This window comes from Pempheris klunzingeri, chromosome 11 (genome assembly GCF_042242105.1).
Source record: "Pempheris klunzingeri isolate RE-2024b chromosome 11, fPemKlu1.hap1, whole genome shotgun sequence".
NCBI lineage: Eukaryota > Metazoa > Chordata > Actinopteri > Acropomatiformes > Pempheridae > Pempheris > Pempheris klunzingeri.
Genome location: NC_092022.1, coordinates 15,181,305 through 15,426,785, shown reverse-complemented (window position 1 = coordinate 15,426,785; position 245,481 = coordinate 15,181,305). Strand labels below are relative to the sequence as shown.

At 42.1% G+C, this 245,481-nt stretch overlaps 9 protein-coding genes across 13 annotated transcripts in view; 5 read left to right on the top strand and 4 right to left on the bottom strand.

Annotated features, from left to right (window-relative positions):
* Positions 1-1,735: 1,735 nt before the first annotated feature.
* On the top strand, positions 1,736-4,796 carry LOC139209696 (glucose-induced degradation protein 8-B homolog). The gene is made up of 5 exons (XM_070839504.1): positions 1,736-1,818; positions 2,182-2,311; positions 2,417-2,613; positions 2,755-2,952; positions 3,266-4,796. Exons 2-5 carry the CDS (start codon positions 2,194-2,196, stop codon positions 3,437-3,439), a joined length of 687 nt encoding a protein of 228 aa, XP_070695605.1. The 5' UTR covers positions 1,736-1,818; positions 2,182-2,193; the 3' UTR covers positions 3,440-4,796.
* Positions 4,797-6,028: 1,232 nt separating this feature from the next.
* Positions 6,029-16,992, top strand: slc17a9b (solute carrier family 17 member 9b). Its single transcript, XM_070839475.1, has 13 exons — positions 6,029-6,387; positions 7,010-7,207; positions 8,180-8,319; positions 9,062-9,161; positions 9,454-9,584; positions 9,960-10,056; positions 10,778-10,874; positions 11,666-11,753; positions 11,846-11,880; positions 12,051-12,166; positions 13,406-13,461; positions 13,628-13,657; positions 14,030-16,992. The coding sequence occupies exons 1-13, from the start codon at positions 6,257-6,259 to the stop codon at positions 14,206-14,208; spliced, it is 1,398 nt and encodes a 465-aa protein (XP_070695576.1). The 5' UTR covers positions 6,029-6,256; the 3' UTR covers positions 14,209-16,992.
* Positions 16,993-44,387: 27,395 nt separating this feature from the next.
* Positions 44,388-45,071, bottom strand: bhlhe23 (basic helix-loop-helix family, member e23). Its single transcript, XM_070840302.1, has one exon. The coding sequence runs from the start codon at positions 45,069-45,071 to the stop codon at positions 44,388-44,390; it is 684 nt and encodes a 227-aa protein (XP_070696403.1).
* A 51,972-nt stretch (positions 45,072-97,043) lies between these two features.
* Positions 97,044-104,277, bottom strand: LOC139209756 (YTH domain-containing family protein 1-like). The gene is made up of 6 exons (XM_070839601.1): positions 103,856-104,277; positions 103,033-103,057; positions 101,172-101,251; positions 98,950-100,599; positions 98,725-98,769; positions 97,044-98,470 (listed from the first exon to the last, which is right to left on the bottom strand). The coding sequence occupies exons 1-6, from the start codon at positions 103,880-103,882 to the stop codon at positions 98,444-98,446; spliced, it is 1,854 nt and encodes a 617-aa protein (XP_070695702.1). The 5' UTR covers positions 103,883-104,277; the 3' UTR covers positions 97,044-98,443.
* A 1,587-nt stretch (positions 104,278-105,864) lies between these two features.
* Positions 105,865-109,141, top strand: birc7 (baculoviral IAP repeat containing 7). The gene is made up of 5 exons (XM_070840338.1): positions 105,865-106,405; positions 106,974-107,073; positions 107,265-107,346; positions 108,696-108,744; positions 108,948-109,141. The coding sequence occupies exons 1-5, from the start codon at positions 105,865-105,867 to the stop codon at positions 109,139-109,141; spliced, it is 966 nt and encodes a 321-aa protein (XP_070696439.1).
* Positions 109,142-111,633: 2,492 nt separating this feature from the next.
* nkain4 (sodium/potassium transporting ATPase interacting 4) lies at positions 111,634-152,043 on the bottom strand. The gene is made up of 7 exons (XM_070839956.1): positions 151,973-152,043; positions 136,359-136,496; positions 135,014-135,094; positions 129,280-129,480; positions 120,303-120,363; positions 112,693-112,777; positions 111,634-111,878 (listed from the first exon to the last, which is right to left on the bottom strand). Exons 1-7 carry the CDS (start codon positions 152,024-152,026, stop codon positions 111,869-111,871), a joined length of 630 nt encoding a protein of 209 aa, XP_070696057.1. The 5' UTR covers positions 152,027-152,043; the 3' UTR covers positions 111,634-111,868.
* A 5,806-nt stretch (positions 152,044-157,849) lies between these two features.
* LOC139210235 (CCR4-NOT transcription complex subunit 3) lies at positions 157,850-194,552 on the top strand. Of its 3 annotated transcripts, none has more exons than XM_070840244.1 (9): positions 157,850-158,114; positions 182,193-182,403; positions 184,086-184,140; positions 184,291-184,378; positions 184,510-184,931; positions 185,319-185,483; positions 186,109-186,270; positions 188,567-188,701; positions 191,872-194,552. In XM_070840244.1, the coding sequence occupies exons 2-9, from the start codon at positions 182,246-182,248 to the stop codon at positions 192,400-192,402; spliced, it is 1,716 nt and encodes a 571-aa protein (XP_070696345.1). In that variant the 5' UTR covers positions 157,850-158,114; positions 182,193-182,245; the 3' UTR covers positions 192,403-194,552. The 3 variants fall into 3 exon arrangements, with proteins under 3 accessions (XP_070696345.1, XP_070696344.1, XP_070696346.1); XM_070840243.1 differs by having other exon boundaries at positions 184,288-184,378; XM_070840245.1 differs by lacking the exons at positions 157,850-158,114; positions 182,193-182,403 and having other exon boundaries at positions 184,055-184,140; positions 184,288-184,378.
* A 2,221-nt stretch (positions 194,553-196,773) lies between these two features.
* Positions 196,774-229,819, top strand: slc2a4rg (SLC2A4 regulator). 2 transcript variants are annotated; one of them, XM_070839463.1, is made up of 9 exons: positions 196,774-197,330; positions 199,124-199,356; positions 218,587-218,687; positions 220,136-220,374; positions 222,842-222,942; positions 225,621-225,894; positions 226,941-227,081; positions 228,660-228,787; positions 229,495-229,819. In XM_070839463.1, exons 1-9 carry the CDS (start codon positions 197,058-197,060, stop codon positions 229,604-229,606), a joined length of 1,602 nt encoding a protein of 533 aa, XP_070695564.1. In that variant the 5' UTR covers positions 196,774-197,057; the 3' UTR covers positions 229,607-229,819. The 2 variants fall into 2 exon arrangements, with proteins under 2 accessions (XP_070695564.1, XP_070695565.1); XM_070839464.1 differs by lacking the exon at positions 226,941-227,081.
* A 9,187-nt stretch (positions 229,820-239,006) lies between these two features.
* The window catches only part of zbtb46 (zinc finger and BTB domain containing 46), a 56,001-nt gene continuing 49,526 nt past the window's right edge, over positions 239,007-245,481 (bottom strand). The window contains exons 6-9 of one of the 2 annotated variants that reach the window (XM_070839990.1): positions 244,186-244,228; positions 243,942-244,067; positions 240,032-240,207; positions 239,007-239,945 (exon numbers count right to left, since the gene is read on the bottom strand). In XM_070839990.1, the coding sequence (XP_070696091.1) occupies positions 239,505-239,945; positions 240,032-240,207; positions 243,942-244,067; positions 244,186-244,228 (786 nt within the window). In that variant the 3' untranslated portion in view covers positions 239,007-239,504. The remainder of the gene's footprint in view (positions 239,946-240,031; positions 240,208-243,941; positions 244,068-244,185; positions 244,229-245,481) is intronic. The other variant, XM_070839992.1, reaches the window with a different exon arrangement.

The following is a 245,481-nucleotide window of genomic DNA, read 5'->3' as shown; positions in this document are numbered from 1 at the left end:
TAAACAGTGTGTCTATTGTCCCTGCAGTCCCTCTACTACCTCAGGCTTTACACAGTGTGGTGTATTATATAATTGCACCAGTAGAGGTCCCTTTAGTCCCTCTTATTAACTCCACTAAGGATTTCAGTGCCGTTTGTCTATTTATGACCAGAATTACAGAAAAACCGCAGGCCCGATTTTCATGAAACTTGGTAGAAGGCTGTAGCATTGGCCAATGAAGAAACCAACACATTTTGGAGCGGATCCGGATCACGAACAAGCAACCAATATCGGATCTCTGCGCTCCCCGTACTTTAAAATATTTTCTCAGTCTTGTGCACTGACAGCTGTTGCCGTATATATGGGAACCATAGACTGTATTTAAGAAGTGGCCTCAGGCAACGTAACCTCACCCATTAGATCACCGTTTTGAAGCTTCAAGTTTGGCTTTACGGCCGCCGCCATCATGTTTTTTGGAACCAGAAGTGACGTTCGTTCCACTAAGACCTCCTCTGATTGGTTGTCATGGTCACAGCGTGGCCCTAAAGCATGGCCTGCTTTATCGACTATTTAACGTCTGAATGGGACCATAATCTACTAAATGAACAACATGCTGTATTGAATTAGACTTAAAACTAGCGACTGAGACCATAAACCCATTAGGAAAGAGTTTTTTTTTCTGGGGTAATAAATATAAATATATGTCTAACATAGAATACATTTTCTTATACACTTCCATTCATTCGGACTCCTTTTTGCAATCAGCATAGTCGCCCCCTGCTGGCATGTATAAAGAATGCAGATTAAAGGCACTTCCGCATAGGCCTCACTTTTCGGACCCGGAAGCTACGTTCACTTGTTTTGTATAGTCAAATTGTTTTCCCTCCTAAAGGGCATCACGGCCTGGTATGGGAACTGTCCAGTGGCAGACAGGGTGGTTCTGCAGAAAGAATCATTGGACTGCTACTACAGAGTGTGTAGCTGAGTTTTGTTTTATAAGAAACAGCAAAATCTCTTTCTATGTGACATACAATAAAAATCACTTCAATGATGAGAGCTTCTCTGGATGAAGTATTGCCGATCTGATCTGTAGACATATATCAACACACTCCTATTAATATTCATTCATTTGAATAGTAGGATCTAAACTACCACTGCCTGCCCCTATTCTCAAAGAAATGTATGCAGATATAGCAGATAAATAAATAGATAAATAGATTAGGCCTATTTAAAATACATTAAAAGAGAAACAGGGGGTGTGAGAGATGATTGGTTATTTAATATTGAAATGAAGACATAAAGTCAGTATTTTCCGGTGGTGGAAAGTAATGTGCTCAAGTACAATTTTAGCTAATTGTATGCAGTTTTTTTTTTTTTTACTCCGTAGTTCTGCTACTTTTACCTAGCTTAAGTAAAGAATCTGAGTGCTTTTTCCAGCACGGGTAGTTTCACACCATTTGTCTCATACGCATATGCCAAAGAAATAAGAAAATAAAAAAGACAGCAAATAACTTGTCCTTCAGTAAAAGCAGGTTGTCTATAAGTAAATGTTTTATCCGGTGCCAACAACTAATACACTGGATATCTGGATGTTTCTGCTGAAGCTTTTGCCTGGCTTGTCAGATAGGCATAAACCTATATTTTAAACACATAAAATCACAGTTCCCAACCACTCGGACAACGCCTTTAGTTTACTGTAGGGGGCAGCAGTGCGCAAGGAGCGTGTAGTTCACAGCACAGGTACCGGAAGTAGGAAGGAGGAAGAAGAAGAGGCAGAAGAAGAGGCTCTCCTCTGCTCGTTAGCTAGCTACTGCTGGGAAGTAGCGACAAATTTTTCAGGTATTGTGAATTAAGTAACCTCGATGTTTGCTTATGGCTGTAGATGGGAGTCGATAGTAGACATTAAAACAGAATAGCCTCGGCTGCGGATGTCTGTATTCAATATAAACGCACCCACAGTGCGGACGTTGTCTTTGTTTTGGTTCGTGTTGACGAAAGTCAGGCTTCAGTGTTGTGTTTTTCATTGAAGGCCCAAGCTGTTGTAACTTAGGATTTCCGGTGCTGTGTTGCTGTCAAGCTGAAAAGCTAATTACCAAACCATGTTTTAACGTTATATAATTGTGTTTACCTTCTGTTGAATAATTAAAATGTACGAAATGCCATTCTGTCAACTCACACGTTAACCTTTGTGTGCCTGTTTAGGATATTATCATAATGAGTTATGCAGAGAAGCCGGAGGACATAACAAGGGAGGAGTGGATGGATAAACTAAACAATGTCCACATCCAGAGAGCTGATATGAACAGGCTCATTATGAACTACCTGGTGACAGGTAAAGTACCGATTTTTATGCTACTCAAAGCTTGTTCTCTGTTGATTATTAATATCTATAGTGCAGATAAAAGTGCAGGAGTTCACCATGGTTTCTATTCAACAGAGGGCTTCAAGGAGGCTGCGGAGAAGTTCAGGATGGAGTCTGGAATAGAGCCTAGTGTGGACCTGGATTCCCTAGATGAGAGAATTAAGATTAGGGAGATGATCTTGAAGGGACAGATCCAGGATGCCATTGCACTGATCAACAGCCTGCACCCAGAACTGCTGGACACCAACCGCTACCTTTACTTTCACCTACAGGTAAAATAAAACACAATGCCTGTCATGTTGCAGGCTTCTAGGTTTTGCACTTTCAGCAGTATAATTTGTTCTGAGAATCAATAACAGATTCTTACTGTGTCTGTTATTTTCACATTGTCGTCTTGCTTTTTGTATTTGCAGCAGCAGCATTTGATTGAGCTGATTCGTTTGAGGGAGACCGAAGCTGCCCTTGAATTTGCTCAGTCCCAGTTAGCAGAGCAGGGGGAGGAGAGCCGAGAATGTCTGACCGAGATGGAGAGGACACTGGCCCTTCTGGCATTCGACAACCCTGAGGAGTCACCTTTTGGAGATCTGCTCAATATGATGCAGAGACAAAAGGTAGGGTCAATTCACACCAGCAAAACGTGTACTTGTCTTGTCCTGTACCTGTATCTTCTTTTTCACCACCATTATTGTCTTGTTTATAGAATAGGTCAGTTTAATCTTGATCCAGTTTGAAATTCACGATCCCACACTAAACTATAAAAGTTGTTCTGTTCCATGCAGTATAAGGACAAATTGTTTTCACCCGATCTTCAATTTTTGACATCCAAGTTCATTTGTGTGTGTGTGTGTCTATGATTGATTGAAATATTGAAATTTGTACAATTGTATACAAATCAATACCATGTGCATGTCCTTGTCTTTTCAGGTATGGAGTGAAGTGAATCAGTGTGTGCTAGACTATGAAAACAGAGAATCGACACCCAAGCTGGCCAAGCTCCTGAAGCTGCTGCTGTGGGCTCAAAATGAACTTGACCAAAAGAAAGTGAAGTACCCCAAAATGACAGACCTCAGCAAGGGAACCATTGAAGACCCAAAATAAGGACCCACAGTGAAAACATACCACAACATTACAAAATGGACACATTTCCTTTATCTATTTATACCCCAACAAACTGACTCATATAGAGTACAACCTTTTCTTTTTTTGTAAGGGTTGCTTTTTGATACTTTAATAACTTAGAATGTGTAAACTGGGTTGATGGCATTTTAAAAGGACTTCTCACACTAAAGTAACATGCAGACCATTATTTTACTTGGTATTATAATTTACATATTTGTGTATGTAAAATTAGTACACTAGTTTTTCTGTCTGTTGGCAGGGAAAGTTGTTGGCATAAGAGGGTGTGAATAAAGCCTAAATTAGGCTGTCACTTTCTGTGTGTGACCACTTAGAAGGGGCTAAGTTTGATGTTTAAGGAAAATGGTTGACTCAGTGTGCACTGCCTCAAGTAAACTCAAACTTTTTCCTTACAAAAAAACATACACATTTCAGCTAGTACTCTTTCAGATAGTATGTGACGGCACCAGCCAAAGCAAGATACTTGGGATGTTAACTACTGTGACTTTGGAAGTTTAATTTAGCTTTAGGTTCGTACTGCATTATTGCTTGAGACATTACAAAAAGATGCTGACGTAGACAAGAATGAAGACAAGAAACTTTCAAGCTATACATCAAGATCGCAATTAACAAGTGGAACACGGCAAGACTCCTAGAATGCTAAAATTTTTGCAGCGTACCGTGACTGTACAAGCTTTAAGGCAGCCTCCGTTTCATACAGTTATAAAATATCAGATTATATTAAAAGATGTGAATGGATGAATCTATGTCCACAGACATAGATACACTTTTACAGATGGAATATTTACATGTATGAAATAAGTAGCTCTTTTGCAAAATTTGATGTGCTTTTTTTGCTGGGATATTATTTTGCAATAAAAGTGAATTTTTAGACTGCGCAAGTCATAAAGCACTTTAAAGCTTGGTGTGTTTTTAATGCTAGAAATGTTTAAGTTCCACATTTTCTCAAGTGATGCACTTATCTTATGTTTTCAAGTACTTCTGCTTGAGTGTTTCCATTTTAGGATGCTTTAACTATGTAAAGCATTAAAAAGAGAAATATTGAAATCCAATACAAATATGTTACAGCTATAGTTATAGAAAATTAAGATTTTTCACATCAACAAGGTCAAGTTCATAATATGTGACGATTCATGATAGATTTAACTGCCCACTTTGTCAGCTTTGACCAGTTACAATAATATATGCATGTTGATGGATCACTAGCAATAATAATTATGTGTATATTTTTGGATGCGAGAATGGTGGAGGAATTATTCAAAGTCTTCCCTCAAGTAAATAAGAAATACTGCAATTGAAATATACAAATACTGCAAAAGAAAATGTCATCTGATTAAAAGTATGTATTATAAAGTAAATTGAATCATTGAATCATTATTCATCTATAGCAGAGCATTATATTTTATAAACTCAAACATAAACGCTTAATCTGTGAAGTAACCCTAAAGCTGTCAGACAAATGTAGTGGAGTAAAAAGTACAATATTTCCCCCTGAACTGTAGTGGAGCAGAAGTACTTCGATTCCTACCCTCAATATAAAAATACTTCATTGACAATGTCACGTAAACATAAGTATGTAAATATTGAAAAGTTCTTTAAATGTCTGCTGTGAGTAATATACTGTCGCACATTATATTACAGTAGTATTAGTGCTGATGCATTTATGTGTGAGTAGCATTTTGTAGTTAGTAGAGGTGGAGTTCATTTCAACTATATTACATCCTATCATAGTCTTATTTTATAAATTCATCGCATGATTTGTATATAAAATCTTAATCTGTAAAGTAATGGGATACCACACGAGTGGAGGAGGTATTACAGTAGAAATGGAAATACTTAAGCACTAATACCACAACTGTGTACTTAGTAGTACTTTAGTAAATATTCTTACAGTAGTTTTACACTCCACCACTGCTGATTTATTTTGACACTTAATGTAAGGCTCATTATCCTCATGCACCTATAATGGAGCGTTTTGCGTTGTGGTGCTACTTTAAATAGAGAGAAGGATGCGAGTACTTCCTCCATCGCCACGCAGGCTGTAGGTGAGCTGCTAAAAGTTGTGCTGAATGCAGACTCTTATATAACCCTCGGCTTGGTAACTCAAAACAGCCAGATGGACCATCTCCACAACCCCGAAGGCACTGACTGCGCATATTTCTGCCCAGCAGCCTGACTCCCACAGCAGCTCCTCAACAACGGGCTCTTTTCGCGTCTTCATCCGGCAAGGACGGGTCAGAGGGAGAGCACATCCTGGTGCTCAAACGATGCTCCCATAGACGACACAGATACATTTTCCATACTGCACCGTCATGATTGGAGAGGGGAGCGGAGCCAGAGGCGTCTCTCCGGCGTGTTTGTGTGTGATACTGTGATGGATGATTCGGCTGACTAAGCAGATGTAATGCCGCTTTAGAAAAGACTATATCACTTCCTGATTAACCCTACCGATCAGAAGAAGAACTGCGCGGCCGGCCGGAGGAGGGAGGAGAGAGAGAAAAAAAACTGACACGTGGATTACTCCTCCTAGGGCATCAAGAAAAACAGACTCCCTCTCTCAGCCCCAGCTTCGTGACCATCGCCTGTGCTCCCTAGTCATACAGTCATTCAGGTTATGGATCTGACCATCGGAAACCCGTGATGTGATCGCGCCACTACTTTCTGAGAAGGGCTGTTGTTGTTTTTCTGCGCGTCTACTTTTCTGACTGATCGGCCGGAAAGAGATCGAAAGTAAAGAGCCGAAGGGTTTGAAAGGAGGCTGCTGTTACCTCGCGTTGAATGGCAATAATTCAAAAATATGGCAAGAACTATAGTCCAGATTTGGTCTGTCACAAGGAAAACCATCCGCCTGACAAGATTGGAGTCCCTGGATGTCACAAGAAGTATCCTGAACACAACACCTGGTCAAGGTAACGTGTTAAACCCTCGCAGGGACATTGCATTAAACAGTGCTGCGTCCAAATAAGACAGAAATAGCAACATTATTAATACTTTTCAGGAACTATTTGGCTTTTTTTTATTTTTTTTATTTGTTGTAGTATAATCATGAAGGTTCTGCACCGAGAATGCAGTCATCCGAGCTTTTTGTCCTCTAAGTCTGCATCTAGTGCAGTAGTAAAATGACACGTATCATCTATGGCGTTTCAGTGCTCTTATAGGTGAAGTTGCGGTGCCACATCAGTCAAATGGGGTTTCAAGAAGGATCAAGAGGTGCTTGCTTCATAAAAAATGAATTATCCTAAAATGTAACTTAGTTGTTATATTTGTTTGACTCCACACTCTTACTTTCTTGAGAAGATATTGCACTTATCCCACTATAAATGTTACCATAACTCCTTCATGTAAGAAACCTAGATTTAACCCTAATGAGGACAGAAGCCATTTTTTGCCAATGTTGAATGTAATTGGAGTGCAGTTCAGTTCCCTCCCCATGACAGATAAGACATCCCCTATCAGCTGTTTTTCCCCAAATGTTGCCTTTGTTCAGCCAGACTTGGAGAGTTCAATCCATTGTGCATCCCTCCTGTGCAGGCCCGTGGCGAGGGTATGGACAGTGGTGCTGCTGCTTGGGACATGCCTCCTCTACTGCGCCCGTGTGGCGATGCCCATCTGTGCAGTCAGCATGGCAGAGCAGTTCAGCTGGAGCAAGAGGGAGTCCGGCATGGTGCTGGGCAGCTTCTTCTGGGGCTACTGCTTCACCCAAGTGTTCGGAGGCTACGTCAGTGACCGGTGGGAAACATTTGAGCTCAATCAGTAGTCATGCTGTGAGATAACAGTCTAGGCCAGGAGTACTGGATTCTCCTGTATCATCTCGTGTGTTTATACAGATGTCTGCTGTGGTATGACTGCTATGACAGTGGCACCAGTTTTTAGCTTCCTGCTCATCAAGTGTCATTTGCATGCAGTGACGCAAACAACCCATCTGAGGGCAGATACGAAGAGAGATGTTTTTCCTGTCTTATCATGTTTTTAAACTCTTGTAGGCACGCAGTGTCATAAACAGATATTTATGTGTTTGAAGAGTTTTATTCAGTCAGAGGCACTGATGATCAGAAAGTAAGAATATGCAAGCACATGAACAGAGGAGAGGCCGAGGAGCTTCTTGACTTGTGCATACCAAAGCGTATGTGTAACTAGGTTTGTTATTGAGGGAGTTTCAGAGAGAGTCTTCATATAATGAGGCGTCTGGCATCGCTGTACTCAGGCCAGACCTGCACAGGTGTGGCAGGAATTTCACTTATGTAGTTTAGTTGTGTAATAGCATCTTCCTGGTGTTTAAAGTGTAATGGCAGACAATCCTATCTTTAATCAATAACCAAACAGATATTCTCAGTGACTTCCATGTTTTGATTATGGTCCAATCAGGTTAATCCCAACCCATCAGGGGGAGCGTAGCATCAAAGGTTTAAAAATTATTGCCACATCCAATATTGTTGTCTTGCATTCTGAATCCAAACCCTTAATTTGTCAGATTTGTGTCAGAATCCGAAGAATAAACTACTTTGTACTAAATGAAGTACAGAGTTTTGTTCTTGTGTGTCTCAGCGTTCGGTTCCTACGAACCTGATAGTTGTTATTTATTTAAAGTTATTCAAAGCAGAGCAAGAAGAAAAAAATCAACAACACCACTCTTATAGCCTTAAGTTGATTTAATCATATAAGTTACAGCTGATAATAATAAGTGTCTATATGTGTCCGCAGGGTGGGAGGTGAGAAGGTCCTCTTGCTGTCGGCAGCAGCCTGGGGGTCTATGACGGCCTTCACCCCCCTCCTGGCCCATTTCTGCTCCCAGCCAATCCTCTCCATGACATTAGCCCGCTTCCTCATGGGCTTGCTTCAAGGTGAGATGGACAGCTTTTGAAAGAGTTTGAATGAGATGAATTGGATCTTGAGATCACTGTAAGTCAGTGAGGTGAAACATAATTCACTGAACTTTTTGCTACATCTCTGTAAGGGGATTAAATACAGGCAACATGAAAGCACACAAACACGGTAAAGTTCTAGTCAATTGAGTGTGCTGCTTTTCTTTTATGATAAATGACATTTTTTACTGCATTCTCTTATAAAAACCTGTTTTACTGAAAGCCCTTTAGGAAACAAAACTGATCTGATTTGTATTTGTTTGTCCTAGAAAGACAGCAAAGTAAATTGAAGATGTTGCCATGTTAGCTACATTTCTCCTGCTTAATGTATGACCGAGTAGCATGAAATTTTAGTGCAGTGTCACTAAGTAACTAAGTGTTTCCTTTTAAGAGGAAGTGCTTGACAATTTCATGTATTGAGTAACCAACATGTATAGACCTCTGTTGGTGACCAGACCGTTTTACCTTGCCCTTTGTTTATTTGGCTTGAGAATCAATATTCAAGCTGTTGTTACAAAACACAGGTGTCGACATTTCAAATTGTTAATCAGCTGCCAAAGTGTGTCATTCCCATTGCTCAAAACTTCTACTATTTCCCCTCAGATTTATATGTTTGTTTTGTGTGATGAGATGGTAAAAATCCTACGTCTGTTGCCCTGTTTCTTCTTCTTGAAATTTCTATCTAAACATTAACCCATTATGTTTTGCGTCCTGATTTTAGGAGTTCATTACCCTTCTCTAGCAAGTCTGTGCTCTCAAAAGGTGGTGGAAAGTGAGCGAGGCTTCCTCATGAGCACCGTGGGTAGTGGCTCCTACCTGGGGTGAGTCAAGTGTTATGCAATAAATGGGGAATGGTTGCAAATGGAGTGTTTCTCCTAGAAAGTCACTGTTGTAGAGTACAAAAGCTGTGCCTATTGTTTCTATCCCACAGTCTCTTATAATACCAAGTGTTACTGTTAATGAATATTGATTAAAAGTCTGATAATTATTTGTCTTAAAAGTTAAGCTCATGCTACTATGTTCCCAATCAAGTACATTACCGTGTGGAAACATCTTGTTACAAGGGTGTGTTTATGTGACTTGTTGTGTCTTGTTTTTTTGTTTTTTTTTCAGCACTCTGGTGATTGGAGGGGCTGGCTCCCTCATGTTGGACCTCTATGGCTGGGAGAGTGTTTTCTATGTGCCTGGTCTCCTCTCGGTCCTGTGGGCCTACTGCATGTGGAAGTATCTGCTCAAAGGAGAAGGCAAGGGAGGCTTTAACTGTGTCGACTAATCTCTATAAACGGATATCTCCATCTGAATGCAGAATCTATACACCAGGGACAAGATTTTTGGTTTGGAAGCGTTCTGGTTGCTGATTGTAGTGTGTTTGCAATCCGAGCAGTATTGACCATTAACAGATATCCAGTCATCCAGATATCCGCTGGATGCACCAGAAAAATTGGCTCTTGTCCCCAGAGGCCAAACTGTCGTCAGGGGATAGCTAATAGGTTCTGTGATTGTGTGTCGGCAGCATCTGTGGTGTCACTGCATGCTCCTATCTTGTAGCTGCTTATTTGTATAGTTGGAGTCAGTGTCCTCTTGTATGCCCACATGCCTGTGTTCATCTGTGTTTGCAGGGCCTATCATCACCCTGGAGTCCCTGGGAAGTAGTGGGCCCCAGTCCAAACTGTCCAAAAGACACTGGTTACGGCTCCTTAAACAACCTGCAGTCTGGTGAGATAAAGATAAAATGAGTGTGTGCATGTGAGCGCATGTGCAAGCTTCTGTGTGTATGTGTGCATTTTGTACTCTGTGTAGCTCCTTTGTGTATAGACACAGCAGTTTATTTCTTCTCATATCCAGATGAATGAGCATCTTGAATCCTTGAGTCAGGAAGATCTATTATTGTCCTGTGGCTATATTGCAACAACATCCAAACTCTGAAATTGAACTGTTTTCCAACCATGGATATAAGAGTTAGGGGCTTATCCAGAAAATTAGAAATTGTAGAGAATTAAATTTAAGAGGAAGAATGTAGAAATGTGTAAAACATGTCCCAGTCTTGACAGATCACACAATTGTTTCTGTAGACTAAAATAGAATAGCAAGTTTAATCTCTGGTTGCCTCAGCTGTCTGTTAACGTCTCTGATATCGAGCTCTTCCACATCCTCCCGGTGTCCCCCTATGACCCAGATATTTATATACTGTAATGCAACGGATATTGAACCTCTGTGGATTTATGACGAACTTGTCTTAACACAGATATGATTTCAATGGAAAACAATACATGCCAAAATAGAAGCGCAGACACAAGATTCTGTCAAATCATGAGACGGTGCTCAAAGAAAAGGGAAATTGTCTTTACTAACACAGAGCAATCTTTCGTATACCTACTGTGACTGTAGCTTCAGTGCACTTATTTTGTCTGTTTCTCTCTCTTCATTCCCTGACCAGTGCTGTAATTGTTACGCACCTTTGCACAGCGAGCACCTTCTTCACTCTTTTGTCGTGGCTGCCAACATTCTTTAAAGACACTTTCCCCGATGCCAAGGTAACCGGGCTACCTTTTCATCCACCTTTTGATCACAGGTGTAACCTCGGGATTACAGCAAAAAGAATTCAAGTAATACAGCCATGAGGCTTAAAATCAAGACAGACTGGACCTTTTTTCTTTAACAACACTAAGAGCCTACAGCCATGCCAGCAGCTCTGTACGTAGCTACAACAGTGCTTTGAAATAAATGCCAGCATCTCAACACTCTCAGCTAACCGCTTTACAGCTTTCAGCTAGCATGGTGATGTTAAGCAAGTATATCATTAACCATACTCAAACATATCAGTTTAGCATGTTAGCATGCTAACATTTGTGAATTACAACTAAACAAAAAGTGCAACCAAGGCTGATGTTATTAGTTTTCCAGGTATTTGGTCTTAAACCAGTGATGAGCGCATGGAGTCAGGTGATCACTAAAGTACTTACAATGGACACCATGAATGTCTGTAGAAAAGTTTGTGCCAATCCAACTGCTAGATGCACTAGATGAAAAGTCAGGAGCTCATCATGATCATTAACATTCATCCTCTTGGGGAAATGAATGTCTGATATCTCAAATTTCATGGCAATTGATCCCATAGTTGCAAAGACATTTCACAAAAAAAAAAAAAGTAAAAAAAGAAAAAAAGTCAGGGGATCGCCAGACTAAGTGGGCTTCACGACAATCCATCCACTAGATAATTAGATATTGCAGTCTGGACCAAAATGGTACACTGACTATTCAATGTTCCCTGCTGTTTCTGGTCAAGTTCACTCACAGCCATAAAACATGTTGTCCCCCCCCCCAGGGTTGGGTGTTCAATGTCATTCCCTGGTTGGTGGCCATACCCTCATCCCTCTTCAGTGGTTGTCTGTCTGACCACCTCATCAGTCAAGGTACGGCGACTGTGGAACAGATATCAGAATTGCTTTCATAGTCAATGCAGGTGTATAATTGCTTGTCCTAATTTCCCTCTTGATCCCCACAGGCTTTGATACAGCTGCAGTGAGAAAGTTGATGCAGGTACAATATTTGCTTTGTTATTCCCTGTATATGTTGTCTGTTCAGTCTCATTATGGATTTTCTTCCACTCAGTCCAAAGTGTACAAACGTCCTCTCTCCACTTTCCACTTGTACATAATGAATTGCTGTATGTAAGGTTTTGTTTTTGTGTGCATTCATTCCTCTGTTAGTTTTTCTCCATGGGTGTGTCCAGTGTGTTTACCCTTCTTCTGTGTGGCAACACCACCTTCCCCTGGGCTGTTGCATTTGTGTCTGCCACCATGGGCCTCACCACCTTCAGTCACAGGTACTGACACCTAGAATGTCCTCACACTCTATGTCTCGCCGTGAATCCAGCACCGTTTTAGATTTAAATGTGGTGTTCCCGAAGGGTTGGTTTGTCAGTTTTATGTTTTGTTTTGCTATTTTGTTTGCTGTGCACATTCTCTCTTGGTGATACCATTTGAGAACCATTACATTTATTTCCATGGCTATGAGGACAGCACCACAAGGCAGCCTCTTGCACATTAAAGTGTGAAATATCCCATAAGTCTGTTTTTTAATGCCAAATTATGCTGTTTGGTCCACCAAGCTCTACAGAACTTAACCAGGGAAGACTTGGCAGTGTCTCAGCTTATATTAGGCTGGCTGTTTGATCTGCTGTTTGACCTCCTCAGTGCATCTAATTCATTGATTTTCTTTTGCAGTCTTGCTTATCTCACTTGAGTAAAATTACCTAAAGTAGGACCTTATTATCCTTTACTTGTCCTGGAAAAAGTGCTAAAACCCTTTATTACTTAATATACTTAATATTTATTCTTAATAGCACTTAATAGTTTCCAAAAACACCTTTTGGGTTTAGAGAACATTACTCAAAAGTAAGTAAAAAATGTGTTTGTTGTAGACTACTTTCAAGTGCAGATGAATACACATTTGGTGTGCTGGTGCAAAAATTTATAGCAGCTAGAAGATGTTTGTTGGATCTACTCAAAGTAAACTACATACTCGTTTATAATAATTAAGAAGTGTGTCTCCTAGTGCAACAGTGTGGCTCATTTAACAGTTTTTGGATAACAGTGGAGCTATAAGATGCATCAGGCTTTCGCTGCTCAGACAATACTTGAACCTTGAGTGTCCGTCCCTATTACTCCAGGTTTTCTCTTGTCCTCAACTGTTGTTGTGGAAAAAATGGATTTTATTTCATATTTATGGGTCCACTGTAACACCTTTTCTAATTAGCTTACTTTCTAAAATTAGCAAATAAGAATTCATTTCATTCAGGGCCACGACTTGATAAGTAGAGTATATACAAGAAACAATACAGGTTGCAGGCGAGGAACAGAAAATAGACGGTCTGTGTTACATTTCTCTGGACACAGACAATTATGTTCTTTTCCGATGTGGTTCTTATCTTTTTATGGCCGAGATTTGTCAGGCTGGTTAGTGGTTTTACTCTGAGGCAATGCAGGATGCGCACAAGAGTCGTAAGTCAAAAGTGTAGTACCGTATGAGATTAAATGGCTAATGACATACATTTCTTTCACAGTGGTGTATCTGTAAATGTTCAAGATCTTGCTCCTTCCTGTGCTGGAGCTTTATTTGGTAAGTTAAAAAAAGATATTTCCAGAATATCTGAAGGCATTTCATACAAGTTTCATTAATATGAAAGATTTTAGCACTGGCCCAACAAAATCATTTTTTAAAACGCAGGTGAAATTTTTATGATGTTTTTAAATTTTACATCTGTGTATCTGCATATCTTTTACAGGTGTTATGAATACATGTGGTGCTTTCTTAGGTGAGTATCTGTAATTTCAGTCAGAGAGGATAAATGTCTGTGATCAATGTTTCACCAGCAGTTGCTAAATTTCGGTGAAATAATTCATCCACTTCTCTAAATTCAAACTTTGAGCTGATGTGTCTCCTGTCAGTCAAGCTGGCTCCTATGTGCCATGCATATTTCATCAAGGGAGCATAATGAAGTTTGTGTTGATGAATAATACAGGGAGCAGAGAGGATGACAGTTAGTGGTCCTGTGAGGGCTGTGTAATGGACTGTGACATTTTCTCTGTGGAAAACTTAACACTCACATGGAGGATACTGTGTGTTTTGCTTGTATCCATGCGATAATATTTTATTTATCGTGTGCTGTGTGTGTGTTGCTGTGCAGGGGTCCTAATGGTGTATTTCTCGGGGTATCTCATCGAGGCCACAGGCTCGTGGACGTCTGTGTTTGCCCTAATCACCACAGTCAACCTGCTGGGTCTCTGCACATTCCTGGCCTTCGCTGAGGCCCGCCGGGTCGACATTGACTCAAGTAAGGTCCGCCACCACAACATTCACATCTAAGTCATCCGTCAACAGAGGGACTGCAATGCTTTTCCCAAGAGAGATACGACCTTGGGCAAACAGCAGCTAGGAGAACATTGGAGGCACATGGATAAAGTCTGCATGTAACATCTGGAAAACCTTGATTGGCTCTGTGTCTGGTTGAGCAAGCACTGCAACAGTTACTGAAAAGCACACAGCAGAGCCTGCACAATGTTAGTGAAAAAATTTGTTGAGCTATAGAGTGCTAAATCCCAGAAAACTACGTCAGTTCAGGATGGAACAGGTTACAGGAGGAAGAAAAGTCTGCACTACCTCCAGGTCCCAGTTTGTGCAGCATGTGGTGGTTAAACAGTTGCTTGGTTACTTTTTCCGCTTGTCATTTGTTTCAGAAACTGTCACTTAGATCAAGAACAGTCAAGGAAATTGTTGGAAATTATTATGCGGTGTGTTTGTGTGTGTGTGTCGGAAGAGATGTGTGCGAGTAATGGATGTGTTCTCTCAGGCGCTCGCTGACAATTGGGACAAACCGAGGGTGGTGTGTTGTTACCCTGCGGGGATGGGGGAGGTGGTGTGGGTGACGCAGGGGGAGTCCAGCCTCTCACACCTGAAGTCTTTTATTAGTACGCACCACTCACCCATCACTGAGAGAGCTGTCTGACTGACACTTCATTACCCAGCCACTAATTACTTGGCGAGTGCTTTAATGTCCTGTACGATTTACCTTCTATAGTGCACATCTCCATGGTTACAAGCTCATCATATCGTTACAATCCGAAGGGGGTGAAAAGGGTCATGGGAACCTTTACGGCAACAAGGCTTTTACTGAGTGTGTTCTCCCTGTTTGTTGTCTTGAATACATTTCAAGTAGGAAGACCAAAGGTTATTAATTATTTCTATTTTCTTTCTATGTGATGCATGTAATAGAAATACCTCACTCAATTATTTGGAGTACTTATATATTTATATGGCTTAATGGGTTTTTCAATTTTAAGTTTTTTTTTTTAGAAAAGAAATATGTTAACTTAGATGACAGAAAGAGAAATATATTTGGTAAGATAACATAAAATCATAGTAAGTTATCAAAAGTGTGATGCAGTGTGAACCCTAACCCTAACCCTCATAGGCTGTTCTGCAAATCTAGTTTCCTCATTTGTTCTCTTCTCACCTGCACTTTCCTGTCCAAGGAGATGGGATTGATGGAACAAATCTTCAAGAGTCCATAGTGAAAACCACACGGGCAGACAAACAGGATCTCCAGCATATTTATGTTAAAATATTCACCCTTATTATCACACTTGACAGTATCGTTACCTAGACAGTAGACAGGAAGTGATGTCAGTATTTGGGATAGTTTGATAGTGAGCACAAGAGGGAGCCCAGTCACTTGTCATAACAGCGTCAGAGCTTGTGTCTCTCCACTCTTGTCTCATTAAGGCAAAATTAAATACCAGAGTCTCCGTGTTACACACTGACATGATGAATGTTGCGTGACAGATGAGTGGATTAAAAATTATGTCTTGGGTTCAATAAAGTTGAGGAACTGGAGAGCGTATGATGTATTGATATTGCTGCAAAGTATGTAGCAACATAAAGTAAGCTGCACAGCTCTCGCTGAATGTTGAAGTGATGGTAGCACTTACCTTTGGCGTTCACAGCACAATCTCTTTATGTTTCACATTTAGAAGATTTCATTTCATTCTAGATGCTTACTTGACATGTGTACCTTAAATCTATGCATTTATTATTTTGTGCCTGATTAAAGCAATGAGAGAATTGTAAGAAATACTCACTGTGGTCACAGTGTCACGTATTGATCGTTGTATATCGCTAGGTTTTTGCCTTTTTTGCAGCAGTTTTGTTGCTTCTGTGTGATTTGTTATTGTTATTCATATACAAAGGCAGGTGGGCTTACATTTTCTTGGATGTTTTCTAAAAACGCCTGTATATCCCTTGGTTGAATGTTTTGTCGCTGTAGATTGGATTTCTGAAATGCCCAATGTGTTTTTTTTACATTGTCCTGGTCAGTGGTTACAACAATGAATTGGATTTATCCAAACCTTCGCTCTCTGTCACTCAGAGTAAAGACATATTTTTTTCTTTACATCAAATATATTTAGATTATTTATGGGTTCATTTGCAAAAACAGGTATTTCTGTTTTTTTCATTTTTTCCTAAATCGTTTATATTGTGCACTCAAAGGAATATCAATCAAACTGGTGGTGTTGGTTTATTGATTTTATAACTCTTTATTTGTTTGTGTGTTACAAAGACACATAAACATACCAGCTATATATAATAATTTATTTTGATATCTAATCTGAAATCTGATGTATATGCCAAATGTCACTTTGATTCTGTATGTTTTGTAATGATCATACACAAAGTGTATGCCTATGTCTTTCAGATGCCTAATTTATTAAATTAAGATAAAAATACTTGACCTTCAACATTTCCTTCAGCTTTTTTTCCCTTTTTTCTTCTTCTGCCAAATCAGCACCCCACATTCCTCCAGTGTTTTACCCGCCCTAGAAGATGTGCGTTGTTTATGACTTTCATTGCTTGTCTCTTTTCTCAGTTCCTGTGTTGATATCCTGCAAAATGTAAACATCTAGATGAGAAATAGTTTTGTTCACCAACATATCTCACTGTAGTCTCCTCAAAGCCTTCTGTTTTTGATAAGATGTAAGATATGTATGATAAAAATAGACATTAATGCAAGAAAATGCAGTATTCTAATGCTTTTAAGATATGATGTATTTAAAAGCATATAATAACTTTGAATAAAAATCTATTTTGTCAACACTGGTGAGTTGTTTCAGTGTGCTGCACTACCTGCATGTATTTTCTCTGCATTGCCACAGAGAGGCAGCACAGTATCAATAATGTGGAGAGCACGTGGTGCCATCAAGCCTACAAATACTTCACATTTTCTGTCATGTAGAGCGGAGGCCTTCTGTGTGGCAGCATGATGTTCTCAAGTTTTCATTTAGATGTCTGTATGAATGATGATTATATTGAAAGAGTATTTTCATACAACTATGTGTACTACAGGTCTATGCTGAGCGGGAGTCTTTCATTATGAAGCTGAGAACCATTTGTCTGTACATCAGTAGCCAATTCTGCATGTGGATCAGCTGCTGAACGGGTTCTAGTGCGGGTCTGTCCTGTTCACACCAGCGGCTCACGACAGGCCCAGATCCCGAGTCCAGGCTAGCAGGACGTATGTGGTGGCACCATATGGCAGGATGCTGTGTGCCATGTTGGCTAGCTGGCACTGCCCACGTGTGAATGGCCAGACGCTAGTCAACCCAACCCACTCCTTCTCATGGGACCCAACGTCTCAGGTTGCCATGGAGACGGGTGGCTTGTGGCTGATGCGTGGCAATGAAAAGAAAGGGAGGGGTCACAAATGAGTGAAAGTAACAAGTCAGACAGAAGTCAGCAGAGTGAGTTGGCAGTGAGTTTGGCTTTTGATGTACGGTTCATACAAAAACAGCCGTGGTGTTAAAGAGGTGGTCGGTCACTTATTGGAGTGCTCTCACTGACAGAAAATGGTGTTGTAAAAGCAGACATAATCATGATGAGTGGCCCACTATTTAATTAGCAGAGATGAAACACTGTAAGGGGAGAGTAGAGGAGTGGGGAGATAAACCCTCCCCCAACTTGTCGGCTGGTAAGAGTAACCCAGTAAAGGCAGGCCCCATCAGAGAGCCGGAGATACATGTAAATGAAATAGCCCCATTAATTAGTAATTAACATCAAGTTAATGACATTTCACTGTGTCTCCATCTCATCCTATGTCCTTCCTCTGTGGTGGAGGGGCTGTCTCTCCGGTCCCTGATCTGAATGCTAATTAGTGCAAAGCTAAACTGCCATATAGGTCTACCTAATGATATAGAGGCCCAGTTTAAGACTGGTCATTGTGTGTGGAGGATTAATCACTTTGTAGTAGTAGATCAGGAGGCTTTATAAGTCTGCCACTCCTTAGAGGGCTGTGATATTGAGGGCCAGTGACAGGTTTTATGTGCTAATTGCGTTGCGCCTGTTAGCCTAATGTTGGGTTATCCCCAATGACTGAGAACTACTTTTAACCATTCTTCTAGTTTTCAATACATGTATATATATATATCTATGTACATCCCCAAATTATTTCTCTTACGTGAGCATAAAATGGTTTGGTATGCCAAATCTAATTATTCAGTGACTTGCACGGTTTGATCGAGTTTGAGCCCCCGACAGTGGACACTATTTAATTTGTTTTGGGTCCCCTCCCGAGCTAAATCAGCTCTATGACAGAGGTAATTTTACATGATTTGACTGCAGTCAGGGACGGTATCTCTGTGAAGCTAGATGAAACATGAAGTTAACACTCTGTACACAGCGGTGTTCCTGGGACGGACAAGAATGCCAGCTCCAAAATGAAGGAGATGTATTCACACATTGATGTGCGGGGTTATGTCCTGCAATGCTGAACTGTGCTTTGAGTCTGTGGTAGTTTTTTCTGTCCCCATTATGAAATCCTCTTGTCTCATATAGCTATCAGCCTCTGTCTGTCTGTCCGTCTCTGTCTCTCTTCTCTGTTGCCCTTTTTCTTTTCCCTTCTTTTCCAAACTCAGTTCTGATACATAATTGACCCCTTAAAGGGATCCCCCAGCGCCCAACCACATCCACCATTAGCACACCAGCACACACACACACACAAATATGTTGATTTCTGTCAATTAAACCACATCAGCTGTTTGCCTCCTGCTAGACATATGGCCTGTGTTAAATCTAAAGAGCAAATGGAGCCACTATTGAGAGGGGCATCATTTTAATGGAACCCTGAGGGACAAGACCCACACCTGCGCAATAATAACATTAAACCATGCTCAGCCCACTGGCCAGATGAGGACAGTGCTGGTTTGTGTGCACTGTGCGTGTGTGTGTGTGTGTGTGTGTGTACGTGCACGTGACATTTGTTCATCTTAGTTCAGCCCCACCAGCAGTGGGGATATTAGCCTCAACAGAACAACACTGACAGTTTTTCCGTTAGACTAAAATTGCAGTACTGTACTACTTCTATAGGCTGCACGTGTCTGTTTGGTTTGTTTTCTGTTTTCAGAGCCGCAGAAGGAGAGGGACAGCTCAGGCTGTTTTCAGCCTCTAATATTTGTTATTATATAAGCCAGAAAAAACAAAGACACAAATGCACTCCATCATTGCAGATCATCTTTCCCCTGAAGTCAGAGTGTGAGTTATTTTTGCTTGTTTTATTTTTTTTTGTTATTTTGCCAAATGAGTGGTTATGGAGTTCACAGGTCCTCAGTCAGAAATGGAGACAAATGACTGAACAAATGTTTAGAAATATTATTTTAGACAACAATATGGTGCTATGCCTTCAGCAGGGAGCATCAAATGCTTAGTTTTAAGACAAGAAGAGAACAAATGAAATACTCTCCCAACTGTGTAAATATACCAAATCTTTCCAGTTCATCCATAAAAATTTTAAACTGCTTCTGTGAAATGTGAATGCTTCTGCTGTGAATAGCTAATAACAATGGTCAACATAAAGTAGTCTAACCACTGCTTTACTATACTGAAATATTTTTAGTGGGGCTGCAACTAACAATTATGTCCATTACTGATTTTCTTGATTTATCGTTTGGTCTTTAAAATGCTAAAATTTCAGAAAATATTAAGCATTCCTATTGCTGTGAGTCAGTTTGCTATCATATAAGAGAAACAAAAGCAGCAAAACTTCACAATTCAGCAGCTGGAATCTCAAAATATTACAAATGTTTGCACAAATGATTAATCGATTACGAAAATAATTGTAGAATGACTTTATGTTGATTGACCGGTTGATTAATGAACTAATCATTTCAGCATAGATTTTTAAATGAATAATGTAAAATGCACAGACAAACAAAATTTTGTAATTATATATACATACAGTGCATCCCTTGCTATGTTTTGCATTCATTATGACTGACTATTAATCAAAAGTATACTTGAAGCAATCACTTCAGGAATCAATAGTAGTAAGTTGATTTTTACAAGAAAAATCCTAGAGTAAATGACCCTTGTGAACCTAATGAATCTAGGGCTGAAACTAACATGATTATTATTTCATTGTTTCCTTATTAATTAATCTGGTTAGTATTTTTTCTTTTAAGTCTCTAAAATATCTGAAATTAAAAATGTCATCATCAAAGTTTCTCAAAAATTCAAGGTGATGTCGTTAAAATGCTTGTTTTGTTTGAACAACAACCTCAAACCAAAAGATATTCAGTTTTCAATTAACAGAGAAAAAAACAGAGAAAAACAGCAAGTCTTCTGATTGGACAAGCTGAAACGTCGGCAGATTATGTTAAAAAAATGACCAGTAATCAATTATCAAAATAGCTGCAGATTTATTTTCTGTTGATTGATTAATCAGCTAATGTAGATCTTTCCTAATTTTTTGCAAACATGAAATACTAAATGCTCCTCCTTTGCAGACAAAACAATAACTGTTGACTTCCAAGGTCAGAGGGAGATGAATAGGTTTGCAACACAGGAGAAAACCTGTAATGATGAAGTGTTGTTAAATATTTCCGCTTTGCCTGGTATATTCGCTCACACTTCCTAATAAAGCAGCATTCTGTTTATGCATGCACACGATGAGGTTAAATACCCCAACGCCGTCGGGCCCCCCACTCCCTACCCCCCACAGTACCCCTCCACTCATCTGCTCCAGCTCTCCCCAGCCTCACACCGCTCACATCTCCAACAGCACCAGATCTCCCCTTTTTTCCTGCTTGCTCTTTACTAAAGTTTGGCTGTCAATCAGCAGTGGCCTCAGGCAACAGGCACTGATGAAAAGACCCCTGAGACAAGGAGACCCAAATTAGATTTCAATAAGGATGTTGAATATTCATATCAGGGAAACATCTAAAGGTAAACGCTTTTTGATCTCCGCACACAAATATCACTTGTGTGCATTCCCAGGTCCTGGCGCTCTGGTTCTACAGTGTTTTCTCCCCCAGCCGGGTCCGGCCCCGGCCTCGGCTCTGTCTCACTCCTCAGGGGATGCAATGGAATAATGATGATGGTGCTACAAAGGAGAAAAAGAGCCATAATGAATGTTTATACTAAAGGGACCCAATAGAAAGGGCATCCGTACTAAGTATTCAGTAATTAGTATTTAGCAGAAGTTGATCGCTGAGTGCACACATTCAAACACACACGTACACACACACACACACACACACACACATAACCAGGGCAGAATCACTGAGGCATTATCATTTGCTGGGTAAACTTTAGACAGGGGAACCTCCCTTGACAGCAGCAGTCAAAACACTGTTTCATTGCTCCTGTCAACATGTTTCCTTTATTTTTATAATTGACTCCACTTAGGGTCTTTCTCCCCAAAATGTCAACAGAATTTACAATGGGGCTGTTTATTTTTCTGAGCATACCTGTGTTCTCTTACTCACCAGCTCTCTACAGAATCATAATTATCACTTTAACATTACACATTGTGGATGAACATGTCTCCTAACCTTCTCTGTCTTACCTTGATGTGCTTTTTGCTTGTAAACTGTATTGGTTATGAGAACTAAAAAAGGGCAACATCCTCTAAATACCCTGAAGAGATTGCCATCACTTCGATCTTAGTGGAGATGGAAATGTGTGGGGATGGTGGATGATGTGGGGGGATGCTTTGGTTGGGAGGGAGGTGGGGGGGGGGGACTGCCTGAGGCTCTTTTCCCCCACAGAGAGTCCACTCCGCTCGGGAACACACGATAAAGAGAGTCCCGAAATGAGACCAAAGGATGGGAACACCATCTCCTCTTGGCGCAGGAAGGGACCATCCAGCTAATAGTCCACATCAACTTCTATCATAAATAATGCGTTGAGAGCGGCTATGATAGTCCTGATCAAGCAACTGTGGCTCATGATGCAGGGAGACAAGCCAACGCCATCCTTCAACTGAGCTAATAAAAAGAATTCTCATTCTCATCTTACATTATACTTTTCTCTTGTTATTTCTCTCACTCTGTGTTCCTCTCAACCTCCCCCACCCCTTCCTTACAACATGATGGTCAGTCCATTGCCAGGCAATCTGTTCTGTGATGTTGTTCACACTTCCATCGAGCCAACAAGAAAAAAAAAAAATCTTTGACAAGATATGATGACTTGCCCAGGTGGTGTGTTTCACTGGTCTCTTGGTCTTCCGGGTGAGAGCAGCCAACCAAGGTATATGTGTGTGTGTGTATGTGCGTGTGTGTGTGCGTGTACATCTGCCTACAGTATACGATGGTGTGTTTACCCCAGGCCCTGTGCTGTGGTCCTGTGATGCTGAGTGTCACCCTGCTCCGGCCCGAGCCCTGCAGCCAGAGAAACCAGCTGTGAAACTGACAGGTTTGTCTTCTGCACTCACCTACATGCTTTCTTCCCCTGCTCATACACACACACACACACACACACACAGACTCACACACACACACACTGATACATACACATGGAAACACATACACAGAATGAGACACACACACAGACACACACAGTTTCATGGCCTGAGGTTTAAGTACACATGCACACAGAAGCCCCCCCACATCCACACATATCCACAGACCATCACACAAGCTGCAGGCAGTCTCTCTCATGCCAGCTACAAACACAGTGCAAGAGGAATATGCTTACAGAGCTCCGATATCTATAGTGGCTACTCATGACCTGAACACATTTTCACATTTTGATGAATATCAGCAAAGATATTGAAAATACAACTGATTTATTCTGTAGACCACAGTTCCATCAATATTCCTCATCATTGAAGCACTGGACCAGGCAAAAATATCTTCCAGATTGCTTTATTAAGCTGTAAATAAGAAACTTCTGTTATCTAATGTCTTCTAAAGACATCAAGTACAAGACAGATTAAAAGTCAAAGCCTCTTTCTTGAGAAAACAAGAGGCAGTTCAATAATGATCAAAGCAGTTTAAGGTGATATGTGTGAAAATACAATTCAATTACAGTATGATAGTATAAAATAATTATTTTCACAATTTTTAGATATCACATAAAGAATGCACAGCATAAACATATATTGCAAAGATAAATGTTTACATGCACGTTAATTATCTAGAATTAGCATTTTAAACACACAAGAGGAAGACTATCTTAAAATACCTCTTCGTGCGATATACATATAGTGTATTTTCCCTTTTGGTAACATTAGAAAGTCCAATACATTATAACCAGCTGTCTTTTGCACATTTTATTCTACCTTAATTCCCAGAGAGTTCAGGTAACGTTTAATTAGAGATTGAACCTACAGTGAACCATCCAGTCCTCATATATATGTTGACACAGATTTGCATGATCAGATGTGACTCATTCTCCCAGGTGAATCTTGCAGCGTACACATGTAGGTTTAGATCGAGGTATGCAGTACATACATGTACAAGTGTATTCTGTATCATGTAGGGCAATAAGGACACGCAAACATGGCCACAAGCATCTGAACTTGTGGTCCATCCAGGAAAAGCTGATGAGTTACCCTCAGGAGATGCTGCCTTCTATGGCACCTTCCCCCACTCCGAACAGACACCTAGCGTGCACACAAACCCTCACACACACACACGCACGTGGACTTTGACACACAGTAGTGAAGGATGCCATGTGTATCCAGGTGTCTGGCTGTGCTGTAGCACCCTTCAGATGTCACAACGACAGAAATCAGTGTTCTGACCAGAGAGTCTGCCGGCAGTCCGTGTGTGTTACCGTGCCACATTTGTGTACATGGATGTGTGTGTGTTGCCGCATCTGTGCACGCATATGCACACGTGGTTGTGTGTGTACGTGTGGTTGCTTATTCCTAGAGGGTGGGGGTGAGAAAAACAAGTGAGAAAACAGCAAAACAAGTTAAGAGACAATGAGGAAAGCAACACTGGCACCTGTTTCCCCTGGTGTGGAGGGCGAAGAATCCACCTCAGAAACTACACTGCCTGGTCCTTTGATGTACTCTGCCACTAATGACGCCACTGAATGAATGAATTTTATCTCTAGATGCTTCAGTCCAACAGCATGTGCAATATCACCTTTATCTCTCCTTCTAACCCTCCATAAACATGCTCCTCTTCCTAACACACATGCACACTTTTTTTGGGGTTCAGTTATGTGGCCAGATGTCCAAGTTGACATAGCGCTTAAGGCGTTTGACTGGATGAAACAGTGCATTGGCTGCGGGTAAAGAGGGATTAAAACAGGGCCTGAGGCACTTGTGTTATATTGAAAACATCCTGGGCTGCTTTGTATGGAGATTTGCATACATTGGGGTCTGTGCGGCGATGGCCCATCTGCTGAAGTGCATTGTCCCCAAACAACAAAGTGTGTTAAAATATTTCACATCTCCATCTACTGGGACATAGGTACACTGAAATGAGTGGAGAGTGAGTGAGAGAAACAGAGGGCGATGGAGGGGGGTGAAAAGGAAGACAAAAAAAGGAACGAGTAGATTGGCACAGCTTTGAATTTGAACTGCTCCCAAATGTGCCTCAGTCAGAGCCACAGTAAATAACACTATCGCCGGCCAGGATCCGGGTAAATGAGGAGAATCTAAATATAATATGTTGTAAATCTGAATTCTGGTGGAAAACATAGTTGTCTGAATGCAGAGATGAAGATGTGAAATGTATGTTTTGTGCTGTGATTGTGCTTGGAATATCCAGCTAAATATGAAACAGTTTTGAATAGTGCACATTCAATTCAACTTTACATTTGACTGTAGAGACTTTAAATACATTCCCCTCTGTATCATGAAATCATCACAACACTGGACATTTTCTCCCTGATATTAATAAATCTATTTTATCATGCATGCAGTCTCAAATTAACTATGAAAGACACTATGTTGATAGAAAAAAAATGGCAAATATCCACAGTAGACAGTTTGTTACAGACCGGTCCAGTATTAAGTTATCATCCCTCTGGCCCAAACCCTCTTTATTGTATTAATGTCATAACTCTGGATTTCTGTGACATTTAATGGCACTGTAAAATTAGATAATTACAGTAATATATCTGTGTACTCATGCCCGTTTCCGAGGTCAGAAACATAAAAATTAATAAGGAACAAGTGGGAGAAAGGGGACAGACTAGAGAGATTAAATGTGTGTGCATGTGTGTGCGTGCGCAAGAGAGTTTGAAGTGGCAAAGATGGCTAAAGTTAGTTTTATTAATGCAAAGAGAAAACAGTCTGAAGTTACTTTGACATCCAATGTTTATGCGTCCTCTCTCGATACCCCTGCATTTTATTTTCACTCTCCTCTCCCCGTGTGTCTTTCATTTCAACCAAAACACACATCAAATGAAAAACATGCTCAGGGCAGTGGATGGTGGATGGAACAGTAAGGTGATTTAACGACGGGACGGTTTGTGTGTAGGCTGGACAGCCTGGTGCAGCCTCCGTCTTCACAACCCGCACACACAAACCCATGCGCACATTTACACGTACGCATACACAGACAGACACAGACACACACACTGACACCAAATATCTGAAAAAACAGCCAAGATGGACGTGAGGAACATGTTGCCTGCACGGGGGAGGATTTTGGAAAGAAGAACGTGGTCAATCTGTTTGTTTCTCTGCCACATCCAAGAAGAGTGATAATTTCATTTTCTTTCATTATTTTCTCTCTTTTATTGTACTCTGAATGTCAGATTTTGAAAGCTGCTGAGGTTTATGTTTAAGAAAAGAGCACATCAGACAATGGTTTTTATTTATTTTGTATCAAAATGTCAGTTGTTCTGTCTCTCCTGTTCCCACATAGTTAAACATCAAGACAACAAATACAGACAGACCCATTGATGCTACCTGAACCTCGTACCTTCCGCCTTGTCTTGCTGAATCTCCCTCTGTCTAATCATGTCTCATAAGCCAGTTCATTTATGTAAACTCTTTAGTTGTAGAAGGTCACGGTTGGAGAGCCTGTGAAAAAGTATAACAGGCACACATTAACCCCCATTTAATCAGGATTACAGAGAACAACCAAGCATTATTTAACACACATCATAGAGCATGACAGCAGTAGGGAAATATGGGGCATACACATACACACACAAACACAAATCCAGCACAATCAATCTAATGGTGTGCATTAGTTAACTGCCAAATGTTGGGCTTTTTATGGCAGGATCACCCGTCCCTTGAAAAGATAAATACGGTGCACAGATCCCAGTAATTACAGCAATCCCCTTACAGCACACAGAGACCGTCCTCACTCACCAGCCTCTCTGGAGTACTGTCGCCCTGTAGATTAAGTCATTTAGGACAGTTTTAGGGCACCGGGGTGACTGACAGATGAGGAGCTGGATGGAGAGGAGACAAAAGGACAGACAGGGGTGGTGTTAATGTGTTTTGTCTTTACTGTATTTCAGGGGAGGGGTTATGCATGCCAGACATAATGAATTGATATAGGACACAGTAAAGTGTCCACTGACACACCTGTGATATATGTAGCACAAACACGCATTATGCCTTTGTGGCGATTTTCTGAGGTCATGTCATGGATCACATTAAGTAAAGATTCATGGTCTTTGTGTAAATAATATCAAATGAATGTGCCGTTAATAAAATGCTGGCAGTTTATGTAGCAATCCCACCATTTCAGGCTACCGCTCTGTATTACAGTAGGAATTATATTATCATGTATAAGGGACCAAAATATGAATATATGCTAAATATAATATGACAGAATTTAACAGCAGTGAAATAAACATTTAGGGCCAGACTTCATAGTCTTAATGCAATAAAACACAATGCAATGGTGTAGTGTTTCTGCCATTATGTCCAAAATAAACAGATATTTCAAACATTTAAAAATACAATTCTATTCAAAACATTAGTGTTACACACTATGAACTTTAAAAATTGACACAGCGCCTAACTGACATGATCTTAAAAAAACACCCACCTTGAGCTGTGAATTGCAATGAGTTAAGCCGTATAAAATTTAAAGGTGCCCTGTGGAGTTTCCTTGTAAACAAACAAAAGTTATTCTTACATTCAGTGTTACCCACCAAAAGCATTGTCTGTATCCTTTAGACCTGAAAAACATGGTTAATATTTTAGATCATGCTGTGTTTACGTTCTCGTTTGCTAACTTGCACTCCTTACTTCAGTACCTTTGCTATGTCTGTGTACTGTGTATTGCGTCGCTTGCATACTCGCTGGTTGTTACAAACAAAACAGGGATCCCATTGTAAAAAAACTGCTCCTTAGCACTCTTAGTGGTCAAGTTCACAAGGAACCTTTAAGGTGTACATTTTTTTAAAGCTACTCCTGTTGTGTTCACTTTTTGCATGCAGCAAAATCACAATATGGTCATCTAAAAGAAGAGCTTACTGTCTTCATACTTGCTTCTCCCTTTAAGAGCTGGCTGAAGACTATGTTGATACGTTTCTTTCTGGAATAGATCACAGACAGTTTAGACTCCTCAGGATGCCTCAACTGTGTCTGTGCATGAGAGTATATTAAAGCTTGTGTGTGTGCGTGTGAGTGTGTGTGTAAAGGGCAGCGATGGGTGCAGTTTAGCAAAGGGAACTGAGCAAAGCCTTCAGGCCGCAGGGCGATTGATGTCCAGCGGGTGGCTGAGGAACACTAACTCACACTGCTCGCCGGCCGCATCTAAAACTCTCATTAGTTTAAGTGTGTGAGAGTTCTCTGCCTCTGCACCCTTCAGACCACACAGAGAGGCACAGGGCCAAAACCCCCTCAGATGGCTTTCACTACAGGGGAGGCATCCAAGGAGGTGGACATGCATGTCTGCAAGCACACAAACTTTGACATACATTTTTCCACACACAATCGTCTCTCTGCCTGTGTCTTTTTCGGTTTTTCTTGCACTGTTCATGTACAAAACCATGAGCATGCAGCTTAACAGACGGCCTTATGAGGTCTGAAATATGAGCGGTAAACATTTGTATGGACAGATGTGGATTAATGTTCATCTTTTCTTCAAGCCAGAGATTAAACCTGATTTACTGCCTAACAGGTTTTAGTGCTTTTTCTATTTGATTACAGAGAGACAGAAATGAAGAGAGGATGTAGAAGAGACACAGTGGGAAAGAGAAACAAAGGAAGTGATGGTATATCTCACTTATGGGGAAGAAGCCAGAAGAAGCCAGACAGTGAAAGTGGAAGGAACAAAGACAAAAGATAGTGGCTTTGGATGGAACGGGAGGCAGAGGGAATCGTCAGATGCTCCTCATTCCTGTTGTGGGTTGCCGAAGTAAAGGAGGAGAAATTTGAGTCATGCGGACGGAATCAGAAATGTCAACAGATTGAGTCAGAGCAGAGCTGGGACCGTCTGGAAGGAGAGAGTATCAACACTAACTCAGGGGCACACAAGATTTTGGGAGCGTCACTGAGCTAATGGCAGAATTAATGGACATTATGTGTGTGCGTGTGTGGATGTGTGTGTACGTGTTGCATGGGGGAGGATGTGGGATTGGCTTAGTCTGCTGTCTATAATGAATGGTTAATGTTAGTCGGGGAAAAAATGAATACGGTCACCATCTGCTCGATCTAAGTCTGCGTTCTGTGCGTGTGTGTGTGCACATTTGTGTGTACAACAGTCATGCAGACACACACACACACACACACACACACAATGTGCTCTTGGAGAGGGATTTGGAAATATGGAATGGAGGAAAAGGGAGGGAGGAAGAAAGACAGGATGAAGCAGCTAACAAAAGAGAGACATGCAACAAAAACCCGCACAAAGCTCGAGAAAGAGACAATGAAAGTGACAGAAAAATTAAAGAAATTATATTCATGTAGGCAACATCATATCTCTTCAGATGTAGCAAAGATGAAGATACAGGTGAGCACAAATAGGGCACAAGTCATGATTTCTGTCAGGTTTCTCCAGCACACGTAGCCTATGGCTGCAAACACACAAGCATACATACAGAAACATTGACAACATAAAATATTCTCATACTATAAAAGGCATTGGTAACCAAAACTATACACAACTCTTAAACAACATGTTATGCATGCTTTGATTGTGCAAAAGAGGTTTCAGAAATTTAACTTGAGTTAAAGTAGCAATACCACCATGTAAAAACACCCCATTACAAGTAAAAGAGCATTAACATTTTACTCAAGTGAAAGCAAAGAAATATTATCAGTGAAATGGGCTTACTGTACATATTAAAGTAAATGTACTCATTATACAGAACGGCCCATGTCATTATAATGCTGGATGGTAATCATTTATGCATTAATAAGTAAAGAGAATTATGATGTTTTAGCTGGTTGAGGTGGGGCCAATTCTAGCTAATGTTTGAACTGCTGGGTAGTTTAATCTACAGCTACAGATTAATTTATCATATTTTATGAACTGATTTCATGTTTTGTATTTTTAATTATTTAACTTGATGTAGATGTTCAAATGAATGCAGTGCAGAAAAGGTACAATATTTTTTTTGACATGTTGGGAGATAGAAACATAACGCAGCATATAATGAAAAGTCATTTGTAAATCACATTTCCCTAAATTGTGAGTAAATTAAATTGAGTAATGATTATTTTCCTCCCGTGCAAATATGTTGTAAAGACTTGCAGAGCACTTAAAATGTTCATCATACTTCAGTCGAGTCTCATTATGCTGAATAGTTTTCGGTTCAGTTGCAAATTTAAAAAAAGAGTTAGTCTTGAGTTATGAAAGATCCAATGAATAGTTTTGAAGGGATATGTATGCAAGAATTTTATAACGTCATAGAAAATGTAGCTGAAATATTATGACAAAAATGAAGGAACTCTGTGCAGCTATCTATTACTAGACTACCTTTTGAATACACAGTAACAGTATTTAAAGCTTTAGGGGGATTACAAGTGTTGAGGACACTGGAACAGTATCATCCCCGGCTGTGCTCTCACATAAACACAAACACACTCTCTCGCCCACTCACACACCAACAGAGAACAAATGCATGTCCGTTAGTTTTTAGTTTTTAGTTTTTTTTTTGTTTTTTTGTCTGTGGACACATCACATTTGTCTCTAAAGTTTGTAACACACACAAAAAAAAACTGTTTTAATGCATCATCATGCTCTTGGGTAGCCATGACAGAGAAGAACTGCAGCGCCGATAAAACATTTGTGATACATCTCTGAACACTGGGTTGATAAGTAAATACAGCCTACATCGATAATCCTCGTGTCACTATGTGCTGTGTATTATGCAGAGTTGTGTACACACACACATGCACGCACACACACACATACACATACACATGCACACACACACACACACACACACACACACACACACACGCACACGCACACACACACACACACACACGCACACACACACACATGCGCGCACACACACTGCCAGGTTGTGATTAAATTCTCTGTGGCCTATGATCCGCCACTAAATCTTTGCAATTTTCATTTTATGCAGCTTTAATATGGATCATAGTTGCTCTCAGAGTGCCCCGTCTCCTAATCTGGAGCAATCTGAGCTGAGCCTGGCTGGGCCAACAGCTGACGCTAAGCCAACCAGTCACACTCAACCAGCCTGCAAGTCAGCCACAAAGCCTCTGTGCAGTCAGTAGACCTAAAATGCCAGGAGAGAGGAGAAGTTATATTGTATGAAATAGTTCAGCTGATATGCAAAGTAGCAATCCATGTGCATATTTTGTATAGAAACAGCTAAACTAAGATTTGTGGTTGGCTGATGGCAAAGCACAAGCAAAATGCATCCACCATGTTGACAAATTTGCAGAAAAAGGATTTTTTTTTTTGTGAATAAATGAGAAATAATATCAAGGTTTAAAGATGTCACTCTGGTTGTTGCTGCTGATAATAAATACTGTCCATGTGCATGGACATATATCTTGATCTGAGGGGCCTGAATAAGTGTTGAAGGAGCTGGAGGGAGGAGCTGAAGGGTTACGTGTGTTGAGGTCATGGAGCTACGGTGTGTCTGGGTGGGGTACCGTGTCAAGGCATGTTAGACACACAAGCGCATACACATACAGTAGATTTTCACATGATATTCAGTATATGCAAGCACATACTGTAAACACACACACACACACACACACACACGAGATGACCCTGTTTTTTAGAGCATTGCAGGGGGCATAAGAGGATTAAGTAATTAAGGGTGCACTGTTAAAAAATGTATATTAATATTATAATGCTTAGATCCAGGAAATCCAAACCCACTGTACTCTCTGTATCTCTCAAAATCATGTAATTGTTTTTGTCAAATTTTTAAAAGAAGCATTCATGATGCATTATATTTCCTTAACAGTTTAGTAGCAGAGGTAGGAATTTACATGTCTGCTTCTCTCAGTCTAGATTAAACTGTCACATCAAAATACCATCGAGTAACCAGCTGAAGTGTTGGACCCCGAGCAGGCACCCTGCTGGGACTCATGTAAATAATACTGCCGCTGATGGAGGGAAACCCACAAACTGAGCAAAGCTAATGCTGGGCTTAACTCTCTCTCTGGCTCACTCTCTCTCACACTCACACACACACTCACACACACTCTAGCACATACACACTGCCTAACGTTACAAGTTGCTTCGTATTTGCAATGCACCGAAGTAACTGCAGATGAATCCACCGAGCCGCGGTGATTATTTCTTCAGATGATTACTGGTATTGATGTCAATGAGGAGCAGTGAGAGAGTGGAAATGTAAGAGAGAGTGAACATCAGGGGAAGGGGAAGTCACCCCACCACCTCAGCCTGTCTAATCCTCCCAGTGGCAGACGGCAAGATCAGTTAGATATCAGGAAAACCCTTGTGGACATATTTAGACCACTGATTTTACAGTGACACATTGATGGACACATTGGTCATTTATATGAATATGGTCAGTATAACGCATGACTAAAGCAGAATATGTCTATTCTTTTTATATTCTTATAAGTGATATGTTATACGCTGGTACATTTAGAGTCGGGGATGCGAAATTTAAAATGGAAATTCAGACATTCAGGCACATACAGTTTCAGTTTACCTAAAAAAGCCCTGACATGTCAGTAGCTGTTTGCATTTCTTTCATCTTTTGTGCATTGTTCATAATCTGTCTATTAACTGTCGAGGGATGTTCCTCTATTTAATCCATCTTAACATTAACATCTAGTTTCACATTCACTTGATGCACCCGTACCAAACAGGACTCATCCAGACATCTAACCTTCTGCACTTTCTCTTTAACCTGTGGTGGCAAGACCTAAAAGGACACAAACAATGGCCAGCTGTTTGAAGAAATTATGAATTATAAAAGTATATATTCATGACTGTTTTTTTTAAAGATTTATTTGTTCACCAGGAATGAATGGGCTTGGTGCTGAATGCTACTCAAAGGGTAGTTGATATCTAAAGTACTGAGAAACAGACTAAAAGCATTGTTGGTTTTTGTCTTTTTATGGAATATGATGAAAATTTGAAAACACAAGATATTGCCATCCTCATCCTTAAAAAAAATCCTATTTTTTGAATGTTTCTGTAACAAAAATGGCCTCCCAATTCTATCCACACACAATAAAGTGCACTAACCTTATGCATCACTCAAAAACAAAAGGAAGATGGCACGAGCATGTCCTGTCATAAACTATGCACTGCAGTGCTTTGTGGCATACCAGCAGTATGGTTTTAATGTCCCACTCTGTGCTGAGACATTAAGGCCACTGTCTGCCTGTCAGGAAGTGGACAAGTGCAGGTTCACCTCAGTGAACATGATTAAATCACACAATAACCTCCTTCCCTTTATCAAATCCTCTTAAGCAGGCTGTATTACATATCTGCCAAACAAAGAAAACTCAATCAGAACAATCAACCAAGCCAGGCCAAACCCGCCCCACCAGCTTGTCTGATCCCATTGCCGTGATTAAAATGAAAATGGAGCCGGGACATTACCAGAAATCCCATGTTCACCTTATAAGGAAGATCAGAAGTCTGTGTGTGTGTGTGTTTGAGTGTGTGTGTGGCTGTGTGTGGCTGTGTGTGCGTGCTCTAAAGGAGATAATATAAATGTGTCCTGTGTAATTCCCTGGCTTGGATCACAAAACACTGTTTTTATTGTTTGAAATATTAATAGAAGAAAGATTACAATTGATGGGATTGGATTAGTAATATTTAGCAATTGCATTCCAAGTAATAAATTAATTTGTTTATGAGCAGTGTGTTTTGAGGAAAACATGTTTTTATCGTGCTGCACGGCAGCACGGAAGCACCTGCATGAATATGTGAAACTCAAAACAATATATCAAAAACATTTTGGATTCTGTTTGTTAATAAATGTTTTTTTTTTAAAATCAGGCAATAAAGTTCTGTTTTTAAAACATTCAATACAAAAGAGGTATACTTAACATTTCAGCGTACCATGTTCCACAGCACGACACAGTCTTTAGTGGGGCTACAATATAATGATTATTTTCATTATCGATTAATCTGCCAATTATTTTCTTAATTAATGTAAAAATAGTGAACAGTCCCTGGTACAGTTTGCCACAACCAAAGGTGATGCCTTCAAATGTTCAGTCAAAGACAATTATTTGATTATGAAAATAGTTTTTGTTTTTGATTTGACTTGTTCCATGTAGGCAATGGTTTCAATTAGTTCCAACATAAATTAAACAATCCATCACATTTTGTCATTTTTAGCTACCACACAGACAGTTACATAAGAAATGTAATTGAAGACCACATAATATTCGTTGTGAGTCTCTGCCATTTGATTCTTACAACAAACAACTATTGTGGTTTTTGGTCAGCAGTGATGCTGTGTATATGTGATTAATAATTAAAAACCCAAAATCTGCAAACCCACACATGCAAAGTCACCATTAAGGCCTTTTGATGAATTATGCATGTTTGGTGTGCATATCAGTTTTTGTGTGTAGAGGGACTGGCCTCTCCAGAAAACCGCGCGTGTGTGTGTGTGTGTGTGTGTGTGTGTGTGTGACTCCTGGGTGGGTTTACAGTAAGAGGCAAGCTTCACATTACTGTTGCTCCAATTCACTTCCTGGGATAATCCTTAACACAACAGAGGGAACGGCAGGTGACCTGGACCAACAGAGATACAGTATGGGGCTCCATTAACAGACACACTCACCCACAAACACACACACCCGCACACATATATATATATATACAGATTTTCACACACACAGAACCATCCATTCATAAATAATATCAATATGACCCTCCTTTCACCCCTCACTCTTTCCCTCTGCTTTATCTCCACCGCCCTATCGTAGTCTCCCCTTCTCAACTCTTAGAGAAACATATTGTAGCCCTGCTGCCTGAGATGACGAAATGTCATTCATCCACGGCCACAAAGTCATCCCCTCCATTAACAGCAGTGTCTAATTAAACCTGTAAATGACAAACACATAGACACAAACACAGGCCGTGCTCTAATGGCTCTCTCTAGCAGGAGACTGATAGGCAGCTGTCTCTTGTCCATCCTCTGTGTAGATCAACCTTGAGACAGGGGACCTGAGGGACGTCTGTGGGACCACTGAGATAACACTGGAAGGTTAGCAGAGCATTGATAATGAATGATTTATATACAGTAGCCTGGCAGTTAGGTGAGTTAATTGATTCATTAATTGAAAACAATATTGTCTTTAAACAAGGTGATGTTTTAATTGCAGTGTTTGGTATGTCTCATATATGACTTCATCTCTTTCCAGATATTCATATTAGCGAAGCGAAAACAGCAGGGAAAACAAATGGAAACAAACAAGAGGTGTTTTTCTGTTGTTTGACTCGGGGCCAAAAACAATTGGAGAACAATAACTGTCTCCGCTGATCATATCCGACATTATTATCCTCTTATTTGCATTCTATGCAAAAGGAATAACAAGGTAGTGGAGCTGAGGCTTATCTAGGGCTCCTGCATTAACCACTATGGCATTAGCATTAGCAGCCTAAAGCTAACTCCGTCATGTAGCCCATAATGCAACACTTGGGGTGAAGGTGAAGGAAATCAAAAGCTTTGGAACTCACTCGCTCTTGCTGAGAGAGAGCAAGAGAGACGTCTTTATTGCGTAACATTTTTGCATTTTTTGGGCAACCCTCTCTCTCCACGAGGCAGCGACTGTTTCTGTTTGTTTCTGTCTCTCTGTTTCAATCACTAAAATCATCCACTCCTCTGTCATAATGTCCTGAAGAAACCTCGGGATAAAAAAAACAAAAAAAAACGCTAAAATCCATTTCCATATTAGTATGAAAATGTTAGAATATTTCAGAGGAATTATCCCTTCCACAAAACAGAATAAAACCCCTCTTATTCCTCCTAATCCTTCAAAGACTGATATTACCTGATAGGATGTTGTACAGTGTGAATACTATCAACAAGACATGCCGAAAATAATGTAAGCAGGTCCCCATTGTGGAGATTAGAGTGAGCATGTCTCTCTCCCAATTTATCTCTTCCCTGAATATGTAACACTTCCTTTTCTCTGTATTTCTCCCTCTCTCCCTCCCCTGTCTTCTTTTCCTCACTCTGATTCCAGATTGAATTATCAACTAACTAAAAGCTACTTGTTTCTTTTCCTCAGTCCAGCAGGGTATAAAACAAAAGTAATTTAGAAATTGTGTAGGACGGGGGTTAAAGAATTTTTCATGCATGAGACAATGACACACTTGTGGCCTGCAGCCATCACAGAGTGCCCAAAAAAAGCTTGTTTTTTTTATTTTGGAATCACATTTTCAGCCATTTTTAAAAACATTTTACACATTTGTGATTTCTAGCCTCTTTGGTCTGCACTGACTGAACAACACACAACTATGTCATGTATTGCCATGAAATTTTGTACAGACATTCATGGTTTCCGGATGATCCAAAAAAACTTGAGTGATCCCTGACTTTTCCTCTAGTGCTAACATCAGGTTGACATTTGTGGTTTTGAGTAAAATGTCTTGGTAACTGTTGGATAGATTGTCATTAAAATTTGGTGAACACATTCATGTCCCCTCAGGATGAATTATGACAACTTTTGTGATCTCCAGACATTTCATCTAGTGCCATCATCAGGTCAAAAATTTAATTTGTCCAACACTTCATGGACAAATTAAATTTACTACTCCGTTCACAATGCGTGACCGTGCAGACCGTGCCGATCGCTCGGCCCCCGGAAGAGCTGCTTGCAGCGTTGTCGAGAACTACTCATCCAATCAACTTCACACTCGGCACTGCGCTCCCTTGGGTCCTCAGCAATACACCCACCAAGTGTGAAGTCGATCGGATGAACAGTTGTTGAGATATGTACACACATCTGAGATAAAGAGGCCGCCATCTTGGAGAGGTGGTATTTGTAGTCACCATATTGGAGAGGTAAACATTTTCTTTTAATGATATCTTAAACATTTCACATCCAAACAACTTCACACTCGACACTGCACTTCCTTGGCTCCCCGGCCATAAATATGCCAAATGTGTAGTAGATCGGATAAACGGTTGCTGAGAATGTCAAAGAACACACACACACACAAACACGCACAGGAGAGGCTTTCTCCTTTATTGTTAAATAAATGGAAAAAATTGAGGTGGTGAACATGATTTATAGCTGCATTCAATTAGCGCTATAAACACTCACCCATACACTCACACACCAATGGCACAAGGCTACCATGCAAGGCCGGTGGTTCGACCACCGGAGCAGCTCAATGTCTTTAACACATGAACAGGAGGAGCTAGTGTGTGAACTGCCAACTTCATCATTAGGGGACGAGTCGCTCTACCTCCTGAGCCATAGCCCCACATATGGTAGGTATTGCTAATGGTCAACGTCAGAATATCATGTCGTGTTGTCAATGTGAGCGAGTGCTCACACTAAATGTTGCATGGCCATAAACTTGTCTTGTTTAGTTTAGTCTAATCTAGTTTCTATATCATTTATATCTTACTCTTGAGTGCTTTGTTTTTTCTTTTTGCTTGTTGCTGGACAAATGAAGTACTTCATCAGGCTCCCAGTATGGCTTACTCTGGCCTTTTTAGCCCACTAAAGCAACTCAGTGAGTTGTGTTTTGAGCTATTAAATCTTCTGGGTACATTCTCCTGCACTATTATAACTAAAATTGATTATGTACAGCAAGGCCAGAGAAATAACCTTACTAACTTGATTGACTGATGAAGATGAAAGCTCGTCACAGTGTGACAAAGCAGCCTGATGTCACAGTATTCATATTGTTTGCGTGTGGTAATTGGTCCTAGAGAGAGGAACAATCCTAGAGAATGAGCTGCAGGACACTCGAAGCCCCTCAAGTCCAGCTCTTTTCTGCTTTATACATATTGAACAGTGGAGTCAGGGGACTAAGAAGATTATCACAATGGGATGAAGACCGTAAGAGCCTTTGTAGCCTCAGTGTTGTGGTGCGCAGTGAAAGTTGCAACAGCACTCTCAAGCCCTTAAACTGCTTGACCTTAAAAGCTCTGTTTATGAGCTATCAAAGAAAACGCTGTGAAATGACAAGGGAGTGGAAAGATTGCAAACACAATACGTAAAATGGCAAAAGCAAAAGGGCTGTAAATATTGCATGTCAGCATCACACACAAATAAAGAATACAAAAAAAATATTCTCAGGTGGAGATTGGGTGTCATTAGGATTCAAATGTTTCTTGTGTTATTTTCACGTAAAAATCCTTGGTGCACCTTCCTCATTTGGAGGAGGATTATTGTGTGTATGTGTGAGTGTGAATGTGGTGAGAATGACTGAAGCATTGAAATGACATGAAGAGTTATTTGGGCTGTAATGAAGCTGCTTAATGAAATCAGTGCCCTTGAAAGTTCTTCATCAATTTTAGCTCCCTTGCTCACTTGCTTGCACTCCACTATTCCAGCCTGTCAGCTAATCCACGTGCGCGACACAATATTAATTAAACACAGCGTTTCCTGAAGTACTTAAGTGAAGCGCTATCATTGATAATGAGCAGGTTTAAAGGAGTCACATCCCTTCAAAATTACTTTTTAAACCGGCCTTATTAAGCAGAAAATGAGGCCCAAATCAGCCTACAAGCTCCTCATTAAAAGCCACTGATCCTTGGCCAGGCGCATGTTCCAATGGTTTTAATTAGGCTAGCGCAAGATCGTCAGCGACAGGAAGTGCCATTAATCTTGTCTTTTCATTCAGAGAGTGGGTACAGCATGTTGCAGCCTAGTGCCTTAAATGCCACAACAGGATGAGAATAAGGCAATCAAGTGGCATACTTTGAATTGTTCTTCTTTTCTCACTGAAGCCATGGAAATATAGTTTTACACGTCCCTTCTGTTACAACCTTTAGCAACACTTTGTAATTACAAGCCAGTCTTGCTAAGTGCATCATTAGTTACACACACACACGTACACACACTCGTGCACACAAACAGGATGAAATGTGTCTTCATTTTCTCTGTGTGTTTATGAGTCGCTCTCGCTGCAGAGGATGGTCCCGGCCCTGCCTGTCACACCTTCTCCGCATGGAGGATTATGGATGGCCAATTACATCGCTTTTGTCATTAATTAATGAGGATAACGAGCTCCCCCTGCTCCCCACAAAACCATGGTGCTCCTCAGCTGGTACTGAACGGGGAGTGGGGTGCTGGGCCATGTGTGTGCATGTATGTGTGTGTGTGTGTGTGTGTGCACGAGAGAGACAGCAAGGGAGAAAGAGATACAAAGAGTAGTCTATGTGAGTGAAGGAGGTTATGGTGTGTACAAAAGGCTGAGCACAGAGATGATTGTTGACCCCGAGGCTTTGAATGCACATTTGTCCAGCAAGCTGAGGTGTGTTTGCGTGTGTGTGAGTGTTTGCTCAGCACCAGTCCTGTATCTGTGAGGCCATTACAGAGATTAGGCAGTGCTACAGTAACGGATGCCCCCGATTGTCAGCTCATATCCTCTGTCAAGACAACAAGCTAAAAAGGAAAGAGTGAGAGTGATGAGCACAGTGGTAAAAAAAAAAAAAGGGGGGCAGGGACTGTAGAGGGAGGAGGAACATGGAGACATGTTAGTGGGAGAAAAGGCTTTAACAAAGTGGAAGAGAATACTTGCAACAAAACTGAGACGTCATGAGGTCTAGCTCCTCATAGGCCGTACACAAAGAGCACCCTGAGCCATCATGGCCCTGTACAGGACATCATATTCATCAACAGCTCAGACTGTTGTCATCCAGCGCTGCCTATCCCTCCTCCATCTCTGCTCCCTCCCACCAGGCCCAATTTGGCCTCTGCCACACTGTCTGGGTCTACCATGCGTGGTGTCAGGTGCCTTGTGGCGATAGGCAAAACGCTTTGCCTGGCTGCCATGTTTTGAGGGTTTGCGGCCATATGAGCACAAAACACAGGCACACACACTCACACGCACAGCGTACAAAAACACAGACACATACAAACAGACATCCCCTCTCCTCCCCCCCTTAGACGTCTGATTAACGAATGAAGGGCCTCGGCTCATCCCGCCGCACTTGCAGCAACGTCGCCCTGAATCACATGGCTCCTCGGAACCAACTGACTCACCCGCTCATCGCTTCCGACAAGGCGGGGCTGGGAGGGACGACAGACTGTGATGTCATAGAGGAGCAGAGAAGTTGGGGGGTCCACGGGTGATGGGTGGGTGAGTAGGGGGGCAGCCTTACAGTGCCACCAACGGCACAAAAACACGGAGGCACCAGCACCTCTTCTCTTTCTTTCCTACTGCACGTGCCACGCTCTCTTTCTACCACCCCTCACACTGATGAACCACCACACACACACATGCACACACTCATCTGTTTGGCCCTTTTGTTTATCCCACCTCTTCGCCCCTTCCCCCCATCATGAACCTGCCCGAAACAACCAAATCTTCTTTGTCACTTGGCCTCTAAAGTCACAACTATGCGTCTGTGAGTAAATTTTAATAAAAACATCTAATGTTTTATACACCCCCATTGTCCACCACTGTAAGCATAATTAGAGCTGAAGTATATTCATTTTCCTTCAAGGCCCCTGTTGTAAGTACAGTCTGTGTGTGTGAGATGGAGTGCTACAATGTGCATCAGACACATGAACTTGCACATAGAGAGAACTTAATTAAAGAAAACAGCGCTGTCAGATGCATTAGGCAGAGGTACACACTTAAGGGCATATGGTTTTAGTACTATACCATCGGGTTGGAGAAAAGCACACAAACATACCTCAAAGCTCCAAGCCATGCTAATGAAATCACTCCCTTTCTATCCAACTGAGAGCAAACACAAATGTTTACAGACATCACACAGTCTGTCCGTACTCCTGCACCACACTGGGCTGTCGTGAGAGTGGTAGTGCACTGACTGTAGTGCTGTGTGTTTGTCTGCACAGAGATGCGGTCAACAATAGACAATAAAAAGCTGTGAGATGTCAGTCTATAACAGTTCTTTGTAATTTTAGTAGAACTGATTTATTTCATTCAATCCGATGCAGTCTAGAATTAATATTACTGTAACACTAAAGTACCAGTCCCACCCCCTCCTATTAACCCCAGCATTTAATAAATGGATTATCACATACTATAATGTAATTGAAGTGTTAATTGTTTTATTTGTCAATAATTTTAACTCCTCCTGTGGGAAGCCATAGGTGGAGGCTGTTGTATAAAAGATAATGAATGACATTATAGTAAAACACAGTTGTAATAATGTAAAATATGTCCTCGTAGAACTTGAAATTGTTGCTAAATACTGTATATTAATCTTACTGACGAATGTCCTCATATCTGTTCATAACTACTGTCTAGTGTGTTAGAAACATTCTATTAAAGATTTAGTGCATATAAATGCCAAACAGGAGGTTCAAGTACCAATAGTATCTTTCAATAGTTTCAACTACATTGATTATTTGGCATTTTATAAAACCTTCTATGGAACAAGTTATAGCAACAATGTTGTTATAAACTTACATTATTATTACAGATGAAATTATCTTCATCTACAATACTCTAGTGATGATGCAGATTAAAACATGTCTGGGTACAACAACTCAATTAGATGCCGCTGAGATATTTTCATTAAATATTTCAAGTGGGCACAACAGTCTCTCGGTGTAAATTGTTTTGTGTTGCTATTTTTTTTTTCCGGTCAAGATTTCTAAGACATTTATGAATTATTGCAGCCTTTTCAAGTTTTTCAGACAGGCTCATCTAATGTTTTGACATCTTGACACACACGTGGCAGTCTTTCTGCAGAGGCATGCCCAGGGCATATCGAGGCATTGATCTGTTTGCTGTGATGCATCCAAAAATGAATGTGTTTGCAAAATTCAGTTGTTTTGCTAAAAAAAATATCATCCTATCGTATATTTATTATAAGCTACACCTTATGTCAAATTATCTAGTTTCTGACCAGTTTTATTTATCAAAATGCCAAATTATATTTATCATCTATTGTACTAGAGTGCAAATGCTATATGAGATGTAGATTTTGTTTTCATAAAAATGGATTAAAATGAGAATACAATTCCCCAAGTACCCTTCTCTAGCACCAATTCTAAAAAAGCTCTCAATACACCTTACATGGAGTAACATAAATAGACTGAACACTATGCTTAATGATATTGTTTTAATACTCTACACAGGAAAAGATTAAGATAATTGGTGATTTTATGTACACACCACCGATTACTGGTAGGCTAAAGAGACAGGAAGCACTATCATGTGACTAGGAAAATAACAAATCTATCTTAATGTATAGATGTAGCCTAATGAGACACTGCCACCGTGCACACTGATGGCCATTAAGATAATATGGTGACACAATAAAACATATATTTCAGCAGCTCGACAGTAGAGGCCTATAGGGAGGGAGAGTGACCACCCAGCCACCCGTGCAAAAAGGCAACCATCTCATTTATGGCAATTAGACTGTACGGACACTGATGGAGCGCAGGGCCCGAGTCCTCACATCATCGGCAGCATTTGTCACATTTCATCCCTGCTGCCCTGAGTGTCTCGTGGGGCCTCAGACAAGACATGTGTCATCAGAGGGCCAATTTAAGATGCCATGGGTGGCCTGTTGTTGTGACATGCAGCTAAATTGTAAGAGAGAGACTGGAGTGGAACACTTAGTCACTCTCTGACTAGAATAAATAGACTGGCCTGATCTTAATGTCTGGTCTCATGCATGTTTAAAAAGTCTGTGTAGAGCAAGCACAAATACCAAATTATGGTATGTTTTGTACTGTATGGGACGACTTCTTTTGGCTTTACACATTCAAAAATGATCATAAAAGATGGATGCTGATAATCTCTAAATCATTATACTTCATGGACTGGCTGCGAGCCTGTCTGAGAAACCAGTGTAAAGGCAGCAAAACCTAATATAGTACCATCAACTAGCTTATATTGAAATAAAACTCCCCTATCTCTGGTGTAAATTTGCTGCAAAAACACTATAAGCATGTCTTACTGTTATCATGTCAGGTGTTTTTATTTACACTAAGAAAATCCTAAATCTAAATATAATGATTAACCCAAAAAGAGAAACAATATAGCACCAAGAGCAGTCTTGCAGCAAAGACTAACATGATAGAGACAAAGGTAGACCAGCAGAGTGTCAGTTTCTAGGTGAAGGTGACAGACAAATAAAGACATTCAGAGACAACACACACACACACACACACACACACACACAAGCAGGTCGTCAGGAATGTAAATATCACTGCACTGTGACCACTTCAAACATTAATCTTCGGATTCTTTTTCTAAATCAAGAACAAGACCTGCGAAAAACAAAACTGGCCCTGTAACGCTCACTGAATTAAGTCCAGCAGCGAGACAGGAGCTGAAATCGTGTTAATAGCTGTCCAGAGTATAAGAGCCCGCCAAGGAAGCCTGCAATCACACAAATACCCAGAGACAGGTCCTAAGTGCCCCGGGCGGCTCTTGCGCCCTTCCCCTCAGCGCCACCGACCCCACTGCCTGCCAAACAGGCCCCACCAGCGCCTGCGAGCTGGTCCAGACCCAGCTCCTCATGTCAGGGGCTTCTCATGCAAGAAAAGAAAGTTGCCAACTCATTTTAAGAGGGCCACTCAAAGGGTGAGAGCTAGAAATCATTTAAACAGCGTGAGAGACGTTCGCTTGATTTTGAGACTTTTTGGTGTTTGTTCACTGCAACAACTTACGCGTAATTTTCAGATTTGAGCCTATTGGTGTTTTAATCACAGCCTTTTTTTTTTTTTTTACGTGGAAAGTGGCGTCTTTTCCACTGAATCTTAAACTATAGCATTTAATGTCCACAACATGATTATAGGCAAAAAAGAAATGTGTTTGAAACTATACTTTTAAATGAGGTTAATTATATACGTCGTATGCAATTGTGGATGGCATTTCAAGTGGTGATTTTACTGTGTGTGTGTGTGTGCGTGCGTGTGTGTGTGTTATCAAATGTGTGTCTAATTTGAAATGGTTTTTGAAATGAAGCAAACCGGGTCCAAGCATAGATATGTGTTTTAATTATAAAGACATATAAACAATATATGAAATCCATGTTGCAACACAACCAAAACGCTTCTTCAATGTATAGGCTGTAGTTATATAATCGTTTGTATAGCCGGGCTTGGAGCAAGTTATTTTCCACAGTTGTACAATACAATCATGTGAGATGTGCAATAACTTAAAATAATAGAAAAATAAAAATAAAAGAGAGAGAGAGAGAGAGAGAAAAAACAAAACAAACGTGCCAACACATTGTTTCAGTGAATATATCAGCCAACATCACATTTTCCCCAGAAAGCATCAGTACAGTCAGTCAAGGGAAGTCCTTCCATAACTCCTGTGTTAAATCTAAAAGTCGAGATCAGGTCGCGTTTCGTGGCGTTTCCACTTTTCATGTTGTTGTTGTCGAATGTTGCATAGATTACAAATGAGTGCTGATAACTCAACTAAAATGTACCCAAACTCATAATTTCGGACATGGCCTGTAGTGTCTGTAAAGTACGAGCGACAGAGTGACAGGGTTTTTTTTTTTTGATTTCATCTTGTAAGAAGGCCTTAACAGTTTGTTTTCTATGTAGCGTTTGTTAAATCTGCACGTAACACTACAGAATAATTACTTAACCATACTTTAAGATTATGCATCAGACTAAACGTGTTTTATTTTCCACAGAATGCTTTAAAAATAACTAGTGTGGGGGGAGAGACCGACACGGGTGCAAGTAAAGGTAAAAGTTCAGGAAAGAGAATTGAACCAAATCAAGGCTTGTCGTTGCAGTGTTTGAAGAGACTCGACGGTGTCCCGGAATAAGTGGTGCACTTTTCGGCACAGGTGGCGAGAGCAGAGCCCGAGAATGGGTAGACGGCAGCCTGTCCAAAGGGCGCCAGGGCGGTGGGGATGGGTGAAGTTATGGTCTGTCCCTGGTTCAGATACGCCACCAGCCGCCTCATCTCCTCCAGAGCCTGAGCCTGCATGAGGATATAGTTCTTGGCCAGGAGGAGAGTGGCTATTTTGGAGAGTTTTCTCACCGAGGGGCTGTGAGCGTAGGGGATAACAGAGCGCAGGCCGTCCAGCGCGTCGTTCAGATCGTGCATCCTCCTCCTCTCCCGGGCGTTGATGCTGAGCCGCAGGGAGCGCTGCTCCTTGGACTTCTTGGCGAGGGGCCCCCCGGGCTTGTCCTCCCCAAACGACGAGCCCCGCTTCCGGGACTCCAGCGAGTCGAAGCCGTCCTCGTCGTCGCTCGTGTGCTCCCCGCCGCTCTCGTTGGACTTCGTGGTCTGCCCGGAAAGGAAGTCGGTGGCCGGCGTGAGCGGGAAGCGGCCGGGACTTCCAGGACCATGGCCAGCGCCAAACCCGAAGGCTGATTGGCCGTAGCGCTGCGTCAGGTCGAGGAGCGCGTCGTTGCTGATGGACTTGAGCAGGTTCTCTTCGCTGACATTCATTTTCTCTTCCAAGGCAGATTCAAACCAGGAAAAAGTCTACTCTTCCGGGTTTTTTTTTCTCTCTCTCTATCCTATCTTTTGTTTTGAAAACTGCAGGCTGTACTCACGTAGTTCTCTCCAAGAGTTGCTGTTTTCTAGGAGTCCCTCTCTTCCCTCACTCCTTTCCTCTGTCAGTGCAGTGACTCTTCAAGAAGGAGGCTGTGAATCTGAAGCTGAGCCTCTACATGCGTTCACCTCCTCTGTTCACTGCGCTCCCCCCTTGTTGCGCGCATAGCCCACGTTCAACAACACTTCTCTAATTGTGCTCGCTGAGATCGGAGCGCTCGTCTCCCCCTCGTACGGTCGGTTTCCTCTCGTGCGTTTTTCTTGCCCTCCCTCGCCTTGGGCAGATTGTGACTCGCGCTCTGCCCTGCTCGCAAGTTAGTAGGAGCACGCGGCCCGCCGGGATTATCTGGCCGTCCAATCAGGGGGGCGTTTTAATTAACTCGGGAAGAGCTCAAGTCTGCTCCCAATTTCAGTCATAACGTGATAATTGTAACGCAAACTGACACACAGTCAAAGTTGCTGTTACTGTATTGTCCATTACTATTATTATTATTATTATTACTATTATTATTATTATTAGGCTATTATTATGACAAAACAAGGAAATCTCGTATTGTGAGGCATTCATCACACTTAAGAGGAGAGGTATTTAATCGTTATTTTGCCTTAAAACGGTCCCATGAGCTCAGTGCAAATGTTAATGTAGCCATATCAGTGAGGTAGGTGGATAAAAGTACTCACCTATCTGAAGAAGATGTCTGTCTGTCTGTCTGTCTGTCTAGATCAGAGACACATAGTGGGAGATCAGGTAGGGGAGCAGAGGGACACTGGTATGACATTAGGATGTTGTGAGGTTTCAAACATGTGACCTCCAGGTTCCGCTCTCTTTTGATCCAGACTTAAATCTGAGCTTTGGATCTGTGCTTTTAAACAACGGTGACAGATAGACCAGATGACAGTGACAGACATCCTGGGTGTTGTGGTCTCAATTGTGCAGCCTGCTCTGGACAGAGCCCAGAAGCGATAAGCTTGTGGAGGAAGAGCATTCACCTTGTGCGTGAGCAGAGTCAGCATTGGCACCAAATATGTTCTGGGATAAGTTACACTCAATCACCTTTGCAGGTAATGTAGCATCTGACACCCAGTCAGTGATTAGTGGAGGGCAAATAGCTTCAGTTCTGTCCGTGTATTCAGTGAGACACATATCATGACACCTAGAAGCTGCTATTAATACACCTGAAAAGTAAATGCCTACAACATGTGGGCAGGCCAAACATTCTCTAAAAAGTGCAAACTCACTGCTGAATAAACCCTTATAGCAAGATTATAGGCCTATAGTTGGTGAATCAGGAAGTGTTTTATAAGAAACCAAATCAGGCAACAGCACACAGGTATTATAATAACACTTCTTTTTTTTCCTTGCCAGTAAAAGGTCTTGCAATACTAAGAAACAGGTGTCCAAAGTGTGGAAGTTAATAGTAAAGGAAAGGCTGCCACTCACTGTCCTGTATGGAGCATTACACCACGATGAGACTTCATGTGTCATAAACTACAACAATCTCCAGCTCCACTTTCCATGTGGCCTCCTGCAGGCTCAGTAATTTATATTCTTGTGCCATCTTGTGGAGGAAGAAGCTTAATAAATGTTACAGCCCGGTGAATACCACTTTGGTGAGGTTCACAATGTGTTTCATGTTGAGAACTTTGTTCCACTTGGTGACCATTTTTGGGGCCATTTGTAGCACTGAGTATGTAGTGTTGAAGCCAGCCTCCATTCAAGATACAAGTGTTTTTACTTATTGTTGTACTTCCTTTGGATGTTCAGCGTGCAGACTGATGTATGTGCAGAAGGCTGTTCTCACATTCATCTGCTTAACGGGGAACATTTCTCTGTTCACCTTAAGAGTTTATGAGTATGGAGGCCAATCATGGTCTAATATACATTTTATACAAGCGTGATGTGGAAACTTCACTTATTACCTACTTATTTTAATATTTTTGTGACCAAAACCACACAAGACTCAACACAGACCATCTTTATATGTGTTAAAGTATGTCAAGAAGATACTATCTCAAGATGCGTCTTTAAGTCATTGTAGGTGAAGGTCTATTCGTGACCACTAATGTGATTATTATCATGTGTTTGACAAATTGTGCTATTATCTTTGATCATAACCTTTTCTCTTTTTCACATTACATGTAGGCTGCTGTACCTGAATTGGTTTCTTCATACTGCTTCTCAAGCCCACTAATAAAATAATGATCACAAAACATTTATCAAAACTGACACAAAGGCCACTATTACTAATCTACTAATCTTATAATGTCTTAACTGATTAGCTGTCGTTGCGATTGGGATGAAAAATAGTCGTCTCAATTTTCAAACAGTCCAGATCCAAAAAAAACAGGCTGGCGATAAGAAAGGTTTGACTTGTTTTTAAAAAAACAACAAAGCACGCAAATAAATGAATATATAGCCTCAGACAAAAAAAAAACTCTCAATAACAAAAGCAGTCTAATTAAAAATAAATCATAATAACATACTGATTTTGTAACTAAAGTGTATTTTGGTCTGTTAGTAATTACACAAACACAAACTTTGGTCTTTTTCACGGCAGACATTGTGACTTGTCACAGTAGGAAAAGCACAAGTGTTTCTAATAACATCAACGATGGCTCTGCTGTATTAAAGGCGTCTCATTAAGCCGTGACGGGGTGACAGTGTGCCAGCATCCACAATACCAGGACCCTGAAACTGAAGGAGCTAAATGGAATTCAGCCATCATTAATCTTATTATTCACACCTATGCTCTTCTTACTGTGACATGTCAAAATGTCTGCTGTAAAAAGGCCAATTACTAAAAATAGAAAACAACAGCATAAAGATTTTCTACAGACTGAAAAGGTTTTGACCTTTGACGTCAACAAGAAGCCTTTAAATTAATATACACACATGATGCTCACTGCTCCAGTTATACAGTATGTGCTGTTTTGACAATACATTTTCATATTTGAGATCCTGTTTGACTTCGACCTGATTGATCTTCAAGGGAGACGAGGATGATCTGACACATTATATCAGATCATATATATTGTGTGTGAATCTGGAGCCTATGATACAACATATGTCAAATTTACACAGTACCATTGTCTGTGCCATCTGATGGGTTCTCTCTCAGACACCCACAGGATAATATGCAATATTTTGGCCAGCAGATGGCAGAACAGCCCATGAGTTGACAAGCAAAATACTTAAAACACATAAGTAATCACATAAGTCAATAAAAACAGTTCATTCAGTCATTTAGTTATGCTCATCCTATCAAGCAGATTTCCTGATTTTACACCATATTCACGTTAACCTAACGGTGGCACAGTAACAAAAGCTATTTGTGAACGAGACGCACATAAATGAAAGGCTTTGGTGACTGCTCTGAGAGTCAGTTTTTAAAAGTGCTGAATCATTTAAACTATTGATCCAAAGTAAGAAAAGTATCCAGGGAAGGCGGTAATGGTCCAATTTTAGTCATGAGCACATCCCCTAGTGTTCAACTGTCAGCACTACACAGAGTCGTCACCTTTTTCCAGGAGGACAGAGCACTAAAAGCTTCTGACTCACAGAGAATGGAAGAAACGCAAAAGTGTCAACACACCAACTAATAATACATGATGCTTTTAAAGCCTCTGCTGCAGCTCTATGTCGCCATGGCAACTGCAGCCTCAGCTGCCATACAATGGTGGCGTACCACATTCGGGTGAGACTGTGTGCTGAGAGGAAGCCTTGTGTTTGCAGTGACAGGAGAGGACCACCATGGGGCAGAAAAGCATTTTCTATAGCTGAGAATATGGCGGCACTGTCATATTTGACAGGAACAATGCATGTGTACACAAATGTGTGTATAATAACGTGTGCAAGACAGGCCTATACGCTGTATCATCCTCACAGTGTTAATTTTGCAGTTTGTCCCGTGGATGCAGTGGAGTGAGAGCATTTTGTGAGAACAGCGCACATGTTTTAGTGTTAACTGGTGTTGATATTCAAAGTGACACCAGGTCTTGATTATTGCTAATATGTTGTGTGTCGAGACCCAGCAGGATCCACATAAGAGGGTTTTCTCTCCAGGCTGTCTCTCATATCCTAATTTTCATCCCACTCTCTCTGTCTGACTTTCACCCCCTTTCTCACACATACTCTCTCTCTCTTTCTCACACACACACACACACACACACACTGATGCATGCACGCACACACACACACACACACACACACACACACACACACACACACATCAAAGTGCTGCTCTGAGTAAAGATGGAACAGGCTCCTTTGATCTCTCCCTGCCGGCTCTGATTAATGTGTGGATTTACAGTGCAGACCTACAGGGACCTGGCAGCCATGACACCCTTCTGCTGCACTGGAATCTAGTTTCTCTCGCATCCAATCACCGCCCTTGATTTTATTCATCACTCCAATCATAATGCTTTTTGCATAGGCACTCACAAAAGAACAAAACAAACCCAAGCCTCACACTCATTCATCTTTAATCACCCAACCCAAAGTCTCCAGAATCTCACCGCTGTCACAAATCACAGGACAGTATACACTGTACCTGCCCAATCGGAGAGACTTCACAAACTCTGCTTTGCAAAGCCTTTCCCCCGATCCAAACCCTTTGCTTTATCTTAGAGAGACTGGAAGTTACATGAGATAGATGTGGATCGGTGCGGTAAATGTTGAACTCAGCCAGTCTTGGCAGTCATTTGAAATAGTGGGTACAGTGTTGGTGTTTGGTGGGAGGATTGCTGACGACGACGGAGCAAATGTTGGAAAAATTTAGCATCAAGCATCAAAGGAAGTGTTTGCAACGGCACACATTGCACAATGTACTTTGTGCATTGCACATCGCACCCCCGCTTCATCACAAGCCAAGCCAAAATAAGTAAACAACATACCCACTCCTTACTCTCTCTCTGTTCTTTTTACCCCAAACCTCTCTCCTCCTTGTCCCCCGCCCCCCCCCACTCCTTATCCTTTTCTCCCCAGTTTGCCTCCCCTCACTGCAGTGCAATGCAGATTTTTCACAGGGTGGAGGTATGGTAGAGATAGGCGGGGTGCCATGAATAATTGTTGAAGATATTTTTACTCTGACCCACTTTGGAGTCCCTTTCGCCCCCCTTAAAGGTGCCGCAGCCCTACTCTGTCTTAAGTCAACATAAGATGTTTGAAAGAGTTCCAAAAACGCAGGAACCAATTCAAAGGTAAACTGCGTCGTCTTAGCTGCCAAATCTTTAAGTTGCAGACATGTCTAAGTATTGTGACTGAGCAAGTCTAGTTGTGCACACCTATCAGCTTTATTGAAAGATATTTTGGACTTGACTCCATTTTCTGAGGAAAGTGTAGCCCTCCAAACTCATGTTACTCTGCTCTATGAGTAATTAATTGTGGTCCGTGGAGGGGTTCAGTACATGTAGTCTACAAGCTAATCTTTAACAATGACCAGTGCAGGACATGCTGATAGGATGTGCTGGCATCGAGTGGAAGTAAACCAATTTATGTTTCATTGTCCTTTCAAAATATTACGCTGCAAATATAGAGCTGGAGTTCTGTGCTTTACTTATTATTATAGTGTGTTGATGCTTCATGCATTGTTCTTTACAGTGAATTAACTAAAACCTACTAAAGTGCGTATGTTTTACTATGACAGTAGCAGAGGCCTAATTAAAGATGGTAAAAGTGTTTGAATCAATATGTGAAACAATTTATTGTTCTCGACTAAATGGCAGCAGCAAGTTTCATCATAGTCTACAGGCAGTCAGGAGTAGTGTCCACAGACTAACTAGTACTGAGTCTACTGTCTGGCTCTGGTACATGAACAAATCTGCCGAGTCCCAAAGCCCCAAGTAATCTCTTTGGTACTTTTTTGGATACGAGCTGCAGTTCGATATGAACAGGAAGTCTTGACGGTAGCAAGTATGAGGAGTAATTGTGCATATTCACAGCATCCATCATGTCCTCGGTTCCCATTCATTGTCTACGTTAACAGTCATGCAATGCATTGTGGTAGCATCGTGATGTGTTTCAAGAGATGGGCAGAGACAATATAGGAAAAAGACAATTCACATAAGAGTCATTTCCTGTATCTTTGTCACATGAATCTATTCAGTCCAATAGAAGAAGTGAACGTGATCGCAGGTTATGACCTCACAGTCACCGAAGTAAACACTGGACCCAATTTTCTCAAGCCATACATCTTCTGAATATTCTGACACTAAAATGGCATTTTTGAGATCAGACCAGATCAGGAGAATATTAACTTTGTTTGAGACATGCCTCTATATAATTTCTGAAGCGTCTGTGGTGGTAGGCTGTTGAAGTATTGCAATGGTCACTGAAAATAGTACCAATGTGTGTTTAACACAAATGTTTTCAGTGTACTTTGAAGCTATTTGTAACAGAAAGCTGTCACACTTCCACGGCAATATTAGACGCAACTGCTCCAGCTGACCCTTCATTTCAAATGGTTTCCATCAGTATCCGTTGCCACAGGTGTACTGGATGTTTCTTGTCATGGAAACATGAAACACATGGTTAACATTTTTAAACAGTCACCGCTATGTTAGGTTTATGCACCTAAATAACTTGGTTAGGTTTCGGAAATTGTCAAATTTCACCTTTTGGTCTCTCACGAGACACGAACCCCAGTTTCCTTGGTGAAAGTCCAGTGTTTCTCACTAATCTTGCTACATTAGCCTTCAGTGTCTTATAGACACACATACAGCATCTTGTACCTCGTTTATCTGTATCAAAAGCCAAAGGGGGTGACAAAGCCGCTGTATTTTATTCCCTGGGAACAAGAACAGTCTGAAGAATCTGTACAAGAGATTTGGTATTTGGTAACTCTTGATTAAAACCCCATTCAAAGTCCCACTGACATTTCTCAATTGTAAATAGCTAAAAATCCAGCCTTCAACAGTACATTGTGTGTTTCATTCCATATGTCTAGACTTTTTAAATAACTGCTACATTATTTCTCAAATAGATTTTTGATATTTCACTTTTTAGCAACATTAAAAGAACAACATTTTCCAAAAACTGTTGACAGCATTAAGGCTCAACAGAAGAGGTAAGTGGGCGAATAAAGAAGCCACAGTTTGCTAAGACATGTTTGTTAAAACAGTCTGACAGAGAATGAACGCTGTGAAACTATTTAGACAACGGGGATAACAGCTAAAAAGAAAAATGACAATATAAGGAAGTGTTGGTGAATTTGATGGAAAACCAAGTTATGATGACCCCAGTAATTAAATCTGATTGATTTTTAAACTGTGAAGAACAATGCTGTTTGTTTTTAAATCCTCAGTGTACTCAGTCACGATGTCCTGATCGTTGTGAAGTCCAGCTGCCAGTCCACATCCAATGTAAAAGTGATAAGAAGCTTCTTTGTCTGCACTGGTCTCTGGAGGCCAGAGGAACTCTATTGAAATGCTGGGCAATTTTGTTGCTCATGGTAGAAATAGGACACAAACACACAAAAAGGTGTATGAGTGAAGGCACTTATATGTAGAGGAGATGGAAAATGGAGAAATATACTGTTCGGTTGAAGATGTTGTTGATGATAACACAGAGTAGTTCTCAAGGCAAGACTAGTTCATTCGTGTGGTACCTTTTAACAACAAGGCAATTCAAAGTGCTTTATGTGAGACGTAAAAAGCACTAAGAAAAGAAACACATGGCAATTTAAAGAGTCCAAATAAAAAGGCACATTAAAACAGGATTTGAAAGATTGAAACAAAATGGAAGATAAATAAGCTAAAACAGATAAAACAGGATGATTAAAATTACTTGTACAAATATAGTGCAGTGCAAGATATGAATGAATTGTCACAAATTTAATTGGATAAAAGACAGTGACAAAAGTTTTAAGCTTACATTTGAAAGAATTGACAGCTGGTGCAGACCTCAAATTTTCAAGTTTCTTCCAGATATATTAAAGTGCATAAAAACTGAATGCTGCTTCTTTGCTTCGTTTGGAATCTGTGGACAGTTAGTCATGACCTGAATCATTCAGTGCTTTATAAACCATCGCTACTATTTTAAAATCAAAAACATTTTGGCACATCCAGTCACTGATTTCTTCATGCAACTACAGTAGTTAAGGCTTGTATAAGACCATAACCACCTTGTTAAATCTCACCTGCATGATTATGGTCACATAACTTGTCGTTTTCATAATCTGAGAAAGTAAGAACACGTAGATGTTGATCAGAATAGGCCCCAGAGAGTGCAGTCATGTGGAACAATCTTGTACGCTCAGATACGTACCAGTCGACACAAAGTAGTCCCTGTCCTTCAAGTAGAATTTACACCAGTTTAGCACTGTGCCAGTATTTGCCTCCCAGTTTTCCCATCTGTCTGGTAATATGTGATATTTGACCTTAGATCCAATAATACCAAGTCTGAAATTTTGCCACCGTCTGTGTTCAAGTGGATGCTATTGAACTCCTTAGCAAGAGTAGCCTCTGTGCCGTGGTGTGGTTGAAATCCTCACTGGAAAACATCCAAGCAACTGTTTAAGGCCTAGAAGGTGTTCAATTGTGAAAAAAAAAAGTTTTGATATGTGCCTGTAATTGTTCATTAGTGAGTTGTCTAGATCGCTCTTTTTTTTAAGGACTTCTAATAACTGCAGTTTTCAGTGCACGTGGGAAGATCTGATGTCATGCAGTAGAAGACATTTTTAAAAAAGACTTTAAGAGGAATATAAAAGCAGCAGCAGGAGGATTCCTGCTGTTGTGCAATTTCTTCCAAAGTTAGTTGAAAGGATTAGATTGTGGACACATTGCCATCCATCTTCACTGACAAAATTTGTCGGTGAAGATGGAAAAGTCGTTGCATGACTTAGTGGATAGATGTTCAGTGGCTCCTGACGCAGGACTGTCAGCCTGTCAGCAGGCGCTAACAAGGCACTTGCATTATTATTGTTTTTGGCAATGATGTCAGAGATCAACACGTCACCTTAGACATATTAAGACAACGTGGCTGACAATGACAATATCAAATTTGATACATTTGCAGAATCGTTTCAGTACATCTTGTTTTCCAACAGATTAGCCAGATTTGATGATTGAAAATAGTTTCCTATTACCTAGATAGGAAAACAAAATAGGAATAGAAAAAGCTATATGTACCCGACTGGTACACAGTCAGTCATGCTAAATGGACATACTGTGCTTGAATCCACGCCAATGGAGGAGATGAATGCTGAGGGCAGGTTGGGGCAAATAAAAGGGTAATGGGGGAGGGAAGGGATGAGGGGTAAGTTTGGTGCCAGTCGTGACCAGCTCCCTCATTTGGTCTGATGTGCCCCATGTTTGAACCTCTCCTCAGGTGGGGCCTGAGATGACTCTCTTTCAAGGTTTCTGGCGCGTTGTGTTATGTCTTGCTGTTGCCGTCTTCTGTTCTTGGCAGAGGTGGCTGATGGGTGATACAGGATGTGAAAAAAGTTGATGAGATTTTTTCAACAATTTTTCATCGTTTTTTTGCACTGAAATTAATAACATACATTATTGATAGTAGTATTAATAATGTTCTGTGTCCCCACTCTAGACCACACCCACCTATTCTTGTAGACCCCACTCCCACCCACACCAGGTCTTGGTCCCTTAGCGGTGAGGGGATTTGGTTCACATTGCTGTTTCACGTTGTCATTGCTCCCTATGTACACTGTGATGTTTGTCTTAGTTGGGTGTGCAGCGTGAATATGTGGGATTCAAATTGGAGACTAGTACTCATCTTGCAAATCAAAACTTGCAAGTTGAATTGCTCCCTGTCAAGTCTTTCAAAAATGGGTAAGTCAGTTGTACTTTTACAGCCATCCCTGTGACCGTGAATCAACACATCAGAAACAACACACAGCAAGCTGTTATGGTTGCAGTGTGACCCGTGAGACCCGGGCCAGTGGAGCCAGTGCCTCACAGCCTTCCAGGGGTTCTCCAAGCCTAAGGCTGTGAAAATGACAAAGTCTTTTTTTTAACTTACTCTCATCTTAGAGGTTGGAGCAGCCCATTGAGATTCCCAGTATTTCCCAAATTTATACTTTCTCGACGATAGAAATACACAAGAGTTCACTTGTCTGAGTTAAGAGCTGCTTCTAATCATTCCTACACATACCAGGTCTAATGTTTATCCCCCAATACGTTACGTTGTCTCTGAATGTGTTAAGTGACTCCATCCCCATGAAACTTCCACATCTATCTCCATTTTCAAACAATTGAATGAATGAATGAATGTCTTTATTGTCATTGCAACAAGTACAACGAAACTGAAAGGTGCAACCTCCAATTCAATGAAAAAAGAAGAATGAATGGATTAAGTTACAATTAATGTTGATTACATTTTTCTGCTGTGGCTCTTTAAGGCCACAGTATGTGTGTCATACTCTCATTAATCACTAAACAATACATAGACGGTAGAATTTCTAGAAATTGCCACATTGTTATGTATGATCCATTGTGGATACTTCAGACTTGACATGGACTCTAACTAAGATTTGACACTTGACTTGAACTTTCATTTGCAACTTATGAAGCATCTCTGGGTGAAAATGGCTCAAAGGTTATATATTCTCTTTTAACGGCACTCTGTTTGAACACAAACACAACTGTTCATATCAAATGGTTTATTTATAATGCAACAGTGAGCTGAACGTAGGCAGTCAAAGACAATCTTGCGAAGGCTTTGAAAAATACAAAGGAAGCTATCAGACATCAGATTTGAACATTTTACATAACTTCAAATTTCTGAAAAACTAGTGCCAAACAGATTTCAAGGCTTTGAATTTTGAATGTTATTGAGCTGCACTCATTTTCTTCCCAGAGCTGCTTCCCACAGTGTCTTTATCTTCCTCTATGTCTTCTTCTTAAATCTCTTTCTTTGTCTCTGTAATGGTTTTCTGACATTTGTTTTCTGTCAGGGCTTTGAATGTAGATAAATATTCGCAAAAATACAAAAAAGGACACAGTATGAACACAAAACTGACCTGATGTGCGCTCTGTACAAATTTAGAGAGATCTGAAAGGTCCTAGCCAGTTTCCAGCTCACTGGTTCTGTTATCTCGCCTTACTTATCCTTTTTTTTCTCTCAAGCTCTGCTATATTTCTCCCTTTGTCTCTCTGTGCAATAGTTTCTCTTTCTGGCTCCATCTCCCATGCAAGCCCCCCCCCCCCCCCCCCCCCATCCACCCCTACAGTCTTCCCCATATTTCACAATGTAAAAAGTCACCCAGAGTTTTCCTTCTAGGGTTTTTGCGGACAGGAAGTCCATATTTAATGAAGTGACTCTCTTGTTAAAATGCTTTTAAGTGCTCCTGTGCAGAGCTTCAGGCTGGAGCGGAGGGGAGGCAGGGGCTGAGGCTTTTATTTATTCATTGGGCGGTTCAGTGCCTCTTCCCCGCTCCAGCTCTGTGAAGAAAGGAGAGGATTAGAGGAATGAATCCCCCTCCCCAACACACAATCACATACACACCCTTCCTACCTCTCCCTCGCTGGCCGTGTTCCCTCCCTCGGGGGACACCCCTGCGTCAGTCCACATTAACATCCATCAGAGCATGGTGCTCTAGAGAGGGCCGAGCCTCTGTCCTACTGAGTCGCACATACATGGATGAATACATGTAAGCACACACAAACCCATGCACACCCACATACAGTAACGTGAAAGGCAAGTGCACACGCAGGAACATGCACCGAGTAGCAGGAGATACATTCTCAAACCAACACTCCCCATAGTTAAGTGTCTCCATCAACCTACTGCTGTTCCCGCCTTGAGCTATACTCAAATTCAGTTTTGTTTATATACTACATTCACATTGGACCTGTTTCCATAGAGCCAAACGTCTGAGTTACACAAGTGCAGCTGTCCCCTACTTGATCAGTAGGCGATTTTGAACATTGAACAATCATCTGAGGACTGTTGGGAAACAGACGGAGGAGAAAGGAGACGGAGAAGAAGAGAAAGTTTCTCCAAGTGAAGGCTGAGATTGTGCGTTGTGCTGATTCCTCTCCTCTTTGTGTGAAGTTTTGGGCTGTCTGCTCCCTCGTTATCTCTCCTCGCTTGCAGAATGGGAGAGCCGAGAGTCGGGTTGGATGAGAGAGGCATATCATTAACCAAGAGTGTTTCTACAACAAAGCGCAGACTCTATCAAATCCCACTCATTCCCACACACTGGTGTCACACTCATCATTCTCCTGCACTGAACTGCTGTGTGAAAAAAATGCCCTCATTTGTCGAAGGCACACATCATTTTTTTTTGTCAGCAAGCCTAATAGAAATTCCTTTAATATTTTTCTCTCTCAAATCTTTGAGAATTTTGAGATGCTAATGGTTATATCTAAAATTGGATTATATTTGTTAGGGACTGACTGATGTGTGTGTCAGTGTGTGTGCGTGGGTGTTGTGTGCGCGTGAAAGCGCATGTACATGGATCCTCATTGGAGGGCTTCACTGTAGCCATGCAGAGGGATGCAGATTGTTTCTAATTCACCAAGCTGACCTAGATTCCAAAATCCGGCACAGTAAATGAGAGACATGCACACACACTCAAACATGACAAACAAAAAAACATATTATAATATGTCTCATCCTAGGATGTTACAAGAGCTCTCCTCTGCACTCATCGCTTCTTACCTCGAGAAATCTAACGACTCATTCACACCAAATCATATATCAATAATTCCCCTCTTTTTTCTCATTTCAGAGCGTCTCTCTCATCTTGGAATCTAACATCAAACCAAAATGTTTAAATGCAAATTCATTTTCCCAGCTAGCCCAGTTCACACAAACTTATAATTGGATTCTGCCTATTAATATAACAGCTTTCTTCATCCTCATCATTCGATCTCATATTAGCCTTTCCACGATACACACGGAGCGGCCTTATTCCACAATAAGACGGACGGAGCAAGAAAAAGAGGCAGAGGAGGAAGAGGCAGAGGAGGACAGAGAGGACAGTCGTCTCATTAGCATGGAAAAGTGTCTAACTGAATCATGGAGTAAGGTAGTACAGTTGCCCACAATAAGTTAAGACTTAATTAGCAACATAATAAAAGTCTGCACATCTGCCTGGTTAATGTGCGGTCAATAGGTTTTCCTCTTAACACTCTTCCCCTCGGTTACATTAACTCTCTTCTCTGTTTTCCTCTCTTCCCCTATCATCAGCTGCTGCACACAAGCTAACCTGTGACTATTTTTGAGATGGTTGGAAGACGCAATGCTCAGAAAGGGTGCTGCTGCTCTGCTGTGACCCAGGCTAACACTAGCATGTTCAGGCTGAGAAACAAAGATACTGATGCTACCAAACGACAGGAAGAGGAAGAAGAAACGGAGCAGAAAATCAGCAGCCGGGAGAGAGACAGACGGCCTGAGAGAGAGCACCAGATGCTGTGTGGGAGGGTTATTTAATTGATGATATCACACCTCTCTTTCCCTTTTTCTCTCCCTCTTGTTCTCCCTCTTTTCTTCCTCTAATACATACATGCACATTAACACTCGTGCCCACCGTATTTGCTCTGTCACCTTCTTATCCTTGCATGACACACTGCCCACACTTCTCCGTGCTCCGTCCTGCCCAACTTGGGCTTCCTGGAGATGTGCGAGGCCTGGAGCTTGTGTGAACCCATAAAAAACAGACTTGAATCGGCCTTATCTTAGATTACCGTTGAGAAAGGAGTTGTCTTCTTTGCAAGTTCGTGTAGCGGAAAACATTCAGAGGATGAAAAGCATTTCTATTATATGTTCTCTCTGCTCTGTGCATCAAGTCATTTGAAATTATGTAACAACATCAATCTTGTTGGTTGTTGCAACAGTGAAAACACCGCCACAGCTCTCAGTTACTCTGAGCCACAGTTTCTGCTGTCTTGTCCTCTTTTTACTTCCTTCTTCTCTTCTACTCTGCAAGTAGAAACTGTTCCTCATGCTGCCAAACTAGAAAAGCCCCAGAAAACGAGTCTCATTAATTAGCTTCTCATTTGTAAATGCAAATGAGCTTAATTAAAAAATAGACTCTCCTTTTGCGGGCTTCAAAGGGAGACAGTGAGGCCTAATCAGGAGGTTTGTTCAGCTGTGGCACTAATGAGACATATTTGGCCTAACGAGGGAGCGATGCCCTAATTTGTTTATGGTAATGATATGAAACAGTGCTTGTCCTTTTGGTGTATCTGGGAAGGGATCAGTCACACACACGCCTCTGTGCGATGTACCTTCAGGGTTTCGTTCAGTGTTGGCGAGGTGTTGCAGCGGCCTCGCTGAATTGCTTCAGTAGGTTAATTGGCTTAATTAGCCTAATAGAGATCATTGGGGCGACAACTCAATGTCAAGGCATATGTGGGTTTCTGAGGCGTTTCCATGCAAATATTGTGCAATGAAAATGAATAAAGAAAATGTAGCTCAGCCTGTTGTGGCAGAGGTGAAAGGTTAACTATCTTAACTTCTTTGCAGTAAATATTACTGGAGAAGTAAACAAAACAAAGCAGATACAGGTTAAGTCTCAAGTTTCTCAGGATAACTGTGGTTTATTACTTTCATTGTTTTGGCCATCGTTTCTTTTAGCGATTATGACCTTGTATTCAACACATTGCTTGTTAAGATCTAATAATGCAGCGACATCACTTAAAAAGTCTAACTGGGAAGAAAACAAGAGCAAATAGACAATCATTCAGGGCTCAGTGCTGCAACGTTCAATAAATTTAGCTGTGCTTAGGGATGGCGGTGTTGCTTGGGCAATCTGACGACCAATTCAATCGGTCAACCACTTAAGTCCTGTCTGAAATATCTTAACTGCTAGATCAAGCAGCAGCAGGCAGCTGTTTTCAACAAAACAGCTTTGGCAAATCGATTGTACGCTACCTATTCAGCACCAAACAGCAGATAGACATCTTTATCAGCTAGCTGGTGAACATAGTGAAGCATTTAGCACCTAAAGATCCAGATGATTTCTCTCAGGAGTTGATGGAGACCAAAAGAGAGCTAAAATGGAAGTGAACTTTGGCCTTACATTCATTACAGACATGACCCCAAATTAATAATAATGTTGCTCTGACTGCTGGATGTGTTAACAACAACCGTATGATATCACATTCACCAATTTCATAGCATTATAATATGCCAGTATTGTGTTCGAAGCTTGGTTTGCTGCTCTCAAGTGCCCAAAAAATCAATTAAGGCTTTAAACACCAACTCAAGTTAGAATACAAAGTTGGATGGTAAAATTATTACCCAACCTGGCCATTGTAAACATTCATCATCACAATTTTCAGACTGACTTGTTTGGCTTTGACCTACTGTACTTTCTGTGGGCTCCAAGATGCTTTTACCGGCATCTCAGTTGTGCTCCCTTTCAATAAACTGGCTGCCTGACTGCTTGTGTGTCTTGTCCATTGACTATATAAAGATCGTGCCCCCCATCTGACCTTGTTGTATAATGCTGTTGTGTTCCCAGAGCTCAGCAATTATGGTAAGAATTCGAATGTCATCATAAAAATAACGGAAAGACCCACAAAAAAGTAAGACCTAAGTAATAATAAACTGCAATTATCCTTCAAAGAAATTTAGCTTTAACTTTGGGTAAATGGATTCAAAATTATGAGTGTGCTGTGCTTGATTTTTTTCTGACGCTTCATGCATCTTACATGCACTTATATTTAGGTATATTTGTGTGTACGTGTGCTTTTGTGCATACTATACGTGCATATGTGTGCATGTGTGAGCGAGTGACAGGATTCTCTGTGCTATTTTGTTCACCGCTGAGTGTGAGGCCGAGTGAGAAGGCAGCATGGCTGGCCCTCGCTGATAACCAGGCACAGGCAGAGCCCTGTGCTGTATGCTTCTATTTAAAATACACAGGATTGCATGTGCGGACACACAGACATGCACACACACACACACACACACACACACACATACACGTTAATTAATCCCAAAACGGAAGGAAAATTGAAAAAACACTGTCTCCACTTTTAATTGGACTGACTGTCGTCCAACCATAAAGAGAAAACAAGCTCAATCATTCTCCTCCATCTTGTCGCTTGTTGAATTATTGATAGGCGGCGCAAACTGCACTGGAAAATGAAATAGGGAAAAGAAGCACTGGGCTCGAGTGTGTTTGAATGCTTGTGATAAAATTTGATTATTCATGTGTGATGCATGCTGTGCGGATTCTTGTAACAGTGTGAGGAGGAGTACTGAGTTTCTCCATGGTGACTGTAGAGAACCTGTATGTGCCAGACAAGCCAGCTGGTATCTTGTTGTCCGAGTACACAATGCTCCAGCAAAAAAAAAAAAAAAAAAAATTATAAAAAGAAAAATAACTGAAGTAGATGAGGCAGGAGGCATTCATCATCACTCACATTTGCATCACTGTGTAAATGCTTATCTTCTACCACACAGTACACATTGCCTTTCTGGCCCTGTCACTTTTTGCTCAACCAGTTCCATACTCTGAATATACTGTAATCATCTCTTCTTTTTTTCTTCTGCATCCTGCATTAGCCTGCCATGGTATAAAGCCTGGTGATTTACATCAGGTTGGCTTTTTCCCAACAGTTGGGGGGATTTTTTCAGAGAAGATTTTGGCACCTAAGCAAGATGTTTGCCTTCTCATAGTTCAGGGTGACAGGAACCACTGGAGTCTTTCTCCTATCTAACTGAACTGTAACACCACTTTAAGAATCAAAATGTAGACAGAGCCCCTTCAGCATTAGCAACAGATTATATTATCCAGGAGATCTTATTATTGATAATAATAGACATATATAATGAATAACTTCAAACTGTTTCATGGGTTGTGTTTTGTTTTACTGTGTAGTACCTTAATAGAAAGATGATTAAATTTTTTGACCTCCAATGTTTTGATATCTCAACCAGATAATGAGAATGGGGAAATCCCTGAATAGGCTTCTGTTCTCTGACGGTTCCAAAACATGTTCGACTTAAACTTCTAGAGGCCAAATAAAGACCTTGAAATATTCCCCTCATCAATTAATCTCCATTCAATGACACACTGCTTTACTTAGCCAACCATTCAGCCTCCTCTGGCTGCTATAATTGTCCCAGTTAATTGCTTTTCAACTCTCTTTGATTACAAGGTCGGCTCTGAATGGCTGGTGTACATGGCTCAAAGTTCCCTCTTCGCTTGGCCCTCCTCCTTTTCCACCCACCTCCTTAGGAACCCCCACCCCCCCACCCCGTCTTCTCCCTCCGTTTGGTCACAACAGGTCATACCACCTCTCGCCTCCTCTCCTCTCCTCTCCTTTTTGCTTTCCCTGACCCCACAGTCCAAGGTCGGTTGTCAGAGATGCGATTTTCATTAACCTATTCATCACGGCGGCGTATGTACATAATGGTGTCTGTTAACTTTGATATACTGATACATAATAAATCTGTCCACTGCGAGGATGCCCAAGGTAGAGAATAAATTAATGGGGGGGAGAGGGTTTACATAATCTGTCATACAAGAAAAAAGACAGGCATGATCTTTAAATAGATTTACTAAAATATGATTTAATCTTTTTACCAAGAAGCAAAAGTATCTCCCATAAGGGAAAAACAAACACCAAACTGTGCATCGGAAAATGTGGAGAAATAAAGATATATTGCTATATATGGCTGTTGAAAAGAGAATTGCTCTACAACTGTCTCTGACAATTTATGTACTGTTGAGGTTGGTTAAGGAAGCTCAGTCCATGATTGGAAAGACACGGGAGTCGGTGTGTGTGTGTGTGTGATTTCTGCATCTTTCTCCTCTCCCTCCACAGCTCACACGGAGGCGACAGAGTCCCTCTCATTACTAAACAGCACAGCCCCCAAACAAAGGCTCATGCACCGATAGTGACGCGTGTTCAATACCGATAACTAGTGTGGCCTCTCATCTGAATTAGCATGCTGTATAGGCCTTGACACATATTCACACCAATGTGCACACACACACACACACACACACACACACACACACACACACACACACACACACTTATCCTGCAACATCCTGAACAGATAGCGATTACAGGATTACTCTGCAGCGGCAACTTGAATATGCATTCAAGCTTTGCATCGTCAGCATTGGCTTTTGTTCTCCATGTGGAGAAGAGCTACACAAAGCCTTTCGACATCAAAGACACAGAACAACAGAAATAGCACATTGTAAAATACTAACTGTGGTTCTGAGGGATGCCGCTGGGTTGCTGCACAGAAGAATCATGTAAATAAGCAACACAGCGTTATTTCTGCTCCACTTGAACGTAGCTTTCTCCTCATCTGGCCTTCTGCATGTTTCACACCTGGCTGGTTAAATGTGCCACTGGGCCTGAACATGTCTGCTGAGGGATGAACGGCAATGAGGCAGCACGTGCGCGCACACACACACACACACACACACACACACACATAAATGCACTTACCAGCTGACCTTTGCTCTTCCCAGTTCATCTTAGACTAGGTCCTCAAATTGCAAACCATAGTAAAATGCAGCGTAAGATCATCAGAAAATAGTATCTTTGAAATAAGTAGCCAATAGTCAAGCCCATTTCTATAAATAAATACCTTTCGCCTACAGAAACATTACCTCCTGTTGTGACTAATATCTACAATCTTCCTGCCTCTCTGTCACACACAATCATAATGGCTTGTTTATCTTGCTGTCATATTTCTTTGATGCCATGTCACTTTCTGCTGTGATTGGGCCCATAGTCCCCACGTATAGCTAGATGCAATAACAGCAGGGAACAAAATGTGGCTCTTTTAAAATGTTTCGCATTCCTGTGCATGCAAGCGTACACATCAGTAGGTGCATATTTGTGGCGAGCATGGAAGATTTTGCCCCTATTCGTCGTACTATCTATATTTCAAAGGACACTTCAACACAGGTGGCAGTGACCCGTTTTGCAAATGAGTTTAGGGTTGAGGAATAGTTACCGAGCAGGCAGATAGCATGTCATATCTCACGCTGATAATGAGCGGGGAAATGTGAAGGAAGAAAACATGGAGGAGGAGGAGTGAAGGAAGAAAAGTGAGGAGAGGTGGAGAGCAGGAAGGGAAGCCTAAAATATGCATGTCATCATGTGGATGACTGATAGCTTTCTGTGAAAGCTTCTCTTGATGCGCGTGTGCAGGTCAGGCCTCTAATTGAGCTCTGCTGCCAATCACAAGTGCTCTTAGTTGGTGTGTATGTGTGTGTGTGTGTGTGTGTGTGTGTGTGTTTACTTGCAGTGTTACATTCCCCCACTGAAGCATTGAACACACACACAAAAACTCTGTGTCTTTGATCATCTGAGTGAGACTGTTCTCTCCATGTTCTACAGCAATTAGCTTGGTGTTAAACGTGAGAGACAAGAGAGATCAAGCAGCAAACCCAACAGATGATCCGTTCATAGTGAGAATGTAACTATCACCATAAACTATCAGTGCAGTCTGTGGGATTGACCATCTATCAATGCTTTCAACAAAGAGACACAGTGATACTGTATGTATTCTCACACTTTCATTGAATTTTCTTATAATCTTTTGCAAAAGTGCAACAACGTTCATGTTGGTGCTTTATCTTTATCTTAAGTGGAACATAAATAATCAAACCAGCCAGAGAGGGAAAGACATGCACCCACTGAATATGAATAAAAAAGGGGGGAAAAAAAAATAAAGAAACTGATTGTAAAATTCAATTTAAGTAACTACAGTAACCAATTCTTTGTGGATTTCTCCTCAGAAAGATAAGACCAAGAGAAGCACATCACAGAATGACCACTGTGTTGACTCACTATGCAACAAACGCACATTGAATTGCTTTAGTTGTTGGAAATTATTGACTGGATTTCAAATTAAAAGCAGTTAAAAGGTGCTTTGTCCGTGTTTACCTATATCCAAATAAAGGTCACAGTTAAAAAAAAGAAATCAAATGCATACAATTAACTCTCAAGGCCTTATGGGCTTCTATTCAAGCTATGAATAAAAAGGAACACATAGTGCAGACGTTTTATATTTTCACTGAATCATAATTCTCTTGACCTCCTTTTGAAAAAAAAAAGGTCTTCCATTTGAATGACATACATCAAAATGACCTTTTTTTTGCACCTGCAGACCTCGGCTTTTCATCCTGCACTTCCTCCCTCTGGTGGTCCACAGTCTCAGCGTATACAGACACAGGCAGCTCACACAGGAGTAATATCAGTGTCTCCCACCTCCCCGCCATCCTTTATTACCCCTCTTTTTCTTACTACCCCTGTCTCTCTCTCTCTCTCTTTCTCTCTCTCTTCCTCATGAATAAACATCCCTCACATTCACTCAGTGCTGGCATGAAATGGCCACACAGCCCCTGGCACACGCAGGAGTGATGCCGCAATCATTATTCCACTGCAGTGGTCCCACACAAGCATATTTCACCAATCATGTGGCTCTCTCCCCTGGCTTTTGTTTGGATGACTTAAACAAATGATGTGGCAGTGAGGAGGGCCTGCGTAGCACAGCTCCCCCTGTTAACACGGCAACCGTTGACACGGACACAGCAAAATTTGCATAAGTGTACGCTTGAGTGGTACTGGCAATTCCAACAGGGGGCCACATATTTTTCCCTCTCTTTCTGTAAGAGGGTGGGGGCGTAAATGGGGGGGGTGGGTGTTATTTTTGGTTCTCCCGCTTTCCTCCTTCCTTTCATCCTGTTCTCCCTCTCTCCTGTTCTCCTCGCCGGCTGCCAACTCCTCTTTTCTCTGGGGTTTAGTGTAGAATTGGAGGTAATGAAAGATGCACACATGCCATGAGACTGACTGGGCTTTCAGCAATAGAGACAGAGGAAGTCTATTTGGCAGAGCTGTTAAACACATACGAGGCAATGGTGGCATCTAAGAATCAGCCCAGTTACAAATGACACACACCTTGCCTTGCAGTAGACCTGACACTGAATGGCCAGATAGGTAGTCGTAGAAGTACTTTGCATGCATGAGTAGATAGAAATAATTGTTCTGTAATTAAATACATAAGTAAGATTATTTTGAAAGTACTCTAGCAGCAATCATCGGAGCATTTCAGAATAATGGCCAATGCTAAAGACGATGATTGTGATGAGGACGAGTAAAATGAGGAGGATGTTTAATAAAGTCTGACATTTGAAGAGGGGGCGATGACAACCATTGTGTCAATGAGGGGAATGATACATTTAACAAGGACAGCACTGCTGACGAAGGAGAGGAAGAGGAGTATAATCACGATAATGCTTATTTCTGTTTTGGCTTTTTTGTCAACGTTAATATCTGAAAATAGAACGAGGAGTGCTGCATTCAGAGAAGTTAATCAAGCAGCCCGAAGGGCCACTGCTCTGTCCTTTTATGTGCCTATCTCGCTCTACATTTCTCCTATCTCTATCTCTTTCATTCGCCTTATCTCACCCTTCTTTAATCACAGCATATCAATGTGACTGATACATCTAAGAGATCTATTTGCGTGCTGTTCACTTTGTGAGAAAGTTCTGTTTGAATTCCATGAATTTGCTCTCGCCTGACTTTCAGACTTCTCACAGTGAGACAGCAGCTCACAGGAATACCAAACAATGAAAACAAGCCACAACATCCTCCCAAATATGTATGCAATGTGTGTTCATGTGTGTTTCAATGCGCGTGTGTATAGGCACCAGTGACTCTGCTGAGTCCTTAGGGTGGGTGTGGCACACCACCGTGCAAAGGTTGTCTCCATGGTGATAGATGTGGGGTCGTCTCCATGACGATGGATTGGAGGGGGTGTTGGCCGCCAAGGTCGCGGACCAAGGACAAGGCGAGAGTGATTGCAGCCACCCAGACAGGAAATCGAAGAGGAGCACTCCAAGGGGGGGGTCGAGGAAAAAGGTGCAATTTCACAAGCCAAATTACTTCTGGGAGGGAGGAGAGAAAAATATCACAGCAATAATGGCACCAGGGATGAGAGGAGGGAAGGAGAGGGAGGTGGTGGAGGAGCAGGAGGCAGCAGGAAGGAAGAGGGAGGTCCCAAACAAAAGCTCAATTATCAAAGTCATCAAACATGTATGCTCACATAAGCAAATAGAGTGACATCCTATTACACTGATGCCATACAAACTTCCCATCTCCCCCTCACTGAGAGGAATTTTCAGAGGTATCTGTCAGAGCTTGGCTCTGATTTTCCATGTGGTTTATAAAGATTGGTTTATTTCTGAGACTGACGCCGACTGTGACTAGAAAATATTGATTGGATTGTGCAACATGTTCCGCTGCAGCCCTACTGATTTCTTTTTCTGTTCTCTCTCTTCGCTCCTCCTCTGCTCTCTGGCGATTCCACAACATTAGTATGTGGAACAAGAGCAAATCAGTAAATTGTTAACAAGAACAGGGCACAGTGAATAAATGACGATGACAACTTAAAATTTCTGCCTTGCTGCCTTGTTCTCTTGCTGCTCAGGGTTTCCCCAATGCATTTTCTGTCTCACTCAGATTGCCCTCTATTTTCTGAGTCTGTTTGTGTGAGTGTGTACATGTCTGTGTGTGTATCTGTGTCTGTGTGTGTGTGTGCTCATACAGATGAGTGTCTGTATCGGCAGGCTGAGTGCACTGAAACATTAAGTCCACAGTGCCACTGTGCCCATTGCCTCATTGCACCTAATTAAGCCCCTTTTGTTTCCTATCAATTAACATTGTAATTAAAACTAGTTGTGCTTCTGTTTACCCCAAGTCTGCTGATTCAGGGGAAATGACACGCAAATCATGATGTGCAGGAATTCATCTAATAAATGGCTGCATCACACATGCATACACATGCAGCACATACATGTACATATCAATAGGAACGCTCATATGAATACACACATGTTTAGGAAGGTACAGTGCATACACATACACACACACACACACTCTCGTGCAATCACACTTTGGCAACATCAAAGCTCAACTAGGCCTCTCAATTCGCTCGAGAGTGTGACAGAACAAGAGGTGCTGATGGAGCTGGGAAATGAGAGCAGATACTTTAGTGTGTCTGCGTGTGTGTGTGTGCATGTGAGTGTGTGTGTGTGTGTGTGTGTGTTTGTCAGTGTGAGCCACAGTTGAGTCGTTAACAGAACCAAGGGATTCACCTCCCGATAATCTCACACTAATCACCTAATCCTCCATCCCTCAGGTGAACAGACGGGAAAGGAGTACATGACATCCAGAGGAAGCTAGACAACTCGAAACCCACTCGTACACACACACACACACACACACACACACACACACACACACCTACATACAATTACAGTATATATGTGCGTGTATGTATACACAGACAAATGAACAAGTCAAACAAATGAGCATTACTCCACCCCGCCCCCGCCAGCTCCTTCCTCCTTAACATGCCAATGTACATTTCACCAAAAAATATACACCCTATCCTCTTGTTTCCATGGCAACTGACCGTAGAGCTGTGGGTATATGAGGCAGCAGGCAGCAGGCGAAATCACTGGAGTGAGAGGCGTAGCGGTCTGTCACCTCAGCCTCCCCAGAGAAACAACACATAATACTGTACTACTGTACTCTCTCCACTCTCTTTCTCTCTTCCCGTCTATTTCTTAAAATTACAGGAAAACACAGATTTATTTCTTCCTACACACACACACACACACACACCCGCCCACACTTGCACCATCCACCATGTTGTTTCATGTACTGTAACTCAGGGCAGACAGGTCTACAGCAACAGACATTTGTGTGTAAAACATGTGTGATCTTCTTACTAAAACATGATCATGAACCTGCCACCCCAACACACCACCCTTCCCATTTTCCTTTCCCGTCGGGGGTGACTGCTGCTGGTGCTGGTGCAGGCCGACCTGTCCTTGGGTGCAGTAAAGGATTACAGCAGCACACACCATGTGACCTTAATTCCCCCTTGCCTGCCTCTGCTGAGCTCAGCCAATCAGGATCAAGGATGCACCGTGCATGCATGTGTATGTATGTTAGCATGTGCATATTTGTACGTCTGTGTGTCTCTTGTAGTGTTTTGTGTCTTTAAATGCACTCCACAATTTTTGTCAAGAGTGTTTGTCTCAAGCATATATGCTGCAATAGATGGATTAAGTCAGATAAAAGGGGAATGCTGTGAGGGTCTATTGTGTGTGTCATTTGTGTATATATGTGTGCGTGCGCCAGCTTGTGTTTTTAAAAAGGGGGGGGGGTGATGGTGTGAATCAGCAGCAGCCACCCCGGCACGTGTCGCACATTCAGACGACCTCATTCAATCCCCAGCAACCCCAAAATCCCTCTGCTCCTTCCCCTCACCCACAAACAGACCTCAACCCCCACACAGCCGCCGCCGTCAGCAGGCTCAGCTGGTGGCTGAGGGAGGAGGAGGGGTGAGCAGAGACATGGAGCAATGGATGGATGGATGGATGGATATAAGGAAGGATGGAGGAGGGGGAGGACAGGTGCTTGGAAGACCATTTAGTAAGCAGTCTTTTTTTTTTTTATTGGTTTTGTTTCTTCACAAAGATGGAGTAGCAGACTGTAACAACAGACTGTAACAAAAATAAAAGAATGATGGAGGATGGAGAGAGAGAAGACTGGGAAGGAGGTAGGGAGGAAAATGTGGGGTAAAATGTGTGTGTTCAGTGGGGGTAGAGGTCAGAGTGTGTGTGCTGGGGGGTGTCAATTAGATATGGAGATCAGACAGAATAAGCAGCGGTTTAAACATGAGCATTACATCAGGGGGAGACGTCCGGCTGTTACGTCGGCTTGCACCCGCCAGATAAGGCCTACAAAGCTTTGTGTGTGCTTGCGTGTGCGTCTTTGTGTCTGTGACGCAGCAGACGTAACAGACGCAGCACCTTGCCTCATAAGACACACGCTGTTGTTGGTGACCTTTGACCTTAACCAAACCTTGACCCTGGCAGAAGGCAACTGATTTACCCAACAAAGACATATGACACAGCGAACCCTAAAGCCAGCTCTAAACTCTGACCTCCCACCCTCCAGTCATGACCCAAACTCTATCTGAAGCCAAACACAACCTGCTCTGTCGACACATGCGCTCACATTCAGACAATGAAGTGGGAGAAACGTTACACTCATCCATCAAAGCAGCAGAAAACCAATACCATCAAATAACATATATATGCAAGTGAAGCCATTATTATCATGCTAAGTGGTTCAGTTTGCTCATTGTTTACTGGCTGAAATTAGACATTTTCTGTCTGCCATTTTTAGATAAAAAGAAAAATGCCCAGTAATCTGCTGAGGTTGCATAAATCACATTATCATTTTAACTAAAGATGTGAATACGTAAAAGGTTATTTGTAGCAATACAATTTGATCTTCAGCAGATATGAACTTTGGCAAATGTAAAAAAAAAAATAAAAAAATAAAATTAAGAGGAAAAGTGTTTTATAGACTACTTCATTCTTTTTTCAAATTCAAACATACAATTCATTTTATAATACAAATAATTTAAATGTCCCTCATAGGGCAATTTGAGGCAAGTACACACAACAAACGCACAAAAAATCTAAAACTCAAACTAAAAACACAAAATATGATGGTGTTAAGGGAAAAAAAAGTGATATAGACAAGCACTAATGGCAGGGACCAATCTGCAGCAGGTAAACAAGGTGCAACATGAAGGCAAATTATGTCAAAAAATGCATTTATCAATCTATTCATAAAATAAGCTCACAGACGTTACAGAAAAAAAGATAAAATAATGAAAGATACTCTTTTAGTCGCTGTGTCACACTAACTTTCTTTTTGTTTCCTTAGAATCACCATTGAAAGCACGCTTGGAAATTTATTTGAAAGTGTATGTTTGATTAAGTTCAAAATAAATAATTTCTTTCCCTTTGTTTCAAAAGTCCATTCATTTCATGTGTAAAGTATGTCGCCCTGTCATGCATATTAACTACATATGGTATCTGGATGTGTTTCTGTCTCTGAGTCATGTGAAGTAAATGTCTGGCCCCTGCACTGCCTGTGTGTCTGTAACAGATGGTATGTGTGTGTGTGTGTGTGTGTCCCATAAAGTCTGGCAGAAGCACCTTGTCGCTCTGTGGTGCATCATGCCAACTGCTATCGGCCAACCGCACAGCACCTTCCAATCTAAAGTGTTCTTCCTCAGACTTTGAGTATCATTTTCTTCCTGCCTGTCATGTGATTCAGTTTGTCTCAAATAAGCTTACTTTCAGCAAATGTTCCATTTATCATGTTACATTGTAAGTAACACAAGGTTTTGTGGCACGGCAAGGAAGAAAGATTATCGTTATCTGTTTCTTTTGAGTGATTTATAACAAAAAAAGACTTTTACGACACAATAAATTATATTTGGCTAATACGCTTGCATTCATTTTCCATACCTTTCTCTCTGCTGTCCCATCCAATAATTCTCTTCTTTTTAACACACACACCACTCCGCATTTCCCAAATTAAATTAACATTCAAAATTCCCCCCAGACGACAGATATACATCTACACCGAACATGTCTGAACGATATGAACCTGTCAGTGTCATGGATGCTGCAATGTGAAATGACAGGGAAAATGATCTCGTCTAATCCTTTGTAGCACATGTTCAGTGATATTTAATAACTGTCCGAACAAGGCTTGTAGACATTACTGCAAAAGAAGTTTGACATTTGATAATTTTGCACATAGAGTCATGGAGAAAGAGTTAGAAAAAGCAGATAGATAGATAGATAGATAGATAGATAGATAGATAGATAGATAGATAGATAGATAGATAGATAGATAGATAGATAGATAGATAGATAGATAGATAGATAGATAGATAGATAGATAGATAGATAGATAGATAGATAGATAGATAGATTCTCTGAACAGATTGGGCTTCAAAGTCTCAGCAACTTTGTGGATCCATTGAAAATGTGATTGAAATGGCGAAAAAGGAACGAGGGCGATGAGAAGGGAGCGTGCAAGAAAGACCTGTTCACGCCTCTGAAAATCTGTCAAAGTAGTTTGGAATTCATGAGTGTTTCTTGGGAAAGACGCGCACATAGAAATCATTTCATGAAAGCAGAAAATGCAACACCCAGCTGACGAGCCAAAGCGCTACAGAATTCTCTTTGGCAATGCTTTAGTACCATCAAGAGCTGACTACAAACAGCACAGCAACACTGATTTGACACGTGTCATGGGTGTTTTGTAAATACTTTGGATATTTTCCTCCCCCAGCATTAGACTATGGCTCCTGTCACAGAGCTGCTGCCGTGACAAATACTCCAAAGGTCAAGCGGAAAACATTTTCAGGTTTTAACGTGAGCAGATGAATTTTACATTTATTAAAAAAAGGCTGAATCAGCAAATTATCATCTTCAGTGTATAAAGCAATATGAGATGGAGTTGGTGTGAAGACAAGCAGACGTGTGAACCCACACACATCTTAGTGCATGTGAGTCCAGCCTTTCTGCCTCTTCTGTATGCAGACTTAGTCACAGGGCCGCTGCTGCTGCTGCTGCCGCTGCTGCTCCTGCTCAGGGAGACAGAGGTTGGCTTGGGGGTGGGAGCAGCGGGGTGGGTGACAGGGCAGCATCCATGCCCAGACAAACACAGCCTCTCCTGGGCTGATGCTACCAGCATTCCTTGCTTCTGGAGACACGCACAGATGAGCCCTGTCTGGAATCGCCGCTGCAGCCACAGAGTGTCTGTGTCAATGTCATGGAGTGTGTGTGTGTGTGTGTGTGTGTGTGTAGGGAGAAATGTGTGTGTGCTCGCTATCCAGGGTGCTTTTGCTAGTTGTGGATAGTACACTGACACATGTACAGTATCTAAAACAGCTATAATCCTTTGTAAAGCAATGGGTGACATTGTGGAGCATCTAGCAGCTAAAGAGCTAGCCCCAGTTTGAGCCACTCATGTATTAGCATACATTCAGGTCACAGAGGTAACTATGTTTGAAAAATCCAGAACGCTGTTTAAAAGCGCTCTTTTCTATTTCTAAAATCCTGCAATGAGTGGAATATTTTTCCATCAGAAATGTGCAGCCTTTGAGGACTCTGAAAGTGTTTTTAAACGACCTTCTGAATTTTTCAAGCATCACCAGTTTATTATCTTTTAGAGAAACATTTTTGGCTTGAGCAATGTTTTTACCTGAGAGGCACAAACAGGGACTACTAAACGGACAGATATTCCCCCAGGAGATGGTAGAGCCCAAAAACAGAGCTAAAAGGAGAGAGAATGTTGAACTTACATCCACTTCACTTATGTTTTAGAAATCACATAATTAGTTAACTCTTGGTGAGTTAGTATCATTGCAAAGCCTACACCATGAAGACACAGGAGCACTTCAAGCTTTCCCCAAGCAACCTAAAAGAGCTTGAGCAATTTAGTAGAGAAGAAAGGGCAAGGATCCATCCACATGGAGCCAAGGCTGTAATTGCTGGGGTGAATTCTTGTGCAATCGTATATTTTGTATTATTAATTTAGATCATTTTCAATGATCTTAAACCTACTCTGAATCGATACTCTAACCAATAAAACATAAAAGTAGTGTGATCTTTACTAAATAAAATAGTTACAGTAAGCTCCATCTAAACCAGCTAGGGTGTGAAAATGAGACTTACATGTTAATGCATCTAAAATCCAATAATTATAATATGAATAATGCATAATACTTGCTTAATACTTTGAATGTAGTACTTTTAATCGTATTAGTTTGTATTTATATTTGGGTTGCTGCCACATTTGCTTCAGTAAAGAGTTTGAATACTTCTTCCAGTGCTGACCCCGGCATGGCCCTGTAGCTGTACCCAGACTCCAGCGCTCAGTGAAGTGTTCATAAAGACAATCAGCCTCTCTACTACATCTCCAGTGAGTGACTGGTGGAGCTCTATAGGTGAGGCGAGATGAGGTGTCAGGGGTGAGCGGCAAAGAGTGGGGGAGGAGAGTGGGGTCACTGTGAGGAAAGGAACGATGGATACAATGCCGCAGGGTCTTGGCATTGCCTCCTTATAACGACATTACAGTGGAAAGAACAAGCAGCAATGAGCGACATCGTCATTAACCTCTGGCTGGGCTATAAATCAACAGCAGTTCACGCAAATTAGACCAATTCCCCTCGATCTGCCTCCAAAGCCCTTGCTAGGACTTTGCCATTATAAATCACGTACAAGGGGAGGCGGAGGGACACACACATATACAGGGAGAGAGCATACAGACACTTTTATTGGTAGTGTTTTACAGTGAGTCATATAAGCTAAAAGAATTAAATTTCTCAGGCTCGCCCTCGGTGATTCATACATATTTTCATCATGGCTGCTTATTACAGATAGCATTTGAGTCTTTCTAGAGGCTCAAAGAAATTAACGTTACTTGTAGCCATGTTACAGGAGAGGGGAGGAGAAGAGAGGAGAGAGGAGAGAGGAGGAGATACTTTGAGAATAAAGATGACATAGGTTATGCAATTTCACATTATTATTCTGCACAATACAGCCCTGGGGACTGATTTGATGTAAATATGAAAGCATACAGCATGACTTTTTTCTCAAACAAGAAAGAATGAGTTCAGCAGAAACCAAAAATAACACTGGCTGCAAATAGAATACTCTAATTTGCCACAAATGTGTTCAAATTCCCTTTTTCATCATGATATGATTTTTCCTCCAGCCTGACCAAGGAATATCAGTAATATGAATGATGATGATGCGTTAGTATTATAGCCTGATTATTCTCTATGGAAATTTTCAGCTGAATTTGGATTTGGCTGTCAGTGTTTCAGTCCATGCAGGGCAGTGTGGGGAGAGCGATGGACAGCTGCCAGCTCTCTGCGGTCGTCTGTAGGAAAGAGTACATATTGCACGTCACTCGGAAAGGTAACAGATATGGCAGTATGTCCCTGCCATCTGTCCCTGAAGCTTCACACATTCACACAGACAAAGGAGAGCCAGGCCGCCGAGACGGCAGCAAGGCCCCAGCCTGCTATTGTCTTCGAGGCGTGTGGGTGAGTGCAGGGCCCCTTATCATCAGGCCTTGCCCGAGTGATGCAGCCTGGCTAACAGCAGCATTGTTCACCATACACACGTTCACCCAAGGGACTGAATCATTCATGTTAGCGTATAGTTAATCTCTTGCGGCAATAACAATTCAATTAGTCCCCCAAATGCAGGGTTTTGTGGTATGTTAATCAATAGAGGAAAGTGGAAAAAGTTATAGTTTTGTCCAGTTTGATTTCTTGTCTATGATTTCTACACTTGTCTTTGCCTTTTTTTCTATTGAATAACACCTCACACACACACACACACACACACACACTCGTGTGGACCCACACTTCCACTCCCACAGATAAGGTCCCTGGCTTAGTGGACTGGGTCGATTTTCCATTATGAAATTTTATAATAAAGATCAACTGTCACAGCAATCAAAGCATCACTTAAGGCTGTCTTACGGCAGAGCCAGGACCCCTGTTTTCATCCAGCAGCCTCCTCCCCATCCTCAAAAATAATCATCTTCAATCTTCCCAAACACGGCGGACCCTCCAAGAGTCCCATCTTTTCCTTTATCTCTCCCTCAGAAGAAAGAAAAAAAGGAAAGATGAGGAAGGTCAACGATCTGTCAACAGTAGATAAAGAGGGATAACCGAAAGAGGAGATCGATGGAGAAATCTAAAAACTCTGCAGATTTATATATTTTTGTTCCGAAAAGAAAACAGGAAGATAAAGTGCTGTCAGACTATAGATATTCTCAAGTTTCTGTGTTTCTCAATTCACCAGCTGGACTAATCAATGTCAATTTATTTTGAAGGAAACTGTCTCGGCAGTGTACAGTCAAGTATGTATATGATGCAAGTGATTCTGTGTGTACAATTCTTTCTTTCCGTCTGAGAGCTGGACAGAAAAAGCCTCACTTATTCCTTTTTTTTTGTACAGCATCACAGAGCAACATGTGAGATTACACCACCTAATCCCTCTGTAATCTCTGTATTCCTCGCTGGGGAAGCTGCCCCTGCACGAAGGTCCACTGGCCTTGCAAATCAGCTCTTAACACGGTAATATAAACTGGAGTGCAACAGAGTGGAAAATAAGCAAAAATTTCGACAAAATAATGATTTCATTGACTATTCTGTGTTGTTGCAAGATGTGTAAAGCTCCTGAAAAGTTGGTTCAAAACCTTGAAGATTCATAACTAAACAACAATCAGAGTTAAAACTTGTGAGGACGAAAGCACTTAAATACAGAAATCTCTAAAGTAACTCTGGCCGGATGTTTTGTATTCATGTAGCACCACGTCGCTCAAAGTAAGAAGCCAACTGACAAAATAGGTTTTCAGGCCCTTTAAAGCCTTGAGAATTTAATTGTGAATGCCCAGCGAACCCCCACGGTGCTTGCAGGGAAGGGTAAGGTGCAGCTGAAGGGGACCGGCACACTGGGGAGGTCAAGGTCTGACCCCTCAGATCTCAGCTCCCCGTGCGTGAGGGCGGTTCCTCCATGTTTTGAACTCTGAGTTTCCAATCAGACAGATTGGTGTTGGGGCCCCGTTTGACATGAGGGGCCCAGTGTTGCTTCAAATCCTGGTGGGCCAACTGGCAGCCTTTCAGGAAACCTATTTCAATCACCATAAGAGCCTTGGCTTGTTTCCCTTCATCTTTAATGGACTATACATGTACCATCTCATGCAAATGACTTATAGCAAGGTCCTTTTCTTTTCAGTGGTGTTTACTTTGGTGTGTGTTTGAGTGTCTGCATGTGTTACTGTGTATGCACCAGTGTGTCTCGGTGTGAGCGGTGAGCTATAAAAGATACCAGCTATTATCCCTGATGCATCTCTGACCCCTTGGCAGCAGTGTTTTGGGAAAGTTGATGGAAACAAAGAGTTCAAAAACACATAATTGCTGAGGCAGTCGATGTTGACATTAAATGAGCACGAGGGATATCTATAAACCCACCAAAACAAGCAGTTCAGACACAAGTCATATCTGCTTTTTCTTCCGAGGCAGGGGGGGAGAGACCCAGAGAGGACGACAGCAGCGAGAGAGAAGAAGAGCCGGGAGGAGGCTGAGTGTGAGTTACACAAAGTCAATCAAAAGAGCAGAGAGGAGAAATAAGTTGTGCTTGAAGCAGTGATATGAATAGTGTGTGTATGTATTTGGCAGATAGGCTCACACAGGAATACAGTGAGTGTGGTCGTCATCGCACAGTGTGATTTTCCACTCAGCCTCCCCTTGTTTCGTAACATCATGTTCCGTGTGATAAACGTCTCTGGCTCTCTTAACCAGAACTTTTAAATAGCAACAGTGAAAAAGTAATACTTTTGTTTCACGACTACAGATGAAACATGCTAATATTTGGTTAAACGTTTTGAACAGCTCACCCTCAACGTTTTGAAAGAAAAGAGGCACCAAATGATCTTACAACCTTGTGTTGGTAAAAAGCCCAATGACGTAACAGATCTTTTTCTCAGCAGATATTTTGACTCTTCAGACAATGAAAAGACCAGATCACTAATATCATTGATGATGGCTCCCTATCCAAGTGCCTCAGTAAGCTGTGACAGTCTGACGGTGAACCAACTTGCACAATACCAAAACTCTGAAACTGAAGCAGCTAAATGGAATTCAGCCATCATTCATTTTATCATTTACACCCGTGCTTTTCCTGCTGTGACATGTTGAAATATCTTCCATGACAAAGGTCTCGAATAATAGTGAAAGAGGTCCACTCACAAGCAAATCAGTGGTGGAAGAATTATGCAGTATTCTAAATTTCACTTTAGTAAGCTCATAAATAATAATAATAATAATCCTTTATTGATCCCCATGGGGGAAATTCAGGTGTTGCAACAGCCAATGTACAACATTAAAATACAAAATTGAAAATGCAAAATTAAAAGCGCAATAGACAAAAAAAAGTAACACGTTACAAAGAAAGTGTAGATAATACCAAGTATTCATTATCCAGAATGACCCATTTCAGAATAATACAGTGTATTATTATTATTATCATTATTATTATTATCAGTAGTAGTAGTAATGATATTTATATGATATTTATTTATGTGTAAACATCATTTTAACTGTAACTACTTTGTATACTGCTGGGCATCTTACTGTATGATGATACATCAGGATGATTTTTTTTGATCATATGTCAAAATAATATGAATTTGCAAAGCAACTAGAAGCTAAAGTGTAGTAAAAAGTAGGATTTTTTCAAAATTGTAATCTAGGTAAGTACTTTAGTAAATGCACTTAGTTACTTTCCACCTATCTACCTATATAATCAATAAAAACAAAACTACATACAACAGCAAAATTAAAAGTCAGGTCTGTGAGGCTGCTGACTTCAGCATGTTACACATGCTCACAATGACAATGCTAACGGGCATATTTACCGTGTTCACTGTCTTAGTTTAGTGTGTTTAGCGTGATAACATTTGGTAATCAGGACTAAACACAAATACACTTGAGGCTGATGGGAATGTTGTTGGTAGGTATTTGGTCATGAAACCAAAGATTTGGCCTGATGGTGGCGCTAAATAAGAATGAGAGAGTTGTAATAAATGATCAAATAGTTGACAGATACATTTAGCCATTCGACAGAAAAGGAATAATAATCTTGCTCATTTATCTAAAACATGAGGAAATATAACATTATCCACCCAAACCTTGAAAATGGTGTTCATCCCTTCAGTAGAGTTCACTGGGTTCATACAATCCATGTCAAGGAGCACTGAAGCTGCTCTGCTAGCTTACAGAGGCACCTCTTCAATAAGAAACTTAATGTTGTTCTTTCCTGCAATTTCCCACCCGTTCATAATGGCAGATCTGTAGCACATTACACAGTCTCACTGGAGAATTTATGTTGCATTTATGGCTCCTTGTTTATTACTACGATGATCTATGTTTGCTCATGTTTCAGTTGCTAACATTAATTAGCAACCCAGGCTAAATTCTCCGTAGAGGTGATGACGGCCGCTAAACACACTTTCAAATGAACTCCTAATTAATTATGTGTATGTCATCACTAAAAATACAAACTGGGACTGTAGACCACATGGTACTTGTTGTATAGTAGCACCAGAGGCTCAGGATAAGTATCTAATATTTCTTAGATGCAGAGGTAAAGCAAGAGCAAATCCAACAACAACTTTGGATTTCAATGAGATCCAATTATGGGAGGTGGAGGGGAGCTCCCTGCTGCTCTCCCCAGGATAAGAGTTCCTCTGCAGGGGATGAGCTGCGGGTTTACCTGGCCATGGGACTGCTACTGAGGCCACAGGAAAAGTCTATTAGCAAGTGGCTAATCTGCCCTGGTTAAAATAGGTGGACAACAACACGTCAGAAAAGAGTGCCGACTGAACCTGTTTTGGTGTTTATGTGTGTGTGTGTGTGTGTGTGTGTGTGTGTGTGTGTGTGTCCATCTATCCAGTGTCTCTGATTAGTATGCTCGGGCCATGAGGCTACACTGACAGTGGGGCCTCAGAGAGCAGCAGCACCATGAATTCTTTAGCATGAGCTTGCATGTACCCTTGCTCTCATCACGCCTGAGAGGACAAGTCCAGTCAACGGGAGACAAGGAGACACACGCACACACACGCGCACATGCACACGCACACGCACACGCACCTTCATTTGGTGCTTACGTCTATGCCTGCCAGCCTACTCTGAGTTAACTGAAGGTCCCTCTGGCCTACATGCAAACACAGTCGGCATTTAACCATCTCATCAGCAAACTCAACACATTTCCCTCTGACTCACAGAGGATGAGCCAAACATACCCATGTCCACAAATATATACACATTCACACACACATGCATGCACACACACACAGAAACACACGTACAAAAAAAAAATCTGAGGGAATTTTCAATCTCTTCTTCTCCTTTTCTCTCTCACTCCGCCTGTGGAGAACACTGGCAGGAATCAGGGAGAAGAGCAGGGTTGCTAGGCGACAGGTTGTGGTTGCCATGGTGAATTTAAGTGGAACAGCTGGTCCAATCAGCATAAAGTGCGGGCAGGCGGGGGCAGAGCCAGGGAGGCTCATGCCAACACAGACAGACAGGAAGGAGAGGCTGCTGAGGCATGCAGGATGGAGAGGAGAGGAGAGGAGAGGAGAGGAGAGGAGAGGAGAGGAGAGGAGAGGAGAGGAGAGGAGGTTAATGAGCGAAAAACAGAATGATAAGAGGAGAATTAAAAAAAAAAAGGAAGGATGCGAGAAAAGAAGCATGAGGTCAGAAAGACAAGAATAGCCTCAACAAGAAAAACCCTGGCTGGTCAGCTGAAAATATATGAACCAAAACTAGGAGAAAAGATGAAGATGAGAGAGGAAGACTGAAGTAGTCTGGGATCTGTTCCAGGATATATTGTCACTGGCAGAATCATGAAATCAGGGATCTGTTCACTTGAGATCATTCTTCCCATCAGAGCAACAACAAACTCTGCATCAAATGTAACTCATGAAATAACAACCTGATATATTTATGGGCATAACACAGAGTGAGTGCAGCAAAACAACACAGGCACCATGACAGTTAGAGGCAGCTAATGACAGCGTGGTGATAACATGGTGATAATGATAACAGGGTGGGAAAATGTGTGGATGTGGGGATTGGGGGAAGGAGGGGGGGTTCACAGTCCCATCATCGGGTGTGTGTAATGGGCTGTTTTTTTTTTTTTTTAAAGGTGTCGGGGTCTGTTTGGTGTAAAAGTTTTCAGACAAGTGAAATCAACAGCTGTGAGAAACCGGCAGCGTACGTATGCTGGGGTGACGGTGGGAGGATGGAAAAACACAGGTGAGGTTATGGTTATGCAATCAACAGACATGGAGAATGATGATAGGAAAAACTGATCTGCAGAGAAGCTCTTGTCACTTCTTTTATTTTATTAGGACTGTTTAAGTTTTAAATCCAGTATTTGTAGGAAGCTATCTTTGTTTACTTCATGTTTGTTTCACATTGTCTTTACTAATGAAGGCAACTACATTCAGAATTATTTTCATTGAGGAAAAAGAAACGAAACAAGGGTTTGCAAAGGTCAACACAAACTGAAACTACACTAAAAGTTTAACTACTTATCTGTAGGACCTGACAGGTGCTCCCTGGACTCAGTTATTTCTGATTCTGCTTATCTGGCCACTGTTCAGGAAAAGGTCCGTTTCCACGTTCTCCACTGGACAGCACTGCCTGCTGACTGATACTTTATCAGTGATTGGTTTCACACTTTATCCGGCTTCTGAGATTGAACCCTGCACAAATACACACACAAACAAGATGTGAAATTTAGGAGCTGGTTGTAGTGGCGTTGGTGCAGACACATCGATCCAACACACTTGCATGCACTTATTGCAGACTGCAAACTACTGTGAAAACTGTCCTTTAATGAAGTCAGGCACTCTTAACCTTTCTTTTTCCACACTTGGATTCAAGTTCTGCACTTATTCAGAGGAGAAAGCACACTCACATTCTCTGGACACGGGGACATGCATGTCTTCTCCGAGGAGGACACACTCTCGGAGCGTCTCACATGAGCGAGCACAGAGGGGAGCGAGATGAACACAGGCTGCCACTGCTGTAACCAATCATGGCAGCCACTTATCCTGCTCATTCCCCTCAACAGCAAAATTAAGTTGCCACTATAGTCCTAGAATTTGCACGATTTTTCCCTGAGAATAAGAATTTGACCATGCGAAGAACAAGATAGCCACAACACAAGACACACAAGTGTCTGCCTTCCAGCTTTGACAGAGCAACTGTACAGAATAGAAAGCATTAACTATGGTTGATAATAATAATAATAAAGTAATGATAATATTAATATTATGATAATATTAATATTATCATTGGAAAACATGTGAGGGATGAGCAATGGTATATTTAGGTGCTATTGATGAATAGAAAAGGCTTTAGAGCTTGTCCAGCTCGCAAGATGTCCATTCACACAAAGCTCTCACTCTGTCACACCTTCCTCCTGTCACTCACACAAAGCATGCTGGGAGGCATGGTTTCCAGGGCAACTGAGAGGCACCTTTCCTTGACAACGGTTCAGAATGCGGAGATGGAGGACATTAGCTTGCACCTCAGGTGTAGCAATATTGGTGCCTATAGCTCAACCATGAGGAGAACAAAGCAGCCATGACCACTTTGGCGGAGAAGAAAAGCGCAGAATGTGATATAAAGCAGCTGGAAAATACAGCCGAGCATACATGTGGGTGAAACAGCAGAGGAAATAGGAACTGACATTATCAACAAGCAATCATTCCTCGATGAACTTTGTAGTTGTAGTGGTTTAGCAGCTAGTTAGGACCCTCCAGAGCCCAGTGTGACAGAGGAGCCACTGGGAGTTGAAACAGCACTCTGGGTATCTCCTTCCAGTGATAAATGAACTAAGCTGCTTCACACTTATAGTGTGAATTAAAATTTCACACGCACATACTCTCTCAAAAGACCCTCGCACACTGTCCTAAATATGCAATAACACACTCCTGAATCCCCCTCTAGGCTCTAAAATACATCTTCAAAGAAACCCTCAATCTGCTTAACACATTTTACACACCGTACACACACACAGACACACACACGGCCAGAGCTGCACACACGTGTAACGCACAAAAGAACACATTCAGACCCGGAGCACACAGATCAATGCAAGAAATGGGCAGACTTTGCTATATCGTGTTACTTTCAGTGAAGGCCAAACCCATGAAATTCATGAAGAGGAGAAAGAGGCAGGGATGGGTGTGTCGTGTGCACGGAAAACACACTGCATACACAGAGAAGACAACACACAGTCGCTCGCAAATCTCAAGAGAAACACACAAGTGAAGGGAGAGCAAGGGGGAGAAGAAAATGGGTGCGTGTGTTCGTAGGTGTGTGTGTGTTTGTGTAAAAGAGTGAGCAAGAAGGAGACTGAGTGCATAGAGAATTGAGTGCAGTTAGTAGTGTTTCCCCCTCGGCTGAGGCATTAACAAGCCTATAATGGACCCTCTTAAAAAGCCGACTAGGATCTCCTCCAAAACTAACTGATTTAGAGTGGCCAGGGCCCCCATGGGCAGTGGCCAAGTCCCCCTCTGTCCCTCCCCAGCACAGCCACAGCCAGCCCCGGTGGCAGGCGGCACAGACACACATTGTGTTTGTCTACTGAACCACAAGCAATAGCAGTTTATAACACAATAAAACACCATGAGGAGGCATTAATTGGATATAATAGCCAGGGAATGATTTAGATGATTTAACACCTTTTTTCCAAGACGAGTACATAAAAGAGAGAGAAAAGGAAACGAGGAATAAAAGGGAGTTAGAAGTGGACTTACACACCGTTTCTGACTTCAAATGTTAGACTGATTCAAGTCCGCACACACACACACACACACACAGTCGGACACAGACGCACACATACGAAGAAAGAGCACAAATGCACAGATGTAAACATATGCTCAGAAATTAGTGCGCATAGCAAGCAGTTGTATATTTTATGATTCTGTATAGTCTATAAAACGCATGTAATGTCAGCTATACCTAATTTAGATTTATAATAAGACATACTGAAAATAAGTTTATGCACAGTTATGACATTAAGCTACAGCCATGGTTGAATGCAATAATGTTTGGCAAAGTGAATAATCAGTAAATCTAACAAGGGAAATAAAATCATCAAATCTACGCTGCATTAAAATGAAACCAGAGTAATATACATGTTTTCTGTAATTTAGTAACCCTTGAAGTGATGACAATAATCAGTCCATCACAGACGCAGCTGATGCTGATAAGGTATGACAGGCTAGCTGATAGAAAAACACACCCACCTAACCTCTTTATCATTCATTGATGTTTCAGTGGCAGCGTTTTATTGACAATATAAGGATCAGGAAAATAGCAGACTCCAGAGTCTTGCAGCAAATTATTCTCAAGACCTGCTCGCTAACCCTTCAAGTTATTCCGTCACCTTATCTCTCCTCCCCTGTCTTCTTCACCTCCCTGTCTTTTCACTCCACACAGAGCTGAAAGGGAGCAGGGCCTTGCATGTATGTACATAATTGGCACTTTACTGTCATATCAAATTCATATCAGCGCAGGGTCTTGGGCTGGGAAGAACAATGAGGGCCAGACAAAAGCGTGGCTCCGTGCTCTGAGAGTCGCCCTGATAACCAAAGCATAGGCCGGTCAATAAAACCAATCATCTCTAATCTTCTTATGGGGGACTAAACAGTTCCCCCAGATACTCCACAATGCCCACTAGACACAATGCGCACCGCACTGTACCAGTGTAAGGACCGCACCGACAGGGAGGAAAACAATGTCTGAACGTAACCTCAGTATACGCTCTCCCCAACCTTATCTGCACCTGCTTTATTGTCATCTAAAAACACAAAGTTCTTTAGGATATGAAATTATGTGAAGTGTATGGGATTTATGGCAACATTTAGAACAAAGGCCTGCTTAATATAGGTTGTGATATGACGTGGGTCTATAAATAATGTTTCACGCAAACAAAACAAGCAATGCATTTCAGTGATAAATCTGCTTAAAATAGCTGTGGTGTTTAGTACTATGCAAGCTTAAAGTACAAAACCATTGATTGCCCTTCAGTATATTTGAAGTAAAGAGGAAAAGTGTTTTTAAACAGTACATTTTCTGCAGGGCGAATCCTCGCGTCGTCTGAACTTGGTTCCAGCGATGAAGAGTGACATAAAGGAACACCTTCATCACCTGACTTCGGTTTTTACTGTGAAAGCCGCTCCTACAACACACAACAGAGATGATGAAGGTCAGCGCCCTCATCCTTTCACATTTAACGTCCACCATCTCCCCCAGGACCACCCTCCTAATTTTCAGTGTCACAGCAATTCTAAAGTTTCTGTTATTTTGATCATGAACCTAAATACATACACAGAAAAAAGAAAAAAAATCCATGAATTAATTGATATAAAAACTCGGGTTTGGTTACAATTACCATAACACTCCACCATCAGCCTGTCAGTGGAGTTGCCCCAGACTTGAATACAGCTGTATGCAAAACCTCTCTGATGCGCCCAAACCTCTCGACTGGGGCCTACCCAATCTGCAGAAAAGTGTGGGGGATGGGAGAGGTCACAGGGGTGAGGCTATAGGGTTCATATAGTTTAATCATTTGCAATTCATTTTTTAAATAAAAATATATGTGATGTCACGTATCCAGCGAAGCACGAAGTATGGTTCAACCAGAGGAAAAAAATACAGATTTACAAAATAGAGCAAATTTTAAAAATGTGTCAGGAAACATTATTAATGGAATTATAATACTTTCTTTATTTGTATCTTGGCGTGTTTAAATGACCCCATATGTGCATGACGAGATCACCATCTCCAGCTTTCTCCATTTATCTGTCTCTCGTCTTTCTCAATCTTCCTCTCCTTCGCTCCTTCCCTAATGATGTTTGGCTGAGGTGCAGGTTAATTGCAGGGTTAACTGACAGTGTAAGGAGCAGTGTGCTGTAAATATGAGACGAAAGCGTGGTTTAGTCACAGTGTGTGGATGGGAGAAGCTGTGCATAAGTTTATTGAATTGTTGCAGGTTTGCATGCTGTGTGTGTGTGTGTGTGTGTGTGTGAGTGTGACAGGGCAAGAAAGAGAAAAAGAGAGACTTGTGTGTCTTTGTGCTACTCCACATGCACTTATAAAACAGCATCAGCTGGGCATGAATGAGCATCAGTAAGAGCAACGCTTTGAAGGAAGGTTAAACGTGCGCCTTTGTTTTCATGTGAACGGCTGACATGCAGGATTTGTGTAAAACTCACCTCAGCAGTGGTGTCACCTCTGCTCTCTGTCTCAGTGGAATACAAAAAAAAAAAAACTGTCTTTGGTGCCAACTTATTACACTCACTGGAATTTGACTTGTTTTACAACAGCTAGTAATGAATTTCTATGGAGGCAGTTAATGTTCCTGGTTATTCAGTGTGTCCTGTTCAGGAGTCTCTTTCCTCTCCAGCCCCCTGACTGCTCAGACTGGAGCACACGACTGAGGAGCAGTTTCAGTAGTGTACAGGCTAATGATAACATGCATGAACAAAAGACCTCTCTGGCCATATGAATATGTGGACATACAGTAAAACCCACTCAAGTGAATTTTGCACCATTTATATGTCAATCTGGGCCGTTCATTCACACAACTATCTTTGCAAACACGGACATTAAGTGTTATCAGCAGCACTATTCCAAATCTAAATCAATGAACTATCATTAAATCTAATACATATCGATTTCAGGCTTCGCTCTTTTGTCAGTAAACACACACACGTTCAGATACAGTGTCAAATGTGTATACTAACACACACACACTTAGTGAGAGTTCAAGGGAGGTCTGAGATTCAGCAGGCTTTCAGACATACGACATACGTACATAAAGGCACAGGATACTGATCCTTTTCTACCGGCTCTGTCACAAACAGATCAATGCAAATAGCTCATCACATTTATCAGACAGAGTCAAGGACCTCCACATTAGTACTGATGCTCACCTCGTCGGTCAAGTGGCTCAACATTATTGATATGGAGTCCACAAAGCAAAGGACAACTGTAACTCTAAAACATCCAAATGAGAAATTACTGGAGGGGGTGTGTGTAAAATAATAATTTGAGGAATCATACTTTGGTGACTTGGGGTGAGTGAGAGAGAGACCCACAAGTGACAACAGACCATCCCACCAACAAACGTGCCGAGCAATTTCTTTTCTCATTGTGAAATGATGAACGGTGACATTTGGGGTCTTTCTGCTTTGTGCGGCTAAAATTTGACTGAGAGAGACACAAAAATGACTTTTTGCACAACTTTGAAGGTACAATACAAAAAAACCTTCTTCTTCGCTCATGTGCACTAATTTTGTGCATGTTTGTCTAAATCTGTGTGGTTATGTGTGTGTATAAAATAAATGTTTTATTGCTTAAATAAGGATAAATAAGGAAATAAAAATAAATTTAAAAAAAATAAAATAATTGTGAATAAATAGAATAATTTCTAACAGCACAAAATTTTTGTCTGGTTAAAAGCTATTTAAAATAATTAATATTTAAAAAAGCCTGTAAAGAGCCAAAGCGGTGACCTTACACCTAAGGTACACTGTAAGATAACTTTATTAGCCATCATCATGTTTCATATCAGGGGCACATTACCATGGGAACCTAGAAACAGTTACAGTAACAGGAGAAGACTATAATATATATTAATTTAGATTACAATGAATTTTCTAACAAATTAAATGTAAATATTTAAATTTAAAATATATTATTTTAGTCAATATTTCAGCAGCAATACAAGCTTACCTGTGACCATGTGGACCACATTAGCTTTAGTGAGGCTCTAAAAAAATAAACTATGGTTTATCCTGAGAGCAGGTGTAACACTTTGTATCCAAAGTACAGTGAAGTTTTCCTCCAACTTCCAGCTTCCAATTCCAACTCTCTCTCATCTAGTGGATCTAGTGTGTGTGTGTGCGTGTGTGTGTGTGTGTGTGTGTGTGTGTATACCGCCTGCAACTTGCACGGTTTAATATAGGCTAGTGTTTGTTATATCTTGCCATATATTACCATTTCTCCTTGGAGGGGCCCCTTGCATTCAAATCAGCGGCCGGCTGCCTGATCGTTGAGGACAGCTTACTAGGCCCCTTGAATTGTTCACCAGGAACAATGGATTCCTTTGTCAACGTGTTTCTCTTTCTCTCCCTGGACAATACTAGAGGGTCCTTCTGGCTCTCTGCACTTAAGAAATGTTTGCAAAATTACACCTCTTTATATGCCTCTCAAAACAAGTAGCAGTGCCAGTATAAAAGTGAGGGAGGTTTAGGAGGAAAATGCACTGGAGATTTGTTTCTTTTCTCTTTGATAAATTTCAGTCAGTGTTTTAAAGGAAATTTCTCTGTATTTAAGAATAGCTTACCAACACCTTTTTTTTTTTTTTTTTTTTTTTTGCTTTTGTGTTTTTTTTCCTGGAGTCCTTCACTGATTTGAAATGTTTTAGCCTGTTAGGCTGGTAGTAATGCTATGTTAAAGGAGGGGGGTGGGGGGTACAAATACATATTTTACAAGAAAGAAAGAAAGAAAGAAAGAATGGGAAATCCAACTAATAACACAACTTGTGCAGAAATGAAAATAAAATGTCAAAATAAGGTGAAAAACAATCTTCGATCAGCGCATTAGTCCCCTAAAACGTTCCTGAACACCTGATAAAGGTGCTTTATTTACACTCAGAGTGTGTCTTTGCTGTGTAAGTGGACAGTCCTGTAATAAACTATAAGCTGTGTATCTGCATAACGAGCTTATAGTGCGGAGCTGCCCACCGGGCCGCAGCGCTGACCTCTCCCTCCTACTGATGAATAGGCCCATAAGCAGATGCCCAGCTGTGCCTATTCGGGCCTTCAACAGCATTTCGGAAATCGGTATGATTTCCCTGGGAAAGCTGCCTCTCCACACCGGGACAGTTTCTCCAACAATGTCCACTATTTTAACCTGGCATGGGTATTAAGGGCATTATTATTATTATTATTATTATTATTATTATTATTATTATTATTAATATTATTGTCGTTGTTGTTAGTAATACTATATATATTCGGGTGTAATTATTCAAATAAATTCAGAAAGTTGGATATAAGTATAGATGTGACAGATAAAGTTACTGTTTGTTGGCTTGCAGGGTGTTTACAGGTGAAAACAGCAACATCAAGGGTGCAGAACTGCCTTTAAAAAAAAATCACAGTTTTTATAAGACACATATTTCCATTCTTCCTCCTGTTTTATGCTTTTTCGACATTTTATTCGACATTGACGATCAAAGGCACATTTTGGGCACCATTTAGAATATATATATAGCTTTAAATTGAATTCTACTTAACATCTGCGGTGCCTTTCTGCTCTGACTGGATGAACTAAACTTCCCTGGAATATACTTAATTGTGCTTAGTCCTGTGTGAGCCAGATCGAGCAGCCCAGCCCTCTGTGTGCACCGTCTTACCATATTTCACTCAGCTGTTTGCGCCAAGTTTGCGATTCACGGGGCGATTGTGGCGCATTTGTTGGCGCACTGCGTTTAAACGACGCAGATTTTGGCGCATGTTGCACCACCTGATTTAAAGCCTTTATTTTAAACGACCGAGCGAGGCGCACAGACAGGCGGGGATGAATTATAAACAGCATATACACATTTGTTTTTAAATGCTTCTGGTGGTAACTCAACACCAAACTCCACCGCGGCACGTTCCTTAATGTAATTCAAATGCACAGGAATATTTTCCCAGCGTACCTCAAAAGTCCAGGGGCCGCAGCTCGCACAACTGGGGCCGACTCTCCTCTCTCTTTTGTTGGGGCTATTGTGGGGGGCTGCGTGTTGGGATTGGGGGTGTAATGAGGGGGCTGCGACCCCCCGATGGGGGTGCATTTGCTGTCCAAAGACCGTTAGACAGTGGCTGAATGAATGGGGCCTGAATGTCATTGTAATGCACAGGGACAACTCCCCCTTCATTCAGCTTAAGATGTGGAGGCCGCTCAGCTCTGCAGAGGGAGAGACGAGGGGAGAAAAAGCAACTGCAATTCAATTCACAATCTGGCTCTCTCTTTGCTCCATCGTGCATGTGGAGAGACGCGGAGGGTACTTTCAATTGAGTTAGGCGTTATATGCTGCTGCACTCGCATGCGTTTTCTGCACAGATGAAGGCCTGCGGTTGCACAAAATGGGAGAGAAGATATGATGGAGCCACAGTATGGTGCATGGCTGGAGGATACAAGCCACGACAAGAGTAAGACACTGAACAAAGGATTTTAAGTCCAAGCCAGCGTGGATTTATCAGTGTAGGCTATATTTGGACAGAGGACGCTTCTCCTGTAGCAGGTGGCCGCTATGCAGGCTGGGTTATTTCATATTTCTTTTCCTTTTTTTTTTTTTCCACCCTCTTTTTTTTTTGCAACTGGGGAGCAAAAGACCTATAAGCCTAACAACGGACTTGTATTAGTGAATTGACTTGCATTCATGTAAATGCAGGAAGCTCGTTTTGAGATGTAGATTGCGACGGAGGCTGAGATGAGACAAAAGGCACGCCTATTAAAATAGTTAATAATTGCATTTGTTTGTAAAGGACCACATTAGCGATTCTATAGGCTCACTTATAAGGAGAGCAGAGGGAAGCGGGTTCATCCTTAGCAGCGCTGACGGTCCCTCCTCTCCATCTCTTTGTTCAGCCAACAGTGGGAGGTAGACACAAGCTACGGAAGGAGGGAGAAACATTTGAAAATCCAATGACATTTTCTTCCGGGACAGAAATCAATATATTCCTGTGGCATTTTATTGGAACGGTGTTGAAACGCATTATTATTAACACACGTAGATTTATGGCTTAACAGAACTTATCTATTCAAAAAAAATAAAATAAAATAGCCATTCGGCTGTCTTACACAAATTGGTGATGAGCTGCAGACTGCAGGCCCACATTTGGGTCAACTTGCAAAAACAAATTTAAAAAAAAAAGGAGCAGGAAAAAAATACAATGCAGTCCTCTTAGTTGACATTTCAGTCAAATGGAGATGTTTTAATTTACTAAAATTATTCTGGAAAATATAAAATGGACATTTGAACCTTGATATTGAAGCAACAAGCAGAATATATACTTTTTCCAAAAGAAAACCACAGGAACGCATTTAGATGAGCTGATAAATACTTAGGATTGATACAGGTCATAGCACCAAAAATGGCAGCCAGTCTATCAAGGCAACACTTGTAAAAATCAATAAAACAATTGTTTTAGTTGATAGTCAGACCCCATACAGGGACCACTATATTTTAAATAACTTATCACATTATCAATTAGACAGTAATGGATTTCCTCCAACAGTGGCGCATACGATACGTTACACAATGTACATATTAATTTATGATACCGTGCAACTCAAAATATGCCCCACCTATAAATAGTATTTCTCTGTCTTCACCTTTTACGCAGAGTCTTCAATGGTGCATGCTGCTGCAGCATATGGTTTGAGCTTAGACCATCTGGGCTCACAGGCCACAGGCCTTAGAAGAATAGTCACGGTCATCTTTTACAGATTTGGTAAGGACACAGTTATATACGAGGTTTCATAACAAAAGGGAGATAGTTGCATGCAGATACGGGCCTGTCGGCACCAGGAATGCAAGTGTTAATCTATAATACTAGAGACGATCAGAAAACCAGTTAAGTAGAATTCAGCCACCTTTTGGATACCACTACGTCTTGGTACGATTTAAGTGTGGAGGCCAATGGGCTGTGTGCGTTGTTTTGGGTGCGAGTAAAACTTTAGTTGGTTGTTTTCGGGGAAGAACTTTGCCCCACAACGATCATAAAACGCAGGTCATAGCTGAGCCTGTCCAACTTTTTTATTTACCACAAGCCTGCAGCATTGGTCTGTGGCCGCTGGACATGCACCTGCAACCTCCAGTTTGTTGGAATCCATGTGCACATAGGCGACAGCGGAACTGCCATGATATTTCGGCCTCCTCTGCCTGCTGCATTGCACTTGTCAGTAAAAAACCAACCATCGGCTAAAACTATTATCTGTACGCGTTAACAGTAGTCTGACCCGATGCATGCATGCATGCATGACGCGCTGCAGAAAGTCAGGCCGGTGTTTCAAGGACATTTGGGGCTGATGAGGATTTGGTTTTAATGGGGGGAGGTGAGGAGGAGGGGTGGGGGCTTGGGCCCCGGGCCATGACGTCATTGTGCGCCCATGTAATCCTCTTGCGTTGAAGCCCAATCAGCAGAGACTCGCAATTGTCTAGGATGGGAAGAGAGGGGCGCTCTAATCCGGGAGACAGTGGATCACACAGCCCGAAAGAGAGAGAGAGGAGAGCGAGAGAGGGGGGCATGCATCCAGGGCTGGATTGTGCCTGAAATGGGTCAGATTAAAAAGACACGAACCAAAAGGAACCGACTGACTCTTGGTGGAGAGAGGACCTTTCTGAAGACGAAGAAGCCATTTTTTTCTCACCTCAAACATGAGAAAATCAGCCTCCCGACTACACCAGCTTTAGGGATACGCTAGAGTGCTATGCGGCGCATAGAAGAACCACTTGCCCCCCCCCCCCCCAGATATGCAGTAGCCTAATGTAAAACTAGCCATCTGTAGTTTGTCAGCTGCATGAGAGGAGAGAGGAAGCATCGCGCGTTTTGTCCGAGGGCGTTGATCGTGGACAAGTCGGGGAACTGCATTCAAGCCAAGTTAAATGGAGAATACAGTACTCTTCGCAGTGGGATGTATGACTTCAAACAAATAGCCTTGTGACGTGCTGCCATCGGTGCTTCTTTTCTGTTTTCCACCGTTGTCTTTGTGTCTTGGGTCAGGTTAATGTTGTAAATTGAGTGGTTTTGAGGAAGGACAAAGCGAGAGCCTGTGTGGCTTCAGCTGTCATTCTGTGCGAGGTAACCTGCCAACAGATGCGTAAAGACGCACAACCACAGAATTAGAGAGTACGTAAGTGTTTGTAAATGCAAGGCTAATAACAAGGGTTTTTTTTTTTTGGTTTTTTTTTTAGATGCAAGCTTTGCTACACATCCTTTCATTGTGGGCCGTGTGCTGATGGGGTCTAATGTCGAGCTGTGGCGCAGTGATATCAATATTTCTTTGCGTGGAATCCAAAGAGGCGCAGGGGGACGAATGTGGCCGCGCGCATTATTGCTGGTGTAGGCTATAAATCGGCTTTAGATTTGAGTGTCTGCATGCATGCGTGTGTGTGTGTGTGTGTGTGTGTGTGTGTGTGAGCGCGTGTGACTGTGTTGCAAAATCGGCTTTAGATTTGTGTGTGTGTGTGTGTGTGTGTGTGTGTGTGTGTGTGTGTGTGTGTGTGTGTACGCCCGAGCGCGCGCACGGAAACGGGAGCTGTACTTAAATCGCAGTCATGCAGTCTTGCATCCTCCTTGGCGGCAGATGCTGGAGGTTTGAGCGTGTGCTGGGAAGCCGGACAGGGTTAGAGGCTGCTTGCTTGGCTTCATTCTGCACCCACTAGCAGGGTGGGAAGGCGACTTCTTGAAGGGTTGTCACTCTGCGTGTTCACAGCGGACCTTGATTTAATGTCCATACAATTAAGGCACGCGGTGAATGCCAAGAGAGGAATCTCCACGGCTTCATGCTTCACATTTTATCTCTGCGTTACTTCATCAGGCCGCAGGCTCTCGTTCACTACTTTGACCCTTAATGTTACAGAAACAGGGCCTGCCTGCCTGCCTGCCAACCTCAGCAGCAGGAGAAAGCTGACTGCTGTACTGTCACTCAACTGCGCGTGTGCGTGCGCAGGCACAAGCACGTGTAGACGTGCCAGTGTGTGTGTGTGTGTGTGTGTGTGTGTGTGTGTGTGTGCGTGTGTATTGCTTTGACTGTGTGGGCGCAATGCGTACTTTAATAGGCTATTATAACATGAAATGAGGTTAATGCCAGTTAACTTTTATATCACGTCTTTAGTCAAAAATGTGGTTTATAAATATCTGTTTCGTCCGACTTCTCCAAAACACGTTAAACGCCTCACGCAGAAATACGACGCAAGAAACAATTGGACTTTGGCCAAGTGGGTTCAGTGGCCTACCTCTGTGTTTTATAGAAACATCTTCGAGCACCATTTAAATGTATGGTATTCTTTACTATATATCAACCTTTTAAATGCAGGACCTGGCGAAAGGTTTGCTTCATTTTAAAATACGCGTTTTTCTCTCTATCATTAACATCTGCGGAGTAAAAATCAGTGTGTCGTCAGGCATGAGATCATCAAATCTAAAAAAGTGGTAGAATTGACCTAAATATAAAATATAAAAAGAATATTTACATTTAAAACGTTGGCTAATCCCAGACTTCAGACATAGGCCAGTGCCGCTGAGGCTGCCTACACATTGACGGGAAACAAACGGTGTGCGTCTGATAACAGAAACATCCGCCGCCGTTTGAGCGTCAGTGCAAATCTTTAGGAGCATGAGCGGTGGCCTCTGTAGTCTGCCTACAGTCCTACTGTGACAGTTTGCGATATTGCACAAAATGTTCCAGAGGCCAACACTGGAGCCTCTGTGGGCTACAGCCTCAGCTGCTGTTGAAACTGGTCTATAATAAATGATTTCATGAGCAAAAGTAGGCCAGCAGCTCCAGTCCACCACACCGTCCCTGTGCGGCTCAAACCTCAGGCCTACAGCAGAGGCTGGCCAGTCCTAAACGGGTCCAAACCGACGGTGGCTGCAGTGTTTAGTAGGATGGAGTCAACATATAGAAATATAAGTGGTTTAATGCCACCTACAGGCGTCCTTCTGACAACGCACGGTTGAAGCTGTAGCTCAGCGAAGGCCACAGGACTTAATACTGCACTACATGAAATAACCTAGAAGTTAATAGATACATTATCACTCTTTAGGCCAGCTATAATTTCAGTAGTTTTAAACATGCCACTGTTTCAAAGTCATCATATTGCAGTAAAGATATTTTAAATTCAGCCCAGAGGAATATGGTTTTCATGTCGAACTCTTCAGAACATATTTTTTTGAATAAAAATGACTTTTAGTGTGAAACAATTAATGAACCAAATATGATCAAATTAGCCACAAATAGGAGGAGAATTTGGCAAATGTTCCAATTCTATCATATAAAGTGCACCATAGGTTAAATAAATAACAAATATATGTCTCAATTCAATCAAGAATTTAAGCGCTGAGCCAAATTGAGACATCTCACTGTAGGGTCTTTGTTAGTAGAATATTTGTGCTACACACTGTGTGCTACACTGAACTCCTGACTGATACCAGGAGTCTATAGAGCAGAGAGCCTGAATGTGACATTGTTTGCCTATTTTTTTTTTTTGTCTCAGTTGGATGCAAGCTTTGTAATGATGTGATAACAAATAAAGCCTGAGCTGCACTGAGTTTTCTGCTTGTTCTTGTGATTATTTTATGCGGAATTGTACATGGCGGTGATGCCAACATTGCACCACGCACGCAGCATTTGCAGACCTAAACCTGAGGTGAATTATTCTTACAAATGGAAAATCGAAAACCTGAGAATGTTGTACAGAGGATGTGCACCAGATGTGACAAACAACCCGGGTGATCTCTATAGTGAGGAGGGCGAACTCTTTTGTACATGTTTAAAGCTCTAATGCTATTACATCTTAGTCATATGTCTGTAGTGGAAGGAAATCTCCATCACCGTTTCATGTAAGATCACTTACAGTGTTCACTGGGTTCTTTACTTGACTGGAACGTCTGACCAGAAATTCTTCCAAAAAAAATCAGGAAATCAGCACCACGGAGAGCTCCTGTCAAGGAAAAGAAAAAACAATCTTTTGACAAGCGAGGAACAAATACATAATAAACCTGTGCTGAATACTAAAATCAGAAATTTGTTCTGGCAAATGTACGAGTTTAAGCTACATGAATCACTGAGATGTCCATTACCCTGTACTTGAATATGACAGATCTGCCATTTTCTGTCAATTTAATACATTTTATTCAGTAAACTTTTATCCCAGGCAGCAGCACTCACATTTGCGCGTTCCATCAAATTCTGTTGTGGACAACTGAAGCCTGTAGGAAGAACAGTATTTACAGATACAGTATAGTCTACTGTGGCAGCACACTGAAAAAAAGACATTAAGAAGAAACAATTCCAGTTAAGGAAACCTTTCGTTGACATTTAAGCAGCGGGCTGATTCCTCTCTAAGGTCTCTATAAGGTCACTATAGGTGGCTGTTTATTCACTAACAGAGAATTCACGAAATCAAGACAAAGTAATTTCTGAATGGACAGTTTATTAAGGCTCGATTTCTTCTAGAGAGAAAAATCAAGATAGATCTTTTGAACATGTTATTCCCCACTACAACTGTGGTCTAGAAGAGAATCAATGTTTATTAAATGTGTCATGTCATTAATTCTTTTGTAGTCTTGATACATATACTTTCATGGCTAACCTGACATCCCTCTATTGCAACAAATAACGTCTGACAGTTATCATTAACGTGCATGTAAGCCCTGTGCTATAATCACAACCAGTTCATGCTTCCTGAGGCAAAGACGGCTGTGGCTGCGACTCGGTCCTCGGTGGCATCCTTTAGCTTCTCACCTCCCCCTGACTCTACGCTGGCTGGAGAGAGCGGCGTTGGTGAAGGCAAACACGCGAAGGGCGTTCACCGTATTGCTTGGATCAACCCAGCTATTGATTAGTGCAGGTGAAAGGGAAAGGAGATGGAGAAGAAAGGATCCCGTTAAGAGGTTAGTTCTCTTGATTACAAGAGAAACACTGGCCAGGTTAAAAAAAAAAAAAAAAAAAAAACATACAACGCAGCAGCTCCACACATCTGGAAATACAGCTGTGAAGCGTAACGTGTCACACTCGCACTCGAGTGACCTCAGCAAAGTGCACTACTTCTGCCATCTCAACATTATACGGGGTTCTGACAGAGTCAAAACAGATTATATAGCATTTATACTGTCTAACATGAACTGAAAAGACCAAACAGCTTGAATGAGAGGCCACATTACCTAAAGAAGTGCAACTGTCAATTGAATGTTTCAGTTCAAATATTTTCAAAACAGAAAATTGTGAATTGGGATCTGAATATTTCATTAGGTTACCATGAACCTACATCAGATTTTAACTAATACACAAATGCACAAAAATGTCAAAAGATCCTTTTACATGAAGGAGACAACCATGTCTACTAGCACCGTAGACATCATGGTAACCTCACAATCCACAAAATACTGATGTGACAGTTTCAGACTAATCAAGAGGAGAAAAGGCCAGAGGATCTCCAACGCTCGCTCACAAATAAACTGCTGTCTGGCTGCGAAGGCTCCCAAATGACACAAGAATAGGGGGACACGTCCTTTAAAGAACCGTTAACTAAACATCACCACTCTCACCTCACAGACAAGCTGCAGGATGGATAATAGTTCAACATTATTTCCAGCAGACTTCCAATACTGAAGCTTGCCATGCATGGACACACATCTATTAGTGACAGTTTTTTTTTTTAATATCCAATCTTTTTTTTTCTGATAACATACCTGAAAGTACTTTACTGTATCATAACCAATGGTTTCAGTCTAGAACAAACTAATTTAGCAAAAACCAAAAAACACACAGAAACCACATTTCATTCTTATTTTTTTTTTTCTTACTTGATAGTAAATCAGTTACATTAATTTTTAGGTTATACATTTTTAGGCTTTCTCCATGAATATATAGGCTCCTACGTTAAAGCTTAGCATTACGACCAACATGATAGACTTAGCAAAACCAAATTCAAGGGAAAAAAAAAGAAAGAGGATTAAGACAGAATGATGGTGAATGGACAAATACGTGAACCCTCCCCCCATTTTGTGGAACAAAAATGCAAAAGCAACAATTAATTCAATGTAATAGTTACATCATTACATAACTCCGATTATAAAACAATTTAAAATGGTGGATGCGACAATTCTCTCAGACTGGGTTGCGTACATAAGCAGAATCTCCTGATGAAACATACAAAAGACCCCTTCAAGACGAACATCAAAAGAAAGCAAAGCAGAGGGGTGTGAAGGATGTCAATAGTACAATTTTTTGACTTAAATGGTGAGAGTTCTGGTTGTGGAGGACACATCCATTATTTCTTTCCCAGAGGCCTTTGCAATTCCTCCTCAGAAATGTCTCAAGTCCCGTGTGACTTCACACTATCCCTGATTTCTCCAGCAGTGTCACTGTTTGAGCAGTTCTTTTGAGAAGTCACCAATAATTAGAAAAAAAAAACATTAAGGCTCCAGAAAACAGGTTTCTGAAATGAAAATTGTCAGTAGTAAGCCAAAAAATAGAGATTTTGTCGATCTGAATGAAAAATAGATAAACCATTGAAGTTTTATTATCGCACAGCTCCAAGTCCTACATTGCCTTTGGGATCCTCCAACCCTGTTGGCACAGTTAAACCTCTGAAGCATGGCAATGTTGCCCCCAAATGGACAAACAGGGGCAGGACACATCCGTTCCTGATTGTACTGAAATATAAAGTGGCAGATTTTTTTTTTCTCCATGGTGCAGTCAAACCCTGATTCAATTGGAAAGAGGAGGGCGTGGGGGCAGGAGAGAGAAAACCAGTCTGGTGAGAGAAGAGTACGAGATGGAACGGGAAGAAAAATAGCTTAAAAAACCTGAACTAAAGAGTGTGGTGGTGGTGGTGGCTAGGTAATACATTAAATCAGCTTGTTATCCCTGCACAAGAAGTGGGTGGTACATGGGGCAAAAAAAGCACAACAATGGCAGAGATTCACCAGGATTAAATAGGAAAAAAAAAATGAGGGGCTTGGTTGCATTTTCATATTTTTCTGTCTCTTAAATCAAAAGTCCTAGTGTAACTGTTGATCAAGCCAAGGATAAATGTCTTCTATTGTTTATTCCTGTTTTGGCGCTCCTGTTTGGAAAAAGAACAAAAAAATTAGACAAACAAACATTACATAATAGCATAGTAAACTGCAAGATGAGCATTTTGATGAGCAGAGGTCTATGTTTATCTTTTTAAAGCAGTGATCACATATAAGATAATGTGAAATTTCATCTTCACTGTGCAAACAACACAATCAAGAACAATCATCAATAGCTGTCAGAATAATACTTAATACTCGTGGGATAGTCAATGACACCAACAAAAAAATGACAGTTCGTTACCTGATCCAACCGAGAGCGGTTCTGTATCTGAGGAGGCTCAAAAGTCTGTCAAAAGGGGCAAATAAGAGCAAACAGAGAAAAACAACAATTAGTGTCTCCAACACAAACAACAGACAGAATGTAGCACCAAGAACAAAATCAGCAAGAGCACACAGTTCTAATCAAAGGTGCCAAATACATATTGTTGGTGTATTTAAGGTAACACGGAGACATGACTGTACCCACCTTGCGCACCTCCTCCTCTTCTTCCTGCCTCTTCTCATAATGGGAGAAGTCATCAAAGATGGAGGTGGTGTGTTTGTAGGTGGCGATGATCTTGAGCACCTGCTTGGCTTTCTCCAGAGGAACCTCCTGGGTGTCACGGGAGTTGGTCACTGGCTTGTTGTCGTTGTTCTCCAGGCGGATGTGGCGCAGCTGGCTATTAGGCACGTCCTTAACAAACAACCAGTCCACGTCAAACTTGCCCTTCCACTTGTCCTGTGCCCAAACACCAGCACTGGTGCCATAGTCCACTGGTGAACGCATCTCTGCCACGCCGCAGAAATGACCACTGCCATTGACACTGAACAGCAGGTACACAGGACCTTTAGCATTCATGGCCCGGAAGGCCGAGTCCAGCCTCTTGTTGCCGTGCTCCGTGCTGCACCAGATGGAGTACTTGATGGAGCGATGGATATCGTCCTCAGAGTAGCTCTTAATGATGAAAACACGACCATTCTTCAGGTTCCATTCAAAGTCCTTGGGGTTGTAGCTATGGGAGGCACGTAGCTTGTCCAGCACTGGGTGGGACTCTGCACCAGGTCCCTGGCTGGCAGAAGTTTGGGGGCCATTGTTCCCACCACCAACCATACCCATCACACCACTACCGTCTTGGCCAGGGCCACCCTGTCCATAGCCTTGGTTACGGTTGCGTGGGGCAATCCAGCGGGTCTGGGGTTGTGGGGGCTGGGTGTGGTTTTGGTAGGGCTGAGGTGGTGGCTGATGGTGCTGGTGATGGGGTGGCTGGGGCTGTAAGGCCATAGGCTGCATCTGGGGCTGCACCAAAGACTGGGGAGGGGGGGGCTGCATGGGTCCTTGCTGCATGGGTCCTTGAGGTGGCAATCCATGAGGCAGGCCAAGAGGCTGCTGTTGCTGCAGTGGAGCTGTGGCTACTTTAGTCACTGGGCCCTTGTCCCAGGTCCCAATGTTCATGTTGTGTTTGATGGGTGGCGGGGGAAGAGCTCCCCCTGGATTGGGCATCCCTGGTTTCACCTTAGCTTTCAGCTGCTGCGGCTTGGCGGGCTTGCTGGCAATGGCAGCCCAGGAAGTGGGTTTGGGTGGAGGCATTCCAATAGGTGTGGCTCCGTTCCCTGCGGCTGCCACTGCAGGTCCACCAATCACAGAACCCACAGCCTTGACTCCTGACCCCTGGCCAGTGACATCCCCGCCGATCTTCAAGCCAACCATACCCTGTTCCAGGCTGTTCATACCCGGAGCTTTATTGAGGGTGTCACTGTGAAAGCCCGTCTGACCATCAGGCACCAGGGTACCACCCAGGGAGCTGGGAGGATAGCTGTAGCTGCCACCGTAGGCTGAACTTTGAGTCTGCTGGCCCTGGGAGCCACTTGTGCCCCAAGCAGAGAAGGCAGGGTTTTCGGGGAAAAAGTTAAATCTGTGGGGGTAGATGCTGCTTCCCAGGCCCCCCGGCTGGCCAAACACTGTGTCTGGCATGAAGTGATGGTCTCCATTACTCAAGGGTCCATAGGGGGTCAGGTATGGAATAGGGGGGTCCCCACCTGTAGACCAGGGAGCCTCACTGAGGGGGTACGGAAATCCAATGGAGGGGGCGTAGTAGCTGGACAGGTAGGGGTCGGTGATGGACTGGTAGCTGTTGTTCTGAATGGGTGTCAGTAGAGCCATTACATTAGAAAGTGAGAAAAACAGTAGGACTATAGAGATAGCCCTGTTCTATAAATGTCAACTATTTTGAATGTGTTTCTGATTTCACTTTGCACGAGTGCCAAACTCAATTTGCATCCATTTTAGGGTTGGGAAATAACATATTTGACATCACTTCATGTCATCAGAATACAATTCTGCTGAAACAATCACACCATGGTAAGCTACGTCTGTTGTAAAAATATTTGGGGGAAAAAAAAACAAACATTAACAACTGTTTTTTTCCCCCTTCTTTTTTGGAACAGGAGTTTTGCTAAACAGTTCAGTGCGTAGATCATCAGTTCATTTTATAGGTGATTGTTCACAACTGTGCCATATTGTTACAATGGGCATCCATTCTAAATACATATTTCTATGAAGTCACAAAATGGAGTCAAAAAGTCAAAAAGATGCAATACTTATTTTAACCATATGATCCAGTCCAAATCCATCTATATGCTCTGCTGTATTTTTTGTTCTTATTTGCAATGTTCTTAATGTTCGTAGGACATATATATATTGATCTTTACCTGAGTTGATTGACCAGTGAGGTATGGCTCAAAGTCATTGTCATGGACAGTCTCCTTCTGATGCAGTGAACCATTTTGCACTAAAACAAAACAAAATTACATTAATTTACATTTAATTACACATGTATGGGTGACAGAGGTCTGTTTTTGAAGACATAAACAACAATGGTTGTTTTAGCCCTCAAGTCGTGTTTGAAATAGTGTGCCCCATCTTTAACTTCCATGTGTATGCATATCTCATTCTGTCAGCTACAATAGATTTAAGGTTAACTCATTGATAACACAATGCCATTGACATATTCTATCCACTTTAGTTCATGCAGAAATGAATCTGTTTGCACCATTATATCAGTGGTATATTAAGATTAGCTGACACTCATTTTACCGAAGGATATGAACACACAAATTTTGCACTCAAATCTGTTCGTCCCTCTTGTATGCATTTCCTCTTCCTCCAAAAAATTTAAATCAGTGAGCCATGTCAGAGAGCCCTGTGGCCCCTCAGACAAGTCTGTCCTGAAGGTGAATCAGCCCGTGGCCTGCTGCCAGCCAGGCCTGCAGGTAAAAAAACGAGTCAAGGCCTGCCTGTCACTCCAGCTCATCACGCAACTGTAGTAAATCAAAGATGACTTGAACATCATAAAAAATACAATTACGAGGCCATAACAACCCTGTCGCCAACACTAATGTTAGCGAGGAACTGACAACAATGAATTACCAATACATCATTCTGTCCCACCAGGGTTAGTGGTGGGGTTGAAGGTAGAGTGAGACAAGCAAAATTATGATTAATGGATTTGGTCTTTGTTTCAAGTGGTTTAGACTCAAGGTCTGATTCAACTTTACTGTAAGTGCTCAAAGACATTTGTTATCATTAGTAGTAGTAGTGTTGTTAATATTAGTACATTGAGAAATTAATTTCTTAGTTAGATGCTAAACTACATTTCATTGTCTCAGTACAACAGTGAGGAAGCAGTAAAGTGCAGGGTATGTAAATATGTATTCAGGTATATATGAATATATTAAACAGTGAGGGGTAAATATGGCTACGCTAAGATACATACATATGAACAGTATTGGCAGTACATTAACCATGTTAAATAAGTACACTAAGATATACACAGTATGAGCAAGTGCAGTAGTTGTATTCCATGGTGCAGATGTAAATATAAAATATACAATGTTCATATATTAGAGCACCTGTCTGTCACTCTTCCATGGTCTTTGACTACTAAAGGAACAAGAGGAGGTGAATCTAATGTGGGCAATGTGTATGCCATTACAGAGTGAAGATTGAGACACAAGCAGAGTATTTATCCAAATTTTGAAATATGATTGGAACATTGGGAACAATTAGCCAAAGCATCATGGATACAAGTAAACAAGGGGATTAAGTATGTCACCCCATGAGCCACCTGCCCCCTTGATGACATGTCTCGACACTGAACACATTTTTACAGTTGATGCCCTCCACTCAATTATTAACTGCCTGACCCAGATATTGTTTGCATCATACTTAAATTCTGAAGAACATATTAACAATACAGCCAGTCTAGTATCTTAGGGATAGATATATCCCTAAGATAATGGTTAGTTAGGTGTATAAGTGGCCTACCATTTCAGCTAAACTGAAAGGATTTAGTTTGTATCTTTTGTTCACACTGTACCAAGACCAAGCGTACAATGTAATGTACCAGAAATACTGTGCAGCCTGACAGTGTGTGTCAGAGACTGAGTAGGACTCCATGAGAGGCTGCTGTATGTAATGCAGATTTAGACTGAAAAGACAACGTTAGGCCCTGACTAATCATAAGTCCTAACAAAAATGATCTATTCAGTTCTGTGCGATTCCACAACTCACCTTTAGATGCTTGTCCCTTTGATCTCTGCATCCATGTTGGACCATGAAAAGAAGAAAAGGAGACCACATGGTTATTTTGAGTTGATTTGAGCTTTTTCAGCACAGCCTCTGAAGTTACCAATGTAATGGTGGGAAGCTGAACCTAAAAACTAGCAGTTACTCCCTAAAGAGAGGCAAAGCAAAACATTTACCTCACAATTATCTACAGTGAAAGCTGTAGATGCTAAACAGGTGGCAACACAAGTTAATGTCAATTATTTAGAATTACAATCATTGGTGTGCAATGCATCTTGAGTTGGTTAACCTAGCGTTGATTCACGCAGAACTTCGCTAGCTAACCTAGCCCCATTAAAATGGATTTATTACCTCCAATAGCCTCAATCCCGCTTGTTACTTACTTTGCCATGATAAGCTGAATACAGCTTGCGGGTATATGCGACACCTTTACTGAAAAGTTAAGATTCACCGAGCAAGTTAGCTTGAACCTGTGTTCAATTCTTCTAACATTAGCTTTAGGTTTCACGTATTCAGCCATAGGTAGGGAGTTTTCTCCGCTACGTTGGCGGCACAAACACATGGTCCCGGTTAAAGATGCGTTTGACAACGGTTTGCATGCTAACATACAAGTGTCATCTTGCATAAATGTCGATTAAAGACATTTAACGGAGCGTAGCTAACTTGCTAGCTAGCTAGCTACATGCACCGGCCAACGTTAGCGGCAAGCTAGCACTTCCGAGGAATAGCCGTAGCCCAGTAACTCGTTAACGTTAGCAGGTAGCTAGCTAGCAAGCTCTCTCCAGGCAAGGTACATCGGCCTTCCTACCTGAGGGTCAATGCTTGTGGCAGACATAATTCATTAAGCAAGTCCCTGGATTCTCACAGAGCCGTGGCTTGTGACTGGATTTCAAGCCCCGTGATTTGAGAGCAAGTTCACAGCTCAGTTACAGTTAGCTCTGTGGCTAGTGGTGCCGCTTAGCGTATGGCTAGTAGTTGCAGCGCAGGCTCAGCTGTATATTTTTCCGCTGTGTGCACGTATCCCAACTTCCACAGTTCAAGTCTGTCGCCTCTGATACTGTGCCCGAAAGCAGTCAAGTCCTCGTACAGGTTTTCAAGTTAACGTTATGTGTCGCCGAATGGACCTTTCGGATCTTGAATATCTCAATCCTGGGTCGCCTTTTACTTTGTCTTTATTATTCCAGAGAGAGAGCGAGAGAGAGAGAGCCCTCCTCAGTTACGTTAAAGCCCTGTTCACTTCCCCAATGGCTGCTCCATCCGGGCTTTGCGCCGCCGCCGCAGTTCCCGTCGTTCACCGCGGGGTGGCAAAAGTTTGGAGCATCCTTTTCTATTTCTATTAAGTGAGTATGGCTCATGACCTGCGATATAGATAATACGACTATAACTAATGGAGCCCACTCGTAAACACCGACATGATAATCTGAGAGGTTCTTACTCACATTGGCGCTATTGTCTCCAGTCTGTGTGGGTGTAAACATCGCCGGAGGGATGTCAGCAGACTGTGTGTGGTTTTTCTGCAGAGCCCTGATACAGTTCAGTTCATCACAGTGCTCATGTGAGACTTACTGGAATGTAAAATATGACACTATGAGGCAAAGTTAACATAAGGATTGCAAAGTTTGATGTCTAAGGCATCAGAAACCCCTCATGTGATTGCAGTCCACCCGGCATCCAGCTCTTGTTGGCACGAAGATAGACGGATCTTATAAGTGCAGAATGACTCACATGGTGATTTCAGCTTGACTTTCAATTGAACATGAACTGGTTCAGTGTTGGCCTGCAATAATTTACAGTGATTATGACACTCTTTCGCCACCAGGAGGTAGCAATGAGGCACCCACAACCACCTAAACTCTGTCAAAGGTCAAGCCTTTTTCTGCCTGTTTCTGGCTATTCATTTCCACAAGGTTTTTTTTTTTTAATTCATAAACTGACAGTATATAGAGCAGAATATTTCCTATATTTAGAATTTTTGTTTTTACCAATTGTTTGTCAGTTGTGGCTTATTGTCTGCTATCTTATTGCCTTGACTGAGCATTTTAATCATTATGAACAGAAATGCTAAGATTTAAGTCTCCAAAAAGCACTTTGATGCACACAACAAATCCAACAAACAAGGATAAAAGGGCCTTACCCTCCTATTAGTGCAGTTTATTAAGACTATATACGCCTATGTAAGACTATGCCGCTTATTATTTTATGCTTTAACTAGTCAACCCCTTCATCCTCACTAGGAAAGGGAGGAGACATCCCATAGGTCTCTAGTCCTTAAGGACACAAATACCTGAATAGAGAGACATTTATAGGATACAAAGGGAAAAGAGCCACTTTGTTACTTGTAATACTCTGAAAGGCAAAGTTTTCTTTCTTATGTGAGATGGAGTCTTTGGGATTTTGTTGAAATCCATCAGGAAATATCCCAGATGGAAAAGCACCTCGGTACTGTCTCCATTATTGTGTTAACCGTAAAAAAAAAAGAGGTAATAGTTTTCTCTGTTTCAGCTGTAAGCTTTAAAGAGATCCTCTGGTGCTTAATGGTATTATTTAATAACTGTAACATCACATTAATTGTTAGGCCATAGTATGTTTCTGAAATGCTTTACATGGTTTGCCTTTTTCCCAAGAGGCGGAGCAACATGGCATGTTCAGGCTTTCATTCATTCAAGGATCAATGAGCATACATTCTGGCATTTGGTGGCTTTTCTGGAAAGCAGTCTCCTGTAGGCCACTGTGCAGGCCCCCGCAGCTGATCATATTATTTCAGCTGGTGTGCTGCACTCACCTTCAGTGCGCGCTCCACTATGGAACGCAAAAGGGATGACTGGCACAGGACAAGAAGAGAAAGGAAATCCTACATGCCACAGAATGATGGATGACAGGAGTAGTATGCTGCACATCCTCGAGGAGCCTCAGATGCGAAGAGAAGGGGAGAGAATTCGAACTTTTCAGAACTGGCCAGCAGATGCACCTGTCACATCTGGAGACCTGGCCAAGGCCGGCTTCTTCTTTCTAGGCCCCGGGGATAAAGTCCAATGTTTCTGCTGTGGAGGGATTTTAAGATGTTGGGTGCACGGGGACAGCCCGGTCGTCGAGCACAAGAGGCATTTCCCCACTTGCAGTTTCATACTGGGTCGAGCTGTGGGAAATATTCCTCTCCAAGTTGGATCCTCTGACTCTGTGGACGGCCAGCTGTTGAGTCAACTCCAGAGGATGACTATGGACGAACAGGGGACAGCTGGCCAGGCGGTCTACCCAGAGATGGAGGCAGAAGATTCCCGGCTCACCACTTTCCACAACTGGCCCACAGAGGCCTCAGTCCAGCCAGATGTTCTTGCCAGAGCAGGATTCTTCTACACAGGTGCTCATTTTCTCACTATAAAACCTAAAAATATTCATATCCTAATCATCTGCTTTCTTTAATATCTAACAAGCAGCATTTGACTATCCGTCAGTATATTTCAGTATTTTCAGTGCTGACCCAGTCCCTGCTAGAGTGACCTCTCTTTGTGAGAGATTTCATGATACAATTGTCCTGCTGAGTCATGATGTTGTGGACAGAACAACCTGGACAAAGCTGGGGCTGCTAAAGAAGTAGGCTTCCACAGCTTCAGGCAATACACGGGCTGTGGACACAATATCATGAAAACCAACACAAAATAATGCAATCAATACAGTTATCAGTGTTTTTGTGTGATAGTTTTGTTGAGGCTGTGTCAGATAAGGGTTGATTCACATTTATCGTCATTTTTACAGATTTGAGATTGATTTTTTTTGAAAAATTCGACCTATATGGCCAGTTATGGCCAAAGTTAGTTGTTTCGTTCAGGAGAAAAGGAGTGTGAAGATTTGTTCTGTGTTAAATTGTACAGATTCACAGAGTGTCTGTCACCAGCCTCTTCTCACTGTCGCCCCGTACGCCCCAACAGGTCACGGTGATAACGTGAAATGCTTCTTCTGTGATGGAGGGTTGAGGAATTGGGAGCTGGGAGACGACCCCTGGCAGGAGCATGCCAAGTGGTTTCCACGGTAACGGCGGGACTTGCCACAAGGCAGATATAAAGACATCAGATGAATGCATTGTGTCTACTTTTGCAGTGGCAAATGAAAATGTTTTTTTTTTTCTAATTATATATAGACACCTACAGTGTCAAGTTTTCATTTTGAGTTCTGCATTCACATTTTAGCAGATTATAAAACAGCATCTTCATGTTTCTCAGGTGTGAGTTTTTAATCCAGACGAGAGGGCAGGAGTATATCAGCAACATACAGGATGCTCATTTCCATCTGGGTGAGACTGTGGTGAGAGCCTTAATCCCTCTTATCTACTCAGAATTAAAGTCTGTTAAGCAAACAGCGGACATTATAATCACACACTGACAAATGTCAATTTGTCATTGCATGCCACTGGAACTTACATTGTCAACTTGAAACATTGCTTTTCTAGGGTGGATCACAGACCTCCACAGGCAGAGATATCGGATCCAGAAATGGTAAGTCATATACAATTCAACAAAGGCAGGGAAAGATGGGTATGCAGCAAGAACTTGAAGAAACTTTATTCCTACCAAGTAGTCCTGGATAACAAGATAGCTGCCGGCTTTGATGCCAGTAATTATCTTTGCGTACCCTGCAGTGCAAACACTCAAAGTGTCAACATCCACTCTTGCTTGTTCACACAAAAAGGGGGAAAGTGGAGCAAACACTGCGACTTGAGTTGCAGGTTGTGCAAATGGAGAAGAAAAAAGGCTGCAACCAGCCAATTGAATTATTCTTAGATCAACCTGGGCAAAGCACTTTGGTTGAAACATGAACTTGAAGGAATTAAAGAATACCTCGCACCAGCACTACTTAAAATCTGAAATGAGACACCAAACAGACTCTCTTTGGAAGAAAGCAAGTGCATTACTTTTCTTTGTGAGGCTGCTGAAAATGAAATAACTGCATGCACAATTACCTGAGCTAATGTTTGCTATAGGATTGCAGTAATTAGGGCAGGCAAAGGTAAGCTGCAGAATTTGTTAATGATTTCCCCCACTTGAATAGATTGCTTATAGTTTATCTAACATTTAGTGAACGCGTAGATATATTTTGTCCTCCAAACTTTGTTCCTCTTCTCTCCTCCCAGATATGGTCGGAGGTCTGGGAGCTTCCTCGGCCATGCTTTCGCCTGTGGTGCAGACTGTGCTGCAGATGGGCTTTGAAGCCAGCGTGGTGGAGAGTCTGGTCCAGACCAAGTACCTTTTGACAGGACAGCACTACACTTCTGTGTCTGACTTGGTCACTGATGTACTGCAGGCGGAGCAAGAGGACCAACAGGGGGGGCCACAGAGCAGAGGTAACAGCCAGTAACAGCAGGGGACAGTAACTAAGAAACTTAACTCTAGTATCGTACTCGTACTTCTACTCCACTAGTTTTGTAGCAGAACATTGTTTTCTCCTATATCCTACCCCTTTAATCTTCTCATGCCTCCTCAGATTTGTGACCCATTGGAGGAGGCATTTTGCTCTAACCTGCAGTTATATTTGAGGAATGTTTCACAACTTAAATGCAATGATAGTAATAGCCCAAACATCAACGTTAAAATGGATGTCCAAGTTCACAATATCTTTTTTCATGTTTGTCTTCATCAGAACCAGAAATGAGGCAGAGCTCCACTGCTGGAAATGTGAGGACGCAAACACCCATCAGAGAAAAAGGTCAGAGGTCAACACCTATACAATTAGCAGGGAAAAGCCATGTTTGTACTTGTAACACTTCTTGTAATCAATGACACGGTTCTGCTCCTGACATAATGATCGCTCCATCCTGCAGCGAGTACACTTCAGACCCAGCAGTTGTACATAGTGTGTGTGTCTGTATTCATCTGTTTGTCTGTATGTTGTTTCTCCGACAGTGAAAGACCCGAGCCCTGAGGAGCTGCTGAGGCAGCTGCAGGAGGAGAGGACCTGTAAGGTATGCATGGACAAACTGGTGTCCATCGTCTTCATCCCCTGTGGTCATCTGGTGGTGTGCGGTGATTGCGCTGCCAGCCTACGTCACTGCCCCATCTGCAGGGCCGTCATTAGGGGCAGCGTTCGTGCTTTCATGTCCTAAGGCTGAAGTGAGAAGCCACCGCTATGCAGGTGTAGAACGAGTGGCCTTGAGTTTTCCTCTATAATAATTTTCCCTTGTTCTGATACAAATAAAGAGTATTACTGGTTGCTTGTTTAGTCGGAGTTTACAGATAATTTTCTATAATAAACATTTTAAGCTGTTCAATGTGTGTATGGTCGTTAATAGTTTCACTGCATTTCACAAAGAGCACTAATGGCAATTTTTCTACACACGTTTGCTGAATGACACACAAGATCGTTAAAAGAGCACGTTCTTTTATTAACAAACACCTATTTACATGAACACAAAGCACAGTTCTGGATAAGTAGGATTACACAATCAGGTCACATGGGGTTGAGGCAACACAGGACAAAATAGAAGAGAGAAATACAAAAAAGAGATCTTTTCCACTTTCTATACAAAGAAAAAGAATTATCTACAAACAGGTGGAATCTTTTTCTAGCACATACGTCCACAACTGTGACAGGTTTCAACTAATTCCAGTTAGGGGGGTTTAGGATGAGGCTGTATTGCACTGAGAGGAAGACTAGTTTTTGAATAATCATTTTAGTAGTATTTACTACTAATACTGATTATGATACAATATGAGGTGCTTTCTGTTTGTACTAACTCACACACCAGTTAGCCTACAAGGAGTGTGTCAACTTTAAATTATAGAAAGACAATAATGACATATAAACTATTGCATCTTGCCAATAGAGAAATGACCAGTCAAATCAAGGTGGTTCATTCTCATCATCCTGAAATTAGGTGGCAGAAGTGGTCCGATGATTTTGAAGATCGTAACTGTTTGTGGACTGTCTACCTGGCAGTGAAGAACATCTAATTTCACAGAGGAATCTGACACCCAGCAGGATATTTTTAGGCGCTAACAACAGACAAAAAAGGACAGAGAACAGAAAGCAGCTTCTTTGTTCACAGCTCTTTTGATTAATACAAAATAAGATAAGTAGGAAATTTCAGACATAGCACCAAGAAATACTGTAATCTGACAACTAACAGACAAAAAAAAATTTCCGGCTTCAATTGTAACACAAAAAAAACAATCTTAACCTACACAATAAAGAAAAGAACCAAGTAGAACAGCCGAAGCACAAAGCGCTGACTCCTCCTGCATGAAAATTACCTGTCAAAAACATGCTATTTGAAGATTTACTGTTATCTGCAAACAAAATCAATAGTTTCAAGACAAACCATGGAGACTTATGGAGGATCATACCTGTAGCAGTAACTCAGTAGCCTTGCGACTTGCACATGAACACTTTGAACACCAGAGAGCAGTAGTGATTCACATAAGGCAACAGGGACTCTGACTAAACCTCTCTTTAGTTCTACAAGGTCCATCATGAACAAAAAAGTGCTACAAATCAGTAAAGGAGATATGACCCACGTGTGAGCACTTTTGCCTAAATAAAGATGTGCTAAATTGCTGGGTCTGAATAAAATAAATCTGAGTAAGAAACTACTCAGTCGTAGCTTTCAGTTACTTTTTGCTGTACAGCTCATACACGGCAAGTTGAAGACATCAGTTTTGCTATTTTGTCATTACTTAATATGTTATACGCATAATTACAATACAAACCCTGTAAAAAACATGCTATAAAACAATCACAACTCAGACTATCACCACTGAGAATCTAAACTGTTGAACTGACAGGCGACACTGCTCTGGTTCACACATGCTGCTTCTACACCGAAGACCATACTCATACAGCTCCACACCACTGTGTGCAGTATGAATAGTGAAACAATTTCTATTGTTTTCTTAAAGTTGAAAATATACTGTGTAACCTTTGCGTAGGTGTGTGTAATGAACACCTGACAATTCAGATATACTGACTTGTCTGTTGGTGGAAACAGCCACAATAATAAGACTTCAGAAAATAAAAGTAAGACTCAAATGCTGATTTCTTGTGTCTGAACACAACGCTCTTTTTCAGCTCGATAGCTCACATTTCATACCCTAAATCCTAAATTTTCCCCCTCCCTCCCTCGTGTCATTATTTACATTTTCTATTTTTGACAGATGCCCCTGTAGGTTTGGTGCCTTTGTTTCCTCCCCTCTCTCTACCTCTACACTCCCCTGCCTCTTCCTGCTTTGCCTGTGTATTTATGCACACAGATCCTGGCCTAAAGTAAACAGGCAGCGCACAATAGCTCATTCCACAGGCTCCACTGTAATTCAGCCCTCCAGCCAAGATCTGAGCCAAACCAGCAATAACATGCTAAATCACTGAGTCCTCTAAGACACAGTACCACAGACTGGGAATGCTGGGCAGTCCCTGATTACATACACAATCTATTTATATGCTGTACATGTTCTATACAGTCATGTTCTTGGAGAGGGTTAAACCATTATGGGCAGGTCACAGCAATGGGACTTCAGTACAAGAATTCAGAAAGAATACAGAATTCAGTACAAAGAAAATGATTGATATTTCCCTAAGCACACAATGTGAGACTTTGTTTCACTGTAATCCCCCCTTTCCCTGAACCCATCATCCCTCCCTGGAAAACAATGGACCCTAACTGAGAAGTGTTGGCTTTTCTGGGCAGCATACCAGTAAATGACATGTTTAAAGTACTGAAATCAAGAAGAGGAGGAATGTCTGGCGTGCCCCCTGTGCACTGGGATGTTTGTGTCAAAACAGCCGTTTTGTTTTCCGTGGGAACTTGCTGTGTCACCTCTCTGCTGGACTCTCCTATTTACGTAGACCTGTAGAGAACCGAAACATGGGCAGAAAGAGAAGAGAGTTAGAAGTTTATACACACACACACACACACTTCCCTGGATGAATTTCTCCAGGATATAACTCCCAGTAGATCGGGGAGACGAAAACCTTTTCCCTCCCATTAGAGACGGAGCTGATTAAACTGTCAAGATTCTAATAAAATATTCATTTCATGTTGGCAGAGAATTATTACATGACTTCCTAGGCTTATTGTTATTAAGTCCTCTGCACAACCCGATTGATTAATCTCATTTTTGACAGATTTTTGTATGTATTTCTGCGTGCCCCTGCGGTGCGGGAGAACGCATAGACACATAAACACAACAGTGCCATGAAAGGCCTTCATACTCCTAACAGCCCTCAGACAGGATGCAGCATGTTTCAGACAGAAGTTCACTCTCCAGACATGACTCAAACCTCCACGCAGATATTGAGCAAGCAACCATCTGTACAGTCACTACTGGCTTGTGTTGTTTTATAACCTCCTGGATCCTGATCAAATACTAAGAAACTCTGGAACAAGCGAGTGAGTTGGCCTTGAGTTGAGGTTGTTTTGTCAACTCAAAGATTAACAGTTGTTCTCATTAATGAACAGCTTCGGGGGGAAAATCAAGGAGCGTCACCTTGAAGAGTAAACAATTACACACAGGCAACAACTAGGTACAAAACAAACAGTGCATGCACCACAAAGCGATAATGAATAATGTGAATATTTACCTGCACCAGCACTTACAGGCACATTTAAAACACACAGGGACATTTACACACATGATGGCATGACAGCACATTCATACTTACAGGTACATGGGCTTTAAGAGGAGATGAGATGGTTTCTCATTGACATGGTAGAGTGGGAATGGGTCAAATCCACCAATAAAATCAACTGAAAACAAAGGATTAAATACATAAATTATGGAATAAATCAAAAGACAGACAATAACAGACACTGAAGTAAATAAAAAGACATGTATGATCAAAAAAAGGTGAATGAGAAATGAAATGGAAACAAAAGACCCAGTGGCAACGCATGTAATACAGGAACGTTGACAGGGAGGCAGCTGGCCAAAAAAGTATGTCTTTTTTTTTTTTGTTTTAACTTTGACAAATAAAATAAAAGCATCTCTGCTTAAACTTTTTTCATCTGTGCATCTGCCTGGAGCCGGAGGGAAAGCTCGGAAACAGGTGAAAGCTAGCCAGCTGTCAAAATATTGTAAGCCTTTTTATCGCTCAGGAACAGAGGTGACCTTCAGCCACCGGCCGAATGCTCAACCCTTTCTGTTTATTTTCTCACTTTAGAGTTCAGACTCCAGGCGAGGTGCAGACGAGCGAGCGAGTATTATGTCACACGGGAAAGAGAGCGACATGCTGCTAACCAAAGTGCTGCGTATTTCTCACAGATGCAGAGATATTATTGAGATGAAGGGAAAGGCTCGCGGCTCATGAGAGGGGACACAAAAGGCTGAGACGGGAGGGGAGAGGGGAGAAAGAGAGGGGTGGACGGGGTGCGTCATGCTTGTCGGGCTGACTGACAGGGGGCCAAAGAGATTAGGCTGCAGGAGTGCATGTGAAATAGGCCAGCAACTCCGGGAGCTCTGAGCCACCGTGAGCTGAGGAAAAGGAGAAACTGAGATTGAAGCTGATTTAGTGGAAAAAGACACCAAACAAATAGTGGATGATAGTTCAACAGGATGGAAAAAAAGGGGAAAAAAAGGCGATCTGTTACTTTCTGTGAACCAACAGCTGTGGGGGGAAACAGACACAAGTCAGCCATGGAAACTACTGTAAGGCCTAATCAGTTCCATCCTGATAAGAGGAGGCATTGGTGGTCTGCTGAATACTGATAGGTGGGCAGGATGAACGCAGAAAGCCACAGGGTGTTGTGGGGGGGGCGGCTGTCCCTTTCCTCTGACCCTGCCTTGGTTTACTGGGATTCTCCGTTTCATCTACACACACGCAAACACACACCTCTTCCCTGATCTTTTCTGTTCCAGTGATTTTCTCGTTATAAGCAGATGGGGATCCATCCCCTGCCATGATAAACTGTGCTGAGGAATACAGTTAGACGATAATGATGGCTGCCATTTTTAGACACACTAGGTTGGCCCATCTGATTTATCTGAAATATCATGACTACTGCTACTGGATGGATTGCTGTGAAATGTAGCACAGATATTCAAGGTCCCCAGAGGATGAATTATATGACTTTGGTAATCTCCTGACTTTTCGTCTACAAATAGGTCAAATTTTTGGTTCATGACAGGATACCTCGGAAATTAACAGCCAAATGCTAGTCATGTATCTTGTCACGAACTTACAGAAAAGCAATTCATAACTTCATAATTAGCACGGGAGATCACGGCTTATCCCCCATCTGAAAGCTCAGAATCTGAGCCTCAACAGGTGTAACAACCTGTTTAATCTAATTAAGATGTACTATGTGTCAAAAAATAAATTGTTGCACCTTATTAAGTACCATCTCCAACACTGTGCTCCATCCTTCCTACATACTGTACAGTGGAAGTCAGCCAGTTAATTGCATGACCTTTTTCGCATTAATCATTACACACATCGGGCTGGCCGTGACATTGAGGTGGATCTTCTATGCAGCTCACTAAACCCTGAAGTAAAACCATAGACTGTATAAAAGAAGTGGACGAAGCTACCATGACATCACCCATTTGTTTGTGGACTGCCGTTCTGAAGCCTTGAGTTCGCCATGTTGGCCATTGCCATCTTGGTTTTGAAACCAGAAGTGACATTCATTCTGCGAAGACCCTACCCTGATGCCCTGATTGGTTAGGATTGGGCACGACTCACCTCTGATTGGTTAGTGACAATGTAATTCTGCTCTAAAACCTACCCTGGTGGTCTATTTTCCTCTAAATGGGAAGTGAACATAATACTGTATTGAGGAAGACTTAAAAATAGTGCCTGAGACCATAAACTCATTAGGAAAGTGTTTACTCAGATAATAAATCAAATAAGAAGTGGGGTAATTTTCTCATAGACTTCCATACAATCGGCGAGTGAAGTCACACCTATGGACCATTAAAAAGAAATCGCCTCTTCAGGCCCTTAACGTCCACCTCTTACTTACAGTCTATGAGTGAAACTGAGCATTTTAGTTGATATCTTGTTGTAATGTAATCTGTTCTTTAAGCTTGTTCTGTAAACAGAAAACATCACAAAGCTGCACAGATGACTACTTCGCTAATATTTTGGCGTTTCAGCGAGGATGGCACACTTTTTTTTAAAAAAATGATCAGAGGACACCTGTGAAGATGGAAAACTTTCAACATGAAGCATATATACAATTTCTCTTCTCTAATGCGGATAGTCGCTTTGGAAACACAACTTGGCAGCTGATAAGCACATGTGATCCTTAAAGGAGTGAGCTCAGTTTCTTCTTCAAGAGAGAGAGAGAAGGAGCAAGCAGATTTTCACTTGTGTTGACGCATGCAAGAAATGAAAGGTATGTAGGTCAATAGTTAAGGCATCTATGTGGTGCCCCTAAACTAGCAGGGAGTAATGTAAGATGATTAAGTTTCAGTTAAAGTGGAAAGAGGTTGAAATCAGATGATCTGTACTGAACCAGGGTAGAAACAGACAGTCAGGCTACAGTATACTGCTGTATCTTCTGCTATGTGTGTGTATGCGTACAGTATGTGTGTGCAGGTTGCTGGCGAGCTGACAGTGAAATGAAACACAGGCACAGAGATAAAAGGAAAAAGACCAGGAGGGAAAAACAGGGATGGTGTGAGGAAGATCGAGAAAAACAAGGAGAGACAGGGCAGCGACAAAGACGGAGAGGGAGATAAAGGGCAGACAGATAGTTCAAGACTTCAGAGCCTGTCTATAAAGCTTTAAGTGGTGAGCTACAAGACACGGCTGTGGTCTCTCTCTCACTCTCTCTGTCTCACACACATACTCAGTACTTAAGGTCCCTCATAGTTGGTACCATTTCTGTCCTCACACACCAGTATACTCTGATTATTCTGCATATGAAAACTGTTTTTAAAGTTAATCATCGATGCAAAGAGGCAAAAAGTTCTGGCCAAAGACAGACCAGATGAACAAATGAATCTTAATGTAACAAATATAGAAAATTCTGCTTCTGTGTTTATTGCTTTGTGCATTATGAGTGACTGGATCTCTGCGTTAAACCCTCATTATTTGTGTCTTGACCACTGCAACTGACAACTTCCCATTTGTCATGTCCATTCTCAGTCATATATTCATGCATGCACTGACCCAATCATAATACCATGAGTATTATGATTGGGTCAGTGCATCCATACAACTTAATTCATACAATAAAGAACTCTCTTTAGAACTGAGAACTAGACAACAAAAAGGAGGTAAGTCATTGGACATGATAGTGAAAACAATACAGTGCATTTAGGTCGAACATACTGTAGTTTAAATACTGTAATACAACAAGGACGTACTCCTGCTGATTATGCGATTTACTTAAGACTGCACATATTGTGTTTACTAAATTTCCTCCTTCCAAGCTTTATCAAAATGCAGCCTAAAAGCTCCAAACGCCCACACAGGTCTTTTTAATTAGTCCGCCTGATTAGACCTGTAGTCATGTTGGGTGGAGCTCAGCTCAGACTTACACGATGCTACTAAGCTCTGCGTACTAATAAGAATGATAAAGGTGCGAGTTGTCACGCCACAACAAGCAGGTGCAACAAAATAAACAGGAGACTGAGGGAGCTGTCAATCAAGCCCTAATTAGGCAACATAAGCGAAAGCACTTGTGAGGCGTTCACTAAACAAATAAAAACAAGTTATTTGGTGTAAAAGTCTCATAATTGCTAAGACACTTTATTATTTTGCAAGCTGGGGATCATGAGATTCTCTTTCATGTTGATATACTCAGCAAAAATCACATAACCTGCATTTATATTGTATATTTATTACTATTTTCAAGAAAAACACCCTTTTTTAATTTGAAAAGGCCTTTTTCACGCTGGACTTTTTGACTTGTCATAGTTCCAGTAGGCCATGACAGTGAGCCAGCATGTGCAATACAAGGACCCTGAAACCAAAATGGAATTCAGCCATCATTCATTCTGTTGTTTAAACCTTTGCCTTTCCTACTGTGGCATGTCAAAATCCAACAAAAAAACATTTCAGTTCTTTGAATGCTCTACTTGCCAAATGAAACAAAAACAGGGTGAGGCTATTTCAATGTTTGGACCTTTTCGCTCCTTTTAAACCTGAGTGTACGCTGCCACCTAGACATCCATCCATCCATCCATCCCTCCAGTTTCTCTGTCTGCTGTGGAGGATTTTCTGGGTATGTGACTCAGCACAGAGCGCGGCAGCATAATTAGCAGACATGCTAAAGCGAGCTTATCCCAGCGCTAGGCTTCTAACTCCATGACCTACTTTACAAAGAGGATTTTCCCCACCACTCACTCTGTCAGTGTGTCTGCACACCACCGATAACCCTGTGTAACAAATTCACACAAATACAGACGCCTACACGACAACAGTTACTCACGCACAGTCAGGTGAACGCACACAGACACACACACACACACACACACACACACTTATACATGCGATGTATAGGTACGTGTGACTGTACATACGCACATGCGCTAATAAAGTGGCAGAGGAAGAGAGGAAGTCACCAAAAAGGAGAGCGCACACACACACACACACACACACACACTACAAGTAATGGAGCCTGAAAACCATGTCAAACCCTGAGCTGATGGTATATGATGCCTGTTATTCTGCCCATTGTGTCTTCTTGGCTTCTTGCTGGTGTGTGTGTGTGTATGTGCACGAGTGTGTTTCATTCCACTTTTCTCTATGTGAGCCTGAGCACTCAAACCTAACTCACCCGTCTCCCTGGAGAGTGAGAGAGTGCTCGGCGTGAGAGGCATTCCTGTCTTATCTCCTTATTCGTGAAAAGCTCATCTTGTCTCATGTTGTTTGTTCCTTCATATTGCCCCAACTCCTTTCTCCCTCCTCGACTTGCTGCTGACAGACACCTCCCTCTGCTCCCGTTGTGTTCTTCTCTTCCCATCCCTCCCCACTCTCTCTTCCCTCTCTTTGCGTTTCTCCTGAGGATTTATTCTACCTTTCCTCACTTGGCGAGACGCAATGAACTGAGGAAGTTATTGACCAGCAAGGCGCTTAATGAGGCGGATACAACGAGTGACCAGAGGCTTCTAACTTTTTACAAGCACACCTCATTAAAGCTCGAAAGCCGGAGATGAGAAAGGAGAGAGAGAGAGAGAGAGAGAGAGAGAGAGCGAAGATTCCTTAAACACACTAAAATTGGAGTCTGACACATGATTATTCCATCTACCTGAGAAGAAACTGGGAAGACAAATAAAGCATACCAGGGAGAAGTAAAAGTTCTAAGTAGGAGGAGAGATACAGAGACAGCCAGGCAGAAATTTGCTTTAATCTACACATCAAAAAAGAGGGGAAAATGAGAGTGGCAAAGTGCCTTAGCTGGTTTTTGTGTTGCTATGAATGTGTGTGTGTGTGTGTGTGTGTGTGTGTGTGTGTCTAATCACCTGTGTCTCTATGAACAAATATGCGTGTGTGTGTGTGTGTGTGTGTGTGTGTGTGTGTGGCTGTGTGCAGGGCTGATTATAATAACAAAGAGGTTGAAGTTGGAAGCGATGTAGCCGCGTTTTACTCCAGCACAGCCTGGATCAGAGAAGAACAACCAGATAATTAAACCCAATAAAAATTTCACCATGTTCTGTTTTCACCCTGAGCCTTTTGTAGCCAACCTTTCTTTCCTTCTTTGTTATTTTTATGTCTGTTTTTGAGTGTGCATGACTGTCCGCACTGAGCTTAAACAAACGATCTGTGGCAACAGTCCGCACGGGGAATGGAAGAAGCAACAAAACAAAGGGAAAAACAAAAGGAAAAGTCGTTGAGGTTGGAAAGTTGAGGGCTTTTTGAGTTGACACGGCTGCTGCAGAAATGGTATTGCCCTCCAGGGATTACTTAAGGGTGACTGTTGATTAAGTGGTACTGCCCAGAGCTGGGGGGTGAAGGGGAGCGAGTGGTGATGCTAACCACTCACAGCCAGTGAATCTCTGGTATGTGACCATCAAAGAACTGCATGGACTTCTGCATCCCTGGTCTGCACAGAAACCACATCAGAATTCCCCTAAATTACAGGAGTCTGGTGTTCAAGATGTAATTAGTGCACATGTGCATGTAGCGCTTTGTTCATTATGTTGTTTTCAAATCAAATTAGAGTTGGGGTGTCAAAAGGGACTGACATGATTACACCCAGCCTCCATTTAATCTTAGCTAATCCTCACAGAGAGAGCTTGTTCATTCAGCCATCTGATTTCAAAGCATTTTCTCAAATTTGCGAGGCCAAAACATGTAAAGACAGATTCTCACGCATGTTGGCATCATGATGCACCCTGAAGAGTTGCTGCAGCACTAATCAGATATTTATGACTCCCACTGACCCTTAGATCAAATGTTTCCTGCCCTCTGATTGGCTAACCTTCAGCAGGACCTCTGACCTGCTGCCTATGAGGTCACAGCAGCTGGGTAATTTATCACAAGTGTCCATCTCAGGTTTCACCTTCTCTTATGACTCATTTAATGATCCCCCGTTGTCTTTTCCCACATCCTTTTCTAACTCTGCCTGCTTCTTGCATGACAGGAAAAGAATGAGAGTCAAGGCTAACTCTTGCCCTCATCTGACTCCATATTAAAGTTTTAACACAAACCAATATTGAGATAACACTCTGTGAAACCACTTCAGAGGAAGGATGTACATGTTTGACTAAAGACGAGCATGAGAAGGGAAGGTGTGTGTGTGTGTGTGTGTGTTTGTGAAGAGAGTGGGGGAGGTGCAATCCTGCTGCATTAACACACCCACCCAAGCCAGGCAACAGACAGCTGGAGCGACAAACAAGGGGTGCATGGAGAGATGAAAGTAAGAAAAGTGGAAGCCAGAGTACATTAAAGGCAGCGAATAACAGGTTTACAACAACAGACAGGACCGCACAGACTGACGAAGAGGAGAAATGAGGCAACAAGCATTCTTGTGAAAGAGAAAGGAAAAGAATGGGCCAAAGGAGGTCTAGAGAGGGAACACATGGCTGCTTTGGTTCTGGAGGGAGAGGGAGAGGGCCCAGCTGGCGTGAGGAAGGAGAGAGGAAGGAGGAAGGGGAGATCTGGAGCGGTGATAGTGTGGGGTGGGATAGGGAGAGAGGGAGATGAAGAAAGATGAAGTTCTGTCCTCAACTCGGGTGTTTTCCATCTCATCTGGGTGAGTGGGTCTGGGTGTGATTTATGGTTTGTTGCAATGCTCTGTTTTAAGAATGGTTGTGTGTGTGTGTGTGTGTGTGTGTGTGTGTGTGTGTGTGTGTGTATAAGGGTGAGGTCAAACGACTTACAGCTGTCCTCCTCCTCGGTGATAGCGCTGACAACATAGCAGGCGTACACGAAGCCCAGGAGCTGTGAACACACAAGCAAACAAGAGAGGTTGGACTCCACAGAGATGGCAGTGTGCAGATGATATACAGATGTGTGTTTGCTTTGATGAACAAAAAGATAATACAGAACATCTGGAAAAGGACGAGCTTTGTGAGGATGCAGCCTCGATCTGAGAAATGGTGGTTGTGCATTCTTAGGAATTCACCAGTGGGCAGATGGTGCAACACTGTGCAAAGCACAACACTTGAGCTGAAACGATGTGATTATTATATGATAGAAAATCGACTGATAGCAATTTTAATAATTAGTAATAATAAGTAATAATTTCAGACATTTATCAAGGATAGTTCGTGGGTGACTGTCAAGCGAAAAAATTACAGGTTCCAGCTTTTTAAATGAGAATATTTTCTGCTTCAATGTCTTTGATGTTCTGGAAAATTTTGATGGACATTTTTAACTATTTTCAGACATTTTATAGACAGAACACAAGATGGTCGGAAAAGTAACAATCAAAAATAAAGATAATTGTTAGTTGCAGCCTTGAATTCAATATTTTTCTAATGGGAATGGATCAAAAACCATGTGTAATGTTAGAGAGGACAGCCGCAGAGATCACTTGAATTTGCAGCTCACTCAACTCCAGAGCTTTATTGCATCTTACAACTCTCTTTTGGTTTTCCAAACGGCAACTTTACTATTTTGGTTCAGTCTCATCACTGTCAGCATCGTCATTTTCAGCCCCAGCAGGTAGCTGTTTTGACAGACACAAAACCCTCTAAAAACCCTCTTCATGCTACCTGCCCAGCACCACATGGCAGGCACAAAAAGCAGGCAACTAGCTGGTGAGCATAGAGGAGCATTTAGCTGGTACAGAACCAGATATTTCCCTCAAGAGTGGGTTGAGGCCAAAATCAGAGCTGAAAAGAGAGTCAGTATTGGACTTACATACATCCAGATACAAGGACTCTGAATGTGTAAAGACGCAGCTGTTAGCCACACCAACTTAAAAGGTGTCGGCGTTGTGTTCACAACTCTCTGTAACTATCTGTGTTGGCAATGGTTTCGGAGTTGACAGGGCTTCTGGAGTGTACATACAGTAGTTGCTTATGTGCACAAACACACCAGAAAGCAACAGAGCATAGTGCTGAGAATAGCCTGTGGAACTGGCAGATGGCTGTCATCGACTCTGAAACAGACACAGTGAGAGACAGACACCGAGAGACAGTCTCTCTCCACCCAGCCATCCATCCATCATTTGGCACTCTTCCATGCCAATTAAAACAGCGTCGGGCACGCTGCCCTCCTCACACACTGGGTACACAAACACAAAACCCAAGGGGGGGACTGCCTGTGTGTGATGCTGGCTATTTATATAACATTCATTCAACTTATAACTTCACTTGGCCTATGTAATTTAACAGAAACAAAGATGACGTGCAGTTTGCCGCTCTTTCATCTCTACCGTTTGGATTTTATACCATTCTTCATACTCATAGTACATTTGGTCTTTACTGAACTGTACCCAGATGTAGATTAAATCTTTTATTTATGAATGATACTCAGGTGTAGTGTCAAGTTGAAAAGGGAATAGGTCTGTCTCTGCGTGGGCATGGTGAAATACATAACTCTCCACTCCGCTTCTCTCTCACTCGGCTTTTTCTCTCTAGTATCTAATTGCTGGTCTCACCCTATCTATTACAGCGGTGGTGAAATGGAGGTGAATTAGCATATGTAAAGCCAGTGTCAAACACAAGATGGTGTTAACAGCAGGGAGCACACCCGGTTTTCAACTGCATTGTCTACGAGTGTGTGTTTGCTCGTGTGCGTTTTTCCGGTGAAAGTGCGCATTTGTATGAGTTAATATCTATGCGCAAGTGCAAATTTGTGACATTTCATGAAGGGCTCGACTGTGGTCTGAGATTGAGTCAAAAATAGTACAGCCAACATGTGACAGCAGAGGAGGCTTGAGACTGAGAATAGTGAGGAGTGTTTGTGTAGCATATATACAGATGGGTGGCAAATTAAACCTCAGCAGTAAGTGTATTAGTAAGGTGCTGATCCATCACAAGCTGCCAGACGAGCCTTAATGTGCCTCGTCATAGATTTTTCTAATTCTCCGGAGCTCAACTGGACACAGACACCAGTCTTCAAAAAGATTCTCTAAACTGGTGTTGATGTAGGAACTGGGAAAAAAGGAAGGGTTGTCCAAAAAGGATTAACATGGAGGTATTTTTTGCTGTAATGTTGTCGTCATAATATGGCAACACAAATGCAAATGTTGGCAAACATTACAAATATGGTGAAACAGGACCTGCTTTGCATTTCAACATCTGTCTGGTACCTGAAACCACACACCCACACAGCCTCTTGATTTTTTGTGCTATCTAGTTTGAACACTCATGAACACTAAAATCTAAATCTAAAATCTCCTTCAGGTGTTCATATGACAGCATAGCATATGATTCACATCATTTCTCCACTCATCAAACCGTTGAGTGACCCCCCCACACCTTGTGGAGGCATCTGCTTTCCTTTTGTTTAATTTATTGAGGATTTTAATTTGTTACCTGTCTGTATCTATTAATGCATGTGTGACAAAGACAGCGAGAAAGGAGAGGAGGAAAGAGTGAAGCTCTCATTTCCTTCAGATGTTTTCATCAAAGAAATGACAGGAGCAATAAAAAGTCAGCTGTAAATCTAAAAGATGTGCCATCGCCCTGAGGATAAATAAACCACACAAGGCGACTGGCATACTGTAGCTACTTTAGCCTCACTGCACGCTCATGAATAGCAGTCATGAACAGACAAATCCAACACAGCAGAAATTTCATGAAATTGAGTACCTTTAATCAGTAAATGCCAAATCTTGGGAGTGCAACCGTCACTGCTCAGTAATGGGAAATTACCACCATTTCTCACTTCTCTACCGCTATCTGCTGACAGGGAAAAAGTTCCACCATGAGTTGATTTTAAACCACTTTGTCTTCCAGTTTTTCGTTTCTATGGCTTCGGTACATTTTGTGTGAAGTACAGGGAGCCAATAAGATCAGAGAAGTGAACACTTGGTGGCGTTTTGCTGGAGGCATTGCTGATCTTAGCCAATATAGGTCAGTGTCCTCAATAATAAGTGACAACTCCACTTATATATCCTTGCATATTAAATGGCCTTAAATCACGCTCATAACTCCACACACACACATAGACACACACATACAGTCTTCTCTGACTTCCTCCTGTCACTTCTGGAGTTCAGGGATCATTTTTGAGAGTAATGTCAAATTAATTAAGCTCATAAAGCCCCCGCATGTCCTCTGAGGCTCAATCTCAGTCTGTCTGTGAGGACGTGCCAGACTAAAGCAAACTCATTTAACTGTCAATCTTTTTTTTGTTTTGTTTTTTTGCACTCTTTCTTAATGTTAGTCACTTTCTTAACATAGTTCTCAACATCCCTGTCACTCCACAATCTGCAAATCTCCTCTGTCATCTTTTCTCTCCACCTCTCTGTGTCCTATTGTTTGCCCAACAGTGAGCGCCGCCCTCCTCTCTGTTCTCTCCCTCCGCTCTGCAGGTTGTTGAGCATTGACCTGTGATCTGAACAATTGACAGAAGGAAGCAAGAATTTATAAAAATGGGCACTAAACGTTCAATGCAAGAAGTGGGGACACATCAGAAGAAAAACTTTTACTACGTTCTATGTTGTAGGGGAAACTAAAAGAGGTATTTGTGATAGTTCAGCATTATCTGTATTTCTTCTCTCTGATAATGAGGGGCAAAAAGAAGTTCAAGGCTCAGTTATTCATGTGTGCGTGCGTGTGTGTGTGCGTGTGTGTGTGTGGGTGGTGAGAAGAAGGCCAGCTGCGGGTATAGAAGAGAAGGTTACTTGTATTTGCATAAGCTAATGAAGGTCGGGCTTTTACTGCATGTGCCATTCCAGAAAGACACATAACTGCCTCAGACAATGCTCACTTACTTTATAAACATCGGTCCACTAGATGTGAATCTATTTCATGATTAGAGGCTTGTACCCCTCTCAGTTACAACTATGATAAATCAGGTTTACAGTTAATCATCTGGATATGTACATAAGCCAAAAACAACACCCTACAGGCCTTTTGAGTCTCTCCATTTAAGATTGTATCCACATAGTCTTGAATGATCAGTTCACTGATTAATTGTCCCATTAAATGTATCAATAAGACTAAGAGTACAATGCTCATACCCCTGTGAGCCTGCACAACAGCACTTTTAGCTAGATGCCAACTTGCATAATGCTACCATGCTCACAAATAAAATGCTAACTAAGCAGGTATAATGGACCTCAAGGTGACGCTGGATGAAAAGTGACAGGATCACCAAAGTCATTAGGATAAATTGTTCTGTTAAAGTTCTGTGCCAATCACTCTGGTAGATTTGAGATATTTCACAGGATGGGTGAAAAATTTGACCTGCTGGTGGCGCTAGAGGAAAAGTCAGGGATTCGCCAAAGTCAGTGGGATTCATCCTCTGGAGACCACGAATGTCTGTGCAAAATCTCATGGCAATCCATCATTCAGTTTTTGAGATACTTCTGCCATGACCAAAGTGGTGGATTGGCTGACTGACAGATGGATATTGTCATACAGCTAGCATGACCAAAAATGCCAAACACTTGCTGAATTTGCTGTTAATCTGTTTCATATCAATGTTCAACTAATTCTCTTTGACCAGCTGGTTAGACAAAACATACCATTTAAAGAAATTTTGATGGGCATTTTTTCGGCATTTTCAGAAATTTTATAGACGACTTTTTTTTAGCATTCTGAATTCATGTGAATTTAGAGATACGTCCTCCTTACAGACGACTGGCTGTCGTCACACTGTGTGTGCAGTGATGGATATCTGAGTCGATCTACAAGCTAATTAACACACTATTGATTGTGGCTCGGTGTCGGAGGGAAATTCAGTGTACTATAATGAAAGGAATTTGTAGGTAAAATATATCACATGGGAGAGAGGAAGAGGAGAAAGGGGGAGACAAGGTGTGTGCAGATGTCATTTAGGTTAATTACACAGGACTTTCAGCCTGACAATAAGGCGATGGCTTCTCGGCAGAAAATTAGATGTGTGTGTTTGTGTGTGGGCAGCTGCATGTTTAATGACAAAACATGATGAGATAGGGACTGCAGAGACCACATCCACCTGTTCTTTTCTACCAACCCCCTCTCCAAATGTGCGCGCGCACACACACACACACACAGATCTATACAGCTTACATAGGACCACATGGGGTTGTTAAGTGTCTGTGCTGCTGATTTGCATCTTCCACATGAAGTAAGTGCAAATAACAGCCTGCTGATGTCTAAAAACACAACACACAGGCACAAGAGGCTTCCCATGCAGAAACACAAGCTGTAGGGACAAAAGAAAACACTGCGGCCCCATACAGAAGATTTTAGATGGGGTCTGATTTAGTGCGGAGGAGACGAATGGGGCTCTCTGGACAAAGAAACAAATGGACAGAAGGTGAGAAAGACAGGTAAATAAAGCAACCAGTATACACTCAGCAAGCAAAAAGAAAATCAAGCATGCCTAGAGAAGCTTTACTCCTTTAATCTTGCTTGTTTTTCACTTCCAAGTTCTCCTCTGTTCCCGCTTCCTCTTGCCTCCTCTTAGAAGTTTAAAAAGACCAAATATGAGAGTAAAATTAATCTGAGGAAAATCCATTTCCCTGCAAAACAGATTAACAATTAAAGCTCTTGGCAGAGACAGCCTTTGAAGTATAATGGCGGGCAGTCATGTTTTCATGTCGTACTCCGAGTAGCCCGACACAATATTCAGTGGCCCGCTGGAGACTAATTCTCTCCTCTGGTCTTGAGGTCTTTATCTTCTCCCTGTTTTTGGCAGCAGCCAGCAGACCTAATAACTGCTCTCTACTGCATCATAAGTCTTTTAATCCTGAGATCTTTATAATCCTTTACAGCAGATGCTGTAAAACTTCCAGTGCAGTTACAATGCAATGTCAGCGCTGACATATTGCAGATGCTATTATTATATAAGACAATGCATGGCCATTTGCTGATTCTGGGCAAATTATCAGACTTCAAATACGAGCAAGTCAAAGATCCCTCCAGTTGGCTCCTCGTGCAGCATACACACAAATAACAAAATTCATATTCAATACAGTAGTTGTTCAGCAGCTCAGTGAGAGTTTGATAACACAACATAGACTACTGGACTTATCCGAGCAAGCACAAAGACGTTTTGGAAGAGTGAGAGAGCGGGGGGATGCTGTCTTAATGCCAAAGAACTGAGTGAAGCTGAACACACACCAAACCCAGTAGGGAAGCACAGCCCCGAGTGGTAATCACAGGGGTCATTCCACGTCAGACTGCTAAGGGGACCCCTCTAATCAACCAGGGACTTTGTCCTCCACACTACTGTGGCGTTGAATAAGCTGCACTTTAGTACACTATCATGGCAGAACCATCTCAGCTCCAGAGGAAACTACAGAAGGTGCACAACAGAGATTGAGTGAGAAATGTAGGGAGAAAGAGGAGTGCATTGTCATTTTTGTCAAATTGGTGGAAATTTGATCGACATCAAGGTCAAACAGTGTGAGATCTGGGCAGGAAAGGGAGACAGGAAGACAGACAGAGTGGAGAGATTGTGAGGGGGGAAAATAGATTTTAAAAAAAAAGAGGAAATGAGCAATGGAACGAGAGAATGACGCAGGCTGCCGTTCCTCCCATTATTAACTTCCACACAGTCCTCCCAATGCAGGTTCCCAGGGAATAGAGAGGCAACAGAAGAAAGCATTGCCTGTGGCAGCAATAACCTAGCTAAATGATATGATATCGGTGGTGTGTGTGTGTGTGTGTGTGTGTGTGTGTGTGTGTGTGTGTGCATGAGAGAGCACTTTCTTTGGCTGTTTTATGAGAAGCTCAGCAGCTCTGACAAGCCCTTGACATCTCTTACTACTCACTTTAGTGTGCAAGAGTTATGTCTACAGATGTAAACTGAATATCACATCTTGCACAGTTTTTCTTCTTCTGTCTCATACCTTTCTTCCTAACTACCCTCCGTCTCAACGGAGATATTTTCTCAGACTCAACTGTTTTATTTAACAGTGAAGGCGGTGCACAAGAGCAGCAGCAGACCAGATGATGGTAGGATGGAGAGAGGAAAAAAGTGCATGTTGATTTTCCGCTGACTACATTGACAGGGAAATCAGTCATTGTTATTACAGTGGTAGAAAACCAAAGCCATTCAATAGTGATATGGGTTGGGTGAGTTGGGTTTCAGTGAGTGCAACAACGAATAGTGTAGGATAAAGGCAGAGATGCAGCAAAATATTTCCCTCAGTGATGAATCAATGAATAATACATAACCCTGGTTTGAAAAGGTTGCCTCCACTTCAAGCTCATCCTTTAAACTTTGAAGTTACTTTTTGGCTGAATATAGCTTGAAGCAGCAATAAGCAACAACACAGGGATGACTTAACCAAATCTAAAACTTCACTTCTGAATGGCCTCCTTCTCGTGTTGAATCTGAGCACACAGATGACAGTGATGCCTCCATTACTAGCCAATGGATCCACATTTTTCATCTTAATGAAACACGCTCCTTGGAGCCCAAACTAAATATTTAATGGCCTCTCATGGCAACCTTGAAACCCCTCTAACAAAGACAAAGGGACACCCCACTTTCTCCCTATTCTTTTCATTCGTCCATTCAGCCCTCTCTTTCTGTCTAGCCCTCTCTTCTAGCACAGAGGAAACATTAACACAAGTCTCAAAGATATCTCAAAGGACTCCATTTTCCTTAGCAGAGCTCTCCTTTTAGCCTGACAGGAAGTAGGGATACAAGGAAAACGATGCCGTTTGTGACGTTGGGATTTCAGTACCAATTTCCCTGCTCCTCACGGGAGCTGTCCCCACTGAGATGCCAATGAATGCTTGGTTGGACAATACCGTGTAAAAATACAGGCAAGAGGTGTAGCCATCTCATAGGGAGGAGCCCATATGAGGTGAGGAATAAACCAATTCACAACCTATAGTGCTAGGAGTAATGAGGTTCAGTGAGAGAGCTGGGGCTATAAAGTGAGGTCAGCCATTTTATTACCTTTCTCCATGGGGGCGATGGGAAGAATGGTACAATCTAGTGCTTCTCAACACTGGCTCCCTCTGCTAGCTTTCTCATCTGCCGTGTAGTTAACCGCATTCATTGTGCTCTCTCAGGTGTAAATTAGCTCAAGATGAGATGGTAAGAATGAAAACCAACAGGACTATGAAAACCACTGAAGGCTGATGAGGCTGCTGGATATTAGCGCTCTCTTTCTCTCTTTCATCTTCTGCCACCATTAAATTCACTCCACCTGTATGAATGTGACAATGAGCGTGAAAAATAGGTGTGAGTGTGTTTACGCGCATTCGCAACGGAGTCAAAGTGTGCATAAATGAATTCTGCTGAGAGTGCATGTGTATAACATGCATGTCTGAACCCAGTGCCTGCTGTGCTGGCGCAGGAGCACAGGAGTGTCCTGGCCCCTGTCCAGGTAGGAGGTTCGCCAGTCATACATGAGTGTGTGTAAAGCTGTATAAGGAGTACAATAACAGTCCTTCCAGTATTTGAGTAACCTGTTAGCAGCTGGCAGGTCTGACTCTCAGCCAGACAAAACAACAGATCAATTTTTCATTCAGCGACCGGGGCAGAGGAAGGGAGGCTGAGATAGACAAAATAACCGACCGCTGTAACTATATTGAGAAAAGTACTTGAAGGGAAACAAAAACATGACATTCTTTTCTATCGCGTTCACCTTTCATACACATGAATCCCATGGTGAGTGAAGTTGCTGCTGTTGTTGAGTGTATAATATGATGAGTACATGTGACATGGGACATATCTGCATGGGAATATGTCAGTGCTAGAGCCACGTGTGGACTGATAAGTTGTACTCACAGCAACAAGAATCTGTGTGCCGCTATGCACAACCTCTATGTACTGGTAGTCCATGAGGCAGCCCATGACAGTGATGTAGGAGTGGCTCTCTGTGGTGCGGACCCCTGGAGTCTGCGGCATCTCTCTCCTCACACAGCCCGGCCCATGTTCACTCCACCAAGAGTGATGGGCTGAGATGTTAAATGTCAGCAGGTCGCTGTCCTGAAAGGAGGAAAGAAAACATGAATTTCTTTGCTTGGGTTCAATACTTATGATGTACATTCATTTATTCTTTGTGAGAAAGCCACAGCTGAATCACCGTAGAGCTTATTTATGGCCACCTGCGGTAGATGTTGGATGTTTTCGTTTACGGCTGTTCTCTTTTGCTCAAATGGCTGGCTCATCCCATTACAAACAAGACTATACAGCAATGCAAGCAGCTGTGCGAGACTGTACTTAGGCATAGTGGTGCTTTGAGTTAAACATCAGCATGCTAACATGCTCCAAATGACTATGCTAACATTGTGATGGTAAGCAGGCATAATGTTTAGCATTTTCACCATCTTACATTAGTGTGCTAGTATGATACCATCAAGTTAAGTAGCACTGAAGCACTAAACACAAATTACAGCTGAGGCTGATGGGAATGTCATTAGCCTTGCAGGCATTTGGCCATAAGCCAAAAGTGTTGGACAAATCTTGACCATCATGGTGATGCATGGTGAGGAAAAGTCATCATAATTCATCCAACTGAGGACATCAGATAGTTAGATGAATGTTGAGAAGCTATAACTAGCAAAGCATGTAGCCTTGGTTTTTTATTTGCCAAGTTTTTGATGATTGTCTTTAAGATTTCTGCTGTCACCCCTATATAATTTTGGTTGGTTGATGGAATGCTGTTTGTGCTGCTTAAAATGTTGAAAAATTACATCTAATTCAAAACAAGCACTACACCTTTACAGAGACAAAGCGTCTGTCTTTCAGGATAATCCACAGCACTCACAGTCAACAGTTTTCTTTGGAACTACTTTCTGGTGAATAAATAAGCCCTATTAAAACAGCTGACAGTGTGTTTTGTGGTTTATCCAAGATAACAGGGAAGCGGTTTCAGGAAAGAGATGTTGCTGTTGATGTTGGTTTTTCAGTGCTGTGAGCACTCCCAATGCGACTTCATTCACCTCCGCTGAATTGGGTTGGAGGCAGAACTCTCAGTAAACTGATATCTCAAAACCCAGCAAATAAAATCAAAACTATCTGCATGGCTGGATACTAGTGGAGCTATAGTACATGTCAATAAAATATAATAGATTTTTTTTTTTACTTGCCTGAAGCCCATGAGTCTTATGCATACAAAGAATACAACTATATGAACCTTAGTCAGTCTGAGGCCACAGACTTGCTGCTTGCAGACATAAGTTTCACAACTTCTTAAACTGTACCACATTATTACCACAACTTTTACATCCAGCATTTTATACTTGTAGCCCTTGTACACCGTGGCGATGTTTAATTTTGCACATAGCCATATGAGCCCACACATACAGACGTACAGACGCTAACACCAATCAATACCCCAATACAGCAATCTATCTCCGCATCTGCCCCCCAGTGACAAGACATGCATTATTAACAGAGCCAAGTGCTGTCAGGAAGCATCTCTGATTCCTATCCACCCCCACTCACACTTAAATGTACACATCAACAACTAATACATATGACAACAACTTTCGACAACAGATCTGTGGGGGTAACTGCAACAGGAGTCATGAACGATATCAAAATGAGGATACTGTACACCATCCCTCTGTTTCTCTGTGTTGATCACTCATCATCACCCTCTGTCTCCATTTTCCTTCTCTGTCATCCTGTCGTTCTCTCACAGTCATGAAAACAAGGGCGGCTGAAGGTCAATAGGTAGGATTGTGAAGACTAATGACTTGACAGATGCCATTGATTGAGCCTGCGAGCTAGGGAAACCATCTCTATCCAAGCTGCAGCCGCACTCACAACTGCGGTATGGCAGTCGATATTGAAGAAGCTTTTGGCAACTTACTGTCAGAAGTGTTACTGTTATGCTCCCATGCACCCAAAAGAACAAATCAATCCCTCTTCATCATAGATTCAAGGTTAGTTTACTGATACTGTTGAAACTATTTTCTTTAACAAATGTCAATACATATTTGGAGACAATCTTGTCAGTGCAATCACTAGAGACACGAGGCATTCTATAAAGCTTAACATCAAATGATTACAGTCTTATTTCTCATGATTTATTGTTTCTGAGATACAGGGAAGAGAGTTTACTTGTGTGATCACACTGGGATACAAACCTGAGTGGCTACCCAGGTGTTGTAGACTCTACTGGCTGTGATGATATTTACTTACAATTCATAAAGTGTGCCTGCACAGTGGTTGAATATTGATTCAGGAGCTTGAGAGACTGTGTTGAGGGTGGTCTGCCATCATCTCTAGGATAAAGTTTGCAGTCACTCTGTGTGTGTGTGAGAGAGAGAGAGACTGCGGGAAGCTGACAAATGTTTTTTACTGTGTCCACACTGATGCAGATGAATTGGAAAATTTAATTTACATGTTAAAATGACATGTTGTCTAAGTAAGCAACAACAAAATTGTCTATTTACCTTCACTTATATTGCGTTTTAATATAGTTGAAAATACAATTTATGTTTCATTGAAATAGTTTTCTTTTTCTGTTGTCAGACTAGCGATCAAGTGTAAAACTGTGATTTGATTAAAAGCAGACGCTGAATTACTGAAATTTAACATAGAGCTGTCCCTTAAATTCTTCTACTTCATGCTCATAAATTTGTCTGATGAAAATATCATAAATGCATATTAGTGATCAGATATATTGGCAACTGATTAACAATCAAAGACAGAAGCAGTGTAGGGATACGTAATTAATCCACAATAAACATGTTCACTCACTCTGGAGCGACACTAGGGTTTGGTAGCATTGTATATAGTCATATCCCTCATCAGATCAATTTAGTTTTAGCTTTCAACATTATCAGAGTCTACAGTCGTGCTTGTAGTTCTGTGAAGCTCTACTTACGCACAGCTGGGATTTCTCTTCAATGCATGCCAGCATGCTCACAGGAACAATGTAAACATGCATATTTAGCAGGTAATGTCGACCATGTTAACAATCTTAGCAACGATGTCTGTACCTATCCATCCAATAGTTCAGACACATCACTTAAAACTTAAAAAATGTCAACCTAACCTGATCACCAAATTCAGTGACTGTTTTGCATATTGGTCTTTGGAGAAAATTATTTGAAAGAGATTTATTACAATCAGAGCTTAACATATTGGATATTTAATTTATTAGAATTTTTTTTTCGGAAAACTCAGTTACTGAGTGCGAAAAGAAAAAAAAATGGAAAGGAAAAAGAAGCTTTTTCAAATTCAGACAGCTTCGTGCAGACATGTCCAAAGTCTCTATGTCTGCAGTCAATGTGTGCAGAGTGTGAGAGAGAATGAATAAAAAGAGAGGCAGTGAACGACTGGGGACTGTTTAAAACAGAGGTGTGTGTGGAGTAGCAGGGGTCTGTCTGTCAGTCTGTTTTGCACTGTGGGGGAGGGGATAAGGGATCAATAGGAGGTGACAGAGCATGTGGCATATGACTCCGACAACCTGCCCCCTCACTTCAAGGGCCTTGACATCCATGCACACAAACATACATACAAACACACCCTCAACATTGGTCAAGGCAGGCCAGACAGAATTAGCTGACTCCAGTTTATGATAAAATGTGTTTGGGACCTCTCAGAACGCTGCATGCCAGGTTTGGTTGTGCGTGTGTGCACGGGGTGTGGGTGTGAGTGGGTGTGTGGGTGTACTCCATTAGCCAGCTCTCCTCCTGGCCACCATATGCAGAGCTGGGAGCCCAGGCTGGCTCCATCTGTCGGGTTAATGCCCAGCCTCAGCCCCAAGCAGCTGGCCCCTACAAGCCTCATTATTCTAGCAGGAACCATGCAGGAACAGAAAACCACACACACACACACATACATTGTGGACACATGCATTGAAAGACAGACACATTTGATGGAGCCAAGGTCTATCACACAATGACAGAGTTGCCAGAGCATGGAAAGGTGTTTCTGAAATTCATTTTGGCTGTCTAAATTAGTGTGAGATGAACGTTGCCTACACGAATTCATTATTCTCAATGGTCACACAGGCAACTGGGCAAGATGCCCGTTAATAGCTTGGAGAGGAGAGGAGAGGAGAGGAGAGGAGAGGAGAGGAGAGGAGAGGAGAGGAGAGGAGAGGAGAATGCTGAAATGAAATGAAGATATGGAACTCACTAGATAAATTAAAAAACATCAAAGGAGCTAAGGAGAGTGAAAAAAATGGGGGATGACAAGTTGACAGGAGGGGGGTGGATACATTTACATTCAAAAAGGTGTATGTGTGTGTGGTGGTTTGGGTGGGGGATTTTTCACAAATATTTACCTCTTAAGTTGTGAGCTTCCACTAGAAACTCTACAGGGAGGTGGCTGTCCCCCACACAAACGATTTAAGGGAACATAGACATTCTTTAAGGTCAAATTATACAGCTGTTGCAGTAGTAGGTGTACATGGCACCGATTCTTAATGCTTAGGTAGTGATTTATAGTTCGCCGTAGGGTTCATATTAGATGGCTGTGTAACGCATTCATTATATACTGCAAGTAATCATGTTTACTTGGGCTGCATTTGTCACACTGGGGAGTTCAGCCTTGATATAGGCAAAAACCACCTGGTAGCAGTTTATCATATCTAATTTTGGTTAAAGTATATTTTCAGTGCAGATGAAACTCAAGAATGCACAAATACACCTCTATATTTTACAACAACAATTCTTACTGTGGTATGCCTGGTGTTATAAAAAAACACTGGCACAAGGTCAGAATTAAAGCTGAATCATTTTTAATTATTCATAAGGCTTCTCCTTGGCAAAGACATGTGTGACATGTTTTCTTCCTGAGAACTGTCACTGCTTTTGCGTGTCCCTGGCCTGATGGATATTGGAATTTACACAGTGAGGTGTCTTGATATATAAAAATAACTAAGTGGAAGAAAGAATAGAAAAAAAACGTGTTCAAATCATCACTTTTTTATGTTTGTGTGTAGTTAGTTGAAGTATTGTTTCTATGGACATGTGCAGGTTCATTTTAACTGACAGTGAAAGCAGAAATGTTTGGGGCAATCACGGTCAGCAGTCACCCCCTCTGAGAGATTAAAGTAACCTGTGTGAATGTAGAGGTTATTAATTTCAAAACTCTAGTGTGAAATTAGTTATGACACAGGCTTAAGGAAACCTCACATTTCTTGGCAAAAACATTCAAAAAGTGAAATACTCATATTTAGTGTTACTGCATGCATGTACAAGTGAGATGCCATCTCATCCCAGTAAATGCAGCTTGTTTACTTCTGCCCTCAGCCTGGATTTGTGTTCATTTTTTTGACAGCCAATCACTAAGAAGTATTTTCTGTGGCCATAGTATGACTGAATGTCAGTTATGACATTGTTCTCAACACACCTAAGAAGACACCTAAAGTTTTTGTCTGGTGCAACTTTTGGACACAGGAATATAAATCAGGCTTCACCCCCCGACCAGCCTGCAACTATGACCTTAGAGAGAAAAGAACATTCATCACAGTGCAGTCGAAGACACCTGACTGTTCAGATGGATGCGTGGCAAAAGATTTGGAGAGGACAGCAGACTCAAATTTTAGAAGTCTCACCTTGGACAGGCCTCCTACGTCCAAGTAGAAACAGATGATGAAGACATTCCAGGCCACCCACAGAGCGGCCCATACTGTATACTGGAGGGCAAAGACACAGATAGATTAGCGCCATGGAAACTAGATGAACTGAGCAGAACAGAATATGACAGCTACTGAATAAAATGGCAGGTTCAATGAATGAAGCTCCTAAACGAAGTTAAGTCTTCTCCCCCGCACACTCCCACACATAGACATTTTCCCATACTCATGCATTAATACACACCCACATGCTCTATACGCACAGAGACACCATACATAAAAATACACCGGCATATGAGTACTTTTGTTTAAAAGGTTCCATAAAGTTCAACAAGTCCATTTGAACCCTGGGGGAGCTGTAGCTTTTCCAACTGCTGAGGCTGAATGATGTTCATGTCAACCATTTATAAAATTGTACAGTCAAACAACCAACTGATGACAGACATTGAGTGGTACTCGCTTACAGACAGAGAGTCATTATAGTAAAGGTTGTGAAATCCTCTGACTCACAATGAAGCGTGTGTTTTAAATGTCAGAGGTGTCAGAGGAAGAGCGGAGGGTAAAACAGCACCTTCGTAAAAACATACATGTTGAATCATGAAAACTCTTAGCTTGCTCTTTCCTATTTTCCAGTTGACATGAGACAATAGCTCTATTTTCCCTCCTTCCCGCTTCCTCTGTTTCTCCCTCTTATCCTGTGTGGCTCCCGTTTATCCTTCCACATCTCCCCTCTCTCTCTCTCTCTCTCTCTCTCTCTCTTTATTTACTCTCCTTTTCTCCATCTCATGCTCCCCCCAATTTTTTCCTGTCATTAACGTCGCCATCTGTGCTTCCACTACTGCTGCTCAAAATAGGCCGTCAATGCCTAAGATGAACGTTAGGGGTTTAAATAAAAACTAAAGTGCATAAACGCACATTTATGAAGCTGCACAGTGGCTCTTTCTAACAGAGGGAGTGAAACAACAGGCAGCACGTGCTTTGCACCGTGTTTTAAAGAATGACCTTCTCTGTCCAGAAACACGATGTGGAGTATAAATCTGATGAGCTCCTTAGTCCCCCCCGCCAACACCCCCACCCCCTTTAATTAGCCCTAATTACCATGGGATTAGAGTGATTTAAGGGTGTCGCACAATGCACAAGAGAGTGCAGCACACTTTGCAATTACAGAGGAAAAGGCAACAACATGTCCAATCAGATGCACGGGCAGAGGACTAATACAAAGTGATTTGATGTGATATTGCTTAACCAAAAACAGAGAGGAATTGGATTATGTGATTGTACAGAATTTCACGTGAACAGCCAGTCCTCGGTTATGTGTACTCACCACCACAATGTAGCGCGGCCGGTACTGTATGGTGCCAAAGAGGCCGAGGATGACGATGATGATGTGGAAGAAGTTGGCAAGGATTGGGGCCCATTGGTAACCCAAGAAGTCAAAGACCTGTCTTTCTAAAGCCAAAACCTACAGGGTGAGAAAAAAAAAACAAAGAAAGAGACAAATGTTATCAGGTTGACCTGTTATAGGCGCAGACTGCCTCTCCTGCTGCATCACTGAACTGCGAGGAACATTAGGGGGAACATAAGCCGCACAGGTCATGAAACAGCCCTAGAAGAAATGGTAGTCGACATACACACACAGGCAACTTGGTCATGTACCGCTCATACTTTTTTGAGGCCAATATCTTTTCACCTCAAAGCAATGTCGACACGAGCAGCTTGAGTATTTAGCCTCCGACTGTGGGAGCGCCCAGAGGTGAAGACTGCAAGTTTTATAAAATAAACAATGACAGATTTATCGATTCAACCCCCACTGAGCTTGAGAGGTCCTCACCATTTCCAACCTTCCTGCCAATGGCCTGCAGGGATGAAAATGCTCTGGGAACTTTATGGGAGACAAGTGCCTTCCTTAAAAAATACCACTGCAGTGAGCTTAGGTGCTTATTAAAATATGTGCTCACAAAAAAACCTGTATACATGCATGTTAACCCCAAAGTTAAACCCTCTACAATGAAAAGACAAATTCCACAGTTTTCTCATTCCAGCCTCACTGTTTCCACTCCTTTGTCAACTGTGGCTTCAGGCCACTACTTTTTACATAAGGACGATTGATTCATTAATGATGTCCTTTCTGTTCGTTCTCCCTTCTCCCTTTCCTCTACCTGAAATCTTTGCGTGTGCAACATTTTGTGTAGCAGCAAAAAACAAAAAGCTATTTGAACCTTCAAGACTGTGAGTTCCCATTTGCATCAACTCAATTAGCATGCCATTTGGGGGAAAATACGGGGAGGGGGGTGCGAACCATTTAATTAGAATTCCATTGCTGATCCAATTCCCTTCCATTCCCAGTGTGTGTTTGTGTGTCTCAAGCAACGATGTGTTTCGTTGTGTGTCGACATGTCATTTCCAGCCAAGCGCGTGAAGATGGATGAGGGAGGGAGGAATCTCGTCCCTGCCGCAATGATAGGAACGCACCACTGAGCACGTTCACGCAAACACATACACACGCATGCACGTCACACACTCGATACACAAGCGTGGCTGCTCTCCCTAATGTAATGGAAATGTTACCAGCAACTCGATGAGGCATTGTGACAGGCAGGGGAGGGAGATGATCAAATACTGAGTGATAATTAAAAATGAACACTCCTTTCGCATTGAGGGCAAGTGCAATAACTCCACAGACAGGGTGTGACACCACAGAGGCCGAGGTGAGTGAGCTGCGACCTGCACCGAGCATTATCATGCCAAAGCCAAGGAATAGCTCAGACAAGGAGAAAGAGAGGAGAACGAATAATGGCTGGAAAACAAAATTGAGATGGATGGGGAGAAAGTTATAAAAACAGATAAACGAAGAGATGAGAGAAAATGCAGAGAAAATCACAAATGACATATGCTAACGTGGAACGACTGAGCTCCCTCCCTCTTAATAACCTCTATCTATCCCCTGGATAGAGGGGCTGAAGGGAATGAATAAAGTCAAAAGAGTCATACATCTTGTGGTCAGCTCTGGGTCATGGATAGAAAGCTCAATAAAACTCATGCGGGAGGATGTCAACAAAGATGAGGTGCAGCTTGGCAGCAGGTAAATTGGTTGGGGAGCTTATGGGACTGACCGTTTGGAATTGACATTTGTGAAGTCATTATCCAGCTGTGGCTTAATAAATACATGCCCCAAGTCCCACAGCATTTAATAAGTAAATTATTTCGTTTAGTTTCTTAATGAGGAAACACAATCGTCAATTCAACAGAGCAAACCTGGGTGAAATAAACTGATAGCAGCTCTTATTGTAAAGACAAAATGAGATATGAGAAAAATGTGAGAACAGTAGGGTAGAGACTTCTCGTATCTATGTCTGCCTTCTGTCTGCATGTCTGCAATTAAAAATGGGAAATTTGCATTCCAATGCAGCTACATACCGTTAGTTAGCTAAAAGTAACACAAAGCACACTGTATAGTCCTCTTATTATGTGTGAAGTGCAAGTCTGTTAAGTTGCAGCTCCCTACACACGATATCAGAGAGAAAATGAAGGGTGCAGTTTGTCGTCTCATGTGGAAGATAGTGGAGCTGAGCTCTTCCAATGTCCTCTGGTAATCCTGGTGAAAAAAAAGAGAGATCCAAAAGCTCTGCAAAAACTGTTAAACAGCTTTTATTCTATTTGGCTGGATAAATGCAGATAGCCTTGGGGTCTTATCTGGGTGTACTTGGCACGATTTCTTGATCGCAATAATGAAAAGCCTAAAAGACTGAAGTAATTTTAATTTGTGGGGAAGCCCGTTTACACCTTTTCTTCACCTAATCAGATGAAAAAAAGTGACTTAAGTATTTAGATTAACTGTATGTATGTTTGGCATGAATCTAAATTGGATATGCGACTGTTATAAAAATTCTCTTTCCCTCTATTTCCTTCAAACATCTACAGAAACACACACATTATATGTCCTCTGCACACATGCATTCTCCTATGGACTGCAGAGCAATAGTTACACTAATGAGCAGAACCTTTATCCATTCAATACGCATAGTTTAGAGCCCTTGATGTATTCATTACACACTGCCGTGGACCCTTTCCCTGAAATATTTCCAACAGTCATTGAATTAAAGAAGTGTATAGGCATTAGGGGTGTGTGTGTGTGCATGTCTGTGTGCTCATGTGTATTCTCTCCTCTGAGATGCTGTAGTGAGCCTATCACGTTCGCTGCTAACTTAATAATCCGCCAAGATGACAACAATCAATCATGAATAGAGAGGTCTCTGACCACCCAGACACACACACACACACACACACACACACACACACACACGGCACAATTAGCCCACAATTCATAGGAAGCAGGTTACTGGAGAGTGGAGTAGAATTTGATCAAAAGATACCAGCGCTCTTCCAGGAACAGTGAGCTGGCTACATAACGGCCTGTAAAAGCCTCCCGCCGACCTCCTGCAAGCACAAACGACTCCCTCTAGGGTGACGGAATCTCTTAGTGTGTATTTTGGTTTTGGGTGTGTATATATGTGGAGAAGCATGTTGCCCACACATACCACTCCTCCCACCATAAATACTACGCAATTAGGGGGTGGGTTGCGACAGCAGGATGCAACAAGCTTGTCTCTCACCTCCACTACTGCCCATCCTTTGTCTGCTCCATCCTTCGCTCCCTTTCACACTAGTTGGTTTTTCCAATCTCTATTCCTAGCTCCCCAAAACCATCAATTATTTTCTCCTTTAGCCACGTGATACCAGATTATTAACAGGGATGGTAGACTTAAATCCTGTTGCTTCTGTTAGATGTTGTTAGCTTGTGTATAATCTCTCTGTTTCAAGAGGTATGCATAAAAAGCAGTAAAGGACCCAGTGGACACAGCCTTATGCTATAGTCCCTTGTTTTCTCAACACCCAAATTCAGAAAGTCTCAAAGCATTTCAGTCACAACCACCTTCTTTGACATGCCATGAGGAGGAAGAGAGGTAAGTAAGCTACAGATAAAAGAGTGATGAGAGGATCAGAGTGAACGTGGCTGAGAGGGGGAAAAAAAACAACCTTTGATCTGCATCATTTGATAGCTAATTAAGATGTGCATGTGTGCTCAGGATAAGTGGCTGAAATGCATGAAAAACAGTTTGCTTTGCCTGTGTATCCTACCGGGATTTCAAACAGACACCTAAACATGTGGCAGGGTGGCTTGACAGTTGTTGGCGGTGATTTATAACTCAACTGTGCTGTCACTAGTTGGTTACATGCTGCAGTAGGACACACTTCGGATGAGGTGTTAGGTGTGAAAGGAAGAGAGGAGGATGACACTCCCCGTAGCAAGAGGATCGGGGTGACTGGTGACCCTCTCAGTTCCACATTAGCCTCCAGATACTATAAATCACATCAGTGTTTCTGTTTCTGTGCATGTCCTCTATGAAGTGTCCGCTGATAACATGTTACTGAATGTGTCATCAAGATCTGTGGCTTTGAAAAGCAGGTGTGTGTGTCTATATGTGTGTGTGTGTGTATGTGGATGTATTTTTTCTATTGGGACGATTTCAGGTACAAACACTGACCTTGTTGGGACCAGTAGTCCTCAAGGGGGCCAAAGCCTGATCATAATGAGAAAAAATGTAATTTCTTAGGTCCTGGTTAAGGTCAGAGGTGAGGTGCGAATGGAGGTTAGGTTAAGGTTAGGGTTAGGCATTAATTGGTTATGGTTAAGGTTATGGTTACAGTTTGGTTTAGGCTGTGCACGATGAATGGAAGTCAATGCAATGTCCTAACAAGTATGGCTGCGTAATCTTGTTTGTGTGTGTGTGTGTGTGTGGGGTTGTGTGTGTGTGTGTGTGTGTGTCCATTCTGTATGACTTTAGGCTGCATGATTCAGTCTCCTCTGTGTTCAAGCATATAACTGTGACTCACACAGTCAGGCAGAGGGGCGACATTGAGCATTGAGGAGTGCCAGGAGACGTGACGGGTGAATCACAGAGAACTCCTCCTACCATATTATCTTGTGTTTTTTAGTTGGTTTCTTTCAGCTCAATGGCATCGCTCATGGGTTGTTTTTACTTAGACATAGAAACGCACTTTAGCCAATGATGCCAAGCCTGATAAAAAATAATAAGATTCAGAGAGCCAATTTGTATGCAATATCCAAATTACCTGTTCTGCATTTCGCACTCACACTGGCAGACGTATTTTGCTGCCTGCTGGGAGTCCCTGGAAATGACTGCCAGAGCAAAACATGGCATTTCATAAAAGCCAGCTAGCTTGTAATTCATGGCTTGTCTCTTTTAATGTCTTTCTCTTCATATAGTTTTGACATTGAACAGTTGTTTTGATTTTCCTCGCAAATATGAAAATAACTGGGTAGTAACTCCAGGTGTGTCAGTGCTTGCATATCGGTGTAAATCAGTGGTTGGCTGTTGAGATCCCCCCCAGGGGAGCGCAGCACAAGTCTAACAGGTCAGGAGATGGCTAACAAGATATAAAAATCTGAGAAAAAAGAATCTCTGCTACACAAAATCTTGTTATTCTGTCACTTTTTCTTCCTTGTATTTTTCTTGTGATAAATGACAGAATCAGAAACAGAATTAAGATAACACAGAGGAGAAACAGAGTAGGAGAGTGAGTCAATCTTTGGCTGAAAATCTGTGGAAATATTCATTCAGTTCTAAGGAACCGAGATCTGACATGCGATTAGAGTCAGACAGGATCCGAATCACGCTGTCTTGTTTTACTTCCACGGCTCTTGGGTCTGCGTATCGTTATGTCTACCCAATATGTCTAATGCCCAAATGTACTCAGTGTCAGCTCTGATAATGTGATAGGTCATAAATACAACATGAGCAAATATTTTGGGAAATTCATAATGAACAGAATGTTTAGTTGTTAGTACAGGAGGTAAAAATACTTTCAATTATTCATTGAAGAATATTAACAAATTATTTTCATATTCAAAAGCATTTTGGACCCGTGAAGACCTCTTAGACGTGTGTAAGCTGTGTTGAGGAGTAGAAATACACAAAACTTCCATTTAAGGGGTCACCAGCAAAAAAGGTTGGGAACCACTGCTCTAACTATCACAATAAACCGACGCCTTATTCACGTCTATTTCACTGATTGGTGAATGCACTTCGCTTTAAAAAATCCAGAAAGCTGTTTGCGGTCACAGAGACGAGCTATGAATCAGAGGCCGGCAGGATTTTTTTTTTTTGCCTTGCCCTGGCTTGTCTTCACTCTGTGACTCCCAGCAAGCAGTAAAGTACTTCTCAAAAACTTTCTCCAATCCAATTTTTCACCTCTCGCCTGGGTAAAGTCATTATGGTCTGGTGCCTGGCTGGTCCTTGTGTAACTAATGGTGCCAATCTCTGCATGTGTGTGATGGAGTGTGTGTGTGGCACTCGTTGGGTACATGGAGGGTTGGATAGATAGATAGCCCTTGGTGGTGCCTGGGCTAGCAGAGCTGAGACAGGGATTAAGAGGTAGGGTGCCTTCATAAACTACTTTCTTCTTCACTGTTTGAAATAGGGTCTGCACAGTGAAACACAGCAGCTAGTCCCTTTGTACTTCGCTAAGTACCACTTGTTTTCGGTAGTAGTGCTAAACACACACTGAGTGAAGTGTACATTGTTGCTCTGTTTTTTGCAAAGGGACTACTCACAGCCCATTAAGGGAAGAGCTCTTTATTTAAGATTAAATATGTTAAACATCCAATGCTCTTAGTAGTAATAATATGCTAATCTCTTAGTGCTATTGAGAAAACACTGCGCACAAATCCTTCCCACTGAAAAAAACATGATAAAAGCCAGTGCTTTGAACTGAGCCTCTCTCTGGACACTGGCAAACTAATTTAAAACTTTTCCTTTTTGTAGTCTGTCATGCTGTATTGTTACTGTGTTCTTTGTTGCTGTGGCTCCCTGTAAGATTAAGTTATAAACCTCATTTACATTAGAGGCTACAATCATTTTCTGTTCAGTCAATGCTGTTGAGGGGAACTGAGTTTAGTTTATTTGAGCTTAATCAGTTCGGTTGAATAAAGCTCTCCCTTCTCTGTATACAGTCCATGTTCAGACCAAATCAGAGTCCTTGTCCTATCTGGGTTGTTGACTACCCTTGTTAGAGGTTAAAGATGTCCCACTCTATGACACCAATCTCATTTCTATCTCCTCGTCTGCTATCTGGTCTCTTCATCACACATCTCAGATCTGGAGAGTCTTTTAGGTGGACGTTACATGTGATTTCCTCCAGGTAAGAGTAAATGTAGAGTGCAGACAAATCATTTCGTGAAATACATACCATCCCAATACATATCACGCTATGATAGGACATAAAATGCTCATTAATAAAGACATCATTGTATGCTCATGCCTGGGTGCTTTTTGCCACTGAGTGCTTTGTAAACTAGTTTTGTAATTAACTGTTCAGCTAGACATAACACATCTGCATGAGCTTGTGTCTGAATTACAATTTTGCACTGAAACGTGTAAAGATGAAATATTCTTAATCTGCAAGAGAAAGAAAACAAATTGATTTTACTTCAATCACATCACAAAAAAAACCCCATAAGCCTTTTTTCCACAAAAGACATTTTGACGTGTCATAGTGGCCAAAGCACTGGTGTGAATGATTAAATTAATGATAGCTGAATACCATTAACCTGGTTCAGTTTCAGGGTCATTGTATAAAGCATGCAGGTTCACTGTCACAGCTTACAGGGACACTCGAATAGAACAGAGCTGTCGTTAAAACCCTAACACCTGTGCTCTTCCTCGTGTCGACTGTGAAAAATGCCTAATGACCACCAAAACACTTCATTAGAGGCAAACAAAAACAGTATGAGGGTATCGTTGAAGTGCAAAAGAGTTTTAGTCGGTACATTACAGCATCTAGCCAGAGTGTGCTCAGTCTTAACACCATATATTTCATTTAGAAATAAGAGATTAGAAAAAGTAACCCCCTTTATACAATTACAGATTTACATGTGTTGGTAAGTAACGCAAATATGATTGCCTCTATCAAGCAGATCAATAAGACGGGCCGTGATTGTGACATCACACCAGTGTAAATGACTTTGGTGTGATAACAGTGTTGATCAGAGGATGAAGATCAGAGGATCTTGACTACATGTGCAAAAGACCAGTCCATGAATTCTAATGCGTGGATCATTGAAACTTGTTTACATGTTATAGCTAATCTTTAGCTGGAAAAAACAGTGTTTTTAACACTAAACCTTATCTGTCAGTGTCAAAACAGCTTTCATTCTCATTTTCTCAATAACAACAGCCTGCATAAAACTGACTAGGCAGCATTTCAAGGATTTCAACACAAAAATCAACAAGCGGACTTGATGATGAAGCAAGGTTTGCGGAGATATGACCCAATTTCATACACTGTGACAGCAAACATCCTTCCTCATATGGCTGGTATCTCTTGTAAAACGCTTATCTCCCTCAGTCTCTCTTCCTCCCTTTATCTCTCTTCTTCCACTTTGCCGTCAGCCAACATTTCTTTTGAGTTTATCTGCAAAGGTGGCAGCAGTGTTTGGATTATTAGAGGCTAATTTAGACTTTGCTGTATCAACTTGGAAGAGAAATGCAGCAGCACTGGTTGGTACGATTTCAGCCTCAACTCAAGGGATTAATGTCACTTCTGAGGTTTTGTCTCTTTCTTGTGGCTCCAAATTTGTTGTTTGTTGTGTGGGTGTCATATGGAAAATGAGAGATGAGACAGCAGACTGCAACACACACAGATACTTTGATTTCTCCAAGGAGCTGACAGAAGAAAATCAGGCCAAGAATACAGCAATGGATAAAACCCAAACACACTAACAATGGATAGGATGGAAAGGAAAGTGACGAAATGAGAGCAGCTTAAACCAGCCAATCCCCTCTCCCTTTCTGCCTCAACATGTCCTAGATCTAACAAAAACTGTTTAGGTTTCGCCCCAATTAACAAGTAGGCAATTTAGCTGCGACAGAGGAAATTCTCATCAAGTATATGCAGTCGAGAACGACAAACAGCTGTCAGCAGTTTGCACCCTCTAGCTCTACTTTCCATAATTGACTCAGTAATGTTGCTCTTTTCATCATAATACAATCACTCTTAATCTTTCATCCACCAATAGAGGAAGTTATGCTGTGTGCATCTCTGCCGTCCAACCGTTGAATCTCACAACACAATTAGAGCAAAAACATCCGTGAAGTCATCAGCCGCTTGTAAAACAAGAACTGAATGCCCAAAACAGTGGGGGGATTTGAGTGAGACGAATATGCTTTGCAGCCATTCAGCTGAGTGTGATCTGTCAAGATAGTCATCCCAGCTGTGGTGCTCCCAAAGCAATTTATTCGATGCCATACTATAACAAATGACACCACTGGAACCGTTGGAATGGAAAGAGAGAAATGGGTTTGCAAATAGTTCTACTTTTATCTCCATTATAGCTTAATATTGCAGTGTCACTGATGTGGAACACACACAGACACACTCACACAAAGCCTCTGCATGGATGGCTACAGGCGCATACACTCACATTTGCCAGCCCAAGGTTTTCACTATGACCACATAATTAATGGTCTGTTAAATTGAAGACATTAAAATGGCGAACAGTTGTAAAAAGGGCCACCGGGGACAAAGAGGAGATGGTTTTTCCAAGAACACACATATTATTATAAACCAACATGCATACAGCAAGGGTGGCGACTCCAAACTCCGGGGAAGGTCGAGAAACAAGAGGAAGGTCAGCACCTCTTCCCAATTAGCATAAAACCTGGTTGCTGTAATCTCTCTTTAACAAGCATCCTCTGACGAAAGTATAACATGAGCACATTTCAGCCAAAGTTGGTCCCAAGCAAGCCACTCTGTATTTGTATCTGACTGGTTGCTATGTTGAATTTTGGGTGGGTCGTTTTTTGTGGTGAGGTTAAAGGCTATATATGTAAGTAGAGCTATCTTTAGAGTGACAGTTGTCCTGAGAGCAGGATGTGTTCCGAGTCCCACTTTCTATGCAGCCCAACCCCCTGAGGTCCTCTTCCAGCACTCGTCTCTCCTCAGCACGCTAACTCAGATTTGCATCATACATTCCCATGTCTCCTTTTGACAGGTTGGTTTTTATTTCCTGCAGGCTTTTCAGCATCTTATTGTATACATAAAGGTTTCCGTGGTAACAGTGCAAAGAGAGAGGGAGATAGAGAGATGGAGAGGTAAATGGAAGGAAAATGAAAGAGGGGGGAAAAGGGGAAAAGCTGCACATAGAGATCTCAGGTCTCTGGGGTCATGCTCATAATTGGCCCAGAGTGAGAGGTCGAACCACCTCCCATCCCCCACCCTCTCTATTTCTCTCCACCTTTCTATCTGCATCTCCCCTAAATCTCCCTTGGCTCTGGCCCCACTGATAAATCAGATGGTAATCAATAATTCAAACGTATTCACAGCACGGGGAGAAAATGGGGAAGAGCAATTGGGGGGGGGGGGAGTAAAAGAAAATGGGAAAGGGAGATAACTAACACAAAGCCTTGTTGTGTTTTAACAAAGGATGCACATTTGGGGTGGAGCATGAACATTCATTACACATTCAAGCAGTGCTTCTCATCCCTGAGTACCCAGGTTGCATTAGGCTCTCAGGTGAGACGATGACACACTGGAGGGAGCTCCAAAAATGTGAGGTGTGAGTGTGAATTTATTATACAGTCACCTTCTTTTGTGACCTACAACACACACACACTTTCTTAAATACTTTAGTCTGTGGTTTAATCAACTTTTTTTTTGATGGGGCTGGTACTTGAAGCCAAGGCCAGGCAGAACCTGCCAGGGTCAGTTCCTCTGTGGAGGGCTGTTCAGGCACTGCAATCACCAAAGTGTGGGTCAAAAGTACAATCAGCACTGCACACCAGGGGTCTATCTGACAGCATAAGCACAGCCCTTACACACACACACACACACCTACAGTACCTAATTATAGTGACCTGAATGACCTTCAAGAAGAAAAAAATAAGAGCCCGGAGACAGTGTAACACAGGGTCAAGACCTTTATTTCTGATATCACGACAACTCCTGGAGCCACTGTGGCACACGATTTAGGGCTGCAACAGCAAATTGATGAAACTGAATCATCGCTAAGATACCGAGATTTAACGATATGAGGCCCATTGAGAAAAATTTCAGGATAATGACAAAATTGGAGACACAATATAAGATTCCAAGTTTCACCATCTGTCGACAGCACATGGGTAAATATAAACTATACTGAAGGGTGAGACCCTCTGACACACCAAGGTCTGACACTGACCATGGATATTACATGGGCTGCGTTCAATTAAATTTTGATAATTTTTTTTAAATGACAGCCGTGATGAGAACATGCTTTGTAAAAAACATCATGAACAACATAAGCAACCACTGTTACTTTGATTGTGCTTGCATTTTTTTGTCAAGAAGGATTATGAGGCCAGTTTAAGCCCAGACATGAGCTTCATAGTGGTAATCAATGCTTGCTGGGTTCCACATAATTGACTGTGAGCGGCCTTAGGCTTGGTGGAGTAGATTACAAACCCCATTTGCAGTCCACATCTGACAAATACAGTCATCAGTGTGTTAAACTTGTTTGTTAATGGTAATGACTGTCTTCAAAACCGTAAGCACATACTGGTATTTAGATCTTCGTTCCAAAATAAGATATTAAACAAGACCCCAACAAATATTGCTATTGGCATCTGCTGCCATTTGGCGAGTACACCTAGCTTATGAGGAGCCAATCGCTGTATAGCAAGCTGTGTCTAAAACAGACAGACACCACATTTTGTATCTGCATGGATAATTCAGATAGGGATGCTATCTTACTCTGCCGCCATCTGTGTAAACCATAGCAAATAGTAAAAAAAAAAAATGTATTCCTGCCCACAATGATATGAATCAGAGCACGGAGAGGTTTCATGAGGACTTAATAGCGGACCCAGAGAAGCGAAGACGAAGGGAAAGAAACAAAGAGATAAAAGAGCGGTGACCATCCACTCTATTCCCGCTGGCCTATCTCCTCCATCAACCTGGCAGTGCCAAGGAAATACAGTTCATTATCATTGATCACACCAGACTCCGCGCTCGTACAGACTGGTTACACACATACACTCACAACAAAACACCCGCCAAAAGAGATACCCTTAACAGATGTCTGTAGCATCTGTAACTGATAGATTTGAAATATTCTTCCTCTTGCCAGGAACAGCTTTCATATTTCACTAGTTACCAGGTTTTGATATATCACCTCTCCTGGGAAGGGAGGCAAGGGAGAACAGGATTACACAGTAGCAGTAACTCTCACAACAAGATCTACAGGCCTGATAGCATACAATGTTTTATTGCCATGCAATTTACCACAGCTGCCGTAATTATTCTTAATTACAGCTGTGTGGTGCATTAATATCAAAGCTATGGGCCAAGGCCTGTCTGTGTGTGTGTGTGTGAGTGTGTGCTGACAAGACACACGTGCGCATGTAGATGAGTGAGGTGATGGTGGTGAGTTGGGAGAGTGAGTATGCTGATAGACATCCAGCATCTCCAAGCTCATGAATATTCAGCAGGAAATTTGAATGTTAGCACTTAAACAAATAACGCAAGTAAGTTAGCAATGAGAGCAGGGGAAAAAAAACACTCTGTCTTCTTCTCTGAAGCCACCATTACAAAGTTAGTATATTCTCTGGTTATGTTATCAAAAGAGTAGAGGAAAAGTGGGCAGCGTGATGCAAGATATTACACACATACACGCTCACACAGCGCTTGTGGGTAGTCTGACAGCAGTGTCCAAGTGTGAAGATGAGGTAAAACTTGCAGATCTCTGCTGCCTCTGCCGATGACTTCTCTGAAAGGTGGACACTTCTTTCTTCTCCTTGCTTCTGATCAAATAAAACCCCTTACAGGTCTTTTCCTTCATTTCAGAGCCACCCCAAAGCTGCACTTCTCTCCCTCATACAAAGGCTGTAATTTTCACCCAACAGTAGACCTACTAACCTACAGCTCACAGTTCAGAATGCGCAGCTGTGCCTGTGGGTGTGTCTGAGTGTGCATGAAATAGTGTCTGTGTCTCGGTGAGGATGCATCCGTCAGCGCTGCCAGTGCAGCTAAGGCCAGGCATTTTCAGGGTCAACGTTCAGTTCTGAGCTCATTACCCTTGTTCAGTGTGATTATGTGTGTGTGTGAGTGTGTGTGTGTGTGTGTGTGTGTGTGTGTGTGTGTGTGTGTGTGTAACAGCCCACTCCCAGACAACCACCACGACCAATGAAGAGGCCTCCTTCATCAATCACCCACAACATCAGCTCCATTCAGACCAACGTCCCTCCTCGTGGCCAGTCGCTGACATTTGCAATATGTCTGGACCAGGTCCCATATCTGACCAATCAAACGCGTCCACGCCAGGTCAGCTTTAGGTCAACACCTCGAACAACCAACCCGTTGAGACAAAAACGAGCTTGCCTGTGTCTCGGAGTACAAACAAATCATTAGACAGACAGGGCTTCCTGCCAATGCTTGCCATTCTCTGGGGCTGATCGGGGTTCTGACAGCGATCCAGCCCTACTGTCTGGAATAGTTAGGCTGCAGAGGGAAGAGGGAACAGAGGCGTTTCGATCAATACAGGCTCATTATCTGTTGCCTTCTGTCCCAGAGAGATGAGTCCCACCGCTCGGCCTGTTGATGAGGAAAGCGCACCACAATTCAATTAAGGGATGGCCAAGATGCCAAAAGAGGTTTGATCAAAGCACTCTGCCTGGCTAATTAGCACACACAGCGTTTCACAAGGGCTATTTTTACATCTGAGGAGCAGAGTATGTTGTTTTGTTAATGGTAGTTTTACCCTGTAATGGACTGGGAATAACCTGGCTCATTGTCAATGCATAGGTTTCAGCCAGGGGAGAGAGGGGCCTCACATGGGCGCATGTATATTCATGTGAACCCACACACACACATGTACACGCACACAAACACACACGCCTACAACCTGATGACCTTTCGAAAAGGTCAGGCAGAGTTTAACGCAACCCCTCTTTGCAGGTTAAACTCATCAGCCGTGTGCAGGTGTGCATGTGTGCGAGTGTGTGTTTCTGCAGACAGGAAGCGTCAGGTCATCCAGAAATAGCGCCCGGGGAAATAAAGCTGTTTCCAGGAGTCTTCAGGGGCTTTTTGGGGTGGCCCGCTGACAGCTTTATAAACCTCTTAACAAACGGTCGACCTCCTTCTCTCTAATGAGGCAAAAGGTCCGAGGCTGGGAAGGGAAAACAGGTGCGTCCCTCAAGGTGGGTTCATATCCCTTCGTGTTTGTGTGCGAGACACGGTTTTACTAAGGGAGCAGCACTGAAGCCACTGTGACACACGAAGCCATATAGACACAAGCAGACTCTATCTAATGCCCGAGTTCCCCGTTCCTCACTATCTAATTTCCAGAGATGGGACCTGGCAGATACACAGGCGGAAGTTCACAAATACACACCAGCCCTCGATTAATTTTTGACGATGAAGCGGGGAGGGGACAGCAGGATGCTAAGACTGAAGGTAGCAGGTCAGTCAACTGACAGCAAGAAAGAACTACAACCAAAAAAAACATTTAAAAACTCAGCGGCAGTGGCTCATATTGAATCTACTGTAGATTAACACCCTCTTATATCTGTATACACTTGAGACAGTGTGTATCTGCCCAAGAAGTACCTGTAACTCTGTGGGAGAACTCAGAGCTGGCTTGGGGGAGTACAATTTTATTAAATGGGAGGTGGGGGTTACAGTTGAGTCACAGTTATGAATCTACACAGTTACACTAACTGTCACTTCTCCTTATATGCTTTCCTTCAGCCCTGTGTTCCATTTTTCTTTGTTTTTTGATTCCCTCATGCATGACACAATACATCACAACTTTCCCATTTGACTCTTTGTCAGGAGAAGATTTTTATTGCTCCCTTAGCTGTTACAAGCGACATTTACTTGAGGGCTTATGGTGTGAGCAAGCTCAGTTTTAATACCACCATAAATAACCTTGTCACACCCTGTCAAGTAAACTCTAGTCAGGGATAGTGGCAAAGGCAAGCTGGCCTGCGAGTCAATGGGAAGCATCGTCTGAGACGCTGCATGGCCACCATCACTAAAATGTCAAGTTCACTGATCAGAAACAGACACGCTCCGACAAGCTATAAGTCTCTGCGCCCGCTGTGTTTTCGTGGATCAACACTTCAGAGGATGGTTCGAGTCCTTGATGAATAAATTCCGCAAATGAGATCAGAGCAGAAATGTATGCATTAGCTGACGCCTTAAATGTTTCACATCTCGAGGCGCCAGTTGGATATCAATCTGAAACCCAGACATGGGCTTTGAACAAAATAGCTGATGCCTCTCACAGAACTACATGATGGTGGCTTCAGGTGATACTCCGTATTTCTGTATATTAGGTCATCCTTGCAATATTCAAAAGAGCAAATCCATGAATTTGCAATGCACTTACATCAGGCATCACACAGCAGAGCTACCCGAACACTGTCCATCACTGTGCCACTACCTGAGGCTATTAGTGATGAGAAGAGCTGACTTCCTAACAGCACCATATGTTGTCTGTCACAACAAGGGATCAGGTACATAAATAAACAACAATGCCAATTAATCTGAATCTGTCAATCCAGGGTCATGATTCCTATTCAGACACCATTTCAGCAAATTTGAACACAAGTAAGAGGAGTGTTAAGAGAAATATGAAAACATGTTTGACTTCTTTGTAATGGGTGTCTGGCACTTAAAGTGAGCTGTTACAGAACTTTTAGGATCTACTGTTATTTCTACAACACTTGCTGCAGCCCAGTTAAAACAGACATTTAATTGTAAAGTAGTTTAGAATTATGAGAATATCATATATAATATAAAAAAAAAAAAAATCAATGGCTTGCTCAGTTCAAACTTGTAAAAACAACATGCAGCCGACAGAGATGTTGGGCAGCTCACCAACTGTAAAGTGCAGATGAAGATGAGAGTACACCGTCCACTGCAGCAGCCCATTGTGTCAGCGGCGAAAAACGTGACTCTGTGCCGGGAGAAAACGACTTGGAAACGGGTCAGAGGAGCTCTCAATGCGCCGACCAGACTCAGTCCTGATCCACGCACCGGCGTCCCATTCTCCTCTTCTGCTCCGGCGTCTCTCTGATGAGCCAAAATTTACAAAAAAAGAAAAGAAAAGAAAAGAAAAAGAAAACCAACGCAGGAGCGCCCTGGCTGGTCCGGGTCTGCTTGTTTGCCTCCGCTCCTGCCGGCCGGGCGCACTTGAGGTGACTGGCTGGGTGGGTGGCTGCGAGCCGGTGTGTAAAAGGAGGAGGGGGTGGGGGTGGGGTGGGAGGAGGTGGGATGGGGTGGGGTACTCCGACAGGGGGGGCTGGATGTGGCTGACTGAGGGCGGAAACTGGCCTGTGGAAGCTGCCCCTGGTTGTGTCAGGACACAAACTGCGCGCTTTGCAAATTCAAATGATTAGAATAGAGTCAGTGAGTCAATCAATTTATTGTCATGGTGACCGGACACAAATGTATTAAACCAATTTAAAAGGCTTGATAGCAATTAGAATGAAAGATTAAGTAACAAAGCATTTTTATTTGAAAACGTTAAGGATTCATACTGCTGTTTGTTAATTACTACTATTAACATCTCATTCACATTTACTGTGGACATAAATGCTGCTGGTGGTGTTTCTACTGATGATGATGATGAAGATGGAGAACAGGCGCCATCTTGTGACTACATGATGAGACACACTTTGACAAGTTCCAAAAAAAAAAGCACTGCTTTATAATACATAGCCATTACTCAAAATGGAAGCCACCCCCCCCCCCTCAGTGATTTTCCCAAATTTCAAAACTTCTGTCTATTTAAGGAGGATCACAGTTTCTGCAATGATTAAATTCCTAAAAGTCCCCAATAATTTGAAAAAACTCCTGTTAAATACACCTTTAATCTCAGAAAGGGTTAAATAATTAATTTTAGTTTATTTTATATCGAGTTTCTTTCCACACAACTTCCACTCGTGTACTTTCTATACCTCCTTTTGCCTTCACACCCCCCACCCCACCCTCTTCTCTCCAAATCCTTCTTACCCTGCCTCCCTTTCTCCACGCAGACCTTTTGTTTGGATCTCCATGTGCCTTCTGGGGTAGCCTCTACTCGGTATGATTTATAATAGAAAAGATCTTAAAAGCAACTCTCTTAGCCACCCTCCTCCCCCTCCTCTCTCGGAGTGCATGGAGGCAGGTCCCTCCTCTCTCCTCACCAGCTTGATGAATCTTTTACGCGTCTGCGGGCTGAGTGAGGGAACACTTCACATCTGATTTCATCACACACTCCTCCGCTCTCCTCCTTTACAGTGCCTCTCCTCTCCTCTCCTCTCTCCTGCTCTCCTCTCCTCTCAGCCGTCCCACGCCGCCCTGCCCACCTGCGTCCAGCCGGGCCCAGGAGGAGCTCCTCCCCCCATCGCCAAAAATAACCTCAGGGTATTTATGGAAGCCTGCGAGCAGGCACGAATTGAGCATTTTTGAAGGGGGAAAAAAAAAGCTCTTCTTTCATCGTGAGGTCTCACAAACTGAAAGAAATAAGCATCGTGATCAATTTGAAGCAGCTCAGCATCATACCAGTTGCCCATACAAACACCCCCCCACCTGCTCTCTATGTCTGCTCATGATGGATAGTCTGTCTGTGCCGTTAGTTTATTCATGTCATATCTCTCACAGTGAAAGTCTCACATCAGCATTCTTGGGCACATACATGTGATCTGTGCACAGCCAGCTGCTGCATCCTGCTGAGCGTTTTACTACATGTTGGACATGTGGGTCGTGGCCGTGCATAGAACTTGAGACTGGTGCTGGAAAGGTTCAAATTGTGCTTTAGCCTTAGCGGCAGGCTAAAAAGAAATCAAGAGCCACTTACCAGGCTTTTTTTTCTGGAGCTTTTTCACAGCATCACATTGTCTTCATCAGCAGATGGAGTTCGCTCAAGGTCCACTTGCTACCTGCGAACCAACAAGGATGAGAACTCCTTAAAGCTCAATAGATGTCAACTAAGAAGAAGAAGACCACAAGATATGGTTAAAAGCTCCAAAAGAAGCTAGTAAGTGGACCTTGAGTCGGCATTGCTTTATCGATTTATTATTTTCAAGGTGATGAAAAAACTTTCATGCTCATCCTTAAATTCTGCTTTTTTCAACAATGATGCTTATAATGTGTGAATTATTCAAAGCCAGAGGGATGTTTTTATGGCTACCGTGTGACATGAAATGGAAATTCTCTTTTTCATCGTATCTCATCATATCAATCTTTGAAAATATTTCAATCTTGGCTACAGTTCATAAAATGAAATTCTGAGGGTTCAAACACAGTTTTGGCTGTAACAAATGACGTGTTTTACTGCTACACGTGAAGCCAGTGAGTGCGAGGGCTACTAGTAGAATACATTAGCGACGGCCCTGGACTTCTTACATGCATGAAGCTCACTCACTTAGCAGCTGCATTTCTTATGAGAAAATGCTTCTTCTGAATGTGTGCCGTAAAATGTCTGTGTGTCGGTGGGAGAGAGTGAGACTGAGAGAGGAGAGCCAAGGCTGAAATAAGGTCACTGTTATAGTTCTATTAGAAGCCTTGATGGAGGTTCTCCTTGTGTTCCCATTTTGCCCGTTTTGCCCAACACCTCCTTGTCGACTCACTCTATGTGTGTGTGTGTGTGTGAGTGTGTGTGTGTGTGTGCGTCCAGAACACTTCTTTCATGACAAGTGTGTCCAAGCCCTCGGGGGCTGCTGTTCTCCACAAAGACACTAATGTGAAGTGACAGGACAGCCAGTGGTTCTCTGCTCTGAGGGGACCTGCATTGTGGAGGAGACCCAAGAGTCTGGTTCATAGTGGACAGCAATAGAAAAAAGACCTCAAAAGGACGAGGCCTTTTTCTCTCCTTGAAAGCGTCTAAGGCCGTCGCTTCTATTTCCCACTTTCTTTCTCTCTGTGTCTCTTTTTCCCCTCTCTGTTTCACTTATCACACATTTTGGTGCTCAAATACCCCAGAGAAAATTTCTCCCGCACGCACCAAAGAGAAGACTGTTTCGCCATTACCTCAGTCGTGAGGAGGACGGAGACTTGAGAGCAAAAATAGGTTGTTTCCTTTCCTACGCTTACAGCAGCCTGATTGACTTGATCTCCCTAAATGATGGTGGTGAAACAGCAGTTTGCTCATACCACTACTTATAAAGATGCCATTACTCAGGCTGAAATACCATACGTCACCTGGGGAACTGCTGTGGTTGAGAGAAACAACGCAGGCTGTTTCGCATTGGTGCAACAAACACCTACTGTGGCAAATAGTACATCATAACCTAACCTTAAAACAGCTAAATGAGCTGCTCCTTTCAGCTCTACAGGACATTTATCGACACAAACTACCCTACAGAGCTGCAAATTATGGCCACCGCTGGCTGTCTGACAAGCATATGAATGCTTTCTTTATTTAGGCCCATGCTCATAAAAGTTTAAGATTATGCATGTGTCCTTGGAGGCAGAGTCTCATCTGATTTTTCTTCACTATTTTACCATGGAAGTTCCAGACTCAACGAAGAATAAATACAGAGGCTATTATGAGGAGCACGTCAATAATTTATTATGGGATTATGCTTTGGTGAGGAAATAATGGTCCCCAGAATCGTTTTTGAACAGCCCATGTTATTTTAAGGCTGGCCGCTTGGAGGCACTCGTCTGTGAGGTCGGTTTTAATTGAATGGGGCTCTTCACAGGTGCGTCAAGCTAGAAACAAGCTGGAAAAATACAGGAAGAGAGGTAGGTATCCTTCAAAATAAAAGCATAGCGTTGGTTAGACGCTCACTGTAAAATAATGTCAGGTCTTTCTTCTTTACTGTTTGATCAATGGAAAAACGTGACCAGACATCATCTTAGCCAATTAGAACAAGATGCTCAAGAAAGAAAACAAATTGTGCTTATGAAAACTTCAAAAATGCAAATTGTGTTTATTATAGCAGGTAGTTTTTGAATAAAAATCCCGTTTCCTCGATTTTAACACTAACTGTGCAGGAAAAAGTTCGAAAAATGTATTGTAATACGGCCCACACATGGAATTTGCGCTGGACTGTGTTGTACTTCTTAGTCTCACCGCTAGGTGGAGTAACTGTCTTGAACGAGGCAGCTTCTCTATAAAATGAGTAATAGAAGAAGAAATTTGCTACAGGTGACCCAAAATGGCAGAATTAAGGAATCGTAAGAGAGCAAGTGAGTGTAGAAAGTTTCAGACACGGTGTGCGATGAGAGCACAGCTAATAACTAATGACGATCACTTTTGCTTTACGGAGGAGCTGCTTGATGTTAGCAGTCTAAAGAGCACCAGGACGGGTGAGGATGTTTTTGAAGCTGTGCCAGGTGCAGTTGGCATGATGGGACTTAAATGGGATGAGCTGTGTGGAGGTAGGAGGGATGGGGCTCCAGCTGGGACAGACAAGTGCAAAGGAATCTACGGTGTCCGTGGAGGGGCAAGAAAGTGGAGGTAAGGCTGTTAATTCGAGCACCAGGGCTCTAGCAGATGCTGGTGCTGCTGCTGCTGGTGGTGGTGGGGGTGTTGGTGTTGGTGGTGGTGGTGGGGGGCTCCTCTACCATTCTCATGTGCGCTGGCTAAGTCGTGGCTCTGAGCTGCAGCGGTTTGATTCCCTGAGATCAGTAATGGACCAGTGTTGAAGAGAGAAGGAGTCTTCATGAGCTCAGTGACCCTCTCTGGTTGGCATTTTTAGTGGATCTCACTGATCACCTGAACACACTGAACAAGAGCCTACAAGGCAAAGACCAGCTTGTACCGTAACTAATAAATGAAAGCTCACTAATGGAAAGGCTTTTTTTTTCTTGAATCATATTCAGTTATCAAGCAGAATTTACCTACATTTGATTGATTTTGCTGACTTTAATCCACTAGAGGTGAGGCGATATATACATCACCTCAAGTGGATTAAAGTTAGCAATATAGGTCACTTCTAGTGAGTGGCCCAGCCCTTTGGATGTTTTTCTGTATGTGGCCCTCAGTGAAAAAAGTTTGGACACCCCTGGTTTAATCCAATGCAGCCTTAACTGTAGCTTTAGCTGAAAATGGCTAAAAGCTACCAGAGGGATGCTTATTGTCATTAGTATATGGTAATGTTGTATATAAAATATAGATATACCATATAGATTAAACTTTAAGAATATTAAAGATTGTTAGTAGTGAGATTGCACACTCACACACACACACACCAATTTGTAGACATTTACATAGGAATGGGCACACTTTATACAAGCAGACATATACTGTTAGTATTTCTGATCCTATGCTTCACTCTGGTGTTGATGTGAAGACACACGACGGGTTTTGCTTCACATGAAGGTGGTATGAATTATGTTTGATATTTTGGGTATAAAAGTGTGGCAGCTTCTTCACTACAACTGTTACATGCAATCCTTCAGCTGAACGAATAAACTAAAATTGAAGCTCAAGCTTAAATTCTAATTAACGTAGACCCAATGATATATACATATATATTTTGTGCAATTTTTAAATTATTTTTTATTTTACTGGTTTTCCTTCATTTGTTGCTTTGATTTAATGGGCTGGGCTGCTGTTCTCCAGACTCTTGCACATCATGAACCTTTTGTAAATGAACGTTTTATTTTGAAGGCTATCACCGGAAACACGTGTTGCTATTCCGTGTGTCTTGACAGCGGTCTCAGTCACATGGTGCAGCCTCACCGAGAGCTGATGGAGCCAGATGAGAAAGGCAGGAGGCGAGCCCCTCCGGTTGCGCGTCAGCATCCCCTCAAATAGGAATCCGCTGCTGTCACTTCTGCTCCACATACTGAGAGGCGGACGACTGTAACCCCGAAACAACAAGTACAGGCGAATTTCATCACTGGCATGCAGCTGTTTTTTATTTTTCATATGATGTCAAAGAAGAAGAGTAAGGGGCGGCTGTGAGGAGGCTGGAGCTTCGCAAAGAATGATAGTGAGGATCAAGGCGCGCTGTCCCAGGAGAACTCATCTGAAGAGCCGGCCCTGAGAGACCGGGATGCTCCAATAACACACCGGGGGGGGCGAGTGAGTACAATACATCCGATCTGCGCCTCTTCCATCGGGGTGCCACTTTTGGTGACATCTGGGCATCTTTTCTGGCCCGCTCAGCGTGCCTGGCTCTCTTTATCGCCTCTGAATTATTTCCTAGTCGATCCTACCTGTCTGATCAATCATTCATAGGCTTCTTAGTAAAGTGCAGCAATAACCGGTTGGTCAGCGAAGTGTGAAAGTTGCCTTTGCTAATTTGGAAATGGTGCACCCCCCCCCCCCCCCCCCCCCCTCTCTCCCTGCACACACCCGTAACTTAATGCATGCGCGCATCAAGGTTTAATATCATGCAGCGCGCTACAGCGGGTGATTGGGAGGTCGATCGTGTTTCCTTTAAAGTTTTGATTAGAGTGAACATGTGTTGCACACTGCGGTCACAGAGTCGTTGCGAGGCTAATTAATAAAGCCTTTGTGAGGGGCTCTCCTATCACAGGCGCTGATCATTAATCCGATGATGATGGCCCGGAGGGCGTGGGTTGCTGTACGTGATGATAAGAGAGAGGCACCAGTCCTACTTACACAGCAGGGTTGATTAATTATGGACTCAGAAATGATGAGCTCAGAGACTGGTAGGTGCATGAGATGAGACGCAGACATGTCAAACAGAGGCTTTTAGCATCAAATTGATATTATTATTGACTTTTTTTTTTTTTTTTACACACGTACAAGTTCTGTCTGTTTTAGATTCATTGTTGGCATAAATTAAGACTGTCTATGTTGAAATAACATGATTGCTAAGCAGCATTAATCCTGATCACAACTGTGTATCTAAATCAGTGTGTAATGATGGTCTTACCTGTAATAAGCTATGGAGTGAAATGCTTGCGGTGCTGCTGAATGTGTGGATATGAGGAGAACTTCTACAGCAGGCTCAGTGCATGTAGATGAATGAAATCTACTTACTATGCAGCAAGGGTTCCCATCTCCAGTGTGCATGTGTGTGCGTGCATGCCTCAGTGTGTGTGTGTGTGTGTATCTCACCTCATTACACTCATTGTGTTGACTTAAGCAGGAGGGTCACCCCTGAGGCCCATTCTCCTGCCTTATTGGGGAGTGATGCCCTGAATTACACCATACCCATGCTGATTGCACAAGTACAGAAGCACATTGGGAGAAGCTTTTCAGCTTCCGCGATAAGTTCACCACTGTTGTTTTGACTGAAACACCACGCATGAATGTGATGTATATATCCTGACACGGGTAAGTCTGTGCATTACGCAATCACCAGTATGAAGCTGTCCCCCACTTAACTACAAGTGCGTTTTGTTGAGAGGTGCTTAACTCTTGGATCTCGTATATTTCAAATTTGCGATGGAGCTCCAGCTTTGGTTCGAATTCCGGGCAATTATGCTCACAGCCTGCCCACGCACACTTTGTACAGGAGCTCCTCTATTCTTGGTTGTTCTACACACTGACAAAAAAAAACCCTGTCTCCCTTACAGCCTGTGTACTGCATTTCTCCTGAGGCGTTCTCAATATTCTCCCAGTGTATGTATTAAACATCAAGCATGTCGAACCGCAGACGTGGGGCCGAGCACTTTAAGGCAGAGTCAGCCTTCTGTGGAGGGTGACAGAACAGTCAGATGGCCCCCACAGGGCAGAGAACAATTCCTGCTGCTGATGCACCCAAGGCGACAGGACTGGAGCGCTTTTTTCCCTCCTCCTTCCCTCCTCCCTCACCCACCCGCCACCCCATCACCCTACCTCCCTACCTTCATCTCGTAGAAATAAACACACTCTCTCGGGTTCACTTGCACACCTGCACCTCATCTTCCATGCTTTAACTCCCTTTCATCTCCTGTGCTTGTATGCGTACACATATTTTACATTCTCTCTTTCATAAACACACATGCAGACATGGTCCTCAAAGAGTAATATTCATGAGTGGCTGTTTAGGCCATAAATCATACCTGCTCTCACACACAGCATCATCATACTTTCCCATACACACTAGCATAACTTCTCGCATCCACAGTCACGGTTTCTTGTGCTCACGATCATAATCTGTATACACTCCTATTCTGTCCAGCACATACAGCGAACAGCCTGTACTCTTGTCACACAGACATACATGTAGGCTCACTTTGTGCACCCATAAGTGATGCATGTGTTGCTAGCTAGCAAATGTGCAGATGTTACACTTGATCTTTTGGGTGAGAAAACAAGGACCGCACAAATTCAGTTTGCAAATGTGTGTGAATGAAGCAAGGCGTGCCATAAGAATATACTGCAAGAGAAAAGGATAGTTTACTGTGTGTGACTGAGAATAATAGTGTGTGCAAAACAGAGTGATTACTTAGAATAGCTGTGTGTGAGTTTGATTGAAATGTGAATGGTAATACACTCTCAGTTCCTAGTTGGCTTACAGCTCTTTAAAACCATAAGGTGGAGAAGGTGAATAATCAGACAAATCATGGTGCCGGTGACCTCACATCTTCTTAGTAGGTACAGGTGCTGTAAGCCAATCAGGAATTGACAATCTAAACTGCCTTCCTGTTCAAGTAAACACTCTCTTAAACTTTCATATTCCCCGACAGATGCATAGTCATTCTCTCGTGCTCACAGTCATCCTCTCTCTCTCGTAGGTTATCATAGTCTCACACACACAATCAGTCTTTCAGACACACTCCCATTGTCTACATGCACTTCAGTTTCAGACACATTCTCAGCCAAACAGTTCAATTCTTTCTAATACAAGCTGTGATTCTATGCCAGCTATATTACATATAGAGTGAGTGTATGATGGTGTGCCTCTAAATGAGACTTGTGTTTATGAGAGAGAACAGAGGCGCATCGGCGCATTGTTATTTAGGGTTTGGAAAATGTCAGTCATTGTGTGCCGACTTTGGTCGTTTGAAAAGGGTGCAAAAGTGTGATGCGAGCTGTACAGATCACAGAGTAAATGGTCCGTGAATCCTGAAAGTGTGTGCACGCACATGCGTGTGTGTATGTCAGCTGTGTGCATAATAGCTCAGGGATCGGGGGGCTGTAGATTGGCCAGTCAGCCAGACAGATGTGCCCTAGCCTGGACTTGGAGTGCGAGGCTTCAAACTGGCCTGCCACCCAGCATTAGTGCCATGGATCCGTGACCAAAGAGCTCAGGGCACCAAAACTCACTGTCTGCATAAAATGCTCTCAATTATTAATGCTGTGTATAGGGCAATAAGAGGCAGTGCCGAGGCCAAGGGAGGAAACAAGGAAATGGGCACTGAAGAAAGAGAGTGAGAATGAGATCAACAACTAGGCACAACAAGCAGATATAAGTGGGATGAATGAGCTGAAAGAATAGTTTTGGAGTAGTTTTCTTTTTTACTTCTGTGACGTCCAATGGCGAACAGAACATTGACTGTGAGCACATGTAATACTTAATTTTATGAGATCACCATAGCAACCAGAGACCACAAAAGTGATGGTACAGCACATTGTTGATACTCTCAATTACTGTCCTCTTAAAAAAAAATATGAAAGAAGAAGGCATTGACCTGTTAGACCTAAGTCTTTTTCACACCACAGAACATTGTGTCTCAAGACTCCCACAAGTTCTTGTCACGTCCTGACTTTTGTATATTTAAAATATAATTTCACAGAATCCTCGTTAACTGCCAAGTGCATGGATAGCTTATCATCTGTCATCTCACTATTCACTAGATACATTTCAGGCAAGGTATAGCATTGCAGAAGCTTGCCATTACAGTAGGAGGACTGTAATTCATAAATATTGATTCACGTCTCAGCAGCATTACAGCATAATGTCCCAGAACACGACTGTATACAAGAGCAAACACAATAAATAAAGCAGCAAAGAAAAAGCGATGATTTACATAGATATGCTGTTAACTCCCAGTTATGTCCAATGTGATACAATCATAATACAAGAACGTGAAACAACATGCTTGTCTGAGCAGTGCAGTTCCATTATTGTGTGTAGGTGATGTACTCCCATCCTCTGTCTGTTCACATTTGGCAGCCGACCACATGAACTGAGAGAAAACATGCCCCTGTCCTGAAGCTTGTGCCAGTTTTTTGGTGCTTTATTATCTACAACACGCTGCAACAAATTTTATTCTGCGTAATTAGTTAAAAAAAACAAACCGTCATGTCCTCGTCAGGTTATCCGACGTAAAGGAAAGGAGCCCGCTGTAAAACCTCTCAGGGTCTCAGCAGCAGCAGGTGAAGTTTGAGGTTAGAATTATAGTCTGTATTGAGGAAATATCCCCTCAAACCTCAACCCATATTTAGTATCACCGGTGCTCTTCGAGTTATTAGCCTTCTGGTGATGGTGAATAAAAACCTCTTGCATAAATGTGTGTGTGTGTGCGGCTTTTCAGTTATCTTTATGATTTATCACAGCCACTGTCTGTCACATATGCCCCAGCTGTTTGAACTTCCAAACAAGCTTCACATTTGAGTCACAGAGCTACGCCTTCAAATTCTTTATTATTTTTAGACCAAGGTGGACACTTCTGCTCTGAAGGTATTTATTTTATTTATTCATTCATTTGTATATTTATTTATTATTTGGATTTTTTCATCCAGATCCAGATTAGAGCCCTTGATGCCAGAGCAGACCTTCTGTTTTGTTTTGTTTTAAAGAGCATGAGGTATTTAATATTTGGCAAATCAGGTGCTTAGCCCCATCACGGAAATGTAATGGTGCAAAGTCATAATTTGAAGCGACATCAAGTCAGACTCAGTGTGACCTTTTTTTGCCCTGTGAATGCACAGCACTTACCCTCTTTCCATCCACGCAAAAATGGTTTGCTTTTGAGAGCCATGTCATTACATTACTGTGTACATCTGTATATGTCTCCGCTTTCCCAGCACCGCCAGCGTCAACTTCATACACAACATCAACAATGGCAGACCACATCGTCTGTTTACAAGTGTTGCTCCTGGCTTTTGCGAACCTACAGTGCAAGCAGACAGCTTGTCTCCTCCACAGAGCACTGCTGTTTAGATTTTCACATCCACGTTGAAGCTCAGGTTTTTATTTCTTTAAAAATGACGGTCCCGCAGTTTTAGTTGCTCTTGGTTGAACCCTGCCCCAAGCCGCTGACACGAGCAGTTCTTGGTTCTAGACCAGCGAAGTATTGGTGCCTTTCTGTTTTTCTTTCTGGGTTGTTTTTCTGCCGAGATGTGGAGAACTAGCTCAGTGCTGTTACATGTAACATCAGATTTCTGCTGTTGGACTTCACTCAGTGCTCAGTGCCTTGTTGAAAAAGCCTCACAGCCATAGTGCAGCTGGGTACTCTGTATCTATGCTGGAAAAAAGAGGAGACAGTTTTGTTTTTCATTCTTTCATTATTTCAAAGTTTTGAGTTTGTCATTTCTTGTGGGTGGAGAAGTGTTTATACCAACAACAGTTTAATCTGCGCAAATAGAACGAATCATTTGTGCCTCATTAGCGGAGACAGGATGCTCTTCGCCATCGCACTTCTGCTTTGTGTTTTATTCTGTTAGATCGGTATACTTTACTATAAAAATATTGCCTGCTCTTGCTTTAAGGAAGTGGAGAGGGTTACATAACCACTTTTCATGCTTTGATTTGGGCTGAGTGTCAAAACAGCGACTTGCTGGTTACAGGTGCGTTTCTTCAGACTCTGCATCACACCTCCACCCTGCAAACTCTATCTAAGTGGCAACAAACCGGAGCAGCAGTATGAGTATGTAGTGTTCATAATGCAACTAAAAACTCACACCATCAGCTAGCAAACATTACTGCAGTTAGTAACGGGCCTATTGCATCAGCACTTGGAGATAATTTAATGATGCCATCATGTGCAGCAGCTTGATTGCAGAATGAAAACTCTCTTGTGAGGGAATATCTCAGCAAGAAACAATACAAAAGGGAAAAGAAATAACTTTCTGCTCATAGACAAGTAACCGTGGGAATAATTAACCACAATATGATTGTTTATTTATGCTTTTCTTTTGGTACATTTTCTAGTGCAGTTGTAATGTTGCGTGCATGAGTGTGTTTGGCTGTGTTTGTCCAAATATATGTGTTTCTACACCTTCCTAAGCCATCTGTCTGTGTTTGCATATTATCAGTATGCATGTATTTGTATGTTTTGCTCTAACTGGCAACACAGCTATGGCATTAACATGAATATGAGGTGTGTCGCTCTGCCAGAAATGTCTCTTCCTGTTTGAGACACAGGCAGCCAGTGTAAGCACAGTGTGCGCTAGTGGGCGAGTTCACCTTTGCAACAGTAGCTGTTTATTGATTCCTCTGACAGTCACACAGGTGTTAGCGATGGAAGATCAGCCTCATGCACTCAAAGAGCATGAGGACAGCGGGGCATTCATGCTGACTTGTGTGTTTATTTATTCATTAACAGGCGGTTTGCTCCTCAGCTCTGCCTCAGAGGACTGTTTTCACCTGTTTCACCTCCTGAGGTTTGAGATAGCGCTGCATTTGATATCAGATCTGTCTTGTGTGTGTGTGCAGATTCACACAAATGCAGACGCTCACACATAAACATTCACCTCGCCCTTGTGCTTACCATGAATGAGTGAGACTACAGGGACAGGGAAAGCTACAGGAAGAATGAAGGGTGGAGTCAAGGTCCCTGGGGACCATGGCAAGGCAGATCCTATATTGATTGGCTTAGTAAGAGAATCCTCCGGCTTTTAGTGGTGCTGCTTAATAAGAGTGACTTGTGGAAAGAGAGATCCCATCAGCTGAACCCCACTCCAGAGGCTGCCTTCGGCTTGAAAGGATAGTTCACTGCAAAATTAAAACATAAGCAAAAAGGGGGTTGATTCATTTAAATTATGATGTTTGGCACTCAACAATTTGAAAGATTTGGAAATATCTCTTTACATGAGGACTGGTGTCAAACACGTTGGCTTGACATTTTCTCTGTGAGGTCAGTTATACCGTTGAGGTTTTTAAAAGTGAAATAAAGGTCATAAACTTTATGTCGCAGGGCCAAATATTGAGCACACTGACACAGTTGTGTGATCTTCCCATACTGAACCTAAGCAGCCAAAACGGTGTGTATTTATCACATGGCAAGATCACACAAAATGAATCTCCAGATCTTGCAGTAGGTTTGTGTGCTCGTCGCAGCGTGGATGTTGTGGTTTCTTGCATTGACATAGTCTTTTTTGCTGCATGTACTCTATCTGTCTATCTTGGTGTTAAGTCAAGAGCCTGGCTTCAGAGAAACACTGAGCTATTTTAGGAGGCAGCAGATTGTGTTAAGCGAGGAAGTGAAGTGACACAACTGGGGTTGCGATTTCTTGGTGCCTGAAAACCTTGAAAATATCTTTATTTAGTTCCTCGCTCCCCCGACACCTCGCAGATTGCACCTAGCTACCATCTGATAACGGGTAGCTACAGAAGCAAGCAGCACATCAAAGCCCAAAGACACACAACCCCATTACTGTCAATTATTCTTTTACTTTTTATTGTAAAATGACATTTTTAATCAGGACGACTGTTATAACCAGGCCGTTTTAATTCTTCTACAACTGGCGCAAAAAAGATATTTTTGTCATCATTATGACATTTTAACAAATGTATTATTAAATTTGAAGACTGTTACCAACTAATGTAACTTTGAAGAATGCGGAACGTATGATACTTTGTGTGTGCATATTATTGAAAGAAGGGCGGCTGGGACTATTTTGGGCGGTTTTTGATGAATTGATTTTATTATTTATGTATTCACCTCCACATGAAAGAGAGCTGAGGTCCCAAGTGGTCTCTGTCTTTTTCTCTTTCACACATTTATTTTTCTTTCACACACACACGCACACACACACACAAATCCATATTTATTTAGCCATTTGCTACCATTTTTATAAATGCCAGTTATCACTTTCCGCACCTCTTGCATTTTATTTCATGGGATCTATACTCTTCCTCCCTTCCTCTGTCAGAATTGAGCCGGGGCAGTAAGTTCCAGTGTAATCCAACACATTTGCGTGCATTTGCATGTGTATGTGTAGTTCATTGTGTTTGCATGTGCTTGCATTTGTGAAAGCACCCGTTGTGTTTGTCCCCCTTCATTCACCCATCTGATCGATAGCAAGTTGGGTCTGTCAGCATGGTCGCTGTCATAGAATCTCTGCTAACCCAATTAACCAAGCCGTGCACTAACCCAATTAGTAGAGCCTATGCACTATATTAACCCGACTCACACACACACACACACACACACATCTCACTGGCATCAAGCACGCGAGGCCAGCAGGTCGAACACCAAGTAAAATCACTAAAGATGTGATTATCTTCTTGCATACTGACCAGCGATGCCTGTCAAATATAAATGTAATGTAATTTTTGTCCCATTTCTCGTTGAAATCAAAACACTGTTGAGAGCGATATTTACATATAATACTATTTCTATAACTTCATTTTAGTAATTTTTCAAGCAAAAAAGCCAAAGTTCTTCCTTCTCAGATGTGAGGATCTGGCCATACAAGATAGTAAACTGGATATATTTAGATTTTGGACAGTTGGCTGGGCAAAACAAGACATTTGAAGATGGTAGCTTGGGCTGTGGGAATTGATAATGGGCATTTTTAAAATGAAACATCATCGATTAATCAGTACTGACATTTTTTTTTAATTGCAGCCCTAAATTTAAGTATATAGCTATGTTTGAATATATGATGTATGCATACATGGACATCTAGCTTGTGAGTTTAATGTAAGGTAATTTATGAACAGCTAGATGATATTATATTGTACATAACTTTATCAAAAGAAGCAGCATGATGTTAGATTTAATTTAGCAAGTTGTTTCCACTGCGGCTTCTTTTTTTCTGTCAAAAGATTACAGATTATGTCAAAACCTGTTTAATTGACTGAACCATTGAAACCTCTAAAAAGTTTCACTTCACCAGTTCAATAATGAATATGCAGCTATCATTGCTCGTGGTTTGAACCGTTTTATACTGAACTGTCAGAATTGTCTATCAGAATGAGATAGAGATCACAGTGACTGTCAGTCCAACCAAAGTAAAGGTGCCATTCTTTACCTCTAACATCACTCAATCAGACACACGTGAAACACTGATACAAGTAACTAACAGAAGTTATGGCTTTCTGCTTGAAACACCACCCATCATTTTCAGTGCAGCAGCAGGCATCTGAGCTGTATCAAATTAGTCATCTGTGACTTCTGTACAGTGTCAGAGGCTGGGAGTAGCGTAATGGATGAGCAGGCGTAGTAACTTGGCTGTAGCCGCGCTAGAGTGGAGGTGTAAGGTAGGTGGCCTTGGACAAGAAGTGTAAAGAAAGGCAGCATGACTCACCTAGAGAGGAGCCTGCATGCTCCATTGAGAAGCAACCCACAGAGCTCGCTCTCCTGTCTCCGCTCCATCTGTGGTGCTGTGTAGGATAGTCAGAGAGAGAGAGAGAGAGAGAGAGAGAGGGAGAGTGATGGCAAACATGCATGCAGGTTAACATTTCAGAATTCACCTAGGGTAATGGTTTTTCTGTAAGCCGCCATTGTTGAGGCTGACCTGGCTTAAAAGACTGAATCAAATCGATGGCTTCTCCGTCTGAGTCGGGGAGGAGCAGGGCAGCCTCTCTCTGTCTGCACAGCTACGATAACGCTGCTCAATGGGCACTAACCACCTTTCAAATGGAAATGGAATATCCAGTGAAAATTAGACACAGTCATCTGGATGGTACTTGGTACTAGGCTGTGAATGGGAGATGTTAGCGTGACGGTTGAGTGGTGTGTCGCGCGTCGGCTTTGTTGTGTCAGAGCTCAGCTTTTACAGAGCAGCTGAGGTTCATGTTGTGCTTTCTTTGGGGTTTGCTAAATTTTACACAGCCAAACACTGACAGAAACTGTTATTTAGCACAGCATATTGAGGCATGCAAGAGTGGATGCAAGCTTGCAAGTGCAGAGAGTGACTCACCCATAACCATGGGGGCGTGTGCTACCAACAGTATGGTAACTTACAGTATACACTCATTACAGTGCCAGTTCATTCTTCCTGTGTCTCCCCCCCTTTCTCCACATCTCCTTTTCCCACCTCTCTCTCTATTCCTCATTAGCGTGCTTGCAAACACGCATGCACACCCAGACAATCTCAGGCTAAGGGGGAGGATTCATAAATTGCTGACATAGAAAGCGAATGCTGTGATCAGATTGAGTGCTGGCTCAGTCCCATAAACCCCTGGGGAATGGTTTAAAATAAATCACTCATAGATTCTGCCTGGCCTAAAGATTAAAGTTGAGGGAAGTGTGTGTGAATGCGTGTGTGTGTGTGTGTGTGTGTGTGTGTATACGATGAAACAGCTGAGTTTGTGTGTGTCCAGCATGTGTATGCCGTCTACGTGTCTGTGTGAGAGTTACAGACTGTAAAGCTGATGAAAAGAGCCGCTGGGCGGGTGTGCTGTGGTAAATGGTTCCATGGAAGTGTCGACATGTGTAACTGCTCCAATTGGCTCTGCGGAGTTGTCCTCAGGGAAATAAGCGCAGCAGCACAAGTGGAGATGGGCTGCCACTGACAAAGAGTTATGTGTCTGTCGCATATGTGCACATTTTCACTTGTTTTAAGTCAGAGACTGATGTCGAGAGACACAACATATGTGCAGATATAGGAAAAAAAATCTTCATCTAAACTCTAAGTTGTGTCTGTGCATTTAACGGAGGTTGAATATCTATCTCGTGCCTAATAGTTTGTTAGCAAAGATTTGTCTTTGTGTGTGTCATTGTCTTTGCTTACATGCGGAGTGTGTGCATATGTTGACATGTATTTGTGTCTATAGGCTATGAGTGTGCAGTGTGTTTGTTCAGGACTACCCAGGACTCCATATGGTGTCAGGGGTGATAAATGTGCTCTGGGGGCAGCCCTCGGCAGCTGTTTGTGGACTGATGTGCACACACACAGAGCCACGGCCTTTACACTCTGCTGTGTAAAAGTCTGTGTGGGGCTAAGTGGGAGCATACCCACAAACCCAACATGTACTGTACAGTGCACCAACTATGTTGCATGTTTGAATCCGCACCTCGTTCATATGTTATACCTATTCTCTCACCTGTACTTTATGGTAAACAACAGCTGGTAGAAAAGTCATGAAAAAAACAACGTGCGGAAACAATAACAAGTACTTGTTACGTGTCAGTAACTGCCTCAAAATGTTGTGCTTTAGTTTCAGACCACAGGAGCACGACTGCACAAGGTGCCGAAAAAGCCCCCTTGTGCAGTAAGGTTGAACGCGATGGTGGCTGAGTTTCAGTTTTGCTGCTAATTCAAAAAGTATTTTTCTTTGTAACCGTTTATTGAGCTAGAGAGGATTGGAAGGTGCACAGTTGGCTCAGAGAGAAGATAAGGGAACTAATTCCTTCCCTCCTCTCCTTCTGCTCTTTGATCCTCACCTCCCGCTTCATATCTCTTTGATTGCCATGTTTATGACAGCTTCTTTTCCTTGTCTCCTCTAGCCTCTTTGCTCTCCCGCTGTGTGGTGTGGCATGTCAGCGGTTCATCTTCTGTCGGAGGTCTCCTCGCGCACACTCAGATGCATACATAGACATGCACACGTGGAACACGCACTCTGAGCAAGACACACCCGCTCCCTCCCTTATAGAGGTAAAGTGAGTGCACCAGCATCCGCGATGAATAATTGAGTTATCTGGCTCCGCGCAGAAATAGCAATCTCCCCACACAAGTGTGAAAACATCACTCGCCACCTGAGACCTGGGAACTGGCGCTGCCATGTGGGTCTACACGTGTATGTGTGTGTCGTTCTGTTTGCACTCGTGCTTGTCTGACTTTTTTGTGTTTCTGTTTTATGTGAACATGTAAGAGGGGGTGTAATCCTGAGGTCATCAGATGTTGCGCTGAATTTGTGACATTGATGGGGAGGGCTGAACGATATGGGAAAATAATGTTGTTTGAAGATTGTTGTTGAAGATAAGTTCCTTATCTTCTGTATTCATCGCTATACACAAGCAATAAATTATTCTATAATATGACCAACTCATCACTGGATACAGTCAACATATAGCTGCTCATCTCCTTTTACATTTAATGAATTTTGCAGGTGCACAGGGGCATAATTTTGATGATGTATGTGTACAGTATAGTTAGTTGTAAAAGAAGATTATTCTTAGGTGCAAATTGATCTGCAAATGTGCAGTGCATCCTCAATATTGAGAGTTTAAAATAAATCGTCGGTGCTATATGAAAGATGAGACCTACTTTTGCAGCCCCTTTTGATTGTGATGACAGCACCTCGGGAGATTATCATAGTTGCTTAAATCCCCATAACTAGTGTTATTGGTAGAGCTTAAGCATTCCGTCTGTCTCGGTAAAAACTGACCTGATGTAAATCAGCTACGAGGCCTGGCATATACTCTCCATGTGAGTGACTCCCAGGAGCCCTCTGAAGCAATCCGAATGGTGACACGACAAAGCTGAGGGAGCAGAATCACAGCAAACTGACAAATAAGGCCAAATCTGACAGGCGAATCCTCAGAGCAGCTCCACAGTTTGACAGATCCTTCAGCAGAGGAGCGTGAGCCAACGCCCTTCACAGCAGCACCAGCTATTAATGCTATTTCGTAACACTACAGTAGCGATGATCACATAGTAGCGAGGCTGTGTAAAATAATGAACCCAGCCCCACATGTCAGATTTCATACAGATGAATATTACTGTACAGTACTAGTGTAAAGCACTGTTAAATCGTGAGTTTAGTAGGTGTCCACAGTCAAAGGTAGCCTGTTAGTTCTCTGTGTAGCGCAGTAACAGGGGCTTGGGGTAGACGCAACCAGCTGTTAGGTCTAAAAGCTCAGAGCTCCGTTATGGGGAGACGGCGGCAGATTAAACAGCAATCCTACTGATCCAGCCCACACACTTACCCTCCCCACACCCCTTCCCCCTCGTACACGCACACACATCCATCATGGTGGAGAGGTGCTGCTATGAGCTATGACCACTTTATCTTCTGTTAGGCTATGATGTTAAAGAGGATCTGGTCTGTACATGTCACAGCCTGCTGCCATAATAGGTAGCGAACCTGGAAAGAGGGCAAGGATGAGACGGAGGCTGAGTGTGTGGGGTTAAATCTGGGGCAGGCTGTCCCAGGATGGACAGCTTCACCAGCTGCCAGCGCGGATGTGGTTTACTGGGAGGGATCCTGGTATGATCCTGACATTGTCAAGACACATGAGATAGCAAAAGAGGATGACAGAGCGCGCTATGAACAAAAATGGTAATTCCTGGCGTCATCATGCAGTTATGAAAGTGTTTGCGTCTGTGCTTGCACTGGCATTTATTATACTGCAGCATGTGTGACTGAGATTTAACAACAGTGCGCAGTTCGGTTTCAGGCTAAAAGAAGTGAGCGCCAGGCCCGTGGTCTTTGCTCTCTCTGCGTTTTCGACAGGGTTAAGAGTCTTTAGCGTGGAAATCGTCATTAATCTGCTCTGCGCAGACAAGTCAGGCTGAGCAGGGAATATCAAAACATATAGGGAGAAGTCTCCCTGGATCATTTGAAATCCTGTTTGGATGTTTCACTACATTGCAGCTGAGAGATTGAGCCGTTCCTGTTCCCGCTTTTCTGCATCTGTCTCACTTATTCTTTTGTTCTGGTGTTTTCCTCTCCCTCTCCTCTGTCTTTTACCGTCTTTCTCTTTTTCTGACGTTCTCGCTGTGACTTCGTTCTCTCTAGTCTGCCTGTCTCTCTGTCTCTCTCTCTCTCTCTCTCTCTCTCTCTCCCCTCTCCTCTTTTTGGTGCTAGCTGGGGGATTGGGAGGGTTCCTCCAAATTGGCACACAGATGAATAATGCATCTAAAGCAAAAGCAGAGAGCTGGGGTTGGATATATCTGTCTGTCAGACTCTTTCTCTGTATTACAGTTATGTTGGGAGTTAGGCTGATACTTCAGAGGAGAAAAAAGATGTTTGCCACTCTTTACCCAGCTTCCCATTTACTTTTCCTTCTGTCATTAACTCTCATTTTCAGTGTGTATGCATGGTCACAGAGCACTGTGGGTGTCATACAAGTTGCGCACTGATACAAACTATGAAAGAATCTTGGATTTTGGAAGTTTTTCGACAAGGCTGCTAGTTGTTTTTGCTACGACACACATACATAATGCATATGTGGGATTTGGATTCCATTTGATTCTCTGTCGCTGTACGCATGAATTTGTGTGTGTGTGTGTGTGTGTGTGTGTGTGTGTGTGTGTGCGTATACATGTGTGTATTTCTTGCTATTCCCAAACTGCAGTGTTAAAACGCAAACTGCACTCGTGAGCATAAGCTCACAGTAGCACCATCATTAAAGTAATGAGCAGGAAGTTAGCACTGAAGTCAACCATAAACAGAGAGAGAGAGAAAGAGGGAGAGCAGCAAAGAGAGAGAGAGAGAGATCCCCAATCCCATAAGGATAAATCTTAAATCCTGAATGTTGCTTCTGACTCATTCTGGTTAATTAAGTCGAGTCAAGTGAGAGGAAAATGGGGTCTTGCTTTGCCTGAGTCTGTAGGATCAGCACTATACTGTATTCACGGCTTATGAAGTCTCTCACTGGAACTGTCCTCTGTGCACTCAGAAAGCAGAGATAGAACAAACTGTATCTAGTCTATTCCTCCCATTTTTATTCGCTTGACCCGTGCTACCTCTTTACACATGGAACTCTCTCACACACACTTCCCCTCAGGTTTTAAATTTACATACTCATCAAAAGTAAATGGTCCCATTCAGCATTGGGTTTCAGGATATGTGTATAAATGAGTTTTATTTATCACATACTTAGCCCCTATTTATGGTAGATTTTGCTTTGCACATCCTGCACTCAGCAGTTAAAACACACACTCACATCCACCCCCAAACTCAGAGAAACAAAGAAATCTGTTGAGCAACCGTTGGGATTTTCTTTGTTGTTCTGTGGTGGAAAGATTTCGCCATGCGACACAGGATGAGGCAAAGGAGTGAAATGTCAAAATCCTGTGTAACTCTAAAAATAAAAAACACAAGGGTTGCCATTTGAGGACATCACAGACGCGCGATCGGGTGTGGAACAGATAAAACAAACAGTGCTTTATACCCAACAGCAGCCAGAGTGGAGCTGCCAACTGTCCTCTGCTGAGAATAGAAGAGAGTGGATTTTACAAATGTTTAGGTATTTAACATTGTAAGACTCCAAATCATTTTTTTCCCTCCCCATCGTCATGCCACAGACATAAATATGGCAGACAAATCAGCAAAAATAGCATCACAATCACAGCAGTTCCAAGTGCAGTCATGTAAAATATGTGTTCTATGATTGATTTATAAACAAATTATTTAATGTTTTGATAATGTAATACTGATAAAAGTTGCCCAAATGTTACTCTTAGTCAAATCAACCAGATCTTAAATTCAAATTTGCTTCTGTGATACATTTTGATAAAGAAAAAAAACCAAACATTCCATGTTTGTGGTAATGAATGATTATGTCACCCAGTGGAACAGTTTGGTCAGCTGATGTTGTTTGGACAACAACAGAGGTCTGTGGCAAAGAAGAACCTGTAATATCAGGCTTTGGTCTTTTAATGGCATTTATTGGCATTAAAAATATAGAATATGACCAACCTTGTCCTCGAGAAAAGAAAAGTACACATAATATAGCAACAAAAGCCAGGATCACCTTTTAATACTTGTGTAGAGATAATCCCACACTTGTCACTTAATACTGTTACTCATTAAGAGAAGGATGCTGCCAAAAGCATTGAGCAGACTCCAGATCATATTTGTTCTTGCTTATGAGATTAGGATGTTAGTCCAGGACAAATAGCTCTGCAGGTTATGTTCACTGGCTTGGTTATGTGACCGCTTGTAATAACAGGTCACTTTGGGATAGGCACTAAATTGAAAACTGAATTTCCAAGTGCGGGTACAAGGTCTTAGCCCTCAGTGGGTGTGTGTGTGTGTGTGTGAGAGGCTTAGAGATAGGCATTGCAGCTGATGGCAAAAATGTCAGAGGGTTAAGCTGTAACCTCCCCCCCCGCACTGCCACCTCCCACCGTCTCTCTGCCTTCCTCTCTCTCCCTTTTTTCTTCTCTGTCTCCCCATCACTCCATGTTGTTATGCACGGTGCAGTGGTGTCCCGTGGGGCCAGAGATTGCTGTGGACATGATGTGATTTCTCATCTCCTCTCAGATGTGCCGTAGTCCAGGCCTCTGATGAACTTGCCTCGCAATGTTTTGGAAGACATGTTGTCCTCTACACTCCCCTCTTTCTCTCATTGCCATTTATTTCTGTCCATCACAGATTCTGTGCGCATCGGTGCCTGATCTTCAGATAGCGTGATAGATTGATCTGAAGGTGGGGCATGTAGAGGACAGTCTGCTTTACAAGTTGAGGTCCAGTTACAGGTCAGTGATGTAATTGAAAGTATTTCTTACTGCCTGATGAGGCTTGAAAGATTGTAACTGATGTCTTGGTTGCGTAGAGCCTGTGAAGTGGCACGCACTTAGTTAATTTAATTCATTTATTGAGCAAGAGTCATGCTTTGTACCCCCTGCATACACACACACACACACACACACACTCATATACAGCAACCCTCATATCTCGAGGGTTTAGTCTATTGTTGCCCTTGATAATAATCACTTAGTTGGATTTGTCCTAATGTGATGACAGAGACTGAAAGCTGCGCTCAGGAACATGATGGGAACATATCGGCCTTGTGAATCTCTGGGTACAATTAGGAAAATTGCATGGATGCTGGCTTTGTTAATCCAATGTGGAGAGGGAAAAGAGGCTTTTTGGGGAGTCTTAATGTGATAAGTACAGGCAGCTTTGGATGGGAGGTACAAGGGAGAGTATCCAGCTCAGTGTGAAGCCAAAACCTACCTGGGAGATGTTTGCTGGTCTCAGGTGAGGAGGAGCACAAGGTCATATGGGTCATATTCTGACAGCGGAACGGTATATATAAAGGCAGCTGTGGTATGCAATGTCATCGTGAGTGGTGGAGGAAGTATTTAGATCCTTTACTCAAGTAAAAGTACAAATACAATGTAAAAATACACTGTTACGAGTAATATATATAAGTATAATGAAATATAATCAGAAAGTTAAAAAATCAATCCAGAAAAATGTCCCCTTTGACTACTATACTATTATGTATTATAGCATTGGATCATTTTGTTATTGAAAATAAATACATAAATTAAAATGATTTGAACAATTAAAATGAAAGCAGCAGGTCTTCACATTTGTGCCTTTGCATGAAAAATGACTGAAATTAATATCAAACTAGTTGCCAATAAATTTTCTGTCACTTGGCCAATTGATTAATCGACTTACTGTTTCAACTGTACTTGTATGTATTCTTGGGTAGTTTGGTGCCTTTCATATGTTTTGTATGAGAATGTTTAATTAGTAAGCTGAAGTGTCAAATGTAGTGGAGTAGAAGAAGAAAGTGAAAAGCGAACTCAAATAAAGTACCCTTATATTTGTACTTCAGGACTTGAGTCCTGTACTGGTTTTAGTTCAAGACTTGAGTGAATCTGTTTTACTATGAATGAACTCTGTCGCGCTCTGTGAGCTGTGTAAAGTGTCACTGGTGTAATATACCGTTTTATGCATATGTTTAAAATATCAGCTTAAAATGTTGTCTCAGTGTGTGTATGCAAAGTCAAAACCTCCACCACAGTGAGAACTTTTAACTCTTTTCAGTCATGTGATCTGAACACATTAAACATTAGAGAAATGCTATAAATATAATTCAGCGGAACAGATTAACATACTTTGTCTTTTACCCAAAGTGCTTTGTAGCTGTGGTGCAGATATTATTATATGTAATTAGATTTTAAGATATCTACCACTGCCACCACCCACCACCACTACCCTAATACAGAGGAAATGAATGGAACTTGATTTTATTGAATTACGTTTATTTGTACTGCTCAAGGTTATGAGAATATGAGAAACACTAGCATCTCTTTCCACACACAGTCTTCACTGTCAAGAGTTCAAAAAGGGCTGTTTCAGTTAAAACTGCTTTCACAGAGGTCTCTTGGTCGTGTAACTGAGTAAATGGGGTATTGTTTCAGAAAAGAGTTGGAGATTTTAAAGATTATTAAACATTTTGAGCACAAAAAAAATCAGAGTCAGTGCCAGAAATCTCAGAGACAGATATCTCCAAACTGCAGATACTGGTATCGATATTCAAAGTTTTAAAAAAGTGATCCACTAGATCAGTGATCCCTGGTGTGACATCCCTGCTGTAGTGCAAGTTCTTTTTATATACAATAGCAAGGTTGATTTTGGGCATACACATGCTCTAAATTTTGGTACTACATATCCCATAGTTTGGGTGCTTTTGGAGGATGTAAACAGGAGGTATTGTTGCCAACGAGTCACAAGTATGATGAATTAGCCAGCAGCAGGTCCTGTTTGTAATGTGCCCATGGATGTACAAACAGCTATCAATGGATTACTTTGACACTGAAGAAAACGTAAAAACATGATGATTCTCTGCCAAATGCTGTAGTTATAAGGAGCATGTTCTTTCTATGATTTCTAAGCGGACTTATGGATGTACAGTGGGTACGGAAAGTATTCAGACCCCTTCACTTTTTCCACATTTTGTTATGTTACAGCCTTATTCCAAAATGGATTAAATTTTTTTTTTCCTCATCAATCTACACACAATACCCCATAATGACAAAGTGAAAAAAGTTTTTAGAAATTTTTGCAAATGTATTAAAAATAAAAAACTGAAATATCACATGTACATAAGTATTCACACCCTTTATTCAGTACTTTGTTGAGGCACCTTTGGCAGCGATTACAGCCTCAAGTCTTCTTGGGTATGATGCTACAAGCTTGGCACACCTGCATTTGGGGTGTTTTTCCCATTCTTCTCTGCAGATCCTCTCAAGCTCTGTCAGGTTACATGGGGAGCGTCGCTGCACAGCTATTTTCAGGTCTTTCCAGAGATGTTCAATGAGGTTCAAGTCTGGGCTCTGGCTGGGCCACTCAAGGACATTCACAGACTCGTCCCGAAGCCACTTCTTCGTTATCTTGGCTGTGCGCTTCGGGTTGTTGTCCTGTTGGAAGGTGAACCGTCGCCCCAGTCTGAGATCCTGAGCGCTCTAGAGCAGGTTTTCATCCAGGATGTCTCTGTACTTTGCTGCATTCATCTTTCCCTCTATCCTGACTAGTCTCCCAGTTCCTGCTGCTGAAAAACATCCCCACAGCATGATGCTGCCACCACCATGCTTCACCGTAGGGATGGTATTTGCCAGGTGATGAGCAGTGCCTGGTTTCCTCCAGACGTGACGCTTGGCATTCAGGCCAAATAGTTCTATCTTGGTTTCATCAGACCAGAGAATCTTGGTCTGAGAGTCGTTTAGGTGCCTTTTGGCAAACTCCAAGCAGGCTGTCATGTGCCTTTTACTGAGGAGAGGCTTCCATCTGGCCACTCTACCGTAAAGGCCTGATTGGTGGAGTGCTGCAGAGATGGTTGTCCTTCTGGAAGGTTCTCCCATTTCCTCAGAGTAACGCTGGAGCTCTGTCAGAGTGACCATCGGGTTCTTGGTCACCTCCCTGACCAAGGCCCTTCTCCCCCGATTGCTCAGTTTGGACGGGCGGCCAGCTCTAGGAAGAGTCCTGGTGGTTCTGAACTTCCATTTACGTGCTGCAGAAATTTTTCTGTACCCTTCCCCAGATCTGTGCCTCAATACAATCCTGTCTCGGAGGTCTACAGACAATTCCTTTGACTTCATGGCTTGGTTTCTGCTCTGGCATGCACTGTCAGCTGTGGGACCTTATATAGACAGGTGTGTGCCTTTCCAAATCAAGTCCAATAAATTGAATTTACCACAGGTGGACTCCAGTCAAGTTGTAGAAACATCTCAAGGACGATCAGTGGAAACAGGATGCACCTGAGCTCAGTTTTGAGTGTCATAGTAAAGGGTGTGAATACTTATGTACATGTGATATTTCAGTTTTTTATTTTTAATACATTTGCAAAAATTTCTAAAAAACTTTTTTCATTTTGTCATTATGGGGTATTGTGTATAGATTGATGAGGAAAAAAAAAGAATTTAATCCATTTTGGAATAAGGCTGTAACATAACAAAATGTGGAAAAAGTGAAGGGGTCTGAATACTTTCCGTACCCACTGTATATTTTTGTTATTTTCTCAACACTTTGCTGTTGGTGTTTTTAAGAGAATCTCATAACACTGAGGAGTTCAAGCTTATTGAAATGTTTCCCTATTTCAATCAGTACTAATTAAATTAGAATATAGTATATAGTATTTTTGACTCCTTCGTCTTCCCTGATTCACCCTTCCATATGTTTCATTGTGGTAACAATAATGCACTTGATATTCCAAAAAATTCTGCTCCTTGCTGGTTGTCAATCAGACGTCAGAGCACCTGTGAAGTGTTATCAGAGAGCCTCCCAGTACACAAGAATGAGAACAGCAGCTGCGCAGATTCGTTTAATTTTAGATGACTGTAGGGAACCACCTAAGAAATGCTGAGGTTAAACTTAATATACTTTATATACACTCAGCCTCCCAAAAGCTTCCTAGTTTATGCTTTGAACAGCATTTGGCTCTGTTGTTATTGAAGTCAGTTCTATTCAGTGCTCCTGCTTTTCCAGTAAAAGCTGTCCTACACAGAAAAGCCACGCCAACATCTCTAGTTCACTGAAAGCATTAACAATTTATAGCAACTAGTGTTGTAATTCAAAATGTAACTGTAAATGTAAATGTCATCCCTGAGATGTGACTGAAACCAGGTTACGCTTATTTTTAAACCTAAAAAAAATGGCAGACTTTTGAGGTAGCGATGCTCTCCAAGAGACCCCAGTGAGATATTTTCATCGTCAACAGCATCGTTCAGAAAACAGCCCCTTAGTAATTAATGACTCATTTAAAAATCTAATTAAACAGATGACACATTAAAAACACTGCAATATGCATTTATTTGCACAAGAAAAAAACGCCATTATGTTAAATATCAGAGTCTGTTGAATTCTGTTACTACAGAAACGCTACCCATTTTTTTTTTTTGATTAAACCGAAATGTGGCGTGTTGTGACAGAATTGTAAATGATAGATGCACTCCTCAAAGAATATATTATATTCTTCATATCATAAGCGCTGGAAATTTAAATGAAATGGTGTCTGCTTAAGCCGAGAGCTGGAAATGAAGGATATAAACCTTTGGGTGTCGCAAAAACAGTTTTTAGGGCACATGAAAATATAGCTGAATCTCTTCTCTGCGGCCTATTTTAAGCATAACTTGGGGTAGAAACTACAATTAGCTTTTGTTGAGTAGATATTGCATAATGAAGAGGCTGCAGAGTCTGTCAGACCTCAGTTGTACATTTGAGGGTTAAAAAGTCTGTTGGTTTGACTTTTCCATTGCAAAGTGATTGCGTAATCCAAAGATTGTAGTTAGATTTGCAACGCAACAATCTAGTGTTTTAAGCTGGTGTGCATGGTTTTTTGTTCCGTGCCGTGTGATCTGCGAGACACAGAGGAAACCTTCCACCCTGTGGTTGCGCTGCACTGCTGCATCCTGCGTGCTGCTCTGCCAGCGCTGCTGCCTGCATCCGCCCCTCAACGCGTCTTCACAGCTCTCAGTTTGACCTCATTATCACCGTCATTACCATTGGTATTAGTAGCTGCACCCTTCATCATCATCCTCACTGACATCTTTATTAGAATCATCACCGGCAGCGGCCATCAATAGGGCTATCACTGCCATCGTCATCCCTCTCAATATGCTGTTATTATCATTGTCATCATTTTAGTCATAATGTTCTGAAATGAAGACAGATGCTGGAATAAACACTCATGCACCCTAACTGTGTCACTGTCGAGCGTGCTGCAGGGGCGTTGTGCGTCGTACAGAAACTGCCTCTCCTCCTTTGGAGTCTTGTTCACCACTTGTGAGCTTCACATACTGTTAAGTATGCTGCTAGACATGTGCTCCCATCCTGTATTGTGTTCGCTGGCAGTTCAGAAACGCACCCCTTGTATGTGTTTCTCCTCTGAATATTTCAGAAGGGGGCTGACAAAATGCAGGCAGAAACAGACCGCTGATGACCTCCTTCTCATTGCCTCCTCCTTTTTTTTCTTTCTGTTCCCCCCCCCTCCCCGCGCTCATCGCACATTCTCCCAGGCTTCCCCGCTATTTCTCTCACTGTGTTCTTCTTCTTCTTCTTCGTCTCATCACTCTCTCCTCTCTCTTCCCTCCCCCACTGTTTATCACACCCTCCCCTCCTCGTTCCTCTTTCGCGTTTTAAGTGCGCTCCCCTCTTCCTCTGTCTTCCCCCGCTTTCTTGCATCTTCTCCCACCTGTCTGTCTTTTCATCCCACTCATTTGCTCCTGCGTCTCATCACCTCTCTCTTACCCTTCCCTTTCATTCACTCTCTCCCTCTCATTTCTCCTCTCTCCACAGCGTTGTTCTCGGTCTGCCTTCCTGCCTGCCTGTCTATTCCATAAAGGGCTGTCTGAGGCCTCTGCTCTGCTAATTCATTCGCCGTGCATCGCCTCACATATCTGCAGGGTCAGGCAGACAGACAGAGAGAGAGAGAGAGAGAGCAGGAGGAGGAGGAGAGGAGATCTGGAGGAAGAGAGAGGGAGAGGGACCAAGAAAAGAGGACATGGGGAGAAAAAAAGATGCAGTTTTATCTCCAAGAAACAGAAACCAGAGCCAGATCCTGTGGTGGTATATTCCACAATCTCCCTCTCCCTCACTCACACAATATATACAGTAGCGTGCTATGACCTCTTTCTGCTCACTGCTCGCTTTGTCATTTGGATCCCTGATGCTCAGCTTTCTCTCTAATCTAATACTTTTGTCTCTGTTTACTAAGGAATATACAGCATATGTTGTGTACACATGTATGTGCTGTTGTGCGCCTAGAAAATGTGCAGGTTTGGACAACTGTTCAAAATACCAAATGTCTTGTGCTGATAAATCAGTTATTGTGAGCATATTTGCACCTCAAACTGAGCACATTGTTTACTCAAGTAACATTTTGGCCAGTTGCACCATCTCTTAGCTTATTTATAAAGTAGCTGATTTTTGTGTATGTGGCCTAAACTGTACGATGGCCATTGACACGCCCCTGAAAAATAAAAAAAGAAAAAGAAAAGAAAATGAGGCTGCTCCACATGGTGTAGTTCTTTTGTTACTAGATATTTATACCCAATGGATATCTGGTTTCACTCCAGCTAACTCTGAAAGTTAGGGGAGTGAAAAGTATTATATATGTTTGTCTTACACCCACTCATCTTAACTACCTACACAGATTATGTAGAACCATACAAAGTATTTACTTTCACAATGAAGAAGTCAAAGAAGTCTACAAATCTGTTTAAACTGACACAGTAGTTTAGAAAACACATGTAAATCGCCTCCGATCATTTTTTCTGACATAAATTGAGTGTGTGTGTGTGAATGCGTGGAGTGGGTGTTTGTGGAGACTTTATTTGCCCTTGTGTGTCAGAGCAGTAGGAGAAACAGGGAGGTATAAGAGAGGTGAAAGTGCTGCCTTGTTGGTGGTACAACACTCACTCACTACAACGTACCTCTGTTTAAAAGATTGAAAATATTGTCGTGAGTGTTTGAGCCACTGTTGATTAGAGAAAAAAGAGAAGTGTTCTGCCAGGAAATGAAGTGTAGCAGCAGTGGATCTGGTCCTTCCATCAGTGAGACACCACTCTGGGGAGCTCAGTTGGTTTTTTCCTGTTAAACTAACACAAGAATCTCGCCGGCTAGTCAAATGAATGTTACGGTATCATTTGATCTTTTTTTAACAACAAAAAGAAAGAGTGTGATGAAACCTTTTTTTGGCATGCTCATACTGGCTGCCTTGTAAGGTGTTCTATTTTCTGTGCATTATTCTCCTAGTGAGTCAGAAATAGAAACTGATATGTCAGAAAGAGACAGTGACAAAAAGCCAGAGGCAAACCAAGCACACACACCCACACCCACACACACACACACCGTTTCTCACCTAACTCCCTGTAGCATTTCTTCAGTTTGTTCGTTTCTCTCATGTCACTCACATGTTGTATCTCTTTCTCCTCTGTCATCCACCCCTCGTATCTCTGCAGGTTTTCCTGAGCAGACGGTCTGTGTGAGTTTGAGCTCGAGTGGAAGTGAGTGAATGAGTGAGCGAGAGGCAGTGGCTGTCATGGATGACAGTCAAGAGAGAAATGCCGACAACACTACCTACCAAAACTTGCTGCTCCTGGGAGCCATCGCAGCAGCATCCGCCTTTGTGGTCACCATCCTTATTGTCCTCGTTTGCGTTGGCTGCCAAAGGTAAGAGGACTCTCACATCATTTGAAATGTGAAAAAAAGCAGGGGGCGGACTGAAATAAAAAAAAAAAAAGGGAACAGCCAGAGTTTTATCATCTCTTCTGCCAGCTTCCTGTGCCCTCCTAGATCAATCTCATCATCCTCTTTTTCTTTTATGTGTCTCTACTTCTTCTGAACTCTTCTCCTCCCTTCTTTCTTCTCCCTTCCTTCGTCCTCTCCGTCTCTTTTATCCCCTGCTCTGAGCAGAGTGGCAGTAATGAATGTTAATGGCTGCAAGTGTCAGATCAGATGAAATAATGTTTACAGGACACTGAGGAGACGAGGCCGGAGTCAGGGCAGCCTCACGTCACCCCTCTTAAGCAGACTTCTCAGCAGGCAAAAGCAATGGAGCGCCCTGCGGTTTAAAGAGGATCAGATTCCCGAGCCAGGCGAGAGCAATGGAACAGCCTATGGTCTTTTTTTTTTTTTTCAGAACCCTCGGGGACCAATCAGAGGCTGCACTGTGGCTTTGTTGCCATGGGATACACAGATAAGGATGTAGAGAAATGTCAAACCAGCTCATGTCATGGAAATAAAACCACACTATTGTTAAGATCTAAAGAATGAAATATCTGCTGCCCTCTGAATGTCGCTGATGTTGAGGGGCGAGTGTTTAGTTCACGAGTTCAAACTCACAGAAAATGAAAGGAGATGAAGAAAATGAATAGACTGACCCACGACTATTGATTTTCTGCTATTGATTTAAAAATACCTCTCCTGCACTAGCTCTTTTAGGATCACAGTCACATCTTTTAAAATAATAGTCTAAAACTTGCCTTTCTTTGTACATCTTCATGTCTTTGTGACATCTTTACCTTAAACCCCCTCCTGTGACATGTTATTATGAACATCCAAGGGCAGCTCTCTTTACCTTCCCGTGGTCCCCTTGGGGTGTGATGGCCATATGTTTGTACGAATAAGACTGAGTTCCAACTCACTGGAGGAGACAATAGCTTGTTCCACTATCATAGATCTGACACTACCAACCGCGGTACTGTTTATGTTCAGTTATATTTCAAGTAAACTTGAATAATGTAATGATATCCTTATGACTCCTGCACCTGTCTGCAAACCCGAAATGTTACTTATTGCTACATTGTGTTATTGCCGCACGGCGGTAAGATCGCACATTATATGGAATGCAGTTCCTCAACTCCCAAAGTGAGAGAAAAGGGAAGGGGTAGAACAGTTCTCACCTGCACCCAGGAGCTTTTCTCTTCATTGCTTCATCACTCCCTCACCATATCAACAGTTTCCCATAGCTACAGCAACCTCCACGGAAACCACAATGACGTGTAATACTACTATAGATAAATTTTTTTGCACAAGGCTCATACCAAAGGACAGTAAATTAAAATGGCGTTTAGCATGAAAGAAACTACAGAATAATAACTGATTTTTGTTTGTTCTTATTGTGAAAAGACCTGGAAAAAAACAAGTCTCAGCAAAGGACATCCTCCGCTTTGGCAGAAACCTGAGTCACGCTCCACTCACTATTTGACGCGGCTCTTGTTATTAACCAAGGACTTTTATGCCCTGACCAGAGTTGGATGCTGATAGTATCTATCTACTCTGAGTGTGTGTGTGTATGCTCTCTCTCTGTCCACCGGCTCCGACTGACCTTCCACACTTTGATGTTGTGTCAGAAAAAGCAAGAGCAAGCACCCCCCAGCTGGAGAGAAAGGGACATCTGTAAATATGGTGAGACATGCTTTCATTTTACTCCCCCCCTCCCATCTCCTTCTGCTCTTTTCCATGTATCTTTTTTTCCCCAAATACAGATGCACATACATGCTTTATGTTTACATGTTTTATGCCTGTATTAACCTGTACATATGTGTGTGACAGCAGGGTACCCTACGACATCCAAAACTGAACTCCATGAGCAAATCTGACACCAGGCTGCATGAGATAAATCGCTTTCCCTGTAATGGAAACTGTAAGTGATGGGTGACACTTTGTATGTGACAGTATATGACACAAAACTCTGAGCTGTTATGCTATTTCAGTCCTGCCCCCTCCACGACTGTCTTTCTCCCCCTCTCCCTCCTCCTCCTCCTCTCTGTGCAGCTGTTAGTAAGAGCCGTCCAGCCAGTATGGACCTCCTGCTACTCCACAGTCGGTGCTCCCAGACAGACCTGAGGCCCTCCCATGGGCGGCAGCTTCCCCAGATCCCCACCAGTCCACAGGGATCTGGGCAGGGGGGAGGAGGGGAAACAGGAGGAGATGGGGGAGGACAAGGAGGAGGAGGAGGAGGGGGAGTGGGGGAAGCTAGAGACCACACCTACACCGAGGTGGGTCTACGGAACAACCCCACCCCAACCCACTGCCTGGATGACGGCCTGTATGAAAGTGTTGGTGTCCGGGAAGGTGACCCGGGCCCCAAGGTACCCTCTGCCCCACCACCCACATCAGCCAACACTCCGGCTACAATCAGAGCTGCCCCAAGCCCCCCAGCTCAGGCCAACGGAGCTCGCAATGGGAACGGGAATGTACGTATACACGCACAGATCCCAAACTGTAAAGTTATATTATGATTTCAATGTTTTAAAATCCCACTGGACAGATGACAGTGAGAAAGAGTAACTAAATGAGCTCTACACAGGTTAAGTAACAGCAGCAGCATTTTAGACCTGCATATGTAGACATGTTGATGTCTACATATGCAGGAAAAAGTAGGCAACAGCTATAACAGTTATTTCTCTGTTTGCCTGTAGACGGCATGCGTCATCAGCCCGCGTATGAAGGGCTGAAGTGCCAGAGGTGCAGCTGTGCCTTGTTTGATGCTTTGCATCAAATTCTGTGTTTTTGGATTTGTGGACAATAATTTGATAGTAACTGAAAAACTTGTGTGTTTCTTTACCTTTTTTTTCTCAAAGGGTGGCAGAGGGAACGGCAGGGGGCATGGCACCATTAATGGACCGGTGACCGGAAGAGGCAACGGTGCGAATGGGGTCAACAGGTCCCCTCTGTCATCCGTCAACTCCCTGGCCATCCAAGATCCAACTGCAACTGAATATGCTTCTATACGGAAGTTCAGAAAGGTAACAACATTCATACATTTCATCTAAGTTGTTCCTCTTGTTAACTCACTTAAATTAGGGGCTTTGCTTATGGAAATTGTATTGCATTCTTCCTAAACCAGACTAGGATCTGCTCGTAAGTTGTAGGGCTGCACACTGCAGCAACATTTTAGCATTTCCAACAAGAAGTCTGATGTGTGTTACTACAAAAGCAGTTCTACAAGTATTGCTACACGTTACATGGCACAGTCAAATGAATCACGGATAACATCACGTGATGTTTTGTTAAAGTTAAAGTTGTACGATTTGTTTTGATAGAATACAATGCGTGCAGGAGTGACCAGTGATGTTTATCTCACGTTATGTCTACCACGTAAAGTGAATGTTTGTGTGATGTTAATCAGTCTGAAGAAGAGCACTGCATAGAAAGCCAAATACTGTAACATAATCTTTCACAGATAGGTGATGTTAGCAAGAGGCCTCACAAGTGTAATTAGGCAATATTAACTTAAAATGTCCCACTTACAGGTCTAAAGTAGCTCTCTGTCCACGTCCAAGTAAATGTGATCATGTGGACTTTTCGCTGTGTTCTTTCACTGAAGGTTTTGTGTATGTAACGTTTTCACTGGTGACTCAATACCTCAAGGTTGACAAGACAAACAGAAAGGAAAATAATGGGGCTGACAGCCAGTCAGACAGCCAATCGAGTGTGAGTGATTCACCCTCTGCAGCTCCTCCTCCACTACATCGCAGTCAGGAGTTTCCACGCAAGCCGCTGGAGCCGTTTCACCTGCACTCCTTCCCAAAGGTACAAGAATTATATGATCAATTTGCTCTGTATCAACCGTACCCAACTGGCCATCTTTCCAAACTGTAAATCTGTCCTTTTACCACCAGAGGGCACTGTCCACAAATAAACAGCTCTTTATATTTAGGCTTGAGGATGTGAGGGTTGATATCGTTTTGGTCACTTGAAACTGGAGTTTAACACATATTTTCACTTCATTAACTTCATTTATTGACAGTGTCTGTGTGAGTAAACTTTTATTTTGCAAAAATGTCTGGAACAAAACCATGGTGGATAAAATTCACTACTGTCAACTAAATAGCCAACCTCAGTACCTCATGTTTTTAAGATCTTTGCCTTTTATTTGAATGGTTTAACCACAAAATAGAGTTATGTGTGCCAACTGAGACATATTTATAAACAGTCAAGGCCACAGTTTAGGTCAGCTCTGAGAGGGAAATAGAGGAACAATCATCGGATGGTGATCAGCCTCTCCCGGAGAATTGCTGGCACACACATCCATTTTTATGAATGCGTTTATGGTTTTGTGTGTGTGTGTGTGTGTGTGTTTTTGACAGAGCATAAAACAGGTGACTTTGTGTTGGTGATTTAAGGAGATTGATAATGTTGTTAAAACTATTTTGCCTTAGCTGTGGATGCCAGTCCAGCTGCTGACCCGCACTTATAATCTATTCTTGCTAAATCCTCGATAGTGTGAGTGTATGTGCATGTATGTGCATGTTTGTGCCTGTGTGCCGCTCCTCTGCCCCTTTGCATTGTGCTGCACGGCACAGTATTAGGGTGGCCAGAGTAAAGAGTGGAAGGATAGATTATGTAAGAGCTTGGCAGGCTGCCAAGTGGCTTGTGTGTGTGTGTGTGTTCGTGTGTTCGTGTGTTTGTGTGTGTGTGTGTGTGTGTGTGTGTGTGTGTGCCCATCGAATCTATCAGCAAGTCTGTCTAGAAACGGCTAACAGGTAGCCAGCAGCCAGTGTGGGGATAAATAATGCTCACATATTGAAGTCATTTACTCTACCCCGGCTTCTATTACTCACTCTCACTGCACAGGAGGAGCATATAAAAGTTTAATCATCCTGGGTCGCATGTGCACACACCACTACATTCTTTCTAATTGGCTTCTAATTGGTTTTGATCACCAGCAGTGATAAAAATTTATCAAGAGCTGTTACTTGTTTGGTTGTTGTAAAAAGATCATATATACATACTATTACATGGATAGAATATGCAAATATGATACAAAAAAAACGAATAGAAATTTATAACCTACCAATCAGTATTTGTGTAATGTAGTAAGTGAAGATGTGGAATCGTTTTTTTGGAACATTGATTTTTATTTTCCTCCATAAAATTTTACCTCCACTAGTAGAGTTAAATGAGGGTTATGCTTTTGCAGTATTGTCTGTGCATCATCAGGAAATCTTTGAACTGAACAGATTTGCATAAAAGCTTGTGGAAAAGTTGGTCACAGAGCAAGGAGGAAAAGATTAACTCTTGCTGAAAATTCAGCCGAGCAGGCATTACTGGACACTTGCATGGTACGAGCCTTCTAGTAATTAGTCTGTATAGTTGTTTTTTTATGATGAAAGGATACAGACTTCATTTTGAGAGGAAATTCTAAATAGTCACACAAGGGAAACGCAATTAGACGTCAGTTGCATTTGATTCCAGTCAGGAACTGGTCTCGGAGCAGCTGCTGTCTGAAGGGATCATTTCCAGCCCCCGCTCTCTTGTTTTAAAAGTGATGCTGGCTGATTCATTTGTTTCGAACTTCACAAGAAAGCGACCCTTAGAGAGCGGAAAGAGAAGTAAAAAGTCAGGTCATTTAAAATAGGTAGATATTGTATAGCAGAGGCATCTACCATAAAAGAAAAAAAACCTTTAAAAGTGACACTTTTTTTACCGTAACCTTGGTTGATCAATAATTTTAATTACAGAAGTACTGACAAATTTAATAAAAGCGCCCACTCTGGTGAACTCTGTCCTTCAAAACAAATGCTCTCTCTCTCTCTCCCCCTCTCCCCCCCTCCCCCTCCATTTCACACACACATGCATAACTCGCCCAGGCTGTGCAACATGCTCACTGTTTACCAACTGAGCAAACACAGCAAATAAAAACTTCCACAACTCACAGATATAAGGATCATCACAGACAGCAGGCACAACATAACATAACTTTCCATATACGTTTCAAAAATTGCAGCGACATTCCTGTTTAATTGTGCTTTTTACTTTTACACAAACACTTCCGCATCATAATTGCAATACTTGCCTCTTCTTCTCAATTGATTTTGTATACCAGGAAGCAGTGTTCATGGGAAACGGGGAGCAGTACATCTGGAAACCTCCAGAGGAAGATGACATCATCACCTTGCACCCACCTCCACTCCGAGGAGAGAACGGACAGGGGCACCCATCACCCCCAACCGCAAAGGAGGTAGTGTGTGTGTGTGTGTGTGTGTGTGTGTGGAGGGTGACTGGGGGTGGGGGGTTTTTGGGAGGAGGGACCACACTGCAGGGGACTGGAAAGACTACAGGCAGACAGATAGATGGACAGGCCTCTTATTTTGTGACTGCTGTGTTTACCGACCGGGGCGCCCGTTTGATTGGGCATGCCGTCATAACACCACTGCCCTGTGACCTGCCTGCCAGGTTTCCGTTTACAGCCAGGGGTTACGTTACATGGATTTAGCACCCCCAACCCCCTGCCTGAACCCTGACCCCAATCTCCTACTCATCTATCTGTCTCTGCTGCACAACTCACCAGACAGAAGGGACATCAATACCACCCCCCTGCCGAATAATTAAATATCACTTTACATTCATAGAGAGATGTGTGTTATAAGTTAGCTGTTGTGTGATGATGTGGGCTCCAAACTGATCTACATATATATTGATACACATACACACACACACACAGCAGATAAATATGTACATATAAATGTACATACTGTGGCATATGTTATGCCCCCCCACCACATTCTCAGAAACTCCACCCCCACTTCTCCACTTCAATCCCCCTTTCTTCGATCTCCACTGGACACAGTGTAATATACTGAGAGTTACAAGCGGTTGGGGACCTTTTGTCTTGCCTTCGGGGGGGGGGCTGGGGACAGTTAACTCTTAGTTACTGGAGGTGTGTCTCTGAAATACACCATTTTAGTTTAGTTTAGTTAAGTTTTTTTTTTTATTGCCATTTTCATCACCTCAGAGAAGTCTTTTTTTCCACGTCATTAATTTATTTGGCATATTTATGACTGAAGAGTAAGTCTGAAATATAACTTCATGCAGCTTGCGACTAAATCAGAGAATGAATATGTTCCTCACAGGATATAGAAGGAGTTAGCAATCATGTCAAGTTTTAATCTGTAAGTTTCTTGACTAAGCCAGTGTTGGGCCAGAGAGGTTGGATGCTGCATGTGGAGATTAAGGGGTTAAGTCTCTGCTGTTTGGCCCATGAGTTAAACTCCTCCTCTGCAAATCAGACTGGTAAACAGAGCAGCTGGCCTTGACTGCATTCTGCAATCTCTCTCAATTTCTTTTTCTTCCTTTCAAACTTTATTTCCTGTTTTTTTTTCTTTTAAAAGCTTTTTCTCTCCCTTCGTTGCTGTGTTTTTCCATTCGAGAGTTTGTCGTTGCCCTAACATGCCCATATACTTTGTATCCCCTGGAGTTTGTCAGTTGCAGCCGTCAAAAGGTGTTGAGTTTACACTCCCACCTAAATCTCCTCCTCTTCTCTGGCGCTCTCTCCTTCTGCTCCACTCTTTTCTTATTAGGAGGCGCTGCCCTCCCCAACCAATCACGTTGCGCAAAGCTTGTCTTACCAGATGAGTATCGACTCCTAGCAGACCGTTTGGAGACGTGCGCCATATTTGCTATTCATAAAGTTGATCACACACAGATGCATCAGTCATGCATACTGTTGTGTTTCCATGGATAATCAGTGTAAGCTGAAATTAAATGTGACTCCTCAAAGCCCCAGTCTTAGCAGAGAGCTAAAGCAGTATCAGAGGAGACATAACAGAAAGAAGCACAGGCAGAGGGGAGGAGAAAAGAAAACATACAATGCACAGGCTTCCTCAACAGCTGCAGCCCAGTTTTGAAATCCCCATCATCTTGTGACTTCCTTCCTCTGCTGCACAGAGCTGCAAATTCAGTGCACACAAATGCACTCACATACACACTCCTGCACATACGCACACACTGCACATTGTGTGCACACACTTGTAGCATACGCCGGGGTCTTTGTTTATCCAAAAAGGTCACACAAGAGATTTGTGCGGGCAGGGTATGTGTGTCGCTTGAGGTCTGTCAGAGACAGAAAGAGAGACAGAGAGAGAAATACACAATTAAAGTCACAGTGGCTTCTACTTGGATTGTATTTCTTCAGTTTAAGTTGTTATATTTAAAGACAAGGTAAAACATATAATGTAAAGGTACTATGAAAGTAAAGGCAAGGTGAGTGCACGCACAGAAAACAGTCTTGCTCATTGTCTCTATGCTCTCAGGTTTCAGTTTTTCAGGAGTGGAACAAAAACAAGGCTAATCTGTGAGAGTGTGTGTGGGAGAGAGAGTTTGCATAGCCAGTGTTACTCAGGGCCACTAGAGCAGAGCTGCTGGTATGGGTGTGAACACAGAAAGTAAACATTACCATGTCCCACAATCCTCTGCTCTTGTGCTCCCCTTTTTTGGCACAGAAATGCCAAAGGTCACAGCACAGGTTTATCTGAATTCCCCACAAGAAGTCACACATGCCTTTGAGTTGTGAGTAGTAGATGTCGAATCCTACGTGCTTCACTGTAAGCAAAGGCATAAGGCAAACATGCATACACATACTGTAATTGTATGCATTTTCATAAATACATTAGCAGTAAATGCAGTCTCGAGAACGTACACATGCACCTCATGCAAAGCAAGTGGGATGTGAACAGTGCTTAGCAGTTTTTTTTTCTTTCTTTTTTTTTTTTTTGAGTGAGTTGGCTGTCGTCCAGATCTTTCACACCATACCCTACTGTTCTGTTGCCAAAGCAGTTGTGGTGAAATTTTAACAGGTCCATCCACTGCAAAGCTAACTCTGTCTCTCTGCCTAGACCTCAACAGACTGATAACACAGTTTACTCTGTCTTATCCTAACCCGTCAAAATAGGTCAGGTTACAGCACAGAGCGAGCTCTGTCAACACATGCGCAAAGTGCTGGGCACACACCCGCACAATCCATGCTCACACATTCACTTGCACACACCAAATTGGCAGCACGTCATGTTCACATATTGTACCTTTATGTCAGGTTTACGGGCAGACGGGAATATATACTGTATATACATAGATATGGTAAATCTGTATGTTCTCATAGCTACCTCAGAAACGTGCGCTTTAAAGATTTGAAACATGTAATACAATGACTGTTCATTTTAATCTCACCATGTGTAGGTTGTTTGTCAGCTGTGGTTACAGAAATTCACTTATAGAAACAAGGCCGTGAATGAAGCAGAATTGCGGTCACCTTCTATTTCAGGAGTCACCCATAGACTGAAGGATAGAGTTGTACTGTAGTTCAGTGTCATCAACTGACACCATAACCTGCTCCCCTCCTGCATGTGTTCTCAGATTGCTGACACCTACTCCATTGTGTGTAAAACCCAAAAGAAGAAACCTCCAATGGAAAACAATGGAGCAAAGACTCTCCCCCGCTCCTTTGGTGGAGATCGAGGAAATGCAGGTTCCCGGGGCCGAGGTCGAGGAGTCCAGGGCCAGGCGCGGTCCCAGGAGGAGCCCTGCTATGAGCCAGTAGGAGACAGGTCCTGGTCCACATGTGCAATGACCGAGTCTGACCCAGCGTACGCTACCATCGACACCCACCGGAAACGTGAGCAGACGGGAACCAATAACAGCACAGCTGGGGGTAATGCCACTTTGAAGAGGAAGAAGCAGACGCCGCCGCAGCAGCAGCAGCAGCAGCCGGCAGCGCCAGCGGTACCTCACGGCTCAGGACCCACCGCTCCGCCTATGAGAGGCATGCCTGGTGGGGAAAACTTCTATGAGACCATCAGCGATGTGAAACAAGGGGCCAACAGCGCCAGCACCACCACCATCTTCACCTTCAATGATGGGATGGAGATGTACGTCACTGGCCTGTAGCTGGCTGATAGGCAGAACGGCCCAGAACCCACTGGTACACAGTCATGAAAGGGACCCTGTACATATATACAAGACCCTCTATAGACAAACAACACGAGGATCCATTTTGTGATGACATCAGGTACAAACAGGGTCTTAATCCAGGTTCAGACTTCCCTTGATTGGTCTGTACTTCAGAACCAGCCTAAGTCTAGTCCAGCCCAAATATGGACCAAATATGTTTTAACAAAAAAAAAAAAGAAAAAAGAAAACTGGATTATACATCTTCAACCTACTGTGTCACTGACCATACTCACCTGTTTGTGCATCATTTTCCATAATATCTTTATTTTTATATGAACACTGTACTCTTTATAGAGTGTGTGATGTAACTCACAACCTTTAATATATATAAAAAAAAATAAATGTGCATGCATTGTGCAAACACACACCTGAAAATAAACAGTAGTAGCAAGGAAACTGGGTATATTAAGAGTATGAGGCACACCGTTAGCTATTGTCACCCATACACACACACACACATATGCCTCAACTTGGGGGGGACTTATGTAATATAAGCAGATGGATGTCACAGAGATTTGCGGTGCTTAGCTCTCCCTAAGCAAACATCTGAAACAGGTTCTCTGTGCGCACTGGGCTGTTGCCTGGCAGACAGCATTGTGGTGCTTTGTTTAAACATGGGCCTAGAATTTGTGAGCCTCCTGAAACACCAGTTAATTGAAGGATATAGTCACCCTTCCACAAATTACCATCAAGGTGCCGCAAACTTATTTGCTGTTATCAATAATGGTCCTCGTGATAACTATACAAAGTGACATTTGATCAATAATGTAACCTTCACATCAAGTATGAGATGAGTTAACAAACCATGGTCAGATTTGACAAACATCTGTAACCAACCAGAGGCATGATGACACACCCTACACACACACACACACACACACACACACACACACACACACACACACACACACACACACACACACACACACACACACACACACACACACACACACACACACACACACACACACACACACACACACACACTTACTTGGCAAAGTAATACAGGGTAAAGTGATCAGGTCAGGGGCACTGAGTGGGTTGTGCAAGAACGTCCCCAGACTGATATGGGCGACAGATTTCACCATGTGAGACCTTTCCTGTATTGCCATAAATAAACAGAAGATAAAAATGATAAATGAGGGAAGAATATTTTCGAAAATAAGGAAGAGAAAGTGTGTCCAAAATAACACAGGATGCTTCATCCTGTGCAGTTAGGATGTCATGTCCTCTGGGCACTGTAAACATCTAATTTTATGACTATTGTAATTTTGCACTGGGCAGCTGGATGACTAGCTGGCTTAATTGCGCAGTAACATGCTATAAAGGGCGTTTCTGAGCACAATTTTGATTGGTTCTCAGGTCTCAAGAAAAGGCCAAAGCTCACTATAGCTCACCAGACTTGAGTCTGGTGTTTGAAATAGCAACAGAGGGCTTTGACTCCAAGGAAAATATGGAGCTGGGCATATAAATTATCAGTGAGTGTCCTTTGGAAGGTTGCCCCTCGCCCTTTCCCCACCCTCGTCTCCAGTCTCTGCAGTAAGTCTCTTCCATTATAAACAGTGTCTTTCCCATGTAGGTTTGGGTAACATTCAAAAAGAAGGAACAGAGGAAGAAACCAAAATATCAGAGGCTTAATAAATGAGCATAAAGATAAGACGTGAAGAGGGATGCAAGCTGCTCGCAGGCTGAGAGATAAAGAAGGCATCAGAATGATCGCACTGTGAGATGATCATGCAAAGAGAAGACGGGTTTAGAAAAGGTTTGTAACGTGAGGTTAGAAATTCTACTGTGTCAGAAAGTATGTAAAAACAAATGCACTCTGTATTTTAATGCACTGTTTATTTTTCATACCTACTGACAATTACCATTGGTTGAATAGCTCATGCCACTGCCATGAAAACAATAAGTTTATGTTGTTGGTGCAATTTTTTTCTGCTTGATCAAAAAAGTGCATGCTTTGATATAAGGAGATGAAAACAAATATTGTGGTACTGAATTGGTCTATTGTTTGTTAATCTTTTCTGTTATACTTTTTCTTTTCCGTGTGATGCAAAGCAGCAATCTTTTTTTTTTTTTTTTCCGAAGCAACAAACTTGGAGGAGGAGGGGAGAGAAATAGAGGGATAGAGAGAAGCCACTGGGAGTTTGGGCCAGAGCATTGTTTATCCTCCGCTCTGGGGGAGCAAGAAAGAGCGATAGAGGTGAAGAGGGAGAAGAACAGCTAGTGTAAAGCTGGATGAGGATCACTGCAAAAATGGACACGGACCCAAAGGACCCTCCTCCTCCCAATATGTTTTTGGTTGCATACACACACACATGCACAGACACCGGCAGGCACACAGACACTGCAACATTGAGCCATGTGTGTTTTCAGTTTTAGAGGAGGAAGCACATTTTGCTTCCACATGGTCAGCCCTTAGCATATACTCCCTCCCCCAGCTGTGTTCATCCTCCAATAACCGACACAGATCTCTCTTTTCTCTGCTTCACCCCTCTCCCTCACTGTGCAGGGGAGGGGGCTTTGATGTCCAGGTCTGGGGGGGTTCAGGGAGTGATTCGAGGGTGGAGGGGTAGGGGGGAGGGGGCAGAGTCTGTGGGTCAGGCCAACCCCAGTCTGATATCAACAATGCACCAACGGCTCAACTACTGCCTGATATGAGAAATGGCTAACAGCTGAGGCGCTTAACAAGCTCTGTTGAGGCTTCCCTTAGACAATGCTGGCTGGAAATCGCTATCACACTTAATCCTTTTTCTCTGGCTGTCACTTTATGTGTCACATTTTCTTTATCCTGAGAGAAAGCACTGATCTGATATATTTTGTCGAACACTGTTGTACACTGATCGAAACAGATGTTCACTGCACAAACAAATACAGTATGATGATGTAAATGTGTAAAATACTCTGTTGCTGTTCTGATGTTGTTCCAATGTAACATACAGTATACAGTATATTTGTTGAAAAAAAAAGATGGTTATCACAGACACATTGTACTTTGTGGATGCAAAATGTTCCATGCTTTCCATGCAGATACAGATGCTGTTTGTTAATTGTCCTCAGATATAATTATGGGCCAATACTGCTGTGACAGCTGTAGCCAATGTTGTATGTTCTTAAAGCACAGGGTTTAGTTTAAAAATAATAAATATAATAAAATATAGTGTGACAGTGCAGATATGCAAAAGATTGTAATGTTTTATATTAACCTTCATAAAATATTAAAGTGAGTTTTTACTTTTCTAATAAAGTGGCACATTACAACGTGTGTTTGTCTTTTGCCTGTGGTGTTATTGCTTTGTACAGGGCTTCAAACTGAGCAGCACCGCGGTGTTTGTTGTTGAGTCTCTGTAGCAGCCTCACTAATAACTGTAGCTTGCAATAAATGCAGCTTGCAATAAATGTGTAAAATTAAGCAATATACCACCGTCTGGGCTCTGCAGGCATTTTAGAATGGGATAGATAAGGAAACATCCAGGTGCCTCCAACAACTGAAATAAGAAGAAAACAAATGGCAAAATATATTTTAATAAAAACACTTATTTGCTTGTGTTTATGAACTCCACATTTCCACAAAGCTCTCCGGTTGTAGCTAAATACATCAAGTGGACACATGTACGTCATGACCAAAAACTGCTATGTCTGCTATTTTGTCCACCTTATAATGGAAACAGACCTCAGTGTTATTATAGATTTGAATCCAGCTCACCTCTGTGACAGTCTCATGAACCTGAAACTGACTCCATAAACCTCAGTATTCACTGCAGGACTACTTTTTTTTGCGTTGTATTGACTAGCACATGGATTCATGTTACTGTGTCCAGACAATATTCTATTACTTCAAACATTATAATAACTGCAGGATGGGAGCAGCTTAGACTTGTCGACAAAATGCAGGCGTTTACAACTTTTGAAGGAGGAACCACTCTGAGCAAATACGTTCATTTCACCGACAGTAACCAGACTGCACAGCACGGTTCATGCAAGCAAACCACGATCCGCTAAATCCCCATTTGGATCGCAAAAACGCATTAAATGCGCAGTTTGCCGCTGAGGCCTGCAGGCTCTTGTCTCCTGTGCTCGCTCTCGCAGACCGGCTCCTCGTCTCTGACAGACACCGGCCGGTAAACTGTAGGACACGCCCCCTCCTCTCGTCCACCCACATTACTTAGATTAGGGGGAAAAATGTGATTGGCAGGGTGCAAGTAGCCAATCAGAGGCATGCTTTCCGTGGACTCGTGCCAAAGTGCGGTGTTTAGAGAGGGCTCCTCTGTGGAGTCGCTTCCGGTGCAGGCTGCGCTCTCCGCCGTCCTGAATGTTTATGTGTGCGGAGGACCAATAGCAGGAGGCTGGAGGGGGAGTGGCATGCGTTTGGAGGAAAGAGGCAAAACAATCTTTTATCCTCCTGACCGGGCGGCTTTTTGGATACCCTGGTTAGTGGCGGCGGTGGAAAACTTTACATGTAGACTTAGAGTAGTTCCGACTCAGATAACACCTATCAACTCACGACAATCCTGATAAATGTATCTAACTCCAGCAATTTGCACTAAAACCCACAGAAAGCTAGTCTCCTTTCTTTAGTCTCCAGGCTGAATATGGATTCCAGATATATTTCGGAGAAGTCGTCGGTGGGGACGAGAGTCGGTGGAGCGGATTTTAGCTGCCGGGCAGGCCGCTCCGTGCTCCGCGACACCCGGGTCCCCACGGTGGAGAAAAGCGGCCCCACGCCGGCGCACACAGCCGGGCCCGTGCTTTACAGATATGTCATGGACGGCGGCTCGGCGGCGGTGGAGGGTAAAAGCGAGAGAGGCTCTTCAAAAGGGAACGGACTTTCTCCCGGTGGTCGACTATTGCACGACGCGGAAAAAGTAAGTTGCCGCTTGTGCGTTGTTTTTTTTTTTAAACTGCGTGTGCGCACGACTCCATTAGCCGGTAAAGTGAACCGTGCGCCCAAGTTACAGCACAGATAACATCAGGCATGTAGCGCTAACCTGTCAGTACGCAAAGCTCTCACACACACTTATTAGTTCATTTTAGAGGCTGAAGTTTGTCGCCGTGAATCTCACGCCACATTATAACCAGTGTGTACTGTATATGTATGTATTTACAAACTCTTTACACACTTTTTAAAAAAGTGTCAGTAGTTTCACCAGCCGCTGTCAGCGCCTGCTCTCAAATTATTACGTCGTATCAAAACCGCTTTAAATGGCGGCTCGTTTTGTGTGCAAAGTTTACAGAAAAAAAGGTGGGCAGGGACTCCAAACTACAAGCCGTGCCCCCTCCCCCATAAGTTTAGGGTGGAGCTACAGACAGGGCTTCCAGCCCGGCCCTGCCCGGCTCGGCTCGGCTCCTCTCACACCACTGATCTAGTAGCAGTACTTATTAGTAGACTTGTGTTATGTTTTTTTTTTTTCTGGTCTGAGTCATCAGTTTCGTGTTTGTAGCATACATGTGTGTTTTTGCATTGCCTTTTCAACATTTCATGGCCCATGTGTCTTTCTATCTGCAGAGTTAGTTATTTAATCACGTCATAAAGTTACTAATTGACACAGCAACATCAAATATGCATAGATGGTGAACTGCCACACTTAGTTTTAAAATGGATCAGATGGCATTTTATTCAAATAAATCCACTGAATTTCTCTGTGTGTTTATTTTATCATGCCAGTGATAAATGATCATCGTCACGACTTTGATCCATACACATTTGTCCATATCAATACAAGAAAAATAATAACTTCAAAGCAACGGTTAGTCTATTAATTGATTAGTGATGTGAGGGTTTGTGGGTTTTATTTGTCCTATATGACAGTAGATTAAAAGTCTTTAATTTATGGATTACGGATTGTTGGTTAGAAAAAATAAGCAAGCTGAATAAATCACTAAGAAATAACAAATTGCATTTTTTTTTTTTTATTTATGGATTCAAAACTTAATTGATTGTTTGGAAAATAACCAGAGCATGAAATTACTAATGAAAGTGATCATTATTTGCAGCCCTTGTTTTGATCACGTTTGTCATTTAAAGTGCTCTTGCAGTGTCATTTGAGATACGAAGAGTTTTACTCAAACAGCAACTCATCCAGTCAGTCACACTCGCATATTAGGCTTTTATTTATCAAATGTTAAATAAAGTATTGTTACTTGTAAAAAGGCAACAAACACAGGAACGGGTATTTTCACCTGGGATTTCATTTGTCTTGGGTGGTTTCGTGAAGATTAATGTGCAGTGCTAAACAACAACTTCTGGGTTTAAACTTTAAGAAGTTGTTTTCTCTTTCTTGTATGATTTACTCAAGAAAAATAGTTTAAAAAAAAACATCAAGAAAGTCATGCAAAGTCATCTAATTTCACCAGTGTTGAAGCTGTTAACAAAATGATCAACCCCATTCTGTCTGATGTAGGCGCTCTTGTTGTCCTTTTTCTGGCTGCTCCCTTCCGGGGTCGCCACAGCGGATGATCCGCTTGTAGATTTTGGTGTTAGTTTTTTACACCGGATGCCCTTCCTGACGCAACCCTCGCCCATTTTTGGTAGCCGGGACTGGGAGGGAGTCGAACCTGGGTTCCAGCATGCGCAATTATCCACTGTGCTACCGGCCAGCTGATGTAGGCACTTGAAAATAATAGATTGACTCTAATGTGTTGCTGCCTTATTTTGTAGACTGGCCTTTGGGACCAAAAAGACACCGGTTCCACTGGGATCCTGAAGAGGGCCAGTCCTACTCACTGTCCAGGCACAAACGGGCAGTTGCCAGGCTTCATGCACTTGGACATCAGGAACCCAGGGAAACAGGCAGAGCTCGCCAACAACTTCAGGGCAGCACAAGGGCGGAACGCACCGCCGACAGAGAGACAACCCCTCCCCTCCTCCCACATCCCTGTCCCCAGAAACAGGTACGGAGACAGCGATGACATCTTTAGTCAGGAACCCTTTTTATATCTTCATATTTTAGTTTGTTCATAGTCTTGCATGTAAGGTGACACCACTTCCAATCAGTACAGACATTTGAGATGATTAAAACTCTGCCTTGGCATCTAAACATGAACTTTGGGCAGCTGTAAAATCAACCCAATAGGATTCTGCGGCGCATTGATAACTATCAGACCTATTTTTGTGTGCTTGGCTCTCGTTTCTATTCATCTCAGTCCAGGAGCCAATTTGACACTGAATTTGTGGTGATAGAAATAATCAACTAAGGCAGTTTTCACACTCAACTCCAAGCTTGTGCTCCTTCACATAGTCTTAACTAGAAGTGGAATTCACCCTCTGGCTACAACTATACAGTGGTTTGGGCATGAATGGTGTGGGGGCGTACTGGTCAACTGACCACATGTTTGGTGTTCCATCCAGAACAGTTTCGAAATATGTCCTAAAAGAGCCAGAGCTGTAGATGAGGGCCATGATTGCCCAATCGCTTAGCAGAAAGAAAAGAGAGTGAATGAACGGGATAGTTACAGCATGCTGGTGTTGTTGACTGAAACATCACTTAATTACATTTGGGGTGGTTTTTACTTTTTGCTGTCCCTGTTGACCCTCTTTAGACAGGACCAGGCTAGCGGATGGATCTGTGAAGTGCTCACTGTGTATCAGGCAGGAAGATGAGCTCTTGCTGTCTGCAAGTGTTGCTTTCTTTGATGTTCATGTGCATGAAATTAGTTTTTGCCAACATTGTTTCGTGTCATTTTCAGACACATGCACATTGACGCTCAGGGCTTTCATTGTTAGTCCGTAGGCAAACTGGCATTCACATGCAGACTGTTTCACACAGCGGAAGCAAAAAAGGCATCCAGGGACAAGCCTAGTGCACTGATAAGTGATTATGTAACAGTGAAGAGGGCTGGGAGAGGCTGGGGGCGGCGCCTAAGCACTCTTGCCTTCATTTTACACAGCCATTGGTTACTGTCTTTGTCAAGACACAGTCTGTCTGTCTGTCTGTTGCACATTAACAAAATGCCCGGTGGCAGCACAGTACAGTCTAAAAACTGAGCAGCTCTAAATTCAAACTGCATAGAAACGTGATGACTTTTTCTGAGCCCCTCTAGTGACATTGTTAGCATACTACAATTTCAAACACAGATTGTAAACTGAATATAGTCTATCGACAAAACAGCATTTGACAGCTGAGAGTGTGCTAGATAGCAGGTGTATTGTGGCCGTGGTTTGGGGTTTAAGCTGCACACACACTTCTTCCCCTCATTCTCTTGTCATCATGTGAACTTCACGTGCCGCTAGTCATGTATGATGTGAGGCAGGGTCCTTTGGGAGCATGCAAGACTGAACTTGCTTTTAGACCAGAGTGATGGTGTGCCTACTTTGTGGGTGTGTGTTCAAGCGTGCATGCCCACAGCGGACAATAAAGCGGCTGTCCTCACCTCTTGATCCAGGTCTTGAACTAGATTGGAAACATTTCTTTTCCACAGCATGTTGACGGACATCTCGGCACACTGCTACCACAATAACACACTCTAAGTTGACACTACACAGCCACTGAAAGAGGTTGCATAACATTATATAACTGTGTGGTCATATTAGCCAGGCCTCTTTGTTGTTCCATTGACCTTTCAGATTAACTCCCTGTCTTTACCCTGCTCAAATTGGCTTTTGTTTTGGAGTTGATGACGAGAGGCTTTCATCTCCCCTCTCACACACTGAAACAAGCAGCTTTCTCAGTCACATCTTGGTTCAAACCATTTTAGTATTCAGTCTGTTTGGACGATCGACAATATTCTCTTAAATTTTACTAAGCTCACCCCAGCTCTGTCTGCTTTCCTGATTTATGTGCGTGTGGAGCAGTTTGAAAATGGACTGTAGTTTCCAATTAAATCCACTAATGGTAATTTGGACACTGCAGTGTGAGGAAGCTATTTTTCTCAAAGTTTTGATCACAGTGGTGAGGTTGTGCTTGACGTCCCAGTATGTGTGTGCACATCTGCGTATGTGGGTGTGACCCATTGTTCATTTGCTGCACTGTGTGCCTTGTTTTGGATAATGTCAACAAAACCATTTATTTTCATTTGCTCCCCACTGGGAGATAAGACTGCCATTGTGTTACATACATTAATTATGTTTAAAGAGACTAAGGCTACAAAGCTTATGTTCACCTCTATGATTTACATTAACCACTGTATTAGTTGCGCGTTGTCTGTCATGTACAACGTAATTCTTTCACACCTTTTCAGTTTGCAAATGCTGCAAAGTAGGTCACAACCCTTTAGACAAGCCTGGGCAAAGACCTTGCAGGAAGAAAGAGGAGTGTATTCATTGGCGCATATTCACATATTCATCTAAACACATTCAAGCCTGTGCTGCATATGTAAACAATCTGACCCATCGTGCCAACCTCCCCTCTATGTATGTATGTGTGTGTCTCTCTCTTTTCCTTGTTCTGTCTCTGATTAAGTCACTCACACCCTAAAGCAGAGCTCGCTCTACCTGTCAGGACTCATCAGCATGGGATCCAGTGCACTGATAACGGAACAAAGACCAGTTTGAATGAACAAAAAAAGGAGGTCTGACGAAATGAAGAGGGGAGGGGGCATTTTGTTTTGATGTGAAAAGCTTTTCTTTCTTATCTGTCCTTGGTGCACTGTCACCACGACGAGTTAACATGAATAGAAAACCCTGAGTCTGCATAAACAAGACGCCAGAGCCACCAACTGCAGTTGAGGGGGTGGGGGGGGTGGAGGGGAAAAAGATGCCTCTGTTTTTAGCGTAATTACTGCCCGATCTTTGACCCAGACTGCTAAGAGCCACCAGGAGGGTTTAGGCTAAGCAGGCAGGCAGGCTGGAGCAGAGTCCACTACCTCTCCAGTCCCCTCTGACACAGCCTGCCACCAGTCCTTTTCTCCCAAAGGAGACATTACAGCTTGTTGTTGAAGGTCAGGGTCAGAGGAACAGTATCCCACCCCCACACCTGTCTGGGATATCTAGCCCACATCCAGACACTCACCATCCTGAGTGGAGCAGCTCACTTCTTCTTAGGTGGTTGTTTTTTCTTATATTTCCATATAAACAATATTTGCATAGAATAAGTGATTCAGTGCTTTCTTGTAGCCTTTCTTTTCCTCCCGTCCAGACCACAAGAGGTTAAAGCTCTTGCACTGACACAGGCAGGGGTGAAAGGTCGTCCTCAATGGAGGGGAGTCATGCGAGAAGGAAGGGGTCAGATAAGGACGCAAGCAGGCATCTGGCACATCCGCTACGTTAGCTTCAGGATCCTGCTTATGTGCTGCCTAGACAATTTATAACCGCAGAAGATTGTAGCAGACAGTTCATCATTTAACACCACAACTTTACTGACTCCTGACTCAGAGGTGTATGAAGGAGTGAGGATGTAGTATCAAAGAAAAAATATTTAATCTGCATTTTCAGGCTGCAGATCTGCAGCTGAATCATTCATTCTGTAGAACTAATGAGGACCTGGCTAATAGGTGAAATATGTGCTGTGTGTGTGTGTGTGTGTGTGTGTGTGTGTGTGTGTGTGTGTGTGTGTGTGTGTGTGTGTGTGTGTGTGTGTGTGTGTGTGTGTGTGTGTGTGTGTGTGTGTGTGTGTGTGTGTGTGTGTGTGTGTGTATACAATGCTATAATGAGACATTAATCATCTGCTGTTATGCAGTGAAGAAGTGAGGCAAAATCAATTTCATAAGTGAGGAGGAGAGTGGGAGGCATGAAGGAATGTTTTTTTGCAAACAGCTTGCTCTGTTGCAAAGTAGTGTTTACTAGACAAAGTTAGAAGTGGCTCCAAAATATTATGCATCAGTTATACGCTACATTATAAATCCTCACATACTTATTCATGTCTAATCGTGAACTGTACATCTGTCCTCCAGCAGGTTGCTTTAGGGACAGTGAGAGAAAGAAACACTTATCAAGGGGGAAGGAAACTCCTGGTGCACAGCTCTGGCACCGCTGCAGTAAAATGCTTTATCTCTTGTTCACCCATAATTATAGATACTTGCATAAGGCCTCCTGTTCTGCCTCAGCAGCATTTAGAAATGCTATAGTCAACTGTCTTCCCTCTCTTTTCACTGAGGCTTTATGTCCTTCTGCCCCACTCCTCATACCAACCAGCAGCTGCTCTGTGGCTCCACCGGCCTCTCCCACCTTTCTCATCTTTCACCGAATCCCTCCCACGACATTTCTTGATCCGTCATAAAACTATTATCACTCCCTTGATATCCTTCCATCTCTGTGTCAGAGTCACCGACATGCTAACAGAAATGCTTAAAAAAGTGCATTACAGTGAGTTTACTTTGCAGGTGTTGTTTAGAAAGCTGTTTTAGTGGTGAAGTTGAGCTCTAACAGATAGTATTTTATTCAGTTTAAACATTGATACCATAGTATATACAGTGTAAAACATAATTGTTCCATGGTTACAAGGGTTTTGCCTGATATGTCACAACTTTGAACAAAAAAGGGAGGTGTGGGGACATGCTTTGTAAAATGTCCCCTCCCCCTTTCTGTTTTATCTGTTCCATACATCCCATTTTCCTTTTCTTGGCCTTTTGCCCTCTTCCCTTTTTATCTGAAGGACAAATCCTACCCAAATCCAGAGGAGATGAAGCCCTCTGAACAATGCAGAGCCTCTTACTGCTAGGAAAGATTACCCATACCCTTATAGAAAATAATGTCAGATCTAATCTGTCCAATCTTGTCTTTTCCTTGTCTCTGTTGTGTTTTAAAACACTCATAAACACACATCTTCAGCATGTGATGATGTTTAATTTTCACTACTTTCCAATGACTGAATCCATTCACAAGGTAGGAAAATGATAGCATACTCATCACTGGAATTTTCACAATGTTTCTATTGGCACTGAAATTGCAGATCTGCAGACATAACACTCACAAGCCGAGAGATGTTGATGTTGGTTAGAAAGATTTCTTCACTGTTGAGCAAAATTCAAAGCTTAATTTTCCTTAAAATCACACAGACTGATTAGATGATATGATTCAACATTTAAACTGTAGATTATAACAATAAAGCTAATTTAGCCAGTTTTATTACTCCCTACCATGGCAGACTAATCGGCACAACACTGTAGGAAAATTCTCTGAATGTACCGTGTAATGCTCCAGTGAATATGCAAATGACTTCCAAAACCAGATCCTTGGTGGCTGAGAGCAAGCCTTTTAAAGTCTGAAGTAACTGTTCCAAAAATGTTCTGTAAGCCCTTAGTTTCAGGGGTTTTGCTTTGTCCCACTCTCAGTCTCTTATAAATATCCTAACATACAAATGCACACACACAAGGTCTTGCACAACTCTATCATAAGTCATCCCACTCTGCTGATGACAAGCAGTGAAATTCAGTCCAGACTGCAAACAGAGAGAAGCCTGAGAAGTGCCTAATACTTTGTATTGTGCAGAGCTGAATGGCTTACATTTATTTTAATGTCTTTGCTTTTTAATTAATGCTCAGCATGTAGTTTCTCTAATATACTTTCTCTTGTCTGTCTCTGGTACGGATCATATTTTAGTTTTCTTTCTCTCTTAGGAAATACCTAAAATACTTTTCACACTAGACCTGTTTTTTTCATGAAAAATATTTATCCATCGTTTAGTTTGCTGCAGTTTATATGTTTATAATTTCTAAATATGACACTGCATGCTACTCTCTTGCCACCATATCGTCTCATTTTCCTTCTGTTGTGTCAGTAAACCATGAAACATCAACAGAGGCAATCTGCACTGTAAGACATGGAAAATACAGTGCTAGCTGAGGTTTCTGGCTGCATCCAGAGGAGAGTCAGATGTTCGTGATCTCACGTGTAATTAAAGCATTGTCGACAGCCCCATCTTTTAGTTCAGCTGTGGAAGAGAACTGTACCAAACTCCTGGCATTCCCATTGATTTTCTGTTGTTGACACTGTTAAGTAACGTGAGCACTGACCTTTCAAAAGGCCAGGGTCTGCAAGGGATTTGGTAAATCAAAGTGTGAATAAAACACCCAAAGCTCTGCAGAGATTGAATGGGTGCTACATAACAAGCATCTTCTTTCAAATACCTCAAAGATTCAGCTTGAATAAACAACGTTAAACAGCTTGCCGCACCCAGGCTGCTAGAACCAGTGGGCCCAGTTTCCCCTAAGCTCCCAGAAACCCCCTATACTCGTTAAGTGTGTGTGTGTAGACATGCTCGTCCTTAACAATAAAGCGGTTTGAGCTGGAATAATGACATGTCCTTGTGCCCTCAAACAAATGATGATGTAGAACAAGACAATCCGTTAAGCAACTATCTTCTTTTCTCTGTCACAAAACACACACGTACCTGTAGTGAGTTTAGTCAGGATCATTCAGTCAGGATCCATTTAACACAGATCTGATAAAAATGCTGCTCTCCAGTCACAGCTAAACTAAAAGACGTGGCCGTAATTACACTCGAGGTCACGGACATCTGACGTCACCTCCTGGATATTACATCGTGCATCAAAACATTTGCTACATTCTGCTGGGTCTGCATATAAAAAGGAACACACAAGCAATTACATAGTTTAGGTGACTCCTGATGTTCATGGCTATATCTGATGTTCTTGAGCCCTCTTTTTGGAGTAATACAGATAGAGGAGGGGGAAGAGTCTGACAGTTTCAGGCTCTATTTGCACAATGTTTGTTTTTGTTATTTTGCCCATTAGCTTTGGATCTGTGGTCTCCATGCTGTTGCTATAAAACTTATAAAGAAAAAGATAGATTTTTCACAAAACTTGTTTTGTATCTATTCGGGGTATCCTCAGGTCGTTTTTAAACGACTGAGGAGGGAAATTAAATTCAGATAATCTAAAAAAAAAAATTCTGAGAAAAGGTGTTTTAGGCAAGAGAGATTTTTTTTGAGCTGAGTAGTTTAAACAGGAGCAGACACACACCCCAGGACTCCTTTGACTTCTGCCAAGATAACGTTGCGATTTCCGGCCTGGGGGGAGGTAAAAAGTATTCCTGCTTAATCTGAGTGGTGGTGGCTTCCAGCACCAACATGCCACTGCACAAAGCATTGAGTGTATGAAGCTGTCCAGTCAGGTGCAGAGCAGAGCCACGACCACTACCCAAATAACCTCAGAAACTCTCATAGCTCTTCCAGAGCATGGGAATCATGAGAGATTTTCACAATGTGGTAATTCTCTCTCTCTTTTTTTTTGATCAGCTGCATTTCCACCCACACTTGTATTTAATCCAAAATTGCAAATGTGCATATTTTTTTCTTGTTTTGGGGTTGATATAAAATACAGATTTTTGTCGTCCTGTCGAGCCTGACATATTTCATTTGTTTGGTTTGTTGTGATGTATGCAGAGGGCAAGGCTGATCTCCAGTGTCATGTCTAACTTCTTCCTCCTCTGCTCCTGTCCAATCTGCCCCAATCCGGTTTGGCCCAAGAAACAAACCCTTTTTTTTTTTTTTTTTACAATATTTATACTAGCATGTTTTTACACTGTGTTTTGTTCACCACAATTACACCATGAGGATAAAAGAGGAAGCAAGGGTGGAAGAGAGTGAGTGAGAGAGAGAGAGAGAGAGAGAGAGAAAGTGACTTTAAAATAACAATCTTGAAGATCTCCGATTTGTTCTCTTAAGAGGCACCTGTGGTGATAGGTGGTAATTGCAGGTATGTCCTTGCTGATGTTTTTGAAGTTTTTCCCTGACCTTCTCTTTGTTTGTTTGGCCATAGTAACCATTTACTCGCAATGCTAGCAGAGGCTGGAGAAAATGGTACACCACTACACACTCAAGTGAGCTGAAGAGTGAGTATGTTGTGTTAACCCTGTCTGGCAGACCAACCTTGCTGCTTAGAGATGGGAAACACGTCACTAACTGTGAGCCACTTGTGATATTTGTGACACCCAGTTTGAAATACTGCAAATGCGAGGGCTTTCATCAGTTGGCCATAGGCTCAGTCACCATTATGTAGACTTCTATTTAAATGAAACTCTTCAGGATCACTATTTTAAGGATAATACTAGTTCTGATAGTCATCTCCTTTTAATTATCTAAGAGCTAGCTGTCCTTTCAAAAAGAATCAATTTGCACAGACTTGAAAATTGGCTAGATAGTCCATCATAAAAAAAAAATGCATATGTAATTTGGCCGTTTTATGCCCTGTTTGCAGTCAGTCATGTGACAGTTAAGAAAGAAGTTAAGAAGAAATCTCTCATAAACATATTGCCCCAAAGATTTAATTATCACACACATGTCCTTTCATTAGTTGTCTTATTGTGGGTCTTAAGTCGCCCCCTTATCTGTATGTTCGTGTGTATGTATGTATAACACTGTAGAATTCATTTATTTTATATTCTCCAATATTTACAATAAATCACCTATTAACACATGTACCTATGGTGCAGTTGTAGGAAATACAAGTGACAGCAATATTGTCCTTAAAAGCTGTCAGATTAAAAGAGAGAAAAAGGGGAAGTGAAACAGAGAGAACTCTGTACCCACAAGAGTGCAGGGGGCCAGGGAGTGTTGTACATTTTTATAGGCATGCTGAGCAGCTGTTTCTGTCTCTGGTGTCACGTCTGCTGTCCTTAATGGGAGGTTCATGTAGGCTCACTTACATTTGACCAGATTTAATAGAGATTGTAGATGCACCAAAGGGGACTATAGGTACCAAGTATATGCATGTCTGCATGTCTGGTGTGTGTTAATGAATGAGGTGTGGTGGTATGTTGGTATTTCTGAAGTGGGATCTGTTTTAAGCCTCTGAAGTCTCACTAGCTTAATGCATGCCTTTTCTGCCCACTGTGGCTGTCTTAATATGCTTCTGTTGATGTTTGAAATGAATACCAATCATAGGTCAATGTAATTAGTGAGGTTGCTACATAATCCGGCAATTTATTGCATGACATTTAGATAGACACTTTGTAACACTACATGTTATGGTTCGTTTGGAACAGCAGTTGACAAAACAAATCTCGACTAAAGGTTCACTTACTCACATGTTGGGAAACATTTGACACTATCACACAGTCCTCATCAGAGGATTGAATTTGCGCAGTTGCCATGGAGCATTCATGCTATAAACCTTGCCAATGTGTGTCATTAATACTCAAACGCTTTTTGCATTTATATAACTTTCCTAAGTCAGCAATTTAAGATTTTGTCAGTAAACTGAATCTCTGTGTGTATTTGGTTGTGTGTATCTGTGAGTGTGAGGGTAAAGAGTGTTGGCTGTGGAGCGGCCTGACAGAAAAACACTTCAGCCTCACAAGGCTTGAGTTTGCCTGGGCCGCGGCTGCTAGCTGTGTCTGGTAAGCTCACCCATCTGTCTGTTTGTCTGCTCAGGAGAAAGAGTTTGCCCTAATCGGACAGTGCCCAGATTTGTTTAAAAAATACACAATTCTCACAGGGAAACCAGCCAATTGTCATCCAAGTAGAAGTAATTCTCATCTTGTTTTTTCTGAAACGCAGCCATCATATATCATCATGTTTGTAAAAGGTAGAAAACTAGCAGTCTGGTTCATAGTCAGCATTTGATATCCCCTCACATGCTTCATGGAGGAGCAGGTCTCTGTCTCCACTTGCAGACAGTAGCCGCTTGGTTTTATCATCATCATCGCTCAAGTGTTTCCATGATGTGCTCTAATTGCCTCCATTTGTCTTATTAACTATCCCATTGCTGGCATAGCAGGGTGATAGAAGGGCCATTTTCCTTTCCTTATTCCCTGCAGTGTCACAGCCTCCCCCAGTAGGATGTTGAAACACTGATAATTTGAAGAGAGGGGAATGAAATTTGTAGGTACAGAGCCAGACGATCCACTGGGAGACTTAAATTTTTAAAGATGTGGTTTATGGATTTTTTGCTGTTCTAGTCAGTATACATTCAAGTATAACGGGGCCAGTGGGGGGTGCTGAGGATGAGTTGATACACTTAGGCTATTTAGCTATTGACTGGGGCCAAATCACACAGGAATAGAACCCTTTATGAAATTGACATGTTTTTTTAATACACAGATAGCACACAATGTATGTATTTAATTATTATTTTCTTATTATTTGAATGGTTGTGATACAAGTCAAACACTTTTATGATTTTATTGTAAAATCACTTTAGAAAAAAGATTATTGTTTTAATCTGTTTGTCATATTCTTTCAAATATGTGTATGTTTGATAATTATATGTTGTCCTAAAAATTGAATGTCAGATCTGTGTTAATATAATCAAAACGTCTTGAATATTAAATGGAAACAATGAGGTTTTTTTTGCAAGTTTTAAGTTTTACTTTTGAAATGTTTTTTCAGAGTTGAATTCTCAGAGAACTCAGATTCATATGTTTTTGTTTGATATTTAATAAGTTTAGTTTGATTAGATTGACACAAATCTGATTAGATACACTTTGGGCCTGTACATGGTCAGAAAATATACAGTGTAGTTTTTCAATTTGTGCTGCACAGCATGCAAATAAAAGCCAGTAATAACCAGCTTGAATTTGGCAGGCATCATTCCACTGGAAAAGTTGTGTCAAAAGTTTGTGTGTGCTGTTTTGAGATGTCTCCTTACATTAGACTCCACACACAGAGTTGCTCTTACTGCATAATAAACTCACAGGCTTTTGGACCAACAGGCACTCACTGTTTAGTACACTCACTTTTAAATGCCTGGTTCAAATTCTTTTTTAAAAAAAAATTTTGTTAGAAAAAAAGTGCATCATTTCAGCACCCTGGTTTTGATTTGGTTGTAAGTGCAGCTCCCAAGAAATGCAGAAAAAATGGACATGTGACCCCACCACAGCCTATTTAAATTGTATCGACTTGAGACAATGATACAAGTTATTATGAAAAGAAATTTAGCAGCATCGTCAGTTTTGCATTGAATGGGACATTATTAACCACATGACCTAATCACCACAGACATGAACATTCATATGGTTCATATGAATAGTTCATACATATCAGGCTTTATGAAGTAATATAGTGTGTGTATTATAGATGTATTATTTATGATATATTTTTGTTCTAACAAGGGTTTTTGAAAATGTAAACTAAAGGTTGCAAACAGGATTCAAATTTGAGATGTTGTGTGTACACGATAAGTACGTCAGGCCTTTGAGACACTGAGGTGCTAAATGGATGGATCAGTTTTATTTCATAGCTTGTGATAATGCAGCTCAAGCAGCAGATATTTAAGAACAAGTAATAGTGCAAGTTGGTTTATTCTCAGTCACTTTTACTCAGTCATGGCTCAAAATCAGACTGTTTAAGTGTATGAACTCTTTTGACCCTTTTTGTTATTATAAATCCACACATTTCTGTGTGCAGGGAGAGGCGATGGGTAACACTTGCTTCTCTCTCTTAACTAGTTTACAAAAAAACGTAAATACGAGCTGTCATGTGATTTTTACTTTTGGCACTGCTTGTCTGGGTGGGAGGAGTCAGCTCATCCACATGCCTCATCACACTCCCTCAAAGTATGCAGCCATTCTTATACTAACTGCTCTTTTTTTGTGTTAAGCACTTTCTTCTTCTAAGCTCCAGCTCCCTCACTTTCTCTGTCGAGAAAAAGATACTGAACAGTTTATTTTACTGGCCGTAGTCTTTGTCTGTCTGATACTGCCCTGCAGATATTTGGCTCCATGGGAGTAAGTAGAGCAGAGTGGCTTTGGAGCAGCATTGGTTTGCTTTCGCAAAACACAGGAAACCAGGCAAAGGCCTGCTCTGGCTTGTGATGGCAGAAGGGCAAATCTCAAGAGCAGGCAAAAGAGGGAGTGGGAAGTGAAGAATGAGGAACAAAATAAGAGTGTGTGTGCTGCAGAAAGAGAGCTGACCGCTCTGTTCCGTGCCTGTTCTCCGCCATTTTAATCTGTGGTCGAAGTTTCAAGACATGTTGATTTCTGTTTACTTTGGTTCCTAGCTGAAGTTTTTCTTGCCTGTTTTTATGTCTGAATTGTATATTTAAGTCTCGGTTGAGACTCCATTTTCTTGTTTAGTCAGAGAGAAACAGTCTTGTTGATGACATGCAGACAGTTCTTACTTGATTTAATCTGATCTCTCTTAACACTCACAGAACAAAAGGGCAGTTCAGTTGTTTGTAAGACTCAGGAGATGAGTGGTATGGATAATTGAGATGTATGAAAATATGATTTGAATAGATCTTTCACAGGAATAAAAGTTTCTTTCATTAAGAATGTAAAAAAAAAAAACATGACTTCTCTGACTGGCTTCTCTGGCTCACTATGTCAACTCATGACACAAATGAAAAATGGCAAGCGTTTTGATAAGGAAGCTGTGTTTTCTTCTCGTTTTTTTCCCTCAGCAGAAGAAATAAAAAAGTCCACTACTGAGAAGAGACTGGCCTGCATTCCCCTAGCAACAACATTGTTATTGGAGGGGACTGACAGAACTTGTGAGGGAAGTTGCTATAGCTACAAGTTAATCTTGTTGTGTAGTCTGAAGTGACAATGGGGTAATAAAGCGGGATACCGCTAGTTGTTGGCCCAAAGACATGAACATTAGAGGTGTAGTGTAGTAGCATATTGTCAAACTATGTAATTCATCTATACATTACTCATTCTAATTTCATTTTACATACTGTCATCTGTTTTTAATTGTATTGGGTTACAACAATGCCTTAGAGATTTAATGTCGTAAAGTAGGGTAAATCTAGTAGAATGGGTGAAGTCAGACCTAAACTACTTTTCAAATCGAGGAATTGGTGATGTTTTTTTTTTTATGGCGTTAAGCCTGGGGAAGGCTTGTATGTATGTGTGCACTTATCTATTATCTGATTTACACCAACAATCCATGTTCAAACCACTTTTGCCGGCACTGGATCAACTTGTGTGAGGCTCACACTGCAGACATAATGACCCACAATGTCCCCATGTCTAGCTGTTTCCACAAGATGTGGTCATGGCATGCAAGTCAGGTAGTGCGTCATAATCTAAACTGTCGTCAGCCAGTTAATTGTTTGTGCTGTGTCAACAGTTTTTCTCGGAGGAACGTGCGTTACAAGCATGGCTCTGTAATCCTGAGTAGGGATGTCCACACAGGTTGCTGCACATGCAAACAACCCCTTTTCACTTTAACCTGCGAGTTTGCTGTTAAAGCCCAGGGTGTGTATCTGGTGTCCGGTGTCGCTTATGACTTGTAGCGCGTAAGTTGGGAGGCAGACACCAAAGAAGGAATCGTGCCTTTTGCTCTGTGTCGATCCCTTATTATTTTTCCAGAACAAAGCTATCTGTTGTTTGTGCTTGGCCCTAAGGCTACAGATTGCATTCGAGGATCAAGAGACAGAAAGAGAGGGCTTTTTGTCCAGGAACTGAATAGCCATTACATTCACAGCCCACATTAAAGAGACACGGCTCCTGCCTAACAGCCTCTCCCTCTCCAGGGGGTTCTGAGCCCGGGGACTTATGTAAGGGGCAACATGTGTATAGACTGCACTTTAATGAGTGAATACACAAGCATGTATCGATAGTGACAACACAATCTGATGCTTAACCAACATGTTTATCACCACATTTGCATTCACTGTGTATTTACAATCCATGCTGCAGTGTACAAAGATATTAAAGTAATACAAAACTGGAAAAATGAGCGAACAGGACAGAGGCAGGCGATCACCGTTGTAAACATGATCGGGGGGGGGTAGACTGTTTACTGCCAATCTTGATCATCTGCCTGCTGAGCAAGCAAGGAAAAGAGAGAGAGAGAGGGATGAAGGACATTACGTAATACAGTGGAGTCGAGGCAGGATGATGGGGGATGGAGGGACTGTGGGATGGAGAGCAGTGGGTGTTCTATTTATAGTGGGTATGGATGGGGCAGCTGTCGGGGCAGCACAGTGGGCAGACAATCATCAGCACTAGCCTGGTCAGATCCAATAGCTTCACTTATCACAACGTTACCGCATTATAGAGGATACATCAGTTAGACTACATCAGGCCATTCACTGCACTGTTTTGTTTTTTTTTATCTTTCTATGTGTGCAACGGTGAGTCACATTTTCAAAAGCCTTCATCTAAATCTCCATCTATGATTTACTTCTTATGCTTTAGAATAACACACACTGGCTCATCGACTTAAAACAGTGCACAGTCCAGATTCCCTTTGGAGCCAAACAGGATCCTTTTGAGCCTTAAAACAGGCTGTGAGGAAAAAGAGGGAGAGAGATGCATATCGGAACACGTGACAGAAAAATGTATGGTTAACAATGCTCCTGTGGTTTTGTGGCTCCCATCACTTTTTCTGTCAGCCTCCCTCACATTCTCTCCCTCTGAGTGCGCATGAGGATGAGTGATGCAAACATGTTTTAGAGATGAATAAATGAAAGGCTTTGCCTAAGGAAAAGTCTATCTCATGACTGGAAACGTTACCCCTATTTTTGGCGTGCATATCTCTATCTCCCTGTGTGCATTTGCATTTGTTTGTTTGAGAGAGATAAAGAGAGATACGTTAAATAATATGAAAACACGGTCAGCGTGTGTCAAATGCATATCCTAGCATGACTCAGACAGAGTGTTGTTGTTGTGAGTGTTGTCAACTTTTTTTTCGTGTGTTTGTGTGACCGTGTTTTTGGAAGCATTTACTGCCAAGGTCACACGTAATGCCAATCTGAGGCACATGCAGCTGCTTTAGACATGAAGACACACGCATGCAGAAAATACAGAGACACGCAAATACAACCTGATGCCTGTTTTGGGGATAATGTCAATCACATGATCACATTGGAAGGATACGTGCTATTTAAAGCGACCACCACTGGGACTGAGAGGGAGATCAGAGAGTGTTGTTGGCAGTGTAAACCCCCAGTGAAAACTAGACCCAACACACTGAACTTAGCTTTGAATCTGCCTGATAGAAAACGGGTAAGCTCTGTGGTCAGCCAGCTCAAAACAATGAAATCTACTGATACTGTCCAGCCCCTTCCACTCTGTCTTCCTCTTTTCTCTTGACCGTCTAAAACTGGTTACTTCCAAGCAATCTGTGGGAGGATTTTTTTATCTGGTAAACAAGATAGGCCATTAGTGTGTTGTCAGAGGCTTCAAATGATGTTGGTCTTTTGAGAATTAAACAATCACATTAGGCAGAAAACTGAGATGAAAAATAAACTGTAGGAAGTTGAATACACCACTTGATAAATGCAACAAGTTTTTTTTGTTAGTTTTAAAAATTGTTTTCTGTGTTTCGTGGCAGTTGTCCTGGACCTTAGGTGGGCTTGAACTGAGCGTAATATGTGCGATAAACCAGGCAGATCCTGGGGATTTCTGTCGGGTTGGTAACTGGAGGAGAGGTGCTGTGTTAAATATAGAGGGAAGGCCCAGTAGTCTCCCCAACAACAGCAGAGAGCCCGCTATAGTAGTGGGTGGGGGCACCACAGCAGCATCATGTCACTATTTGCACTATTGAAGTCCAAGCGTCCTCTTAGGACTAGCTGTGGAAAACTACTGTGTTGTGTATCCAGCTGATAATAAGTTAATATAGAAAAGCATCCCACAAAAATAGTCTGAGTTTACTGCACCTTGGATGAGACGATCTCATCTACAAAGCTTATATGTTCATTGCCCACAATACACAGATACACACATGCTTGGACACATGTTAGCCTTTCTCCACTCTGAGCTTATTGTTGCTACATGTGCCTTGGCTCAAAGCAGTAGTCTCTCTCTCTCTCTCTCTCTCTCTCTCTCTCTCTCTCTCCCTCTTTGCCTCTCTCCCTCTCTCTCTCTCTTTCTCTGTATGTGCCTGGGCCTGGCTTGTTGACTTTAGCTGGCCCATGTGTTGTGCTGCTGCCAGAAGGGATGGTTCTTGGCCCAGTCAAAGCCAATACAAGTTGAGAGAGGAAGGAGGGTAAGAGGGTGTTGTGCTGTGTTGTGTGTGTGTGTGTGTGTGTGTGTGTGTGTGTGTGTGTGTGTGTGTGAGCGGATGGTGCTGTCTGTGCATGTATTTAAGTGTGCCAAATGCTCCAACCAGAGGCATCCACAAATACACGTGATGCCACACACACACACACACGCACATATTCAGGTACAGTAAAAACAGGTAAGACGTCCCCATTCAGGCAAAGTACCTGTCTCATAAAACGTGTTTGTCAGTGACAGGGCTCGTAAATTTGGCACCTCTGAGTATGAATAGCGTCACTCAGTTACCATACAGTGTGTGTATGTGCCTACACATGTTCATCTGCATATGTGGGGGAGGACTGTTATGTTTATCATGTCATCATTATGTTTTACTGCACTCCATAAATGTACGTGGTTGGACTGAAAAGCTGGTGTAAACATCCAGATTTGAGTCAAAAACCAAAAACCCCAGAACACCCCTCCCCCCAGAGACACGCAAATATATACCACACACACACACACACACACACACACACACACAGCCCAACTTTGTTGACAGCGACCTCTGCTCTCCAATCAACTCTTTCTGGGCACTAAATAAAGGCATTCCCTGTTTAACATGCTCTAAAATAAAGCTTCTCATAAGAAGATGCAAACAGATTTACTGTTGCGTCAGTGCAATCTCTCTTTAGCCTGTCCTCCACTCCCACCAAGTTTAATGGCTCCATAGTTATTTCACACACAGACAAGAAGTTATAGAGAGAGTAGCGGACCGTGTCAGTCAGTATCTTCGGGCATTGATGTGCTCATCAGAGTAAGTGATGAGCATGAGTGGCAGGGCCGTTATCTGTTATATGACGGCAGAATGTGGCTGCCATTTGCTTCTAACTTGGTGTAAACATTGATATAAAAGTCTCTTAGCTTCACCACTGTCAGCATGAATTAGAGTCAATAAGAAGTGAGAACAGTTGTCTAATACGTGCCATTAGCGTTGTTAATCGTTTAACTCATGCGCGCACAGACACACACAAATGCTCACACCAGATGTAATGAAACTGCGGTGGAGTATCATGGCTCTGCCGGGAAGCAGAGGAAGGAAAATGTCAGGAAATCGGTGTGGGATGGGGGGGGTGGGGGTTATTAATGGGATATGGTGTGTGTTGGTATTCCTGTGTGTGTGTGTCTCTGTGTGTGTGTCTGTGTCTGTGTGTGCCTATGCTTTCACATGTGTGTGCTTAAGAGAAGAAGGATCTCAAAGTTTGAATTAGCCACTAAAAGGCTAGCTGTCCTTTCAGTCAGTTTTTTTTCTATCTTGTTTCACTAACACACACACACACACACACATTAAAAAACAGACATGCATGGCTGTCGGTGGTATGCTGTTAGTATGCCACTTTTCCACACCATAGCCAGGCCAAATGGGCCTCTACCAGGAATCTAAACTCACAGTTTGTAGATTTGAAAGCACCATTTCTTGAACTCCAGAGACAAGCTTACACCATGTTGTCCATGTTGGCAACAAAATGAGAAAAACAGCACAGAAATGTTATTAAGAAAGCGGCCGAAGCCCATAAATCAAAAGTGTGTCCCTGGTTGGCCCTGTTTAGTACTGAAAACAAGGCTAATGACTGAAACAGGACACGGCTAATCTTGTTATCTCTTTATCTCTCAGCCTGTGTGTGTGTGTGTATGTGTGTGTGTGTGTTACCCACCTCTCCTCTGGCTATGTTTTCTCATTCAGCTGTGGTGTGGATGTTATTCTTTGCACACTGTGATTCTCTCCATGTTGGTATTTAAAATTGTATAAAACTGTTGAACTGAAACATTCACACACACAGACATACAAATATGGACTTAAGCCATGTTTTAAGATGTTAAAAAGTAACACCAGCTTATATTGTGTGAACATGGCTGTTAATGTTCAAACTGTCTCTGAGAGATTCCTTCATATCTGGTACATTCCTCTGCGATCTGTTTGCTCTCTATCCAACACATTCTCATCAGCGTGGGAGCTGAGACACTTTCTAAACTTTTTTTTTTGCGTCCATAAAATGTTTTAAAGTCTTGTAACTTCTACAAGTGTGTGTGTGTGAGCAGGTGCACGTACGCTTGCAGATTTACAGCGTACTTTTGTATGTGCTTGTGGACTCAGGAGTGAAGTTTTGTTGTGTGTGTGTGTGTGTGTGTGTGTGTATGTGTGCAGTGAGTCTCAGAGTGGATCTCTGCCAGGGCTTAGGGCTTGGCTGAGAGAAAGCCTCAAACCAGTTTACTCTGGTTGTGTAGTGGAGAAGTCTGGGGGCGGGACACGGACCTCTTAAAGCTGCAGACCATGTGCATCTCTGTCTCTGTGTGTGTGTGTGTGCATTTGTGCTAATGTGTGTGTTCATATATTAACATTATAATCATTTACAACTGCATGTTACAGACGTAGTAGCTCATAGCAGACAGATATTCCCCTCATTATTTTGGCTTTGACAGCACACTTTTTGTTAAAATTTTTAAACAAGACTTTAGATACAATTATATGTGTGCACAACTGCGTGGGCAAGTTTTGGCCCTGCCTTAAATAAATTTCCCCGCATTTTGCTTTCAAGGACAGCACGAACAGGGGTGAAAAGTGCAAAATAGAAGAGATTAAGTGAATAAGCCTGTGTGAAGCAGAGAAGTTATTGCAGGATGACACAAATCAGTGTTGTGCTCGGTCACATTTTTATTAGAATGTCAGATGCCAAAGCACAGTCTTTGGGCTCAGTGCACATGTGTTTGTGTTTGTGAATGTGCTAGTTCACAGTGCAGTATAAATAAGGTTTAAGCTGAGGGTGGACTGCTCAGCATGGGGCGTGCAGGAAGGGAGGAACAAGCATCTCTCTCCCTCTCTCTAAGTGAGGTTGCACAAGCTGTGCAAAAGCGCACCACAAAACCCTTTCACTCTAGAGACTCTCCATTACGTCCTCATGCACAGACACATGCACATGGTCAGACACAAAAACAGCAAGTCCCCCAAGATTTACTGTACAAATAATAACATGACTGTCTGTGTCTTTGAATTCTTCTTTAGTAGGATTTGTCAGCTCATCATTATCCATCATCCACATTTCTTCTAAAATCACAGTTGGTATTTTGAGCTACATAGATATGTAGTTTTCTCTGGGGATAAGACCAGGCCTTTATTTTCTTTCTAAAATAAGTTTCCAGTCCTCAGTCAAAACAGCAAACCGTTTTACAGAGTATGGCTGAAGTATGATCTGCTCAAACATATCCTGGGTTAGTTGAAGTGGAGACAAGAGCGACAGGGATAACCTAACTTAGACCTGACTTCATCCTGTGTGATCAATTTATATTTGTGTGTTTTGCAGGAAGCCCTCAGGTCATGCTGATAAGGAGGTGATGGCTGCCACCGTCCTGACCTCACTGTCCACATCCCCCTTGGTGCTCTACCCTTCCTCTGCACCCACAGGTAACATCACTGCCTCAGCACAGGCCGCATTCTGTATTCATCCAATGGATGGGAGTCATACAGTATTATTAGCACTATTCCCTTATCTTTGTATACATGCACGCTTACCCAAGCTCAGCCCTTACTGCCAACTGTTCAGCCTTGACCCTATCACCACAGCTCCTTCTGCTGTTTCCAGTGCTGCTGTGGTTGCCATCACCATGCCAACCCTGCCAGACGGTCAAAGTCCTAATGGTTATTTCTTCTTCTTTTTTTTCTTAGCTCAGCATTAAGCCAAGGCTACAGTTTGTGCTTTAAGTAATCGACATGCAGCAGTTCATATTGATATTGCTGTGCAAGTCGGCCAGATAGAAATGGTCAGATTGTGTCAGAGGATGCTGTGGGTTTGGGAAGAGCTTGGCGAAAAGTCTACTTAACACAAAGCGTTGCAGACAGGATGTTGGCTGATATCTTTGATTTATCACAGTTTGGTCAAGCCTCATAAAAATGTCTGTGTATGTGTTCAAGTTATTGTCAATAAATGCTTTATTATGTAGCCCAACTAGACCACTAGGCCACTCACTCCACGACCACTCTGGGACTTCTTATAATGCTATCTTAAACACTGACATCATCAATCACTTTATATGATTTTTATATCTTGATACTAGAGGATATTGTAACCTTTAGGAGTTGAAATAGGACTGGCCTTGCTGCGATTTGTTTCCCGTGTATAGGCTGAAACATGTTTAACCCCAGGACCTTCATAATTCTGTGAAATAGTGAAGTAATCCTTATACATGAATTGATTTATGCTACATATTCATATGAACTGGGATTCATCTCCTTACACTTCTATAGGAAACGATTATTGGTCGGTATAAATTAATCGTCAACATACATGATATTAAGCTCTGCTCTATGTTGGGGTTTAGGTTTTGCATTTTAGTATGTTATGCCACAGTGAAAGTCAGATCAGTCTGCCGCGATTATCCTGTCATATAGATTAAGCATTATTGGATTGGTCAAACTGTATAGAAAAAGTATGTGGGCCAAGAATTAGAGGAATAACATAGTACCTTGTAGTGGAAATTAAAGCTGTGTTGGGCTTAATAAGCAGAAGCACAGTATTGCTAAATGAAAAATGTTAGTACAGTAAAGCACATCTACTATATATAAGATATTAAAGATATTAGAATTTATGCATCAAACAGACTGTCATGGTTTAGGGCTGCTGAGAGATTTTCTATTTTCATTTCCATTACTGAGTTAAGATTTGGGTCAGTTTGTCGCAACATTATACTACCAAGCTGTTTTTATTTGGGGTATTTTAAAGTAGTGCACCCACATTTGGATGTCTTTGCTCTTGTTCATATTTGCCTGTCTTATAATAATAATGAAGCGTCTTCCTTTTAGCCATGTCTTGACATTAATCTAAAGTTAACTGTGTGTATTTTTTTTAACTGTAGTCCCAGAGCCAGCCAGCAGGGCTTGGAAAGAGGTGCTGTCAACCAGCTACAGCAGCTCGACCAGTGGCAACTGGAGCTGGGATGCCAGCGACCAGTCAGTGCCCTCCACACCGTCCCCACCTCTTTCCAATGACACCAACAAGAACTTCCTGCTCTCGTCCCAGGGTGATGATGTCAATGAGGATGTCACAGAGAGCACGCACTTCATGTTTGAGGACCCCATACCTAGGAAGCGAAAGGTAAACGCAACTGGTCGTTTCCTGGATTTTGTAAGTGCTTAAGGAAGCGTTTATGGTTTGATGACAAAGCACAGCAAAAAAACAGATCAGAAAACACACCTGTTTATATTCAGATTATATTTAGCACATAATAATAACTATAACCCACAAGGATAACAAATGAAGCTCTGAAAATAAGCTGACATCCACAGTCAATATAACTTCTTTACTCTGCTAGTTGCTTAACACGGTTGTGGTTTTGTGAATATCACAGCCTCAGATGCTGTCCACTTCACTTTTAACTTGTAACCAAAAATTAGCACACGCTAAGCAACACTTCAGGGCCACAGCTGTAGAGAAACAACTCTGATGTGCTTTGGTTATTTCTTTAAAACAGTAACAGGGAGAGACCTCGGAAAACCCACTAGAAACATTCAGAAAATGTAAGCACCATGCAGTTAAACAGCCCCCAACATAAGACCTGTCACTTTCTGCTTGTGTGAATGATTGATTATCTTCTCTCTTTCACTTCTCTCCCTCCCAGTTTTTTTACTATAGAGACAGTCCAGAAAAAAGCATTTTACGGTGAAGAAGCTTTCCATCCTGTGTTCAGTCGTTTCAGAGGGAGAGTGGGAAAGGTTTAGTGAGAATCAAGGGGAGAGGAGGGATGAACCTGCAGTAACAAAAGGTTCAAGGGATGCATAAAAATGAGGACAGTCAGAACCAGAAGGTGTAGAGGAGGAGTGGAGAACTGACACTCAAGGTAGCAACGGGAGGACAAATGAATCTCAGTTTTTCCTTTAGCCATACAGTGAGGATGGGGAGCTCATATACTGTACAATATGTGGGGAGTTTGCAATTTAACCTCCCTGGAGTGGAGCAGGAGTAAAGCTGGCAAATATATAAAACCGCAAAGAGTCCAAGGACGGATCCGCCAGAGACCATGCCATTGCATAGATAAGCAGACAGGAAATTAAGTAGGATGATGCTGGGAGGAATATAGACACACATGTTGTGTGGAGGAGAGCTAAAACATGAGCGAACCTGCTGGCTAGCTTTGTGTTGCTTTATAGCTGATTCCAACCCCAGAGGTCTAAACCTGCTATGAGCAGCTGCCCCTTGGATTGTGGGCTGTTTGATTTTGTGCGACAGTGGGTTAAGAGGATTATTAAACATGGCAATCACCAGTCTTACTGTAACAGTGTTAAGATGCAAGAAAAAGGCTTAGGGAATTAAGTGATTTGTGATTGTTTGCGGGATTAAAAACTAGCTTTTCTGTGTCATTTTTATTAAGAGGGTTGTTTTAAACAGCATGTAGGGAGCGTGCATATAGCCAGCACCACTTGAGCAATAATGGCAATAGTCTAATGGCATGTTGCTATTGAATAGAATGAAAAGGAGTGACAGTCAATGAGAATTAGTTCAAAGGAGCTAATGTAGAAAATAGTTAACATAGCCATTGATAAATATGTGTTCTACTCTGACTTATCTCACTCACTTCTCTCCTTTCTGTCCGTCCTGCTCCCTCCCTTCTTTCTCCAGAGGCTGTTAAAAGGCAGTGAGAGTACACACCCACTGTCTTTGATTAACTTTAAGTGATGCAGGTCCCTGCCCGCTCAAGGGACAGCTGCCAGCCCCTGATATGCGAGAGAGAAAATGAATTGAAATGAAAACACCCACTCCATCTATCCATCTACTCGCAGCTTGCTTATGTACCAAGGGGAGTGATAATAGGTTTAATATAAAATCAGATTTGAGGAGGATCAAATGATAAGCATTTACAAATGCTACTTTTGATCATCAGTGGTTAGAAAGAGGTCAGTGTGGTTTCTACATGTCTGTGCGTTTTGTTTTATTTTATTTCTGTGTGGAGCTTTGTGTGTTGTGTTAAACGTTAGGTACACCCCCAGGCTGCACCCTCACACCAGACCATTTCCTCTAAGATAGATCTTCACCCACAACATGCACAGACAGCACATCAATGAACATTGTCATTGTCAGTGAACATGAAAGTCCTGTGAGGTAGACAGAAAACTATCCTGTTTCATTGTCCCCTCTCTGTCCCTGCATTTATCTCTTTTACTCTGTATGTGTCTGAACTTGTCACATATTGGGTTTCTATTTTTATAGGCTTGATGCTCTAATAGCTCCCTAATGAGGTGTAGTGTTTGGCCCCTTGTAGAGTGGCACTCAATCCCCCACGAAGGTCTCTCTGTGGAGGCTGCCAATGAGATCCACACAGAGGAATGTGACAATACATTCAGCACAAACCCCTATTGTGATGAAAATGATTCACAAAAAGATGTGATTCACAAAGATGTAATGCGATAAATGCACATATATCGAAGATCATACCACATCACCCCGTCGGTTACTTCCTGATTGCTTTTTTTGTTTAAATTCTCTGTGAGGCACCACTGTGTGTTTATGGTGACAAATCAAATCAGTGGTCCTCTGACCATTCTGGTATTGTGGTGAACTCTTTCAGAACTCCATGAAGGTGATGTTCAAGTGCTTGTGGAAGAACTGTGAAAAGGTCCTCAGCACCTCCTCAGGGATCCAGCGACACATCCGCACCGTCCACCTGGGGTGAGTAGCTAGTCATCACAGGAAAAGTGAACATACACAGTGCTCAGTTACTGTCCCATGGGTTTCAGTAGTCCAATAAATATGAATTTTTGACCAGCTATTTGCTTTTTCTTGCACATCTCTTTTAGATATGTAATACAAATGTTGAAATCAGAATATTTAACAACCTTTGGTTCTTAGTGTTTTTTTCCCTCCATAAAGTCTCACAAACTGCCTAGGTGTATGTTTTATGCACTTAACCACAGTTTTTGTCTTAGCTGAACCACTACACACACACACCCACACACGCCAGGCCACCAGGCAGTATATTGATCCGTATGAGCCACACCCATCTTCATTGTGACACTGTCAGGGTTTGAATTCATATTAATGTTTTTTCATTCAGAATAAATACTACATATGAGGACATTGATACTGGTGATTTTTATTTGTTTTCTAGAACTGCTGGCTTCGTGCTTCACTTTAATATAGACCATCACTGTGTAGGCGTCACTTAAATAAACTGTTCTACGCAGCTTCGGGGGAAGTAGTGTTAACCTCTGTGATTTAAATAATGCGGTTGGACAAGAAAAGTGACACAGGCATGGATTCTGTCCAGCTACCTACCTTTACATCTGACTAGCTGAGTGTCTGTAAGTGTGTGTATTGCCGCTTCTACACACACGGGCCTTGTGCTTATATGTGTGTTGTGCAAGTAAGAAGTATGGAACTGTTAATAGCTCTCTACTTTTGAATCACAATGCTAAAACAGTGACATGATAATACAAAGTATCACACCTACCTCCCATTGTGTCAAAAATGAGTCATGCTATGACTCATTGATTTGATTTTAACCAGTGCAGCAGATACAGTTCAGGTGATAAAATGATAATGATACAAAGCAAAAAAAAACTTTTGAGTTTGCATTGATGTTATTGTAGAATTATTTGAAAAGGATTGTAATAATAATTTTATGTTCATCTATTACTAAAAGCAAGTAGAGCAAATCCTACTGTTACTCTATATGTTCATTTTACCTCATACAGTTATTGAGAAGAGGAATCCTTGTAAATAGCCCTTACAGTTACTGACATGTCATCAGCAACCTATTTGTTTCAGAACCTCTGCAGCGTATTGGCTTTTACTGCCCCCTGCTGCTGGGAAGAGTAACCACTTCCTTTTTCATCATAAAGCTGACAGCAGTGCTTAAATGTATGAGTGTCACTGGTATTTATATCATTAAAATGGAATGCCATAAGCAAAACATTCAGGATGAGAGAGGGGAGGAAGGCACGGCATCACCACGGTGAAAGTGTAGGTGTGGGGGAAGGAAGTTGCACACTCTTAGCCTCGATGCAAGAAAATGGATTTAAATATATAGACGTTTTGACATATACATCCAAATACTCTGAGAGGAGTGAGCACTGATTCACATGTCGTTCAAAAACAAGATCTCAGAAAGCAAACTAACAATTAGAAACAGATTTTGAGGAGGCTTGTCTTGTTTTTGAATGGCATGTGAATAAGGTGCTCCTCTCAGATCATTTGAATGTGATTGAGGACACTCCTCCCCACCTGTGTTATATTGTATATCATGTTTGCTGAGCTGTTGTGTCCCTTAATACCCTGAGAAAGACTTTAATGTCGAGACGTCTGTAGTTAATAATAACAAAAAAATACTTGCATTGTGGCTGTAGTGTGCAATTTCCTTCTCCCACATAGAGTCATAGTGGTCATTAAAGATGCCAATGTTTTTGCCTGAGTCAGTATTTTGAAATGTACCAAAATGTTTTGAGAATCTGCTCATTATTCTCTTCTTGGCAGTGTTTATAGGTTTATAAGTTTACCATAAACAATGATTGAAATGTGCAAAGCATGCAAAAAAAAATGTATTGAATTTTTTGGAGTATTTTTCTTAAAATTGATGCTTTCTTATTTGCTTTGGTAAAAAATTCGAACTAAATTAAGAACAAATCTAAAAACATTTTTCGCAACAGTGCCAAATACTGAACTATGATTGAAATCATCCACTAATACATATTATACAATTGAAATTATGTAATTTTTTTTGTGTATTTTTTAAAAAGTTTTCTACTCAATTCCCAGATACATGTCAGCGTCTAACATCATAAAAATAACGTGCTAGATGTCAGTGGCAGTGTGTTGTAGGCCTACTCACCCAACCTTTAGCAGAGGCAACGTCTTTCAGCCTGAGAGGAGTGTCCTTTTAAGATCATGGACTTGAGCCACGAAGATAGTGGTTGCAGATGAGAAAGAAGTAGAGATTGGAATCATTTCAAATATGTGGAATAAATGTGTAGAATTCTGGCACTCAAATGGAAGAGAAAAACGTATTGCCTACACAAAGATGAAGACATTGAAGAGAGAGATGCCTAAAAGATGGTTAATGATACCAAGCTTTGATAGTGTAGCCAGCAGAGTGTAACATTGTGCATCAATAAAGCTGCCATGATCAGAGCTACTGGCAAGCACAAGTACACGAAGAGAGGGACGGTATTATAGCTTTAAAGTTTGAACCAGCTGTGTCTTCAAAAGCTGCTTGGCTCAGACTATAAGAGTTCCAGTGCTGTTCATTATCACTTCAAAGCTGAAACTTAAATTCGAATGCAGGTATGACATAACCTTAATTTAGGGATATCCAGAGGAGTTTCTAAGCAGTTGCTGTTCCTCTCCTGCAGCCGAAACAGCGACTCGGACTACAGTGATGGGGAGGAGGACTTTTACTACTCAGAGATAGAGGTCAACATGGACAGCCTAACTGAGGGCTTGTCCAACCTCACACCCACCTCCCCCACCACGGCTGGTCCTCCGCCCGTCTTCCCTCCACCACTCACTGATGTCCCTCACTCTGAACACATCAACATGAATGGTTCGCAGAGCCACGCCCCGACACTGCTCAGTCAGTCAGCTCCCTCCACGCTCTGCCACATCCACACTGACCACGCCTACCAGGTAATTCACACACACCACGAGACTTTGGACAGACACACACACACACACACACACACACACGCACACACGCCCACACACCCACACAGACACACATTCCTAAATTTATTCTGTGGACATCGATGCTTCTGTAATGCCACTGAGAACAAGACAAAACTCTAAGCAGTCGGTATGTTGCCAAGCCACAAAGTTTCAGATTTCTATCATGTGGACTCTGCAGAGGCAGTTTTTGAGATCAGTGTGGAAATAAAGGCTCTGAGGTCAGGTTGAATTACTTAACTCGTCCACAAGTGTGGGAGTATATATCAGGAAGGCAAATGCAAAAACTTTCTTGCAAATATTAACACAAGGGCACATGAAGAATGAAGTCGAAATAAGTTGTTTTAAGTTGTGAGATTTCAGTATGCTTAAGTTCCTGCTTGCGACATATTTTGTTTTGTAGCAACTTTGAGTATCCATGCCTCCTCCCTCTTCTTCTCCTCGTCCTTCGTCTTTGTCTTTTTCTTCTTCTAGGTAAAAATGAAATGGGCTCTTGTTTAATATATTCAATACTGAGCTCAATCCTTTGCAGTGGTTCAAAGTGTTATTGAACTTTCAGTTGCCATGACAACACAAAATGCTCATGAAAATAGCCAGTAAGCATACGCAGTGAAACTGCAATGACTACGTCTCATGTTTCCTTGTCTCTGTGTTGCACTGTACCCATAATTCCCTTTTCTATACTGCTGACTCTGCTGTTCTTTATCCTATCTTAGAAACTGCTTCGTGCCATATTGTACAAGTGTCTGCCAGTATTGTTTAACTGTAATCGTAAAACACTCACAGTTTTTGTTTGTGTAAAACCAAAATCTTTGTGGTAGGCAGTTCTTGATCAGAGTTGATATGTGGGTAAATTTCAGTTGGAGAGGCAAAATACCTTCCCTACTCCTTATACGACCTTTTTTCTGTATTCTCCTCCTCCTCTCTGTTTCTATCTGCACTTTCCCTGTCCCTCCTCCTTTCTGTCATGCCCTCTCCTGGCTATGGCGTGGTGGTTGTCCATGTTCCAGGCCACTGCTCCAGTGAGTATCCCAGTGGGTCCTGAGTTGGCTGGGTTAGGCAATGGTAATGGGACCGGGCCTGGAATTGGGACTGGGAATGGCATCAGTGTGTCGTGGCAGTCCCCTCCTGTCATTTTCAAAGGCGTCCCGGTGAGTGAGGCTTTGTCTCACGCCTTCTTATCTTATTCATAACTACTGTCTTGCTCTCACCACTTGTTGCCATTTTTTGTAGCTGTTTGTCACTCTGGTTTTTCGCTCTCCCCGCTTCTTTTTCTGTCACCTTTTTATATACAGAGGCATTTGGCTTTCTTTATGTAGCACCGTTCATTCAAAGTGCTTAACATATAATCAAAATAAGACAACATAAAACCAAATGTGCATGCAGGTGCAATGTTCAATATGTTTCCAACAGTATACTGCATGTGTCTGACTGTTAAGTACGATTTTTGTAATTAAATATAAATTTTAAAAAAACAAGTTAAAGGTTAGGATTAAAAGCAATCAAACTAGAACAACAATACAGTTAAAAGAAAATCTAAAATGCACTTTTTAATATCCTCGGGGACTCTAGGAGGCCGTTTCAAAGCCCAAGACCATAATGACAGAAGGTGGCATTGCCATGAATCAAAATCTGGGCTCATGGGACAGCCAGGAGACAGTCAGAGGACCTGAGGGATCTAGGGGGCACACAATGTATCCTAAAAGCACATCAGACGTCCTCAGGCACAGAAGTGTTTAAAGATTTACAAACCGATAAAATGATCTGAAAATCAATAATAAAACTGACAGGCAACCACAGGGCCACAAAAACACGTGTAGTGATGAATTTTATATGAGTTGATTTTGCAGAGTATTATGTCATAAGATGCAGCTTATGTCATCAGGATGTACAGCGATGCACAATTGGATGCCATCCATATAATTGTGATAACTCGTGCCTGTCTCCTGATGACACAGGAAGCTTGTAGAGGTGGCACAGATCAACGGTGCACCACAAGATTTTACTGTGGCTTTTGTTAATTAAAGGCAAAAAAGAATTTTATGCCAGTAAATTGCAGCAGAGAAAACAGACTTTGGACATAAGTTGGCCACAGTCATTAGTGACAGAATTAATAAAATGTTCAACAGTATTTAAAGTTGCACTGAAAATGAGAAAAGCAAGACAAACACTACTGATCCGTAACTCATTCACAGCTGTTTCTAAGGCTGCCTGTCTGCTGTTAACCCCTTGGGCCCAGTTTTGATTGTGCAACGACTAAAGCAAAGCGATTTGTCAGGGGTGCACGGACGGTGTGGGCATCTCTAAGTGCGCTGTCTGTCTTTGTTCACGTCTGTGCAGCAGTGCAAAGTGCAAAAGAACTGGGTGAGGGTGAATGTGGATCAGGTGGGGATGGTGATTAATAAATACACTGTTAATGGCACTTTATGGTGTTTATTAATCACCATTTCAGAGCTGGTGTCATCGCTCTGAAATGGCTGTGCCAATCACAGTGACGCATGTCAACAGTAACCCCACAAATGAAGAATATAATATGAGAAATTCACAGGTCATCATATAAAGGCTTGGTGAGGTGCTGGAGCTAAGAGACAATGTATGACATTGTCAGAGTTATGGTTGTGTCTCTCTGCATATCTGTCATGATCACGTAGAATATAGTCTGGAGTTGAGCTACACTGTGATCAGTAAGATATTGAACAATGCCTTGTGATGTCTTTCCACTTTCGCAGGGGCCTGTGACTCATGTCAGGACAGTGAGCATCGGTGAAAAGCGGCAGCCGGCAGCCAGCACGCACACCACTGTTAACAAGAACCATGCTTTAATAACGCCGGCACCTAAATCAACACCAGGAACCAGGTATGCAGCAGCGTGCGTGTCCCTGTTTGACTGTGTCAGGAGTGATAAATTATTCTGGTTAAATCAACAAAGTGGGGCTAGTTTTGCTCCAATTATCTCAAGTGATTTCACAATTATGGGAATGGGTTTAAGATAAAACATTTCATCTTCATTTAACTTTCCTTCTTTATTCGTCTTTTTTTGCCCTCCACATTATGGTTACTTGAAATTAGCTGCCTTCCCTATGTGACCATAGATGTCGTTTAAATGGTGTTTTATGCAAATTAGTAACATTTACTGCAATGAATTGCTAGCGGTCTGGGGCTGAAACACTTGCTTAATCGATTTGATCTGAAAATTACTCACCAACTGTTTTGATAATTAATTAATATTTGCGCCATTTATCAAACAAAATGCCAATTATTGCCACCTATTTACTGGTTCCAGCTTCTAAAATGTGAAAATTTGCAGTCTTTCGTGGTTCTATAGGATTGTAAACAGAATATCTTTGCATTTTGGATGATCTGACATAAAAATGAATTTCTAGATGTCACTTTGGGCTCTGAGAAACCATAAGGGGAAATGAATTGCTGGTGGCCAGAATCACTGCCGTCATGCTTGCTGTGCCTTCGAGTGCATTATACATACATGTGTACTCTTTTGCCCGTTTGGGCGTCTGCATGTCTGTGTGTGCGCGTCCTTATGCTGTCACATCTGCTGTTACCAAGGAAACCCCGTGGGGAGGCGAAGAAATGCCGAAAGGTGTACGGCATGGAGAAGAGAGACATGTGGTGCACAGCCTGTCGTTGGAAAAAAGCCTGTCAGAGATTCACCGACTAATCCAGCCCCTCTCCCGTGTCAGTGAGATGAGCTCTTCCTCAATGGGAGCGACAGCTAGGTGGACTCTTCCACTGCGGACATGTGGGGAGATTTCTTCATGGTGGAGCTCTCAGTGCTGCTTCCTCTAGCCCAGCAGGGGGTTCGCCTTCTCTCTTTTTCCGTTTCCAAACACAAAGAGAAAATAAAACCAGTGGGTAAAAACAAACAAACAAAATCACCAAGAAAAAAGAACATTATGCAGGTTTCCAGACTTTTTCTAAGACATTTTCACTCTGTTGATGAATGAGGAAAAATTACGCATTTAAATTGGATTCTGAACCTTCTGATTTGATTTTTTGTTTTTGACTTGCCATTTTTCATGGCCTCAACTCAAGGCGATGTTTAAAGACTACAGATAAGCTTTTTTGGTATACCCTCTTGTTCATTATAGGATCATCATGTAATCTACTGTTTATGGGGTGGATCATGACTCTTCTTGGAAGTTCATGGGTTGACACCAGATTTGTTTGGTGAGACCTCCGTAGCATATCTGTTTTTCATTGTCACTGTTTAAGGGACTTCAAACCTACCAAATGCAAAAATCTTGTTCACTTACAACCAAGTTTAGGCATTAGATTAATTCCAAATCAAGCACCACTGTCCACTGCAGCCTTACTGGATATTTACTGTATGTTTAAGTACATATTGTTGCTACCTGTTCATTAAGGAAATTCAGCACGCCGACTATACTTTTAAATTTGCAAAGATGCACAAAATCCTTCTAACAAGTGGTACAAAAAGTTTCCCCTTGATTTTCCAAAATATTTTTGAGAGATGTACACGATATATGAAATATATTTCCCTCTCTCCTTGTCTGTACTCACCTTGCACCTTGAAGAAAAAAGTTGACTTTTTGAGTATCACTGTAACCACAGCGTATGTCTGAGAGAGTGGGTATGTATTTCTGTTTATTTTCAGCAGTGACTTGCTGAAGCAACTTGCAGTTGCACTGTGCAATCAGCAGAATTAGAGCATTTAATATTGTCTTTCTTGCTTTGTGGTCGGCATTGTTATTAAGCTGAGTTGAGGCAGAAAGGCTCAGTTATTTCCTTTGACAGATGATGTTCTTAAAGAGATTGTTTACCACAGTGATACACAATGATACATGGTAGCTGCCCTTTGAAACTTAAACTCAGTCTGACTGATGTCTTTTGTGTATGTTAGTGAATAACATAGAGATTGTAACCCAACAATCACTACCTGATAATAAGTCAGGCATTCTAATTCATTTCTTACAGTTTTAAATGGAGAGGTTACCCAATCTTTAGTCTTTTGAATAACTATCATCAACCAGCATTGCAGCATATGTGGATAACAAACATAATTTCATAGGAACTGAGACGTTTTCCTATGTTTTTAGTAGATGTTGTGTTTAAAACTTTATGATCCTTAATCGGATCTAACATTTGAGAGTCAAATCAAGTCAGTGCACAGCAGCAGTGTAGATGGCCGACTGTATGAGCAAACTTTTGAAAATGTTTTCACCAAAGTGGAGTTTTAACTTTTAGAATAGACCTGTAAAACCTAATAGCAGGCCTGCTTTTCCAAACGTTAGATTAAATATATAGGTAGTAGATTTTTAGGTAGTTAGAAATTGTAATTTTTAGATATATCCCTTTCATCTCTACTTTTTTTTAAATCTTTGATTTAAGAAAACGGCACCCTTTTTAAAGCCCATATTGTTATATATGTGGTGTTTCTATTAATTATCCAAGATATACAACAAGGAAAGAAAAAAAAAAAAGACCTTACAAGCATTTAAGGGAAGATTAAATTTTTAAATTTTGAAAAGATAGAACAAATACGGTGAAATAAGTCAACTAGTTAGTCTCTGATGGTTACCAGCTAAAAATTTGTAATTGGCATAATGACATGAGGGATGAGCTGAAGTTTTTATAACGTATCGTCAACTCATCGTTAACTCGACTCAGTACATTATTTAGATTTAAAATGATAAAAGACAGTACTGATCCTTTCAAGGCGATAATCTGCTTCCCAGAAACCATAGTCCAGTCAATTTATGTATTTATGTAGCCCAAAATTACTAATTGGCCTCAAAGGGCTTCACAGTCTGTACAACATGTGACACCCGCCACCCTTAGGCCCTCTGACCCCCGATTTGGATAAGTGAAAACTCCCACACAAAGACACCCCTTTCTGATCTGCTCTCAGAAGTGGAGTCCTGACAGTAGATGAATATTTTTGAAGAGATTCACCCTTGTGCTGTTTTGCGAGCAGCTTTTTGAATGTAGATTCCTCTGTGTGTCCTCTGCTCTCTAAGCGCTCCTGACACTGACGTGACCTGATCACCATAGCGACGTATGACAAACAACACACACACACACACACACACACACACACACACACACACACACACACACACACACACACACACACACACACACACACACACACACACACACACACACACACACACACACACACACAGTGCCTTTCCTCTCCTATATGAGCATGCAGTCAAGCATTCGAGCAGACGCCAGTATGACTTCAGACCTCTGTCGCCATAGAGACACCTTTGCTGTCCCCTGTCGCCACAAGGTCACTCGTCTCGCTGTCTGCCGGTGGCTGATACCACATTATAGGCGTCCAGTCATCACTTCTCAATGAAAGCAGATGCTTAACATTAAGCACATGCAAGCTGTAATAGTAGTTAACAACATCTCTTTCAGTTCCGATTTAAAAACCACCATTTTATTTTGTAAATGAATTATCCTGCCTGTAAATCGCTTATTTCAGTGGCATCCCAGATAAGCTAGGTCTCTCTCTCTCAGCTGGTGAGGCCTCTTCCGGTCAGAAACTTCACAAAGTGCCAATGAAAAGAACATAAAAAGGAAAAAGTATACTGACCTAATGAAATTGCACTACGTTGCACTGCGCAAAGACATGTTTTTATACACGGACGTTTTATATACACAAATTTTGAAGTGAAAGGATTGTCTTTTCTTTTTTTTCTCGAGGGGTTGGGAGGGGTGTCGTCACTGCCCGATGGAATAAATGGGGTGTCAGGGATAGGGGTTCTGTACCTCTGGGGTCCCCCGTTATTAGCAGGTGATCTTGACAGTCACACTCTGTGTCAGATTTATTGTACTAAACGTAGAGGTGCTGGCCGATTTAGAAGTGTGGTACTGGGAAGTACAGTGTGGTACTTAAGTAGTCAGCCACTTTGCCTTTCCTTGGAGGAGTGCCAAGGGTCGAAAGCAGCACCTGCCATGTCTCAGTGATGGGAAAACACCGGTCTCACACATTATCGTCTTGATAACAGATGCTTTTACAGTATTTTACTGCCTGGAGTTTTTCACAGTACTCACACACACTTTTTAATCCATAAATCTCATCTTTGTGCTTCCTTTACTTAAATCAAAACAGGTTCCTGCTTATTTACATTTTACTGAGCTGAGGTAAAAACTGTGTAGATACTGTTATTAGTGCTGGATACCACTTTTAATTCTGTTATCTCTGGTTTTGGTCGTTGACGGAGCGTCAAATGCAACCTATCAGGTCTCTCTCCATCCTCAGTGTAAGCACTTTTAGATTCCACCAGCAGGGTAAGAGGCCGATGCTTTTGCTGGCAGTGAATGGGACTGTTAAAACGAGCTAAGCTAACAAGATCCCGCTGTTGCCGGCCACTATTCCACCTCTTTTCGAGTTGCACTAAACTGGCCCGTGACGATCAAGGCCCGAGTCGTATCATTAAGAGCTCAGCTCAATGTGTGCGGCCATTATGTGGGTCATAGTGGCCAGTAAGAACTGTGGGTACAAAGTTGCTCTTGTGCACAGATCTTGGACATGAGAACTTTATTGGTGACTTTTTTGTAAAACAGATCAATTTACAAGTTTCACCTAGAAAATGGGGGATGGAGATCGAAGCTGACTGTTAATGGGTGTGCAGGGAAATTTGTGGAGATGTACAGCTGATGGAAAGCAGACACAAGACACGCAGTGACGATATAGACGGCTTCGCAGTTTCAGGGCTTTCTTGTACATATGCAACATAAAGAGAACCGTGAGGCTTTTTCAGATATTGTTGTTTTCTTTGTTGTTGTATCTTGTTATATGAAAAGTAAACTTTTTTACAGTATAGTTGCTCAGAATATTTTCTTTTTTTTTTTAAAGTCGATTGAGAAGCTATAGTGAACATAACACGTAAGGATTCAATGTATATTGTAGCTTAGAGGCAAAGGGGAGAAAAACAAAACTTGTTGAATGTAAAACCTACAAAAAGAAAATTCTTTTTTGTTGTTATATTTGCTGGCTAGTTTGTACTGCCTGTAGTGAACCTGTAGCGCTTCCTGATTTTGGTATCCAAAACTTTTAACACCTGTCGCCACACTGCTATGTCATATCAAATAACACAACCATGCAGTATTGCTTTACTATCTTTGTGCAATGAGATGCTTTATAATGGAACAATTACTAACTTGAGCTTTTTGGAGACCCTTGGGCTACTCGCTCACATTGTTGCTGTTTGTCTTTTGTCTTTCTCCCTGCCAAATAGTAATTTTTCTGAACATGTGTGCTTATCATTGTCGTGAAAGTTGTTTGTGCTCGTGACTTTACGTTGTTGTTAGGCAGGAATCTTTATCCTGCCCTGCACATTCCAACTGAAAGCACGCTTGTAGTTTCTTCCACTTGTTTCCTATTAGACATGTCCTTCCCATCTCCTTTTCACTACAGCGATTCTTCTTCTGATCACCATGTCCTTTTCCATTTCCTGCTCTGTGCTACCCAGCTTTACTGTTGTCCCACCCAAGCCTTTACCCAGTATATTAAGCTAAACTAAACCCTTGAAATGTGCATCAAAAAAGCCTTTGTATTTTTTTTTCCATTTGTCAAAATTGATGTGCTGCTTTCTTGAATGTCAGTTTTCATTTGTGTGTAAACCAGCAGCAGCAAAGCCAATAGATCTCCTTTCAAATCAAATGTAATGTAATGCATTGCAATGGCAGCTCCACTCAATTCTCCGCTTCCTCTTCTGTGCTCTTGTTTGTCCAGGCTTTTACCCTCTGTCTGTCAGATTTCTTATTTGATGACCATTCTTTTTCCTCCGGTTTACTGAGCCTTACACAGGCTGGTGTGAAAACGGACTTTTGCTTTTTTTTTTTCATTGATTGATTGATTGATTGGTTGGTTGTCTGGTTGAGTTTGAGGTTGTTTTGCATGTCTAGCATTGCTCATTTTTTCCTGTTTTCCTGTTCTGTTTTCTGTTTGTTTTTTGTTTTTTTGTTAGGAGATACAACACTGAAGGGTTTTATGTGTTCGATTTCCCCTTTCAGTAACTGATAACTCAAGGCTGATGCAGTTTGTTTTCCTCTAAATGTAAAAAAAAAAAATGCTCATAGCAGCCTGACACACACAAACACACACAGAGCTAAAAGCATTTTGAAGGAAACGTGGCGTCAGCCTTGGGTCTTCTCTGGAGGGCAAAATTTCTCCTGTGTGTGGGCTCGGCCTCTGGTCTTCATCAGCAGTCCCACGCTCATCGAGGAAGCACTTTCTGAGGAGTGGTGCACTCAAGGAGTATTTGTGTGAATGTCAAGCCTATGACTAGTGCTTGGAAAGATGGATGACCATGTATGTTGCTGATAATGTGATCTATGTGATGTAATGTGATGGAAAGAAAATAAACCTGAATGAAAGAAGTCTGTCGTCAGATTCTTTATTTATCTTGTGTATGTAGATAAATGAGAATCTCTGTAGATAAGAGACTGCAGGAGTTAATAATGACAAGTTTTCTAAAGAAGGAAATGTAAGCTTGATGGACAGGCCCCATTCATAAGCGTCTGCTCTCTTTGACTTGTCTATTCTGCCCCCTTGTGGACAGCCTGTGGTTATGACAACGAGTCCCACCAACAGGCAAAAGAAAACGAAAGTCACAGCACAAGTTGGTCACTTCTTTACAGCAGCAATTTCAAAATTTATTGAGACTGATTGGTTTTTGCAAATAATAGTCAAGCTAATTCTTCCACTACACATGAAGTTAGAAAGAGGCTTGGACGGCCGGTGGGCCAGCCCCAACATCAAAACAGGAGGCTCATGGTTGGCTGTAAAAATGTTTTGTGATCAGTACTATCAACCGAAAAATATCTGCACAAGAGCACTTAAATCTGCCCAAAACAAAACAGGTGTAAAAACAGGACAGGTTTTTTTGATTATTTAACACATTTTGTTACAAACACAGGTTTATGATAATCATCAATATAAAGTCAGTATCATATTGAACAATATTCCCAATGAAAATAAACAAACCTCAAGCTTCAAGTGTGACCTTTTACAAATTAAAGACCCTCTGAAACTTGAGAGAAAATAAATAATATATAATAGTAATATAAATTCATATATATGAAGGTATACACACATCACTCTTAGTAGAAGAACAAAATCTAAAGTAAAAAGCGCCAATTTTGAAATATAGTATAATATAGATATACCCATATCTATGGCTTCATGATTTGTACGTGTGAATCAAGCTATACAGGCTAAATGAGGATTGCAATTTGTACACGTCTAAGAATACCCATATTCATCTGCGATATAGCAAACGGTTCCAGTTTTGCATCGTGTGGAATGAGACAGTTGTGTGCAGATGCCGAAGACGTTGCTTTGGTATGACAAAATGAGCACAGGCATGCAGTTAAGACCACAGAATCAGGGCACAAAAGGTCATCAACACACGGTGGGAAGGAGAATCTAGTCGTCCATCATGATTTGTCTCTTTGAAGTTTTATCCTCAGAAAACATTTTGCACCTCTAATCTGATCAGTCGCATTTTAGTAATCTCTATCCATCGATGCAAACACATATTCATCTCTCGGAAACGAACACTCTCACAAGCACACAGGTGAAATGTCATTGAGGCACATATTGAGGGGTTGATGGCAGACGTTTTCCTGAAGTACAACCCAGTATGAGGAAGAAGACATACAGCACAGGTCGTGAGAAGGGCGCAGGGCCGGGGAGTCACACATACATCCAGATGTCTCTCAGTGGCCACAACAGCACCACAGGACAGAGATTTGTCACCGATCATGGGCTCCTTCCACACCCACCATTGACATTCATAAAAAATCAACCTACCCCATTGTCTTTCTAGTTTTTTTTTTTCACCCCAAAAGAATTTAAATATTTGATAAATGGGCCACAAAAAACACAATAAATAATACAAATAAAATAAAGACAGTTGCCAGAACACATTAAGAAAGCATCACAAATCGCATTTTACTGAGAGTTTCTCAGTGGGGATCAATGGAAAGTGCAGTCCATGGCACCTGTAGCAGAGAGGCCTGATGTGTGCAACCAGCACTGGCAACAAAATGTTTCCCAGAGTTACTGCTGCAGTGCTCACTTTCCCTTTATGTAAATGACCTCGAGTCAAGCCAGTAAAACACTGGCCGATAGAAGCACAGCATGTAGACTCAACACTCTACGGTCTGAGACGAGCGTTTTGTCTGCATGCCGCGTTTCTACCTGATTGTGTGTCATGCGAGGCGTGAGACAGTAGAAACTAGACAAAATAAAAAATCAGCTTGCTTTTAAGATGCCGTCCTCTAAATCTAGCTGGTCCTTTCACACAGCCCTTCATATTCACAATAATACCATAACATGTGCACTTTTTGTGACAAATAGTGACAGGTTTAAAAATAAAAACAACCCTACAACAAAACTGTTAACCACAACAATAAATCCAAAAGCACCTGCACACACAGACTGTGAAACAAAAGCACTTCATGTATACAAGGTACTAGATTCTTTTTGGTTCGATATTAATCAATTAGTGTACATTAGTGATGCAAAAGCGTGTGCTGAATATATGTTTCAATCAATATCTAACAGAGAAGTTCGACAGTGAAATTGTTTTTCCCCTTGGTAAAAAAGCAAATACGACAGAAAAAGCGTAAACTGGCACAATAAAAGGTTGATAAAAGCCCCATGGCTTGCTGTCCACAACAAGGCAAAGTATAAAAGCTTTTTTCTTATACAAGATATAAAATATCAAAAAAAAACAACAAAAAAAACAAAAAACAAAACACACAATAAAGCTTAGCATCCAGCACTTAATAATTAATAATAGTAACATCCACAACAGTAATCATAGTTCTGATAATCATAATAATAAGACATGTCATCTGCCTCACTTGAATTGTCAATAACATTGCCAAAAACATGGAAATAATCTTAAGAAATCAATATAGACTTTTTTTTTTGGACACTGGACACTCAAACATTCTTGCATACAAACACCCATCCTGTTCTACCCAACAAGAGAGAGAGAGAGAGAGAGAGAGAGAGAGAGAGAGAGAGGGGAGGGAATGACTTCTCAAAAAATCAGGAATCCACAAACAGGCTTTTCAATAAATAACTGTTAAACAAAACAAATTAATATTACACTCTCTACGAATATCAAACTCTGAATTTCAAGCACAATTTTTGACCTCTTCTTTTTAACCTTACAGAGCCGGAGAAAATATGTCAAGAAACCCGTGGAAAGAGTCTGCATATTCTGTATTGAGAAATTGGAATTACATGACTGACTGAGGGGGAAAAAAAAAAACTGGTTTGAACAAAGGCAGGTCCTCCTTAGGTGTGAGAGACGTGGCTCTCAGGTCCTATTATCACAACCTCCATTGTGACAGAAACTGAACCAGAGACAGCGAGAGAGACAGAAAGAGTTAATAGTGTAGGTTACGTAGATCCACTGTGTGCTTGTGTTGATTTTCCAAACAGGAAAGCAGAAACTGACGTCCACTTTGTGTGTAAAGACGGTTCGAACACTTACGTACGCTGTGAAAGTCTCTTTCAATCTCTCTCTGTCTCTCTCTTGTCTCACACGTGCATTTCACTCCCCTTTTAAACTCCAAAAATTGTATGTACATTAGTCAAATCTCCAGTATTTGTTGGAATGGATTGATAGAAACCGTGTGGTAAACTTAAGTGAAGTAAAGATTAAGGACCCCACTGAAAGGCATTGGCTATATAAACAGCAATCTGCACAAAGATTCAGTGATTTCTATATCTTGATAACAGTCAAGAGGACATAAAGTATATCCTTAAAGGTAGGTGCGGTCACCGAGTTGTTTAGGTAAGTAAAGATCAGATCAAAAATGTAAACCACGGGTTCAGGGCTTTGATAGGAGTCAGTTGTCATTAAAGTGCAAGTCTGTGGCAATAGGACTCTGCATCAACAGTGTGCCATCGGGCTGCCCGGTCCTCTGACACATGTAGCTTTGCAATAGATTTAGACGCCCCCTTCACTCGTAGAGAGACACTATCCACAGAAACGTTACAGCGAAATGGGACCAAGACACCCCACCCAACCCCACCCCCCTCCTGGCTATTTCCCTACACTGTCAGTGATCCTTGGTTTCCATGGTGATTGTGATGGCAAACATACAAAGTTGCAATCTAGCCATGTCCTTGGCAGCGTCCTCGTTGATTCCTGTTGTAACAGTAGAAAACTACTGGACTCTGGCCTGAACCCTCAAGAAAAAGAAACACAAAAACACTGCATCAGAAGTAAAGGAGGTAAGCAGAAAAAGCCTTGCACTTGAGCTATCCCTCGACCACTCTTCTTCTACTATGGCAGTCAAGGTTGAGATTAGCCTAAGTGTGTGTGTCTGTGTGTGTGTGTGTGTGTGTGTGTGTGTGAATGTGTATGCATTTGAGTGTGTTACTCATAATGGTTTTAGATCATTGTCGCGCATCACCCTACAGCATTTCCATTCAAAGGAAGGCCTGCCCGCAGTGGGACGAATGGGTAAAGAGAGCAGAGGATTCTGCCTGAGAGATCGCAAGAGATCTTCAGAGATTGGTCAACAAGCCACGACGAGGAGCCTGACAGATTCTAGGAGATCCAGGCGAAGTCCCTCTCACTCCCGTTCTGCTGCTCCCCCTCCTGTGCCGAGGAGTCGCTCTCCTCCTTCTCATTGTCCAGTGCTCCATGTGCCTCAGTGGTCATCCCTGAGTCCTTCCACTTCCCTCCTTCCTCCTCCCCTTCTCCCATCATCTCCCCGTCCCCTTCGACCATCATCTCCTCCTCCCCATCTCCATCACCATCGCACTCCGCCTGGTCATCATGGAAACGATCGCCAGGATACAGCTCCTCCTCCGGAGAGATGTCTCCACCCACTTCCCCGTTGTGGTCCAGCAGTGCGGCCATGCCCCGGCCAGAGCAGTCGGCACAGACGCCGTGACGGCGTGAGCCGTGTTTGATTCCAACGCTGGCCGCTGACATGAAGACTCGGCTGCACACTTTACACACATACTTCTTGTCTTTGCTGTGGACCTGTTGGACGGAAACACATTTTAACATTTTAATATTTTAAGAGGTAATTTACTGCCCCCTACTGGTGCTCGTATAGCCGCACTCACCAGTGTGTGCCTCTTCATGTGTTCCCTTCTGGTGAACTTCTTGCCACATATTTCACAGGGGTAGGGCCTCTCACCCGTGTGGGAGCGCATGTGCCTCTTTAGGATGCACTGGTGCATAGCAGAGAAACTGCAGTAGGGGCACTTGAACTTTTTACGGATCACCGTGAAGTCATTCACTGTAGAAACAGAAGGGGGGAAGGAGGGATGGTGGAGAGAAAAAAAAAGGGGAAAAAAAAGATTAGTGTTGAATGAAGCTTGTTTAAATAAGCCAAGACGTCACTTTTCGGTTATTACATTTAATTAGTGGCATGGTCTAGAAATGTAACATCAATTCCCATGGCCACCCCAATCCCAGTCAAAGCTACAGTTGCCCTGGCAACAGCTCTTCCTCCATACTAAAGCAATAAAGGCAAAGAGATACTATAAACACGACACAACAGTCAGTCTGCCTTAGTTGCTCTAAGAGGTCTCTGCTATGGACAGCAAAAACACAGACAGAAAGGCAAACACAGACAATGACAAGAAGGCTGAAGGTTGGGAAATAAAACACACAGCGGGAGGCTTCAGTGAAAAAATAAAAAAAAGAGATAAAAACAACTAATGTTAATACCATGTCCCAATCTTGTGTAGAGATCTAGTTAGCCAATTATCTCAAGGTCTACATTTAATGGCAGTTAAGCCACATGAAGGGCATCCAAGTAAACAGACTGTGTGTTTGTGTGTGTGTTTGTGTTCGTTTGTGCATGATGCGTATGTGTGTGAGGCATTTTACAGTCAAGGCATACACTATACGACCATGAGAGATCAGGACTGGATATACGAGTACACAAGCACAACACACACTACTGTACACATCTACTGTTCTTAAAGGGGGGGGGGGGGGGGGGGTCAAACAACACAGTTCAGGGTTATAAGCTTTGAGTGATACAATAGAATTACCTCAATCTGCAAATCGACTTCTGCTCTGATTTAACACTCGACAGCACAAAAACATGCAAGTATACATGAACTGCACAACAAGATTTGAGCATCTTATACACATTTTTCAGAGCGGCATGTTAGAACGCAAAGACAAAGGAAGCAGTGCTGTGATTGTGTGAATATGCGCGTGACACAGACGCCTGAACAAAAGATAAAAACTACAGAGAAGTTGTCGCCTTTTTCATCACAGTTTAATTACAGCATAAAAGCTACAAGCAGAATCTCATTGGGTTTAGAAAAGTACATATCTGTGTACAGTAGGTGTTTTTTTTTTTTTTTTTCAATGAGAAAATTCATAATCTAAAATGAAATATCTTTCAGTATTTACAACAACACATATTCAGACTCAAAAAAAAAAAAAATGCCACACAACAGCCATACAGTATATATGCCGTTTATCTTCAATGGCTGGCTCTGCCAAGTTCCTGATTAGTTCCTGACTTCTGAGCCTGCCAGTCTGTTTCAACTGCTGGCTAGGACAGAATGTGCTACCTGAGAAATGGGATTTTATATTAGAAAGGATTTGGCATTTGGGAGTTCCCTGTGTATATATATATATATATATATATATATATATATATATACATACATATACACACACACACACACACACACACACAGCAAGGGGATATACTGTATATTACCAATAGACACCAGTTCTGCTGTTATTGAACACATAGAAATTGTAGTTCTATGTGTTAAGAGTGGCCATGAAATATTAGAGGGAAACACAGGTGGGTGTCTTCCCTATGGGTATGGTATTCACAGTATAGGTGAACGCAATAAACCTTATAACTGTGCCGGATCAGTAGAATATCTTGGTTTACAGTTGCAGGGTAAAGGCTTGCTGTAAACTCAAAGGAGAACATTTTGGCAGAAATTGGTGTGAATTTACATTAGCAATGATTCTGAAGCCAGCGGTCAGGCTGATTCAAATATCTTGCGGGTGCGCTGCGGCTCGACAACAGCCTCCGCCTAGCTGCATCCTCACCGTCTCCCTTATTCCTCTCCCACTTTTCTCCCTTGATCCCCCATTTTCTACCTTGTGCTCACAACCACACCATTATCTGTCAGCAGCAGTGACATCACTAAGCTCATCTGGTTTAAAGGGCATCTGCCCTTCGGTCCCCACTTCCTCCTCAGATGAGGGGTCAGGGGTTAAGAAGGGCCGGAGCCATGACGGACCAATTACTGTCCAGCTCCAGTCACACTCAGCTACTAGAAGACTTACAGATCTGGGACAGGGGAGATGGACTGAGAGAGAGAGAAAATGACACCACCCAACCCCCATCTGAGCTGCTACTCGTCTATTGTTTTAGCTGGCTTTGTCTCGTTCGGCACATCCCCTCCATCTGCACTGATCTGACAGCACTGACTGAAGGTAATCATGTCAGACTTGATAAGTGAGGACAAGCTTCTACGCGTCCAGTGGAGGCGGATCTGAGATGGTATTACTTATTACTGTTTTTTAATTGAGTTACAGTTTAAGAAAAGTAACTAGTGTTTCTTTAACATATATATGTATTTACTCGATTAAGTCGACAAAGTTTTATTTGTAGAAGCAATAGAATTAATCTGATTTAGGTATTAATTCTGCTCTCATTCTGCAATTCTGCAGAGTCCCTGTAGGTGGTGTGGTTGTGTGTGCTGTGAGCCACAGTAAAGCCTGGCAGATAGGAGCTGTGTCTGCGTGTCTTTGTGCCCATAATGCAGGGGTGGACACAAAGATAAAGATCTCTCTGCCTAAAAAGGAGAGAAGAGTTTAGTCAGACTGGTGACTGGCGACAGAGAGCCAGACAAGTGGTTTAGGTCTAGGAGGCGGACAGACGCCCTTCCTCCCCCCCTGTCTTTCCATCCAGCACCGCAATATAAAGTAATTCACCTGTTTATGGGTCCGATAAGTGCGCACTCAAACTATTCACAAACCTAAATATATTCTAAAAAACTGTCACTACTTATAATTTCAGTCAGTTGCTTAAAGAGATCAGCTTTGCATAGCAATTGTGCATTTGTTGACATGTGAGCTGTCGATTCATGTTAAATCACCTGTTAAAAAAATAATGACATAAAATTTAACAAGTTGTAAAAAAGAAAATTATGTCAACAGACATTTGATTTTAAAAAGGAGTTATTCCTCTCTCAGTGCAGTTCCACCACAGAACATTTTTGGCATGAACACAGGGGATACGCTGCTGATTGATCAGTATGAATGTGTGCGCGTAAGCCTGCAGCCTCTAAATCCAGTCTCAGTTTTCCACATCAATACTGAGATTATGATTGTCAACTTTCATCTCTTGAGAAAGCCGCCACAGTGAATCTAAAACCCCACCCTGAGTCATTTCCATCCCAGTGCTGCCTCCCAGTATAGCTCCTGGCACTGACCCTACCTGGCAGCACACTTTAACATGTGTTGCCAGGTTTTTCTGGGTGCTAAAAGCCTTGGCACAGGCAGGGCAGGTGTGCCCTCTCTCTTTGGAGTGCACAGAGGACAGGTGCCTGTGCAGGTCTGTGCGGTCTCTGAAGTGTTTCAGACAATACACGCACTGCATCAGCTTCTTCTTGAAGTGGATGGTCTTCTCGTGTCGGTCTGCGTTGGACTTGAGGGTGAAGCTAGCGGGGCACTGGGAGCAGAGGTAGCGTGCCGGCGCAGGCTCAGCCATGGCAGGGCGGTAGAGAGGCTGGTGGAAGTGGAGAGGCTGGGATTGCGGCTGGTGATGGGGCTGGGTGGGTTGTTGGTGCGAACCCTGCATGCTCGGCCAGTCCAGGGACAAGGCCATCAGAGACAGGGTGTGGCGGTACTCATGCTCCCTGAGATGCTCCAGGCTGCTGAACAGCCGTTTGCACAGGGAGCAGGCGAACCCCGGTGAGGGCCAGGCACTGGCGACGCCAGGCTCTGGCAGGAATCTTTTCCCTGACCCAACCTCTTCGCCCAGCACCATCAGCCCTTTAGTCCCTCTGCCAGCCACGGACACTGACGCAGGCACAGTAAAGCCACCAGCACAGCTCTCCTCGCCCATCTGATCCCTCTCGACAGGAGACTGGTCACCTTCCAAGGCTGAGATAGCGAGAAGGAGAGTGAGTGTGAAAGTGAGAGAAATAGATAAGGTACAAAAGGTACAAACTCTTTCTTAAGTTATCAAGACATACTTCAACTTTTAAAGCCTAGGCCATACCTGTGCTGTATTCTTTCATGTCTTCATTGCCTTTTACACCCTCCTGTAAGCACAAAACATCCCGTTCTGTCACACACACACACATTTATACAATCTGTATGGAATGTTGTCTGGGCATGCAGGAGGCAGGCAGGTGAGACAAGCTGTGAACACAAGTTTTTTTCACACGTAAGAAACATAGAAGCAGACATGAAAACAGAAAAGCAAAAAAAAAAAAAAAAAAGAGAAGAGAATCAACAGATCAGAATGATTTGAGGACAGATAAATTGTTAAAGATTAGCAGGCAAACACAGAAAGTCTTGTAAATAGCTGACAGTTCCTGGATGCTAGAGCTGTCCTACGAGACGCAAAATGAGCAGTTAGGTTGATCTACAGTATTCATAATACCATCCGCCTGACACTTATTCACTCAACCCCCCACCCGCCCCCGGGTGTTAGCAAGGTGCGCTAAACACCTGTCCTGCGTCTTTTCTCTCATCTACATCCCTTCTAAACTCTATCTTTCTTCCATCTACTCCATGCTCCTGCTATTCCTTCACCCCCACCCATTTCCTTGGCCCCTACACTCCACCACCTCCTCCTCCTCCTCCTCCTCCTCCTCTCTAAGAACAGAACACCATGCACTGGGCAAACAGATGGCTTGTCCGTAGAGATAGGGAGGCTTGTTGGGAGGCAGGTCCACTGAAATCAAATGCTGCTCCTAAATGCTCACCCGCACACACAGCGTACACATTCGGACTGGCACAAAACTCACATCCACACATGCTCACACACACGCCCACACTCTCACACACACACACACACACACACACACACACACACACACACACACACACCGAACAGAACAAACAATTTCCTGGGCTGTGAGAGCAAACCTCTCATTGTCTACTTGTATTGATTCTACTCAGTCTCATCTCACTACCTTGCCCGTTATCTGCCATCTCTAAGCACACGCTGCCATTGTGACTAGATGTGTCATCTCTAATGTAACCACTATACACTACATTACCGCTAATGCTGAGCAAAGACTGTTGGCTTGACAGTGAATTCGGGTCTAGCTATATTAAAACAAGATTATATGAAAACGGAGACAAGAGTGGAGAATTGGAGAATCTGAAAGGAAGAGAAAGCAAACAAAGCATACAGAAAAGAAAGACAAACAAAAGAAAACAGACAGCGTTTTCTTCTCCTATGTAGAAGGAAATATGCCAGATTCCACACAGAAAATGAGACACAGTGAGGGGTTGAGCGATGATGAGCTCGTGTGCAAAAAAGACTTTCCAATGATGAAAAATA

Excerpts from the sequence above, each read along its gene's own strand:
- LOC139209696 (XM_070839504.1), top strand. The coding sequence starts at position 2,194 with ATGAGTTATGCAGAGAAGCCGGAGGACATAACAAGGGAGGAGTGGATG. Across the intron at positions 2,312-2,416 it reads TATGAACTACCTGGTGACAG|AGGGCTTCAAGGAGGCTGCG; the intron begins GTAAAGTACCGA and ends TCTATTCAACAG. Across the intron at positions 2,953-3,265 it reads ATATGATGCAGAGACAAAAG|GTATGGAGTGAAGTGAATCA; the intron begins GTAGGGTCAATT and ends TTGTCTTTTCAG.
- slc17a9b (XM_070839475.1), top strand. The coding sequence starts at position 6,257 with ATGGCAATAATTCAAAAATATGGCAAGAACTATAGTCCAGATTTGGTC. Across the intron at positions 10,875-11,665 it reads ACACTTTCCCCGATGCCAAG|GGTTGGGTGTTCAATGTCAT; the intron begins GTAACCGGGCTA and ends CCCCCCCCCCAG. Across the intron at positions 13,658-14,029 it reads TACATGTGGTGCTTTCTTAG|GGGTCCTAATGGTGTATTTC; the intron begins GTGAGTATCTGT and ends GTTGCTGTGCAG.
- bhlhe23 (XM_070840302.1), bottom strand. The coding sequence starts at position 45,071 with ATGAATGTCAGCGAAGAGAACCTGCTCAAGTCCATCAGCAACGACGCG.
- LOC139209756 (XM_070839601.1), bottom strand. The coding sequence starts at position 103,882 with ATGTCTGCCACAAGCATTGACCCTCAG. Across the intron at positions 100,600-101,171 it reads TCACTGGTCAATCAACTCAG|AACAACAGCTACCAGTCCAT; the intron begins GTAAAGATCAAT and ends ACACCCATTCAG. Across the intron at positions 98,471-98,724 it reads ACCGCTCTCGGTTGGATCAG|GAGCGCCAAAACAGGAATAA; the intron begins GTAACGAACTGT and ends TTTTCCAAACAG.
- birc7 (XM_070840338.1), top strand. The coding sequence starts at position 105,865 with ATGACTGGCACAGGACAAGAAGAGAAAGGAAATCCTACATGCCACAGA. Across the intron at positions 107,074-107,264 it reads CATGCCAAGTGGTTTCCACG|GTGTGAGTTTTTAATCCAGA; the intron begins GTAACGGCGGGA and ends CATGTTTCTCAG. Across the intron at positions 107,347-108,695 it reads TCCATCTGGGTGAGACTGTG|AGCTCCACTGCTGGAAATGT; the intron begins GTGAGAGCCTTA and ends GAAATGAGGCAG.
- nkain4 (XM_070839956.1), bottom strand. The coding sequence starts at position 152,026 with ATGGGCTGCTGCAGTGGACGGTGTACTCTCATCTTCATCTGCACTTTA. Across the intron at positions 135,095-136,358 it reads GGCCGCGCTACATTGTGGTG|TATACAGTATGGGCCGCTCT; the intron begins GTGAGTACACAT and ends TTTGCCCTCCAG. Across the intron at positions 120,364-129,279 it reads GCACACAGATTCTTGTTGCT|CTCCTGGGCTTCGTGTACGC; the intron begins GTGAGTACAACT and ends GTGTGTTCACAG.
- LOC139210235 (XM_070840243.1), top strand. The coding sequence starts at position 182,246 with ATGAGTGAGCGAGAGGCAGTGGCTGTCATGGATGACAGTCAAGAGAGA. Across the intron at positions 184,141-184,287 it reads AAGGGACATCTGTAAATATG|CAGGGTACCCTACGACATCC; the intron begins GTGAGACATGCT and ends TGTGTGTGACAG. Across the intron at positions 185,484-186,108 it reads CTATACGGAAGTTCAGAAAG|GTTGACAAGACAAACAGAAA; the intron begins GTAACAACATTC and ends CAATACCTCAAG.
- slc2a4rg (XM_070839463.1), top strand. The coding sequence starts at position 197,058 with ATGGATTCCAGATATATTTCGGAGAAGTCGTCGGTGGGGACGAGAGTC. Across the intron at positions 199,357-218,586 it reads ATCCCTGTCCCCAGAAACAG|GAAGCCCTCAGGTCATGCTG; the intron begins GTACGGAGACAG and ends TGTGTTTTGCAG. Across the intron at positions 225,895-226,940 it reads ACACTGACCACGCCTACCAG|GCCACTGCTCCAGTGAGTAT; the intron begins GTAATTCACACA and ends TCCATGTTCCAG.